The sequence below is a fragment of the Strongylocentrotus purpuratus genome, unplaced genomic scaffold (genome assembly GCF_000002235.5).
Source record: "Strongylocentrotus purpuratus isolate Spur 01 unplaced genomic scaffold, Spur_5.0 spur5_scaffold_9, whole genome shotgun sequence".
Taxonomy (NCBI): domain Eukaryota; kingdom Metazoa; phylum Echinodermata; class Echinoidea; order Camarodonta; family Strongylocentrotidae; genus Strongylocentrotus; species Strongylocentrotus purpuratus.
In genome coordinates this window covers 22,497,313-22,768,141 of record NW_022145615.1, presented here as the reverse complement: position 1 = coordinate 22,768,141, position 270,829 = coordinate 22,497,313, and the positions used below count along the sequence as shown (strand labels likewise).

The 270,829-nt window shown below is 38.4% G+C and overlaps 11 protein-coding genes, 1 long non-coding RNA gene and 1 other non-coding gene across 15 annotated transcripts; 7 read left to right on the top strand and 6 right to left on the bottom strand.

Annotated features, from left to right (window-relative positions):
• Nucleotides 1–538: 538 nt before the first annotated feature.
• LOC115920758 (UDP-glucuronosyltransferase 1-7C-like) lies at nucleotides 539–5,739 on the top strand. Its single transcript, XM_030977345.1, has 3 exons — nucleotides 539–1,098; nucleotides 3,033–4,541; nucleotides 5,476–5,739. The coding sequence occupies exons 1-2, from the start codon at nucleotides 990–992 to the stop codon at nucleotides 4,532–4,534; spliced, it is 1,611 nt and encodes a 536-aa protein (XP_030833205.1). The 5' UTR covers nucleotides 539–989; the 3' UTR covers nucleotides 4,535–4,541; nucleotides 5,476–5,739.
• Nucleotides 5,740–6,541: 802 nt separating this feature from the next.
• On the top strand, nucleotides 6,542–9,639 carry LOC582456 (UDP-glucuronosyltransferase 2C1-like). Its single transcript, XM_003730342.3, has one exon. The coding sequence runs from the start codon at nucleotides 7,241–7,243 to the stop codon at nucleotides 8,855–8,857; it is 1,617 nt and encodes a 538-aa protein (XP_003730390.2). The 5' UTR covers nucleotides 6,542–7,240; the 3' UTR covers nucleotides 8,858–9,639.
• Nucleotides 9,640–11,894: 2,255 nt separating this feature from the next.
• On the top strand, nucleotides 11,895–15,528 carry LOC582390 (UDP-glucuronosyltransferase 1-6-like). The gene is made up of 2 exons (XM_030976782.1): nucleotides 11,895–12,137; nucleotides 13,190–15,528. The coding sequence occupies exon 2, from the start codon at nucleotides 13,296–13,298 to the stop codon at nucleotides 14,892–14,894; it is 1,599 nt and encodes a 532-aa protein (XP_030832642.1). The 5' UTR covers nucleotides 11,895–12,137; nucleotides 13,190–13,295; the 3' UTR covers nucleotides 14,895–15,528.
• Nucleotides 15,529–28,113: 12,585 nt separating this feature from the next.
• On the bottom strand, nucleotides 28,114–41,849 carry LOC764935 (sia-alpha-2,3-Gal-beta-1,4-GlcNAc-R:alpha 2,8-sialyltransferase). The gene is made up of 7 exons (XM_030977154.1): nucleotides 41,468–41,849; nucleotides 38,706–38,807; nucleotides 36,886–37,036; nucleotides 35,777–35,892; nucleotides 31,720–31,809; nucleotides 30,253–30,488; nucleotides 28,114–29,290 (listed from the first exon to the last, which is right to left on the bottom strand). The coding sequence occupies exons 1-7, from the start codon at nucleotides 41,617–41,619 to the stop codon at nucleotides 29,058–29,060; spliced, it is 1,080 nt and encodes a 359-aa protein (XP_030833014.1). The 5' UTR covers nucleotides 41,620–41,849; the 3' UTR covers nucleotides 28,114–29,057.
• A 60,962-nt stretch (nucleotides 41,850–102,811) lies between these two features.
• Nucleotides 102,812–107,256, top strand: LOC100893380 (leucine-rich repeat-containing protein 15). The gene has a single exon (XM_030977347.1). It carries the CDS (start codon nucleotides 102,927–102,929, stop codon nucleotides 104,928–104,930), a length of 2,004 nt encoding a protein of 667 aa, XP_030833207.1. The 5' UTR covers nucleotides 102,812–102,926; the 3' UTR covers nucleotides 104,931–107,256.
• An 8,802-nt stretch (nucleotides 107,257–116,058) lies between these two features.
• LOC591823 (UDP-glucuronosyltransferase 2B31) lies at nucleotides 116,059–121,425 on the bottom strand. Its single transcript, XM_030977153.1, has 2 exons — nucleotides 121,270–121,425; nucleotides 116,059–118,344 (listed from the first exon to the last, which is right to left on the bottom strand). Exon 2 carries the CDS (start codon nucleotides 118,281–118,283, stop codon nucleotides 116,664–116,666), a length of 1,620 nt encoding a protein of 539 aa, XP_030833013.1. The 5' UTR covers nucleotides 118,284–118,344; nucleotides 121,270–121,425; the 3' UTR covers nucleotides 116,059–116,663.
• Nucleotides 121,426–122,644: 1,219 nt separating this feature from the next.
• Nucleotides 122,645–144,079, top strand: LOC587749 (nicalin-1). Its single transcript, XM_030977254.1, has 14 exons — nucleotides 122,645–122,917; nucleotides 125,175–125,365; nucleotides 126,586–126,730; nucleotides 127,951–128,045; nucleotides 129,074–129,157; nucleotides 130,498–130,601; nucleotides 131,576–131,664; nucleotides 134,239–134,363; nucleotides 134,855–135,045; nucleotides 136,452–136,566; nucleotides 137,569–137,732; nucleotides 139,473–139,526; nucleotides 140,897–140,975; nucleotides 141,781–144,079. The coding sequence occupies exons 1-14, from the start codon at nucleotides 122,752–122,754 to the stop codon at nucleotides 141,841–141,843; spliced, it is 1,665 nt and encodes a 554-aa protein (XP_030833114.1). The 5' UTR covers nucleotides 122,645–122,751; the 3' UTR covers nucleotides 141,844–144,079.
• LOC115920731 lies at nucleotides 132,003–153,337 on the bottom strand. Its single transcript, XR_004062501.1, has 3 exons — nucleotides 153,253–153,337; nucleotides 139,607–139,610; nucleotides 132,003–132,015 (listed from the first exon to the last, which is right to left on the bottom strand). It is a non-coding gene; the product is annotated as an uncharacterized LOC115920731 (long non-coding RNA).
• Nucleotides 147,577–176,178, top strand: LOC592490. 3 transcript variants are annotated; one of them, XM_030977257.1, is made up of 8 exons: nucleotides 147,577–147,999; nucleotides 164,889–165,114; nucleotides 166,679–166,765; nucleotides 167,522–167,823; nucleotides 168,876–168,938; nucleotides 170,130–170,205; nucleotides 171,147–171,393; nucleotides 173,093–176,178. In XM_030977257.1, the coding sequence occupies exons 1-8, from the start codon at nucleotides 147,925–147,927 to the stop codon at nucleotides 173,349–173,351; spliced, it is 1,335 nt and encodes a 444-aa protein (XP_030833117.1). In that variant the 5' UTR covers nucleotides 147,577–147,924; the 3' UTR covers nucleotides 173,352–176,178. The 3 variants fall into 3 exon arrangements, with proteins under 3 accessions (XP_030833117.1, XP_030833115.1, XP_011671500.2); XM_030977255.1 differs by lacking the exon at nucleotides 147,577–147,999 and adding an exon at nucleotides 158,835–159,462; XM_011673198.2 differs by lacking the exons at nucleotides 147,577–147,999; nucleotides 168,876–168,938 and adding an exon at nucleotides 158,838–159,462.
• A 1,992-nt stretch (nucleotides 176,179–178,170) lies between these two features.
• LOC590347 (octopamine receptor) lies at nucleotides 178,171–180,981 on the bottom strand. The gene is made up of 2 exons (XM_030976386.1): nucleotides 180,958–180,981; nucleotides 178,171–179,741 (listed from the first exon to the last, which is right to left on the bottom strand). The coding sequence occupies exons 1-2, from the start codon at nucleotides 180,979–180,981 to the stop codon at nucleotides 178,332–178,334; spliced, it is 1,434 nt and encodes a 477-aa protein (XP_030832246.1). The 3' UTR covers nucleotides 178,171–178,331.
• A 5,293-nt stretch (nucleotides 180,982–186,274) lies between these two features.
• Nucleotides 186,275–194,812, top strand: LOC100893666 (tripartite motif-containing protein 59). Its single transcript, XM_030977140.1, has 3 exons — nucleotides 186,275–186,636; nucleotides 189,402–191,353; nucleotides 191,824–194,812. Exons 2-3 carry the CDS (start codon nucleotides 189,489–189,491, stop codon nucleotides 191,987–191,989), a joined length of 2,031 nt encoding a protein of 676 aa, XP_030833000.1. The 5' UTR covers nucleotides 186,275–186,636; nucleotides 189,402–189,488; the 3' UTR covers nucleotides 191,990–194,812.
• A 24,404-nt stretch (nucleotides 194,813–219,216) lies between these two features.
• TRNAS-UGA lies at nucleotides 219,217–219,298 on the bottom strand. The gene has a single exon. It is a non-coding gene; the product is annotated as a tRNA-Ser (tRNA).
• Nucleotides 219,299–242,757: 23,459 nt separating this feature from the next.
• On the bottom strand, nucleotides 242,758–246,241 carry LOC115920645. The gene is made up of 2 exons (XM_030976932.1): nucleotides 245,521–246,241; nucleotides 242,758–244,487 (listed from the first exon to the last, which is right to left on the bottom strand). The coding sequence occupies exons 1-2, from the start codon at nucleotides 245,693–245,695 to the stop codon at nucleotides 244,093–244,095; spliced, it is 570 nt and encodes a 189-aa protein (XP_030832792.1). The 5' UTR covers nucleotides 245,696–246,241; the 3' UTR covers nucleotides 242,758–244,092.
• Between the last annotated feature and the right edge of the window lie 24,588 nt (nucleotides 246,242–270,829).

Below are 270,829 nucleotides of genomic sequence, written 5' to 3'. Positions count from 1 at the left end.
TCGACTAGGATAGTGCGGGAGAGGGTGTAACGATCATCTTTTCTTGTCCTTTCCTCCCTCTACTTTTCGTCGCGAGCTCTCTTTATTTTTATCCTCCCCCTCTCTTTTTCACTATTCGATTGGGGGCCATACAGGGGCGGATCCACGTAGCGATTATTCCGGCTCGCCCCCCCCCCCCCCCCAGCCTCCCAAAACGATAAAAAATAGGATAATAACGTAAAGTTAACCTTTATAAAACAAAAAACAAAAGCCCCCCCCCCCGCTTATTCGCCGGCCGGCTGAGTCGGCAATAAATTTTGTATTAAGATTTGTCTACCCCCCCCCCCCACCCCTTGACGCCGTCTGGATCCTCTGCAGGCGCGGATCCACGGGGGGGGGCTGACGGGTCAACAAAAAAGATTTTTTTTTTTTAAATTCTCACGAATTAGGTGAGAGAAAAATAGTGGTCTCACCCCCCCCCCCCCCCCCCTCCCGCTTATTCACCGGCTGACTGAGTCGCAACTAATATTTTCTCACGGGTTGGCCCCCCCCCCCCTCTTCCCGCCGGCTGGATCCGCCACTGGGCCCATACCTATTTGTCCCCCACTGTAGCCATGGCACGATAGTGACCATGATCTATGTACCAGATGCTCACGCAGACCAAACGTCGAAAGAGCACACTCAGGACAAACATTTCATCGGATTATCGTGCAAAGTCCAATTCTAAGGAAAGATTTTCGAGAAAATATGGTGTGAAAATAAATACAATTTGGAACGACGTGGATGCCGACTCCTGCACGGACCACAAAACGGAACATACGCGTTTTCGGTTCTGTGTTCGACTAGACCTAATTTCGTATGCGGCGCACGAACTACATTGCTTTGTGCAGCATCGACCAGCAAACATAGATTGTTCTCCGTAACAATTGGCTTGTGACCCCCTGTAATCCACAAACCAGTCTATAGAACAGCAGAGCTTCCAGTAGTGAAGTTCTAAAACACCAGAGGCAATGGCTTTCAAGAATGGACATCTTTTGCTTACCATCATATTCATCTTCGGGACAACTTTTTCATCCTGTAATGGTGCAAATGTGTTGATCGTGGGTTTCTATATGGGAGGTAGTCAGTGGCGTACCTGGGGTACTCCGTCAGGGGGGGCAAGCGACCGAAACAAACAAAAAAGGCGATGCTAATTTTCACTTCTGGCGAGCGAGCGAGCGAGCAAAAAAAATCTTTAAGTAACGTTTGGTATTTAAACTGGTATTGTTGCAAGTTGGGGGTGGGAACATTCACTTGTTAGCAACGTTAATTTCATTTTTTTGCAAACTAGTGTAGCGAGCAAGAAAAAAATCACTTCTTTTTTAATAATTGCCACTTAAACTTGGTTCAATTGTCCCATGCAGGGCGCGGGAACAATATTGTGTATTAGGGTGATTGTTGCAGGTAGGGGGTGGGCACACTCGAGTTTAAGGCAATGTCAATCCCATTTTGGCGGGCAGGCAACCCCCTACATTTCTCTTTTTAATGATATTGTAGCAGGTTAGTGGTGGGCACATAATTCCACGAGCTAGCGAGCGTAGCGAGCGAAAAAAAAATCACTTTTCTTTTATAGGGAAAATATGGTACATAAAACTTGGGTTCATTGTTCCATGTCAGGGACGTGATTATTAAAAGCGGTGTTAATTCTATTTTGGCGAGCGAGCGTAGCGAGCGAGCAAAAAAAAATCACTTCTCTTTATAGGGAAAATATGGTATATAAACTTGGTTTAATTGTTCCATGTCAGGGACGTGATTATTAAAAGCGGTGTTATTTCTATTTTGGCGAGCGAGCGTAGCGAGCGAGCAAAATTTTTGTAATGATAATTGGTTCATAAATTTCAGATTTTTTTGTTGCAGGGCAGGGCTTACACAATCATGTCTAAGGTGATGTTAATTCCCTTTTGGCGAGCACGAGCACACCAAAACTTCTTTGAATAACGTTTCGTACATAATTATTAACTGGTTGTTACAGGTTGGGGCGGGCACGTTAGCGGTGTTAATTCCATTTTGGCAAGCGAGCATAGCGAGCAAGCAAAAAAATAAATTCTCTTTTAATAGAAATTAATAAATAAACTTGTTTTTATTGGTGCAGGTCAGGATGGACGCAATCGCGTTTAACGCGATTCAATTCCTTTTTGGCGAGAGGGCGAAAAAACTCTTCCATTTTTAATGATATTGTTGCAGGTCAAGGGTAGGCACAATTGTTTCCAAAGCAATGTCTATTCATTTTATTCGCGAGCGAGTGTAGCGAGCGAGAAAAATGAATTAGTCTCTTTTAGTAACATTTGGTACATATATTGTGTGTTATTGTTGCCATGAATGCAGGTCGGGGCCCGTCGGGGCAGGCACAATTGTATTCTAGGCAATACTAATCCTTTTCTCTTTTCAGGGGGACGAGGAAGTGAAAACATTTAATACAAAATAGGCTAGCAAGCAGTTCGCGCCAGCGAAGAGTTTCAAATTTGTTATATCACTTATATTTTCCTATTTTCATTTGTTTTAATTTTTCAGGGCCGTATGCTAAATATTTTTCTGATGGGGGAAGGGGGAAAGATGCGTTAAAAGTTTTCGAAGAATCTCAAAAGCAAAAGGAGTGAAGGGAGTTCGAGCGACCGAACTGGTCATGAGGGTACTTTTGCATTTTCAAAAGTAGAATTGAAGGATTTGGTATAGGCCTACACTACATTTTCAGGAAAAAAACTGTACGATTTCAAAATATCTGGGGTCAACTGCCCCCCCCCCCCAGGTGCTTACGGCCATGTTCTTTATTTCTTTTCCCCATTTTTATTCCTTTCCTTTTCTTTTCCCTTTTTCTTCCTTTCTCTTCTTCTTCCTTTTTTCTTTCCTTTTTTTCCTTTTTTCTCTTTCTTTCCTTTTTTCTTTCCTTTTCCTTTTTTCTTTTTCTCTCCTTTCCCTTTCTTTTCTTTTCTTTCCCCTTTTTCTTTTTTTCCCCTGGAGCCCGTCAGGGGGGGCACTCTGCCCCCCCTGCCCCCCCCATAGGTACGCCACTGGAGGTAGTCACATGATGGCGATGATTCCAATAGGAAGAAGTCTTGTCAGTCGGGGACACCAGGTAACATTTCTCATCAGTGATATCTACACTGGCAAGTACTCTAAACCAGAGTACACGGATTACTTCAAGTTCGAATATTACCACTGTCCGAATTTAGATCAGGACATTGCTAAGGTTAACGATGAAATGGGTGATCTCGCCCTCGAGGATAACCAGTATAGCCAATTGTCAGTACTGATATCGTGGTTTACCGACATCAGTCCTCGGGTTTGCGATGCCATTTTCAGCGACGTTGAGCTTATGAAACGCTTTGATGCGGTGGATGCCGTCGTCATTGATGTTTCGTGGCCATGTGGGATTTTCATCAAGTCGTTCCTTAGTAAGCAGAGAAATACCCCTATTCGTGGTATCGTAGTTTCTCCTAGTTCAACCAATCCGTACATTCAACAACTTGCTGGGTCACCCATCAATCCATCATATCAACCTTTTTCAGTCTCTGGACTTTCCGTTCCTATGTCCTTTCTGGAACGCGTCAGTAATGTGTTGGGTTACCTTTTTGGAAACAGTATTAGTTACTTTATGTTTTCTAGACCCTTTCACAGGATAGTAGACAAATACGACCTAGATCCAGGAATGAAAAACTCGATCCATGAGCACATTGATATCTACCTCATCAACACTGAATTCGCCGTCGAGTCTCCTTATTCTTTGACCCCAAATATCATTCCTGTAGGTGGTCTTACGGCACGACCAGCTGGACCTCTTGGAGAGGAGCTGGAGAGCTTCATGCAAAGCTCTGCAGAACATGGTGTTATTGTCTTCTCTCTTGGCTCGAACTTTTCTGTCATCACTAAAACAAGACCAGACGTCGTTCATCATTTCGTGGAAGCATTCGGCCGCTTACCTCATAAAGTGCTGTTTCATCTGCACGGTGATCCCCCTGAAAGACTCCCAGAAAACATCAAGATGTTGTCGTGGCTGCCTCTTAAAGATGTATTGGGTCATCCAATGACTCGCCTTTTCGTTTACCATGGTGGCAATAATGGTTTCTTGGAAGGAATCTACCATGGTGTTCCTATGGTCATCATGCCCTTAATCGGTGACCAGATAGACAACGCCGTCAAAGTTGAGACACTGGGCCTCGGCACGACATTGAACAAGAATCGCTTGAGCGCAGACATCATCCATCAAAAGCTGGCAGAAACTCTTCAGGATCCAGAATGCAGTAAGAGGGTGAAGCGTGCATCTGCCATCTTCAAAGACCGGCCAATGACAGCCCCTGATCGGGCAGCATTCTGGATTGAACATGTCGTTAAGCATGGCGGAAGCTACATGCGATCACCCGTCCATGATTTATCATTCGTCCAGTACCATTTGATAGATGTGATATTGCTGCTGATTTTTATTTTGACAACAATATTGTACCTTAGCTATAAGTTAATTAAATGCTGCATCTGTCGCTGTGTAAGTTCCTGTGAAAAGGAAAAAAATAAACGTGATTGAATAGTTATGTACACTGTTGGTCATAATGGTGGAATATTTATTTTTACCCCAGTTTAGGGAAGGATTTTAAAAATTATTTATTTCTAATAGATCTAGATAATGGCATACATTCTCACATTTTATTGAATATTAATTTGCGAGTGTTTGTTTTGCGTGACTGCTTAATCATATGTGTGCTACTATGCTAATCAGCTAAGGGGCCTACGTCCTTAAGTCATAATTGACAGTAATAAGGATTAATGCCTCACAAAAGAGCACTAATATATAGCTGATTGACACGATTTTTATCCTGGGGCCTCACAGTAACAAGGCCATTGCTTAGCCCCTGAATCATGACTGTACGCAGTGTTTGCTAGGGTACGCGGCCCCTTCCACAAATCCCCCAAAACGAAGAAAATGCAATAAATTATCAATAATTCATTGCATTTCCCCCCGGCCCCCAACAGGAAAAATTCCTCTGTAGGGCCATGCATTATGGTTCAAGGCATGGCCACAAAGAGGAATTTTTCCTGTTGGGGGCCGGGGGGAAATGCAATGAATTATTGATAATTTATTGCATTTTCTTCGTTTTGGGGGATTTGTGGAAGGGGCCGCGTACCCTAGCAAACACTGCGTACAGTCATGATTCAGGGGCTAAGCAATGGTCTCATTACTGTGAGGCCCCAGGCAAACAATCGTGTCGATCAGCTATATTAGTGCCCTTTTTTGAGGCATTAATCCTCATTACTGTCAATTATGATTTAAGGACGTAGGTTCCCTAGCTGATTAGCATAGGAGCACACATATGATTAAGCAGTCACGCAAAACAAACACTCGCAAATTAATATTCAATAAAATCTGAGAATGTATGCCATTATCTAGATCTATTAGAAATAAATAATTTTTTTAAATCCTTCCCTTAACTGGGGTAAAAATAATTATTCCACCATTATGACCAACAGTGTATATGTAATTCAGGATCACCCATGAAAACAAATTGGAAGAAGCGCCACCTGTTCATTCTTAGAGAACCTGCTGTCTCCGACTATCCAAGGGCATCCATAGACCATGATAGGGGAGGGGGGAGGGGTGTCACGCATCATCACTGTGCTAATCCATATCAAGTGTAATGCTTGCATTTCCATAATTTCATTAAACGAATTCGTTTTCACTGGCTAGCTGTCTGCCCTAACATCAAAGAAGACGAAAGATTTCATGAATGGCTGATCGTCAACGAAACGGAGTTTGTTGTTTGTTGCTACAGCAGGCAACCAGTGAAAACGAATTTGTTAATAACATTACGGAAATGCAAGCATTACTTTAAACAATCAGAAGTTTGTTATTTCTGGCTCATTTTTAATAGTTGAGGTGTCATATAAAAGGGCGGAAAATAAACTTTTTGGAAATGTGATTTTTCTCTTTGAAATTCAGATACCGCCCGCCAAATGATTTTTTTTTGTTACCCTTTCTTCAAATTGTTTTTTCATCACTCAAGCGTGAAATATGCATTATATGAGTTGCATCGAACGAAAGATGAGGAATTAAGCTTTACAAATATGTGTCATTTATTAATTAGAATTGTGATTAAGTTATGATAAAACATCGATAATTCTCGGTTTCGTTTTTTCTGGGACGCACTGTATAATCGAAATGTTGTTTAGTATAGATATTGAACCAAAAATGATAGTTAAATGCCTTCTGAGATAAAGACAAAATAATGGTATACACTGTGGATTCGCCCTTCGCCCCGATAACACTAATACATAAATAAATGGTTTGCTTTATTGCAAATCATCTCGCAACCCGAAGGCTGAATTGTGTGACTTTTTTTAGAATTTGATAAAAACATTAAAATACAATAAATACATGTGAAATCAAACATTACGTGATATAAATTTGAGAATTCGATTAAGCACATAGTAAAGACATTGATAAAAACATTAAAATACAATAAATACATGTGAAATCAAACATTAAGTGATATAAATGTGAAAATTCGTTTAAGCACATAGTAAAAAAAAAAAAAAAATATAAAGATATATATAAATATGTAAATGCAATAATATTCACTCTCCGATAAATCAGACTATCACTTAATAGTGAATGCAATCACTATAGTCGATTCGACAATTTATGGTTGTTATTTTTCCCCCTTAAAGCCAATTTTCTAGCCCTTTCGTTTTGAGGGAAGTTCTAAAAGATATCTTTAAAATGCCGTTGGAAATTTAACCTTTTCATTTTCAGCCTGCAAATGGGACATAGTAGCTTAACCAAACGCAAAAGAAGTAAGATAAATAGAAAATAGGAAATGTCTTGATGAAGGCAAACCCTTGAATTCTCGCCGGACCTCGATCGCGACATGTTACTACAATGTGTGTGTGTGCTTGGTTATTAAAGTCACCACTCTCGGTATTCAAACTCTCTTTGCTATATGTGTTGAATACAGTCATGCACGCATTCTCAATGACTATGCATATTATTTTGAGGTCAAAGTCTGTGTACATGTAGGGCTCTATCGTCTATGACAATGAAATTGTGATAAATGTGTGTTAGCGGCTTATTATGGCAGCTCAGCTACAGCCGGGGTTATAATATGGTACTCTAAATCAAGCGCAGTATATCACGTATATTCATAATTATATAGCGGCGCTGTATTTGGACCTGTTATTGTTATCATTATTAAACCACGCGCGTGCTCTATAGAGGTGAGTGAAGAATATCATCAACATGGAGAGATTGGTATTACTTGTCGGGTTGGTGCACGTTCTGCTCGTGAGCACCATGGAAGTGAACTGTGCGAATATTCTATTTTCAGGATTATTCGGTGAAGGAAGCCATTTCCTTTCCCAGGTTCCCATTGCCCGGAGTTTAGCGCAAAAAGGCCACAACATCACCTTGTTCATCAGCGAAGAGTTCTCGCACAGGGCAGAAAATCCAGCGTATGCGGGCTTTCATTTTGAGACATTTTCTATACCTGGTCATCCGGGGCTCATTCGGAGAACGACGGAAAATACTGCTCGGGTTGCCTTCGGTAAAACTACAAGCGTAATCCAGAATTTGGAATTGCTACCAGACAACCTTTTTATGACCAAAGAAGCTTGTAGAGCAGTTTTATCCGATACTTCATTGATGGACAGACTGAAAGAAATCGATATGATTGTGTTTGACGTAACATGGCCCTGTGGTATCTACATGAAGTCATATTTACTGCGGCATATGAACGCATCAAGTATTCGGGTTGCAGTGACGTCACCTATGTCACCACTTCAGTACGTGCACGAGATAGCTGGATCCCCGTTCAATCCTTCCTACCAACCGACCTTAGCGGTAGGGTTTTCTGCATCAATGTCGTTTGGTCAAAGATTGGGAAACGCCATCAACTGGGCATTAATTCACTTTCTGGGAAAGCATTACGTCTTTGATTGTTTCAGCGACTTCAAGGAGGAATTCGACCTGGATTCTGATTTAGCCATGTCCAGTTCTTTTTATTACAAGTATATCGATCTCTATCTCATGAACATAGACTTTGCGGTGGAGTTTCCTTTTCCGCTGATGCCGAATATCATTGCTGTTGGTGGGCTGACGTCGGGACCAGCGAAACCTCTAAGCGAAGACCTGGAAAAGTTCATGCAAAGTTCTGGGGAAGATGGCGTCGTCCTGTTCTCACTCGGAACTTCCGTGTCCACTTTCGCATCTACAAGATCGGACTTGATGGAAATGTTTTTCGATGCATTCAGTCGAATCCCTCAGAAGGTCATTATGCAGCTGAAGGGACCTCATGATTACAAGGTTCCGCCGAATGTCAAGACGTTGCCATGGATACCGCAGAATGACCTTCTGGGTCATTCCAAGACGAGAGTCTTCATGTACCAAGGTGGAAATAATGGTTTCCAGGAAGCTCTCTACCACGGTGTCCCTCTGGTGGTCATACCCTTCCAGTCCGACCAACCCGATGTAGCGGCAAGAGTTGTGTCTCGCGGGCTTGGGGTCAAGCTAAACAAGAAACTGCTTAGTGCTGATCTGATCCATCAAAAACTCTCTGAAGTTATCCAGAATTCATCGTACAGCACCACGGCCAAACGCCTGTCCGCCATCTTTAGAGATCGACCAATGAGACCAGCGGATCGAGCTGCATTCTGGATTGAACACGTACTCAAACATGGCGGAGAATACATGCAATCTCCGGCTCATGAACTGTCTTTCATTCAATATCACTTAATAGACGTTGTACTTTTCATTATAGCTATCATTGTAGTCATATTTTACCTCCTCTATAGAATATGCAAATGTTGCAAGAGTTGCTGTTTTAATAAATCAAAAGTTGCCAAGAGCAAGGTACATTGATGTACCTGTCATCTGTAATTTAATTGCATGGCCAATGAATAAAAGGTACATGCCATGTTCATAATAATTACAAGCAAAATTACTGAGCTTTATTGTAACACCAAAAACTTAATTTTTTGGATGGGGTTCGTTTGTTTCTAATCAAAACTTATCGAGTAGCATTCAAGTTCTGTCAATTTATTCTAATAAATTTCTTATGTGTAGTTTGGTAAAGATGTTATGTATTTTGATTGAGAAAACAAAGATTTAGAAGTCTTAAATTCATATAATGTCTCACAGTCTGAAGGGAATCGAGGAATTCGATTGACTTTAACAGTCTTCAACTACACTTTGTTTTACTAATTTTCCATCAATCCTCACGCAAAATTCTAAATTAGCAGTGTTGAACATTCAAAACATTGGCAGGAAATCTGTTGTATATTATGACCTGCTATTAATTTAAATGAGAATGTAATACCCTATTGTACATTCCATATCATTATTTCATGTTTGGATTACGTAAGACGTCATTGTAATGTTTGCACATTTCAAAAGGTGGTGGACAATGCCTTAAACTAGATTTTTTTTCTCGAAAGTCTGTGTGATCGTGATTTTTAAATAAATAATAATTCGCAGACTTACTTCATTGGAGCTTCATAGTTAATACTGCAGATTTCTTATGTATTTCATGCGATGTTATAATGTTTCATCCCTGGGTATTTGACATAATTGTAAAATGATGTTAGTAATTGAATACAGTCAGTGATTGGTCAGTGAAAGGTTATACAACCTGAAATATCAAATGATTTCTACTTCATGAGAGCCGTTATTATTTATCCTACGTTAGTCTATTTTGTGAATTCAAAAATAAAATTATTAGATGAAGGACAAGGAACGATGAATGCTAGAGAGACTAAGAAAGAGAATATATTCATAGATTAAAAAGAGAGATAGAAAATAGAGAGAGAGAGAGAGGGGGGGGGGAGTTATGGGATTAGAGTAATGCTAATAAGAAGAAAGACGGATAAAGAGCGCGAATGAAAGAGATCCATTGTTGTAGAGTGAGAGAAAAAGAGAGGGATTAGAGATAGGAAGATAAAGGGAAAAAGAGAAAAAAACTTATATAGAAAGAGAGATAAAGACATTGTTATAAAGATAGAGATGAGACGAGACGAGATGGACAGAGAGAGAGAGAGAGAGAGGACAGACAGAAATAAAGACATAATCTTAATTAAAATATCGATAAAGAAAGAAATGAAGAGAGAGGGGGTATTGAAATATGACGTTAAACCTATTAATTATACATGGTTCGAGAAAGAAAGAGGAGAGAGACAGAGAAAGAGAGATATCGAATAGAACAATGATGAATCCTCTATAAGACTTACATAATAAACATCTGTCATTCAGACGATTACCACTCGCCCTAAGAAAAAAAAAATCGAAGGTGGTGATGCTCATGAAAACATTGTTTTTGTTAATAAAGTGTGATTAGTACATTACTATGGTGGATCCAGTTTTTTTCAACGGGACATGGGAGGCGCGGTAATTTCAAAATTCATATCAACTATACACTTGGGAAAGCGGAGAGCTACCCCCCCCCCCACCCACTCAGGGTACGCGTATGCATGTTCCCTCCCTTTTGAGAGCACCCCCCCCCCCCCCTTAAGTCCGTTGTGTAAAGTCAATGCGGGCCGATGTCCCTCCGTTCTCGGAGTGTGGGGGGGGGGGGGGCTATTCTCAATCCCTCATTAGACTTGAATTGAAATTATGGACAAATTAATGTTTTATTATATCATTTTGTTATCATATTAAAATTATTATTAATATTACTTTATTCTGAAATCGAACAGATTCCTTCGTTTCCCATTCCCTTTGTTATCTCGTTTCATTTTCTTCTCTGTTCTTTTTCTTTCTTCCTTTCTTTCTCTCCCTTTCCTTTTAACCACTGGATCCGCCTATACTATATAAATGTATCATTTTGTAGGCATACAATGAAAAACGTACGAACATGACGATATATAGAAGGAATTGAGGCATTCGTATATCGATGGTGAACTGCTGACGTAAACGACTGAGATCACTTATTCGAAGAAGAAAAGAACAGTTCATTTAATTCCCAGTGACATAACGAGCTCACCATATTTATGATAATGCGGGGTATTAAAGCTTATAATGTATAGCGTGTTTCTTTTTAGTCAACTGCCTTGACTGTTTCCATGTGAGCTGAGAGAATGAAACATCGTCATACAGGGGCGGCGATCCCGGGAACGGAAGGGGGACGGGGGGCACGTCCCCCTCGATTTTTTTTTCCGTCTACCTCCGGAAAATTTGAAAAAGTTCACCCTAAAATGTAAAGCAAATACTGACTAAAGACTGCAACACACTTTTAGGCTTTGGAGGGCCCAACAGTGCAACGTTTAGACTAATACATATGAACAAATCTTCTCGCTCGGTCGCTACGCTCCCTCGCATGATATCCTTCCCGTCACCTTCGCACCTTAAATATGTTAAGTATAGGCTAAGATATGACCATCCGAATAAATAGATTTCAATAGGAAATCACTGTTATTTTGCTCTGGTTTATAACATTACTACCAAGTGCGTATACAGGATATTTTAAGGGGAGTGCCAATTCATTTGAAAATGAAATTCAAATTGAGAAATTCTAAAAATAGATTTGTAAGATGTCACAGTTTCGGTACTATATAGATGATTGACGATTACAAAATATATACAAATGGACAGAATCTGGACTGGTTTCGTAATTAACAAAAAAGGATACATGCTGGATAAAAGTCACGAATATCTTCCATCATCGCTCCAGTGATCTCTAGGCAGCGGGCGCCAAGCGCTCCGAACTTTTATAGTGGCTCTTCCAATAAACCAGGAGAATGCACATTTAAATGGAGTATTCTATTATAGGGCGCAGAGTCATACGCCCACGCCAACACTCATGCATTCACCCAAAAAGGCATGCGTAGCGTCTTATCAAAGAATTACCAGCACTGATGGTAACTCCTTGTTCCTACATTGTATGTTATAATTTTGGCTGCACCAAAAGAGAGATAAATGTCTTGATCTATTTTGTTTGCGATTTCTAAGCTTTTGCGAATTCTAAGCTCTTTCTCTGAGAGCATCATGCGTATCGTGATTTTATTCGTTGATGTCATGTTAAGTCTGTACGAGTAAAGAAGATAAGTGGAAAGCCGGGAACGCAATAAAAAGAACAGAACAGATTGGTGCTTGTATACCGACTGTCACAGATTTAAACCAAAAAGCTTCCACCGAGGACGCATAAATGGTAAGTACCAACTACTTTTCTATTAGTTTTCTGACGAAAACAAAATCCTCCTAACCATTTGCGTATACCATTTGTACAATGTATCAGTATAATATTGCATTAGCGATGCATGTTTTCATATAATAGCCCATCGAACCCTTTTTTTCATGGTGTTGCTTGGGGATTTTTTTTTATTATCACACGCACAAAAAAAATAATGATGAACGATAAAAAAATAAGTCACATGAGAATTTTAAAAAGGAAGGTAGTATCGAATGTTTCTTTGGTGTAAACTCATCTACGCAACAGGAAAATTATTATTTTGATTAAAATTTAGTTTAATAAATATACGTGAATATTAGTTTATTAAAATATTAGTATAATTTTATACTGACGGATTTGTGCTTGTGTGAGGACAAAGGAATGTGTGACGATTAAGGAAAGGAAAGATAACATCGAATTCATTGTGGGTATATATTCCCATTATATGACAAGTGAGCAACATGAAGATATTGGTTGACAGTGATATGATATACTGACACTTCTCGCTCGATGATGAAAAATATACTGGTATCCATATCAATTTCAAAAAGCTTCTTATACCATGAAGAGTGTAACTATATACGATGTTGCAAAAACGCAGTGGTTTGTTGTACATGTATCTTTACAAGGATATATGATTCAAGTCAGGGATGACTGGAATATATACAAAAGGTCGAGTGCAACCAGATGGGAATAGCAATGCTGTAATGTTTATTTCGGTCATCCTATGTGAAATGGAACGACTGAAACTGTTGGATTCTCTTTCTCTGGTTATTAATTTTTTTAACAGACTGCATTCATTTAGGTCTAGCCTACACACTGCTCTTACCGTGATATCTTTTCTCATAGGCAGCGTTAATGTCAATGAGTTGAACAGGCTTACTGATCAAACACCATAGTTGAGAAGCTTTTGAAGCAGATAATAATACATGTTTCCTGGTAAAACGAAAGGATGATTGCTATCATTTTAACTTTTAAAAATGCGAAGACTCGAGCATCTATTAATAGCATTGTTTTGTTCTATCTTACAGTTTTATCGTCAAATTGTGTCCAATGTGACCGGAGTTATCTCATCGGATCTCATTTGTAACTACAGAACTACTGTTCGGCCTCAAACTCTAAAATCAAAATAGAGTCATGTGGTGTTCCATGTTCTTCCACCTCTTAGTATTTTGGGCGGGAAGAGTGGAGTCCGCCAAGATTCTTATGTCCGGGGTCCTGGGAGAGGGGAGCCACTTCACAGCATTGGTTCCAATCGGAAGAAGTTTAGTGCAACAGGGACACAGTGTCACCTTTCTAATCAGTGAGGAATACTCGTATCGGGCAAGGGATCCTGAGCTTTCCAGGCTCTTCGAATTCGAAATATTTCATTACAACGACGAAACATTGAATGCGAATGAGTTCTTTCGCGGTTTTGCACAGATAGGAGTGGAAGGGAGCAATGGATTCATTCAATTGCTGCAGACCTACAGCATAGGGAGAAGAGTTCAGGTTGATATGTGTGAATCAGTCCTGGAAGACAAGGCAATGATGAGCAGACTAGCAACCATGGACGCCATAGTCTTCGAGCTACCATGGCCATGCAGCATATTCATCAAATCCTACATCGAAAGACACCTGAATGCTGCTGATGTCCGCATGGTTCTTTCTTCGGCGACGGCACCTGTGTCTACAATGTTCTTGATGGCTGGATCACCGTTCAACCCTGCCTATCAGCCTGCAAGTTACACCAGTTACTCTTCATCCATGACGTTCTTTCAGAGGATGATCAACAGCGCGTATTCGCTTGTCCTCACTTCCATCATGGAGTTTATCATGAGGAACGCTTATAAACAGACGGTTGAAAAATTCGACCTGCATCCAAATATGGCCTCTTTATCCGGTTCGCACGAGTACATTGACCTCTTCCTGACCAATTGCGATTTTGCCACAGAGTTTCCGTTCCCTCTGATGCCCAATGTTATCGCTGTAGGTGGCCTCACAGCCCGGGCAGCCATGCCTCTTGAACCAGAGCTGGAAGACTTCATGCAGAGTTCTGGTGATCATGGTGTGGTCGTGTTCTCAATGGGATCCTACTTCGCGTCCTTCACCACTCACAGACAGGATCTCATGAAGATGATCCTTGAAGCCCTTTCCCGAATGCCGCAGAAGGTTGTTATGCAGATCAAAGACCCAACATTGTACAGTCTTCCAGAAAATGTGAAAGCAATGCCCTGGATTTCTCAAAACGACCTCCTAGGGCATCCTAAGACAAAGGCCTTTTTGTTTCACGCTGGTAACAATGGATACCTTGAGGCTCTCTACCATGGTGTGCCTATGGTCGTCATCCCCATATTCGGAGACCATATTGACGTCACAGTAAGAATTTTATCACGTGGTCTTGGTTTAATGATAAGCAAAGATAACATAAGTGCCGATTACTTGCAGCATCAGCTTCAGGAGGTCCTCGCGAATTCTTCGTACGACGCCACGGCCAAACGCCTGTCCGCCATCTTTAGAGATCGACCATTGGGACCAGCTGACCGAGCTGCATTCTGGATTCAACATGTGATTAAACATGGCGGAAATTACATGCGATCTCCGGCTCATGACCTGTCTTTCATCCAGTATCATTTGATTGATATTGGGTTATTTATGTTGTTGATGACGTGTTTGGCATTCTACGTCCCCTTTTTGTTTCTTGGAAGGTGTTTCAGTCATACGAGTGAAAGCCAATCGAAATGTAAATCTGATTAACAACAATCTGAGGTGATAAACAATCTATCGAATTGTTGGAAGATAATTGTATTGCACTTCATAGGTAATGGAGTAACGAATAAACCTTTTTTTCTTAAAAGAATGGGCATAACGGTCACCGGATCACCTGACTCGAAAAATAACATTATCAGTGTTAACATACACGGCGACAAAAATAAGAAGAAAAAAAATTATACTGTAGATTATTGTTTTATCGTGAAATGAAATGGAAGAACAAAAGTGCATATAGAATCGATTCTTCGCTTCATGGTTTTTGTCCTATGGGGAGCCATGAGTACACCTACCGACCTTTATTCTCTCATTTTCCTTTCAAAATTTATTCAATGTTTCGTTCTTTTTAATACACGGTGGCCCAATATAACGGACTAGGATACTTCCATTAATATGGGCTCGAAATCACTTGTAAAGGCGGAAAGAGATTTCCTTTTTAACATGAAAAAATGATAACAAGATTGGCAAATTTGGTCGAGGGTTTTTTTGCTTAGGGAGAATTATTGTGATGCAAGATAGGAGTTCAAATTTGTCTAATTCATCCAATGAAACTGCGTTTTAAACGATTCGTACAATTTTCATCTCCGTGTTTAATAGGTCATTAAAAACGTCTGAAAAAATATGTGTGGATTATTATGTTCGAGTACAATCTTAAGGCCCGGTCACACAGCCCTCCACGGGCGTATCGCGGCCGAATCACGGCCAAAAATTTCTGCCCGTGAAGCAGACGCTGTTGGACGCTTTGAGGTCGCGATAAAGACGCGATACAGCCGTACTTTACCCGTCGTTACACGCGGTAAGAAATTCACACGCGGTTGGCCGCGCGAAAAAGTTTTGGGCTGCCCAAAAATTTAGACCGCGGGTAATCGCGGGCGGTACACGTGGTACACACGAGGTAAAGACGCGGTACAGACGCGGAACGAACGTGCTAGGACGTGCTACGGCCGCGGTTAAGACGTGGTTACACGCGGAATTGGACGCGAAATTTTAGCGGGTAATCGCGGGTGGAGCACGGTCATAGCACGTTTGTTCCGCGTCTGTACCGCGTTGTTATCACGTGCATTAGCGTGTGTACCGCGTGTAAGCGTGGTAGGCCGCGGTACCGCCGCGCTTCACCCGCGATAAGGACGCGGAACAGTCGCCGGCGTCTGTTCCGCGGGCATACCACGGGTAAACCGCGGGTAAGCCAATTTTGCACATTTTTCCACCACGGGCAACCGCGGGCAAAAAAAAATCGCGAAATTTTACCCGCGATACAGACGCGAAAGGCTGTGTGACCGGGCCTTTACGTTAATTACAGATTGCCCAAGAGCCCACTTTCTGGCAGGCATAATACAATTTCTGCAAGGAGCCGTTTTGATGTCTTCGACATAGTTCACAAAAAAAGCGTCAAGAAAAATGAGCATTCAAACACTTTTGGGGCAAGTTTGGTATCATGTCTTTTTCTTTTTAAGAAATTCCTTATTTACTGGTACCAAGGAAATCTACCTCCCATTATTGAAAGTATGCTAGTCCGTTTGATTTCGGCCACCCTGTATTGATGTGTGCGTGTACGCGTGTGTGTTTGTGTGTGTGTGTGTTTGTGTGTATTTTGGACAAAGGTGTGAATTGATACTTGATTTCTGATGTATTGCTCTATAGCATTTAACATAGTATCTTATTGCTTGATGAAGGATATAAATCAAATATACCATGCACTCTTTTCGAGGCACCTGTGACATTTTGGATCTTTGGTGACTGGTCCCTCAGAAGTCAGAAACAAGTGCTAAGCCAGACACAGATAATTTATAATTTTAATGGAAACCTCTTAGTGCATATGGTACATTTGATTTTTTATTCAAATTTCATTAGGAAACTTTCCATATTTGATCATTATGGTGTATGTGCATATGGTCTATGGTTGGAACAATGTATGCGGTTAACAGCGTTGGTGTATTAAGTGGATTCACCATATTCAGATTCTGAATATTGGCAGCGAATCGAATCATATTGAAAAGAACGCAATTCATGGTATTACACGAGAATTTTCAGTTAATATATTCTCTCTCTTTCTCTCTATTTCCCTTGCATAAAGAAAATATGAATATAATCTTGGGCTTTGATAAAGACAAAGTGAACATTTTATCAGTATCAAACAAGAAGAAAGAAATGGGGAGGTAAGCCATCAAAACGAATATTTAAGATATCTACTGTCTAAATGTTCATTCGTGATGGATACAAATGCAGGTATGTTAAAATGTTAAATGATTAATTATAGAGCGATGATAAATCAATTCTTTGACATTGATTGATTCGTTCAAGTTTACTTGAATGTGGTGACTTCTCGGTTACGAACGGCAGGCTTCGATATCTACTCAATCTATCAAATAATATTAAATCTAGCTGTAGTAAATACACAGAAAAGAAAGTAAAACATTAAAGGGAAATGCCAGAATGATATCATTGACGATGATTAAAAGTTTGAATACAAAATGATTCAAGCTTTTCAGCAAAGTAGTTCTTTTTGGAGACACGTATAATTATGTGAGTAAGCCTATTTCTGAAAGATGTATACTTTTTCTTCACGGAGGGGTTTTTCAGTTTTAAATACCGCTTATATACAAGTGTTCCTTTCTACCAATGGATTTAAGAATGCCTTTTGTAATCCAGGGTTTTCTTGATGATCTACGTCTATCCTTACCAGGTATTTTTTAAATCTTGAATAAAGGTAAGCTTCGTTGACATTGGTTTTGGATGTTACCAAAGACCAATGATCATACAATGCTAAATCTTCACACAATGCGTTTAAGTCTATTCGGTGTTTAACTTGACTCGCATTGTTCCTATTCAAGTGGGTGTGGTAATTTGGTGGTAAAGAGTTCGTTACTTGAAAGATGGGAAAGTGATCAGACACATCTGAATACAAAATACCAGGCAGGATTGGCTTATTCAAAACATTTGTAAAGATATTATCAAACGATGAGTTAGTTGTTACACTTACACGAGTTGGTTTCGTGATAAGTGGGAGAAAAGAGGAGGAGTACATTGTATCGATAAATGCATTGGTATCCGAATGAAGGGCGTAACTAAGTAAATCAAAGTTAAAGTCTCCAGCAGTATAACATTGTTTATTCTCTTTGTTAATTTCACCAAGATATTCTTCAAGATGGTCATTAAACTCTGCACTACAAGTATCGGGAGATTTGTATACAGTTCCAACGATGAAATTCTTCCCTTCCTTTACGATTTCAATGAAAACAGTATCAATATAGTTGAAGTACAACAATCCAAATCCGTCCTTGGTTTGAAGGTGACATTGTCCCTGACGTACATACACACACCCCTGCCTACACGACCAATTCTATGTTTTTGAATAAGTTTGTAATTAGGCAAACTATAAAATGAATGTGGGTCTCCCTTAAACCAGGTTTCAGTAAATGCGTATATTGTGAAATCGTGGTGAAGTGTATGTATGTAATTTGTGCTTTAGCACATGTTACATGACATATACTTCCACATGAACAAGTGGCAAGATATTAACCTGCACTTGCTACTCTCCACCCAGGTGTTAAATGGGTACCCGGTAGGATGCGACCGTTATTGTTGGTCAAACAGCTTGTGAGCGTCAAGTAACGCCCGGCTGGAATGCTCCCCAGGGAGTGGAGATTGTGCACACAGTGTGTGCGGGCAAGTACTGAATCCAATGACCGGGGTAATAGTATATATTTGTAAAGCGCTTAGAGACATTTGTATTAAGCGCTATATAAAAATTAAATATTATTATTATTATTGAGAAAAGAATGTGAAGTTCCGGAAAAATGAAAATATTTTAACTTGGAGAGTGCCGGCGACATTCATTTCAAAGTGGAATCTAATTAGAGCACAATGGCCGGGTAGCTAAAAGGGTGAACATTCCTGGTTATAATAACTATCTCCAAGTGGAGTAAGAGCGAACATAGGCAATATAAAATAAAATAATGGGGAGGGAAGAGAGAGATAGAGAGAGAGAGAGAGAGAAAGAGAGAGGGGAAAGAGAGTGTGAGAGAAAGAGAGAGAGAGAGAGAGAGAGAGAGGGGGGGGGGGGGGTGGTGATGACGACGAAGACGGGGAGGAAGAAAGAGAAGAATAAATGAAAAATGGAAACAAAATGGTAAGAGAGATGGAGAGTCAATAAGACAGAGGAGATAGCGAATGAGAGTGACTCAGAGAGAAAAATATGACGAAAAAGAAGAATCAAAGATAGAGGGAAAGAGAGGGAGAGAGAGAGAGAAGGAGAGAGAGAAAGAGAGAGGGGGAGGGGGTAGGAGCTTTAGAGAAAGAGAAAGAGAAAAGAGTAATATTGCCATGGGGAGTAATTAGGAGTTTCGCACACTGGCCCCTCGAAAATTGTTTGGCTTATGGACAGTTCAATGTGTAGTTGTTGTCAATGATGATGATAAAGTTTAATAGTTTAAAATGCAACTTCCTATTGATAATTTGATGTTTTTTTGCAAGACTGTGAAAGGGAACCCCCCCCCCCCCCATCTCTCTCTCTCTCTCTCTCTCTCTCTCTCTTCTGATTTGCAGATAACTCACAGCGACAGATAGCACTGTTGAGGTACTTTTGAATGGACAATGGTCGTAGATGGCGTGCACACAGAGTTGCTTTTAATGAACTAAAGTTTGGAGGGTCCGATTCTAATGAAGTACTTGACATTTACTATATTTCGATATAAAATTATTTGTCAATACGAATTACATTTATCGCATTTCATGGCAACCTAGTCTGTATTACTAACATTTTTATGTATTAAAAGCTATTTAAAAATAAATGGTTTGTATCTTTTTAAATATACCCTGCATGGATCATTAATCAGGCCAAGTCCTGGGGGCGTTTCACTAAACTTGTCATCAGTGACAAATGATAGTGTTATAAGCTACTGATATCCTTGCTTCTGATTGGTTATCATCAGATTTGTCACTGATTTTTGCCATTTGTGATTGAAAAAAGGCTTTGTGAAACGCCCCCAGGGCTTTCGTTATTATTCTCTTCATTTCTTTTGAATGCCTTTGTCATAATGTATAATGTTCCTTTATTGCTGTGCCAACAAATTCTATGATTTTATAATTATCGTCGGTAGAGTTTGATTAAGGTAATGTTTTCAATTATTATTAGGCATGTTAAGATTAAGAATAATGATACTTGACAAAGTTGAAGTCGAAAAATGTTACAGAAATGTGTTCAATTTCTAAAGATTATTTTTTGTCCCTCTCCATTGGTCCTAAACAAAAATGGCTGATAATTGAAAGAAAGATGAATGATTGAAGGAAGATTTAAATTTACGAGTTATCCGCTGAACTATAATGGCGTTGAAAATCATATAATTTTTTTACATTAAGGTGTCGACACAGATTTGTATTATTAACGTGCCTTAGGATAATCGTTCATGAGGAAACGCAAGTCCACCGAGGAAGAGTTATTATACCGATAACATTAAAATCACCCAACCACTGCCAACGAGAACAATATATCCATCGAAAATATCACAGCAGTGCACAAATTTTCACACTGTTGCAGGAGTTTTGTTTGAGCAAAAAAATCTCTTTACTTGAAGGCATATAATTATCGTAGTGAATCAAGGCTACATTGAAGAATATCGCAAACTCTCTTAAGTCAAAGCGACTCGCGTGAGGAGCTATTCCTTTAACGTTGCAACCACCCCACCCACGGGAATGTACACTCATGCATCCAAATAATTAATCATTGCGCAGGGTTTTGAGACTTGTTTTTCAGCAAAATTTTGCCCTTTGTTTAGAGCACTAGAATCGTGTTGCAATCGGGGATACATCCTAGGAAACATCGTAGGATTACGCAAAGCGTTCTTCGAGTAAAGCAACTCGCATGAACAGCTGCTGTTCTCTGTTGCCATGATTCATACCACCGAGACTGATATACCAGACCGTTGAGAGACCGAACAAATTTTGTTATTCTTGGGTTCTAAGGCTGACCAATCTAAAAAGATTATTTCTGGCTGGCTGTAATGTTTTTTTTTTTAGTTGTTCATCATTGATGAGTAGATCGCGATGTTTCTTTTCCTCTCCAGTATGTATCATGTACTGTGCAGCTTCCGTTTATTCGATGGTGCGGGCAAAAGTTTATGTGTCGACCATGAACAGGGTGAAGTATTTTATCAATAAAAGGGGTTAACTGTGCAGTGCTAAACTATACTTTCCCTTCCCTTCCCTTCCTCTCCAAGAAGGAGAGAGGGCGAAGAACGACAAAGAAAAAACGATAAGAAAAATTTACATAAAATTTGCTTTTTTTTTTCTTCTTCTTTATTATTTGTTTTCTTAAACACCTTCGCAAAGTTAGTTATGACTCGTCAGCTATAATGATTGGTCTCTATCTGTAGTTCTCATGAAAGTCAACATAGTGTTCAGATGATCTTCATTACATTAGCCCTTATGGCCTCTAATCGGTCGGTTTGGTGTCGGTGTGGTATTCATACCACGGGATTATACATCTATTCATCTAAATGAATCGGCTCTTAATATCCCCCGCGCATGGAAATCTATCAAATATTCATCATCTCATTTAGATTAATGCATGTTCCCGTCATCACCTCCTCCGAGACCATAATACTCCATAATGGCGCAGTCACACTTTCACTCAATGCTACGGTCACAAAGGTTCGTACGATCGCTAATTTTGTACGAATGTCCCTGTTTTTCCATTGTCTTCCCGAATTTCCATTGTCTGAAAATCGTTCGTACGGTGTTCGTAGCAGTTCGTAATGGCATTTGTGACCGAGGTTTTAACCGAAGCCGTTATCGCCGCTGCGGGATGTTCGTCTGCAAAGTTGAGATAATTTCGAAATGCTCAAAATGTCACCATGCAAGCAAAGCTCAGCCCCATTTCCTTACTTGAGACGAACGCAGCACTACATGGATTTACGTGGTTTACGTAGATTTACGTTGCGTAACGTGGCGTTACCTGTCTTTGTCTTTGTCTTTGTCGTCATTATGCCATTATGTGGCAGATACAGCCATATCTTTTTGAGAGTCTTTTCTTTTTCCGAGGCGTGGCTGATTTGTGGCTTATACGGCAGCTACCTGGGGCCCGTTTCTCGAAACCGTAATAAATCTAACTTCTTGACTATCCCATTGAAACGTGTATTCCTTCTCTAACACATTATAATGGGATAGTCAAGAAGTTAAACTTATGGCGCTTTTGAGAAACGGGCCCTTGAGCTATATGTGTTACGGCGCCGTATAAGAAACAAAATAACGGACGCTTACCGGGTACACTCTAAAAACTAAAATGTTAAATCACCATTTAAAAGGGCCGAGGAGAAACCGCGTTTTTTCTCCAAAATGGTAGATTTACACTGAAAATGCATGTTAAAAGTGTTAATAAATCTGACATTTTAAAACAATTTTCACTCATTGGCCCTTTCATTTTTAAAGTCCAGCTTTTCGTGAAAGTGTGACCACGGCATAACCTCTTCACACGTCCGTGATTATATTATATTTGAGGTTTGACAGTTGTAATGAGCCGTTTATTTTACGTGCTTCATAGACAGGCTAAAACGAAACGCGATAGCGGTATCGGAAGACACATGTAACACTTCCAAAGCAGTCAACGAGAACTTATCACGCTGCCATTAATCTATGACAGGCAAAATAGATTAAAGGTTTCTAGCCTCGGGGGTAATGCAATCAAAACGCTGATCAAAAAGATTAAATATGAAATGAAATGATAGGGAGAAAAACTTTAACCTTTGCCAGTTTGGAGGTGTTTTATGTAGCTTAACAGCCATTTCATTACGTCGGATTAATATTCCAGGAGACGGTACATATAGACTTTCCCCGAAATTTATAATTCATGTCTATGTAAGTTTATGGATTGATATGAAAACTCTTGGGAAGTTGTCTTGGTGGTGGTAACGCCATCACGACGCAAAGATTTACACTCTGACACTCAAATATTCGCAGAAGAATAATGGGGAAAACTAAAAGCCGCGAAGATGATTTAAATTCGAAAATATCACTTTCACCTTAATGAGTTTCAGCCTATTTGTGTTTCAGTTTGTTCTCCCGCTCCCTCTCTCTCTCCCTTTCTCTCTATATATCTTTCTTTCTCGCTCATTCCGTATCTGCCTCCCCCTTCAGCTCTCTTTTTCCATCTATAAATCGTGTTCATAAAATACATTATTTTGAATGCTTACATGCATGGCGATAATACACCCTACTAAAGCTTTGCTAATCTTGTGTTAACTAGAAGGTTGTGAACCAGAAATATATTTTGGTGATGTCGGGGAACATTGGTGAGATACAGGGGTGTAAGTGGATGAAATGCGAGAGAACACGGTTGTAAGACCAAGTGGAGTGTGCAGAAGAAGACGAGACGTTTGGAGCCTCAGCATGGGCGTTGAAGCCGTCTTATAATGTCAAGTTATTATTACCATATTCAATTTTTATTTAAAAAAAAAAATAATATAATTTGTATAATTATCATCATCATCATCAATACATCAATACATTAATATCTACATTATTTTGCCAGCTCAACCGAGATAGGTAAATGAGTAATAGAGAAAGGGATTCCCTTGAGCGCCTCAGCCTTTGACCCACTCCCAAATCCATGACCTAGACCAGAATAACTCTTCAAACGGACATTTGCCATAATTTATAAAATTCAACTTTATTTCAATTTCATTTCGTCGTCAGGAAATTCATTAATTTTTTCATTTGAGTCAATATCAAGTTGAACTAAAACAACAGCACCAGCATAATATAACGAATACACATAGATATAATATGGACTATAGTGGCAATCGATTGACACAGCAAATATATTAGGCACGGGAGGAGAATTGACCCAACTTTCAGTTTCAGTACGATTATACACACAATTTAAAGGGATAGTTGAGTTCTGTTTTCAGACCACAAATGCCTTCAAAGTGCATGGCCATTTCTCTTATTCTTATCTATGACATTTCTAGTGCCCTTTTAGAACCTAAAATTGCAATGAAGGTAATTTTAGACCCTAAAAAGTGTGAAATTTATCCAATACGATCATACCAATTCAGCTCCACTTTCAAAAAAACATGGTGACCGTTAATTTTTAATTAAAAATATCAATACATGGGCCGGCTGGTTGTGCGTATTATAAGCAACACGAAAATGCCAACAAAAAGCCAACAGCGGCATTGGCTGAAATACGACGTAAAAGGCGTTATTTCGTTTTTTCAAACGGTTTTTTTCAAATTTTTCAAATATCTAATATTTGTGGTGGTACACAAGTATTAGAAATCGTTACATTTCAGCCGTCTCTGAATCGATTTTGATCGAACGAAGATGATTTTGTCATTCAAATATTATGTTCTTTCAAATTTGACACTCAGCCGTTTTTCATCATTATCTCACAAAAAAAAAATATTTTGTGTAGCGCCCTCTGCAACAGAACTCAACTATCCCTTTAAGTCCCGTCGCTATATATATTTTTCTTATCATACCTCAGTCACACCAACGAGACCAACACAAGACCAACTACAAACCGAACAGAAATGGACATTACCCACTCCTGGGGGGTGTTTCACAAAGATCCTAAGTTGAACTTATCTCTAAGTTGGACTTAAAAATTATGGGAAGCCATTAGCATCCTTGAAAACATTTTGTAAATTTCTTTGTAGAAGGCATAAAATGTTGATTCAAATCATTCATATTTCCTATTATCATGGGAGATTTCATGTTCTTGGCGTGGAATTTATAAAAAAAGTCTAAAACACTTGAATTTCTGCTTTTGGATATATTTCATTTTAAGGCTCCAATGGCTGTCCATAATTTTTAAGTCCAACTTAGAGTTAAGTTTGACTTAGAATCTTTGTGAAACACCCCCCAGGTCAAAAATCGGTCGGTTTGGCGGTGTGACTGGGGTATAAAGAAAAGAAAAATAGCAGTATTTTAAAACTGACATATCCCGCTTGGATAATGTAATTAAATCCATTTGTTCGATGTCTGTTTTGATTTGCGTCATATAAAAAGAATATACAAAATACAAAAACGAAAACAGCAACATTTATAAACACATACATAATATACATTTTAAAAAATTAAGAAACGTAAATAAACAAAGACAAAGAAACAGACTGCTGGATTGCGAAGAAATGTCACTATAAACAAAATAAACCAGTCTTAAGATTCAAAGATCTCGCTGTAACAATATTATTGAATCGCTGATAAAAATACTGAGTCAGATTAAAATTCCATTAAGTAGGTTATAAAATGAGTCTTTTTTCAACCAGCTTAGCACAAAAAGAACAGACCATAAGTTCTCTCTTTTATATGTAGCTGTTGTTAAGAGTTCTCAACTTTTTGAGGCCAGCTTTTGACACAACGGTTACAAGGACATCGTTTCGTACATGTATAGGGAGCAATATCTAGAGACGTACACGTAATTCCCTTTTTGTGTTAATGGCGGTACATCCAGTCCATTGTTATAATAATAGAAGGGGTAAATGATATGTTTGAACCAAGAATATACATATTTTGGGGGTCTTCCTGTGAGAAAATCAGATAAATGCATTACACATTTTCTTCACAAAGAATATCTTTTGTCCAATCTAATAACAGAACAAATCATTAAGACTTTGAATATGACTCTTGAAAGCTCAGTAATCACTTTTATGTTACACTAGTGGCGAAGAAGGCATGACATCAAATTATATATATATATATAATTATATAATCTACAAATATAGAAACTGGTCCGGACAGATAATCTTGTTCACTGAATTGCAAGCCCGTCTGCATTATGTGCATCATCTCCACTCCTTGGGGAGTATTTCTTGCATTCCTTATGCTCCGCACACAATGCATTCATGTAGACCAATACTAAATGGCAATTACAGCCAAACCTGTCTTTAGTGGCCATCCATATTGGCTCCCTCTAGTTGAAGAACCCTTCTATAAAGGCCACCTGTCTACGCAGGGACCAGGCTTTAATAGACAGGTCTGACTGCACATGGGCTTTCTGCAATCCTCACAAGCTTCTGTTACACCCCAGGGTAAAATCATAAACATTTTAATGACAATACTGATGCCATAACATACTCTTCAATTTCCACCCCTGCTTTTTTGGGCAACCAACTGGGCTGTGTACGGTGCAACAGCATCATTTGCTCCATGGATTGCCCCACCCTCTCAAAAACAGATTTAGATTATAGAGCTCAATCAACGAAATGCAAAATAAGTAATATAGTGGAAACACGCAATACACAAAAGGATCTTTAAGATTCTTTAGATAGCATGGCTGCTTTTATCCAAGGCAATAGATGCATTAAAAATATACTTCAAAAATTGCATTGTAAAAATACACAAACACACAAACAAAAATGACGCAGAAGTACAGGCAAGATATAGAAATGCTTACTGCTATCTACATACATCTCTGGATACAACACTATGAAGATAGAAAGTGTTAAATCTACATTTTTTAAAGTATCCGATGTAACTCCTTAGAATTTGGTCTTTCTAAATGTTGATTAGAGATGTTCCTTGGCAAACATTAAAAAAAACTCATATAGAAGCATTTTAACTAAAGTAAATAAAATGTAAAAACCCTGATTGCACCTTCTCGGAAATTGCAGCTGAGAACGGTATTGAGGCACTTTTTTTGACAACTGCCTTTGTTGCACCCCATAATTCATTTTTTTGTTGTTGAAGGGTAAATAACTAAATTTCCTAAAACATTGTAATATACAGAGTGAGTCAAAAAAAAGTTTACACCTAGACAATTGTTAATTATTTAAAAAATCATCTATGAACAGTAAATTATTATACATCTTATGAAAGAGTGTCTTATCCCAAATCATTTGGTACCATTTTTGTGTGGTATGTGTTCACGCTTGGATGATCACGAGGCATTGTTTGCGAGAGTGCAAAAATCGACTTGCGCCAAAGTTGCTTATGTGATGTTTGAATAAAACTATTTGGATTTGGGTATTGACTCGGTCTTTGTAGATCCAAATAACATCCCTAACAAAATTAATCATGCCACACATATCAAATATCGAATATCAAATATCAACGAACATTTGTGCGCGTGTGTGTGGGTGGTGTGACTTTGCCCTTTGCAAAAAGCATATGCAATGCATTTCATTTGATACATTCAATTCATTCTCTCACTACACTAATCCCAACATAATACATACTGAAGGCATCACTTTGGCGCAAGTCGATTTTTGCACTCTCGCAAACAATACCTTCTGTTCATCCAAGCGTGAACACATACAACACAAAAATGATACCAAATGATTTGGGATAAAACACTCTTTCATAAGATGTATAATAAGTTACTGTTCATAGATGAATTTGAAAATAATTAGCAATTTTCTAGGTGTAAACTTTTTTTGACTCACACGGTACTGCATAAGTTAAAATTATATTGCTTTCAACATATCACTATATATATTTATATATATATATAAATTAATCGTTAATATACAAATGCAATGTAACAAAATATTGCACAAAAGATAGATGAAGAAATATCGTTTTGGGGGTATAGAGGTTTATATGACAGATTAAGTGATTTGCAATTCGACCCCCCCCCCAAAAAAAAAAAAAAAAAAAAAAAAAAAAAAAATCCCAATTATACAGTACTTTTTTACCAGGTGACTCCTAAAAATAATATGTTCCCTTCAAAGTACTGTGTCCCTTTTGCGGCCAACATCAAATTTTGTAGAACTTTGCAGGAATTATGAATATGTCACGTATGTCCTATCTGTGAAATTTGAGCGTGCAGTTTACTTTCTAGACTTCGCTGTCAGACACTATTGCGTGACTGACTGACTTCTTTTTTTCTTTGGTAATAACATACATAGAATAAGCTGTAAAGGGTACATCTCGTAATGACCAAAATTAAACTGATTGAATCTTCGCGCAGCACAAAAACGTACGACCATTCGGTACAAAGGTCTGAAAATCAGACTTTAAAAAAAAAAAAAAAAAAAGAACTAAAATCCCTAAAGTCGAATTGACAACTCAATAACGGTCGTTATTTTGCCACAAAAAGACATTTTTGAAGCCCTTTCGTTTTGAGGGAAGTTCTTAATTGGTATCGTATTTCAAATGCCGTTGAAATTAAACCTTTTCATTTTTTGGCCTGCAAATGGGACACAGTACCTTTAAAATATTCAATTTGATAAATATCTAGAAATAGTGATGCCATAGCATGTATATCAGGTTTTTTTTTTATCCCGTATACATTGTCCACGTAAAATTATTTTATGCATAAATATCATTTATGAAATATGTACTGAAAACATTGTCATTTCAGTTATAGAAAGGCAAAATAAGGTAGTTTCAGTATTGCAAAAGGTGTTACTTTCATTTCTTATTCCGTTAATAATCATGACTCATTCATAAGGAAACAATCTGATACTTCGTAATAAACTGACGGTAAAATATTTACACTTATAATGATAGTTGCTTAATAAATCCATGTTACTTTCGAGTAAAAAAAAAGTGTGTACATCGTCGTGGCTATATCACTAGTGCCTTGTATATGCCAGACACTGCATCGTGTCCAATTAATATTACAATGCATCAGTCATTAATCTAATGGGATTGCAATCATATCGAACAACGGCCACACAGGTGTCGCTCTTGCAGACCTAGTGAAAACGTTTCCCTTCAGTATGCTTCACGAGGGTTGTTGGTTCCTTGCGTAGTTCGTTCTCAATTAGAGCCTTAAAAATTGTCAGTCACATACGTAGAAAAATACACGCACACGAAGTAAAGTACTGTACACGTGATTACGCCATCTCTAGTTTAAAAAGAGTTGTACACACATTTAAAATTGCTGCTAATTAAATGAATATACTTGCATACATAACTTTTGCATGGATAGATAGATTTTAAGACGGCAAGATCCGGCCTGGATGGCACATTTTACATTTTTTTTTACAGCCATCCCCCCCCCCCCCACGCCATGGTACAGCAGTATTTTCACAACAATGCGACTGCCCTGCAGTCGTGGTGGATGTTGTAGGGGGGGGGGGGGAGGGGTGGGAGGGAGGAGGTGTCAAATACTACCCGTCCCTCTCCCCCCTCCCTCTTCGACGATTATGATCAAATACACTTTGACAATTCAAGGGGAAACTCAGTTCACACATGCTACTTTTTTCGTTAACTGCACGATGCCATATTAATACGGATAATACCAAGATTATGCAGCTGTACAAGGATGGCGAACTCTTTATCCATGGTATGAACTCTGTTCGATGTCTTGCAGGAGGACTCATCGAAATAGTGGTACGGCACGCTAGTCTTGTTCTCCCCAAATCGCTCCGAAAAGGGCCAAAAGCCATACAGTTCCACCTCATCACATAACTGGATGGCGGTTGTTACCATATAAAAACCTGCATGGTAAACAAAATGAAATGATACGTATTTGTCCGTCAGCATCATATGTTCTCACTTAATCATCATTATGGTATAAACATTTTTTTAATAAATCGCAGATGAAATCTAAAATGTCCTTATCCTCCAGCACTTTATACATGGTTTTGTCTTCTCACTAATTCAAAGCACTGATATTGAGTAGATTTATGATCAAATATGCTTTCAGATCGAAACTCGAGTTAATCAAATTTATTGGTACGGGCCCATCGAGGTTACAGGAATATTTCTTGGAATACAGCTCCCGAGAAAATGGCTACTACAGATTTCGCTAATATCTCCGATCTAATTAAGGTATTGGTTTTGTTATGGCTATTTATATCCCCCATTAGAATATTTAGTTTAATTGGATTTCAGTTAGTACAAAGACTTCAGCATATGGCACAAACACACATCTGTCATTGCAACGCGGTATAGCGTGAGGATTTGGCCATCCGCTAAATAAAGGTGGGCATCTGGTGTCTGCGCATTCTCGCTGGAGTACAGAAATTATTATTTGAGTTATATCCAACATTGATATGTACCTTGAACTTCTGATCTTATTACTATTAGTACTTGCTATAAAATGTGAGGTCTTAATGCCGCGACGGCGGGAATGTCTGTCTACCGAGTTACACTTTAAAGATCCACAGATTGGAACATCTTCGACCCTATCTACGGCCTTCGGGATAGCGAGGCCATCTATCCTCAGTCATGTGACCACATTTGACCAATCATATTTCAAGATTCCCTGTGCGTAGGAATAAATTAGAAATTATCTTACTCTGACGTCACAGATAACATGTACAGTTGTAAAGGGGAATGCTGTTCTGGTTCTACATAATTATATTTGATCACGTGAAGACCTCTTGACCAATCTATGAAAAAGAAATATTCTGGAGTGGGATACGAAAAAATATAACCCTACTACGTAAGTGATTACCAGTAGATAGCCTTGCTCTGATATTTCTCTCAAGCCAAAATTCGGCCACGGATTGGACATGCATGGGATTGGCACACACAATTTTCAGTTGCTCCCGTTTCAAGTTTCCCATGGCCCTCATGATGGTGGAAATTGGAATGGCAAATCCGTGACACACTGACAGTATCACGCCATTGAACTGCGACATGAAGTCATTGAACTGGTCGATTTGTTCGTCTACCTTGAGGCTTTGGTACCTGTATAGCAAAAAACAACAGAAGATGTAAAGACAAAGGCGTGAATGATAAAACAACAGTAATGTACAGAATTTGATCATGAGGGGATCGAGAGAGGATGGAGAGGGGGGGGGGGGTGATTACTTCGTGGTGAATCAGTTCTCATAACTGTAGGAACCCATGTTCTATATTAATGACCCATAATTCCAAACTACCAAGTCCCTCGCATAGGACTTACCGCATAGGTCCTCCTCGTTGCATACCTACACAAACATTCTTTCTTTGCACTCGGGTACATCATCAATTGATAAGAGGAAGAGAGCGATTAGAGAGAGAGAAAGAGAGAGAAAGAGAGAGAGAGAGAGAGAGAGATGATAGCAATAGAAACTTTACTCTAAGATCTCGCCATTTCTTTCGTTATTTGTATGGTTGATTTTATTTTGTATCCTGCTAAATCAGAGTATAGTTTGAAACATCATTTCTTTTCTCAAAAAAAAAATCATGGTTGATTTACCATCTTTCTTCTTGGAACATACAAACAATGTTTTAGCAACATTCATTCTAATAGCTGATAGAGTATCATATCTGGGACTTTGAAAAATAAATTTGCCACTAAACATAACTCCACAGTTCAAAAGCTACTCGTCTTTTCAATAATGAAAACCGCAAATTTTGGACATACCTAACGTAAGACTGGCCCCCCCCCCCCCCCCTCCGTTGTATACAATCAAGAATGCTAATTCAAAAGACCTTCAAACATCATGAATTAAGTGAAAATATGAATAGACCTGGGACCTGTTTCACAAAGCCTTTTTTCAATGGCAAATTACAAAATCAGTGACAAATCTTCTGATAACCATTCAGAAGCAAGGATTTTATTAGCTTATAACAAAAACTGTCATTCTATGAAATATGAATATAGATCACGAATAGCGCATGTTAGATTCGAGTTTGAGTTTTTCCGTTTGCATCTAATCACAGCCTTTTATTCATTTCAAATATTGTATCAAGTAGGAACAGATCAGGGCCCCTTCTTACAAAGAGTTGATATCAATCACAACTTATTTGTGATTGATATCAATCGAAACTATGTACATAAGAGATAGGAGACTGCAAACTTGCGAATGATTGGAGAACTTTCGATTGATTTGGATCAATCGCAACTCTTTGTAAGACGGGGCCCTGGAATTGTAAATGTTTGATTTCAGTTTGATTTCAGTTTGATTTTCTTCTAGAGGCATCGAATCACAACCTTTTATTCAATATACTCGGGTTCATCGTGGTAAAGTTACTTTTGGTTCCGGCGTCTCGTTCAAACGGCACCAGCGGTGGGATGTTGCATCTGTTGGATAAATAGAGAGGAAGATTAATTTATTGCAAGAGGTATAAACAACAGCAAAAATAGTACTACTACCACTACTATCGCCAATAATTATGTTAATATTAACAACAGCAAAAATCGATAATGTGGATTTGCTAATATATGTATCTCGACCGAGGTGAAGTAATAGGTATCTCACAATGCTGGGCTAGCCACATCGCTAATAATACTGCTCTTTCTACGGGCTCTGCAATTATGATTATTACTCCCAGAATTGCCAGGTACCAATTAAATACGCTTGGTCACTTTTGCATAAAAATTAATAGCATTGATGTCACCTTCCATGGAAACGTTGATTCGATGGCTATTGAGTGATGTTATCATGGTAGTTTATATCAATAAGGCGAACATTGACACTTTAGCAAGTCAACAGACGCCCTGTAATAATCAGATACAGACAATCGTGGAAACAAATATAGATTTATATAGGTTCCTGCACATTTCATAGTGTTTTTCTTTTCTTGTCTGGGTTTCCTTTAAAGATAAAGACGAGTTCTGGTCATGAGATTGCATTGTGAAAGAAACGTTGTGGAATCGATCAGAAAAGGTTGATCATCTAGCATATTAGTATTGGTGTGTACTGCAAGGTTCTGGAATCATCAAAATTATGAGAAATTTGGCCCAGTCTTGGTTACAAGCACTGTACACAGAAAGATGTATAAGGGACTACGCGACACGAGCGCGATATCTATCAGGTCTAAATAGATATACTAATTTACCAAATATATCAATTAGTAGGCGGTTTCTCGGCAAAATTTGTATCATCACGTACTAGTCAAAACATATTCTTTCACATGATTGGTAATAAGAGCTTCCATTTCATTTGTTGAGAGGGGGGCGTTTCCAAAACTGGTCTTTACCTTTAAAATGATAAGGGTTGTCAAACAAATTTGATGATATGTAACTCTGTAGTCTGATTAATTTGTCTATTACTATCACCATTGTTTTTAATATTATGAAACAATATATCTTTTATGTATATTTTGTTATCTGTATTGTATCTGCATGTGAAATGTGAAACCAATCAACTCAACTAAACTAAACTCAAAAGTGCACGCGATATGCAGTGTCCACTATTATAATAGCTAAAAAATAATTCCTAGACTTCATCCTTGTATGTTGAGAAAACAGAATTGTAATTAGATGCATGTTTGGACTGGAAGGCACAGATAGTAATCTAGAATACAATTATCCGACGCCTCTTGAACTGCTGGAAATCATGTACAAGTTGCTTCCTTGTATTTCCTAATATTGAAACCCACTTATATCAAATTGAAGCAGAACATGCAGATGTAATGGCCTATTGCTTATTCATGACACATATTTCAAATATTGACATCAAGAAAAACCAGGTGAATAAATTAAGTACTTTGGAAAAAACGGGACAAGTAAGATTCAATTCGAGGTGAAACAAAGATCATATTTACTGCCATAATAAAGATGGATTAAATGGGTTCGTATCCACAGTGACAGGCAGTTTAAAAGAGGAAGATAATACTATCTTAATGATTATGCTCCTGAGGTGAAGATCGGATTACGTTCAACATTATGACTAGTGCAATCATAATTTTGCATAGTTTTGAGTATCATGATTATTTGTTCGTTCATCATAAAATGTAACATGATCGTAAATCAACTCGAGTGCCATTTCGATGCCCTTCATTATATCCAACATAAATCGTTGTGTATTACTTTGTCATTGATGAAATGTAAATTTCTTTTTCGGGGTATTTTTTTTTTTTTTTTGCATGTTGGAAACATATGGAAACGTTGTATCATCCGCTCAATCTGACTTACGTGCATAGAACAAATAAACATTTTTGGAAAAGTGAAGTTTTCTATAAAAATTGGGGTGCCCGGGAGGCACTTGGGCAACCTTTCAAAAAGTATAATATAACAAAATAATATGCAATTTCTCAGTACTTTTGTCGGAAAAAACCTACAAATCCAGCACAATGTCGTCTCTTTTTGCATTGGAGAAGAGCAAAATAGCGAGTTTCAATCACACTTCGACCGTTCTCGTAAGCTCACACTCGTTCCACTGTGGCCAGGCGGCTCTGGGATGAGCGGCTAATGAATATACTAATCGTTAACTGTCTTCTGGTATTAATCTTGTTTTGATTGATTGTATATTTTTGTCGGAATACAGGAAACATTACAAATGACAAATAACCTTCAGCGTCTGAAGTCCCGGATGCACGCGCAAATAAACAGCTTCTAATGACGTCATTGGCGCTAAAACGGCGTCTTGTAAAGATGCATTTTCCATCAGCCCCAAATTTTATTTACGTACCGACATTCTGTTAAATGATTTCCGTTTTGTTTTTCAAGAATCCACTGCTTTCTGCTCCACTAAACGTCCATATGCGGAGTCGTTTATCAACTAAATGTATTCAAATTTATGGATGCATCCTTCCAAGGTGTTTGCGGTGTTGAAGCATTTCATCCACCTGCTATTATTCTTTGTACTCAATTTGCCAGTACGCAAATTTCATTTTGTTTTTATAGTTTCATTCACTAAACAATAGCAATGTGTCCCTATTGTACATGTAAAGTGCCTCTCCCATTATTGTGTCAAAGTTAATTTGCCTTGACCCATTCAGACAATGGAACGACCTGCCTGATGAAGCCAGTTTGCGGTTAATTTCTTTTATAGACAAATCCAAGCAAACGTTTCCAAATGGAAATTAAATGATGTTCAAATTGTGTGTTATAAATATATGTAACCTGGGGCGTTTCATAAAGATGTGCGTAAAGTTACGAATGACTTTACAAATGATTTGAATATGAAGAGCCAAATGAGATGCCCAAAGTCTTACGTGACATTTCAACAAAGTGTGACTGTATTTCCAATTATTTCAATTAAATTGTAGCCAAAAATACACTTTGCATTAAAATAATTTGTTAATAATGACAAGGTTAATCTACATATGTATATTTCAACTTTAGCTTATGCAATTAAAAGGATTTGAGAATCCCATTGAGCTCTTCATAATCAAATCATGCATAACTTTATGCACAGCTTTAAAAAAACACCCCCTGTGCACATTTAAAGGTAATATGTCCCATTTGCAGCCAACATCAAATTCTGTAGAACTTTGCAGGAATTATGAGTATGTGAATCTTATGTGAAATGTAAACATAAGCAGTGTCCTATTATTCAAATTATGCAAGAAAACCTGTTTACTTTCTAGACTTCACTATTCAGTGACTGACTGACTTTTTTTTTTTCTTTGATAAAAACATACCTAAAATGAGCTGTAAAGGTAATTTACATACGACCATTCGTACAAGGGTATGAAAATCAGACTGTTACTATTATGATAGCAATCGCTAAAGTTGATTCGACAAGTAATGTTCGTTAGTTTCCCACTTAAATACATTTTCAAGCCCTTTCGTTTTGAGGGAATTTCTGAATAAGTATTATCTTTCAAATGCCGTTGGAATTTAACCTTTTCATTTTTTGGCCTGCAAATGGGACATAGCACCTTTAAGAAGGTGATGGGTTAGGCCGTGGAAAGTGCCTTGATGGTTGATTTTTTTTAATTTGCCTTTACGATCGTATTTCATTATCATTATTAATCTATCGCTCAACTTCAGATGTAAATATATCTGGGTTTTCACAGAAATTTGAAAACCAAATTAATGGCTTTCCATGACTCTCCATGACACATTTTAGCCTTTTTTAATTTTTTTATTTTACTATGACCAGAGAAGTACAATTTTCATATGGATTGTGGTATCCAAGGGGCGTACGTATACCACGCCCGTTGTCAGTTCAACTGGAAGGTTGCTATAGCGACACACGGCCCACACCCACGATTATTTTCCATGATTTTCCACGACTCTCCAAGAGAATATATTTTCCCCTGACCGTGGGAACCCTGATATAAATTATGGTCAAATAAAAAAGATTCATTCTGCTTGCCTGAATACGTAATCGTGCTTATCGATTTCTTTTCCACAACCACTGTGTAGCATTGTACCGCTGTTGCCAACAACTGCACACGAGCGATATCTCTTTCCATGAGATAAAGGATTAATCTGCAGGAATCGGGTCAAAAGAGTAAAGAAAAGTATAATGTTATACATGTGTAATGTCATAATAATAATAATATTGGATATTTATATAGCGCATATATCTACCTTGCAAGGTGCTCAAGGTGCTCCAAAATTACCCTGCTATAATTTTGGATATTTATATAGAGCACATATCCACCTTGCAAGGTGCTGCAATATTACCCAGCAATGCTAGACTGCCGATTATTATTGTTATTGCAGGTATTGAGTAATGATTCGTTTTCGATATTAAAACAGATAAAAATATCGATTTTGAAGGTTTCAGAAAAAACAATAAATCTTGATGTCATATAGGCATCAACCATTGGATTTTCTCAAAACCATATACACCGGAAGGACTTGGTTCGTTCCATTGGATCTTCGAATCGGGTCGGGTTGTCGGGTAACACGATATTTTGTGAAAAAATGGCCCTTTCTTTAAGAAAGATCAGTTAAGCTAAAAGAAAATAACCGCAATTGTTTTCAAAGATGGCCCTTCAGATAAGGCCAATCTTTTAACATGTACCGGTACATTTCTGAAAGCATGCCAATACAATCAGACAATGACGAAGTGTCGATCGCTGGCCTTTTGAAGAACTCTTCGGGAATTAGGGCTTGGTTATTTATGAAATTTCTTGTAACCCGACGACGCGAAGATCCAATGGAACAAAGTAAGCACGCCGGAACATATTTCTGAATTCTATATCACACATCCAACAGCAAAAGGCCTCTTATTTCAAGAGTAACAACAACTACCCTGCCGATACAAAACCAAATCAATACACGTACATAACGAAATAAAGGTCACAACACAAGAAATCTGATCATTCATACATTATATCCTTACATTTCAGGAAATAAATTCGGGAGTATATCTGGATATTTCCCCCCAAATATCTTTCCTGTGTATATTGCATTCAGGAATCATATTTATACACATGATGAAACATCAATATTTGCATTGTATGTCTATGTTACCTTTGGGAGTTGTTTGAATAGTTCTGGTGATATGCCATTAAATTTGTGGTTGAATACAAACTTGGCTCCTTCCTCCTCTGTAATGTTCTCCTGATGTAGAACAACCAGCCAGCTGCCACTCAGCTCCGAACGAAAGTTTGCCAGCTCTTGTCTGCAAGTAAAAGCGTACAAAGAAATGAAGTTCTTTAAGCCTCGGTCACAAATGCCATTACGAACTGCTACGAACGTACGAACGATTTTCAGACAATGGAAATTCGGTAAGACGATGGAAAAACAGGGAGATTCGTACGAGCGCATCGTTCGTACGAACTGCTACTGTTTTTGTTATCTACATTACTTTTTTCTTCCAGGAACCTATATTATAAAAGCCCCGCTTTTTAATAGGTTCCTCACATTCTACATTATCTATTATGTGAATTGAGAATCAATGACATGTGCTCATTTACACTACAATTGTAATGTATTATTTGTTATTTGATATGTATGTTTATATTTTCTGTAAAATGTGGAACATTAAACTTGAACTTGAACCTTTGTGACCGTACTTTTAGGGAAAAACAGAACAAGGAAGCACTTAAATAAAGATACAGAAGTGAAACAAGGAATATTGAATAGACCATTTACCGCACTTGAAAATACATCTGGTGATTATTAGTGGAGAATTGTAAAACCCATTGTCAGCTATATATACGCTTGATACGAACGCGTGTATGATTGCAATGGGGCGAGCTAGGGCAGACAGCCTTCGACGCTATCTTTTATTTGGAATTTATTTCAGATATTTTAACTGTTGCTTTTCGAAAATCGGGGATGGAACATCAGATAATTGAAACATAGATTCTAGGTTCGTGTCCATGTTGAACATTTTTAGATCACATCTAACAATCTGAGACCCCACTCACAAGCATTTCATTTAAAGGTATTAAATCCATCCTCTTACGTTTTGATTTTCTTTGTTTTATCCTCTAGTCTTGTACTTATATATATATATATATATATATATATATATATATATATATATATATATGTTCATATGTATCTTTGCCTCAGCTTCTAAACAAAATCCTGGATTTAGCTCATGCTGCAAAAATAATCTATAAACCTTTAGATCAGTCATCAGAACCCCATGACTTTTACAAGCCGATCGCCTGTCTGATTATCAAGATATTTATGATTGTAAATCGAAATTTCGAAAACAGTTTTCTATACGGTTTTTATAACACTAACAGTCTACTGGAGGAAATGAGTATGACATAAACGGTCACTCAAAGATTTTTTATTTTTTTGAGGCACTTCATGATCATTTTGAAGCGCTTCAATACTATACGATATTACAGACACTGATACCACTTAGGGCCATGCATCTCATATTTGTATAACTGGAAACATTGTTAAACGATGCCTTTAATGTAGAGAATATATGAAACTGAAATAGAGATTTGGAAGCTTCAGTCAAATTTCTTTTTCGCTTCCAGACTGAACTTAATCGTCATGCTCTATTAATGGCAATGACTCGATTACTATTGCTTGTGATGACAAAAAACAACGGTAATGATGATAACAGTAATACTACTAATGATAACAAGATGATGATATAGTAGTAGTGGCAGTAGTAGAAGAAGAAGTAGTAGTAGTAATAGTAGTAGTAGTAGTAGTAGCAGTAGTAGAAGTAGTAGTAGTCGTAGTAGTAGTAGTTGTAATAATAATAATAATAATCATAATAATAATAATCGTAATGATAACAATAACCACAGTAACAATAACAACGACAAAAACAAACAAGCACACGAATTATAGCATTTTGTAAATAATCTTCTCACCTCATATTATCTCTTTTGGTAACGTTTGACCTCCATTTATTTTGCAGTACGCTTTCATATAGATATAGTTGTTGGTCTCCAATATCTCTAAAGTTCCATAGACTGCCAATGAAAGAAAGGTTCATTTCGTTTTGATAAATGACACTTTACATACATATATCATCGAAGATATTCTAATTTTGTTCATGTACAGGTTGAGACTTTCTAATATCTATCATTTTATTTTATCGGAATATGATTTCTAAAAAAACATTTCATGAAAATACACACCTCTTTATGAGAAATATATTGAAAGGAACATGTTTTGTAAAAAAAAAAAAAATGAAAACGCAAATGAATGGATGAATACTAAGAAGGGGGAATACAGTGTTCGAAACACCAGCTTGTCAAATGTGCGGTAGGGTTTGATGGGGAGGGTGCAACCAACCGAGTGATTAAGTGTATTCTACAGACAACACGTAGAGTATATACAATCATGTACATCAATAGAATCAGACAACTAAATTTATCATGCATTTATCATGCCAAGTAGATCGTATCTATGTAATTAGCAATTATTCAACCAAAATGATTGGTTGCAAAACATGGTTCTATTAATCAAATATGAAGCACTTCAACAATGGTGTGTAGATGGTTATAGAAAGAGGATAGACGAGAAAATAATGGAAGGATAAGGGATAAAAATACCGCGAAGGGTTAAAGGTAAAGACCAGTTATGGTCATGCAATTGCATTGTGAAAGAAACGTTGTGGAATCGATCAGAAAAGGTTGATCATCTAGCATCTAGCATCTGCAAGGTTCTGGAATCATCAAAATGATAAGAAATTTGGCCCATTCTTCGTAAAGTTACAAGCACTATACACAGAAAGATGTATATGGGACTACCCTATATCTCTCACAGACCATGAGAGAAACAAATTTACCAAATATATGAATTAGTAGGCGGTTTCCCGGCAAATTTGTTATCATCATGTATTAGTCAAAACATATTCTTTCACATGATTGGTAATGAGAGCTTCCATTTCATTTTTTGAAATTGGGGCGTTTCCAATACTGGTCTTTACCTTTAACGTTTAGACTCTAGTCGTTCGCACAGTACATTTGCTGAACTGGTTAAACAGCTGTGTAAAGAAAAAAGTCGCGGACGGGAGTATTGTGCGATACCCCTGTCACAGTCTGTTAAAGCGGAAGTCCACCTGATATCAAATTGGATTTAATAGAAGCACAAAAAAGAGAGGAACATGTCAGCGAAAGTTTGAGCAGAATCCGATTAGGAATAGGAAAGTTATGCATTTTTAAAGTTATCATTGAAACGCAATTGGAAGCGCTATGACGTATCTTGCGAGCTCCTCTCCTAGTTGCTCTGTTTGGTCTAACTCAAAGCATAATTCCTACAAAATACAAATGCCCCTCTAAGCCAGCTATTCTGAGTTTAAAAGGGTGTATCACCGACTACATTCATTATACGTGTAAACAAGGAAACGTGGAGAAGAAAGAAGAAATAGGAAAGGGAATAAGAAACAGGGGAAACAGAAGGAGGAGAACGGGTTAAAGGGAAAGTCCACTCCCAATATAAGTTTGTTTCGATAGAGGCAGAATAATAAGAAAATCAGGTGAGTGAAAGTTTGAGCAAATTCTGAATGAAAATAAGAAAGTTATGAATTATTGAAGTTGTGATCAATCAAATACAAATTGGCAACTCTGTGACTTATTATACGAGCTCTCCTTCATTTGCTTTGTGCATAATATTCCATAAAATCATGTTTTCTTCGTTATTGATGACGGAATATATATTTGTTCCTTGCAGGGGGAGTATAGAAACATATTTGCAATTATTATATTTAGGGTGCATGTATGGTTGAAATTTTTCTTGAGGGAAAATGAAAATTTTAGATTTTTTTAGTACTGAGCAAATGGAAGTTGAGCTCGCATGATACGTCATAGAGTTGCCAATTTGTGTTTGATTGATCACAACTTCAAAAATCCTAACTTCCTTATTATTAATCGGAATTTGCTCAAACTTTCACTGACTTGTTTCTCTCATTTTTCTACTCCTATTAAAACTAACTAAATTTCAGGGTGGACTTCCCCTTTAAGGAAAAGGAAAAGGGAAAAGGAGAAGCAGGATAAAACGAATGATGAAACGAAGCAGAACATGATGACGAAGAAGACGAAGGAGAAGAAGAAAACTGAAAAGAAAACTTGATGGATCTACGACTGCGTGCAGTCGAAAATGATGCCTCCGCCACATAGCGATTTTAAAAACCTAAACAGAAGCAATTTTTTTAAATTCAAGTTTGTTTGTAGTCCATTAACAGGTTATCAGAATATCGTGATTACCAGCTGAATTTCATATACATTTACGACCCTTTGATCTTTGACATAATGACCCTAAAATCTATTTACTTCATTTATATGGCCCAAGTTTGGCGGGAATCCATTGATTGGTTCTTGAGATAACGCGATCACGAGAACGGGACGTACAGACGGACATACGGACAGCCCGAAAACATAATGACCCGAATTCACAAAGAAGGTTTGTCGACAAACCTAGGTTTTCGTGCGTCATATGACTCGTTTCGACGCGTTTGTAAAAAACGCGTCAAAACGCGTCATATGACGTACATAAACCTAGGTTTGTCGACAAACCTCCTCTGTGAATTCGGGCCAATGACTCCTGCTACTTCGTTGCGGAGGCAAACAAAAGAAGAACCTTTTCGTAGATTTGATGTAAAGTGAAATTAATAATTTGGGAATCAAACCTTGTTTGTTCGTCTCGATCTCTCCTGTAAGTGATGGACCAATCTAGACCTTCGGGAGACATCATTATGGTGTATACGTAGCACATGACAGAACACACGAGAAGAAGAGCGAAAAGGTACTGTTTTCTGTTGAAGCTGGCAAAATTAGGCATCTTGCACAGTTGTGTCTGAGATAAATAAAGGAAAAACGATAATATTGAGTAGTGAATTTCAGTAAGAAAGTCAAATGTCACGGGTAGCTCTTCTAAGTCTTGTCAAACAGAAGATTTCAAGATGATTCAAGATTTATTTTATTCAATACTCGCAGGCTTTACGAGTGAATTGATACTGAATTGATATATTTAAAAAAAACATATACAAATTACAAACAGAGGAAAAAACAGATCCAAGTAAAATACAATGACATAAAAAGTGTACCCAAATTGCAAATTTAAAATTACAATTTAGAAAATATAAAATCAATGAATTAGGACATTTTCAATAAAAAAAAAAACTAGTTTATTCATCGCTAAAATCTATTTTCAATGTTTATATGTATAAATTGTGAATAAAGAAAATACGAACAGCTTTATGAAACACCCCCTGGTATTTCAACTGTGAGCTCGGTTTGCTTATTCACAGACATTACTTTGATGTACCGGTACCAGGCACGAGGATTTTCGCGTTTTAAATTCTAGACTCGTCCAGTTTGTTAACCGATTGGTGGTGAACAACATACACAGAGGGGAGTGATGACAATGAAGTGGTTTGGAGGTTTTAATGCTTCGTTACTTTGTAATGTGCATTAAATTTGAAATGCACACTTTTCTTTCACTCCTTCTTTATTATCTGTCTCTTGAGGTCATGATAACAGGAATAACATTGTTTTTCTTTTTCTTGTACCGATAAACGTTTACCACGGTGTGATAGAATATTCATCTTTCATAATCTAAATTAATCTTCCATGATTCACTTGGGACTTTATTTTGATGAGGTAATGGACTCGAACTATACAGTTCAGTTATAGAGTACAGTACTTCCTCACTCTAAGTGCAGGTTAACCAGGCCCAGGATTGGACTCGATGTCACCACACACATACAGTTCAAAATAATGTAAAGCAACTGTCGAGTTCGAATAGTAGTGAATAGGACAATGAAATTACTTAATTGCGTTGGGAAATCCAATTAACCTGTACAATGAAGGTAGAAACATGCTGCATCGATGCAGCTCTATACATGGGAGAGGTAGCAATTACATGTAGCTTGAGTGAGTTCGCTGAAAAGAAAGACAACGCTACACAGTGAGAAACATAGATACAGTGTACCTGTCTTATTTTGTTCTCCACACTATCCAAAAACATAGGATAACATGAAATAGGTTGTAAGTGCCTAACGTCCCACATAAATTGTTCCGAGAACAGGATACATGTACATGTAGAAGTGATGGTCAGTTTGTTAGGCGATCTAAGAAAGAAGTAAAGCCTATAGTAAATGCATACATGCCAACATTTGAAAATCAGAAATCTGTACAAATTATGCTATTTTCAAAAAAAGAGGAACAATCCTAACTCTCCTATTCAATACTACAGATAAATTTGTACAGGAAGAGGAACACCTGCATTAAAATGATAATTATCTTCTCCCAAAAAGAGGAATGTTCCTCTTTAATCTGAACAGTTGGCATGTATGGTAAATGCCCCCCCCCCCCCGGCACATTTTTCTCGAAATATCGGCCCATTTTAGTGATATTTTTTGTACAAAATGGGACCCATGTTTAGGGATTTTTGTGCGTAAAAAGCGACCCATTAGAGCGGCGCATCTCCGTATGTCTAAAATATGTGAGTACCCCCCCCCCCCCCGCCAATAGCTTCATTTTCCCCGTTAACCCACACGTTATTTGTATAGACAGGTTGATTATTTGAAGAAGGTTGCATGCATTATTTCATTAATCGTTTTCAAGACATTTGTTGAACAATATCATATTGGACAAATATATACGTAATGAGTGCTATTTGATGCATACTTTTCGTTGAAAAACTGAAAGGACTGTAGGCAAAACTGACAATTTTAATTTTGTTTCGCGTCCCGACATATCACCAGGATCAGCCGGTTAAAATACCGCCTAGCAAATTTGGGGGAAATGGGAAAAATTATGTTACTCTAAAAACCACACTTTTAACAAAGAAAAGCCTAAAAATGTTTAGATTATAGAGCAAGAATATTTATCAAACACCATCAAGCAATAAAAAGGTGATTTGATTTAAGGTCAAACAACTGCTTAAAAGGATGAATGGGCATAATATTGCTTTCAGGCTATGTTGAAGCTATGGCAAGTACCACCTTAGAAATGGGCAGTGCGAAATACAGTTTTAATTTCTATACGTGCATTCCATTCCACTTCAACGCATCCCCCTTTGTGAGAATTTAGGACTGTATTGGAAGTAAATACCGCCTAGCAAATTTGGGGGAAAACTATTTCACTCTAAAAACCACACTTTTAACAAAGAAAAGCCTAAGAATGTTTAGATTATTGAGCTAGAATCATTTTTAAACACCGGAAAGCAATAAAACGGTGATGAATAGGGCGTCAAACGACTGCTTACAGTGATGAATGGGCATGATATGGCTTTCAGGCTATGGCAAGTACAATCTTATAAATTGGCAGTGCGAAGAAAAAAAAGGTTTATTTTGTATGCTTCCATTCAATTCCACTCAAACGCATCCCCCTTAGTGATAAATGTAGGACTGTATTCGAAGTCTTATCATAAACATGTGGAGTGAACACTCAATTCTAAAAGAACATGTTAAACTGTATCAAAAGAAGCACACACATTGAAAAAATATACAAATTGTACTCGTTTTTCTTCTTCTGCGGGTTGTTGCTTAGAATAGTACATTTAAGAGTAAAAACTTTAACATTAACCAACCCTATACCTCGCTCACTGAAAAATATCCCAATGAAAACTGGCACAAATAATAACTTATTTGAATGAAGATAAAACAATGTAGAGTGTGAATCTACACACCCTGGTGGGAAATATTCAAACATTAAATTGAACTAAACCTTATTCCAGGAAATGAGTTGTCCATTATCACACTTTTCTGCATGAATTGTAGGATGTGGGTGTAGACCTAGACTAATTGCGATTTTACAGACGTGTATCATCAGATATGATTATTTTACGTCTGGGGACGTTACGAACCGTGGTCGTCCCGAGCCAGTTTGTAGGCGTAGACAGAGAGCTGACCAAGAGATCGAACCTGCGTACCGCTAGACCAACTCACATCTCCTTGTTGCAAATGTATTTGACAATTGGTCGTTAATGATACATTTTTTGGTAGAGTTACATACATGTATACACTGTACATGCATAGTCATAGGCAGGCGCGTACGCAGGATTTTTTCAAGGGGGGGGGGGGGGGGGGGGGGGGTTTTAACATTTATAAATCGGTCCGAAAATTTCGCAACGACTCAGCCAGCCGCTGAATAAGCAGGGGGGGGGGGGGGGGGGGGGGTAAGAGGAAACTTTTGTTTTTGGTCTCGAAATTTGGAAATTTGACATTTGCTCAGTTGGGGGGGGGGGGGGGGGGTTAGGTCACCTTTTTTATGTCGGCAAGAGGAAACTTTTTTTTTTTTTTTGGTCTCGAAATTTGGAAATTTGACATTTTGCTCAGTTGGGGGGGGGGGGGGGGGTAAGGTCACCTTTTTTATGTCGGCAAGAGGAAACTTTTTTTTTTTTTGGTCTCGAAATTTGGAAATTTGACATTTTGCTCAGTTGGGGGGGGGGGGGGGGGGGGGGGGGGTAAGGTCACCTTTTTTATGTCGGCAAGAGGAAACTTTTTTTTTTTTGGTCTCGAAATTTGGAAATTTGACATTTGCTCAGTTGGGGGGGGGGGGTAAGGTCACCTTTTTTATGTCGGCCGTGGGCATAGTCTAGTCTAGATACTTTTTTTTTTTTTTTTTTTTTTTAATAAAAAAAAAAAAAAAAAAAATCAAAAGGGTTTTTTTTTTTTTTTTTAAAGGTTTTACATCTACATAAAATTACCAAAGGGGGGGGGGGGGGGGTTAACCCCCAAACTTCCCCCCCCCCCTGCGTACGCGCCTGGCCATAGGCCTAACACTACAGTAACATTAACATTAACACTGACTGAGTTCCTATAGGAAATCTATTTATTCAGATGGTCATATCTCAGCCAATACTTAACATATTCAATTGGTTTCCGACATTTATACTCTATTTTTGATGCTCTTTTGGAAAGAACGAAATCAAGAAAAATTCTATAAATAGATGATGTTACAGCTGTTAGCCGTGTAGGCTAGCTAGCTATGTACTGCGCCGCTACCGCGCATGCGATATGCGCGCGCTATGCATGTCGACGATATACAACATGGATGAATTGGCTTAGCTTAGGACAAGGAATCACCCGTCGAAGACATCTTCAAATTATAATTCCAAGTGATTAACTCGAGGGCCAAAAGAGTCGAAAAACGTTGTTAATCAAATTTTAATTACTACTTCTTTACATTTCGAAAAAATATGGCCTAACCAGCTGTTTCTATTGTAAATGTGTAGGATTTGGAGCTCCGGTGGCGGCGGAGCTCCCTGGCCAGGAGTTAGGCTAGGTTATTGATATTCACTCATTCTCATACTCATACTCATACTCATACTAAGATCTAGTCATAACTCAGTCACACTCACAGTAAAATTATTACTACGAAATCAAACTTACATGTCTAGAATGTTCTCACAACCTTATACCGGACTGCTGTAGCTCTTAGCTTAGATTATAGTACGTAGGCTAGCCTTGGCTGTATATGGATCGGCCTATCCTAATTTATAGCCCATCGAAAAGTCAACATATTTTGAAATTATTGACGAGTCGGTTTGAGTTCGTTGGTCGACCTACATATGCGCTTGCTGACCAGCGCATGCGCGCGCGCAACCTGCATTTCCGATTCACTGCGATGCACAGGCGATGTTAATGCGCGTACAAAATAGCAAATTGCAGGTGTTTTTTTTCCACTTAACGACCGTTATGTAAGTGAGCCAGAGTCAAATATCGTGCTTATTTTTTTTTATTTTTTAAGTTGGTTGCCACTTTCCCTCACAAACTAAGCACACCTTGTTTTAACGAAAGATTTTATCATAATACACAATATTTTAGAGACGTTTTTTTTTATTAATTTGTGGCGAACACCTAGAAATCGGAAGGGGCGTCCAATGCGGCCATTTTGACGAAAACAAGTATTTTGTATAATGATATTTCAAGAAAACATCGAACCACCCTGAGTTTGGTGTCCTATGAAAGAGAAATTAAAATTTAATAAAATTTAACGGAATCGGGATTTAATGAAATCGCAACTTTTGGTTCAGTTAAAAAACATGAAATCTTATGTATGTATAAACTATTTGTATATTACTTTTAAGTAAAACCTCTAATCACCATACCCACAATTTCTGAAACATCACAGAGTATAGAAGTACTTGTCTATTGCACTCACCACTCATTTGAGCTTTCCGCACTGCTATGTCCAATCACAATCGTCCAGTTAATATCGAGAACTCGATCGCCAAAATTAGGGGGGGGGGGGTGGGATTATCCAGCCAAAACACGTTTTGGCTCATAATGTATATTTTACAAAAATACTCAATGAAATTAATGTAAACTTAAAGGTAAAAAAATTCGAAGTCAAGTTAATAACTTTAAATTGCTATAACTTTTCATGAAAAGAGATATGAGCCTCACTTTTGCACAAGATATTGCCTCCCTGGAAATTGGTCAAATTCCTGCGTTAAAAAAAGGACACCTCTCCGATTTTGATAAATAGAAACAATAATGTTTTATGATAACAGTTGCGACGTTAATTAATCCAAATTCTTTGAAATTTGTTTTGAAATGTAGATGAAATTATCTTTCATTATGACACCAAAGTCTTGGTAGTTCAAGATTTCCTTGAAATATCATTGACAAAATACTATTTGTCGTCTTTTTGGAAGCCCCCTCCGATGTCGGGAGATTCGCCACAAATCATAAAGAAAACACCTGAGAAATATAGTGCATTATGATAAAATCTTTCGAATAAATAAGGTATGCTTAGTTTGTGTCGTATTTATAGTGGCAGGCACGAACCTCTCTTTTCTGACTTTGGCAATCCGCTTATAAGGCGTAAACGAAATAGATGTTGTATTGCCCTTTGCGACCGACCCCGACATCTTGAAATCTACGGTCGGCTTTTTAAAAAGTTTTGTTTTTGTAATCATTTTTTAGAAGAAAAAATGTTTAATGAATAAAACAATATGTAGTAAAGCATTACAAACTGAGAAATAGGTCTATAAGCATACTTTGTTCATGATTTATTGTAAAATTTGCATCTGAGGAACTAACACTTCAACAAGCTCTGCTTCAAGTTAGTTCCTCTTTTCTTGTGCTATTTCCACTATATTTATCGTTTCATTACATATTTGTTGTGATATAATTATTTTTGTATTATGTCTTGCATGAGAAATAAAATCAATCAATATGTTATGTTAACGTAAGCCTACAACGTATTTCATTCTACTGAGATCATGAATACAATCGGAATACACAAAGGATTGTGCTCTCAAATTTTGTGTCCACAAATTTCGTATTTATGACGAAAATGTGGATTTTTTTTTTTAATGTATAGGCGCTGTTTAGCCGATTGCAGATCGAGATGATTGATTTCCAAATTATGCAGTTTTTATCAACAACAACAAAACAGGAGTTATTTGAAGATTTTCTAAATAAATTTCCAAACTAGAAAAGTTTGTTTAACTATGATTTTGAAGATCATTGGGAATTGTAATCCATGTCAAATATGATTTTTTTTTCTTCTTTTTCTTTCTTTCATTCTCAGTGTTCGATAGAAATTCGTGGACAAATAAGTCGTTTTTGCTTATACAAAATTTGAATGGTTCCATTGTTTTGACAATCCTTGCTAAATGCTGCAGATTCACCACTTCAAAGTTAATGGATTTCATTCATAGGTATTGTATTGGTATGTTACCTTATTTTCAAGATATTTCATTGAAAATCTGACCTGTAGTATGAAGGAAACGCGTTAAGTTTCCGGTATAGGTTCACGCGTCTAGACGTTTTAAACAACTTCCCAAATTATACACGGTATATATAGTGTATATACGTTATACGCTCACTACAGTGGCATAGCTACGGGGGGAGGGGGCGTTCCCAATCGAATGGCAAAATAAATATTTAAAAAAGGCGTGAGAGTGAGGGGAGAGATGAAGGAAAAATAAAAAAAACAAGGGAGATAAATAATATATTTTTTTCTTTTTCTATTTACCCTTCCACAGGGTTCCATTATTAATCATCAACATAATCATTTTCACAAAAGATCGATACATGCACTATTCAATGGCTTGTCATAATAAATATTCACAGCGACATACACATGTAAGATATTAAACTTGACAAAACATAATGTGTACACTAATTCTACAACATAATAAGATCAAACAAGCAAACTGAAAATAGTCACTCAGACAGGCGCGGATCCAGGGGGGGGGGCCGAGCGGGCCTTGGCCCCCCCCCCCGCAAAAAAAAAAAAAAAAAAAAAGAGAGAGAAGAAAGGAAAAGAAGGAAAGGGAAAGAGGAGAGAAAGGGAAAGAAAGAAGAAGAAGAAGAAAAGAAAAGGGGGAAGAAGGAAATCGGGGGGGGGGGCGAAAGGGCCTTGCCTCCCAGGCTATTGACCCCCCCCCCCAATTAAAACAATAGGAGAGAAGGAAGGAAAGGGAAAGAATAAAGGAAAAGAGGAGATACTGGCGTACTAATAGGGGGGGGGGCTTTGGAGAAATCAAATTCAAACGTGGTTTATTTCTAATTCCATAACGGTGGATTACAAATAATGCTGAAATGACATAGTTTCCCAGATTTGTCCTCATTTTTTTAGTAAATTATACGTTTGTATATGTGTTTTGTTGGAAAATGACAAATTCCTAAATTTACAGCCAGGCACGAAATATGATTCTTGAGATTCCTACATGTCAGGGCCCGAGGTACGGCAGGGATCGGGAGCCTCGAGCTCCCTCCCCCCCCCCCCCCCCCCCCCCCCCCCCCCCCCCCCCCCCCCCCCCCCCCCCCCCCCCCCCCCCCCCCCCACTTTATTTGAAAAAGTATATTAAAGAGAAAAAAATAGAATGAGAGCAAGAAAGAAAGAAAAGTTAACTGCCAGTGTTAAAAAATGAGGCATCAAAATATGCTCATCTGACCGTGATTAAATGCCTAAAACCCCTAAGCTTCCGGGGGCTCTGCCCCCTGGATTCCACCTAGGATGCTACGGCGGGCCCTTAGATGCTCATCTGACGGTAATTTATTGGCTAAAACCCCTCTTTTGGGGGGATCCGCCCCCCAAATAGTGACCTGCCAGTGTCACAAAATAATAGGTATTAAAAAAAAATGATCATCTGACCTTAATTAAACGCCTAAACCCCTGAGCTTCCCCCCAAATCGGAAGAGGACGTAGGAAGTAAAAGGAGCAGACAAAGAACATCTTTGAAATTCAGACAAGGATTAAGAGTATAGAAAACGGTACAACGCATCGTCTTCTTTCTCTAATAATTTAATGAAACGTCAAAGCTTCGCGCAGGAGGGGAGGGGGGCTGAATTCAGACAAGGATTAAGAATCGAGAACGGTACAACGAATCGTCTTCTTTCTCTAATGATTTAATGAAACGTAAAAGCTTCCGCGCTTCGCGCGGGAGGAGGGGGGGGGGGAGGACCTGAATTCAGACGAGGATTAAGAGTCGAGAACGGTACAGCGAATCGTTTTCTTTCTGTAATAATTTGATGAAAAGCTTCCGCGCTTAGCACGGGAAGGCGGGGGGCCTGAATTCAGACGAGGATTAAGAGTCGAGAACTCTACAACGAATCGTATTCTTTCTTTAAAAGTTTAATGAAACGTCAAAGCTTCCTCGCTTCGCGCGGGAGGGGGGGGGGGCTGAATTTAGACGAGGATTAAGAGTCGAGAACGGTACAACGAATCGTCTTCTTTCTGTAATGATTTAATGAAAAGCTTCCGCGCTTAGCGCTGGAGGGGGGGGCCTGAATTCAGACAAGGATTAAGAGTCGAGAACTCTACAACGAATCGTATTCTTTCTTTAATAGTTTAATGAAACGTCAAAGCTTCCGCGCTTCGCGCAGGAGGGGGAGGGGGGGGGACTGAATTTAGACGAGGATTAAGAGTCAAGAACGGTACAACGAGTCGTCTTCTTTCTCTAATGATTTAATGAAACGTAAAAACTTCCGCGCTTCGCTCGGGAAGGGGGAACCTGAATTCAGACGAGGATTAAGAGTCGAGAACTCTACAACGAATCGTCTTCTTTCTTTAATGATTTAATGAAACGTAAAAGCTTCCGCGCTTCGCGCGGGAGGGGGAAACCTGAATTCAAACAAGGATTAAGAGTCGAGAACGCTACAACGAATCGTCTTCTTTCTCTCATAATCGTATGAAACTAAAAACCTTCCTCGTTCCGCGCGGGAGGGGAGGGGGGGGGGACTGAATTTAGACGAGGATTAAGAGTCGAGAACGGTACAACGAATCGTCTTCTTTCTGTAATGATTTAATGAAAAGCTTCCGCGCTTAGCGCTGGAGGGGGGGGGGCCTGAATTCAGACGAGGATTAAGAGTCGAGAACTCTACAACGAATCGTATTCTTTCTTTAATAGTTTAATGAAACGTCAAAGCTTCCGCGCTTCGCGCAGGAGGGGGAGGGGGGGGGGGACTGAATTTAGATGAGGATTAAGAGTCAAGAACGGTACAACGAGTCGTCTTCTTTCTCTAATGATTTAATGAAACGTAAAAACTTCCGCGCTTCGCTCGGGAAGGGGAAACCTGAATTCAGACGAGGATTAAGAGTCGAGAACGCTACAACGAATCGTCTTCTTTCTCTCATAATCTTATGAAACTAAAAACCTTCTTTGCTTCGCGCGGGAGTGGAGGGGGGGGGGGGGGACTGAATTTAGACGAGGATTAAGAGTCGAGAACGGTACAACGAATCGTCTTCTTTCTGTAATGATTTAATGAAAAGCTTCCGCGCTTAGCGCTGGAGGGGGGGGGGGCCTGAATTCAGACAAGGATTACGAGTCGAGAACTCTACAACGAATCGTATTCTTTCTTTAATAGTTTAATGAAACGTCAAAGCTTCCGCGCTTCGCGCAGGAGGGGGAGGGGGGGGGGGCTGAATTTAGACGAGGATTAAGAGTCAAGAACGGTACAACGAGTCGTCTTCTTTCTCTAATGATTTAATGAAACGTAAAAACTTCCGCGCTTCGCTCGGGAAGGGGGAACCTGAATTCAGACGAGGATTAAGAGTCGAGAACTCTACAACGAATCGTCTTCTTTCTTTAATGATTTAATGAAACGTAAAAGCTTCCGCGCTTCGCGCGGGAGGGGGAAACCTGAATTCAGACAAGGATTAAGAGTCGAGAACGCTACAACGAATCGTCTTCTTTCTCTCATAATCTTATGAAACTAAAAACCTTCCTCGCTTCGCGCGGGAGGGGGGGGGGGGGGACTGAATTTAGACGAGGATTAAGAGTCGAGAACGGTACAACGAATCGTCTTCTTTCTGTAATGATTTAATGAAAAGCTTCCGCGCTTAGCGCTGGAGGGGGGGGGGGGGCCTGAATTCAGACAAGGATTACGAGTCGAGAACTCTACAACGAATCGTATTCTTTCTTTAATAGTTTAATGAAACGTCAAAGCTTCCGCGCTTCGCGCAGGAGGGGGAGGGGGGGGGGCTGAATTTAGACGAGGATTAAGAGTCAAGAACGGTACAACGAGTCGTCTTCTTTCTCTAATGATTTAATGAAACGTAAAAACTTCCGCGCTTCGCTCGGGAAGGGGGAACCTGAATTCAGACGAGGATTAAGAGTCGAGAACTCTACAACGAATCGTCTTCTTTCTTTAATGATTTAATGAAACGTAAAAGCTTCCGCGCTTCGCGCGGGAGGGGGAAACCTGAATTCAGACAAGGATTAAGAGTCGAGAACGCTACAACGAATCGTCTTCTTTCTCTCATAATCTTATGAAACTAAAAACCTTCCTCGCTTCGCGCGGGAGGGGGGGGGGGGGACTGAATTTAGACGAGGATTAAGAGTCGAGAACGGTACAACGAATCGTCTTCTTTCTGTAATGATTTAATGAAAAGCTTCCGCGCTTAGCGCTGGAGGGGGGGGGGGGCCTGAATTCAGACGAGGATTAAGAGTCGAGAACTCTACAACGAATCGTATTCTTTCTTTAATAGTTTAATGAAACGTCAAAGCTTCCGCGCTTCGCGCAGGAGGGGGAGGGGGGGGGACTGAATTTAGACGAGGATTAAGAGTCAAGAACGGTACAACGAGTCGTCTTCTTTCTCTAATGATTTAATGAAACGTAAAAACTTCCGCGCTTCGCTCGGGAAGGGGGAACCTGAATTCAGACGAGGATTAAGAGTCGAGAACTCTACAACGAATCGTCTTCTTTCTTTAATGATTTAATGAAACGTAAAAGCTTCCGCGCTTCGCGCGGGAGGGGGAAACCTAAATTCAGACAAGGATTAAGAGTTGAGAACGCTACAACGAATCGTCTTCTTTCTCTCATAATCTTATGAATCTAAAAACCTTCCTCGCTTCGCGCGGGAGGGGGGGGGAGGGGGAACTGAATTTAGACGAGGATTAAGAGTCGAGAACGGTACAACGAATCGTCTTCTTTCTTTAATAGTTTAATGAAACGTCAAAGCTTCCGCGCTTCGCGCAGGAAGGGGAGGGGGGGCTGAATTTAGACAAGGATTAAGAGTCGAGAACTCTCTATGAATCGTCTTCTTTCTCTAATAATTTAATAAAAGGTAAAATTCGCGCGGAAGGGGAAAAAACTAAATTCAGACGAGGATTAAGAGTCGAGAACGGTACAACGAATCGTCTTCTTTCTTTAATAGTTTAATGAAACGTCAAAGCTTCCGCGCTTCGCGCAGGAGGGGGAGGGGGGGGGGGGACTGAATTTAGACAAGGATTAAGAGTCGAGAACTCTACAACGAATTGTCTTCTTTCTCTAATAATTTAACAAATCGTAAAATTTTTCGCGCTTCGCGCGGGAGGGGCAAAACTAAATTCAGACGAAGATTTTGAGTCGAGAACGGTACAACGAATCGTCTTCTTTCTCTAATAATTTAATGAAACGTCAAAGCTTCCGCGTTTCGTGGAGGAGGGTGGGGAAAACTCGCCCCTCCCTGCACCGACCCCCCCCCCGCATTACGTCGCTGTTGGTCACCATTACGTACCAATATTTGGCTCGTATAATTTCAAATTTGGGCCCCCCCCCCCTAAGAAATCCTGGATCCGCGCCTGCACTCAGAAACATTTGGTTAAATGAAATCATTTTTTCACGAAACTATTTTCTTTAAGATTTGTTTTTGCTTTTAAGCCAAATAATTTATTTTGTTTTGTGAGTTTGGCCTTTGTATTGGTCTTACTTAAAAACTATTGCTCAAGTTTTGACCATATTATATTTTTAATATGGGCAGTAACAAAAAAGAAGCATAATTTTCTCTTCACAAAATGTACAATAGTTATCGGCAACTATTTGGAATTTCAGCAACGAATGTAAATTATTCCGTTTAAGATCTAAAACTGCAACCACCTCATATTTATATCAACAGTTGACTGATAGTAACCCTAAATTAGCCACATATTGAGCCAATCTGTGAACAAATTTAAAAGAAGCTAATTTCAACTGATTTGGGTAGGTATGGGTATAGACAACTACCGAAAAAAGGGAGGAGGTATGGGGGTTGGGGAGAATTTTTCATTAGAGGTCAAAGGTCAATGACCTCTGCCTAAATCACTTAAAATTGTATTTCAGCAACAAAATATGGTATATGTTGGTATCGCGCCATACAACCTTCTTAAAGGAATTTGTTGCAACTGCAAAGAAGGGGAAAGGCAGTGTCAAAACATGAAATGCAGCTGTATGAACGCTGGCATGTCATGTATATCTGCACGTTGAGTGTGCTGTGGACAATGCTCCAATGGAACAGAAAGCATAGATGCAGAAGAAGTTATTGGTAGCGATGAAGAGGATACAGACTGAAGTATTATTAATTTGTATTCTGTTGGCAATAGTTACTGTAAGTTCTAAGTTGTGAGTAGTATCTGCAAATTGTACATAATTCTTTACATACACAAACTAAATGACACTAATGAACTTTACCCCCCCCCCCCCCCTCTGCTCATTTTGTCCTTCAACCTCATATTTTGGTGGTGAAGAATCCATGTCATATTTTGTTTATCTCCCAGTATAATTCTGTGCATTTTGACACCAAGATCATCGAGGCCTATGTAAAACATGCTGTTGCTGAGTGTATTATTATACCCGGGAAATCGGGGATCTTCATATGATCATACACCAAAAAACGGAGATACACCTGGCACCGGGCATGTGCCCGTTTTCCAAACCGGCTGGGATAAGTGATCGCGCGCGTCATTACAAGTTTTTAGCCCCACCCTGGTAATTATGGAAAAAATATTATATATAATATATTATATTAAGTAAAAAGTAAAATGTAAGTGAATAAATAGCAGAATAATACTAGAATTAGACTATTGATGGCCCCCTGTATAGAGCCCTGAGAAAATCGAATGAAATTATGCTACCTTAAAGACTTTTGCAGCCAACATCAAATTATGTAGAACATTGCAGGAATCATGAATATGTCATGTATGTCCTACTTGTGAATATTTTAAACGTTAGCAGTGTCCTAGTATTCAATTTATGCAAGGAAACCGTTTACCTCCTAGACTTCACTGTCAGACACTACTGAGTGACGTGTGACTGACATCTTTTTTTCTTTGGTAATAAAATACATAAAATGAGCTGTAACAGGTACATGTATCATTTGTCTACATCAATAACCCACTTCTTGTAATGGCCGAAATCAAGCTGATTGAATCTTTGCGCAGCACAAAACATACGAGGGTCTGAAAATCAGACTATTTACATAAGTGATAGCAGTCCCTTATGTCGATTTGACAACAAATCGTCGTTATTTTCCCACAAAAAGACATTTTCCAGCCCTTTCCTTTTAAAAGAAGATCTAAATCAGTATTATCTTTCAAATGCCATTGGAATTAAACATTGTCATTTTTTAGGACTGCAAATGGGACAAATACCTTTATTAAAAAAGACGCATTCTGAATTTCTGTGAATCACTTATTTTCCTGTTTTCATGGCCTTATCCTCCAGTGGCGGGGGGGGGGGGAGGGGGGAGGGGGGAGGTAGTGAGCATAAACTTTTTTGCGTATTTGACCCCGAAAATGTGAAAATCGCGCCGAACAATATTTCGTTCAGTGGGGGGTGGGGGGGGGGGGAGCGGGTTGTGTGATCACTTACTACAAAATATAATTTTTTTTCTTTCTTTTTCCCAGTGTTTTTCTGATAAACTTTCACAACCGAAAATAATTAATGTAAATCAATGGGTTCATGTATTTCTTGTATCAAAAAGAGGTTTTCCCATTTATATCTATATTTCATTTCAGTAGAGGGTAGTACCCGAGACATGGCCACCCGATGTAGCAGGCGGAAGAGGAGGAGAACCCGTGATTCAAGTGCAGAAGATGTATGTACATTCAACATGTTTGCATGCTTTTTATGATTGTGCAACTGAACTGTGACTTTATATTACATTGTTATTAATATTTATTGTTTATTGGCTTCATTTTTGTGTTAATTCATTTTATAAAATTAAATCAAATTAAATTAAATTCTTTGTATTCATCCAAATTCACAAGAACACATGGAAAGTTGTCTTGGTCACACATTGTAAAAATACATAAGATATATATGAACAACTATATCGTTGTGTTTATAATCATAGAAGAACCAAATCCGTGTTGCTTTCAAAGAAAATCATCTGGCAATCACATATTTTGGTCTTATCTTATGACAAAATGGGCCTAGGCCGGATAAGAGGTGGGTGCTATTTCCTTGAACTACTTTCCTTTGAACTCTCTTGATCTTTCTTTCCTCATCCTGGAGCAGAGCTTACCTCAAAATTCGGATCAACAGAATCTACAGAAGTCCCGCAAAACTATTAAAAAGGTATACATAACAAAAAATAAATAAAAGAGAGATTGAGGGAGATTGAGAGAGGGAGAGGATGGGGATAGAAATAGAGGGATGGGAGGAGGGGAGAGGGAGAGGGAAAAGATAGAGATTGAGAGTGTGAATACTAGGATACTGCTAACGTTTACATTTCACAGATAGGACACATATTCATAATTCCTGCAAGTTATACATAAATTGATTAGGTCTATATCTGATCCAAGGAGAACTGTTACAGTTTAAAAAAACAGAGCCGCCAGTTTATCTCCCAGTATAATTCTGTGCATTTTGACACCAAGATCATCGAGGCCTATGTAAAACATGCTGTTGCTGAAATACAATTTCTAGTGTTTTAGTGCAGGGTCAATGACCTTGACCCTCAAAAAGGAAATTTCCCCCTCCTCTCTTTTAGGAATAAATAATAACCCCCATTCCTGCCACATTAAGTTGAAATTAGCCTTTTCGATTTGTTTGTGCTCATTTTTACATAATATCGTCATTTCCCTGTTACTTATAGGACATTTTAGTGATAAGACGTATATTTTTTACATTTGACCTCATTTTTGGAGGTCAGGATTTTATTATAAGGGTCAGTAGTTATTCTATGTCATTTTCTTCCGTAATCCTGTGCAGTTTGACACCAATATCATCTATATACCTTATTTTGTTGCTGAGATACAATGTATTGTGTTTTAGTGCAAGGTCAATGACCTTTGACCCTCAGAAAGGAAATTTACCCCTCCCGCTCTGCTCTTGGAATAAATAATAACCCCCATACCCCCATATCCTCCAAAATAAGTTGAAATTAGCCTCTTTGATTTTTTTGTGCTCATTTTTATATGATATGGTAATTTTACTGTTATAAATATGACATATTTTAGAGATAAAATAGTTTTTGACCTTTGACCTCATTTTCGGAGGTCAAGATTTTATTCTAAGGGTCAGTAGTTATTCTATGTCATCTTCTTTTGTAATTCTGTGCATTTTGACACCAAGATCATCTATATACCATATTTTGTTGCTGAAATACAATTTTAAGTGATTTAGGCAGAGGTCATTGACCTTTGACCTCTAATAAAAAAATTCTCCCCAACCCCCATACCTCCTCCCTTTTTTTTGGTAGTTGTCTATACCCATAACTACCCAAATCAGTTGAAATTAGCTTCTTTTAAATTTTTTCACAGATGAACCTTTAGTTAGGGATACTATGATAGGGAATCAAACAATGAGAACACCATGCGTTAGGTTAGATCTAAACTCTGTGTCCATTTTAAGAACAACTAGTAAATATGAGAACATCCTTGTTTCATTTTCAACATTAGAAGTAATGCTTCTGGTATAATACATATAGGTTCCATTAACTTTGGTACAACACTCTTTTTAAAAACCGGTCCGAATAGCATTGCATAACCCATGATATTGAAGGAAATTTATTTGTATATCAAATTTGAGTTGAAATTCAAAATACGAGAAAAAACGGATACCATCTGTTTATCCGTTTTTAAAATGTCATTGATAAAGAGTTCTCCCTTCATGCATATACCAAAATTTAGAATATATTGTATCATTATTCATTTTTATCTTTGGAGTACTCCAAAGAAGTAGACATGCAACAGTGATTTCAACCAGATCTGAAAAAGGCAAGAAGCACCTCTTTCCAAAATGGATTAGACGTGACAATGGCTTATTGTAATGTTCGGATCCCAGGGGCGGATCTAGCTTTTGCTAAGGGGGGGGGTTTGACCAAAATAATGACGATGCGGAGCATCGTCCACGAGCCGCGAAGCGGCGAGCCGATTTTTTGGGGGGTGTTTATTTGAACCCCGTAAGTGATGTTTTCCTGGCATCTATTAACACAATGGAGACCATAAAAAGCAGTGCATGATAACGTCTTTTTAAATCAAGTAACAGTTTAATACATAGTTATATCCAGAGTTATCATGTGTTTGGTTAAGTTACCAGATGAGTTGAATATCTTCTCACAATATTTGCACTTGAAAGGGTTTCTCTCCAGCGTGCGTTCTTTTTTCTTTCTTTTTTTCCTTTTTTTTTTTTTTTTTTTGGGGGGGCCGCCCAAGGGGGGGGGGGGGGGGTTGCAACCCCCCAACCCCCCCTCTAGATCCGCTTCTGGATCCCAATATATTTATATTTGGAGAGAGTATGACGGAGGCAAAAACGAAAAAAGCATAATAAAGGTAAAGTTTTCATCTGAGTCACTGATTAATCTTCTGACCCATGATATCTTAAGAGATTTCATATCTGTGAAAGTATTTGTCATTTTAACTCCACCAGCCTTGTACAAGTTAATGACACATTTTTTCTTCTTCTTATTTTGTCAGGTTTATTACCCCATAGAAACGAGTAAAAACCTCGATTTAGCTCTCTAATAATGTTTGAGTTTTTTTTTTTTTTTTTTTTGGGGGGGGGGGGCGGGGGGAGGGGGCAGAAAAAAAATCTGCATCTTACATGTTACATGCAGGCCCCGCGGAACGTTTTTCAAAGTGGGGTGGGGGAGAGGCTAAAGAATTTAAAATCAGGAAGAGCTTATTGGTACGGGATCTAGGGGCCCGAGCCCCATGAAGCTCAGCAGTTTTAGGCATTAAATTATGGTCAGATGAGTATTCAGGGGCCTGCCTTAGGGCCCCAAATGGGGTCCAGGGGGTGGAGCCCTCGGAAACTCAGGGGTTTTAGGAATTTCTTTCGCGACTGATGTCAACGAGCGACGGGTCTTCTCAGGGTTGTGTTATGTCTCCCATTCTTTTTATACTCTTTACGAATGACTGTCAAGCTGATGGGGTAAACACAAGTATTCTTTAATACGCCGATGACACGGTAATCATTGGTCTCATGACGAAGAATGACGAAACAAAATATAAGAGAACAGTGAACTATTGTGCACAGTGGTGTGATTCTAACTATCTAATACTCAATGAAAAGAAAATAAAGGGAATCGTACTAGATCATAGGAAAAGGCAAAATGTTGCTATATCCAGAACAGAGCAAACATGTTTTCACAAAAGGTCATGGAAGACTCACTTCCTGAGGAAACTCAAATCTTTCGATGTTGATAAGATCATTCTAAAACTCTTCTACACCGCAGTCGTCGAGAGTACCATCCTATATGGTTGCCTCTCTTGGTATTGTAGGTTAAGAAACTGTGACCAAACAAAAAATCAAATGTTGAACCAAGCAGGTAAAATAGTAAAATAAATGATATCTGCTCTGTCCGTATTCTTAAGAAAGTTGAGAATATAACCAACACCCCCTTCATCCATGTTTCTGCTGGATAAGATAAGGCAAACGACTTCAGTCTGCAAAATGCAGGACAAAACGTTATTTGTATTCTTTCATTCCATTTGCCATTAGAGCCTTAAAGGTAAAGACCAGTATTGGAAACGCCCCAATTTCAAAAAATGGAATGGAAGCTCTAATTATTACCAATCATGTGAAAGAATATGTTTTGACTAATACATGATGATACAAAATTTGCCGGGAAACCGCCTACTAATTGATATATTTGGTAAATTAGTTTATCTACATGGTCTTTGAGAGATAAACGCATGTGTCGCGCACGTGTGCGTATAGTCCCATATACATCTTTCTGTGTACAGTGCTTGTAACTTTACGAAGACTAGGCCAAATCTCTTGTCATTTTGATGATTCCAGAACCTTGCAGTACACACCAATACTTATATGCTAGATGATCAACCTTTTCTGATAGATTCCACAACGTTTCTTTCACAATGCAATCACATGACCATAACTGGTCTTTATCTACAACACACGCTGACTGGTATCAACTTATATACAAGTAGTACACCTCAAATGGTGAACTATAATGTCTGAGAGTTGGACTTTTGAATGCAATTTAACTTTGACTTGCTATGCTCGTTGCCATGTGCTGTGTTGCTGAGTTCGTTGTCATGTAAGAGTAAACAAATTGAATGTAATAATATTCATTACCAACATGAAACTTTTGTCAATATGCGCAAGCAGGCGCCGCTTTCAATGGACCGGTTTCGTAATGTTTTCGAGTTGAGTGCGTAACTATGTCTGTGTGGGGTGCCTGGATGCGTGCGGTTCCGCTCGCTTGTTCGGAGTGAGTGTTTCAGTGGGAGGGTGTGGGTTGTGCACATTGGTTGTCGCTAGGTTGGGCAAATTTTGTAGCTTGCCCATCCTGATAGCGGCTAGTGTGTCTGTCTATAGGGGTGCGGTCACTCTTGGCAGGTAGGTGGAGTCATTCGTGTCTGTCCGGGAGCCTTTCGGGGACCTGTGCATTCGGTTTGAAAACGTTGGGAAACTGGTCTTTTGTATCTCCTTTACATTCATTCATGAATGACTATAAACCTGTCCTGTCTCTAACCGGGTTGGTCGGTCCTTTCTAGTGTCTTATTATTATGATATGATTTCCCATTGCACGATGTATGTACAAAAAAGAGCAAAATTATTGAATGTAATTTTATTTATTTAGAAAAGTTCACATCTCTCAGTGACTGATCCAGGAATTTCTTACCGGGGGGAGAAAGGCACATAATGGCATGGGGTGAAATCAGTAGCGTACGCAGGATTTTTTCAAGGGGGAAGTTTTAACATTTTTAAATCGGGCAGAAAATTGTTGACATTTTTTTTTTGGGGGGGGGGGCGGGGGGGGGGGGGGGCACGTGCCTTCTGTGGATCCGTCCCTGCCTCTAACACCACGTTTAAAATATAGCCAGTGTATGTTCTATTATATTCCACATACAAAGAATCTTGCGCTATGATTGTTCAAAAGTAAATCACGTGATGAAAGATACAGTTCACCCATCATTGTTGGGAGAACAAAAGTTCGTTACACTGTGTACTACCTTCAGTGCACAGTGCATCGCACTTTCACCGAAGATGGTATACTAATTGGGTATAAGTACTGCATGCACTGTACGTGGCGTATACGTTTGCTAGCTTTATCATTGGTGACTTGTTGCTCTAAAATGACGGAAGAAGTGAAATGTTTCCGATGTGGAATATAAAGCAAATAATCACCTTTTGGTTTTTAAAAAGATTTCTAAAAAGATGGGCCAAATCTAAAGAAATCTAAAACGTCATAGAGAAATTTATGAGACACAGAGACGAATGCCTTTTCGACATCACTATCGAGTTATAGGCCAGCTATATCCTTTATTTCAGTGTAAAAATTGTGTCCTACTGTCCTACATGTATATTTTCCCCAATAAAACGACCTTTAAGAAATCCCTTTTGATTTTTGTGTATCAAGTAAGACAAAAGCCCTTTAATTTAGTCTATTAGCTACCCAACGGAGGCTAGTTTATAAATAACGTTAAGAAAGGAAATGGGGCGCCAATTATATACTATTAAAGTGAAAGCACCTTTTAAAACAAATTATAATAAAGAAAAATCACGATTTGATATGATGTTGAGTATCAAACTTGTAAACAGAAACTGATTCTTAGTGTTTATTGTTTGTAAATATCCTTGTTACAGTGGCTATAATCTCCTCATCTTCATGATATATTCATATTCTTTTAGCAAGATAAAACATCAGTATCGATAATGGTAGGGGAAGAGACGCTCGATTATTCTTCTTCTTGAAGTAATTAACGTTAAATAGGACTAGTATATTAGGCATAAAGATGAATAGAGCATCTCCATCATAAATGGTACTCCCCAAAACTGCTAACTATTCTTCTTCTTGAAGTAATTAACGTTAAATAGGACTAGTATAGTAGGCATAAAGATGAATAGAGCATCTCCATCATAAATGGTACTCCCCAAAACTGCTAACTAGCGTATAGTTTAAATAGGACTAGTATATTAGGCATAAAGATGAATAGAGCATCTCCATCATAAATGGTACTCCCCAAAACTGCTAACTAGCGTATAGTTTTCCTTGATCCTCTATTTGTTATTGGTGATAATGACGATAAAGATAAAAACGATAACTATAGTAATAATACAAAATTGCGTTTGGGGCTTGCAATACAAGATGTCTATGTGGGTAACTAGGCAAGCAGTTCCGCCGTTATTGCATATGGTCTGCCTCTAAATACAGAGCTTGGGGGAAAGCGTTAGGTATTGTATTGATACAAAAGTTTCAGCCTTGAAATTATACCACTGAATACATTTATCTTACAGTCTATATGGCGTATTCTAAATTAATATGACTATACGAACAGGTTTCGAGCTCTATATAGTCATGTCCTAGTTATTTTGGAGGGGCGTCAATCATTCTATTATATTCGACCCTTGTTATTGAAATGTGCTGCAAAATTCTGGATAAGTATTTCTGTTAGGTTTTAAATAACAAACGAAGTATTTTTGGTCGACATACATCGTACATCTCATATTCAGTTTATTAAATTTGGACATGTTTTATGTACATGTAATAGTTGCTAAAGTTTAATCCAATTACTGCTAACATGATTGGTTGACAAGGTATTCATCAATACAGTATTAACAGATAGATGATAGCTGTTAGATGATAGCTGGTAGAAACAATATTTTTGGTCAAATCATCGGAAATTGCTTTTTGGGGTGATCCAATCTGCGTCCTTGGAAATTGAAAAAAAAGGAAATTGTGGTAAAAGATAGAAGACTTATACGGAAAACAGACAGAGAGAAAGGATGTTTGTGTGTACGTCTCACTTTAAAATGCGAAATGTTTACACTTGAAAGGGGTAGAGGGTATCTCCCCTTCCGGCCTGAATAATCTGCTCCATCAAATTTTGAATATGTAGTACAGTTTTGTTTCAACCAGGGTGCTGTTAGAGAAATTTAGTTTATAAATTTATATTTATACCAAAACAATTACTTCGGAATAAGATAATTTTCATGAAAACAAAGTGTTAAAAGCCGCAATGCACACGAGAAAGTAACATTTTAAACATTAAAAAACGTCTTCCTCGATCCCTTGCGACATGTTATAAACAATGTGCCCATATAATGTTTACATGGCTCTTGGCGAGTGCCATAGTTATACTAAATGCATAGTGTGTGATGAATTTGAGGTTAAAACAAAATTAATCATTTCTTAAAAGGGTGCCGTGACAAAAAAAAACAAAAAAACACTGATCTAGTAGGCTGGTGCCCCAAATGGCAGAGCCAACGCCACGCCAATGGCTATCTATATACATCTGATAATTAGCGGGTAACATGGTTCCATATAACTGAATCAGAGAACTGGGAAACCAAAAATCGCTTCTACCAAAATAATATGAGTGAAAAAAGAAGAGGAAGAATAGAATGAAAAATAGGGTACAATGGGCTCAACATGGATAACAATTTCTGATAGAACATTTCTTGTGTTTAACCCCACTCATCGAGCTGAAACCAAGCGGCGGGTTGACTAGTGACCGTGAAACTAATATCTTTTATAATATTTTTTCCTTGCTCTCACCGCCTTCAAACCAGGAAATCGGAATTGTTGAATGTGGCAAATGTAGATCAATGTCTTGCCAAAGATAACATTGCAAAAACAATTCCCGTGTTGAATGTGGCAAATGTAGATCAATGTCTTGCCAAAGACAACATTGCAAAAACAATTCCCGTTCCAACTTTACTTGTACAGAATTATGACATTGGAAATATGGCGTTGCGGTCAAAGGTCAATTGGTTTCGATCAATAGATTTGCTCCTGTTTACATGCTCATCATTTACAGGTTCAAGGGCAAATTCGAGCTGTGTCCGGTACGTGATTGCATTAATAAGGTTAGACAGCTTTACTTCAAGGCCAGCATTAAGGGACGGGCCCTTAGCGGGCTCGAGTACCTCCATGTCTTGGATGACAGCGGAACAGCTAGGGGCGTTGCTTGAGGGGGATGCGACATCCAAAAAAAAAAAATCCATTCTCGTTACCTAAATAAAAGTATATTAAAACTATATATTTTTAAAAAAGTGGCTTTCTAAAACAATCATTGGGGTAATTTTGCTCAAGATATTTGAATGGCTTCACTGGATTATAAAGTAACATTTTGTCAACATTTTTCTCACTGAAAGCTCTTGAAAATTGCAGCAGCCCTCTTACTTTTACCCTTATTTAAAATTAAAATATTCCTTTCTTGTATAGCGCATATCAAATTATTATTATCAACTCATCTTTGCAATTTAAAAGGACTTCGGATGTAAATACATCGGCGTTTATAGCTCTATTTGGACAATCGACAATACAAATTTGTGTAAATTTAAAACACGATGTAGAGAAAAATATGGCCATATATACCATTTTGTTATTGTTCTTCTACGTCTTTCACCTACAAAACCCATCGTCACGAAGTCCAAAGGGCGAGTTTGGGCCTTAATAATATTGTATAGGGGCACGGCTAAGCCTATAGTACTTTGAAAAACATTTATTATTTCACATCTACACGTGTTTTACACATTATTGTTTTTCTTATCCCATACAGAGAAAGACCACTGCATCAAATTATATCGACAAAGTTGCTTTCGGTGCTATGGGAAGAGCTTGACAATCGGGTCCGAGAAATGGCGAGAAAGTCCGAGAAAAAACAAATGAACCTCTTTTTTTTTTTTTTTTTTTTTTTTGGGGGGGGGGGGATTCCTCAGAGGCGTGAAAGGATATTTCGGCATTTCCACGAAATTGTTTCACTTGCTAAAACTCATGATATTGGCGATATCTCCAGAAATTCTGGGGCTATCATGAAAATTTAGTATGAAACTAAATAGAATGATCATCAAGCTCTTTGATTTGAGTGGTATTAAACAAAATCTTAATTTGGGGGCAAAATCTTGCGACAATTTTGGTCAAAGCTTCCTACATCTTTGGGTCTCATTATTTCATGCCACAAGCGGTTCAGAATAATATTGATGTTTCTGTGTTATATTCTGATGAAGGGAACAAGAATTAATGGTAAGAGCCCATGCAAGACCACCATTGATAGTGAGTCACCCTGTCTAAATATCAGAAATAATTAGTTAAATAAATAAACATGTTAAATTCATTTATGCAAAAGCGGACAGCATGCACGCATGTCCGTTACGGTACTGTTTAAGCTCTGACTAGGAACATGTATTTATGTGTTGGGAATGAGTATAAGCTTTTGTTGATGCCTGAATTAAACTCATTGACCACTTTCAATTCAAATAGGCATATCAACAGTTCACAGGTATGGGTAAAGAATATTTGTCCATTTTATGTCATGTCTGTTACGGTTACAAAGAGTCCGTTTCCTCTTCAAATATTAAGCAGAATAGTGTGAAATTTGCTGGCTGGCAGCTGGCTGGCAACCGATAGACATACAGTCATGGTTGATTCACTTAATTAAATATGTTTCCGGACTAATGATGAAATATATATTAGGAAGCAGGTTGCCTTTATTTACGAATGACTGCCTCTGGAAACTGACCCAATTCGACAAAAGTTAAAGGCAGGAAGCTTAAAGATAAGCTTGAGTTCTCGTAATGATATATACAAAATATATTTTCACAGAATCCAAAAAACTTGCACTGAGTGTTCAAGATTACTAATAAATGACATTTATGTACCAACGATTTTGGTAAAAATGTGTATATATAGGGGTTGAGTAATGAGCATGGCAAGATATAAGGACATCAAGGTAATTAAGTAGGCCCGACGCTAACACAGGTCACTATGTGGAAATGAGGGTTGTGGTTTTTATTGACGATGATGTCCAGTAGTTGTACTTTGTGAGGTTGTTTTTATTTTACTGGTTCAAACAATCAGTTAACTACAGGATAAATGATCCAGGTTGAATTAAAGCAATGTTCTGTCGACAAAGTACTATGCCCAGACAAGAGCTCAAGATTAGCTTTAAAAATGCATGGTTTTGAGTTTGTTTTAACACAAATTGACGCGTTTTTTTTCTTCTCTCGAGCTGTTCGCATAAAATACGAACTTTACCTAAATTTCAACATCCGCTCTAAAAGGAATATTTCTAACATTTAAAGGCATTGCTTAACAATGTTAAATATGAGATGCATGGCTCTACGTGTTATCAGTGTCTGTGATATGGTGTAATATTGAAGCCCTAAAAAAAAAATGCGCTTCAAAGTGATCATTAAAGGTACTATGTCCCTTTTGCAGCCAACCTCAAATTCTGTAGAAATTTGCAGGAATTATGAATATGTCATGTATGTCCTATCTGTGAAATGTAAACGTTAGCAGTGTCCTCATATTCAAATCATGCAAGGAAACCCGTTTACTTGCTAGGCTTCACTGTCAGACACTATTGAGTGACTGACTGGCTTTTTTTCTTCTTTGGTAATAAAATACATGAAAAGAGTTGTACAGGAGCATTTGTCTACATCAATAACCAACTTGTTGTGATGGCCAAGATTAAACTGATTGAATCTTTGCGCAGCATAAAACGTATGACCATTCGGTACAATTTTCTGAAAATCAAGACTATTACTTTTGGGCTCTATAGCCCTAAAGTCGATTTGACAACTAATAGTCATTATTTTCTCACTTGAAGACATTTTCAAGCCCCACCTTTTTTAGGGAAGTTCTAAATAAGTATTATCTTTCAAATGCAGTTGGAATTTAACTTTTTCATTTTTTGGCCTGCAAATGGGACATAGTACCTTTAAGTGCCTCAAAAAAGTAAACAAAAATTGAGTGACCGGTTTTACCACACTCATTTCCAATCTTGATAATCAAACAGGCGATTGGCTTGTAAATTTCATGGGGTTCCTGACTAACCTATTGGTTAATAATTATCATTGCAGCATGAGCTAAATCAAGGATTTTGTTTCAGAATCTGAGACATAGGTACCCAATCCCTTTAATGGTATGATTAGTTTGATGACGATGATGCACCGAAGCCGAACATTATTTCCATGGGATAAACGTTAGGGTTGTTAAATTACCCTTTAATTGAATTCTCCAAACTCTTCGCGATCATGATATTGGCATTCCAGACTGGATTAGCATGTTTTACAAAAGTATAGTGACCTCGGAAGACAGAGGGATTCACCATGGGAAAATGCTTTAAAAAGCGGTGACCCTGAACCCCCGGCAGAGTGTGAATAATAGGGTTAAATACATAAAAATGCAAATGAAATAATACTGAAAATGTTTTTGTTAAAACTCGGAGATTTACAAACGAAGCTGTATCAATGGCTTGTTGTTGTTGTTGTGATTAATGGCGTTTCCATCGCCATATTGCGAAAGGCAGAACCTTTCCTATGCTGAATTGCTAGAAGATGAGTTTAATGACTAATTTGCTAATGTATATAGGGAAGGAGCTTGAAGCTGCCGAGTTGAATGATATAATTTGTTTTAAATATTTGATGATTAATCAGGAAAGGATGAAAACAACTTGACGTTTCAACCTGTCACGATTACATTTTGTGCATACGGAATTAAAGCTACTGAAATCGGACACAGCCCGGGTACTGATGGAAATACTATCAGGCTTCTGAAAGCTGCGTTTCCGGTTCACGTTCAATCTGTTACATATCTTATGAATATATTTCCTGACAGATATGAGCGCTACACAAAAACCCAACATTACTATTATTACTATAAAACCAGTGACCGTGAAGATATCGGACAACAGTACTATTCACCCAAAACTGCACTTCCTGTTGTATCTATACAGAGCGGGTCACAAATCAACTTGATATATTTCTGGAAAGAATGCAAATTTTAGCAGGGGATCAGTCTGACTTTAGACGAATCCATTCAATTCAAACTGCTCTGAACTTCTGGTGCACTTTTTGAGGATTTAAAGGAGGCATTTGACACAATGCTAGAGTTAAGGGGCCAAGATTTGCAGTGTACATAATGGATGACAGACCCCAAATGATTAAAACAGATGAGCGCATGTCATCGCTTGCCCCGATTACAATTGGGGTATTTGTTATATACTGAAATAGTTAACACTCTGCATGCTTTCACTGGTCTATAGTAAAGTACATAATATGCTGATGATACTGTACTGCTGTTTAGAGCCAAACATGCACATGAATTGCAATATGATATGCAACGCGGACTACAAATAATGGCAGAAAAAATGGTTTCTTTAGAATAAAACTGACGCTAAATTTAAAGAAGACAATGTTTATGATGTTAGGTAATAGTCAACGACCGACATCATTTTCTGATTAAGGTTTAATCCTCTATAATCATCACATTGAAATAATTAAGATATTGAAATATCTTAGAGTTGTAGTGCTTGATGAAAGAACGCATGGACTATAATGCCCGATATGTCTCACGACGAATCAGGTCCTTGAGACGGTCTGCCGAACCTGTACTATACCAAATGATATTTTGAAAATGTTAAGTTGTTTCCTTATCAATCCACTGTTAGAATATTGCGATGTTGCATGGTCAAATACCTCTTCAAGAATACTTGATAGGCTATTAAATTACCAAATAGAATGAAACAGGATGCACATCAGCGAACTCATAAAAGTTGACACGTTTAATGTCCCAAATCGGCAGAAAGTGCCTGTACGATGGAATCAGCATGAAATTATCCAAGTGTATACAGTCAAGTCTCAATGAAAGTCTTTGAATACGACTTCGTTATTGGTAAATTATTCTTACTTTGCCTTAAATGGTAAGGCCTATTTGATACATGTATTTAGAACCTAGCAATTAATTTGTCTATAATTTTATTCTTTAAACATCATTGTCTAGGCCAACAGTGCCAATTTGGAAAGCAGTTTTGTAACTGACAATGCTACCCTGTAAGAATTTTATGTATTTTTTAAATCAGTTTATTGGTTATAGGGATATGTAGTTATATTATGTTAGGCTACAATAAGCAAAAGGCATACTCGTTAGTATAACGTTGAACTAGACGGATTTGGATGACTTTTTTAAAATCAACTAGCATAATCTCAAGGCAGTTTATTAGCAGTGTTAATAGCTGTATGTGTAAATAAAATGGGTTCTAGCTCCATGCAGTACAAATGATAATTTTAGACGGACGCGCATAGTTACATCAAACGATACAGTTTGCACGGCTATACCTTAATGTTGAACATGATGATTGTGAAAAAGATACCTAGAAGATCACCTTCAGCATCCTACCCCGGGAATCGGTGTGTTTGTTTGTTTATTTGTTTGTTTTACCTGACTATTACTATTACTGTTAAAGCAAATGTATACTTGTAAGTAAGCACCCAGGGGACCGACGACTTTAAGTCCTCTCCGATGAACTTGGTGATGAGGATTAAAGCCTTGCCCAAGGGCACTAGCGCATCGACATGGTTTCAAAACCGGTTACGAGACCACAGCTCTACGACTAACCAGTTGCGCCTCCATTTTAATTATCATAATTATGGAACTATTGTATGATTGTCACCAACAAAAGACGAATAGATCATGCTCCTGCATGTGATCCTTGGTAAAATTTTGTTACACACAGTCATTATAGGGTGAATACGAATGGGAAACAAGCGTTCCGTTTCTCCATGACCTCTCGTGTATAGTGGTTCTGTCCCTTTGATAAGACTGGCGGCATTATCATGTTGAATTGAATGGAATAAAACAATTAAGAGCTAAAACACTGTAATATATAGCCATGTCATATAGGTTCAATCAATCATTATTCAAATTTCAAAAACTTACCATATTTCGTTAGAACGTAGACGTATTCTCGTAGGATACTGCGGATCATGCAGCTTTTCATTTTTTTCTTTTCTTCTTCTGCACTAAACAATCATAATAGATCACGATCCGTGTTCAAACAAGACGCCCATATTCAAATTGGTTGGCTTGGGTCAATGTGGCCCACATTCAATAGTATTACTCTCTCGGCGTAAAGGTAATACCTCAATGATTCATCGCACAGGACTCGACTCGTATTTCTAATGACTTATATTTATGAATACCATCACGCGTATTGCCAATTTGAGGAGCGATTCACGTTATAATGATAATACAGATTTGTTAACCTAAATCAATTCACTAAAACTCCTAGAATAGTTATAATGAAAATCAATCTTTTAATGCTGCAAAGTGAACAAAGAAGTACAAATTAAATCGATTATTTCAACGCTGATAAAATCATGTGGAAAAATCAAATAATCAATAACGGTTCATGTTTGTTTTCAGCACTGACGTAATTTAAGGGGCGAATCCAGGATTCTGTCAAATTTTAAGTTATGTAATAAACGAGCAAAATTCGATTTATTTCTATTTCTAGTGCCCTTCTATAGAACCCAGAGCCCCAAAATGTGTGAAATTAGATTGAATACGATCATACCAATTCAGCTCCAATTTCAAAAAGATACGGTGACGCGCGGGTTTGGCTGCCTATGCCGGGTCTTTGTTTTTCTTTTGTCGGAGCTTGTTCGGTGCGCAATATTTTATGTCGCTCGTTGCTAGGTCGGACAAACCTTGAGCGTGCTCGACCTGGCAACGGCAGACTGATGTACGCTGAATGGGCCTTAATAGACCATTTCGTAGTTAGCACATGGGTCAAATGACCCCAAATATCCACAGATCTTTTACTCATTGAGAAGTCCCACTTTGTGTATTTTAGAATAATCAATGCCAAAGTCATGTATGTGCTTCATGAAAAGCTTTTGTTTGTCCTATTGTATCATAATAATGTTCTGTAAGTGCACATAATAGGGACTTTTAGATTTACGCGACGGGAACGTGGACCGCCACGTGTGACATCCTTTTAACCCTAATAAGGCCGGGGGCCTTCGCCAGCTTCAGGAGAAATGTAGGGAACAGAACATGCCCCTGTACCTTGCTTTTATCGATCTCACCAAGGCATTCGATCTGGTCAGCAGAGAGGGCCTAGTCAAGATCCTTCCAAAGATAGGATGCCCCCCGAAGCTACAAAGCCTCATCGAGTCCTTCCATACAGACACCAAGGGGAGAGTGCATGTAACGGCAGCACGTCAGAGCCATTTGACATACGCAGCGGCGTCAAACAGGCTGCGTCCTTGCTCCGACTCTCTTTGGGATCTGCTTTGCCTTACTCCTGAAGCATGTCTACGGCTCAGCAACAGATGGAATCTACCTACACACTAGATCAGACGGCAGCCTGTTCAACCTTGCCCGTCTCAAAGCCAAAACAAAAGTACGGGAGGTTCTGATCAGAGACATGCTATTTGCGGATGACGCTGATGTCGCAACCCATACGGAGCAGGAGCTCCAGACCCCAATGGACAGTTTATCCTAGGCCTGCAATGACTATGGGCTGACTATCAGTCTGAAGAAGACGAACGTCCTGGGACAGGGTGTAGAGGCGCCGCAATCCACCACCATCGATGTCTACGAGCTGGAAGCTGTGAACCAGTTCACATACCTTGGGTCCACCGTTTGCAGCAACCTCTCCCTGGACGCAGAGATCAACAAGATAATAGGAAAGGCAGCAACAACACTCGCTCGCCTCACCACACGGGTGTGGGGGTAACACCAAACTCTCTGTCAAGACAAATATCGCAGTGTACAATGCCTGCGTCCTCAGCACACTGCTGTACGGGAGTGAGACATAGACGACCTACGCCAAGCAAGAGAAGAGATTGAATGCCTTCCATTTGAGGTGTATCCGCCGCATACTCGGCATCTCATGGAAGGACAAAGTGCCGAACACCGAGTCCTATCTCGCAGGCGCGGATCCAGGATTTCTTAGGGGAGGGGGCCCAACTTTTTTTTTTTTTTGCTCCCGAAAATTTGAAAATCGCGCCGGCCGAAAAGTCGCTCAGTGGGGGGGGGGGGGGGGGTGGGAGTACAGAGCACATTTTTTTTTTTTTTTTTTTTTTTTTTTTTTTTTGCTCCCGAAAATTTCAAAAACGCGCCGGCCAAAAAGTCGCTCAGTGGGGGGGGGGGGGGGGGGGGGGGGGGGGGGGGGGGTAGTGAGCACATTTTTTTTTTTGATCCTCAAAAAAATTTCAATTTGCACCCCCCCCTTGAGCGCCAGGGGGGGGGGCCAAACCCCCCAAAAAGGTAAAAATCACGTGATTTTACATGATTTTTTCTCAAGGGGGGGGGGGCCCGGGCCCCCGGGCCCCCCCCCCCCTGGATCCGCCACTGCTATCTCGTGCCGACCTTTCAAGCATGTTTACCCTCCTCATCATTATGGAGGATGGCCGAATCCCAAGGACATCCTCTATGGTCAACTGGCAACTGGCAAGAGAGACACTTGCCGCCCTCAACTGCGCTCTAGAGATGTTGTCAATAGGGACTTGAAGGCTTTGAAGGTTATTACACAGGACATTGGAAGGAACTCGTCACCGACCGCTCGAGCTGGAAAAGTACCTTGACAGTGCGGCTGCAGGCAGGGGAAGACCAACTGAAGAGTGCAGCTGAAGAGAAGCGGACTCGCAGAAAAGAACGCTGCTCCTCACACGGCACAGAGACGACAATACGGACTTTTAGAATCTGCACGACGAGAACGTGGACTGCCCTTTTAAGTCAACGATAAAAGTCATTGATATACAATATGAATAATAGCGGGCCTAGTATGGAGCAATGTGGTACACCGCATGTTATGTCACCTACGGTGGATGTACAGTTGCCGATAACTTCAAATTGTTTTCTATTAGTGAGGTAATTCCTGAACCACTCCAAGGCCTTTCCTCTGATTCCATAATGATTCAGTTTATGTAAAAGTATATTGTGATCCAATGTGTCTAAGGCTTTGGAGAAGTCCAGGAATATACCGATGGTGTGGGAATTATGGTCGAGTGATTTTATAACTTGTTCAATATACGTCAAGAGCGCGTGTGTAGTATTATGTTGTTCACGAAACCCGAATTGAACCTTGCACAATATATTATACTCATCAAGAAAACTACTTGTTCTGTTGTACATGATCTTTTCCAGGATCTTAGATTTGGTGGGTGTCACCCTTTTTAAATATTGGGACAACTTTGGCGACTATCATTTGGTCGGGCACTACACCTAAGGATAGAGATCCATCATAGATATGTACGAGAGGAACAATGGCTTCTGGCAAGATATGCTTTAGCAAGTTATTGGTTGTATTGTCGAAACCAGGACTCTTGTTGTTTTTTAGTTTTTGTACAATTCCAGTTATCTCAGCAGAGTCTGTTGGGTATAAAAAATAACGAATTGGGGTTAGGTTGGTTCATATAGTCCATAAAATGCGTATTGGTATTAGGTACTTTCCAACGTTAACAAAATAATGATTAAAACTTTCTACAATAACATTAGTGTCCTCAATTATGTTATCATTAACTTTAACAGTATTAATTGACCTCTGTTTTACCTTCTTTTTGAGTACTCCGTTTATAATTTTCCAGGTACCCTTCAAATTGTTTTTGTTAGAGTGTATTTTCGAGGCATAATATTTCTTTTTAATATTTCTTAGAAGGCTTGTTAAAATATTTTTGTATTTTGTATATTTAAGTCGTGTTTGATGAGTATGGTCTTGCTTGTATTTGTAATATAGTTTATTTTTCTTATTTATGGATCTTAAAAAGGCTTTAGTATTAATTCACGGCGATCTAGGATTTTACATAATTTTATTTGCTAATTGTATTTTCTGGGATGATTTCATTATGAATGTTATCCATGAATATCCCGTACTATACACCTTTCTTACAATATATATGTATACATATTCTAAATAATTGGAAACATTAATTAAAAAAAAAAAAACCATGTCATCCTCTCCCCATTCTTTCTCTCTCGCTTTCTGTCGCTCTCCAATCTCTCTGCCTCAAATTTTCTTCCCATTTCTGTTTTACAGCCCCCATCTTGTCTTTATTATATATATATATATATATATGTATATATATATATATATATGTATATATATATATATAATATATATATACATATATACATATATATATATATATATATACGTATATAATAATTTATATTCCCTCTTTTTGTAGGCCTAATCATATATGATAAACTGAATACCCGTCACCTATGGATCCAGAGAACAAAGACACTTCCTTTAAAGATATACTTTGCTCATGAAATCATGCACACGCGGATAACACCCTCTACAAGAACAAGTATACTTCACCCATTCAAATATCAGCAACCCAATATCAAAATTATACTAGACAAATATGAACACCCGATTCCACCACAAAATAAATAAACGTTTGAAATTTTCTGATCTTAGGCATATCTTGGTGTGTGCATTAATATATTTCGAACGTGCCACGAAAAGTATGATATTTGTACAATCTTTGATGAGTTGAAAGGGAAAAAGGTAACCGAGTAACATTTGAATTTGAATTTGAATGCACTTTTTTCAAACACGCTTGCTCATTCAAGAACTTGAATGACCACTGAGGTACCGTAGCTGGCATTACACGAAATGACCCGATTTAACAATTAATTGCAAGGATGGTGAATTTGAATGAACGGATTTTTAATTTAAAAGCTGATTCAACGCTGCGAGTGCAACCTGCGCGAATTCGATTGCTCGGAATATGAACTTGATTGAAAAAAAAGTGTGAAATTGGCCGCAGAAACCTATATCATACTCAACCGTTAGGCTTTAATTAATAATTATTATTCAGGATTTTATAAAGAATCAATAGTTTATTTAGGATCATTTACCCGATGTTGCCTTGTATCTCCCCTTCCTCTCTCTGTCTGTCTGCATCTCTCTCTCTATCTCTCTCTCTCTCTCTCTCTCTGTTTCGGGGGCGGAGCGTCTTTCCGTCAAAGTGGGGGGGGGGGGGGGGAGCATCCGCAAAAAGGCACTTACGAAGGTTAACCTCAACTGGGAAAACTCAATATTATATATTTTTTGTTAGATATATACCCCTATATTGTAATCAATACATTTTCAGGGATGCTTTTTAAGATTTCCTCTTTGCAAGATACTGCTTCAGCACCATTTTAGCGAAGCGAAGCGGCCAAGATAAAATGTTATAATTTTGGAGGTAACATCGCAACCGATAAGTTCTCATTATTAGATGAAATGAAAAAATGAATATGACCTTCAATGTATTAATTAATGAGATATATAAATGCTAGCAAGCGTTATAGCAATCCAGTTTGGGGGAAATTTGAGAAAAAATTGCTCTCAGTCGTTTAAATTTATTAGAGGCACATAAATCATTTGGAAGGCTATGAGAAATAAATTATTTCTGGGGAGATGAGAGGTGATAATAACATTTTGTAATAGCACGTATAGTGCAGTCTTTATAACATTTGTGATGTACATGCAGTTTCACTGAGTTTGAAAACGCCTACATTGTCTAAAAATGTAATTTTGGATTATTTTTTTAAATGTAATACAGTGCATTTGAATCCAATTTTCACCTAACAAAAAAAAGTAAAAAGTTTTGGTCTAATTTGGATTTAACACCTTTTGCTATTGTGCTCTTCAACTATTGACAATAATACCGGATAATAATACTGATAATGACGATGTCGACGACGATGACGATAGATTAGAGGATAATAATGATGATGATGATGATGATTATAACGATGATAATAATGTTAATGACAATGATAATAATTGTCATTTATTTGATGATGGGTATATATAAAGCGCTTATATACCGCTTAAAATATCTGCAAGTGCTTAAAGATATGTTATTTTTTATCATACCGGTGCATTAGAATTTTCCAATCCCAGGGGAGCGTTGCAGCCAGTCAGCCTTTTACAAGCGCGCACGATAATTCAATCCGTTTGACCAAGGAGCTATTACTCACTGGTCAGAGCAGTCGAGATGAGTAAATACCCCCAAATTGTAGCAATGCATCACTTTCACGAGACCCTGATCCATGCAAGAACCACTTTCCCCCGCGCTCATAAAACTTTCATGCGTCGGCATGGCAACCGTCTCAGCTGGCGCGTGCCCAAGGTGTGCAACGAGAGAGCGTGAGTAGCGGAGTATCATCCCCTTGTGCCTACTGTGTTTTACTGATGAGGAACGTTCTCACTGCCAAAGCAAACCAAACCGTGCCGAGTTTCTCATCTTGCGCTACCAGGGGCGGATCCAGCCGGCGACAGGAGGGGGGGGGGGGGGGGGGGGAGGGCCCAAATCTTGAGAATTTTTTTTTAGCGCCGACTCAGCCGGTCGGTGAATAAGCGGAGGGGGGGGGGGGGGGGGTGATTCGAGAGGAGAACCACTAATTTTTTTTGAGGGGGGAGAAAATATATCTAATGTTTTGTTGTTGTTGGGGGGGGGGCCCGCTTTTGTTTTTGTTTAAAAAAAAGGTTAAATTTACGTTATTATCCTATTTTTAAACAGTTTTGGAGGGGGGCTGGGGGGGGGGGGCGGGCCGGAGAAATCGCTACGTGGATCCGCGCCTGTGCGCTACCACCTGATTACGATAGCATTTAAAAGAAAGACGAGGACGAGTGCATCTTCGGGGCTTACGGCAGCACAAGCTTGAAAGCCGCTGGCAGTGGGAAGAAGTAGAACACAAATTTAGTGATGAAGCTATTCCCGCGTGGCGCTTTTGGCGTGGTCGCTCATGCGCGATAATGATGCACTGCGCAAGCGCGGTAGGAGGCCTTCTATCATAGCATCATTTTCTTTTCCCGCCTGTATTCCTGTTGCATCAGTGGATGCATCCTCATTTCGAGGATGAAAGCGAAAGTCACTTGGCTTTCATGCTAGCTTTCATACTTGTCTGATGCATTCTGCCTGACTGTGATATACACACCTATTTGACTGTGCTGTTATGGATAGTGAGATTTATTTATCTGCATAGTTTCTGCTGTAGCTCTGGATCTCTGAAAAAGGTATGTTTAAGAAATTACTAAATACTTCTTATCTTTAATTGTGAATTATATCTATGTATCGAGAGAAAAGATACTCTTTGGAAATTGGCCATTTTTCGCACAGTTTTTTTTTTAAATACAACAAATACTATCCAATATGCACTCTGAAATGAAAGGCTTTTAACATCTTTGGGAGTTTTAACCCTTTTAAAAAAAAGGAATATGAATGTTGATCAAAGACAATAATCTTTAAAAGGCCATTAAAGAGGGACGTTTATCTGGTAGGTTAAATCATCATGATCATCATTGTATTTGTCCGTATGGCTTCTGATTATTCACGAAATTATGGAAGTTTTCTTTTTTCTCAAATAAGCAAGACATATGAAAAGATCATTATGTCTGTCATTTTTTAATTGTTATCTGCCTTACGACGCCAAATAGAAGACTCGGATTACAGAGTAGTTCTTAGATTTCGACCTTTGATTTTTATCATCTTCGGGAAACCAAATCTTGTGTGCGCCATGCAACAGTATTCATGCAATCGATGCTTTAAATCGAGTGAACTTAAAACGAAATGTAATCGGGAGTAAGAAGAGATGAATCCCAAATAGGACATCCTTGAAGTTAAATTTGAGAGGAGGGTTGCAAGAGAACAATCAATTTGTCATCAAAATAATAACGTTCAAGGGAGAAAAACTGAAAAAGTTCCTGTTTATACTCTCCAAATTGGGAAGTAATTGTCTTTCTTGCTGCCAGTTGAAAATTAATTTGCAATAATTTAATTTCAGAATTTTGTCATGATATGGATGTGCTTTTTGTTCCTTATTGTAAATGTTTTGAAATTTGTCAATGTTTAGGGCTGTGTTTTCATGTACACCACATTGTCATTAACTTTAATTTATATTCCGTTAAGTTTAAAAATCGGAATCATAACCACGCGAACAGATTATGTTCATGATAGTATTTCTTGTTCATAAAATTCAATTAACTATCTAATTAATTCTGAATAATGCTGGCCGAAAACATGCCCTGCAAGAGGAATATTGTGTGTCCGACCAACTTTGAGCATCTTTAGAAGAAAACAAAAACTTGGGTAATAATACTGTCCAATTATAGGGTAAAAGATGGAGAATAATCGCAATTACAAAGATGTCACCCAAGCTTGGGCAAAACCAAATGGCCAAAGTTGAATAGATAATAATCATCCTCTTGCAAATTTTACCCAAAACATGTACTTTTAAGAGTATACACGAGCAAATTGTCATGTACAAAGTCAGGATTATTTTCAATGTACATGTATCATAAGAGGAGGTTTAAACTGTACCATTCAACTATGAATATTTTATGTCCAGTTAAAGAATGTTTAAAATCGACATAAAATAAAACTTCACCTGGCATAATAAGGAATGGACCTACATTAAATAAAGAAAATAAAGAATAACATAAAACCGCGTGCACGGAACCAAAATCGGACTCGGATATGGATTCCTTGCGGGCCCCATTTTATGCGCGCGTCCGGGTGCGTCGGTTAGTCTACTCCGAATTCCCTTTGAGGATAATTGAGAGTTTATTTAAACTTGCATTAGGGCCTTTTAGATTTGCACGTCGACAGCTTTGACTGCAACGTGTGACGTCATTTTAAGGCACTGCGCATGCGTCACGTCGTCTCAGTCGGCGATCGAGAATGCGTAAACCTTGATTTTCCTAAATCTAGTATGGTACTAGTATGCCGCGTGCGCGCGCGTGTACGCTGACACTATGAACATGATGGACAAAGAAAGAGGACAAAATATACAGTTCCTCAGGTAGACAAAGGAACATCCCTTCCCTGCTATTATGTAAAAATGTGTAGAACAGGTGTCACATGCATATTCACCTGTTCTACACATTTTTACATGATAATAGCAGTGACGGGATGTTCTTTTATCTACCACAGCAATAATGTTGAGGGTAGAATGAGGAACTGTAAATTTTGTCCTCTTTCTTTGTCTGTCATATTCATAGTGTTATTTCCTGCATGCATGTATATCGTCGAGTGAAATCTAAAAAAAATCTAACTATCAACATGAGCAGTTGAGTACGTTGACACGCATGATCAGTCGGCGTTCGTCGTGTTCTCGTCCACTCAATCTAAAAGTCCTTAATTTCTCTCTTTTTAGGAGCGGTGTTTGAAGCTCATAATTTGCAGGCCAAAAAAAGAGATTAGGTTAAATTCCAACGGCATTTGAAAGACAATACTAATTTAGAACTTTACTCAAAACGAAAGGGCTTGAAAATGGCTTTTAGGGGGAAAATAACGACCATCAGTAAGTTGTCGAATTGACTTTAGTGATTGCAATCATCGAAGTCATAGTCTGATTTGCAGACCCTTTTACCGAATGGTCGTACATTTTGTCCTGCATCAGTTTAACGTTGGCCATTACAAGTAGTGGTTTATTGATGGAGACAAAATGCTCATGTACCTGTAACAGCTCATTTTATGTATGTTATTACTAAAGAAGAAAAAAATGTCAGTCAGTCACTCAATAATGTCTGACAGTGAAGTCTAGGAGGTAAACGGGTTTCCTTGCATAATTTGAATACTAGGACACTGCTAATGTTTAATGTCACAGATAGGACATGTCATATTCATAATTCCTGCAAAGTTCTACAGAGTTTTATGTTGGCTGCAAAAGGGATACATGAAGCATAGAGCAACATGAAGCAGAATTTAAGAAAAAAGTAATGCATGCTTATCGCCTGACCCACATTCGGTGCATGAGTCAAAACATTGTGAGAAAATTGTTTTGTGTTTCTCTGTCATTTGAAAGAGAGCAATAGTGCATGAAATCAGAAGAACTTTGGATGAAATGTCTATTCAAATATAGTTTACCCATCCCCTGCTGCCATTGTTCAGGTGCGCATTTTGTGATTTGCTCCCAGAGTATGTGAATATGGGCAAGGCGGGTCCGGGATTTTGTAAAAAGAGGTGGCATCAAAATATTCTGAAAAATCTTCTGACAAGCCCTTCCATTCCCCCCTCAAAAAAAAAAAAAAAAAAAAGGTTTTGTGATGGGTTTTACTCAGAAGAAGGAGAGGGGAGCGTGTGAATCACTGAAAAGAGTGAGGGTGCATTTTGAAAATTAATGTATGCCGGGGGGGGGGGGTGTTCAACAGGGGGACGGGCCAGTTGTGTCCCCGCCTGACCGAATCCGCCAGTGAGTGTGGGTGTCTGATGAAGAGCAATTATATTACCCGAAGGCTTGCAATTGGCGGAACTTCAGCATCAGTAATATAACGATTTAATGGTCATAATGGATTCAAATTTGATCTAAATACCCCCCCCCCCCTGTGATATATGATATTTCTCCATCGCCAATGATTTTAATACCAAAACGAGCTCTGAGTTTTATCTTTCTCACCCGAAACGAACTCTTGATCTTCCTTTTGTCTATCATCCGTATAGCGTTGTCCTTAAACGTATTACATTATACAAGTACATTACTTCTTTGCGCCAAATACTTTTGAAATGGTACATGCATCATGTACAGTATTCATACGAAATTCGTCACATTAACTCGTGGATGACAACACATCATTACATAATATGTCGTATAATTTAGTATAAAAGAGGACTATTGACCCCGTTCATGATCAATACACATGTTATCAAGACGTATTTACATTTCTAACAATTGGTAGGAAATTGGAATTTCCTTTTTAGGAACTCACTCTATCAGGCGCGTGTGTTATACGAGGGCATAGCTGAGCAATTAAGGGAAACCTCACCCCAATAACTTTAGTTGTTCTGAGAGATTTTTTATATTATTGCCCATTAATCTACAAGATTCCACACCAAAGTGTGTGAGAGAAATATGAAGCGAGATATTCTGAGCATAATGTACAGTATTCAGCATGAAATGGGCTACGCCATTTTCTTGATAACGTGTACTATGGGGGAACGTTTATCAAGTAAATGTATTCAAATGTATGGATGCTTTCTTACTGCAGGTGTGTGTGTGGTGATGAAGTATTTCATTCACCTGCTATTATCCTTTGTATAACAATTATTGTAATAACGCAAATTTCTATAAATAAGTTGGTGCTCTTCCTGGTTGAAGGTTTTGCATAATTGAAATAAAATTGTCAACTGCTATATTTTAGTATCATTAAAGATAAACTACAGTTCTGGTAAAAAAAAAAAAAAATTAATTCTCACAGAATCAAACGAAACTTACACTGAATGTTCAAGATTACAAATAAATGACATGTGCCAAACAATTTTGGAAGAAAATGTATACTGGCTGACTAATGAGCATATAAAGACAAGGAAATCAAGGTAGTACTAGCCCCGACACCATGTGTGTTGTCCCATATATAGCTTTCTGTGTACAGTGCTTGTTACTTTACCAAGACGCGGCCAAATTTATTATGATTTTGATGACTCCAGAACCTTGCAGTGCACACCAATACTTACATGCTACATGATCAACTGTTTCTGATCCATTCCACACCTTTTCTTTCACAATGCAATCGCATTACCAGAACTCACCTTTATATTTAAATTAAACGAGTTACAGAATCTGATATTGTTCCCCTGTTATATATTTTTTCACCAAATACAATTTCTATCTTCTCAGCTGTGATTCTCCCACATTGAAAAGTAAAGGTTTTGTTGTTCAATTAAAAAATATTTCCAACTAAAGCTTGGTGCATGATACATGTACAGGTTTTGCCTGGTATACGTTATCAAGAAAACGGCTGCTACCATATCATGCTAAAAGGCATCACATCATGCCAAGAATATTATTACCAAGATATCTCTTGTATACTTTCCGTAAGGGATATTGTACATCAAAAGGCAGGAATACATCTCATCTTTCTTTTAGCATATCTGCACTTATTCTTTGAGGGTGAGGTTTCCTTTAATCCTCGCACACTTACCATATGGTCATCAAAGAACCCACAAAGCAATATCACGGAGAAATGTGATATTTAATTTATTCATGAATAATTAGTGAGGGAGGCCAGCCGAAGACAGCCAGAGTCGTGTGTACAAGATGGATGGTCGCATCACTAACACGCTAGCGGGGATTTTAAAGAAAATGTTATTGATCGCTCAGAGAGGGAGGCGACACTCTAGTCCATTTTCTTTCACTGCTTGATAAAACAATTGAAAAACTGCGTACTCCTCAACAGAAAACATCCACTAAGAATTATTTTTTGAAGAAGAAAAAAAGATATTTCAAGAATAGCACAACATTGTTTATTTCTGAATTCAGAGAGTCCAAACATTGCATAGAATACGCTTTGATCTGATATGAAGACAATTGATGTGAGAGATTGTTATGGAGAATGAGAATTGGGAAGAATAGTGTTTGTTTGTGTGTGTGAGCGAAATTGCATGTACATATAAACATGAATGTGGGGTATCATAATCATATTAACCCATTGGCCTACATAGAGAGAGAGAGAGAGAGAGGGGGGAGGGGGAGGGGGTAAAGAGGAAGAGAGAGAGAGAGAGAGAGAGAAAGGCAGAAAAAGAGAAGATGGTACGTTAAATTATTGTACAAGGCGTATACACTATGAATATGACGGACAAAATATAGAGTTCCTCAGGTAGTCAAAGGAACATCCCTTCACTGCTATTATGTAAAAATGTGTAGAACAGGTGAATATGCATATTCTTCCACTCATATGCTATTTTCAATACATTAGTAGTTTAAGTAGAGTCTAATGAAATAATCGACGATGAGCAAGCGGATTTTATAGTTGTAAGAAAATGAAGCGTCTGTGTCGGGTAAGTACATACGTATATTTAGTAGGTTTTAAAGAAAGCACACAAATGAGAGAAGCAGTTAATAAGTGAAAGTTTGAGCAAAATCCGATTAAAATATTCAGGCTATGAATTTCTGAAGTTGCAACCAATGAAGAACAAATTGGAAACGTTGTGACGTATCCTGCGAGCTCCTCTCTCACTTGCTCTGGATACATAAAATGTCATACATTTTTATTTTCATACTCTTTGGTGAAGTTATAGATTTGTTACCTACAGTGGTTGTATAAAAACATATTTGCAATAACTATATTTAGGGTGCATGTTTGATTGAACATTTTCTTTAAAGAAAGTATAAATTTCTGATTTATTTTAGTACAGAGGAAATGGGTGGGAACACCGTATAAAGTACGTGGCAGAGTTGCCAATTGGTGTTTGATTTATCGCAACTTCAAAATTTCAAAATGTATTTGTTATCGTATTTTGCTCCAACTGTCATCGATCTGTTCATAATCATTTCATTGTGTCGAATGGTGGGGCGGGGGAAGTAGTGTGTTTGGTTGGATGGGGTTATTTGTGTTACAAATGATTTCATTTTTTTTTCATCAATCGTACAATCTATGTAATGAAAATGTTTTGAATCATGTCAAGATGAAAAACAACTATATTTATATTTCTAAGATTAATTTTTATTGTTTGGAATCAATAAAAAAAAACTATTTAAAAGAAAACAAATAATGATAATCGAGTGCCTTTACAAATTGGACAGAGGACAGCCGCGCTGATAACAAAAAATGGAGAATGGTTTGCCACTTGATATGATATCTTTTGGGGGAAGTAATTTACAAAGACTTTGCCAGGGCAATTATAATACTATATTATCACACTGTGCTGCATGTGTTGTTTAGCCAAGGTGGCTTCTTGGTCTAATAAACCTCATCAATCAGAATGTATTTATTTATTTATAAAATGCCACACAGGGGGGTATTTAGATCAAATTTGAATCCATTAAGACCATTAAATCGTTATATTACTGATGCTGAAGTTTCACCAATTGCAAGCCTTGGGGTATTAAATCTAATTGCTCCACAACAGACACCCACACTCACTGGCGGATTTGGTCAGGCGGGGGCACAACCGACCCGTCCCCCCTGTTGAACACCCCCATACTTTAATTTTTCAAGAATGCACCCTTACACTTTTCAGTGATTCACACCCCTCCCCCTTTTCTGAGTAAAAACCATCACTAAACTTTTTTTGGGGGGTGGATGGGAAAGCATGTCAGAAGATTTTCAGAATATTGTGATGCCTCCTGGATCCTGGATTCGCCCTGCCCATAGTCACATACTCTGGGAGCAAATTACAAAATGCGCGCCTGAACAATGGCAGCAGGGGATGGGTAATCTATATTTAAATATAAATTTAAGATGAGATAAGATAAGATAACATCCAAAGTTCTTTTGATGTCACGCACTAAATGTTCTTTTTGAATATAGACAAACAAACACAAAACAATTTTCTCACCATGTTTTGACTCATGCACCGAATGTGGGTCAGGCGATATGCATGCATTACTTTATTGTTAAATTCTGCTTCATGTTTCATGCTTCATTGCTTCATTGTTTAAAGGTAGTGTTTCCCTTTTGCAGCCCAACATCAAATTATGTAGAACTTTGCAGGAATTATGAATATATCACGTAGGCTACGTCCTATCTGTGAAATTTAAATGTTAGCAGTGTCCTAATATTATTATGCAAGGAAAATCATTCGTGGCAGCAGAGTTATGAATAGGATATCATTAGACAGACTATTAGGTACTTTATTAAAATGGGGAGTGACCTTTACCATTTGTACAGTCATCTAAGTACCCACTCACCTATCTAAACATGATCTTGATATATTGGATTTCTTAATCTTTGCTCTGCGGTGGACGAGATATTGATATACACAATTGTTGTTTGTTTGAACTTTATAGAGGTTGTTTTAAACAAACAAACAAATAACTGGACATTTTAAGTTATTATTTGCATAAATAATGAATAATGACCATAAATAAGGTTACAGAGCCTCAACAGTATAACATTCAGCAAAATGTCAAATAATTAAGCAAGCTCGTCATGTCTCTTCCCCGGCCCCCCCCCCCCCCCCCCCCCCCACTCAGAGGTCGGAATGACCGCATGCGTGTTGCCAAAATGTCCGGTAAAGGGGTACTTTTCGTGCGACAAAGTCCGGCCCGAGAATTGTAAAAAAAAAAGGGGTGTATTTGACTTTTCACCCAGAGATTTCTTTAAAAAAGGGGTGTTTTTCTTTTTTTTCTCTCATCTCTTTGGACTCCTGAGAAATTATTCCGAATTTAGGGGGGTAAAATGAGCATTTTTCCTGATTTAAGGGGGTCTCCAAGGCAGGAAAAGCCCGCGAAAAGCCCGCGAAAGGGGGGTTCGGAAATGTTGGCAGTTCTCAGATAGGGGGTGCTTTCAAAAATTGGGTACGAGCATATGCGTACCCTATAACACTGAGTGGGGGGGGGGGGGGGGCGGGGTCTCTTCTGTTTCCCTCTATGTTTACAACTTTACAAAATGATTCCTTTTTCGTAAGAATGCTATTTTCTCCACGATGCCAGTATCCAAGAGAGGCCTTAAAGTCAGAGTTGACAGGAATTCCCTACACATGCATTATCTAACATTGTGACCTTTTCAAAGTGGCTAACGTTTCGGAGGGAATCGCGGCTAACCTCCTCCATGCGCTAATCCCACACGATTGTCATGACGCGGGACTAGCTAATGTTTCATCGCATGATACCCCCGATGATCCGCAGAGATCAGCCCGGAAGTCTGGTTGGAATATCCGATAGGGATATACCCAAGCTCTACGGGCGCGAGTCACCACAGACACAGATTCCTTAATTCTACATTATACTTTTGCCGATAAAAATGTCTTGATAGCTAGGTTATTGATTGTTTCAGAATAGATTTCATCATCATTGAACTGATTTCAGATGTTTACCTTATTCCTTTTCTGTTATCGTCTTTGTAAGAATAGATTTTGATGTTATAAGAAGGCACTGAATTATTTGTGAATATACTTGAGAGTGTCTTTGTTTCGAGATATATTATTCTCAGTGTTAATAAACAAAGCTGTAAATATTTTACATCAGCACGCAAATATTCAACATGTTCAATACTGATTCTCTAAATAGGACTTCATTATAAATAGGCTCTCGAGCTTTCATAGCGGATCATCCTTTCATGGAATTTTTTTTTTCCTTTGATATATATCGTTGTTTTTTCCTTGTCTTCAAGTAACACCCTATTTTGATTCTTTGTACAAATAAAATAAATTAAAATCTGAATGTTAGCAGTTACCAGGGTGTAAAACATTGAGTGCCGTGATCAGATTTATGGAGAGGCCTTTGGAAGGGTTTTAGACTGAAATCATTTTGAACATTGTATTTGTTTAAATACATGAGCCAAGAATAGAAATGTGAAGGGTTTATTATGTGATAAAAGTTGGCAGTGTGCATTCGGTACACAATAAATAAGGCTACACAAATATCATGGCATAAAAATTACAAATTTAATGAAACGATTTGGGGTCATCTGAGTTCTCATTCATACTAAAAGTTTTTTTTTCTTTTTAGATCCGTAACTATACGCCTATAAATTAGGAGAAGCCCTTAAAAGTAGACCTGTGGCGAATTTCGATAAACGTTTGAAATAAGTGTGCATTCAGTTTGAAATTATTTTTGAAAGTTTTAGTGACATAATGTTTGTCTTAATTAAACAGTATCTGTTTAAGAATGAGATTTAACTGTTTTAACATCTAGAACAATGAAAAACAAAATAACGTCATAATGATATCATAATTAATGCATGTACATTTAATTTTTCCTTAATTTTTTTACAATTCGCAAAATACTCGAATAAAATAAAACAATGACGTGAATAATATTTTGCAATGCACATCATATCAGTGACACAATGAAGAAGGCGTTGCTGTAATAAAAAAAATAAAAAAATAGCCATGATCCAAACATTATTATGGAAATAATACCGGACAACTGTTCATAAATGTATTCTCTTATCGTTAACATCACTTCGATTGGTCCATAAAGCCCTGTTGATTACAGTACAATCATTTAGCAACTGGGCGAAAAGTTGTGTAATAATCACTTGTTCACTTGAACTACATGTTAACAAGTAGATTGTATATATTGTTTCGAGCTTTCTATACTAAGAGGTGTCTACGATTACACACTCATAGCCTTGAGCTCAAATTGGAGCCACCATAAAGGGTCGAGATATCTCTTGACCTCAACACGCCAATCAAAACAAATGAAAAGAATCACGTGACGCAAAGCTTCAATCTTTTTACTTGAACTTGATTGTCGCTTTATTCCTTAAACTTTTGCTGGTAGCATAATGAGTGTATGAAATCAAAGGCGTAGAAAGGGAGGTTGGGAGAGGAAGAAGGAAACAAAGCGAACGCAAGAATTTTAGGTGAGCCTGGTAGGCTATACAGGCGGTTCCATTTCAGGTCGCCCTATGTCGGTCCGCCCGCTTACAAAGTCGCCCTCAATTGGTCATGTCCCCCCCCCCCCCGATTCTTTTTGTTGGCGATTACCCTAGGAAACCAAGGTCCGTATTAACCTAACTCTAACCCTAACAATAAATAAAGTTTTTTTCCCATGTTTTACATATTATATTATTATCAGGTATATCGGTAAAAACCGGTATATCACTTTAAGTCACATATCTATATTTGTTTCAGATTTGTTGGGGGTACAATATTGAACTCTTAAATTCAATTTTATTAGTCCAAAAGAGAATTTGTTGCGTTTAAATGCATTTTATTCACAGAGGGGGGCCCCAAAACGCCGGCCAAAAAAGAGAGGAGTGAAAAGGAAAAGGACGTAGGAAGAAAAGGGAGTAGACGAAGAACATTTTTGAAATTCAGACAAAGATTAAGAGTCGAGAACGGTACGAATCGTCTGCTTTCTCTAATGATTTAATGAAACGTAAAAGCTTCCGCGCTTCGCGCGGGAGGGGGAAAATGAAATTAGACGAGGATTAAAAGTAATAACGGTAGGCCTACAACGAATTGTCTTCTTTCGCCAATGATTTAATGAAACGTAAAAGCTTCCGCGCTTTGCGCGGGAGGGGGGGGGAAACTGAATTTAGACGAAGATTATATTTGGGAACGGTACAACGAATCCTCTTCTTTCTCTAATAATTTATTGAAATGTCAAAGCTTCCGCGCTTCGCGGAGGAGGGAGGGGGAAACTCGCCCCTCCCTGCACCCACCCCTCCCCCAATTACGTCACTGCTGGTCACCATAACGTACCAATATTTGGCTCGCATGATTTCAAATTTGGGCCCCCCCCCCCCTAAGAAATATTGGATCCGCGCCTGGTAATATCTATAAATTGATTAATGATTATTGTGTTAAAACGAAGCCTAGGTTGAGTTCTGCATTTAAAGATAAAGAAAAATGTAGGAGCTTTGGAATTCATTAGTGTACGTCAGTTTTGAAGACAGAGTCATAGTCATTAAAGATATGCCGAGAATGAGCGGAAAACGTTGGATCAGACTTTCACGACCACGCGTGCTTGTAGTCCCATATCACTGGCGTACTGGTGGGGGGGGGGGGCTTGGGGGGGGGGGGGCGCCAGCCCCCCCAAATAAAATTGAACCATGACTTATTTTCAATTCCATATACAAGTGATGTATACATGTTCGTGATATCACATGATTTTCAACAGAATGCGCGTTTCTCCATTTCTGTTGCAAACTGACACATTCCCAAATGGCCTGGAAGAGCATATGTTTTTATTATAATAACTAAGGGGCCGCGTGGCCACTATACAGTAACACAAGTAAAAAAAATCCTTTCCAGAAGCAACTGTGACAAGCACTGCCGGGCGTTCCATACTTAAATCATGTAACACTGCACATGTACCGTAAAGGGCCCAGTGGGGAAATTGAATTCAGACAAGATTAAGAGTAGTGAACGGTACAACGAATCGTCTTCTTTCTCTAATAATTGAATGAAACGGCAAAGCTTCGGAACTTCGGGGGAGGGGGGGGGGGGGCAACTGAATTCAGACTAGGATTAAGAGTCGAGAACGGTACAACGAATCGTCTTCCTTCTGTAATAATTTAATGAAGTGTCAAAACTTCCGCGCTTTGCGCGGGAGAGGGGGGGGGGGAACTGAATTAAGACAAGAACACGATACAACGAATCGTCTTCTTTCTCTGATAATTTAATGAAACGTGAAAGCTTCCGCGCTTCACGCGGGATGGGCGAAAATGAATTCAGACAAGGATTAAAGGTAATGATTTTTTGAAACGTCAAAGCTTCCGCGCTTCGCGCGTGATGGGCAAAAATGAATTCAGACAAGGATTAAGAGTATTAATTTAATGAATCGTCAAAGCTGGAACTGGATCCAAACAAGAATTAAGAGTCAAGAACGGTACAACGGATCGTCTTCTTTCTCTTATATTTAATGAAGTGTCAAAGTTTCTGCGCTTCGCACGGGAGGGGAGAAACTGAATTCAGACAAGAACACGATACAACGAATCGTCTTCTTTCTCTGATAATTTAATTTCAACGTGAGAGCTTCCGCGCTTCGCGTGGGATGGGCGAATATGAATTCAGACAAGGATTAAGAGTAATTAGTTTAATGAAACGTCAGAGTTTCCGCGCTTCGCGCGAGATGGGCGAAAATGAATTCAGACAAGAATTAAGAATCGGAACCGGTAGGCCTACAATGAATCGCTTCTTTCTCTAATAATTTAATGAAGTGTCAAAGCTTCCGAGCTTCGCGCGGGAGGGGGGAAACTGAATTCAGACAAGAACACGATACAATCGTCTTCTTTCTCTAATAATCTAATGAAAAGTGAAAGCTTCCGCGCTTTGCGCGGGATGGGCGAAAATGAATTCAGACAAGGGTAAAGAGTAATGATTTATTGAAACGTCAAAGCTTCCGCGCTTCGCGCGAGATGGGCGAAAATGAATTCAGACAAGGATTAAGAGTAATAATTTAATGAGCCGTCAAAGCTTCCGCGCTTCGCGCGGAATGGGCAAAATGAATTCAGACAGGGATTAATAATTTATTGAAACGTCAAAACTGCCGCGCTTTGCGTGGGAGGGGGGGGGGGAACTGGATCCAAACAAGAATTAAGAGTCGAGAACGGTACAACGGATCGTCTTCTTTCTCTAATAATTTAATGAAGTGTCAACGTTTCTGCGCTTCGCGCGGGAGGGGGAGACTGAAAAATAACTTAGTTCCTGGCCCCGGGTTTATATGGTTAAATTTGTAGATATTTGGACATTGGCATTAATATATTTGTGGGTAATTGGTTGCTCGTTTTGTCGGTAATCGGTGGCCTCTACACCCTCCCCACTCCCCCACTGGCAAAGATCTAGCGACCTTAGTGATAACGACACAGTTTATACACTCGAGAAAATGTTTGCAAGTACTACTGATGAAGTACCGGACCACCGTCTTTGTGCATTGTGCGGCATCAAAGCAAATACAACGTCTCAAGACGTGACTGATCCCTTTTCTCTAACTTCTAACCAATCAGAAGGCCTCGTTTTTTCTCCAGGAAGTGCCGGTGGACATTAATGTGCCAAATGGGGTTCTCAAATTGCAAAAGATCCCTAATCTTGGAAGGGGTCAGGAAGTGCCTGAAAATGCGTCTAATTTTGTTCTAAAATTGCAAATGCTTCTTACTCTGGGAGGGGGCCAGAACCCCCTCCCAGACTCACCCCCGCTTGGTCACTCCGCTCACTCGCCGCTAAAGCCTCGTTCTGTCGCTTCATCGTTTTACGTATATTCAAACCCCCATGCCATTTTGTGCCCCCTCCCCCCCCCCGGTAAGAAATTCCTAGATCCGCCACTAATGCCCATTCCCCTTGAGCTTCGGGGGCTCCGCCCCTTGACCCCCGCCGGGGCTTCGCCCCTAGACCCCACTTTGCGAAACGTTCAGCGGGGCCTGCAAGTTAGAGTGGGGTGCTGCGGATTTTTTTTGTCAGCCCCCCCCCCCCAACGTTTTTGCTCATTACGCCACTGTCCCATATATACTAATTACATGTGTAGCCTACTACATTGTATGTGCCTTCAGCTTTATACAGACCTTGTCAATTTGTTTTCATTTGATCATTTCGTTTACTGTTATTACAGTTGCATTACCAGTATTCATCTTTACAGCGTATCAGGTAGGTAAATTGGCAAAGGGGGATACACAAACAATCGAGGGTAAGAGGACACTTTTTTTTTTTTTTTGGTCTCGAAATTTGAACATTTGACATTTTGCTCCGTTGGGGGGGGGGGGGGGGGTAAGGTCAGCTTTTTTAGGTCAACCAGGGGAATTTTTTTTTTTTTTTTTTATATAAAAAAAAAAAAAAAATCCAAAAGGGGGGGGGGGGGTTAGTGAAATTTAAGGGGGGGTTTACACACACAAAATTACCAAGGGGGGGGGGGGGTTAACTTTGGGTTAACCCCCAACCCCCCCCCCCCCCCCCTGTGTACGCGCCTGCCCTATAGATACAAATTATATGACCTTTCTTTGTCACCGTTCATTACAAATATTATCTACTAACTTTAGGAGAACCTATGCTAAACACTGTGACATGCAAATAAAAAAGGTCATCGAACGTTTCTTCAAGACAAATCATGACTATATACCCCTACCGTATTTGCTTTTTTAATTTTTAATTTTTTTAATTTTACACATGGGATTATTTGTATGTATTTTAATGTAAAGTGAAACATTTTATATACGGTTTGAATTTGTGTAATAAAGTTGCAATTGAAATTGAAAAACCAAATCAGATTTAAAAATAATCATAACAGATATGAAAATGAAAATAGACGCTCTCGTTCTTCAATGTGTTCAAGTTTATTGACATTATTTACCAATTATTTATTATGTGTTTATTTATTTGATGATATGGTTATGTATGTGTTTTTTTAATTTTCGACTCATTTATTCAACTACGTGTATTTCACTTCTTAATAATGAACATATCCTCCATATTACAACATAACATGAGCGAACACCGACGTTATTATAGCAGATACGGAATGAAGAAAAAAATCCAGCATTAATAAATTGCGAAAACTAAAGCAATTTCCTAGTGGAGTTATATTATTATCCGCATTTTAGTGTTTTACATTTGGCTTGTTTCCACTCTCCTTCAACGTAAAAATATTAACGTGACAATGAAGATGAAAATAAATGTGAGCTTTAGGTAACATGGGCTGTAGAATTTACATAGAAATTAAAATTGGATATGTAATAATAGTAATATTTATATATTGTTTAAAACTAATGTTTCCAAGCGCTGTACTATGTAATCCATCCTTATTAAATCCAAATCATCTTCACCAAAAAAGTCATCATTGCATGTCGTCATGATCATCATCCTCAAGTTCATCATTATCACTGTCATCCTTCTCCACATGATAGTCATCATCTTAACCATCATCATCATCATCATCATCATCATCAACATCATCAACATCAACTTCCTCATCGTCATCTTTATCATCATCACCATCATCATCATCATCATCTTCCTCATCATCATCTTTATCACCATCACCATCACCATCATCATCATCACCATCATCACCTTCCTCATCGTCATCTTTATCATCATCACCATCAAACATCATCATCATCATCATCTTCCTCATCGCCATCTTTATCACCATCACCATCACCATCACCATCATCATCATCATCATCATCATTACCTTCCTCATCATCATATTTGTCATCATCACCCTCACCATCATAATCATCATCATAATCACCTTCCTCAATATCATCGTTATCACCATCACCATCACCATCACCATCATCATCATCATCATCACCATCATCACCTTCCTCATCGTCATCTTTATCATCATCACCATCAAACATCATCATCATCATCATCTTCCTCATCGTCATCTTTATCACCATCACCATCACCATCACCATCATCATCATCATCATTACCTTCCTCATCATCATATTTGTCATCATCACCCTCACCATCATAATCATCATCATAATCACCTTCCTCAATATCATCGTTATCACCATCACCATCACCATCACCATCATCATCATCATCATCACCATCATCACCTTCCTCATCGTCATCTTTATCATCATCACCATCAAACATCATCATCATCATCATCTTCCTCATCGTCATCTTTATCACCATCACCATCACCATCACCATCATCATCATCATCATTACCTTCCTCATCATCATATTTGTCCTCATCACCCTCACCATCATCACCATCATCATCATAATCACCTTCCTCATCATCATCGTTATCATCATCACAATCACCATCATCATCATCATCATTACCTTCCTCATCATCATCGTTATCATCATCATCACCATCACCATCATCATCATCATCATCACCATCATCATCATCATCATTACCTTCCTCATCATCATCGTTATCATCATCATCACCATCACCATCATCATCATCATCATCATCATCATCATCTTCCTTCTCATAATTACTATAATGATTAGTATCAACCTCCATCCTCATTTCCATCAACCGCTTCTCCTCATCATTATAATTGCCGTGAATTCAGCGCTCAAAATACACGGGGGCGATGGGCGATTCGCCCCCGTGAGCTCCATATTCGCCCCCGTCAGGTTGCTCAGGGGGCGATTGCAAAATTAAAAATCGCCCCCGTGGAATTATAAAGATTATCTTTTCTGATATAACTTTAACACAATATTGAGTATCAATTTTCGAACCTTAAACCAATGAAATGGAACTTAGATGGCGATTTCTCTCCCATCTCTATGAGAATTACCGATACAAACAACGGAAGCTCGCAGTGTAGCTGACGCCCGATATCTGCTGGAGCTGGAGACGATTGCGCAATGACTGAAACATGGAGAAGTTTTTCGTTGTGAAAAGTGTGAATCCTCTGAAATCTGGTTATTCTAAAAGACCAGCAAATAATGTAATTCGACCAGTAAATCAATATTGAGAAGAAGATCAGCAAAGATGTTACAGGGGCGGATCAAGGTGGTTAAGGGGGTTTAACCCCCTTCCCCCCCCCCCCCCCCACCCTTCCCCCTTGGGCTGCCAAGTGAAAACGTGATGTGCATAGAAAAATACTATCATGTATCCAGACCTACACAGTAGTAGTAGATGTCAGTAGATGCCAGGAAAACATCACCATCGGGGGTTAAAAATAGCAATAACAAAAAAAAAATCGCTTAGCCGCTACGAGGCTCGTGGACGATGCTCCACATCGTATTTGGGTTACCCCCACACACCCTTAGCAAACGGCTCGATCCGCCCCTGTGTTTTGGAAGGATATGATAAAGACTAAAAGTACAGAAAGAATGTAAAAAAGGTTGCTACGAATAATGAGGAGGACAATATGTGCAGAACGGGAAGAAATGGAGAGAATGTCATCAAGGGGATAAAAAGTCAATAACAGCTATGTAACAAGTAAATTTCTAAGAGGGAAAATGCTGACTTAAATAAATGATGATAAAATACCAAGGAATACAGGAGTTTCATGGGTACCAATTCAGTGAAAATTTGTATTAAAATAAGAGCCCCCGTCAGCACTAAAAGAGCCCCCGTGAGAAGGCTCACGGGAACTCTTTTGTTTTTGGAAGAGCCCCCATGGACAAAAAATTATTTTGAGCCCTGGCCGTGATAGTTGTTATATTGCACCACTAATTACCATTCAGTCTCTGTATTTGAATCATAACAGTATATTTGCACTGCCCTCTGGGCTATTACTTCCCAATCCACACAAAACGTATTTTTTTCTCGTATTGCCTCTTCAGTTAATCATCATTTGGATCTCCTTAACACCTGCCATCTTTTCTTCCTCCTTTTATCGTAAAAAGGGCAACCGTGTTGACTTTTGTCTCCCAAAACCATCTTTTAATCAATGCCAAATAAATAAGGTAAACGATTCATCTTTCCCGTACGTATCTCGAGGAAGTAGTGATTGGCTCGCGGCGGGCTGGCCGAGATGGTCTCCTTCAAAATTGTTCCCGCGCTATATATTATATGCGAGGTGATCAGCTTAAGTACAGAACATTTGCGACTCAATTTACATTTAAATTAGGAAGACGTATTACCTGACGACACCCTAGGGGGTAGCTACACCTCACCGTGTTCCAAGAAGGGTGTCAACAGGACCATAGTTTATCTCCTGTCGAATTGCCTCATTATCTGTATAATGTGCTGTTACTCTAGAAGGATGAAACTCTCGCAATGAGTGTTGTGGCTGGCATTTTAATGGATGATATTTACAGCTTGTTTTGGTATGCGTTTTTCCTCTTTATAAATGTATATAGCCATTCGATATGAATGTTTGCCCATGATAAGTATTGGAGTCTGTCCAGTGGAGATGTATGAAGATCAAGGTTGGACCTTATTTGTCGAGGTCGATTTATCGTGATTTTTCCTCATTTATTTACTTATTTATATATTTATTTATCTATATTTCATGTAATGTCAATAATTTATCAATTCATTATTATTATTATTTATCGGGAGGGGGGGGTAGGGGGTAAGACATGATCGTTCATCTTTTAATACTAAAAGGACACGTTTTTCTTTTTGTCAGAGATTCTATTCGATTAAAATTATAATGTACCCAAGAACGTGTTTCTTCTTGCTTGCTTGCATGCTTGTCAAATATGTTTCTGATTTTTGATGACACCCCCATCCCATCCCCTTTTTGGAAAAGTGTGTATCAACTCATTTTTGTCTCTGATACATCCCAAACCATTATAATCCAGATTTATTGTGACAGTACTTTATGAAGAGAAAGTGTTTTTGCTTGCTTGTCAGATATCATTCAGACTTGTGCCCCCCTTCCCCTTTGGAAATCCCCGATCCGCCCCTCTCGTATTATTATTGTGCATCCCAAACCATTATAATCGCAATTTATCATTGTGAATATACTTTATGAATACTGACTCACATTAATCATAAATATTCCTCGACTGTATTATCCAGGCAGTTTCAGCTTCCTATCCATTTTTAAACATTTTTTTGGGGGGTCGGATAAGGATTGCACCTTTTCATATACGGTTAACGTATAGGTAATCAAGTACAGTATGTTCATGCCAGGCGCGGATCCAAGATTTCTTAGGGAGGGCCAATTTAAAATTTAGTGTGCTCAAATTTGAAAATCGTGCCGGCCAATATTTCGCTCAGGGGGAGGGGGGGGGGGTAATGAGTACTGATATTTTTGTTTGGCCCTCGAAAATTTGCAACCCCGGCCCCCCCCCCCCCCTGGATCCGCCACTGACGCTACATGTACATATCACTGTCTCTTGTCAGATCACTAATGATTGGCAGATGATGTCACAAGATGAATGAGATCTTTTTTAGGGAGGGGCTTTAAGCAGGTCTGAGAAAATTATTTTGTTGAAATATTTAAAAATCTATGAAATATATTTAGATGTTTGAATTACAAAATATTAGTTGTATGCAGCCATGCATATCAACATGAAGTAACTTAATATATGGATGTCACCCGCCCTTTAATACGGAAAAACAAGCGAACAAACAAAACCATGACCAATTCATCTACCTGGGCTATAAAAAGAAGAGATTTTAATAAGCCTTCCACATTTTAACAAAACATTAGATGAACAAACAAATATATAGTAAATAAATAAATAGATAAATGAATAAGAAGGTGAAAGAGAGATATCTAAAAATTAAATTTTAAATCAACATTTTATATGTTCGAGGAACGACAACAATTTCAAAATGGAAAATTTACATTTTGAATATGCTGGATCCAGCACTGTAAAGGACGAAACCAGCATGTGTTAATCTACCATTTTAAAACTTATGTCACTTCAATCTTTTGCATGTTGACTTCTTAGAGAATGTGAATGAATGAATCTAGGAAAACTTTCATTTCGGTCCGTAATAATTTATTATCTTTCTTTTCAATATTACAATTCCTCTTTTGTGTATTCACTCGTGAATAGAGTATATCCTTTTTTTTTTTACAAAAAAACAACATCAGCATACAAAAGTTTAAATCGAAAAATATCATCGTATATAATACATTCAAGATTCAAGATTCGAGATAATTTATTGTCATGTAAAAAATACATAAAATTTGACTTCGGACATTCAAAAGTGATATACATGTACATAAATAAATATATAAATACAGACAAAATCATTACATTTTCAACATAACATTTAACAATCATCACAATTTTAAGAAGGCTGCATTAAAAGAATAAGATAATACTGAGGAAAAGGCAGTGCATGTAATGGTTTTGATAGATTGTCCAAATGCAAAGATGAATTGAACGCTTACGTTCTTCAGGATACCCAATAGATATCTCGGTCGTAAAGAGAGCGTCAGTCTGATAATACAAGGTCGACGAAAATAAATTATATTTGTACTGGTATGATGGTGTGTTCGAGGAATTAATAGCCTAGTCATTAAAACGTGATGAGCAGGAGGATTACGGTGACAAAGGTTCATATAATTATGATATTCTGATCTGCCTCGCAACCTCATCATCTACACAACAGCTCTCTTCTATTAACATGTATTGCAGAAAGTAAAATCATTAGTACTAGGTAGAGGACTTCTAGTAGTAAATAGGAGTATTAGCAGTAGTAGTAGTAGTAGTAGTAGTAGTAGAAGTAGTAGTAGTAGTAGTAGTAGTAGTAGTAGTAGTAGTAGTAAAAGTATATTATTTATTTCCCTCAATTTCGAGAAACACGTCTTCCACATGTAAATATATATTCTTTTAATACAGTGAGAATGAAATTAAATATAAATACACACATAATAGGTTATGATAGTTGTGATCAGAGTTGTAATAGTAGTAATATTATTATTAATATTGTTCTCATTATCATTATCATTATTATTATTATTATTATTATTATAAAGATTTCGTCTTAGAAGTTGTTGTACTTGTAGTTGTATAGTAGTAGTAGTAGTAGTAGTAGTAGTAGTAGTAGTAGTAGCAGTAGTAGTAGCAATATTAATAGCAGCAGCATCAGCACCAGTAGAAATATTTCATCTAGCAATAGCAGTATTGGTATAAGTACTGTACAATTGGTCTCGGTTGTGGTGATGACGGGAATGGGAAATTAATAGTACCAGTATCAATAGCAGCAGTAGGTATTGTAGTATCAGCATCATATCATCACCATTATCAGTTTAAAGATAAGCTTGAGTTCTGGTCATGATAGAAGAAAAAAATCTCACAGAATCCAACAAAATCCAACAAAAATGGAATCCAACAAAAATGTTCTGGATTACAAATAAATGACATGTGCCAAACTACTTTGGTAGAAAATGTATAGGGGCCGAGTAATGAGCATAGGCAGACAAGAAATCAAGGTAAGTATAGGCCCGATACCATGTACTAACACAGGTCACTATATTATGCAAATGAGAGTTGTGGTTTTTATTGAAGATGATTTCCAGCAAGTTTTTGTGAGGTTTGTTTTTATTTTACTGGTTCAAACAATCAATCTACTGCAGGACAAACAATTCAGAATGAATTATAGCCATGTTCTCTTAACATATACGATGCCCATACCAGAGCTCAAGATGAGCTTTAACCGGTAATCAATGCTTTACCAGAGTCTGGTGACGAATACTCCTTGGTGAGACACAGCACCTTTCATTTTCTCTTTTGTTATATTAGTGCAGAGTCACATTTTTTTGTTAAGAGGAGTAATCCAATCTGGTAACTTAATTCGTATACGTGTATCTTAAATCAAGTAAGTTAATTCCAGTAATTGAATTCATGTAGCTTAATTCACTGGTTGGTATAGATATGCACGCAAACTAACGTCCATTGAAGTTCATCGAATCTACTTTAGTCTCATGTTCTTATGCTTGATTCTAATTTCCAAATATGGGTAAGTCTCAGGGTTATTTTGATGAATAAAAACACCTTTAAATACCTCATCTGACATCAATATTTGATCAGATGAAACCTCGTCATCGTAGCATCATTCCTCTTATCATATTTCCACGCGCTGGCAAGCACAAGGCCAGTCATTTTGTTGATTAGATTCGGAGCCGTCTCCACTCTGAACCCAGTCTCATGTAAAAGACAATCTCCATGATTAAACGCGATGAAATACGTATCCATTAGCAAAAAAACGAGCATGTTAATACGGGTTTAGTACCTCAGTTACACCAACAAGACCGACGCCAGCCCGACCACAGATCGAACAACAAAATTACATTGCCACCAATCGCCAAAGATCGGTCGGTCTTCCTTCGGTTAGGCTGTGTGACTGGGATATAATACAAGGTAATAAACTGCTGAGGCAAATCACCGGAAATTTGTTCCTGCTGTTGTAATTTCCAATTTGATTCATGGTGTTGCCATGGAATTTGATTGAAAACAGTCTCCATTACGGCGATTGATTGTTGTTTTTAGTTGGGGACCCCCCCCCCCTCCCCCCCCCCCACACACACACCCATAATGTCACGTGCAATCTTAATAGTGGCTTTATTTTCTTTCTCCATCGAGCTTTTTTAAAGATAAATATAGTACTGTGGAAGATAATATAGTACACAAGCATTTCAAAATTATCTAGGGAGAGTCATGTATCTAGAGACCCAATATTTTCATAAAGTTGAAATTGGGCACTTATATACCCGTCAATGCGGTAAATTTAAATTTTGTTTTGTGAGTAGAATACCCATTTTAAGTATAAGTTCGTTGCTTTTTTGTTCATAGGAAGAGATTTATTTTAAGACTGGATCAAAATTGGACCACTTTGTTGTAATACTTGTTAGTAAAAATTGGTAATTTTGCCGAAGACTTGCTCAAAGCTATTAACACTATATCATATTACGCGTGAGTGAGTTAATGAGTGAGTGGGTGATTGGATGAGTGAGTGAGTGAGTGTATAACGCTTACTCGGAGGTGATTTTAGGTCCATCTTACGGCGGTTCATTTGGTGTAGATGACCCTGTTTTATCCTTCCATTCATCAAGATATTCATCTCTGTGAAGAAAAAGAAAAAAACCTTGGCAAAGGCCAAAAAGATTTATTAGCAAAAAGTGCGCTATAGCGAGCGAACAACCGTTATCTGATAATGATAAGAAAATGCTTTAACTCTAAAGTGCTTTAACTCCAAAGCAGACTCATCAACTATAGTAAAATTGTGGGGGAAATCCTATCCGAAATCGCTTTCTAGCTTTCAAGTGTCGTTTGTTATATCCTGGCTTTAGTATGATTTTAGCCATAACGATGATGAATGTCACAATAAAACATGACACGTCTGCTGCTATAACTGGCGCTCTGAAAGCGTGATTTCAAAGAAAAAGGAGACTAAAATCCGTCATGTATACTCACCGAATGAGTAAAATGAGGGAAATTATTTTTAAATAACAAATGGCAAACTATATTGCATCAGATGATGTTTGCCCTCCTTTTCAATGTAATTAGCAACAACAAAACAACTAAAGGAGTGAATTAATTTCTATATAGATATATTCGACAGACTTTGCAATATTGCATTTCCTTACCTCTTTTTTAAAAGATGATCATGCCAGGCCATCCCATCCGCTACGGTACCACCAAGTACAACTGCAACAACAATAATCCACTCTACTAACTGCTACTACTACTTCTAAAACTTTTAACTACTACTACTACTACTACTACTACTACTACTACTACTACTACTACTACTACTACTACCACGACTAATACTACGTCTACTATTATTACTGCCACTACTGCTAAAACTACTACTATATACTATACTATACTATAGCTATTTATCCTGCTGCTGCTACTCCTCCTCATCCATCTTCTACTACTACAACTATCACTACTACTACTACTACTACTACTACTACTACTACTACTAGTTCTACTACTACTACTACTACTACTACCACTAGTTCTACTACTACTACTACTACTACTACTACTACTACTACTACTACTATAAGTACTCTTACTACTACTATTACTACTTCTACTACTACTACTACTACTACTACTACTACTTCTACTACTACTACTACTACTAATACTAATACTACTACTACTACTACTTCTACTACTACTACTTCTACTACTACTACTACTACTACTACTACTACTACTACTACTATACTACTACTACTACTACTACTAATACTACTACTACTACTACTACTACTACTACTACTACTACTACTGACACTTCCACTACCACTTACTTTGCTATAACCACTGATATATTTCTATGGATTATGATTTCATACTTCTCAACCTTTTTTCATCCTTATTATTTACCAATTTCTCTCTTTCGATCTGTCTTAAAGGCCGGGCTTAAAGGCATCGTTTAACAATGTTCAATCTGTGATGCCCTACGTGTTATCAGTGTCTGTGATATGGTGTAACATTGAACCCTAAAAAAATGCGCTTCAAAATGATCATGGCGTGCCTCAAAAAAGTAAAAATCTTGGAGTGACCGGTTTTTACCATACTTATTTCTCCCCAATAGACTGTAGTGTTATAAAAACCTTTTAGAAAACGGTTTTTCGAAATTTCGATTTCCAATCATTAATATCTTGATAATAGGACAGGCGATCGGCTTGTAAAAGACATGGGGTTCCTGACTGGTCGACCTAAAGGTTTATAATCATCATTGCAGCATGGGCTAAATCCCTTTAATGTTTAAGTGTGGAGAGCAAGCCATTGTACTAGAAAGGTATTTAAGCAGCTTTTTTGCCCCGTTCCAGTCTTCAATTATTCGCAGTCAGTTGAAGCATAAAATTGATTACAGCTATCCTTCATATTATCCTTCTCTGTGCCTCATCGTCAGGCGCTAGATGATGAAGAATTCATGACCGCTGCGGCCGCTGCGCTGCAACCAAGGAAAAATGCCGCATCTCACACGCCACCCTCGGAAACAAAATGCTATAAAAAAAAAGGTGGTTTTATTCCGATACGGTATTATGTATATTGTTAAAGGAATAATTTACTCAACAGCTAAAGTTACATAATACAAAAACTTCCCGAGTGCTGTGGGCGGCGCGATACCCCTGACAACATCAACAACAACCACAGCAACATAAATAACAACAAAGGCTCCGTTTTCTTAAAAAATATGGAATTTGAATATAATATTGCATTTAGAAATAGTTAGAGGAATAATCATGCTATTTTTTCTCTCGAAGTGAACCTTTTGATAGCGAAAATGACACAGAAAGCTAAGTAATGCCAAAGGAAATTAAATCTTTGATGAACCTGTACTTAATACCTAGATGAGGGTCGAATATGCTCTTGCCATCATTTCTAAATAGACTCGATACGCGTCGTCATATGTAAAAAGACAAACTTACCTTTAAGTATCACGCCTATATATATTTCTTTTAAACTGAAGTAAAGCTGAGGTTGTCATGACAGTTGCAAAGTGTATTCACTAGTGTTAGGGTTATGTTTGTGGTACCAAATAATTTGCAGGGTTTGTTTTACTTACGTCATTCTCTCCTTATACCATCTTAGACAAAGATTATCATCACCTCTTAGTATTGTGTATATTAATGTCAAAGTATAACACACATACACTCACATTCAGTGTGCACAACAAAGTAAAGCTTCTTGACGTTGCCATATTTGGAATGACATGTCATGCATTTACTCGCTGTTGATCTTTGTATAGATTCGCGTCTTGATTATACATGTCAGTTACCCAGACTTGATTCAACCGTCCGATTGAAAATTGTTTTGCCTCTGGATTATTCACAATATTGAATGATAATCAAACTCTCTTTCTTTCTCTCTTTCCCCCTCTCTCTATTCTCCCCAGAGTTCATGTGGTGCAGTGCAAACATTCAGCGTCATCCTCTCCACGAATTGGAATAATGGATTTAGCAAGCTGTAATCATTTACCCACCATCGTTCATCTATCTTGCACCAAAACGCTCAACTAACATCTCAGATTTCCACCATGATGATTCGACAAAGACCTTACGGAGCAATGAACCCTGTTCTGCAACTGGGATTCTATGTCATTGCAATTCATCTGATGGTGGTACTGGTAGAGAGCAATGGGTGTAGCTCGCCGACGCCTATTAGTATTTTAAGAACAGCGTTAAACTCTAGCACCTGCCCTTGGCGTTGCTGCTGCAACGACACCATTCGATTAGTGAACTGTTCAAGGTTGTACCAGAACCTGCCTACTGTATTCCCCGTCAAGGCACGGACGATCCTTCTGGACTGGAACTTAATGGACACCTTTGATAAAGAGAATTGCAGCGTGTTCAGGCAGAGCAGGTCGCTCGAAGTATTGACCGCAACAAACAACAAAATTGCTACCATAAACAGGAATTGTTTCAGGGGCTTGGGTAACCTGACAGTCATCAACCTCAGCAACAATGCCTTAACCAACTTGCCAGTGGCTGACACACCCTACCCTTTCGTGACATTGGATTTAAGCAACAATAATATAAATCAATTGAATGAATCTATATTTCTTGCTATGCCTAACCTGACGTCGTTAAATATTGATAATAACTCGATAAGTATTCTTCCATCCCTCATATCTCACCCTACGAGTGAGGGAAAGCTGAGGATGCTTTCGTTGCGGAACAATGGGCTTAGAAACATTGCTTTCCCGGGTCCTTTTCCTTCAGGATCTAGTATACAGGAGTTATACCTTTCTCATAACGACCTTTCGGAACTACCTACCGCTTGGCTGGTTGGAGCATTCAAATTGAGAGTACTCGACCTCAGAAACGCTACGTCCATGGCAGACAAGGGAGGTAAAATAAATTGGAAATACCCTGGTTTTTGCCCTGCTCTTGAAACGATTGATTTGTCTCTGAACGGGCTGCGCTCCGTCGTCCACAATGCGTTCGACTCTAACACTGGTTTACGGACCATCGATCTTAGCTCGAATGCCCTGAATGCCATACCTGATGGTCTACTGGTAAAGCAAATCAACCTGACAACGTTCAAAGCTCAAGAGAATCGTCTCGTGAATATTTCAAACGCCATATGGGGCAAGCGAGCGAGACTGGAATACGTCAACTTAGCCAACAACTCAATCGAGCGCATTCACGATGGAGCAATCGGCTCTCTAGCGACCCTCCGCTTTCTGGATCTCAGCGGAAACCTATTGGTGTCTTTGGCATTTCTTGAAACACCTGAGCTCATCTCCCTAGAAACACTCTTATTGCATAATAACAGCGTCCGTGTAACCCCAAACCTAACTCGATTAATTAAATTACGTGTTCTCAAGTTGCAGGATAACCAGCTCAGTGAAGTTCCGAACGTACAAAATCTCTCAAACCTTGAAGAATTAGATCTTAGCAGGAATAACATTAGTGTATTGGACACGGTCGCCTTTTCTGGTGTGACACGGTTGAGACTAATCAATTTAGAGAGTAATTACATCATGAGTATTAATGAAGCTAGCCTTAATTATCTCCCCAAGAGTCTCGTGTGGCTGAATCTCCTCAATAATTTATTGAGATGTGACTGTAATTTGGCGCTGACTTCGAAAAGGCTTAGGAGCTCCACCCAATGGGGGATCAACTTGGGTAACATCACCTGCGTGTCACCCCCAGCCTACCAGGGTCTACAGGTAACCACCGTGCCCCATTCCTCGTGCATCGGCACCGTCAAGTCGCTCAAGTCCATCATTCTCTCCGCTCTCCTCGCCGGCATCGTCATCGCCGTCATCATCCTGGCCTTCCTCTATAGCCGATATCGACGAGTTGGACGAGGGAACACAAGGCGGAGGTCGTATCCGGTGGAAGAAAAGGCAGCACAGATGAATCAGTACGAGGAGGAGGTCGGGCATTTGATGAGCCCATCGAAGAACTCGGGAAACTACCATAACCTTAGGGGAAGCAATGACTTACTCGGGTCCGCATCGGTCACTGGAAGTAGCACGAGGATTAATGGAAGTGCTATTAAGTCTTTTGTTGAGGAAGAATTCTATGTATAGCATTTTGTTCAATATTAAAAACTAATATGTAAATTGGACGCTAGCCTTCATTGTACACGCGGAGAATGTTAATCATGCAGTTACTCTATACTATTATAATCATTCAGTTTAGACTTGGTCTATACATTTACAAAAGTGTAACATAAATATAAAGTGGTCAGGCTTTCATTAAAATAATCTAGAAATTGAAGCAATTGATGTTACCAAATACGATGATAATTAGAATATGACGGGTGAGGTTATATTTTTTCGGAAAATGTTTATCAGGAATTGAACAATTAAAATCTGAGATGGAAAGATAGACAATGAGAATTCTGCGATTCTCAGTTACGATGTCAGTCATGACAATGGGGTTCAGAAACTGATAACCAAAGCATTGTATTCTAACCCTGAAATCATTCATCATTTTACATCATGATGACAGATATAAAGGGCGATGTTCAATTCTTAATTTGTGTAGTAAGCTTTATTCTTCTCTAATTTGTGTTATGCAAATTCTTAGCAATATCAATGATAAGGACAATAATGAAGATAAATGCCAAGAAGAATAGATTATGTTCATAACAAAATAATGACGTCGAATTGTAAAGGGAAACAAATGAAATTTCGCAACCAGAATCAACCAATGTCGCATGAAAAACCGCCAAAATACGAAGTTACTGTAGCTTTCTCTGCATAATGCAGTATTATATCTGCGCTTCTCGTCCTCTTAATTTTAAATGTGTATTTTTTCTTGAATTTCCTGATTTATCGGACCTAATGCTCTGCTACACAAAATGTCACTGATTTAAGAATTTGGATTTTCAGTCCCTTGGCTTAAACTTAACATTTACCATATAGATTGTGTAAGCTCTACAGTATTAATTACCACTTATTCAATTCCACTTTATCATTAAATGGATTTCCGAATTTCAAAAAGGGGAAATGGAGAGAAACGGCCAATGAATATTTAAGAAAAAGTCAGTGAAGAATCAGAAAGTTACGAATTTCTAATTCTTGACATCAACGAAACAAATTGGTGTTAGATATATGATTTCGAAAATTTGATATTTTATTCTCGGAAAGTACTAGTAGTTATTCAAAAATGTGTCCTTTACGAATCACTGGAAATTACATGCTCTAAAATATCTTCCTTCTTTAGATATTAAGTACACTGTTGTCTAAGTTTCTGAGAAAGTGTAAAATTGTGATGTTATTTTTTAATGCCAGCAGAAACACGTTCTCTATTTTTAGGATTCCATTATCAAATTCTGCTTTAAAAATAGCAAAAGTACAACATCGGTGAACAGTGTCGGGTGAATGACTCAACCCGCTCACATTGTAATCACTTATTTCATTTGGATAATTACTATCTTTCTCTCTTCTTGTCACATTGAAATGTTCTACGCCTGATTGAGCAAAATGGTAATTTCTTAGCTCGAATAGACTGTTCTGACAATAAAAGCAACCACAATGATTACATATTGTGAGTGTCATCGGTTTATCTTTCACTTTCATTTACGACGAGACCAAACCGACGACGCCATTTTGGAGAGCATCGGGAAATAAACTTTGACCGTTGAACTCCCCATCTTCTGGGTCAGCTGGGGAAACGGAAACGGAAACGGAATAAATGATTTGCCCGATAGCATCAAATAACAGTTCTTTCCCCAATAGCGACAGATTACATGTATAATAACACTACAAGTCCAATCTAATTAGTGAAAGCTCTCTCTCTCTCTCTCTCTCTCTCCCTCCCTCCCTCTCTCTCCCCGGCACGGTCGGGCACGTTTCATTTGAGTTTAATCAGTCCATGGACCTACTGATCAGTCCCATGCAGTATAGCAAATGATCATGCAATAAGGACTGACGGACGGACAATCAGACATCACGATAAAATTGTGACGGCGATGGTGACGGAAGCGGAAAGGCAGCTGCGATACGTCTAAATTAGTAGTGTTTATAATTTTAATGAAACTATAATAATACTGTTGCTTTGTCGCTAAGTAAACACATTCAATGACCTAGAATAATTTTCATGCAGAATCTTGTTAATTAGTATAGGATTGTATAAACTTGAAGCATTTGTTTACTTTCATGATGTTATGGTGCATTACGTCGTTTCCTCACAATCACTTCGTAAAAAGAGGTAGCTAAAAAGTATTCCAACTTTATGGTCAACAATGTATTTCCAGTGTGCTTTTCAATAGTAAGATTAAATTCATCAGTGAATAATTTTTTTCAAACGATTAATGTATATTCATGCTATATTACTTGATGCAATATCACAAATAGATGTTTTGTTTGATTTTAGTATCGAGTTTAAATTTTAGGGATAGAAGCTTTTTTTTGAAAATATAGTTTCTATACACTGTACGTCTTCACAACTCAGCTTTGATTACAATGCACAGTGGAACCTGTCTATAAAGACCACCAAAGGGAGACAAGAAAATGGTCTTTATAGGCAGGTGGTCTTTGTAGACGGATGCCTACAGTACATGTTTCAATGAGAAGCCATTTTCAAGGGAAACAAAAAATGAAGTCTCTGTAGACAGGTGGTCTTTGTAGACAAGCATGCACTAAAGCAGGTTTGACTGTATTATTTCATTTCAGTATTGATTATCAAATTTTAGGATTAGAATATGCATAGATATAATTTTGAATTTAAGAGCTTTGTATATGGCTTCTATATACGTCGTCACAATATTCAGCTTTTATCGCACTCTGTCGTGAATAGTCGTGAATATCACGGTTGCTTAAAATACACGCTAATTATCCAGCACAGGGATCGCGGTACTGTTTTTTTTTTCAACCATCTAATACCAGATATAAGCTTTTCACAAGTAATTAGATTGCAAGAATTAGGATTCAATGTGCAAATCCATTAAATAATTGCACTTTCATTGAAAAGTAAACGCAAGATTAGCTTCTTTTGAATTGGAGTGGCACTACTTGATCAAGTCTTCGAATCCAAGCTACATCTTACTTATATGTATTTTATATGTATTTTATATTTACTTCATATCTAGGAAAGATGTAGAAATTCTATGTTTTAACTTGTTAATGTCCTGTTCTTATAATAATGCAATGGACTGTATGTCAAAGGGTTCGCGTCCTTGATGCAGAAATAATATCATTGGGGGATATTGATCCATTCATCATGCACATGTTCTCTTCTCATCACAGCTGTATACTCATGCATGGTACTGTAGTAAATGAGAACCTGGTATGAGGAAATTCGTTGAAGTGGTTAAAGGGATAGTTGAGTTTTGTTGCAGAGGGCGTTACAATATTATTTTTTTCGGGTGAGATGATGAAAAACTGAGTTTCAAATTTGAAAGAATATACAATTTGAATGACAAAATCATCTTTGTTTGATCAAAATCCGTTCAGAGACGGCTGAAATATACATAAATATAACCATTTCAAATATTCGGTAATTTGAACCAGCCGTTGAAAAACGAGATAGCGCCTATACGTTTTATTCCAGCCAATGTTGGCTTTTTGTTGGCTTTTTCGTGTAGGTTCGAGTAAAACGCAGATTTTAACTTTTTAATGTGCATAACGGTCACCGTATTTTGTTTAAGTGGAGCTGAATTTGTATGATCTAAATTCACACATAATGTGTCTAAAATTACCTTCATAGCAATTTTAGGTTGTAAAAGGGTACTAGAAATGTCATAAATAAGAATAAGAGCAATAACCATGCACTTTGAAGGTAATTGCGGTCTTAAACAAGAATTCAACTATCCCTTTAAAGGCTTACAACACTTTCGAGCAGATTGCCTATAGCCAGGGTAGTAGTAATACTTCTTATCACAGCTGTATACCCATGGCAGTAAATGAGAACCTGGTATGAGGAAATTCGTTGAAGTGGTTAAAGGGATAGTTGAGTTTTGTTGCAGAGGGCGTTACCATATTATTTTTTTCGGGTGAGATGATGAAAAACTGAGTTTCAAATTTGAAAAAATATACAATTTGAATGACAAAATCATCTTTGTTTGATCAAAATCCGTTCAGAGACGGCTGAAATATACATAAATATAACCATTTCAAATATTCGGTAATTTGAACCAGCCGTTGAAAAACGAGATAGCGCCTATACGTTTTATTTCAGCCAATGTTGGCTTTTTGTTGGCTTTTTCGTGTAGGTTCGAGTAAAACGCAGATTTTAACTTTTTAATGTGCATAACGGTCACCGTATTTTGTTTAAGTGGAGCTGAATTTGTATGATCTAAATTCACACATATTAGTGTCTAAAATTACCTTCATAGCAATTTTAGGTTGTAAAAGGGTACTAGAAATGTCATAAATAAGAATAAGAGCAATAACCATGCACTTTGAAGGTAATTGCGGTCTTAAACAAGAATTCAACTATCCCTTTAAAGGCTTACAACACTTTCGAGCAGATTGCCTATAGCCAGGGTAGTAGTAATACTTCTCATCACAGCTGTATACCCATGGCAGTAAATGAGAACCTGGTATGAGGAAATTCGTTGAAGTGGTTAAAGGGATAGTTGAGTTTTGTTGCAGAGGGCGTTACAATATTATTTTTTTCGGGTGAGATGATGAAAAACTGAGTTTCAAATTTGAAAGAATATACAATTTGAATGACAAAATCATCTTTGTTTGATCAAAATCCGTTCAGAGACGGCTGAAATATACATAAATATAACCATTTCAAATATTCGGTAATTTGAACCAGCCGTTGAAAAACGAGATAGCGCCTATACGTTTTATTCCAGCCAATGCCAATGTTGGCTTTTTGTTGGCTTTTTCGTGTAGGTTCGAGTAAAACGCAGATTTTAACTTTTTAATGTGCATAACGGTCACCGTATTTTGTTTAAGTGGAGCTGAATTTGTATGATCTAAATTCACACATGTTGGTGTCTAAAATTACCTTCATAGCAATTTTAGGTTCTAAAAGGGTACTAGAAATGTCATAAATAAGAATAAGAGCAATAACCATGCACTTTGAAGGTAATTGCGGTCTTAAACAAGAACTCAACTATCCCTTTAAAGGCTTACAACACTTTCGAGCAGATTGCCTATAGCCAGGGTAGTAGTAATACTTCTTGGGCGTTTAGAATTCCCCGTTCTCACTGTAAATTTGGCTAATCTTAATTATTATCACACGCATGTAAATAAGATTTTACCTCATAGCTTTGTAAACATAAGTATCCAGTAAAATTTGAAAACAGAGTCATCATGTACTTTCCTTGACAATACCAATGTAATAGAAAAAACATATGAATTTCTAGATGTGTGACCACTGAACGTGGTATCCCACATCACGTCAAGTAGCAATTTTTGCGACATTTTGTTTGCATTCTTACAATATACTTACGGTCTAAGTGTTTAAAAAAACGGCTTTACATTTTAGCAATTTTTTTTTAAATCCCACAATGTATATTAGATTCTGAGCTGAGTACGTGTTGCTTTATGTCCGGCTAGATTTTTTGTAATTGAAATGCATACGGTCTTTGCATTCCCCCGATTTACCCGTCAACCTTTTGCCTGTAAACTTCATACCGATATAATTTACGACCAGTGACAAAAAATAATAATGACACAACATTTTCTTGAAAATGCAAGAGCTGCTGGATTTTGTTGTTGTTCTTTTATACTGTGTTTTATTTCTAAACGTGATAAAACGAGAAATTAATTCGATATCTGTTTTACCCTTGCAGCAACTATATGCTTTGAAATCCTGATTACAGTTGTACAGAATGCCATACAGCGAGGCACAGTTTGAAATATGTATGAGTTTTATAGGATCGTTATCGTGTATTATGCCGGGTTAATAGTAGCAATGGGCCTGCCTAACGAAGCTGCCAGTAAAACAAATTGCAATCCATATATTTGTTTTTACAGTGTATGCCTATCTCTTAAACTGCGTGGCTGTGGTCAGAGCTATTGCATATGAATTACCTATTTTGCCAGCTGGTCGGGAGTATCTTTTCCCTTATTTTTAGTAGGCCCGCGAAATGAATGTAAGATAAAACTTCAAAAAACACCGGTCTCTACTACCCTAGTTTTGACGCGGCCTGAGCTTTATGTTAATACGTTTCTTGAACGTTCAATGGTCAATTTCAGGTTAGATTACACTAAATTTATGCTGCAAATTTGAAAATTGTTTCAGGTCTAAAAAGGTTTTCATTGATTTTGTTTCCAAATCTTGTATGTCATTATTCGGCTCAAAATCGTATATGTATAATTAGTCTGTTTCAATACAATGGATATGTAGACAATTGAATAGATGAGGTATTTAGCCATCTCTCTATTATCTTTTTTTTTTGCCTCGGAAGGTGGACATTTCCACTCCTATGATTTTGTTGCACAAAGACAAACACGCTCTAAGCCTATTCGAACGACAGCATTATTATGACATTACACATGCAAATAAATACAGCTTTCACATTTACACGATCTTGTCGTGGTTGTATTTTGTCGAAAAGAAAAAATGAGGATGAGAAAGTAAACACGAGTGATAAAAATAAATTTCCTTTAGAAAAGGCGAGTGAGCGAATGAGAGAAAGGGAGATAGAATGAGAAATAGAGAGAGAATGAGAGAGAAAAAGAGAGATATTGTGAGAAAGAGAAAGAGAGAGAGAGAGGGGGTGGCTGTCAAACGGACTCAGAGCATAATTATAAAATATCACGTACTTCCATATATCAATAATGGTATTCCTTGATTTCGTGACGGATCACTAATTCCTATGCTAAAATAAGCATAACACAAACATGAGACCTCCCATTTCATGACTATTCTTATTAAAAATCTTTGATCTAACATCAAAATTATATGAAAATGCAGGTAAAACACTTACCCGACCAAGTATAAAAGGAGATATCGCATTTAAGTAGAAAGTTGTACGATATACAATATATCATATCCCACCGCTGTCACCATTCTAATGCGAGGAAGTTAATTCTTTGCGTGTCAAACAAAATAAAGTCGTATTATTTGTTGTTGTTGATTTTTTTTTTTAAATCAATGCCAAAAAAATCCTCACAGGTACAACAGGGGCTATTCAGTGGATTAGAGTAGCTCTCGAAATAGACATAACAAAAACAAAAGGAGGGGGTAGCTGGAAAGAGATACCTGCATCTTATTTTTAAGGTATTTTTTTTATCGTCCAAAAGCTATCCACAAAAGACCCAATATCCAATCTCTCATGTCCTTTCTCTCTTTCTAACCCCCTCTCTTCAACATCACCAATCTCTTATACTCCCTCTCTCTTTCTATACTAATTTATTTCCCTTCTGTCTTCATTAACTCTCTTTCTGTTCCTCCCTTTCTCTCTGTGTGTCTGTCTCTCTTTCATACTCTCTCTTCCTCTTAGTCTTCAACTTATTCTTTCTCTCTCCTCCATCCCTCCTTAACCCCTTCCCTCTCTCTCTCTCTCTCTCTTTGTGTTTTCTATCTATAACTTTCTCTTCTCCCATCTATCTCTCTGCCACATGATCCCCCATCACCCCCTCTCTCTCTTTCTTTCCCAACATGGTGTACATGAGGCAATACGTACCATGATGATTTATGCATTACTCTATAATCGAAAACCATTAAACCGTTTTCACAGTGAAAAATTTCTTAATAGGGCCTAATCATAAATGCATTATATTAGCTTGGTCAAGGTCTTACATGACGACAGGTGAGACGATTAATCATGTTCATCAAAAGGGCACTTCGCCCCAAAAAAAACTTGTCACCTAAATAAAATTAATATTCACACAAGGTGTAACAAACACTATGAATATGACGGACAAAGAAAGCGGACAAAATATACAGTTCCTCAGGGAGACAAAGGAACATCCCTTCACTGCTATTATGTAACAAGTGAATATGAATGTGACACCTGTTCTACACATTTTTACATAATAGCAGTAAAGGGATGTTCCTTTGTCTACCTGAGGAACTGTATGTTTTGTCCGCTTTCTTTGTCAGTCATATTCAGGCGCGTACGCAGGGGGGGGGGGGGGGGGGGGGGGGGGGGGGGGGGGGGGGGGGGGGGGGGGGGTGGGGGGGGGGGGTTTGGGGGTTAAACCCCCCCCCCTTTGGAAATTTTTTGTGTGTAAACCCCCCTAAAAAAAACCTAAAACCCCTCCCTTTTGGATTTTTTTTTTTTTTTTTTTTTTTTTTTTTAATTATTAAAAAAAAAAAAAAAAAAAAAAAAAATTCCCATGGCCGACCTAAAAAAGTTGACCTTACCCCCCCCCAACGGAGCAAAATGTCAAATTTCCAAATTTCGAGAAAGTGTCCTCTTACCCCCCCCCCCCCCCCCCCCCCCCCCCCCCCCCCCCCCACTTATTCAGCGGCTGGCTAAGTCGTTGCGAAATTTTCGGACCGATTTATAAATGTTAAAACCCCCCCCTCGAAAAAATCCTGCGTTCGCGCCTGGTCATATTCATAGTGAAAATTACGTTTATTAACATTATATACACAGTTGCCCATAAAGTTGGAGTCAATGTTGTTAACCTCTTTTCATGAAATGACTGTGACAATACGATTTATTATTAATAGATAAAAGGTGGCCTCTCTAGACAAGCTGTAAAACCAAAAAGAAAACTTGCCAACTAAATAAAAAATTAATATTTACACAGGGTGTCACAAAATTATCTTTATTAACTGTTTATACAGTGCACAGTTGCCCATAAAGTTGGAGTCAATGTTGTTTACCCTTTTCATGAAATGACCGTGACAATACGATTTGTTATTCATAGATGAAAGGTGGCCTTTCTAGACAGGCTGTAAAACCCATATCACAACCTTAAAGGGATTGGGTGTCTTTGTCTCAGATTCTAAACAAAATCCTGGATTAATTAGCAATCGTAATGGTGCAATCATAATTATAGACCATTAGGTCAGTCAGGAATCCCGTGACTTTAACAAGATAATCACTTTTCTGTTTATCAAGATATTTATGATTGGAATTAGAAATGTCAATAACAGTACAGTCTATTGGAAAAATGAGTAGGGTAAAACCGGTCATTCAAGTTTTTTAATTTTTTGAAGCACTTTATGATCATTTTGAAGCGCGTTTTTTTGGTTAGGGCTTTCAATCTTACACCATATCACAGACACTGATAACACGTAGGGCCATGCATCTCAGATTTGTAAAACTGGAAACATTGTTAAACAATGCCTGTATGGATACAACGCAGATGGCTATCTTTAACGCGTTGCCTTACATACATACATACATAGATTACATTAAATACTTAATACAGTCCAATACACAATACAATCATGTTAGTTTTCCAGCGATAATTTTAATTTTATCATCAAATTTACGTGAGTCACATGAAGGAATATTTCAATCAAATAAATCCATAACAAACAAAAAAATCATTATAGTAAAACACTTGTTTTCCCAATTTAAAAGTTTGATTGATGAAAGCTCGAATATCTTATCTACCCGTAATTTGTTCAATAATATGTATTCAGTCTTTTTTTTGGCATTGTGGCATTGCTGGTTTCCAAGAGAGCCCTATACAATAATTATAGAATTGATCTAAAAAAAGCTATACACAAAGCTCTCGAAATAGACAAAGTGTTACCCAATTAACTGACTAAACTGCCAATTTGAGAATCGCATTGACTCATTGATCACATAATTATTTCAAATATTCATAACTCTCTCATGATTGGTTCGACTTATTTCAAACATTAACCATTCTGTTTATCTTATTTTTCTACTTTAAATTCATACAAATGAACTTATTACAGTGATTGGATTGTCCTTTAAGGTCTGATTAGAATGATAAAAGATGGCAGAGAAGACGATAATTGCATTTCATTTCCCATATCATTATTCTTACTGATCCTAATTAATGCCGTTTTTAATCAGTAGGCCAAACCAAATAGATACTGCATACGAGAAATCACATTTTGGTTGTCAACTACAATGAAGACGATATAAGTTTACTCACAACAATTTAAAACAAATGTAGAAAACTTATTTCAGATGTATGGGACTAGAGGAAGAGGAAATATCAATGCTTAAAGAAATCTATGGTAATATACCAAAGGAATGGAAAATCGAATTAACAAAGAGGCAAATTTCATTTCATGATCTAAAAATAGAATTTATGTTCACAAAAAAAACATTCCAATTTGAATCGGTTTGTTCGAAAAATCTGTACAGGGCATGCATACAAAAAATGCAAGACGTCCCTGTCAGTTTTCAGAATTTACATTCATCATACAATCTGTCGGTTAAAGAAATTGAAAAGGTTTTTGTCCGACCAAGAATTAGTACTTTAGATAATAAACTAAGAGAATTTCAATTCAAATTGCTTTATAAAATTGTTTATGTCAATCGTTATTTATACAGGTTTCAATTCATATTAAGTGATAAATGCTCATTTTGTGGAAAAGAAGAGGAAACATATAGGCACATATTTTTTGAATGCGAAATGGTGAGAAAATTATGGGATCAATGTAGTGATAGTTTGGATATTCCAATCCTTAAAGATATGAGCTGGAAGGAAGTTCACATTGGATTAGACGAAATAACCGAAGATAGGCAAATGATTAATCACGTGGTTTTATTAATTAAATATTTGATATTTATTAGTAGGGAAAAAAAGAAGCCTCCAAGTATTGAAGAAATAAGAGAGAAAATATTCAAAAGTAAACAGGAAGAAAGAAAGAGTGCTACTGAACGAAATACGTTGACGCTCCACTATAAAAAATGGGAACATCTCAAGGTAAACATGGATAATATGCAAGAAAATGCAAGGGATGAGGAAAGGGGGGGCCTGCCCGGTTCACAGCTGTGTGTGATTGACCGGTCTCGACTGCCATAGACTGCCCACGTCTTCTTGTATCGTTTTTTTTTGTTTTTTTTGTTTGTTTTTTGTTTTTTGTTTTTGTTTTTTGTTGGTTTTGTTTTTAACGGGGGTAGGGGATTTAACAAACTTTATTCATTCGATATAACTAAGTTGATTGTAGTCTGTACTTTGTTCCAATATGTTATAAATTATAATATGTAATAGGGATACTAGTAACACAGAACAAAATATAGAGGGGGGGGGGGGGGGTTATAACAATATTAATTCATTCAATATAATTGAGATTACTGTATTTTGTACTCTGTAATTGGTTTCAATATGTTATATATTACAATTTGTATGAATTAATATTATTTATTGAGTGAATACAATAAAAAATATTACAAAACAAAAATACTTAAAAATACGAAATTTCCCCACCCCCTCTTCGAGCTTTGATACCTTTTGTAGTATGCAGGGTGACTTGGGGATGACCCAGGCATGATTGTTCCAGGAATACCTTAGACAATCCGCCAAACCAACTCCACATCGGCTTCATACTGACATTATACCGACTTCATACCTCAGACTTTATGAGTCTTGGCCATTTTGACTATGCAACATTTTATTCTTTTCGTTCTGGTGTCGGTCTTTGTGGTGTGAATGGATCATAAATTATTTGCGACTATCTGCACTATTAAACATGCATTGACGCTCAAACAGGGTGATGAACCAGCAAACATAACTGACAAAGAGGGCGCATGTAAAGAGAATAGAACAGTAATATAAATTTTAGGGGGGAAAATGCAGAACGTTGCTCGTGGTATAATGTTATATTTTGTTTTGATCATGATTTTTTTTAAATAACGGTAAAAAAAACCTAGCAAAAGGGAGTACCATATAACATCAGCAACTTGTCAGATTTGCATGATATAACAATTTCAAGGTTGTTTAATAAATCATTCGAAAATTCGTTTTTCAGTCGCTTTTGTCCTTGGTACCTACTTTCTTTCGCATGCAGCAAGAAACACAACATCGCATAATCTTATAAACTAGGAATAAGAAGAGCGCAAGCACACTCGCAATAAATGCATAAACATCAATCAAATTATACTGGATGAACGATAAATCATGAGCAGGAGATCGCATGTATTCGCCGCCATGTTTGATCACGTGTTGAATCCAGAATGCAGCTCGATCAGCCGGGTTCATTGGTCGATCTCTCAAGATGGCTGACAGACGTTTGGCCGCCAAGCTATATCTCTCGTCTCCTAACACTTCTGTCAAGTGATGATGAATAAGGTCGACGCTCAGAGTTAGCTTATCAAGCTGTAATCCCATGCCACGCGAAGTTATTCTGGCGGCTGTGTCGAGTTGATCTCCGAAGAACGGTAGAACGATGATAGGTACGCCGTGATAGACGGCTTCGTAGAACCCGTTGTTTCCTCCGTGATACATGAAGAGCCGAGTTTTGGGATGACCAAGAAGATCATTCTGCGGTAGCCATGGTAACGCTTTAATGTTTGGCGGGAGGTCGTACTCGGGCATGACCTTGAGTTGCATGATGACCTTCTGAGGGATCTTGGCCAAAGCATCGATGAACATCTTCAGAAGATGTGGTCTGGAAGTCGCAAAATTTGCAAAGTAGGTTCCGAGTGTGAATACTACAATGCCATCATCTCCGGAACTTTGAATGAAATCTTCCAGTTCTTGAGGGAGGTCGTTCGGGGGTCCTGCCGTAAGACCTCCTACTGGTATCAAGCCCGGCGATTTTGGAAATGGAAACTCAACCGCAAAGTCAAAACTTGCCAGGACTAAGTCTGTAATATCCGTTAGCATATTATCTATAGTCGCTAATTCATCTCCCAAGCCAACGCCTTCAGCGAATGTAGAAAAAGAATACGACGCCATCTTCATGAACAATCGCAAACCATAGGTAGATAGGGTGTTGATTGTTCTTTCGATAAACGTCATGTTAGAAGTGTAGCTAGACATAATAGCTGGTTGATAGGCTGGGTTTGCGGGTGAGCCAGAGATGTCCAACATGGCCACGTTGGGCGTGGTGGGTGTTGTCCAAATAAGACGAACCCGGCTGTTATTGGAGTATTTCTTCAGGTGGAGCTTGATCAAACCGCCGCATGGCCAACCCATATCGGTTACAATCGCATCCAGCTTCTCAAAACGTTTCATCATCTCCTTATCTTCCAGGACAAACTGGCAAGTTTTGCTGATAATCTCGTTAAATGATGTCATCGTTTTGAAAAAGGATATCAGGTCTCCGTTTTCACTAAAGCCCAACTCCTCGAGGAGGTGAAAATATTTCTTTGTGTTATATCGAGGATCGGTGTTTTTGTAGATCTCAAAATTAAAGAGTTTTCTGAGCTCGGGATCATTTGCTCTCTCCATGTATTCGTCGCTGGTGAGTAAAGAAACATTGTGTCCCTGACTTACCAAGCTTCTCCCGATCGGGAGAAGGCAAAGAAAATGGCTCCCTTTCCCGACGAACCCTACCATTAGGATGTTGGCTGGTTGCACCTCTTGACACACCCATACCAGAAGAAAGATTCGTAGGATAGTAGGGAGGCTACGTTGATCCATAATCGTTCGCGATGCTTAATGACAAGAGATGGTGTTTGAATAGACGTCTGTAAAGATCAGTCTGCATGTAAATGAGAAAAAAAGAGACATACGTAGTAAACATCATCATCAAACAAGACAGTGAACATTGCGATGGATGTTCAATGAAAAATGTCAAACTATGGTCTACAGCTAGACAATGCATAATCGTAAATTCGTTATCTGCTTAAAAAAATCAATAGACAAATTTGATATTCTTAAAACATTTCTTTTTGTTTGTTTTATCACCCTTCTCACTTCTCCCTATATTCTCTTTATTTCTGAACTCTTTCTTCCTCCACTCTCTCTCTCTCTCTCTCTCTCTCTCTCTAATTATACATGTTTGTATACCTATACGTTTTGTAATTATACATGTATAAATAATTGTATATATTCATTTACGGAGACACATCAATCGCATGTGTTTCAGTAGCCTATATTATGTACAGAGACCTGTATTAATATTGCGAAAATATAAAGTGTTTTATACAACACCTACGTGAATCCCTGTCATTTGATTGGAGGATTGTTGGTCACATGATATTCAATAGATGGTATATTGCACGGTCGTGCATTTTTGGTTATATGCGCCGTGCATTTTTGGTTATATGCAGACTGCGTACCTCTCTGCCGTGCGCGCGCGTATCCCTGCGTGTATCTGACGCGAAGGCAATCTGAATGTAATCGAGAAGGCTTGAATCCAACTTTAATTTATCTTTTATAAGGAGTAAAGCATAATTTGTTGATCGACGTTCTATTAGATCTTCTTCGATGTTGTATAAAACAAATAATGAATGTTATTCATTCGTTCAACTGGTGCGAATATTTTCATTCGTTGAAAGATTAACATTAATTCTATTCAACTCGGCTGACGCCTCGTTGAATAGAATGTTAATCTTTCAACTCATGAAAATATTCGCACTATTGAACTCATAACCATTCATTATTTGTATAATATTTCACATCCTACCAGGCAAAACTTTATAATATTGAACGCCGGAGCATGCTATATAATAAGATAGATAGCCGTCTCGTATTGTATTGAAAGGTTTTACGTGTATGATTCCGTATTATACTGATTATGGTGAGGGGCGTCGCTAGACCTTTTTTAGTGGGGGGGGGGGGGCATGTAGAGGCCACCGATTGCCGACAAAACAAGCCACCAATTACCGACAAATATATTAATGCAAATGTCCCAATGTCCACAAACTTAACCCTATAAACCCGTGGCCAGGAGTTAAATTATTTTTCAGTTCCCCCCTCCAAAGCGAAGAGCGGAAGATTTGACATTTCATTAAATTATTAGAGAAAGAAAACGATCCGTTGTACCGTTCCCGACTCTTAATTCTTGTTTCGCCCCTCCCGCGCAAAGCACAGAAGTTAAGACGTTTCATTTAATAATATTATAAGAGAAAGAAGACGATTCGTTGTACCGTTCTCGCCTCTGAATCCTTGTCTGAATTCAGTTCCCTTCACGTTTCATTAAATCATTAGAGAAAGAAGACGATTCGTTGTAGGCGTAGTTTTCTTCTCTTAATCCTTGTCTGAATTCAGTTTCCCCCTCTCCCGCGCGAAGCGCTTAAGCTTTGACGTTTCATTAAAATTATTAGGGGGAAAGGAAACGATTCGTTGTACCGTTCTCTACTCTTAATCCTTGTCTGAATTCAGTCCCCCCCCCCCTTTCGCGCAAAGCGCGGAAGCTTTGACTTTAATTATTAGAAAAAGAAGACGATTCGTTGTACCGTTCTCTACTCTTAATCCTTGTCTGAATTCAGTCCCCCCCCCCCCTTCCGCGCAAAGCGCGGAAGCTTTGACTTTAATTATTAGAGAAAGAAGACGATTCGTTGTACCGTTCTCACCTTTGAATCCTTGTCTGAATTCAGTTCCCCCTTCACGTTTCATTTAATTATTAGAGAAAGAAGACGATTCGTTGTACCGTTTTCGACTCTTAATCCTAGTCTGAATTCAGTTCCCCCCTTCCGCAAGCTTTGACGTTTCATTAAGATTATTAGAGAAAGAAAACGATTCGTTGTACCGTTCTCTACTCTTAATCCTTGGCTGAATTCAGTTCCCCCCTTCCGCGCTTGCGCGGAAACTTTGATTTTTTTATTAAGATTCGTTGTACCGACTTACAATCATTGTCTGAATTTTCGAAAACGTTTCTTTGTCCGATAAAAAGTCACAGTTCGTAGGGAAAAATTTGCCGGCCGACGGACTTAAAAACAACTAACCGAATTCAAACTTCTACAGTATACGAGGATCGAGCAAGAATGTCGACACAGCGGACCGACACAGCAACATAATTTATTATCTATTCATACTTTTCTTGCACCCTCGACGTGGCGACTCCACTCAACATGGCCCCTTTCTCTTACTTCCACCCTCTTCTTTCAGGCTCTTACCCCTTTTCTCTCTCCTCTCTTTTATCCCCCGTTTCTTTTGTTTCCTTTTTTCTTTCTTCTTTTTTCCTTTTCTTTCTTCTCTTCCTCTTTTTCTTTTTTCTCATTTCTTCTCTTTCTTTTTTCCTTTCTTTTCTTCCCCCTTTCCCTTTTCTCATTTTTCCCGACAGCAGCGCAATTTTACCGACAATATCCTGATATGTGAGGGGTATCGCAACCCCCCCCCCCCCCCACCTTAGCGACGCCCCGTATTATGGTATCATGCACTTCGACTTCACTCAGCGGCCTGCATGGAGGCAATAGTGTACATGCAGTAAACAAAGTCGAGACAAATGCATGCGTAGACATTCGTGCCAAGCTATAGCTAAAAACTCGTCGTGGTACCGAGGCCTACGTGCATTATGGGATCATATCATAACGCATGTACCAACCAGGGTCCATGGTCAATGTTATATGCTACGTTACCCGTCATAATTCATAAACTCATGTTGTGTACAACTGTACATGCATGACTGGCAGCAACTTTAGTGTAATACAAATTAAAGACATGTTATTGTTCACTCACTTACCTGTCTTTTTAGAAATTATGTGGCGCGTAATTTGCAGCTCGCTAGTGAACGAGATACCAGCACGAATACAAGGTACAGAGTCCACGGAGCGGAGCTCACCGATCTTTTATGTCAATCGAAATCGACCTTGAATGATCAATGTTTCTCTCTTTTGTTACTCCCTAATAGCTCCTCCCCTTTTTTTCTTTTCTTTCTTTCTCTCAATATGGGAAGATGTTTTCCAGTTTTCACCGGCGGACGGCTTATATATATATTATATATAATTTTAACAACAATAATTTTGTATTTTCATCGCTATACTGACAATAAACGATTGTTATTTTGCTATTTTGGGAGCCAGACTATAATAATGATGAATTAACTAATAATAACGTTACTATCTTTGTGTAAAAAAGGATTTGTCCCCCCCCCCCCCCTCGATCTAATATCTTTTTAAAGAGTCTGTCTTCCTTCATACTGCCAGTATCTATCTCATCTGCTCCGATCACTTTTATAATATATAGTTCTTCCCACCACTCTTTACATCATCTAGTCTCTTACACTTTAGGCTTATGGTTTCTATAGGGTTTTCCATATTAACAGGTGTTGCTGTAGGCCCGGCTGAACATATATTTGGCCGGCTAATACATTAAAGAGAACCCCATTGCAGTTATTTACACTTTAATATCAACAGAGCCCCTTTTGATTCCCTTTTCAAAGCATAATCGAGCCCCTTTCCAATAATTATATCGAGTATGTGTTTTTCTTTAATGCTAGAATCTGACATAAATTACCCAAACTTCACTATTTTTATCAAGGGGGAGGGCTGGAGGAGGAGGAGTCATCTTTTGACCTCCATGTATGTCGATCTTTAAACAAAAAATTGTCTGATAGGTAGGTTTTTTTTAAATTTAACAGCGCTACAAAGGAAACAGTACTACTGAGTAGACCCATGCATGGATGATCAGCTCTTGTTGGATATTCAAAACAGTTCATTTTATTGTTGTAGGCTGACCCACTGATATCGACCCAAGCATTCATGCTTATGATAGTTGCCCCTCTGCATTTATCTTGATTCTTTGATTTACCTCCATACTTTCAAGTTTTCGATTATATATATGTATTTTTTAAATTTATTTCACTTGTCGCATTTTATGTAAATTTTTATTATATATACTACTATTTGTGTAATATATTATATTTAATTTTTCAATAAGTGCAGAAACATCTGCTAAAAAAGACCCTGCCCCAAAACTGGCATTTACCGTTCATACATTGGGAGCACAACACAACGCGTGACCACCCCTCACCCTTCCCTCATTCTTCCCCACTGCAAACTAAAATTTGCACGCGATTCCAGCTAGGAGCTCCAGGTCGAGGGCGGGGTCATGTGCTTGTGAAGCGTTGTACTTCCGGGGCATACTACTTTGTGCACGTTTTCATCCATTCCGTGCTAACAACTCCCCACAATTTCTTGTTTTACTTTAATTATTTGAAATAATTATGTGGTTTGCAGAGGCGGAAGAAGTTGTTGAAGTAGTAAGAGGACATTTCCCGTGGACATGTCTTCTCTTAGTTCCGATTTTGATCGCAATTTCGCCCGTACATGGGGCTCATGACTTCACCGCCTATCGAATGCAGCAGTTCGACTTGCAAGGGACACAGTACGGTAAGATGACGGAGACTTTCGGGCGAGCTTGGGGCTTGCCTTTGTTCCATGCATCGGTCGGTGTGGCTAGGCTGCGGCGGCGGCGCGGCGCCTATGTTGGGCGACTGACTGGCAAGCGTTTTTTGTTCGTGTTCCTTAGACTAGAGTGCAAAATGTAATTCAATTTATAGATCTAGTCTAACTCTAGAATCTAAGTCATATTCAACTAGTCTAGATCTAGTACTAGATCTAGGTCTAAATCTAGACTAGCCGCGCCGTAGCTCGTAGGGTGGCTTGAATTTGAAACGTGGACTCACTAATTTACGTTCAGAAATAGACAGGCCCAATAACGGGCGTGTCATTGCAGGGACAAAGTCCAGGGAGCCGTTTCTCGAAACCGTCATAACTACAAGATTAACGACATCTCGCCACTGTCATGCAACTTGTCTGCTAAGTCATTCACGAAGCCGTCTTTGCCAAGATGAGCGACAACTTCCGTGACAGTGAGTTGTCACTGCTCTGAACCCGTCATATATTTTTAATTGCTGTAAAGCGCCATCACAAGTCAGTTTGTTGCTATTTCATGGGCCGCGAAATATACGATTAGTTTCACTATCATTTTGACAAAAATAAAGACGAGTTCTGTACGTAATTCTCTGGGATGCGAAATGCAAATGTAAAAAAAGTGATAGGCCTAATACAAATTATACAGAAACTTTAAAAAGCTGATTATAAACATTAAATCACAAATCATTAAACTATAACATATAAATAAGAGAGATAAGAATGTTACACACCGTTTTCCATAGTCGATCCATAGTCTTTTCTTAGGATACCGTCATACCTTTGGGGCCTATGTGCAATATTATTGCCTCTCTAATTACTTCTTTCAAATTATATTTTCAATATAAAATCAATTATATAACGAGTATTTATGAGACTCTTAAATAAAAACTGGCTGAGAAAAGGTATTTTGCCTAAAATTCCTCGTCGCAATAAACAAAAAAGTACGTAATGATAAACTATCACATTACAGTATCCTAAGTTCAACTAACTTTTGATTCGACTGTAAAAAAAAAAACACTCACCGGTTTTTCTTCAATTTAAGAATCTTTACAGAAATATGCAAATCGTTTGATGATCTACATTTGATAATGACACTATTTTTTTATTCATTTTAGGAGAATTAATATGTATATGTTTCTTTTTGAACAATTTTAGCCCCAAAACTTGTTTTGGGTTATTCGTGATAAATCAAATGGATCGTGACAAAGACTATGTTCTTGAGCTGCTAGTATCGCGATATATCGATATCATGTCTGTCATGGCTTTGTGAAACAGTTTGTCCACTTCATGACATCTCCGTAGGTCGCCGACAAAGATATGACTGTCATGGAGTTAGTTTCGAGAAACGGCCCCCAAAATGACAATTAAACTCCGCACAGAAGTACAATTGCTAGTCTTGAATCGGTCGCACACTCTGACACACAGACGAGCTGCAATCCTGAGGGCTGAAAATTGAAATCAAGCCATCACTGAGACAACAGTGCACGTAAAACTTTAGCGCATGCGCAAATCGTTCATCCGATCTTGGCAAATCTCAGCCTCATTTTACTAAATTGGTGCCAACAAGGGCCCTTCTTATTGGCTATCGCTGTTTTCCATTCACTCAATGCTATCAGATATTTGTGCAATGAGCAAGCTTGCGACTTTCCGGTTTTTTTTATACCAAAATTATGATATTTCAGTCAAACCCTCTAGATCTAGAGACTAGACCTTTTGTTTTGATATTTTCATTTAAGTATTGCACTTAAGTTTAAGTCTTAACTATTTTTCAAGTTTAAACAATTCTCATTTTCGTCATATTTAAGGTACAAACTGGAAATTTATTCTGAAATGTTCGTTGATTTTTCTATTTCATGTGTGTGCAATGCTGTGTGTGCGTCAGTTATGTGTGAAGTGCATCACCTGTTTAAAGCAGGACATGTCAAAATCTCTGTGGTGTGACATAATATTACGTATTGATTTTGCCATTGAACTTAAGTTGCGCTTAAGTTGCGCTTAAGTTAAAGTAGGCCCTCTCTCACTTAAATTTGAAGCCACTCGAGGGGATCGGCCAATGAGAGCGCCTAAACTCACTGTACAGCGCTTAATGCGCAAACTTCTTCGTGCAGTGATTTGTAGTTGAAATTAAACAATGCAATCTTTAAAACTTCATTAAAAACCAAAATTTAGACCGATGAACAAATGTTTGTGCATTTTACTTTATAAACTATAGGCTGTCGTAACACCTTGGTCAACCTTGAAGCTCGGCCCATTTCAGCCAAGATGGTTACCAGGAGGTGCGTCCTAGCCAAGCTGTCTGAGATGACCGCTGACCGATACAAGGAGCTCAAAGAGCAGGGAGCAGGAGCACTGGTCATCTTGCTTCCTGAATCCTTGAATTCTTCACCGCAGGATGTACTCAATGTAAGTTATCTGTGCCAGCATGTGTTCACTGTTCAACCTGGACACGATATAATTTATTGTTTTCATTCATGTGTTATGTAATTTATTTATTTATTTTATTTATTTATTTATTTTTAAATATTTTTGTATTTATTTATTTTAAAATGTATTTATTAATTTGTTTTAAAATGTGTTTATTTATTTTGTATTTTTTAAATATTTTTTTGTTGGGGGGGGGGGGGGGGGGTGAGTTTTAAAGATACTTTGTCCCTTTTGCAGCCAACCTCAAATTCTGTAGAACTTTGCGGGAATTATGAATATGTCATGTATGTCCTATCTGTGAAATTTAAGTGCTAGCAGTGTGCTGATATTCAAATTATGCAAGGAAACCTGTTTACTTGCTAGACTTCACTGTCAGACACTATTGAGTGACTGACTGGCTTTTTTTGTTCTTTGGTAATAACATACATAAAATGAGCTGTAAAGGGTACATGAGCATTTGTCTACAACAATAACTCATTGTTTGTAATTGCCAAAATTACACTGATTGAATCTTTGCGCAGCATAAAATTTACAACCGTTCGGTTCAATGGTCTGAAAATCAAGACTATTACTTAGTGGCTCTATAGCTCCTAAGTCGATTTGACAACTAATAGTCATTATTTTCCCACTTAAAGACATTTTCAAGCCCCCTTTTCTTTAGGGAAGTTCTAGATTAGTATTATCTTTCAAATGCCATTGGAATTTAACTTTTTCATTTTTTTGGCCTGCAAATGGGACATAGTACTTTTAAAGGGAACAAGAAACAACAACATGCATTATAATTTATTACTACTATCAAATTGTTTTACCATAATTTCTGGCCTCAGTATGGATGCAATTTTTTTCTTTTCTTTTTCAACCATGAGTAAAGTAAAGTAAAGAGTAAGCATCCTTCATTGAGAGGAAGTAGGGGGGGGGGTGGGAGGGAGGGATGGCGGGGTATATACATGTTTGTCAAAGCACTTTCTTAAAACGTAATTCACTCGGGAGTGTTTCACAAAACTTGTCATCAGTGACAAATAACAAGCTAGTGAAATCCTTGCTTCTGATTGGTTATCAGCAGATTTTTCACTAATTTTTGTCATTTGTCATTGAAAAAATGCTTTGTGAAAAACCCCCCTGATGTCTCTATTCATCTTGTTGTACAGCACTAAAGCTTTTCAAACCTGACAGAGTATTTTGACCTTTCTTGCTCGTAGCAATGGATGGAGTTAGAGCCTCTCATGTTGGAGCAGGAGGCCAACATGCCAGTCTACTTTGCAACAGAGGATGACGAGCTGCTGTCCATTCACAGTGACATCCAGCAAGCGGTCAGTGGTGACCAGGCACCTTCAGCTGCTCAGGGTAAGTCTATTACGTACGTGAGACAAGTCAGTCCGTAAAGAAAGAAACCTCATTCAGATATGCCCTAATAATAACCCTGTAATCAATAATCGGATCGGGGGCTGATCGTAGGCCGATCAGGTGAAATCTGATAATAACTTCTGATGGCTGAAAAAAAAAAGGCCAAAAATGTTCAAGTTTGGGGCTCTTAAATACTTGGGCACATATTTTTTCCATTGTCACTATAATCCAAGATGGCGGCTCACACGTTTTGCCTCTTCTCTTAGACAAATATTGTTCATTTCAAAGTCATGAAAAGGCACTTAGTATCAACAAACATTCTGTAGTCTACAACAACTCCAAATAACAAATTAATCCCATTTATGCATGTTTTTTTTTAGTATTTGAAAGCCCAAAACTTGAAAATGTTCTCTTTTTTTTGTTTGTTAAGAGCATGAAAATAGCTTTAAACATAACAACAACAACTTCAAATGAGAGAATTATCCAGGGTAGGAGTGATTTTAGGTGCTCAAAATAGTCAAATTTTGGCAATTTTTGGAGGCAGATTAAATAAAAAAATCATCAGATTTCCCTCCCGATCTGCCGATCTGATACCGATATTGGGAGCCAAACTGCCGATCCAATCATAGACTCAATTTACAGGGTTACCTAGTAACATTTAATATATTTGTGGCAAATGTATGGGTGAAGTAATACAGAACCCCCTCTTCAAAAGCAATATGTGTGGGTACCATTTTGATTTGGCATTATGAAAAGTTATTTTGTCATAGAAATCCTTATAGATGTACTAAGATTTGACACACTTGTACATTGCAAAGGAAGCATGAATTTTTCTCTATCATATTATTTTCATCTTAATTTGCATTTTCTGATAGCTTTGTCATGAGTGATCTTGGGCTTTGCCTCCATGTCAGACCATGAGCAGCTTTTTTTTCTCTTGAAGATTTGCAACTTTTGAGTACCCCACCACAAAAATTAAGCTTAATCTAAAGACTAAAATTTCTTACATGTAGGAAACACTTGCTGTAATCCTAACTTTAAATCAAACCCTTACCCTATCCCTAACTCTAACACCAGTTGTTCGCTGAAAGCTGATTATTTAGGAATCTTAAATGTAACATTTAATAACTTTGATGCATGGTAAATAAATTTTAATGCAATGTGAAAACCTGTCTAAATTGAATGATTATGATACTTTTTTGTTTGTGTCCATCTTTCAGCGCTTCTGAGTGCAGTGTATGCCAATGGGTTCCAGATGGTTGTGTCTGGATCTCAGGCTAAACCTGTCAAGGATGGCCATATCATCAGCTTCCAGGTAGGCATATAGAATATTATCTCAAATCAGTAAAAATGTGATGATGTTTGAGGATTGCTTTACTTACCTGATTGTTAAGAATACATATGTTTGCTTGTAAGTTAAGCAACCAGGGGGACTGATGGCTCTAAGTCCTTTTTTGGGACTTGGTAATGAGGATTAAAGCCTTACAAAAATTGCACTGATTTGGGTTCAAACGTGTGACCTCCCGGTTACAAGACCACTGCTCCACCACTGAGCCATCACAACTCGTGTCATAGAACAGTGGTCATATCTGATGAAAATATATAAAATGGACGATTGTGACTTTCCAGTTGTAAGTTTAAGATACTGTTAACAATCTATAGATAGTGAAGTTTAAACATGCAGAAATTGTAGTATTGATGTAAATGATATGGTATGCTTGATGCAGCAGAAATACCATAAAAATGACTGCTCTGCTGAGCGCAAGAAGTCAAATGCGATCACTATGTCTAAATGTTTATGAGTTAACACCATTGGGTATCTCAGCAGACGAGACCCTACTGTTTCCAAAGTATGGCAGATCAACCTTCCCTGCTATGATTGGTCCATTAATTATTTTGTAAACCTCTTGAAGTATACACGAAAAAAGGTCTTGAAAAGTGTTCTTACAGATGGAAGAATCATTTGCTGAGATATATCTTTAATACAGTTATTTTTTGTAGAAGCTGTAATTGGTTAAAACCTGTTAAATGGATACTTAAGTTCTTGTTTAAGACCACGAATGCCTTCAAAGTGCATGGTTATCGCTCTTATTCTTATGATTTCATTTATGGATATTTCAACCATCTCTGAACCGATTTTTGATTAACAAAAGATGATTTTGTCATTTAAATTGTATATTCTTTCAAATTTGACACTCAATTTTTCATTATCTCACAAAAAAGTCATTTTGTGTAGCACCCTCTGCAACAAAACTCAACTATCCCTTTAATTCCACAATGAACTCTAACTTGTGTTTTGTGAGAGACTTGGTCACCATGATATCAATTTGTTTGTTTCTACAGGGCCAGCTAACAGGGAAGGGTGTAGAGGATCAGCTACCAACCTTGGCTGTAGTGGCTCATTACGATGCCTTTGGTGCTGCTCCAGTAAGTACAGTGAAACCTGTCTACCCAAGGGAGACAAGAAAAGTGGTCTTTATAGGCAGGTGGTCTTGATGTACAGGCTCCTTTAGTACATGTTTCAATGAGAAACCATTTTCGTGGGAAAACAAAGAATGTGATCTTTGTAGGCAGGTGGTCTTTCTATACAGGTGGTCACTAAAGCAGGTTTGACTGTATCATTCTTCAGTCAAGACGGGGGTAGACAACATTGTATTATCACCTATTTTTTAATTTGGAGATGTAAACATTAAAGGTATAGACCAGTTTTGGAAACACTCCCCTCTCAAAAATTTAAATGGAAGCTCTTATTACCAATCATGTGTAAGAATATGTTTTGAATAATACGTGATGATGCAAATTTTGCTGGGAAACCGCCTACAAATTGATATATTAGATAAATTATTATATCTATCCGGACTGGATAGATATCGCATAGTCCCATATACATCTTTCTGTGTACAGTGCTTGTAACTTTACCAAGACTGGGCAAAATTTCTGATCATTTTGATGATTCCAGAACCTTGCAGTTCACACTAATACTTATGTGCTAGATTATCAACCTTTTCTGATCGATTCCACAACGTTTCTTTTACAATGCAATCGCATGACCAGAACTGGTCTATACCTTTAAAACAAAAGAGTGTACTTTTCAATCAATCAAAAGAAGGTATGATGAACTACTAATTTTTAAGCGTGTGGGGGAGGGGGTCTACAGGTATTTGTCCCATGACCCCATTTTGTGGTGAACCTTGAACAAATTTAACATACATAAACCATGATCGGTTATCATTTAAAAGTTTCAATATACAATTGGTGTCGTGACAGTTGCATGTAGGTATGGTATGAGTGAGGTTATTTTCCAAGATTAACTTCAATATTTCATCCAGTATGATAGTCCTGAACCTTTTTGTTTGAAGTTACCGGTATCCGATGATACTATTTATAACAACTGTGTGTTCTGTGTACCCGATTTTACCCTTATTTTCCCTATTTCCCCCTTTTTTTTCCCCATTCCCCCCCTTTTTTTCCCCCTATTTCCCCCTTTTTTCTACTTTCCCAATTTTCCCAATTTTTCCCCCAATTTTCGTACTCAAAAGGGGGGTGGGGGGGGGGGGGGGGAATGTTGTTAGATGCCATTTCCCCCCCCCCCCCCCCCCCAAATTTTTTTTACTCAAGTTGGTTGAGGAAAAAAAAAAAATCTTTTTTTTTTTTAGTGCTCACTGTCGCCCCTGGTACATCCAAAATTCCAAATCCATTGTGTATGAATTTACCCTCAGATTATTTTCAATCTTGCTCTGAAAATTTCAAACCTGATTGTATTTCAGCATCTGTCTCACGGAGCAGACTCTAATGGAAGTGGAGTTGTGGCCTTGCTAGAGCTAGCGAGACTCTTCAGTAAGCTCTATACCAGCTCTAGAACCCATGCCAAGTAAGTAGTTCTCATACTTTAATAGTGCGAAGAACAAATTATCCCTTGTTCATGTCTTTATTTTCTCTTTGTATATATTTACCAAGCTAATGTAATATCAAATGCCTAACTGAAGAAACATGAGTTCGGTTGTCCACTTTGTCATTGTTAATCATATTCTTAAACTTGATGATGGGATGAATTTAGACGAGTAATTTGAAAGTTTTATTTTACTATGAGATTCGATCAGTAGATTATCATTATTTGCAATTTTTCTATATGTGCTCTAAAGTTTCATTTTACCCAAAATTCCCCAGTTTCACTGTTTTCCATGTATTTCAGCAGACAGTCATATCAAAGAGAGTTTCAACTTTCCCTCAAACATTTTTTTCTGATTTCATTGTCTTTCACATTGAGACGAGAGAGTGTAAAGGAAGCACCAGTATCCTGGAAAGGACAAAAATGCCAATACAGTGCTTCTTATAACAATTAAACAGTTGTTGTTTACACAAGGTCGGCATTTCCTACCATATGATATACTCATCATTAAGACTGTAGGGTCACTCTAGGTAAGGTCCAAATCCGTTTGAAGAGCCCTTAAAGGGTTTGGGTATCTCTGTCTCAGATTCTGAAACAAAATCCTGGATTTAGCTCATGCTGCAATGATAATTATAAACCTTTATGTCAGTCAGGAACCCCATGACTTATACAATCCGATCGCCTGTCTGATTATCAAGATATTTATGATTGGAAATCAATATCAAATTTTGCATTTTCCAAACGGTTTTACAACACTACAGTCTATTGGGGGAAACGAGTATGGTAAAACCGGTCACTCAAAGGTTTTTACTTTTTTTGGGCACTTCATGATCATTTTGAAGCGCATTTTTTAGGGCTTCAATTTTACACCATATCACAGACACTGATAACATGTAGGGCCATGCATCTCAGATTTAACATTGTTAAACGATGCCTTTAATATGTTTGTTGTTAAGGTATAACCTGCTGTTCTTCCTGTCTGGAGGAGGCAAGTTCAACTACCACGGCACCAAAAGGTGGATAGAAGATCAGCTAGAGAGTCAGGGTGAGTTTTTACTTCCTGGTATACCCTTATCTTTGTTAGGAATTAAAGCCCCACTGTACTACTTATAGCTACTTGCGCCCTCTATACAGCGGCAACAATGCCCAAGCGGTACCTGTTGATCCCCCATGATGCCCCTTTTCTTCTGTCAATTGAGAGCTGATTTGTTGAGATAACCACCTGTCAATGACCTCGCAGGGAGGTCTAATCCCCCTGGACAAACTAGTGCAGAGCGGCTTTAAGTCCTTTTTAATGCAATGTACGTCCATTATACAGAGTAAGTAGGGGGAAATTGTAGAGTACTGTTGTTAATTATAAGATGACAAAACACAATTTGAACAGATTTATGTTGTCCTATTTAAAATTGTCATTTCTCTAGTAATTAGTATAAATATAAGAAGTGATTTCATAGCATATGAGCAGGTTTAATGATCTATGATTATTATTTTGAATCGCCACTTCACCAGGCTCATACAAAAAGCATTACTGATATCTACAGTGTTATTTCAAAGCATTGTAGGATTTTCTTCTCTGTAAAGTGTGCTAATTTCTTTGCCTAAAGTTATGTTTTAAACATTTTTATGCCTCCGTTACGAAGTAGCCGGAGGCATTATGTTTTCGGGTTGTCCGTCCGTCCGTCTGTACGTACGTCTGTACGTACGTACGTCTGTACGTACGTACGTCCCGTTCTCGTGATCGCGTTATCTGAAGAACCGATTGATGGATTCCTGCCAAACTTTGGTCATGTATGTATCTTGCAGAGCCGATGAACTGATTAGATTTTGGGGTTACGATGTCAAAGGTCAAAGGTCACAGGGCTCATTATGTATGCAAAAACAGCTCGTGATCGCGTTATCTGAAGAACCGATTGATGGATTCCTGCCAAACTTTGGTCATGTATGTATCTTGCAGAGTCAAAGAACTGATTAGATTTTGGGGTCATGAGGTTAAAGGTCAAAGGTCACAGGGCTCATTATGTATGCAAAAACAGCTCGTGATCGCGTTATCTCAAGAACCGAGTAATGGATTGCTGCCAAACTTAGGTCATGTATGTTACTTGCAGAACCGATGAAGTGATTAGATTTTGGGGTCACGAGGTCAAAGGTCAAAGGCTACAGCACACATTATGTATGCAAAAACAGCTCGTGATTGCGTTATCTCAAGAACCGATTGATGGATTGCTGCTAAACTTAGGTCATGTATGTTACTTGCAGAGCAGATGAACTGATTAGATTTTTGGTTCATAAGATCAAAGGTCAAAGGTCATGGGCTCATTATGTATGCAAAAATAGCTTGTGAACACATTCTCATTAGAACTGACAGATGGATTACTATTTAACTCAGGACATCTTGCAGAGCCAATGAACTGAGTAGATTTTAGGGTCATGAGGTCAAAGATCAAAGGGTCATATATGTATATGAGAAATTGCTTGTAATCACGATATTCTGAGAACCTGTTAATGGATTACAATTGAACTTGAATTTGAAAAATGTCTTCTGTTTTGGTTTGTAAAATTGCTCTATGACGGAGGCATCATTTTCGACTGCGCGCAGTCGAATTCCATCTAGTCCTTCTTCTATTGATATCAGTGATGAGCTTCATTTCAATTAAACTTCCTTGAAATTGTCATGAAAAGTCATCTATGTTGAGTGATGAAGTAGTAGTAGTAGGATGGTTTTATTACAACAACTGCAAAATGGTAGCCCGAGAGCTAAATTACATTGCAAATTTTACACGCTCAGTTTTAAAAAGCATTTCAACAAAACTTAGATATAGACAAGTACATATAATACACAGTAAAAAAAATCATAACTTATTTCATATTCCATACTTGCAAACAAAGTGATTTAAATAGAATAGATTTGTCATTGTAATCATTTTTGTAATCATTGTTCAGTGAGGAATTTTCATATTTTAAATAAAAATTGAGGCTGATTAATTGAGTTTATGACAAGTAAATACTGAACATTTGTTTGATTTTGAGCCGTAATAAAATGTAAATTGAATGTCTATTCATAATGCTACTCGATATGTCCAGTAGAAATTCTGAAATTTGTCTAGTAAATTCTATGATGTTAGATCAGTCATCTGGTGAAAAGATGAATAAGTAAACTTCCTTGAAAGAGCAATAAATGGAGAGCTAAGAAAAGTGTGTGTCTGCAGTCTGGCGATCACACTATCTTGTGTATTGTGTTTGTTTACGGGTGGTGCTGGCAGTGACCTCGTCAACATGGAATCTTTCTCTTCTTCGTATCGTAGAGTCGTCTCTCTTGACTGATTATCCTATGATTGTCTTTCTATACAATTGGTGCTCGCAATGAGCCATAGTTGCGAATCTGTGCCCCCCCCCCCCCTCAGTGATATTTAGGGTACGCGTGTTCCCTCCCTTTGAAAGCACCCCTATCCCTGGTGTGTAAAGTCAATACAGGCCAGACTTTGTTGCATGAAAAGTACCCTTGACCAGAGATTTTGGGAACACCAATGAGGTTCCTCCGACCCTGGAGTAGGGGGGGGGGGGGGGGGGGGTCGTGATCTGTGGACCTCATTCATGTAAAATCTTTCTCTTTCTTTCCTAGAGTCATCTCTTTTGAGTGATGTATCGTATGTACTGTGTCTGGATACCATTGGTGCTGGTGATGAGCTGTACCTCCATGTCTCCAAGCCTCCCAAGGAGGGCTCAGAATCTCACCAACTTCTGCAGGTATGTTAAATGGTATAGACCAGTTCTGGTCATGCGATTGCATTGTGAAAGATACGTTGTGGAATCGATCAGAAAAGGTTGATCATCTAGCATATAAGTATTGGTGTGTACTGCAAGGTTCTGGAATCATCAAAATGATAAGAAATTTGGCCCAGTCTTGGTAAAGTTACAATCACTGTACACAGAAAGACGTATATGGGACTACACAAATGGTGTCGGGCCTACTTACCTTGATTTTCTTATCTTTCTATGCTCATTACTCAGCCAGTTATTCCATAAAACGGCGGTTGCATATGAAAATGACCTTTCCCCGTAAGATTTTGTCATAGTTTGTGGGACATTAAATAAAGACTTTTATGCAATTCGTGTTTAATAGAGATGGGTTCATCATACCATTTTGTGGGGGCATTTAAGTCAGTTTTGTGAATTGATTGTGTATGATCTTGCCCATCTTTCTATTCCATCCACATTTCTATTCATCTCCTCCTCAGGAGCTTGAAGCCATCACCAAGTCTGTGAACCCCTCGATGAAGTTCAGCATGGTCCACAAGCGCATCAACTTGGGTGACGATTGGTTGGCTTGGGAGCATGAGAGGTTCAGCATGCAGAGACTCCCAGCAGGGACCCTGTCCCATCTCTCTTCCTACGACAGTGCCTCTAGGTCTACCATTACTGATGACATGTATGTATCTATAAAGCAGGGATTCTCTCTCTCTAAGTGCCATATCGATTGACTTTGGCGATCATGCTGTTCCACAACCCTCGGCTCCTAGCCTTCTGTATTAGTACCACTTCCAGTTCTTTCACTCCTCTCTCTTCCAACAATTTCTGCAGACTGTCCATCCAAAGTATCCTCCTGTTTCCCCTTCTCCTCCTTCCCACAATTTTCCCTGCCTAGGTTCCCTAGGCCTTCTTTACGTGTTACGTGACCCATGATCTTTAACTGCCTAAACAACATCTCACGTATCATTTTCCTTTGCACTCCAGCTCTTCTAAGAACTTCCTCATTACAGGAATTTATTCCTTGAAATGCTAGAGCGCCGTACTGGCAGCTGTGCTAAAGCCGGGGGTGATGATTGTGGAGCGCAAGGAGTGTCAAGTCTGCAGACATGAGCGCTGTACAAGACCCACTATTTAAAAAATTATCATTATGTTATAATAGGTTGTAATGAATGCGAAACCACTGTAGACGGTGACTCCACATTTGCTTCAGTGCAATTGCTTCAGACTTTATTTCATCAAAGATATATGAAAAGAGATGGCCTTGCAATTGGTGTTAGGTTAAGCCTTGGATTAGAAGTAGGGTTACGTTTTGAGTTGGGACCATGGTTACAGTTGGATGTTGATTGCGAAGCAATTGTCGCTCAAAAAATTTTGAATAAATTTTCTCTGTATAAATAGTTTTGCAACTCAACATGTGTATGTAGTAACAAGTTCTTTAAAAAATCATTCATTTTCACCAAGTTTGCAATTAGGTTAAAGATTACACCCGATGCTCTTGTTGATCATACATTTTTAGACTATATCTTTGAGATGATTTTTTTCAGATACTGAGGTATGTGTAATATCTCCATAGTTCTAGGGTAAATTCCACTAAGTTTGTAAGGAATGCTCAGACCATTGGGGATGAAGCTTTATAACATATGTTATATATCAAAACAGAACAAGAGTATAGTCTTTCAAGCCTGCAAGAACTTTGAAGATCATTACTGTAACCCTTATTCATCTGTGGGGTCTTTCACAAAGATCATAAGTCGAACTTAACCCTAAGTTGGACTTAATAAATATGGAGCGCCATTTGTAGCCTTAAAATAAAATATATTCAAAAGCGATAACGCAAGTATTTTAGAGTTTTTATAAATTCCACATCAAGAAAAAGAATCTCCTTGACAATAGAGAATATGAATGATTTGAATCAACATTTTATGCCTTTTAAAATAACTTTTACAAAATATTTTCAAAGACGCTAACGGCTTTCCATAATTGTTGAGTCCAACTTAGGATCTTTGTGAAACACCCCCTGGTGTGAATTGACTTTGACTGAAGATGTAATCATGAAATTATGTTTCCTTTCGTTTCCTTTCTTAGCTCCAGGGTAGATTCCAGCAAACTTGCAAGGAACGTGAAGATCATCGCTGAAACCCTAGCTCATCATATATTTGGCATAGGGTCCTCAGAAATGGAGGTCTTTGTTGATGGCTATGTAAGTACATGCTGTTATTTCAAGTCTCTTCTTCATCTTATGCGATGAATCAATCTGACATTTAAAGCCCTGCTGCACTACTTATAGCTACTTTCGCCCTCTATATAGCAAACAGTGGCTAATCGGTGCCTGTTGGTCCCCCATGATCCCCTTTTCTTATGTTAATTGAGAGCTGATTTGATGAATTAACCACCTGTCAGTAACCTTGCAGGAAGGTTTAATCCCCCCTGGCCAAACTAGTGGAGACGGTAGCTGAGAGGAATGTACCGGGAGTATTAAAATAGCAGCTTTTTTAACAAAGGAACACAACTGACCAATCAACAGTCATCTCTCTCATATTTGGAATATTTCTGGTGATTGCTTGACCTGACTTGAGAGATTCCAGACAGGCATTGTCAATAAGGTAGAGGTGGTCTTTTGTTTTAATGCCATGATTTAAAGACACATAGAAGTGGGCTCTCATGGGGAAATTGACACCATTAGGGTATTAACCGAATAATAGGTGTTGTTAATCTACATGATTAGCCTTCAGTTTTATGACCAACAGGCTTGATGTACTGTAATGCTCTGTCTCTTCCCCATTTGGTAAAGCCCTTATCTGACATTGCATCACCTGAAGACTCTCAAAGAGACTAGGGGGGATTTCTTAATGTATTGCGAGCAACTCTAGTGTCAGCAAATTATGACCTTCTGCACATGGAAACTGACAACCGACCCCCTTTAAAGCCTGTCTGTACTAGTTTGGCCAGGAGGGATTAAACCACCCAGCGAGGTCACCGACAGTTGGTTATCTCATCAACTCAGCTCTCACTTAACATAGAAAAACAGGATCATGGGGGACCAACGGGCACCACTAAGGCATTGTTTTCTATATAGAGGGAGCAAGTAGCTATAACTAGTACACAGGGGCTTTAACATTTTAATTTTAAGAAGTAAGTATTCTGTCTTACATCAGTCGTCCCCATGTATGTTTATTATTCCAATCGTTCATTCAATTGCTAGGATGTCAACAAGGACTCGATAGATTCGTGGATCAAGTATTTATCATCAGAGCCTAGGTCAGCCCAGCTGCTCACCAAAGACGAGCCGTTACTGAATACGCTACAGAGCGCCCTCTCCAGGTACCTCAAAGACGTCAAGCGACTAACCATCAAAGCAGACAAGAGGTATAGTAAAATTAATAATAATAATAGCTCACATTTATAATGCGCCTAATACTTTGTTTCTAGGCACAGTACATATTATTACCCGAGTCATCGGATTCGGGCTTACCCGAACACAATGTATGCGCGTTTTCCACTCACCGGGGAGCATTCCAGCCAGTCGCCATTTTACAAGCGCCACTTTCTAATCCAACCACATTAACTTTTGCATCTTACCGGGTACCCATTTAACACCTGGGTGGAGAGTGGCAAATGTAGATCAATGTCTTGCCAAAGGACATTAGTGCCGCGGCGGGACTTGAACTGCGGACCTTGTGATCCACAGTACGGTGACATATCCACTCGACCACGACACCTCTACACCTCTAATGATCTATCAAATTCTGAATGAGAGCAGACTTCCAAATTGTCAAGTGTTTTGACCTGCTTCATAGAGAGATTGCCATTAGGCTATAAAGTGCATCGTAGTGCGTAACCTTTTCAAGTAAAACAAAAAGGTGGTTGGATTGTGCATCAATCTGTCTATAATTGTTTGAAAATACTGGAAATGTTGGGCAAAAAGGATAGCTTTGATTGTGTTCAATTATAAATTTTCCTGTCCTCTGTTTGTTTGTTGTTTTAATGTTTTTGATTTTTTCAAGTGAAACCAGCTGGAAAAAATACCCTAATGGTTATCAGATTGGAATTTGAAACAAATTGATCACCCAATGTTTGTTTTATGATTTGTTTATGTCCCAGACATTTTGAAGGAATATTTTGTAATAAACCCCTATGTTTAGAACTGCTAAACTAGGGCCCTGTTTTATAAAGCTTGTTAGCAATAACAAATGCTAAATTCTATGACAAATTTTCTCTCAGCCAATCAAATGCCACGACTTCAGTAGCTAATAACAGTTGTTTTAACTTGTTATTGATAACAAATTTTATGAAACAGGGCCTGGATACTTTCACAATATGAAACATTTTGAAGTTGTTTGCACCTGGCATTTCTGTGCAAAGAGATTGCATGAATTACACAAATTCAGTGTTGCGTCAGTTAGATTAAATGAGTTGAGTTGAGTTTATTTTATTTATACACAGTAATCATCATTTCATGCAGCACAAACCTGTTCCCACTGTCAACCGCTTTCAAAGTTCTCTTTGAGTCTCGTGCACTGGAAAATTTCTTGTTTTACAGTAGTACCTTAAAGCCCCACTGCACAACTTACAGCTAGTTGCTCCCTATATATAGCAAACAATGCCTAATCGGTCCCTGTTGATCCCCCATGATCCCCCTTATGTTGAGAGCTGATTTGATGAGATATCCACCTGTCAGTGTCCTTGCAGGGAGGTCTAATCCCCCAGGTCAAACTAGTATAGACAGGCTTCAAGCTACTCAGTACTGTATATATTGAGATACACAGCTCAGTGAATAGAGTGGGATTGGGAACCAATGCATGAGGTATTAACCCTCAAGCATTTAGTTCCCTCGATTGGGACCATAGGTTGGTGAAAGCCTTAAAGCCTTGTAGCTACTTGCGCCCTCTACATAGCAAACATTGCCTAATCGGTGGCGATTGGTCCCCCATGATCCTCGTTTCTTATGTTAATTGAGAGCTGATTTGATGATATAACCACCTGTCAGTGACAATGCAGGGAGGTATAATCCCTCCTGGCCGAACTAGTGCAGGTGAGCTTTAAAAAACTTACCAATAAGGATATACATATAGTTACAGTTTTGTTTGTATCCTTTTCATTTTTCAGGGAGCCTGAGTACGTTTTCTATGACGGTCTCAAGTTTACTGTGCATGCTTACAAGTAAGTATGATTGCTCTAACATTTACAGAATTTCATGACGTACAGAACATCCTTAATAACAGTTCAGATAGTGATATTACATTACTCAAAGCGGATATTTCTTATTCATTCTGTTCCAGAGGTACTCACACAGTGTTAGTAAAAGCTTTTTGATATTCCTGTTACAAAGTAATCTCATCGTCATAAAGACCAAAATATCATATAGGAGCTCTGCTATAATAATGGGCCATATGCATACAAAGGAGCAGTATGTAAAAGCACTTGCTTGTCAAAAAAATAAGATCAAACTCAAGTTCATACTTTGGCCAGCTCTTTGGAAATGCTGTATATTTTAAATAATTCCATTCTTGAGTTTTAAACAGGTTGTGAGATTGCTCGGTCACTAAAGCCTCCTTCAGATATGATGTGGCAAAACTGCATCTGTTTTTAATGGTTACTCTTTACTTTATTTATTTATCTATTTATTTCTGATATTTAGACAGGGTGACTCATTATCACCTATAATGGTGGTCTTCCATGAGGCCCTGTTAAACATAATATGGAACAATAGTTTTTTTTTTTAAATGATAATATTAACAAAATCATGAATATAAACTCATGACAGCAACAAATATTAAGTAAGAACATGTATGAACATATAGACAAAGTATTTGGTATCCCTGTAACAAATGAATGGTTTGTAATAATGGTTTGTAACTTTAAGTGTAATACCTGTCACATTTATATATCTTATTACCCTGAGCTCTCAGAATATGCATAGGACTATAATTGTTGCACGCAGTTGCCATTCATTTACACGTTTAAAAAACATGGCATCTTTTTTGGCGGCGGTATACTGCGTCGTATCTCAGCAGGCCTTAAAGGTAGTACAAAGTTTGGGGAATTTTTTGAAAATTGGGTGGATAGTGATTCTTTACAATTTTGATATATTTGGATGCCCCTGTAGATGTATTATAAGCACTAGAAAATTTAGCCCCTAAAACACTTCAGCTTTCGAGAAAAAGTGAATATAAAAATTTACCGGTGCTCCCGGTAAATTTTGATAAATTTCAAATAGTGCCTACGGCCGTAAAATGGTAGCTGCGACCATGAAAATCTCAGAATATGTAGTCGTGATATATAATTTCCAAACGGGAATAGCTAATTGGTCGATTTTAGTCCAGAAACATTTTTTATAGCTTAATTAATATCTTGACCTTGAGAGGGAGCTATACAATATAAAGAGTTTAGTATTTACGATTTCATAACTTTAGACTCGCATAGGATCGCATATGCTTCCAATATGTTCATTTGAACCAAATTCATGACCCCATACCAAAACTTTGTATTGCCTTTAACGATACTGTATGTTTCCTGTTGTTTTCTTTCAGTGTAAAACCAGCTGTGTTTGACCTCTTCCTGGCTGCAGGCATAGCTAGTTATCTTGGGCTCATCTATCTTGCAGTACAAGTAAGTTCATTGAAGTTCTCTCTCTCATGTGGATGTGTTATGGTATAATACAGTGCTGCAAACCAGTATGATCTATTTATTTATTTTTTACTTTTTGTTTATAATAATTTTTGAATTTTGTTGTTGTTGGTATTTTGTGTGTGTGTGCCATTTTCAATGGCAAAATGCCCATCCTGTCCTGTAAAGTATCGTACAAGCATCTCACAATGGCAATTTGGGGATGTTTATTGGTTCATCGATCACACGAGTCATGACGAAATCATGCATATTCAATCAATGATCCATACAAAAAAAAATCCTGTATGTAGGGACTGTAAGAGGCATTGATCCGTGTTTTTTTTTTAATATACAATTTTTGTCAGTAAAATACAACTTTTAGGATTAAAAGGATCGTTTAACAATGTTAAATCTGAGATGCACGGCCCGACGTGTTATCAGAGTTTGTGATATGGTGTACTATTGAAGCCTTAAAAAATTGCGCTTCAAAATGATCATGAAGTGCCTCAAAAAAGTAAAAGTCTTTGAGTGACCGGCTTTACCATACTCATTTTTCCCAATGGATGGACTGTAGTGTTAAAAAAAAACATTAGGAAAAGGAATTCTGAAATTTCTAATTCCAATCATAGATATCTTGATGATCAGACAGGCAATTGGCTTGTAAAAGTCATGGGATTCATGTATGACCTAAAAGTTGATAATTATGATTGCAGCATGAGCTAGATACAGGATTTTGTTTAGAATCTGAGGCAAAGTTACCCAACCCCTTTAACAAAATCTTTCATCTCTCTTTCTCTTTGCCTGATAGAACTTCAGCATGCTCAGGGACACCGTGAGAAGCTACGTCGCTAAGAAACCCAAGATACACTAGTCAACAATGGTGCTCTATACAGCTTTGTATGATTATGACAGTACACTTTGTCTGTTCAAGGCCAGAAGGGTGTTAACTCCTCTTTGTATTAAACAGTATGTGAGTTTACGTCCTTCTGGCTGCAAACAGATGACTTCTTTTTTCTATATGTCTTTTGCATTATCTCAAGTGAATGAACTTTTGATTACACTCGACTGTATGTAATAATGAGGTATTATTATGGCTTGTTCACATATGGTACAGGAAACGGCATAAATGACTGACAAATGAGGAAGTATGTTATCACCATGCAGCAAAGGTTTTTACACGTACTCACCATCTCGGGTGGGGGGGGGGGGTGTTTGTCTTAATACAGTATACAGGGATGCACCGCCCTAATGGGTCACTGTTTTGCGAAATGAAATATCCCTAAACTTGAGGTATGACTATGTGTTGACAAATCTTGAAAAAAATAGCCCATATTTTAGATCTTGGTCTCAAACATGGGTTTCGTTTTTTTCTTCACAATAATCCCTCACTCATAATCTCGCTAAAGTGCAAATTCCATATTCAGAAATAATTGAAATCATCATCCAAAGTCTGAATAAGGGTACCCTCTTCTGTCAAAATGGGTGTGGATTTTGAGGCGTCAGCTTCACACACTCCCGGCTAAACCAAATCTAAGTACCCACCCCCCCCCCCCTCCCTCTGGCACTATCTGTGTGTTATGAGTTATAGAAATGATGTAAAGCGTGTTGAGCTTACAACATAAAGTAATCACAGCTGTATACCAGGCCGTATGTGAGCGAGCCTTCATTGTTCACTTTGAATGTATCTGTGCAAGGTTATGGGGTAATGATATAATTACAGAGCTTTCTTGTATGTTGTACGGAGATGGGAACAATGGTTGATTGTTGTTGGGTAATAAGCTAAGTTTAGCCATGAACGTGCACACTAATAAGGGAAATATTGTTTAAAATGAAGCAAGGCAAGGAAAAGGTCCTCGTTGATATTGTTGATATCAAAATGACGTCCATGTTGAACTTTCAGGGTATTAGATTAATGTGCAATTAATTTGAATAGACATTTTAATTGTAGACAAAATAGAGTTCAGTTGCACTTTCATAATTGCGAATATTTGTGAACTGTAATCCTGCAGGAAATTGGTTAAAATGATCATGTGAAAAGGTTTAATTTGTATCGCCTTGCAAAGGTCTGGTTAGTAAAAACCTTGAACAAAATGAATGAGAAAAACTGCTGAGGAATTACTCTGAAAATGAAAAATGAAGTACTAAGTAATATACATCGGACTAAAATAGACAAATTTTCAAGGCATTGGATGTAACAAATCTCCGATAACATGATATTCGCTACTGCAAAGGCATATAATTTAATCAATCATTTAGATAATTTACCTGTGTACACTTAATCAGATTGTTTTCTGAATGTAATTGTTAAGTCAGGCAACATTTCTTATTATTTTTGTATTTTTGTTCACCACAGAATAGTAAATTCATGAGAATTATGTCATGTGCTAATGTGAGTTAGCTGAAGTGGACAAAATTCATTTTTGCAGATATCATTTCTGCGTTGGAATTACATGTAGTGTCTGTTAGGAATTTGAAGTGGAAATGTCCTATCACTATTATCATAAATGCATGACTTTTCTTCCCGTCTTGACATGTCGCTGAACACCGTATAGGCTGCAAGGATGAATTCATGCAAGCTAGTATTAGGGTCTTTTAGGTTTGCACGTCGACATAGTGGACTGCTACGTGTGACGTCCTTTAAGGCAATGTGACGTCCTTTTAAGGCACTGCCAGTCCACTATGTGGACGTGTATATCTATAAGTCCCTAGTATCAGACTTCAGAGACCCAGATGGTGCCACTGTTATTTCCTTTACCTTTTCTAAGCCTTTGTTTGATAAACTTATATTGCATGGTTCTTGACAAAAATGCAGTTAAGTGCTTTTGTTAGTTACCGGTATCTAAAGAGGTTACTTACTACTAGTCCTGAAGTACCCTAAATGTCTGAAGAGTTTTGGTAAACTATTCATGATTTTTTTTGTTGCTCTTTTCAGTGTGAAGGAAGGAGCCGTTTCTTTTTGATATACAGTATCGTGAATGTGACAAGTGTGAAAATGATTTTGTAGAACAGAACTGAGGTCTTTTTTCATAAGTGAAAGCAATATTTGTAATTGGAATTGTTAATCAATAAACTCATTGAAAAGTTTGATTTGTGAAAATATTGGAAAATTCTGTCCGTTTATATCTGTTTCTCTGTCAAATAGCATTAAATAATCTTGGTTATGAGTGTTATGAGTGTTTGTGTGTGGTATAAGAGTTTACAGGTAATTTTGAGATATTATAATGGCGGAAGAGGTAATTAGTATTGTCATAAAATCCAAAGGATATACATCGGATGTTAATGATCACAAATGAATTGAATCTGGACAGTGAATTTGATTCAATTAAATATCATGTTGGAAAGGTGTGTGGTATAGTGGTTAGTTCTCTCGACTCTGAATCAAAAGGTTGAGGGTTTGAATCTGCCCAGTGGGTATGTTGATAGACAAGGCATTTTGACATGGCATTTCATCTACACTTGGCTCTCTCCACCCAGGTTTTAAAAGAAAACCTGGCAGGATTAATCATTCCTTCAAATGCACTGTGTGCTGGGAACGGTTGCTGGAGCTAAAACTGGGGCAATACTACCCAAACCCCTCTGATACTAATTATGATAATATTGGTTTATATAGCGTTTAATAAATTGATACACCGACGATGTCTCTCATTATAGAAACCCCTCGAAAGCGCATAGACGTTATTTTGTATACATGTGCTATACAAGATTGGTGTATTATTATACTAGTCGGGTAGAAGCAAAGAAATATGAAGGGGGAAAAAATCGTTGGTTTGATCAATACTAGTATTCTGATATGTTCCTATCTGGTTTGATGGTTCTGGTTATTTTTAGCAAGTATTCTTCATTTTGCTTATGATATGCTGTTTCAAACACTTATTATCTTGTGATGAATAATTTACATTTTTAGCTTTAGATATCTCTTGAAATGGATTCTACTAACAAAAACTCAAGGTCAAATTGAAATGAGACGAATTTCTGAGTGCTTTCTGAATGGATATGTGCTTCATTAACTTATATTTTTTTCAATAGATCGTGTTTTTAGAGAAAAGAATGATGTAACTCTAATTAGGAGGAACATTAGGGATATAATATCGTGGTTGTTGGAAATTGCTGGGGATAAACAAGAACTTGAGCATTATGGGTTTCTCCGCAATCATTGTTCACGATGAATAGTTATTTTAAAGCATTTAGCTTTAGACATATTCTCTTGAATTGATTTTCCTTACAAAAACTCAAAATGAAAATTGAAATCATGTGCAATGAGTTCTTTCTGAGTTGCTGGGTGTCTCAAATTTACCATATCTTGTGTTAAATGTTTCTTTACATAAATATATTGGCTCGTGTTTTGAGAGAAGAGAATAGAATTCACCAGACTGTATACGAATAACAATAGGGAACATGCTATTAATATATCGAGGTTGTTTGACTTTGTCTGTGTTTGAAATAAGAGAAAATAAAAGAAATTTGCGTGTCGTGGCAGTGGGTTTCAAGGTAGTAATCATTATTGCATGTATCTATTAATTCACATTGACCTTGGCAACATTGTTTATTTATAGCATGCATTGGCATCGCCGAGCTCGAGTTGGCTTGAAGTGTGTGCGTTTCCCTGGAAACTTTTCTGCTTGACGTTGGTCGTTGATGGATGACAGCGTAAGGCCCAGTCTGAACTAGATGATAACTATAACTACGCCCCTGTTGGTAACTTGTTATGAAGAAAACATCCAACCTAATTTTTTTCTCGAAAAGGGTTTTTTTTTAACTTAAAAAAGACCCCAAACATCTACAATGATTGTTTACACACAAAAAAAACGATCGCAAGGATTTTCAAGAAATCATATCAAGATTAGTCTCAATACCATATCCCATGTAATTGGTTTGGTAAATGGTTTGATGGTTCATTTTACCAGACTGCTAAGAAAACATGCCCATGTTTTTAAGAAAGCATCCACTGGAGCGACAGCTTTAAGTCCTCTCCGAGGGGCCTGAGTAATGAGGATTAATGCCTTGGCAAAAAGCAAAGGGCACTATCGAATCCGCTTGGTTTCGGACTCGGGTCCCCCCCCCCCCCCCCCCCCCCCCCCCATTTACGAGACCACTGTTCTTCTACTAAGCCATCTCACCTCCTGGAAATTTTACAAATTAAGGGAGAGAGAGAGAGAAGAAGAAAAAAAGATTCGAATCCTTCGCAATTTATGAATATGAAACAAGGACTTTTCGATGCCATTTCAAAGTGCCGTGCAATATCCCGATTGATTTTGCATTTCATTACTCTCACTAATTAGTTACTTTATTATTCCATCACGATGTGCTCTGCCGCGAAAACGAAAACCAACTTTGCTGGAGCAATCAAGACGAAAATGAAAGTCATGAATTATTAGCTTTATATTACCCTCTTTAGCCCAGTCACGGTACGGGGACTTTCTCTAGAATTTCTCCTTGATGTTATTAATTGCTTGGTGGCATTTCTCATTTATTTATAACACAAAAGGGTAGACACACTGAATAAATGAACAACTTTGCAATCAGCCTGTGAAGCATTATAATTGTTAATCAGTCGATAGAATGAGGAAACGCCAACCTTTGACCCCAATCGACCAGAAATTCTAACCCGCGTTAATTATTTAGAACTAGGGACGAGGGTTAAAGTAAAGAGTACGTGCTACATGATGTAATATGTTTAATTTTTCTCAGTGAAAAATAACGGGATTTGAGGAGTCATTTTTACATGTTACTTTTGATTATTGGTATTAATAACATTATCATGTTGCTCATTATCATTATAAATGCTGTTGTTATTATTAATACTATTATCATTATTATTGTTATTATCATTATTATCATCATTTTTATTGTAACAAAAGTCATTTCAGGACATGACCATTGCTCTTTTCGACAACTCATTCATCCATGATTGTAGGTCCTATCATGATTCATTTATTACGTGATTGGTATTCTATCCTTATTTGTAATTTCTTTTCGTTTTCTTTCTCCTCGGCCGTCACTTCATTATTACAGAAGTTCATTCTGTTACCTAGAAAATGAAGAACATTATTTTATTCTATACCCTACATTCCTTTGTTTTGTTTTTCTCCACGTTTCCGTGCATTCATTGACTTTATAAAGAAAATCAATGCTACACCCTTTAAATTCTATACATTACAAGGTTCAGACAGTCATAGTTAGACCGTAAGAAAACAACGTTTTCAATGCATTAACCAAAGGATGATTGCCCACACATAATGATTTCAATCAATTCTTTTGTGATGGAATGTTTCTGATCAATTTGCAGTATCGATTTCCCTGTGTTTGCACTTTGACTCGCCTTTGTTGACATTGTTAAACGCGACAAGTTTTGTTTCATGCTATTGATTTCGATGTTTTCATGGTAATGAGCAAAGTGGGCGTGGAATTACTTCGAGACTGGACTCAATTCTGGGCAATAGATTGTCACTCGTCTGCTTGCTCACCCGCCAGTCGCGTTTTCGGATGAAGGAGTCCTTTCTGATATCGGGACGGATGGCTGGCCTGATCGCTGTTCCGCTCGAGTGCCTTATCTATTGTAATTATAATATCAAGTGGCTGCTGCTAGGGACAACGGGGATCGGCGTCTGTGATCGGCGAAATATATACCGGCCGCCCCCGAAAAGGTGACGAGAGCAGATCGACACGCTTAATTTTCAGCTGCGGACGAGAACCTATTATCTACTAGCATTGACGAGTCGAGGCTCGGTCAGCGAGCGCGGCAGACAGACGACAAGCTTCACTATCGACTCTCAACAACTGTGAAACGATAATCGTTTTGAAATAATTCAATCCTAATTTTTCTACATAAAGTCGTACAAAGAAAGTAGAAATTTTTAATTTTGTTATCCTGCACCAAACGAAAAAATAACTTACCAGTTTTAGGGGAAAGTGGAATCTACAGAAAACAACTTTTATTCTACAACTCGTGAAAATGTCAAGACAACTTATAGGTGTTCTGCCGGGACCCATCTGTAATGGACGGTCTAATAACCCTCATCCAAGACCGGTAAGATAACTTTTCTTTTTAAATGTTTTGTTCGGTTATGAGTGTATTAAGCGTCCTTTGACTTTCCAGGAAAATTCTCAGATAATAACATATACTGTTTTGTATTGATGTATTGTTTTCTTTATAAAAATGACATTTCTTTTTAGTCAGATCAGGTAAAATGAACTAACAGTTTCTGATTTATATATTTTTACATTAAAAGAGAAGAGTATTTTCTTTACCTTGGTATCTTTAATTTCTGAAAATGACCCCTCCCCCCCTCCCCCCCCCCCCTCTAATAAACACCGCACTGTATAGATTATATCCAAAATTATGACAATCAATTAGGAATTTCTATTTAATTTAAATGTAGGCCTATATCTTTATAAGGTGTTTTTACGAAATGTGTTCATGCTGCAATTGAGTTGTCAGCCTTTATGTCATCAATATAAGCTATGGACCGGGACAAAAATTGATTATTTCTTTCGCAAAACAAAACTTGTAAGATACCAAAGACGACAAAGTTATAGGAACAAATAGTCTCTCTCTTATATAATTATAGTTTTGTTCGAAGAAACTTAGCATGCTTTTTTTTTCTAGCAAGAAGCATAATATTACTGCACAATTCAATTCTTGTATGTATTACTCATTCTTGTTTTAACCGTACCTGGAAGTTAGCATTCAATTCAATTCAATTTATATTTCCTCTTCAACTTTTCATATTTACAATGATGGTATATTTTTTTACATATTAACATATCTATATACATATAGATCAATTTGCACAATACATTACACTAACAAATTTATTTAACTCTATTTCCTTTTTTAATATAAAACGTTAACGCATATACAGAAGATGAAGCAATTGAAGTGAAATTGCAATGTAGAAAAGCTTTAGAAAAGAAAATAGAGAAGTTACCCGGCCTTTTCTTCGGTCTCTTTTGAATGCCGCCCGATATGATGCAAATTTAAGCTACTTCGAAATATATGCCGTCTGTTAGTTTAAAAATGAAACACATTTATTCACAGATTATGATAAAGGTTCTGCTTCTTTCAAGTTGCCGTAATTACATTAGATCTACCCTCTATTCGAATATGAAACGTGAAACATGGATGCATTTCATAATTCACCTTTCAAAAAGAAGAACGATCGTCTTATTGCATAACAGAGACAATCTAAAGAGCGACGGAAAACGTGTCAAAATATTTTTTTAATAGAGACTAATAACTGATTTTAAAATGTTTATATTGAATTGCAGTAGCAATTTAGGTATATCCGTATTAAATGGGATGTCAATGAGAACATTTTTTTATATGGTGAAATTATGCTTTGAGATGTAAATTAATAGCGTTGTATTGCCATGGTTACTAATCGTAACTCCAACGAAATGTACCGCGAAAAGGGTATCCTGTTAAACTCTTCTCGGCATTCACCAGGTAATCGGTTGTGACGGACAGGGCATTATTTTTTTCTCAACATCGGATGTATTATTTTTTCTATTGCTCTATGCGAGTGCTAATAGCCTTTTTGTGGTTTGGTTGGAGAGGGCTGGGGACGCTATAACACGTCCTTGAAGCATTCCACTTCTGTTTATTATCCTTCCTCTCAAGTACACCAACTTTTGTTGATGGAGATGGAGAAAACAATAGCCCTAATCACGAGGCTAATTACACAAAACTCTGAAAGGCAAGCCCTCTATGAAACCCGTCACGCCTAGTGACCATTGACCCCGCCAATGACCTCATTCAAAGATTTCTTTCTTTCATGTTTTGTGAATCAAGACATCTTGTTGATCGATATTCTCAATGGTACTTGAAGAAACCAAGTGAAACCAATTCAATCATGTTCTCTTTCATCGTGTTCAGCAGATTTTCTAGAGAAGAATCAATATGTGGAGTCGTTCTCAAAAACATCACGCCAGCCAATCTCATAAACGGACACTTGTGTTTATCATGCTCACTAATGATTAAAATTATATTTGGATTGAGGTTCATGAATTAAGATTGCCGCATGCTCCCTATAGGGAACGCTAGTGATCTGGCAGCTATAGGGCCTATTATACGACGCGACACTCAACTTTGCTCGCTTAGCAAACAGTTTTGTGGTCATGGTGATGACACAGTATGCTTATGATAAACGGCAGGTTTAGGGGCGCACACAGTGTGGACAAGAGAGAGAGGGGGGGGGGGGGTGGGGGGGGGGGGTTAAGGAGCATTTCCCCCAATAATTTATTAATTTCATTGTATAATTCCATTGATGCATTTGCCTCTCTAACCCTTCACCTCGTTCCTGAAGATGGATTGACGCATGGGTCGGATTGGTACCGCATCGAGAAGGTTGTGTGGCTTCATTTTGTTGAAAACTTTCTGTGTCTGTTTTCACAAACTTTAATTTTCCTTTGAAAATGTCCCTTTTCCTGTGACGTCCCAATCTATTATCCAGATTCAGATAAGAAAAAAAATACCTTCCCGTCACACCTGAAGAAGATCGCGTTTAATCCAACGTTTACAGTCCACTCGCAAATTCTTTCTTGAGACTTTAAGATAAATCTGGTTATTTTGACGTGGATATTTCAAAAGGGTCACAAAAGAGCCACAACTTTTTAACGACCCTACTTAATGTCTTACAATCAAAACATGACGCAAATAGACACGGTATACAGTGTCTTTCTATTGTATATTTTGGTTTAGCTTATTCAGAGCGGATCTCCTGTATCCATGCTTTGAAGAGGGCTTATTGAGCTTAGTTTAGGATGAATAAAAATTACTGCGTCATTATTTTTTGTCAGAGAATAATAGTTTTGGCCAGAACTATAAGCTAGCTCTCGAATACTTCACATCATTTACTGCCACACAATCCAAACAATACCGGAATTATTCAAAGCTTTGGCTTTTTAATGCACTTTCTTTTTTTCTTTCTTTCTTTTTTTACTCGAGTTGCTATGTTACCCTTTTCGCAGTTTGCTGCAAATGCAATTTCCTCGGTTGTGAAAATTGCGAACTATTAATGAAGTTCCGTCGTAATCTGGTTTATAATCATTGATCGGATGAAAGCAAAGAGATGGGCGACACAATGGTGACAAACAAAACAAAAAGGAAAAACAGAAAAAGAAGTAGGAGAAGAATGAAGAAAAAGGGAAATAGAAGAAGAAGAATAAAAAGATGTAAAAGAACAAAAGGAAGAAAAACGTTGCGAGAAGAATAGTATAACCGAGAGAGGAACGGGAAGGAGATGAAAAACCGAATCTCATACCAACGAATCGTTTGCCATGCTCTCTCGCATATTTTCCAACTGGTAAGACCAGTGCCCCCAAAAGACCAATAAGCCATTTTCGTAATGCAATCAAATGTAATGTGCAAGACATTATTGAGGAGTGCCTCATTATATATTATTTCCTTCACCTTTTTTAAATGTATATTAATAGTAAGACATTGATACATTAGTTGTTGCTAGGTATAGGAGAAACATTATAGCTTAATTCCCATACCTTACAACAAGAAACGTTTGCCATTCGCAGTCTGACTATTGAAATACAATTATTCGTAAAAGGTGAATGAAAATGATTATTTGTAACGAGGCACTTAACAATGAATTATATATGCATTCAATTTGATTACATTATGAACATGGCCCATTCTTTTCATTGTGGCATGACCCACGCTACCGCACTGCCCATCCCCACCCATCGTCATCAACACAACCACTTACCTACTTTGCAAATTAAATCTTCTAAATGTCATCTAGGTCTAAACTCGAGAGTGTCCAAACATTTTTAACGGGTATTATACTGTACATAGTACCAACGCACTGTTATAGTTTGATGTTTTCATCAAAAGCTATTGTTTTGATTCTATTTAAAGTTCAAACCAAACCGTGATTCCTATACACTATTTTAAAATGCATTTTCTGGTTCTAATTTCGTGGTTGAATTGACTTGAAGAGTTTTCTCTACTCATGACTGACATCTGCCCTAAGGTATCGGGTCTTTTAGAAGACTTCATGAAGAGTAGCCCATTCTGTAGTATTACAAATGGATGACACCCAAGTGCTGGCAAAGAAAAACAAGTAGTGATAGGAAACTAAAGATGCCTGGACAAGCACGAGTGAGAAAACAAGAACTGTTTGACTTATTTCTGACAAATCAATCGATGCAAACTTTCAACATCAACAATTTGAAGACAACAAATAAATGAGAGAGTTAATCTAGGGATGGGAAAAACAGACACCGTCACTTAGAAACGATTTGTCGTAAAGACAGGCACGAGAGACGAATTTAAGTTAAATTGTCATGGAACTATGATGTAGGGGTAATAAAATTACATCTGTATAATGCACTTTAGAAGCCAGGCCTATAGCTATGTCATGCCTAACATCGTTTTATGAAAGTTCTGAATTGTCTCTGTGAAAGTAAGAGCAGGAACGTGAAGAATAGCTGCTGAATTAGCGTCATGTGTGAGCCAACTGGCGGACACTTTTCTGAATTCCGTTGCCATTTTAGAAAAATACCGCCAGACTCTCCCAATACTAAACTATCGCCCGGTAACAGGCCTTTGCCGCATGTATAACAATACTTCATTATATCTAGTAGGACTAAAGGGTTGAAAGTTTATAAACGGGGCAAAATCAATCAAAATCTATCAAAGTCGATGGACATCGACGAAATTTACGCAAATCGGAAGTCTCTACAGGTGACGGATACCATTGATATTATTGACTGTATGGTTGGATATTATTCCTGGTTGCCAGGTCGCCAACTTGCCAATCCTCGTGTCAAAATTAAATAACTGTTATTCTTAATCTTTTGATGCCGTGGGCTGAAAAATATTAGCCTCAGAAAAAATGTATTCATAGAACCTATATGGACCACTCTACTTAATCTTCTGCCAGAGAACGTTGGTACATCCCTGTTTAGCATAATAAAGATAGATCGAGAACGTTGGAAATGAATAGATATCTGAAATTCAGGGATGCAATAAACGGGATGTATGAAAGTGTTAAAGTTAATCAACTCTGTAAAACAAAAGTGCACGTGCTCAGTATCAATATGGAAATATAAAAGGGAAGACACATCGATAAGGCTGTTCATGACAGAGAAAAAAGGTGGATATTGGGGGAGGAGTGGGCGACATTTTATTGGGAACTGGACAAGCAAAGAAACATTAAAAAAGAGAGGTGTTTGTGGCAAACCTCGTTTGTTAGTTACCAAATATCGAGTAAAAAGAGTTAACTCGATCTTCCCCCATCAATGCTTGCAACAAGTTAAGGCCTACATCGGGTGCAAATCAAAGATAATACCTAATTAATTACAACATAAATCAGGACATTAACGATATAACGTATGTTTGCCCTTTCCGGCTACTGTGCAACCATCTTTCAGACACTCAATTTGTGTTACCAAGGACGCAGTCACCCATAGCAACAGCTCGTCACGTGGACAGTTTCGCAGTTTGTCCCTAATGTTGAACACGATGTCGGGACATCTTGAAACAGTTTTTATTTGTAGACAGAAGGCTTTTCAAAGGCAAGTCAAGTATCTAAGTGACATAAAACTAAGATACATATTTACTTTGACCAGACTAGTATTGTCACAAGAACCCTACCCGTTCAAATAGAACGGTCGTGTATACCAACATGCCCAGCATTTAAGAGGTTCAGACTCTGCTTCTTCTTCGTCTTCAGTTCCAACTTCCAAGACTGTTATAATTTTCTAGTCAACAATCGAGTGGAATCGAATTGTAATGTGCAAGAAGTCTTTTCCTTCTTTCCTTTTTTTCTTTAATTCCATTTGCACGATATCGATTTATTTTTTATGTGATTCAATTTTAATTTGTATATTTTTTTCTCATCTGAAGATCTAAGAATCAAGACGAATATGAACTAAGGGAGCTTCATTGAACTTTCATGATAGGAGAAATGACAAATCCGTGCTCCTGGATTTTTGTTCATATTTTCGGTATTCACAGGAGGTGGGGGGGGGGGGGGCGCGTTGTCGGCTTCGGCCCTGTACATGGCTTTGCCGTTATGTCACCGAGAAATATCCGAGTACACATCCATCTATATAATTATAGTTCCTCAACATTTATATGCATCAACTCTCCGCCATTGAATGTTGATTAGGGTTTTGTAAAAAGAAACATTAATGTTGAAATATTCTTAAGGCCCGTTGCCCCTTTTTGAAATGACACATGGCCGCCTAAAATTACGTTGGGCAAACATACTCGAGGTCCAAGATATTCAACTATAAAAAAAGACCAACAAAAATCATGAGGCCGAAAATGTTTTCAAGAATAAAGAGGGAAATGTGAAATACAATTTCAACTTATGAGCAGCCGGATATGGTGCCCCTGTCAGGGTCGCCCAAAATTACAATGAACAGACTTAAACCATTCGCAATTGTCGTGCATGTAGAGCACTGTTCTCGAATTCCAAGATATTCAAGTGTTGAGGACAATAATCATAGTTGTCGAAACGTTATAAAGAATTAAGGGAGAAATGAGAACCGAAATTCCAAATTATAAGGTGCCCCTTTTTGATAGACACTTGACCGCCCCAAACTATGATGTGCAAACACTTCACATTGCGTGCGCTGTTCTCGAGGACCAAGATATTCGTATCCAAACTCTCAAACGGAATTCCATTCGAACTTTCATTAATCCAGTTTATGAAATACGGGGATTATTTCATCAAACTTTAATGAACCCGCGCTATTTTCATCGATCGATGCACCGCGACAAAGGGTTATATAAATTAATGATATTGAAAGAGGCCTTGCATGCAAACATAATTGACTAATCCTACATGGGTTTGTGCGTACCAAGGCCACTTATCGACTGATCAATTACTCGAAAGCTGTCTCCTCAATGTCATTCTAATCAGCTTTTATACCATTACATGCTATCTTGCTATTATAGTTGTCGATATACTCGAGATGAAAATGTCGGAATCATGTAGCAGCGATGGACATGTTTGCTTCATGATAATATTTAGTTTTCAATCATGAAGTCAATACTATGGGTTTCTTTAAAGAAAAAATATTACGATGATGACGTGAGCAATTCTTTCTCAATTATCCCCACTTTCATGCTTTGTTTTTGGAGGTGTTTTTTGAGGAGTTCTTTCCTGTTTGAAGGGTTCATGTAAATGTTTTGTTCTCTGTAAATTTCATACAAATCAGTCATTGTCATGCAGAAATTGGATTCTGTCACGAATCTCTATCATGATGGTTAGGATTTAAAAAAATTAAAAATTATTAGCGTTTTTTAATTTCAGTTGTCATGTAATTTTATTTCAGTTTAGTTTGTTTTAATTGTTTGTTTGTTCTATTTCAATACAGAATTTTTTTTTTTAAATTGTCATCAGCCACAGGACTGTTTTTCATCAAGTTCGTATACAAAAGGAGACAACATTACTACAAAAATAACACTTGCAAATTATTGACAAACATAAAAACAAAAAATACAAACAAATATATACAAGTTATATTACATTTAAAAAAAAAAGAGATAGTAAGGAGTAGGCAAAATAGGAGAAGAATAAAAATAGGATGAACAAACAAAACGTTTTTTTATGATCGAATCTCAGTAACGTTTTTTAAAAACTCATTGGGAAGCTATGTTGTATGCATTTTATAACGAATACCGTCTTGTTATCTCTTTGTAGAAGTAGGTTTTATCTCACGGATTGAATTGTCAGTTTATCAATACTTAACTTGATTTATTATCTTACTATGCATTAGGGGCGCGGGGGGGGGGTAAAGATTACACAATTTATGCTTTATGCTTTACAGCCATGCATGAGGTGGATCTCAATTTCCTAAAATAAAAATAATAAAAGAACAATGGAGGGTACTGCGATGGAATCATTTATAGAAATTGATTTTAAAAAAGAGAAAGGTTACATGTTTATACTGCAATAACCATTCTGTATGGAGTTAATCATGTATAAAATCGTTTACTTTGCAATTGATCATGTTGTGCAATTCTTTTCATTGATTCATGATTCATCCACCATGTTTGTATTCTCATATCTTTCACCCGAGTGTCTTCTATCACGCACATTATCATGTTTCAATTTACATCTGCTAAAAAAAGCATACCGAACACGGACAATGAGAATTCGAGAGAATATTATCAACAATCAATTCTAACATCGAATCTTATCGATCTCCCTCGATCACATCGAGGTCAATTGGACCCATTCACACAACACGTATTTTACAAATTCATGGCAGACGAGGGTGTTATACCGATATCGCCACCGCCTTTAGAAGAACAAGCTTTTTTACGCGCCAAGCAGCATTTCATTCAGCGCTCATGTTTGTAGTGAGAAATAACGCGAGTTTGGGAATGCGTACTCATCAGCGCCCCAGAACTCTTCACAAGCACCTGCCTCTAGCTGGTCCATTTCTGACGCAAATAAATACTTTATGAATAATTCGTGTGTGGCATCATCTGCCGATATTTTGCTTTTGAGCGGTCCCTCTGCTCTCCAAGCTCGAGAACCGATATTCAACCAACTTCTCAACCACGGTTCGAGTGTTGTCGTTTCCTGTTTGACATCAGCTCGCCATGATATATTTCTTTCATGCCGATGGCTGGCTGATATGTCGCTTGGAGTGGGTTGATTAAAAATGAATGTTTTTGCAAAATACGACAGGCAGTATTTACAAAGCGAACAGCACCGAATTGGTCGACTTATTTTACACCGAGATGGCGTCTTTTGCAATAGGCCGTGTACATGCAGTTCTAGCCCTTTATAATCATTCCCCATCGACTGCATGTAAATAGGTGTTAGAGAAAAATTGCCTCATGTTCACCCCCCCCCCCCCCCCACTCTGGGAACGGAGGGACCGCATGCGTGTTCCCAAAATATCCGGTTCGTAACAAAAGAAAGAGGTCTACCCGCATTGACTTTACACACCAGACTTATGCTGAAAGGGGGGGGGGGGTGCTGGGAACACGCATATGCGTACCCTAAATAACACTAAGTGGGGGGGGGGGGGGAGGGGGCGGGATGTCCATATTTTCTACAACATGGCATTGTGATTGTGCAAGTTTATTCAATAAACATTTGAAGCAATGAATACTGAGGCTGCTTTTACAAACACTTGACGTTCTTGGCGACACAACATCTTACAATGATTACCATAAACAAACATTTCTGAAGAGCGCTTTTCTCAAATTCTATTAAAGTTCTCAAACAGAGGTCGCTTAAAACTACATATAAACAAACTAGAGTTCTTCTCTTTTTAGTCCGTCTTCTGATTTCCACCACTTCAATTTTTAAGAGATGGTTCAATGCAACAACAAAAATCTTTTCAGGCTTCATCTCATCAGAATATATTTATTTCAGTCGTCTCATCACCAAGAGATCAATGTGCTAATAAAAAAAATAATTTGATGAGACCGGCATTTAAGTAGCTATATGAGATCTTTTTATGAATATGAAGTTGCCATAGACTCATAAAACTACACTATACCCTGATGTATGAATAATACAATTTGTAATTGGGCACGAGAATGGTGACTGCAAAATAAAACCCGTATGATAAAACACGACGGAAGGGATCTGAATCGAAAAAGCGGTTTAATCTTTATGATTATACATTAAATTTCATCAACCATAGTAAATTTTCTGAAATTGGCACACAAAATAATTATACGCTATGGAAAACGAATTATCATGGTTACAATCAGCGATTCCATTATCACGAACACTATTACAATTTTACTCATCATCTAATTGCTCATATCCCCCATCGAGAGATAGTTTCATCTTTTGTGAAGACCGGAATATCCACCTTTTCTAAAGTGCTGTTTTCTAGGAATATATGAGTTCATTAATTTGACCTTATAGTTGTTCGGATAGGTAATTCCTTGTTGGAAAATTTTAATTAGCTAATCAGTCTTTTTATACGCGTTGCCTCAAAACGCCGGTTTGCAAGTATGCACATTAAAGATAAACTTTAGTACTGGTAATGCGATTGCATTGTGAAAGAAAAGGTGTGGAAAGGATCAGAAACAGTTGATCATGTAGCATGTAAGTATTGGTGTGCACTGCAAGGTTCTGGAGTCATCAAAATCATAATAAATTTGACCGAGTCTTGGTAAAGTAACAAGCACTCACATAGAAAGCTATATATGGGACAACACACATGGTGTCGGGGCTAGTACTACCTTGATTTCCTTGTCTTTCTATGCTCATTACTCAGCCAGTATACATTTTCTTTCAAAAATTGTTCGGCACATGTCATTTATTTGTAATCTTGAACATTCAGTGTAAGTTTCGTTTGATTCTGTGAGAATTAATTTTTTTTTTTTTACCAGTACTGGAGTTTATCTTTAATGTTGAGATCTAAATAATACAGGAGAGTGAAAGAGAGAGAGAGAGAGAGAGAGAGAGAGAGAGAGAGAGAGAGATGTACTTGTGGGGATTGGGGAGGAACACGCTGAACTACGAGTACAAACAGGGCGATGTAGACCTTACGGTAACGTTGGAAACCCCACCTAGCTTGAATAGTCGATGTCAATTTGTAAGAGAAAGTGAATTGGGAGAAACAGACATAATTATCATATTTTATGTGAATAATTGTAAGCCATTTTTGTATGATACCTACAGTAACTCCATGCAGGACCCTTTTCACCCCACCCCAATAATTCTCTTGATTTTGATTTGGATATCGTTCAATCAAAGCCCCCCCCCCCTCTAAACTATCCGTGCGAGATGATATTCACAGTCCAGTGAAGAAATACCCCCCCCCCCCCCCCCCTCTTCTTACTCTCCATTGTGAAACTCACGCCAATTGTTACGTCACATTCGACTTGGCGGCATAAAGAATTGAGTGAAATGGAGAATGGAGTCGGACAATTACAATAGAACAACAAAACGAGGAGGGGTTATTGTTAAACATTCTTTTCGGGACGTTAACAAAGGGGTCGGCCCTGGCTGCCCTAGCAACTGACGCGGTCCCGCTAAGTGCCTCGTGCATGTGCTGTAGTTCAGTTTGTTATTGGTTTCGTATTTCACTTCAGAAATCAATGGCATGTGGTAGGGGGTTACGTTAGTCCCCTCCCTGAATATTTCCACTATTTAGGGGTGTAGATATACGCTGAACTTGGATCCTGTTCAACACAGATCATATGGCATGGGACCTCGGTGGGATTTCAACTAATATTTGGACTATAATCGCGTTCTGTGCCTCGTGGAGTGAAAGGGGGAAGTGTTTATCCCATATCATGTACACTTAGCACGCAATCTGTCTTCTTTATGCTTGATATATTAATGCTGAGAGATATATGAGAAGGAGTACACGGTTCCTGCCATTGAAGTCAACAGCAATCATCACCATGCCTAATTTAGCGAAGAAGAAGGTCTTCACGACCCAGTATTACGATGATTACCATAAAGCAAAGAAAAAGTTTGTCCAGCCGGGAATGCGACCTACATCAGCCCATCGCAGTAACAACCCTCATCCGCAATCGGTAATACACCATATTTGACGCCTCATTCTATTTCTATTTACTGTAATTCTAAACATATCCATTTTTGTATCTTTATCGCTATATTATTTGTCTTTCTAGGGTGGGCCAACAGCTTGGTTAGCTCATTAATAGCTGGCACAGAACAGAGGTCATTAGTAATTATTTGCGACTTAGCAAACAAATTATCCAGACACTTTGATGTTGGCCTTCATCTGCTCTTGGTATTCTCCGTTGGTGTTAACTGTTATCATACAGTACAAAATTACGCCAGATGATGGCCTAATGTATACTACTACTACTACTACTACTAATAATCTTTAAAGTCCACTCCAAATTTTATTAAGTTAAACCGAAAATAGAATTTCTTTTTTTGTTCGTGAGCCCGGCAGCCACTGAGTAGCGCCAGATCGAAGTTGTTCTATCCCTTAGTGTTGAACGCCAAACAAGGTAACAGCAACTCCCGTCTGTTAACGTCTTTTGGTATGACGCGGCCGGGGTTCGAACCTTCGACCTCCCGGTTGTGAGGCGGACACTCCACTGACTGAGCCAACACACCGATACTGACAGGGAAGTATGACAAAAGTAGAGGATTAGGAAAAAGGTGAAGAACAGGAGGAGAATGAGAAATATGAAGAGATAGAACAAAAATAAGAAGGGGGAGGAGGAGGAGGAGGAGGAGGAGAAGGAGGAGGAGGAGAAATAAGAAAGAAAGAAGATGGTGCATGTATATAGCAAAAATGTCTCCATTTACAATATGATGATTGCTGTGATATTACGGGGGTGGCAGGAGGGCGCGTCCATCAAGCACGGTTTGGGGCAACGGAATTATTGGCCATTATTGTGCCTAAAATTATTACCCGAAACCGAAATTAATTTTGATTCTTGTCAGAGAAGTATTAAGTGAATTACTGTATCCCTTTCATGTTTTAAGAGCGATGTATGCATTTGTTAACGAAATAATGCTTACATTGTACTGTGGAATAATTGGAATGTGCAAAACAATATTTAAAAAAATAATACAAATATAGAATGAAAGAAGTATATATAATAAGAATAATCACTTTGAATGATGACGACATTTTTTTTCATTTTCAAGTCACTGTACTCTTCTGGATAGATTGTTCACTATTCACTTTAAATCTAATTATTGGGCTTTATAGAATAATGAATTTATGCAACTGGGCCAATATAAGTCGTAACGATCCCCCCAGCATCATGCACGATTGCATTCACAATAAACACTCCACATTAATCATGTTTTATTGAAATCTGTCAAAAAATATTATGAACACATTCAGGTAATATTTGACTTCACAATAGTCCAATTTCAAATGAAAGGAAACAGACATATTCTAACAATGAAAACGATACATACTTCACATGTAAGCTAGTCGTCATTTTAGGTTAGTATAGTTTTAAAAGCAGTTTCTCAAAGTGCATTTCCCTTCTAGTATTGAATTACTGTCATATTTGTAAAATTGTCAAATATCACCCTGTCATATTTCCCCCGATATGCTGCAATTCGATGTATGTTTATATTTAACGTGACTGTTCAACGTGCTCTAAATATTTTCTTTCTTTAATTAATTAAAAAAGAGCATTGAATAGTTTGAAACAAAATAATAGTTACCACTGGATTATGATGTTTTTTTAGCCAATTCACGTCGAAACGGTGGCAAAATCGGACATGAAAAAAATTCACTAAAAAATTAAATATTTCACTGGCATCTTTGTTTTGTCAGTCACATCCAGTCAAACATTTTGAAATCTAAATAATTCACCCCTTTTTTTATAAAGATATTGGGAACTACCCCTTCCTCATCCCCCCGGGGCACACTATGACGACTTACCCTAAGAAAATTGTCCCTGGGTAACTACCTCAGGAAAAAAGTCTTTCTCTAAATAAAAATAATCGAGGTGATCACCCACCCACTTCTTAATTTCGCCGTTCCCTAATTTCCTGTCCTCTCAGAATTGGCTAGGAGAGCACGCCCCCGCCCCTAGACGCCCCTCCTATAACCGGTGTCTTTCTGAATGGCAAGGAGCGTAATGATTAAATTGCCACATGTTTAAAAGATAATGGATATAGTGCAAGAAACAGTGACCACCTGCTGTTGAACGATTTTTATATAAAATAATTTTTTAATGAACTAACAACGAGCATTTACAATTTATTTTGGTACGATTTATACTTAATTCAAAATATGAGAAAAAAATAGCGGAAGGTTAAAGGCTAAAACAGCTTTTAAATTTCTCTCGTTCTCGTGATGTTCTTTTCTATTAAATTTAAATAATTAACCATACCGCCCACGTGCACGGAAAAATTTAATCCATTTATTTCAGGTGCACGCCCATTCTCTATCCTAAAGCTCTTAATGGATCCGTCGGAAAGTTAAATTGAGTAAAACTAAAATGAAACTTGTGATGAATAATTAACGGCCTTGTAGGAAATGACGCTCGAGTGTAAGTGACCTGTTGTAAATAATGAGTGTTGGTATGAAGAAAGAGGTCAAAGGTTACAGAGTTGGGCCGAGGGTGGATGAAAAGAATGATGTTTCGTGTTCTGCATCTAGGGGGCGTCCATATCCTTTTTATCCCTTGCTGGTCGATAAACCTTTCTCGATCCAATTTCGCAGTGGTGTAGGTGTGTGCACCTTCAACGGAATTTGATAATACTTTGTTGTCCATCCAATGAATCTCACGCCACATTTGAGTAAATTTGATCGTATTCTCTAAGTAAAGCAAATTGGGATAACATTTCGCTGTCCATAATGAAATATTTGTTTCTGTTAACTCTGGCTGAGAAACGCTACATGATATTTTATATCGGATGGACAGTGAATTAAGATGGCGTTATGCTGTCCATACGATGTGAGATATGTTGGTACATCATATTAAGAAATGTAAGTGTATATAACTGACCTTCATGACCTAAGTGTCATCACAGCCTGATCGACTGCAGCTATTATCAGATCAAAAGATTGACGGAACCCAAAGTAGTTAACCATTAGCAATTTTGAATTGGTGTGTTGACGAGTTTATTAACCAGGATAATATCCACAGTCTCATACAATATGTGGAAAAGAAATTTTCCTTCTTTTTTTTAAATAAATATTTTACTCAATTAATGTTCTTTATGACCACCATTGACCATAGGACCCGATTATGTTGTTGCAAAGACTTAATCAGACTGTTATACAATCTGTTATTCTGGGGAAACTACTTACTTTGATTTCTACCGTTTTACTTAATCGTAAATTTTACTTAATCGTACAAACAAGTACACAAAACTAAATTGAACCTGTAGGCGATCTGAATGATGAAAGAAAAACTTCCTGAAAAGTATTATAATGTCTGCCATGAATAGTTAACATTTTGACGGATGCGGGCTCCGTGCCTTGGTTGAATTCATCACCAACTGTTTGGTTTACAGATACTATCAGTCGTCCATTATAAAACAAATTAGGGTGTTCGGCACAATTTTTATTGCTCCGAAAGAATTCGTTATGAGAATCTACTCTCATGTAACCACGATACCGTAATTAAGAATCATAAAATATTAACCGCATTGTTTGACAAGTACTCGAGAAAAATGGCAAATCGTGTTCGCTTAGATACGAAACCAACAAACAAACCACACACAAGATACATGTATACATGTAACATCGATTAAATCTTCTTCTTTTTCTGGTAGAAAATAGAGTTGTGTTGTTTTTTGAATGATTCTGATGTTAGTGACCAAATACATTGAACTGTCTTATAGTGGGAGTTACATAGTCGAAGTTCCTTTAAAGGGACAGATCAGAATTAGCATAAGGACGAGGAGGGGCAGCTTTTTCTGTAATGTTCAGAGTCCACCCAGCCTACACTGACTCCACTGAGCAGATGAAGAAAGGGGAGGGATAGGAGCAGTTTTTCCCCCAACACGATTTTCCTCTAAAGTAGAGCCCCCCCCCCCCCCGCCCCGCCCCTGGATATCTTGCTTTTATTCCATTGGTATTCACAAGGTTTGTAAAAACGTACACCTCTGCATTTATGTTTGTCACATTGGTAATATATAGCGATCGATCAAATCTATTGTATACCATTGACAAATTACTACGACACATCACAGCCATGCAGTTCAATAAAAATGTCAAATTCATTGGTACAAGTAGATCTGTCAAACCATCAGTCAGGAAGAGTGCATTATCAACGTATCCATTCGCTTGAGAGCAGGTCGATAAAATTCCTTTACCTATCCATAATCTTTTGTCATTCATACCAGCGAGCATGGAGAGGAGGATGTGTATAACAATCGAACCAAGGTCAACCATTAAAAGTTTGGTCAAAGCCAGACGCGAAAATCGATGAAAATTAATCAAATTAATCAAGTCGCTTTAGAGGCCTCGGCATACAGCAGATGCAAAGAGGATGATGCCGAAGCCAATCCTACCCCCTCTCTGTAAATTGCTTTCTCCGCATTTCAATGGCTGGGATCTCCCGCGCTTATACCTCGATCAATTTCAATTTAACAGTGCAAACACCCCTTAGGTACAATGCATCATCGATACACTATTGCGCATTGATGGAATAGCGGTCGGGTAGATGAACCCAGGCGAGGATGCGTTGCCTAGCAACAGGTGATGCTATTCTGATCGAGGAGCCCCACGAGTGTCTAAACGCCTCTCGCAAATTTAATCATCCATGATAATATTATGGAATGGTTTCGATTTCTTGTCTACTCTGCCAATCATAATGCAGTCGTAGAGAAAGATACTTCAAGGGGAAAATCCATGTTTCTTTTTTGTTTTTTAATTTTAACTGTGAGAAGGGGCTTGTCTTTGAAATTAATATGATACCAACTTGACTTCTCTGTCAATTGGTGAACGCAAACAAACCCTCCTACTTTCAGAGCAGGGTTACAAGCTATCCTGAAAATCATAGAAACTTGAAAATAAGTTCCCTTTCTTTTTCAGTTATGAACAAGTCAGACGAATTAGAGAAAATACACTATGATAGAAAATCAGGGATTTTTTTAATGGGTCCAAAGAGAAAGAAGTCAATCTCCTATAGTTTGCCTCGTGTCCAAATAGTTTATAAACTAGATGATTGGATATGGTGATCTTTTACTGTTTAAAATGCCTCCTTTAATGATCCCAGAATTTTGAAACTCCTTCATGGATAAATCAGAAAAAAAACTTGGGAATAATTCAGGGAATTTGTTTTGATGAAATGCTGGGAACCCTGTAGAGTTTAGAAGTATATGAAATTAGCAATTGATATATTTCTTGTAATTCTTCTTTCATTATCTATTTTATATTTCATTTGTTATTAATACATTAACAGAAACAAACTACAAAAATACATACATCATACTTTTGGCTTTAATGGTCAATGTCGACATTAAAAAAAAATTCTTATTTGACTTTTCTTTCATTTTAAAGGACTTTTTGGAGCCCAAGAACATAAAGCAGAAGGATGCCCAGATGGCCCTGCAGCATCGGGTCCAGAGAGCGGTCCAGGACTATGTTCTCAAGTCCATCGGGGAAGGCAAACTCGGCAACATCAAGAAGATCATGGAGCACAGAGAGTACCCACAACTCACCCAGTCTCTCCCGGCTGGACCAGATCACGGGCCTGGTATAAGCATCCATCCAAATCAACCAAAACGTAAGACGCCATGCACCCTTCATTCTTTGCACTCTTGATCGTTAAGTCAGACCCGTTAGCCCGAATTCTCAAAGGAGGTTTGTCGACAAACCTAGGTTTATGTGCGCCATATGACGCGTTTCAAACTACCTTGGATCGAAACTCGTCGAAACGCGTCATAATTATGACGCACATTAACCTACAAACCTTGGTTTCAAACGCGTCGAAACGCGTCATCTGGCGCACATAAACCTAGGTTTGTCGACAAACCTCCTTTGTGAATTCGGGCCGTTGTGTTGTGCTAAATGACTCAATAAAATTGTCATGCTAATGTTAGGGTCCAACCACTTTGTATTCCATACCAGGGGTACTGATTTTTTGTTAAACCATAAGACCGGGGTGGGAGGTGGGGTTGGGGTGGGGAGAGGGGTAAAGGGATTATCTGCTATTCATCTGATGTAATATCATAAGAGACATGTTGTGAATATACTCGATCGCTGAGCATGACTTAAATTAATGTTTGTATAATTATGAAATACATATAACAATAATACCGGATACCCAGTCCACTACCAAGCCCAGACAACTACCCCCCTCGGAATAAAGTAACTTCGGAATTAGACTCACCGATTTATCTTTATTGGAGCCGATAAGAACGCTAAGTGATACTTGACTGAAATGTTCATATATGTGACGCCTTTTTTGTTTGTTCTAAAGTAAAATTCAAACATTGGATTATGAGGAGCAGAAAATGTTCACGCGGTAAGAATCAAATGCGGTACTTTCTTTGTTACTTGAAGTGGGCAAATGTATTATTGTCTATGCACTGTAAAACTTTGGGGAGATCATGCAACCCGTACAATCGAATTATACTGAACCTTATGTTAAAGTGTGTGCAGGGCAGTGTTAGGGGCTACATTAGGGACTTTTAGATTTGCACGACGAGAACGTGGACTGCGACGTGTGACATCTTTTTAATGCAATGCAATGTGAAGTCCTTTTAAGGTACTGGCAGTGACATCACATTGCCTTAAAAGGACGTCACATTGCCTTGAAAGGATGTCACACGAGCAGTTCACGTTCTCGTCGTGCAAATCTAAAAGTCCTTAATGATGCAGTGACGGGGCACGGGAGAGCACGACCATTTTGGGGAACAACGAGACACGTATACTATTTCTGCACTATACTTTCATCCATGAGGTTTGGTTTGGTGTACTTCACGATGATAGTTGAATATATAAATCTTTCAAAACGTGCACGTGATTCTTGATCCACTTACAGACATATCTCGTAATTGAATGTCGTCAACTTTATTATTTTTAAATATTTTTTTAGCTTGGAAATTTTGAACAAAGATTTCTTATCCTGCACCAAATACACCTATTTTCTGAAAGCGGTATGATTCTTCGCGAATTTTGGAAAATGAGTTGATGCACCCATGCTATTTACACGCACCAACAGTGGTGGATTTTTTTTTCGGGAGAGGTATTCCATGGAATAGATAGTCCTGGGATACTGAGTTTGCCATGAACTTGTCCTAGACATCATACTAATATTGTGTATCTGTTTTCTCATTTTTGTTTAGATGTTGACCTGAATGGATTCATCGCGTCATCATTGAATATTCTTGAGGATAGTCAACGTGTTGACAAGAAAGAATTGAAACGAGAAAGTAAGTCAAAATAGAAAGAGGGATTATCCATGCAGGTTCGTCGATGTGAGGAGGGGAGAGGAGGGGAGGGCAGGGAAGACAAATGGATTATAAGAGTACAATGCGTACATTATGTCATCTCTTATTTTCTTTAATTCTAGAAGAGACGGTCAGTCGAATTGAAACGAGAACAGAAGTCAAGTTAGAATAAAAATCTTCACGGAGGGGCGTCGCTCCATTTTCAGGGTGGAGGTGGTGGGGGGCAAAAATATATTGATTTGACATGTTGGAAGCATTTACCACGTACACTATTAATGTCATAATGGGAGGCGGGGTAAACTACCCCAGCGTATGCCTTCATCGATGCCCTTTTATCTATTTAACTTTTGTGTAATTTGGAACTATCAGATTGGTGATAAATGATGAGAATCAAAGGTCCAGATTATGAAATTGAGAGAACTAAGAGTGTTAGAATTTTCAAGAGTGTTTTAAATTAAACCACTATTGTGCCTTTACAAGGTATCAATCTGCGTTTGCCACCTCCTACCCATGAGATAAACAGAGTTGTTAAACATTCACGGTCATTACCAAACTGCAGTTGCCATACATGATGCATGGAACAATTTGGCTAGAGATAGGATGGGAAAATTTGGTAATTTCAGGTCATGAAAAACTTGAGAATATTGATAATTAAGATAATGTTACGATCATTGTTTGAATATGTTTACATCAATTTACACACGTTATCATCTTAATAAATTTCTTTATACTTCATAGGAGGAAACCACTACAAAGCTGCTGCAAAGACCTATGGCCAGATACCTGCCACGCCCCCGCCCCGCCCCCCGTCGGTCAAACTCCAGACCCTTTCCCGCAAACCCCTCCTGAACCTCAGCACACAATCCATGACACTAGGCACTAAGACCAAGAGGACCCATACCCCACCCACCCCTCCCCTGCAAGCAAGGCGGCCCAAGTCGGTTGCGTATGAGGCCCAGGCTGCTGCTTTAGCTGGGTCAGGTGCGTCGACACCCATGCAGAGGCCGGTGCTGTACAGATCGAAGACCGCTCCGGGTCAGGTAAGCCAAAGCTAAAGGAGATGGAGTAAAATGGATGATAATAATATTTTGTGATTAATCAAGACTTATAATAACATTGCCGTGGCTAAAATCTAAAATCGAAGCACATTATCTGTTCCATAATTAACCAATGTCAATGAGTTTGTTCATTTGTTCACATTAATTTGGTTGGAGAGATTCCCGAAATTTGTATTCTTGAAGAAAAAAAAAAGCATGTGATTACAAGAAAAATAGCTCATAACCCCCCCCCCCCCCCCCCCCCAGTGAATTATTGGAGGACTAATTGGTTTCAGAAATCAAATTTCAAGAAAAAGAAAATCAAAGGAAAATAATTGATCCTGGATCCGCGTCCACGTTCCTTTTTACCGATTCACCTTTGGTGAACTCTCTAAAACTAAACAACACCCTAAACATTATATTTAATAGACCTTATTTCTCTGAGTGACCTGCACGTTCATGTAAATTGAACGTTTGTGGTGGTGATGGACATGATTAATTCTTGAAAAATATTTGTGATAATTGGAAGATTCTTCGTGCTCTTGTTTCTTATACTTATACTTTATACTCTCTTAATTTCTAGGACTTAGATTTTAAAACCTTCTTAAGACTTAAAAGAATGTCAAGTCTTTAAGATTTTTTTTTTACTGAAAATTCGATTAAAGATTTGAACGAAATTGACTTCTGCAAACGAAAATATAAGGACTTAAACTTCTCGCCAGTCAGATTGTTTGTAAATAATGTAATGCATGCATGCGCGCGCAGCCAAAAATAAATCTTATTGGAAATTGAATCCATTGGACTTTAATTTTTAGTTGTTTATAGGGATTTAAAATTCTTACGATAGCCATATACAAAATGCACACGTTTTGGCCCCTGCTTATAAATCTCATGAACTTAAAATATAAACTATTCGGACTTTAAAATAAGTCTTAGAAATCAAGAGAGTACGTGTTGTAAAGGTTACAGCATCAATGGTGGTGATTTTTTCTTGATCTCATATTTAATTTGTTTCCTTGTGTGTGTGTGTGTCTAACCTTGCACTTGACTAACAGGCTGAGATGGAAGGGAAAGATAACAGTAATGAGAATGATGACGAGAAGGCAGTCGAAGAATCGGTGAGTCACCAGTCTACGATGTACATCAAAAAACGCCCATCGAACACTAAGAGCGATATATTAAAAAAAAAAAGATCCAGGCTCTGTATAGACCTCGGGAGAAACAACGACCCCCCGGTCGCCCCCCAAGGAAAAGGAAAAATAATTGAGAAAGACTTTTAGTGTCTAAAATGTTATTACCCCCCCCCCCTACCATCCCCTCTCCCTTTCTTTCGGGTCTTAAACAAGTCGGTAAAACCCTTTTCAAAAAACAAAAACGGGGGGGGGGGTATAGTGTTAAACCCAGGGGGTAATTTATGTGCCCCCGCACTTTATCAATGGAAAGGTCGGTCTGGTGTGCTCCATTTCCGCTGAGATTTGCTCCTATGTGTATCGGTCAATACAATTAGTCATTGCTCATTGTGAGGTGTATGTAATCAATATTGTCACGTCAAGTTTGGTGCTTTGTTACCGCTCGAGATAACATAACACACTTCACTACTTTCATTTTGTGATATTTTGTTATTACATAAATCGATGCCATTGTTTCTGAGGTACAGATTTCGAAAGTAGATGACTATTCCTGCCAATCATTGAGATTTACTTAAGTCGTGTACCTATATAACACAATCGTCAGGTTTTGAAGAAATTCAATTTTAAGAGCGATTAACTATTTTTTATTATTTCCTTTTGAAGTCTCGTTAGGGTTATGGAATGTGCAATTGTCGTGCCACACGGCTCAAAGGTGACACAAAAGACTAAAACAATTATCTTAGGTTGATTTTTTCGAAAGTCTTTGTAATTTTGTTTTGTACTTTGCATATGCCTATTACGAAAGAAACGTTGCAAAAATATAAACAAAATGAAATTAAACTTGATATAGATTTGGTTCCTTCGCCACATTGTTGCTTTTTTTTTTTTTTTTTTTACCTCCGACTGACTATCGGTCCTTATATTTTGATTAATTATTAAGTAAATACGATCGCAATTACTTTCGAAAATCAACACAAGTGCAAAAATCACTATGCTTTTTTTGCAAATGAAATCATGACCGTACTACGTAATACGTCATTGTCGTGTTCGCATATTTCAAATGGTGTTATACAAAGCCGTAGAATTATCCTAAGTTGCCTTTTTCGAAAGTAGTTTCGATCTTGTAGTTGTACATCAGATGAGTTGATGTATGTATCCGTTTTTTTTTTCTTTCCGCAGCATCCGGCTCCAAAAGCAACAACCGATAGCCTTGCACCAAAGATGAAGGCTTGGGTTGAAGGGGCTACAGATTTTGGTAAGTTCCACCTCACTTACATTTGTGATACCCAATTACTCCAAAGAGACCGACATCAGTGAACAAAATGAACAAAATGAACAAAATTATTGGTTCGAGTTGGAAATTAAACGCAAAGCAATTGCCGTCGAACTATAATGTGGTTAAAAGAAGCTGATATTGGGACAGGTTTAGGGTTGCAGTTGGGTTTTAGGTTAGATTTAGGATTAGGCTTAGTTATATGTCAGGTCCAGGCTGAATTTAGGATTTGGGTTAGTGTAGGAAATTATCGCTTCGCACTTGTCGCAGGACTATGTGTCGTAGATCTTCTACTTATCTCAAAGGATTAACATAATATCGGTGTGTGACAAATTGAAAGTCAATCAGAGATGTTCCTATAACATCGCTGGGTTCGAGCCAAGAGGGCGCTCACCCTGCGGAAGGTTTATCGACGTTGCGTCCTTGTTGGGTCTGGCTTGACAATCATACCCCTGCGGTGACCGGTCCAACTTTCAATGGACCAGAAACCATTCCTCACCGCAAGCGACATGACAATGACAGTTTTCCTTTGTCCTAAATTGTTAGTCAATACCACGCTGTAGTTGGCGAGCCCCTTGTTCATGTTGGTGTTGCTTAGGAGTTATTACCTTATCAACTACCAGGGTGTCAACAAGTCGTGTATAAGTTTGGTCAAGGAAAGTACAAAAATGCCGTTCCAACGCGTCAAAGTTATTCCTATTAAAGGTAGGTTTCATTGCAAAATGCAAAACAATTTTTATTGATCCATCGAGACATGCCTCTTATAGTCCTCCTTTTCAAAAAGGGCCCATTGTTCTTATTGTGTTTATTATCTTGGTCCGAAAGGCATCACGATTTTGATAGGCTTTCAGGTAGTGTTCGGACCCATCAACAATACACCTATTCATAGATTTCATAACGACTTATTTTCTTGCATCCTGCAGAGAAAGACGTCGCATACAACATGCTTCAATCTCTGAATGGCGCTCAACCAGTTCCTCGGCCCGCGGCTCCTGGAAATGCTATGATGAATCCACGCCGAAGCATGCCAGCCAACAGCAGAGTCCCAGCCGCCACTCACGTCTACAACCCGCCTTCGCCAGCCCCTAGACAAGCAGTGCCGAACAGGAATGGCCGAGATGATACGCATGTGCAGGCCTGGATGAGGCAACTAAGAGAGAAGCTAGAGCTGTAAGCATTTCTTTATTATTTTTTACTTTCAAAGTAATCGTTTTTGAGGACGCTTAAGGACTGATGACTCTAACAAGGTAAGATGTAGCATGATGCAGGATTTTGTCAAGTCCACTTTCTCCAAAGAAGCGGATACGACATCATTGAAACTTGTAAATGATGCAGAAGAGAACGGATATCTACTTCTTAATTCCACGTCAGAAGTGAGGCGATTCCTCTCGTCCCCAAGAAGTCGGTTTCCTTAGGTTCCGTGCTTCTCCTCATCTCTCATCTCAGTGGGTCGATCTACCACTGCTTAATTCACAAATCTACCTATAGATCTGGGAAGGAATTGCAACATACTAAATTTAATAATCAAAGTTGCAGAATCTTTCTTATTGATGTCTTAAAGAGCCACAGCGATGGTGAAATAACAATGAAATTAATGTGCATTTAGTCAGAAATGGCTCGCATTGGAAAGATATAAGAAAAGTCAAAAGTTCCCGATGTGTAGCCGATTGGGCCTCTTCTTTCACTGATAGGCTTACGATGCTCTACAAACTTAGTTCTCTATTCATATCTGGCAAAAAAATCAACCTTTTGATATCTTCATATTAGTCTTCGTTGCCATTTTATTTCAACCTTTGGTTGTGGTTTGATCGGCCGTATGTTGACACGATTTTCGATCTCGTCACCCTGCCCTCAAGAGCCGCACCTTTCATTGTCAAAGCTCACAAAGAATTCGTAGTTAATCCAGGATTTTGTTTTGAAGTGGGCACAGTTTCTTAAAGGTATCACAATTAAAGGGGCAACATTTTTGTTGTGGATGGGTTTCAAATGGTCCAGACAGGCACAGGTCGTTCATCCGCCGCTACAGAGAAGTAAGATACAGATTAAAGTTAAAGGCGATATTAGTTCTGTAACAAAAAATAAACAAAAACCATAATAGGCATTGCTCCGATCCTGGATCGCAGAAATCTACTTCCCTTTAAATAAAAAATATGGAAGTGGAGCATGGCAATCTTGTTTACTGTCGGCCAGACAATCGATCTTGGGCTGAGACTATAATAATGGATGATCAAAAGTATTGATTTGTTGCTTTGTCCGTGTCTCTGTCTACCTGCATACTTGGTTGATTGCTGACCGTGCGGTGATCTTGGACAATTCTTTTCATTTCGTTTTGTTGTAATGATATGTGTCGTACGTTGGAACTGTTCGTGAGACATGTATTTCCTTTAGTTCCGTGTTCAAGAAGTATTATTGGCAATGTCGACAGGGAGCTAGATATGCTATATACTTCATGTAAAGTGCCCTTCCGTCTCGATGGCTGACGATGTAAAACTATTGCGCCCTCCATCTCGTAAACAAACAAGTTTGAAACGACGTTTATACATGTACTTAAAAAATATATATATGTTGATTTACTCTTTGTACCAAACAAATACTAATGTTGAAGTCTTAAATTTGAAGACTTCTTTTCCACTTCTTAGAATTTTTACCGAGCACTTTTGGCAAATTTATCCTTTTGTGTATCCTCTTTCACCATTTTCCCAAATGGGAAAATCTGAAGTCTTCTTTTTTTTTTAATTTCTTGGTTAACAGTACTTGTCGACAACTTCTTTTCGACACACCTTATCCTTTCAAAATATTCAAACGATGCCCATTTTCAAACTGTTTAATTAACGTCTTATTCCCTTCTATTATTCCCTGTAAATTTCAGTCAACAACCAGGGTTGGATGTTCGTCAGCTGCCAAAGTCGATGGCTGCCTCCCATCCTCAGGCTCCGCGTAAGAAGCGGGTCACCATCGCCGAGGAATACCGGCACGAGAACAGCCACTTCATGATGACCAAGCCGACGTACCGACGCCATTTTATCATCGCACCGGACTGGGTGTCGGAGAGAACCTCTCATCGTCGGCTTCAACAGCAGGGCTGGGCTAGGAAGAGCAGGCTCGGTAGCCAGGGTGTAGGGTATTGAACCTAGGCTGTAATCATTACCATCATAATGCCTCGGTCACACCGCTAAACCAACACCGACGCCGAACCGACCGATTCTTGGTCATTCTGGGGTATTGTGTTTTTATGTTCGGTCTTTAGTCGGTCTGGCGTCGGTCTCGTTGCCTGGTGTGACTGAGGATTTACCATTGTCATCAGGATGGTTTCAGTTATTAGAAATGAGTTCTATGACACATTTTGACATGGCGATTGCCAAAACAGCATCATTTGTTGATCGGAAAACTGGCGGCTAGTTTCAATATGCCGGTACATGTTTGAGAAAGGTGTCGGGATTGTAGAAATTAAAACTGTCACAAGTAAATACATTTTGGGATGTGTCATAGAATTCATCTCTAGTAAGTTTTCCTTGTTATTGTTTCTGTGCTTTGCCACTAGAAATGCTAACTCGGGAATGAGACAACTGAATCAATCATCTTTCAGAAGTTGCGATTAATTTGCAATGTATTGTCCATGTATTTATAAAAGAAAAATCCTTTATCATTTGTTTTGTGCTGAATGTGAAATCACGACCAAGCCTTTACTCTATTTGGGCGCGATGTGCCTTAATAACTTAACATATTAGTTGTTTAGCGTGGGCTCAATCGTAACTGAAGAAGTACGGGACGTCATTGAAGGGACAGGGGCCGTCATTATATGGGCACGGTGTTAGAATGCAAGCGAACAAAAAGAGTTTGGGTTGGGGTCATATCATCTTTCCACTATTGTTTACCTTCTTCCTTTTTTATTTTGGTGATTAATATGGGTATGTGCCGTGCCCGTGTCCCACCCTTCCCAACGGTAAACGTTACACTTTATTCCTTCCAAAGAGTATCATACATTATTTCAAGTTTGCCTTGCGAGTTACACCTCACGAGTTACACCGATGAAAATCAACGATGGGGATCACTAACTGTTGCTGCAAAAATGCAAAAAATAATACATATTTTATAGTTTCAGGGTCGGATAAATCCCGACCCCATATGTGTAAATTAAAGTTTTTAAAAGGAAACGGGAGGCGGTATTGTATGTTGAATGCTAAAGGTAGCATGCAGTTGCCAAGAAAAGTACCATTAATAATAAATATGATAGGGGATACAATTGATCGTAATCATCAGAAGATAACAAATAAATTGCGTGCAATTAGTAGTCGTCAATTTATCATGTGAATAATTATCTTAAAGGTTATAAATCAACATAAAGGGTCTTTTTGTTACTATATTATACTGTATTTCATTAAAATGTTAGCAATTTACTATCGAATTCCGTCCTATTCTCAATCATACGCAATCTTTACCCGATCTTTCATTATTCTTCATCATAATGCACCTGAAATTTGAATATAAATCAGGTACATGTATTAGAAGTTGAACAATTAGATCAATATGAGACTTAATAGTAAAAGCAAAATGTTGCAGTGTGTGAAAACTGATGTCAGTTGATTTAATTAACTGTATGTATTCGAATTATGTGACTAATCTATCGTGGTTGTTTCTTTTCTAAAATATTTGAATGGAAAATCTTATGATTCTCGAAGTATATTGTGATGGATAATTTGATATATTTTATAAGATCGACAGATAGTCATATTCTATGAAAAAAAATTATTTTAAAATATGAGAGGAAAGATTGTTTATTTTTCTTGTACATATCATATGTAATTGTGAACATGTCAATTCTATTTTTGTACGATTCTACTAATTCAGAAATAAATCGCTAAGTATTCTGCAATTAGTTCTTGTGAACAAGCAGAAAATCACTTGAGAATAAGCTATGCAATAAAAGGTAGTAATAGAGAAAATAATATTGGGTTGTATTATCGTAAAATAGTAATATCGTTCTATTCTGAAAGTATATCTTATCATTATTAATTCCAGTTATGTTAATAGATGGAAATAAATACATTTACACGATGGCTCTTTTTATAGTTGCAAATTTAGATTTTACTTTATCAATCAATAAATTTCTGACTAGATTTTCTGAATATTTAATTAGACTTATCTTGACAACACTAAAGATTGAAAGGCTAAAGCATTAATTTACGTATACATACACTTAAATACCTGCGAAATAGATTTCAGATTACATAATAACCGTTTTCTATTTCCTTTGTTTATTTCCTGTTGTAGAACTGGTATCCATATATATTTTTAGTTCGAGCTCAGATTATATTCGCCGACAGGCATTTTCTTAATTTGGTTAATATCAAATTAAATGCACTAAATATAACAACAAAAACACTCATCATTTAAATGAATGTAACGTGTTTAGAAGTTTCCTAATTTTATACTTTATCCTATATACCTGGTGTAAAATTTTGACTGAGGATGGAAAATTAAGCTCCCAAACATATCATATTCATTTGTATGCTATGTGTTTTTTTTGTTGTTGAAACTGTTAACATGTCTCCCTTTTGTAGAAAAAAAAGGTAGAATTATGAGCAATGTTAGACATTTTATTGGTAATGGATATGTAGAAGCTGGTTTCTTCTACCATTATTGCAAAGAAAAAAAAGTAGGTTTAGAAAAACAATACCAACTGTCATCATTAATCATTTTCAAAATAGTAGATTTCACTATAATGACGTGTTACATAATCAGTAATGACGTCAGCAGTATATGGTGATAACTTTGTGTGAAGAAAGAAAGAAAAAATAGTCACGTTTGAATATAAAATATATTATTTCTGATATTTTTCCCCACCTTTTTATGCAATCATTTAACGATTATATGTATTCACTAATTTTATCAATCAATTGCATGTGTATGTGTGCTGAGTACGCAATAAAAAGTACTGATAATCTTTCATTCCAATTTATGTCATGTCTATCAAATCATGGACCTACTACTGCAGTAGGTCCATGATCAAATATATATATTTATATATATTGGAGGTGTGGATTGGCACAGAATATGACTTTGCGAAATGCTAAGAGAGAGAGAGAGAGAAGAAAAAACGTAGTAATGGGGAGAATGAGAGGGAGAGAGATGGGAAGAGAGGAAGGGAGAGAGCGAGGAAGTGAGAGAGAGAGGGAGAGAGAGAGAGAGAGAGAGAGAGAGAGAGAGAGGGGGGGGGGGGAGAGAGAGAGGGGGGAGGTATATGTGAGCAAGAAAAAAGAAAGTGAAAGACAGTATGTTTATGATGATACAATGATGAAAATAGAAAAAGAAACAATTCTAACCCAATAGGCGTACAATATACAATATCTTATATTTGTTTATCACAATATCAAAATAATCTTCTCTTAAATTGAAAAAGTCACGTCAGTAGCAATGAATGCATTATGAAATGTCTTTTTTTTATGCCCTCTTATGTAGAAAAACTAAAATTTACAATGATGTGATAATGAATCCCGTTTTGATTTATAAGATCAAAATAATTACACATACGTACACGCACACTCTTTCTCTCTCTTTCTTTCTTTCTTTCTCTCTCTCTCTCTCTCTCTCTCTCTCTCTCTCTCTCTCTCTTTATTTCACTCTCTCTCTCTCTCTCTCTCTCTCTCTCTCTCTCTCTCTCTCCCTCTTATTTATGTCTTCCCTTCATTTGAATATTTTCTTATTATTGCAAAGCACTGCCACACAAGAGGTTTTTATTTGTCTAATTGTGAAGGCGATTCATAATCGTTTATTAATGGTCAATGATTTTGACATCGGGTACGCTACTAACCCCAATAATGAATAAAATGGTGACCAATTAAAGACATTTAAACCATATTATCATATTATTAATTATCGAATAAACAAAATTACACACACAGGAAAATTCACATGGTCTATAGTTTATAGAAGGCGATTTATATCATTTTACGTAAGGTCATAATGTAAAAAAAACTGATTAAAAAACAATAAATCAATAAAAAAAAAAATGACCAAATTAAAGAGATCGTAAAAAGAAAACAATGATAGAATACATTAAAGTAAACAAATAAAGAAGTCTCATGGGCCTGTCGAATAACCTACTTCGTTTGATGATGTGACAAGAACAAAAATCACACTGCGTGCAGTTGAACTTCAGGTGGCAGCAGACATGATTTACGGTAACATTGAATTGACACAACACTTCCAATCAATTCTATCTCCTCGATTCGGCATTGTCTATTGCCTTAATTGGCCATTTGTGGCTTACTCTCTTCTCCGATTTGACAGGAAAATTTACGCAAAATACAGTGGTGTATCGATGGTGCAAACATGGTAGCCATTAATGTAACAAAAGGGCGGGGGATGCGAGGGGTCGTGTCATGCATTTTCGTAAGCTACCATTTCCTCTCTTTCTTTTCCTTTCTCTCCTATTTCTATAATGATTAAGCTTTTTCGTCTGTCGATGATAGGGCATTCAAGTGGCCCCCTGTGCCTCTCAATGTCCGTAGGTACGGGACTGCTAAAATAATCATAACGAGGTAACATTGGTACATGGTTAACAAAGTAACATCTACTATGATCATGATGCCCAAACTGCCCCGGAATTAAAGCTCAAAATAAACATAGAAATCGCTCAGATAAGTTTGATCGTTCGAGGTCCAGCTGCAGCCGCACAGGGATCGTCCATTTTAAGTTCAGTGTTTCTTTCGCAATACTTGTACAATGAGGTCAATTCAGGAGTGAAAAAATGCAAAAAATATTAATCTTGACGAAATGGCTCGACACATAAATGAAAATGTACCGACATGGTCTTTGAATGAAGAGGGCGTCGTCACCCTCGTTCCTTCAACGTCTTTCGAGGGCTGTAATAGTTGCACATGCTCAGTGTGACGAAAACGAGGGGTAGCATTGGAAATTTGTCACCTTTTCACACGAATTAATTAATTTTCTCTCTTCTCAATCTGTAACGTCAAAAGACAATGTACTTCACCATTTTTATATTCGATGTAAATAGTCAATGGTAGTGGAAGAAATGGATTTTTAAAACGGCGTAATGCAAGATCGGTGATAGTTAACAATATATTCATCAAAACAGTCGATAACTTTCACTTGCACGGAACGTCAAGGAGAATTTTTCGGAACGCATGCCTGAAGTCGAGGTTGAAGACTGTATAGATGAGAGGATTGAGAATCGAATTGCACCATCCTAACCACGTGAGCACTTGAAAAGTTACGTTTGTTACGTTACAACTCTCACACACCCCGATGATGACGTAAACAATGAAAAACGGAAGCCAACAACAAATGAAGACGCCGATGACCACTGCAAGCACAGCAGCTGCGCGTCGCTCTCGCGTCACTGAAATACGGTGTATCTTGGGCCTCGGGTAGTTGAATGAAAACGGTGTCAACGATCTCCGAGGTGAACGCGGGACTTCGTTGACGTCGGAATTGTCAGCGCCTGAAAACCCGACATCAGGAGAAACAGATGGTTCGGGTACGGTCAGGTTGAATGATGTCCGTTTGATGCTACTTATTGACGTGACGGACGCAGGAGGCGGTCTGAGAGAATTTGAAGAGTGTCCGTTGTTCGACGAACACGCTACTTTAGGGAGTTGCAGCTCGCAGTTTCCTTTCGCATATTTTACTGGGTTTTTGTTCTCGTCTGGAGAGGAGCACAGCGGTTCGGCTTGGCCATTTTCGTGTGTTTCCGAGCTGCTGGATTTTGGCTGTTTCTCCTTACACACTATCGACGGTCTCCCATGGTGCATGGTTGAGATAGCCGCCCTGATCGACTTTCCCCGTAGATGGCGTCGTGCTGCCAGAAAGATCTTGATATAAACCGCAACTACAATGAAACAAGGGATGTAAAATGTCACCGATGACGAAATGACAGCTATGGTTGGTTTGGGTGCAACCTGACAAGAGTAGTCCGCGCTATCCGCAAAGTTATCCATCAGCAAGAGAAACATGACACTCAGTAGAAGCGAGAGACCCCAGGCTGAGGATATGGCTACAGCCGCCATTACGGGTGTCCGTCTGTTCACGTACCAGACGGGGTTGGTGATAGCCATGCAACGGTCCAGAGCAATCACGCACAGGTTCCAGATGGACGCGGTGCAGAGCAGGACGTCGAGTGCCACCCAGATGTTGCAGATGACTGGACCGAGGTGCCATTTCTTGTCGCTGGTCAGTTCCTGGTAGGCTGCGAAGGGCATGATAATACCGCATACGCACAGGTCGCACACCGCCAGCGATACGATGAACGTATTCGCAACGCATCGGAGTTTCTGGAAGCGGAACACGGCTCGGCACACCAACACATTGCCGAATAGTCCACAGATGATAACGACGGGTAGAAGAGACAAAGCTGCTATCTTCGTCGACAGTGATGCACCTTGCTCGATGGCAGCGGATTCTGTCGTCTCCCTTGAGCTCGTGTTGAGGTGCAGGGGCGGATGTTCATTGGCATAGACTGACTCCGGTGACTGCGTTGTCCATGACATTTCAACAAACTGGGAAGTAAAAAATAAATAAAATAGAATGAGTTTTAATATAATAAATACGTACGTTATCATTTTTCATAAAATTTGAAAATCAAAACATTTGGACAATCGAATTTCCTTGAAGATAAACTTGAGTTCTGGTAATGCGATTGCATTGTGAAGGAAAAGGTGTGGAATGGATCATATAGCATGTAAGTAATTGTGTGTAATGCAAGGTTCTGGAGTCATCAAAATCATCATAAATTTGGCAGAGTCTTGGTAAAGTAACAATCACTTACACAGAAAGATGTATATGGGACAACACAAATGGTGTCGGGGCTAGTACTATCCCGATTTCCTTATCTTTCTCATTTCTATGCTCATTACTCAGCCAGTATACATTTTCTTCCAAAATTGTTTGGCACATGACATTTATTTGTAATCTTGAACATTCAGTGTAAGTTTCGTTAGATTCTGTGAGAATTCATTTTCTTTTTTTTACCAGAGCTCAAGTTTATCTTTAAAGGGTTATGGTGGTGATGGTTATTGGTGGTGATGGTTATTTTACCTGGCTGCTAAGAAAACATAAATGCTTGTAAGTAAGCAACCAGACGGCCGACGGCCTTAGGTCGTCTCCGAGGGACCTGGTAATGAGGATTAATGTCTTACCAAAGGGCACTAACGCATCGCCTTGGTTTCGAACCCGGGTCACCGGAATACGAGACCACTGCTCTACCGACTGAGCTATCGCGCCTTCGTTTCAATTTTTTGGAGAAAATAAATGAGTGGAACTTTGACACTACTTACTCTCCTGGCGTTCTGTTCCTGCAATGATATCTCACCCTGTCCCTATGTGCATTATGGATCACTTTGACACAATCCTTTAGAATATGACTATGGCAAATGCATTTATAAAGTAATCTTTTAATTGAATTTTTCTATTCATTTTCAACGTTTCAATTTCTGCTGGCAACGTTATGATTGAAATTAATGAACAAGTTTTCTCTACATATTAAATTAAATCAGTTTTTCTTTTAGAGACTGGGGATAAGAGTATTCAATAATCATAAGTGTCATAGTTTTGTCTTTTTTACGTAGTGAAACAAAAAAATTGTCAACGTTTCCAGGCAAATCAAAGGCTGATGGGAGCTCAAAGCTTGTCAAGAGCGGTATGAAAGGTCCATGTTCACAACTTTGAGTTCTTAACTATCTCTTAGCCGAGTCCACCAGCCCTTTTAAGGGTTACTCTAGCCTCCGAGACGAATACCATGGTATAAAGCTGAAAAGAAACTTCCCTCCTGAGTGTCATTTACGTTTTATATTGTATTGTCCATCTCACGTTGGGATCGAACAGAACACTTTTATGGAAACCTTGAAACAAATGTGTTTATCCAACCTTCACTGCATGCAGTGTACACATAGGAATTCATGAATCGAATCGTTAATGTACGTGAACAATTCAATTGTATCCCCTTATTCTTTATGGTAATAATCACAACATGTCTTAGTTAGCCTTGTGCATGTTGCGAAGGACAAGGACGTGTTCTAAAAAGAAAAAAAATCGTCTAAATGAAGATCAATGCTCTATCGTCACCTCCCCTTCACGACGTGAAAAGATAACGTCACGTGCGTCTCCACAACATCACTTGTTCTTGTGACATCAAGAGAGCATTATTTTGCCAGCATGGCTCCGGTATCAGACTGTCTTAAGAAGCCATTATGAGGACCGGCAGCCCACTAGGTTGATTGATACCCGTGAAGACACCGATCGTTGCACCCGAGCGTGGTGTCTGCCGCTGAGGGGATTGGTCAGCGAACCGGGATCATTGACGGCCGGGAGAAGATGACAGAGGGATAGAAGGGGGTAGACAAGGAAGAGGAAAAGAGAGCGAGAGAGGGGAAGAGGGATTGAAAGGACAGAGGGATAGAAGGGGGTAGACAAGGAAGAGGAAAAGAGAGCGAGAGAGGGGGAGAGGGATTGAAAGGACAGGTAGACAAGGAAGAGAGAGAGAGAAAGAGAGGGAGAGGGAGAGAGAGATAGAGGGAGAGAAAGGGAGAAAGAGAAAGAGAGAGAGAACGAGACGAAATACAGAGAGAGAGAAAGAGAGGGGGAGAAAGAGAGAGTGAGAGAGAGAGAGAGAGAGAAAGAGAGAGAGAGAGAGAGAGGGGGGGGGAGAGAGAGAGGTGGGGGAGAATTCTATAGAGAAAGAGAAGAAGGGAGATAGATAAGTAGAGGGGAGGGGTCACCGATCATTGCACCCGATCTTGGTGCCTGGATGGAGAGATAGAGGGTCGTCGAACCGCATCGTTGCATGTCATATTTGGGAGATGGATGAATAATTATAGGAATAGAGAGTTGACAGAGAGATGAAAGTAATTTTGTAGAACGCGTCAAATGAGAGTGAAAGAGAGAGACAGAGAGAGAGAGAGAGAGAGAGAGAAGGTCCTTATACTTTGTCATCATTTTACATTTTAACGAGACAAGTAGGAATGCCTACTTTAACAATATGAATAACATCATATTCTATTAAATTGAATTTATTTGGTATGTGTTTGCCATGCCAAACATGTCGTTAGTCAAATCAGATTTCACATAACCACTCGATGAGGCGGGAGGCATTTATTAAAGCCCTTTCACTGTGACAGGGTTTATTCTGTTCAGTGCCGGAGGAGGGCGCCATCCACAAATCACTGTCAGGCCCATCTATACAAAGTGTTTGGCCAACCCGGTTCGAGTTGGACACAATATGGAGACTACTGCTATGTTGGGCAAGCACAAAACAAAAGAATATACGCCATGTTGTGACTTAGTGAAATCAAGTTGGCCAAATTCTGTGTATAGATGACTCTGGTCACGGTCAATACCATGAAAACATGCATGGTATACACAGGTAGTTCCAACTCCCTGGTCTACATAAGGCTATCTGCTATCATTATTGGTGGCCTTTAATACTCACCCTCCCCCCCCCCCCATGGTTTGGTTCCCTGTCACCGATCTCAAATCATCAAAATATCCATCAGATAATTTTCTATGTATACTTTCTTTTCAAGACGTATTGTAAAACAGCCTCCGATGAATTGCATGATAAATAAAATCATTTGAATCTTGAATTATCATCTCAAAGATGTGACTGATACAATCGTGTTTTTTCATTGTTACAGTCGTCTATATGACTCTTGTTATCACCTGTAAGACTAGACTATTTCATTTGAAAACATATCTCATCGTCATATGTTGTTATAATTGGTATCCGCGAATTTCATCGTTTGGTTAAATAAAAGCTACTTCCACCTTTCCTCCGATATGCTCATTTCCCACCCCTGTAATTTTTTCAACTGTATATGGCGCAATATTTCAACAGTTTCTTGCGTTTGATACTTAATGTAAAGAATATATGTATATCACTCACTCACAATGGAGGCACCCCCACCCAAATGGGATAACCTTTCCGTTTTGTTTTGTTTTCTATCTTTCTTTTTTGTCTTGTTTGTCAGAAAATCTGGAGTACAACACTATCCACATTTTAAGAGCGATTACAGTATGTGAAAACGCCCTGCTTACAGGAATCAGTTCATACTCACTGATGCTTTGGCACACAAATGACAATATCATTATGTATCTATACACAGCAAATCCTAGAGATATCTATTTACAAAAAAATAATAAGGATATAATGGCCTTATAAGGCGATACGCGACAGTCATACGGATCGTGTAATCTGCATTCACAGAGGACATTGTTGCACTCGGGATTCCCCATCGTACTTCAATATATGTACTTCAACTATATGAGACAATTGGGCATTGCATCACATGTCTCATCTGGCGTATAGATCGGTCCAGCAAACTGAGTGAGAAGGGGTCTTATTGCCGTATCTTCTGCGCGAACCTATATAAGGGGGGCCATCGCCTGCCCCCCCCCCCCCTTCCCTTGGAAATCTGTGTCACCAGACATAGGATTTTTGTCTGTTCCGTTTGTTTTGCTTTATAAAAAGACAATACAAATAACAATGGGTCAGTTAATCAGGATATTCTTATTCTAACCCCCACCCCACCCATGTAATTCAGACACATTTTGCCTGGAAAGAACTAATAGAACCTAGCAATTAAGGCACAGTTGCCATTGCTATAATGTTGGAATAAGGCATTTGACCCCACCCCCCCCCCCCCCAACAAAAATCGGGGTTTGGGATCGACTTCTCTGTTACCGGGATAGACTACACTATATATTAATCTGTGCGCCGTTTCATTTTTATTCGGTACACATCTGATAATGATTTTTTTTATCATGAAATGTGTACTTTTGTATTTCAACACTTGTTTCTACTTTTTGTTAATTTCGGAGGAGAGTAATGTGATATTTGATTAATGTGTTCCCTTCCTAAAAAAGCATTCAGACAATGAATCTCTCCCATATCGAAAGCAAATAGCCGAACCCTCTGATCAATGCAAATAAACGAATAGTACACTTTGTCAACGTTCATGGAGACAGATATAAAGCCATTGTTTGTGTTTTTTGTTTCTTTTGTTTGGTGGACCATTTCCCCCATTTCCAAGCATTGCGCAAAACATTTCGATATTAATAAAGCACATGCACTTTTTATGTTGACCTAGGGGGATTTCACTGTTGCCCATTTAGTTATGACATTTTTTTTCCTACCTTTTTTTCCTTTAAAGAGAAAGTTGAGTTCTGGGAAGAGGTGAAAATGATTTGTGAGCGTTATCATTGTCATAATGCAAGTGTGGAAGAACATCAGATAAAAAATGTCTCCTGTAAAGCATGTCTCTTCAAATGCCTAATATGGCATGTAACAGCATAAACATCAGTACGGATTTGTATATGCCTTCCCCATTCTCTCTCAGTAGAAAAAAATTTATACAAAAACATTCATTCCCGGTCCCCCCGAAATATTGAAATTTCAAGCCCTTCATACACATCTTGTTCCTGTTTTTTTCTCAATGATATTGTGTGCCTGGGATACAGAAGATGAAAAACTCGTGTAGTGAAGGTGACCATTTTGTTGACCAAGAAACACTGACATTGCAGACACGCATAATTATAGACCCCTCTTTGGATTAGTTGTAAAGCGGATAAAAAACGCTTACCCAACTTCATGCATATCAGAAGGAAAGACTGAAACTTTGGGATGACATAGATAAGTTATTCTGTGACAAAGAACAAGAAATATAAGGGGGAGGGTGGGAAGAAAGAAGAGAAGAGAGAGGGGGTTAGAGGGAATAGAGGGGTGAGAGAAAGAGAGAGGGACAGAGAGAGAGAGAGAGAGAGAGAGAAGAAGAAAAGAAGAGAGGGAGAGAGACAGAGACAGAGGTAGAGAGAGAGAGAGAGAGGGGGGGATGTGAGTGGGGAGGGAGAAAGGAGAGAGTGTAGAGGAGATATACACTTGGGTGAGAGGATGGGAGGTAGAGATAGAGAGAGAGAGAGAGAGAGAGAGAGAGAGAGGGAGGGAGAGAGAGAGAGAAAGAGAGAGAGAGAGAAAGCGGGACATAGACAGTGAGAGACAAACAGAGAAGAGGAAAGGTACGGAGACAAATAAAGTTCAGAATCATGTCCTGAAATAGTTTAACCTTTTAATTATTATCAATTTCCCTAAATGCATTCAAACATTGAATCTCTCTCATATCGAAAGGCAAATAGCCGAACCCTATGATCAATGCAAATAAACGCTTAGTACACTTTGTCAACGTTCATGGAGACAGCTATACAGGTCCGTGGAAAGCCATTGTTTGCGGTTTTTGTTTCTTTTGTTAGTGGACTATTTCTAGGCAACGCAATACACTCCGATGATAATTATGAATTACAATAATTTGTTATGATGACATAGGGGATTTCTTGAGCCACGTGCACAAATCAAAATACCATGTTGCCCATATAGTTCTGATATTCTTCTTCCTACCCTTGTTCGTGACTAATCTCACCGTCACAATCATTTAAACAAAGAAAGAAAGCATGCTCCTACTGTATGGGCATCAGTTTATATACAATTACGCCATAGCTAAAATACCAGTACAATTTGTCGCCAGAACTCTGAATGCATGGCGTCTTACCAACATCCGGGGCGGATCGGGGACAATCAGAAAGAATCGAGAGGGTGGGGGGGGGGGGGGCAAACGGTGCAACTTTTTAACCAATATTCTTTTGTAGCCGCCCCCCCCCCCCTCCTCCAAAAAAAATTATTAAAAAAAATGTCTAAAACATTCATTCCTGGGAATCAAAAAAGATTGGGGATTGGTATTTCCCGCGAAATACTGACATATCTAGCCCTTAATACACATCTTTTCCATGTTCTTTTCATATTAGGATGGGAGGGGTTGTTTCGCCCCACCCCTTAAATCCGATGGGGATCTGCCCTTACACCCGCCATCTCATCAATCAGTAGAGGATTGCAATCACATTCCATTACAGAACAAAACCGACCTGACCGCAATTTTTTAAAGTTATGGTATAGCACGCCATCTTGCGCAATGTGAACGAGGTTAGGGAAATCCCCCTCCGAAGTACCCGCTGGTGCATGGACAAGGTGTTACCAGTGTTTGTACTGGCCTCGCCTGGCATGGGTCTCGATTTGTCACGAAACTGACTAAAGCGGACCACTCAAGTTCCTTATTCGTGGCTGAATCGAAACCATGATCACGCCATGACAACTCGCAAATAAGTGGGTGTATCCCTGCAGGGTTTAAACAAAATAAATGACTCCCACAAGATTTCCAAGCGGATTCATACATGTATATAACAAAGGTTTTCCGCGTAGCAAAACAAACTGGTTCCATTGTCATTTGCTAGTCACCATGCAAAAGCTGTGGTAGGGTAGCTTCGATCTGCCCTGATCCAGCGCACGTAGGCCTACATCAACTATCATCATACTGTAGCTAGGCCAGCAGAACGGACGCTGCAGTTATCACACAGGTAATTATGATACTTTATGTCACTCACGGGCCTGTATTTGCATGATAATACCCAATACGTTAAATTGTAATCAACATTTATTGAAGCGTATTCGCCTTTGATTGTGTCCGTATAGTAATACATAATGATATGTTAAAACATTCATTGTTGGATCAGGAAGCGTGCATGATGCCCAGTCCCAGTACACAGTCAGAGCAGGGAGTTGATATCACTCCTTGGTTAGTGTATACAGTACATATTTGAATGTCAGTTTTAGGTATACATACTATGTACGTTGTCTTTTTTCTGAAATGGACTATCCAACCGTTTTATCATTCTATCATTGTTATATAAGTCTTTGATTTTGTTATATTGTGTTATTGTTTTTGATGATGATTTTCGGAAATAAAACAAACAAACCAATGGTTAAAACCAAACTATGAACATGGCGGACAAAGAAAGCGGAACAAATATACAGTTCCTCAGGTAGACAATATTAAGGAACATCACTTCACTGCTATTATGTAAAAAGGTGAATATGCATGTGACTCCTTTCCTTCACATTTTTACATAATAGCAGTGAAGGGATGTTTCTTTGTCTACCTGAGGAACTGTATATTTTGTTTTTGTCCGCTTTCTTTGTCAGTCATGTTCATAGTACATAGACCTACTACGTAGTAGGTCCATGGTCAAACCGTGGGAATTCTGTTTAGGCATTCAGTTTCCGCGTTCTTTCCATTCGTCCACGGACAATTTGACACGATGATACGTACAGCTATGCAATATGCAAAGTCAATACGTTGCTATTATAATTAGTTTGTGCACTACGGCTGTATTGTAAGCGTAATTGGACAAGGTACTGTGACAGCGATTGTGCAGGTAACTGTGAATTTAGAATATTGTAGGCTATGATAGTGCACTCATAGGGGGGGGGGGGCACCCGCCTTGCACACACAACTTTAAAAGGTGCTGGGGGGGGGGGGGTCAATACAATGCTTTAAAATGCCTATTCTTAACAGCCACGATTTTGAGAGTCCTTATGGTGATACTGTGGGGAGGAAGGGGGAGGGGGGAGGGGGGAGGGGGGAGGGGCTGGGGAGGGGGGGGGGGGAGTGCCAGGTAAAATGTCAGAGGTAATAAATGCCAAACGTAAAGCGTCAGAGGTAAACATACCAGAGGTACAAATGGAAGAGACACAAATGCGAGAGGTAAACGAATGTACACTCATAAATTTTACCTCTGACATTTTTACACCGAACCGGGAGGGGCACTCCCCTTCAACACTCCACGCATAGCGCCCCCCCCCCCCCCCCGGCCCCTAATTTTGAGAACCAGTTTACGCTTGGCTAGGCTTATGTATGTGTTGCACAATTATTTATATTGTATTCAAATAACATGTTTTGAATGGTTTTGAAAAGCAAACAAAAGCAAATAAAAAGAGCAAACAATCAGTGGAAAGGAAGTCTGTTGGGGCATGGTTATAGTAAATTCTTTGTCACGAGACCCAGTCATGAGACAGCTGAATTAGACCAGCTTTAATGAGAAATGTGCCAGCTTGTTTAACCCAGTTACACCAAAGATATCGACAACAGGACCCTGCCTCATAAAGAGTTGCGATTAATTCGAATCATGCAATCGCAACTTGAAACTAATTGCAACTATTTTATTAAGTACACAGTTGCGATTAATTTTCAGATGTGATCAAACGCATTCCCTGACCGTACAAAATTGTACAGCGGAACCTGAAATTGAATGACCAAGAAACGGTCGATTTGGAGTCGGTGAAGAATCACTCGGGCGGTGTGACTGAGATATGCATTTAGGGTATGTTAATAATTAATAGGGTAGCAACGGCGGCGCGTCCCATCACCCCCCCCCCCCCCCCCTCCCCCTCAATCGAGTAGCAAAAAAAAAGAAAGATGTTGTGTTTATAAGAAGAGGAAGAACAAGAGGAGGAGGAAGGCACTGTGAAAACAAAACGAATCGCCCCTCCCATATTCCCACTTCCTCAATGCTTGATTTGAATCATGTGCGGTGTTCGTGCACGGTTTCACACCCAATACCAAATGGACAGCTGGTTATCGTCTCAATTTACAGTGCATACGTTGCCACTGACCAGCACGTAGCGTATCCAAATCAGATGGATTAGGGGCAGCTCCCCCCCCCCCCCCATACACAAGTTTAGTGAAAATGAACTGTAGCTTTTCCTTTATCATACGTTGATATTTTTGTAATCATGATGATATACAAAATTTTGACTGTAATTTCCACCAATATAATTCTCATTATTTTGTATCGAAACTTATAATGAATTTCCGTTAGTGGTAAAAGAGTTTAACTGGTTTCACATAACTGTGTGAAAATAATGAAACATGCCTTTACAGTGAAGGTTGATTTCTGGGAAGAGGTGACAAATAATTCGTGAGCGTTATCATTGTTATTATGCAAGGGTGGAAGAACATCAGATTAAACATGTTCCCTGAAAAGCATGGCTCTTCAAATACTTTCATATTCTAAATATGGCATGTAACAGCATAACAATCGGGACGGATTTGCCACATGTTCGTGTAGCCCCATATACACCTTTCTTTGTACATTGCTTGTAACTTTACCAAGACTGGGCCAAATTTCTTATCATTTGGATGATTCCAGAACCTTGCAGTACACACCAATACTTTTATGCTCGATAATCGACCTTTTCTGATCGATTCCACACCGTTTGTTTCACAATGCAATTGCATGACCAGAATCGTATAAAATTCTAGTGTTCTCGGGTTTTCTTGCAGACAGCAGACGTTATCCTGTGATTCCTAAAGTTTAGATTGCAAGGCTCTCGTTTACAGCAAGCTGTAGTCAGCTTTCGCAAGGCCGCAATGGCTGATTCGAAGCTCATTACAGCGATTGGGGAGGAGCTGGAATGCCCGGTTTGCGCCGACTACTTCACAGATGCATGCTTCTTATCTTGCATGCATTCCTTCTGCAGAGCATGCTTAGAGAAGTGCGACAAGACATACGGGCGTGGTGGCAAGACTTCAATGAGTTGTCCTATGTGCAGGAAGGTGACCATGCTGGGGAAGATCGGGGTAGCTGCACTACTGACGGACTACACCAGCAACAGGCTGGTAGAGCGTCTCAAGAGTGGCATCAAAGAACGAGCCGCTGGGTACTCGAAAGTGGACGCCATGACTTGCCAGAACTGTCGGGATGGCGTCGTAGTTTCCTACTGCCTTTCCTGCTGCCATTTCATATGCGCCAACTGTCATTCGATTCACTCCAAATTAGTCGCTATGAAAACCCACGAGGTCATCCCATTGAAGGATCTACGCAAGGGCAACGTGACGGTGGTGCGTACAGAGAATCCTCAGTTCTGCGGCCTTCACAGGTTGGACACCATATGCTTCTGCTACACCTGCCAACGCTACCAGTGTGACCTGTGCTGTATGCTGGATCGGAATCGCGAAGGACATAGCTGTACTGAACCGAGCCACAATGACAACTCCGAGTCGATTGCAGAGAAAAAGAAAGCGGGGATCGTAAAAGCAGTGGGGATATTGTCTAAGAAAAGGAGTTCTGTTGAAGAGCAGCAAGGGGAAGTGAAGCGAATGAGGGCAAGCGTCAAAAGGCACTACGGCGCCATGAAAGACCAACTGAAAAGCACCCATGATTTAAGGCTCCGAACCGTCACCAGGGTTATGACTGAAAAACATAACGACCTTGTGAAGGTGATTGATGACGATCAACAACTTATGCTTACCAAGATTGCATCAGTGGACGAAGTTCTGGGGCACACGGAGTCCCGTACTTTGGAAGCAAAATCGATCGGTGATAATGCTCTCAAAGACGGACAGCATGCCGAAATAGCCGCAGTCAATGATTACCTCGAAAGCGTCATCTCTAGTTTAGACGAAGACGTAACCCCCGACAGGGTGCTGAAACAAATCAAGCAATATGCTGACAAGGTCAAGTTAACCCCTATTGCAGCGGATAAAGATGTAGAATCCCTCGCTTCACTTGGTGACATTTTTCGTCCACATGTTTGGGAAGACATCGAAGTGTCTGGGCTCGACCTTGATGACCCACTCCGAGCAATATGCTACAATGCTGCACTCGAGTCTTTCGTTGTTTCCTCCAAAAACTCAATCAGTACTATCGACCTTGATGGAAAAGCAAGTCACGTTTTCACTTTCGAAAACGGACTTAATGTGCAAGATATCGCAGTCGATAAAGAAGGTACTACGAGTTACGTGCTCTTTGACGACAACCGTATCAGGGTCTTCCAAGATCAATCATGGGGCAAATATACGGGTGTGATTGAAGTTCCGAAAAATGGCAGAGAGTCTACGCTTTCATCCCTGTCCATCAATGACGATGGTGTGGTCATAGTGGGAGACCAAGCGACACAGACAATTGTCGGGTGCTCTTCGACTGCCTTCCAGAAGATGACGGACATTTCACCGATCAAAATGACCTTCACCAGTAGCGGGGAGCTGGCTGTTGTGTGTCGCAACATAAAGCAGATAAGTGCCAAAAGCTCTGGCCGTTGGAATGAAGCTGGGGTGTCCGTTAAGATATTTGGAGTGGAGGAACGGAGGGAAAACGTCGTAGTCCAGAACAACTGGCAGGCTGCCGCTGTTGCATCAAAGGCAAGGAATAGTAGCAACGTTGGACTGTTCTTCGCTTTGGGAATATACGTTTTGGATGATGGACGTCAACTTACATCTTTGGCTGAATACGACAGGTGAGTTCATATTTAGGTTACTAAATTCACACGGTCGCAAAGGTTTTAAGCAATTACCTCCAGGATAATTACAATACCCTATGCTTCAGGGTTGGTAGCAATAATTTGGTTGCTTAGAACCGAAGTAACTATGGGTATATTAATTTTGTTTTTGTTTCACTTAGAACGCATGATACAGTGGAAGTGCTATTTCATCTATTACTATTGATTCTTTATAAGATATATTGTGAGGCAAAAACATTGGAGAGTTGTATTCGCCCATGAATACGAAAAGCCCAAATGCTTTTATTTATTCTGTACAATTTAATACCAAAATAATAAATTTGTTCAACGGTTTCAGTTTTTCCTGGTTAAATATCTTTGGTGAAAAAATAGTAGCGGCATTTAATGAAAATGTGACATATTAAATGAAAGCCGATGTCATCTTAAACAATTTCTAATATTTTCAACCATTCCCATTTTTTGTTCAGTTTCGGGACACAACACGATGTAGTCTTCAAGGACAAAGAATTGCCAGCCAACCTCGTGGATGGTGCATCACCCCTTCTCGCTGCAGACGACGAGGGCAACACCATTGCCGTATACACGGTTTCAAACATGTGGCTATTCCGGAGACGTGATTTCAGCTCGATCTAAATCTGGTGACCCATGCCGGGTACGATGCGATAGATAATTGAGCCCTTCGCTCATTGTATGACCAGACTACGATCCAATTTTGAAAGGATTTAAAATAGCATTTGAAATGAATATTCAGGCATATCAAATTACAGGTAGTTATCTTCTGAATAGTCACATGGATGATCATTTCGAAATGTCGGAAAATTCTTAACTTCATTGTATCCAGGAAAATCTAAATTGACTCCAAATCGCAATGACGTCAGATCAGTCGTGCAATTGTCTACGATTTGAAGGCGTTTACTCCAAATGGAACGATCACGTGGAACTAAAATGACAATTACCTGTATTCATAATTATTATCATTCATAACTGTTACATCAATGGTGAAGATGATATTTACTTAAATTTGTACATGTGATTCTGTTGGGATTTCTCAAAAAATAGGATCGCAGTAAAATTGAACAATGTGCAGTGGGGTTTTACTCTTTTTAGTAGCTATATTTTATCCTTTTAGATACGCTTTGAGTTTGTTATTGAGAGTTGTCCTTGGGGCTCATTTTGTTACTCGTTATCTTTATCATTATAACTGTCAATAATATTAGTGCGATGTATTGAGAAGGCCGCACAAATGGAAACAAAGTTGCAAAATAAACCAGTGGACGGTTATAAGAAATGATATATTCAACAACATCAGCGATGTTGTTGTTTACATTTAAATGTTGAGTGTCTGGCTCTGTATACTTTATATAGGTACCTATACAGAGGCTGAAAGTTGTCAAGGAGGGAGGGCCGAACTAATTGTTGAAGAACCGTGACAAGATTTTTTTTCTTTTTACCATCTTGTAATTTTCAAAAGTTGTTTTGTTTAAATAATTTGTAAAGTGCTATTATATCTCGGGTGGAAGGGAGAGGGGAGGGGGCAGAGGATGAATTTTTCGGATATGATTTTGAAAGGGCTGGTCCCTTCGGCCCATCCCTGGATCCCCATTGTATACTAAAGATGACACAGATATGAACCCTTTGTGTAATTCCTTTAGATAGAGCAGCTATTAACTAGCATAAGTACTACATTGCTATAAATAAAATAATAACTTGAAACCGCCCCCTCCTCCTTATGAAATTAATTAGACACGAATGGACACCTGATAAATGATAATTATTATAATCTTGTATATTATGATACAGAATAAATAATGTTTATTAGTAATGTGCCAAATCAAAGAAACAACTAAAAAATAAACTGGAAAACAGTTTGGGACTACAATGAATTGTAGTGACCAGATTGTGCTAATCCGAGGGAATGCTTTAAAATGTACGTCAGTTTCTGCAAGCTTCAGGGAGTTCGTGAATTACTTTCTATTTCATGACTTCTCCCCCCCCCCCCTCCTCCCAAATCGATAATGCCATATGATTTCTTACATACATGTTCAACGAACCAGAATCTCCTTCATTGCAATTTCGCCGCCAGCCCTGAAACTCATTTTCAATTTGCTATAGCCTTAATATACATCTGCAATTTTATTGGACTTCGCTACTATGATTCCACAGTTTGTGGTTTGGATCAATAACTAACTAGTAATTGTTGTCTATTACCATCGCGTGCCAATGAAAAGTTTCTAATTGGATGACGTTGACCACATAATTACCCATTCAGGGATATTCCGGAATTCCCACTCAGTTATCTGATATTTCATGATATGGATTATTAGTATCAGTACATGTCTTTCTTTAGTCACACGAAAATTCACCGAATGGGGAATAACAGTGACATAAAGTGGCGGATCCCAGATTCTCTTGCTGAAGGGAGGGGGGGGGGATATCAAAACCCCCTTTTTGATATATTACATTTTGTGTTGCGTTATTCCTTGAAGATTTTCCACCCGTCCCATGCCCCTTCCCCCCCCCCCCCAAGAAAAAAAGGGGTCATCCTATTTAGGATGCTTTATTTGTTTACTTCAAATTGCTCGCACAAGACCCCTAAAGGTTATCACACTTTCAGCTGCCTTTTGAGGTCTGAAATTAATGCGGGTGGGGGAGGGGGGGGGGGTGCAAATTTCCTATTACTCGATGTACTCTTAATTTTATGCTAGAATGACTTAATATATTAACTAGGGGAGGGCAAAATGATTGTTATGTGTTTGATTTCTGAAGTACAATGTCAATATATTGGCTTTAATAAGAAAGTTGAGTTTTGGAAAGCGGAAAGGTGAGAAGTAAATGGTTAGCTTTTCATTATTTTATGTTTTTCGGGGAGTATATCCCCCAAAATCACCTGAAAAGGACTACTCTTCAAATGCCATTGTATTCGACATACGACAAGCAATGGCTGAAACATTTGGACCAAGCCTTTATGTAATGCCGTATGTCTGTGTAGTCCCATATACACATATCTGTGTTCAATACATCTGTCTTTCAGCAAGACATTGTCTTATACATGTTATATAATTTCCAAAACCTCACAGTATTATGTGCCAAATAGTCTACATTTTCCAAACGCTACAAAGACAGTTTTTTCACAATGTAATCGCGTGACCAGAACTCATTTTGTTATCCTTGAAATGTGAAATTATGCGTTATTTGGAGTAGCTATTATGATTGTGTAGGTGCCAATTAAGTACAGTTATTGTTGTGGTATCGGTTTGAGTGTTATTGGAAAGGCATAACCGGGTGTACATGGTATTCAGTCTGCAATAATGTAACAAGTATGTGATATTTTAATTGCGAAAATGTGTCGCCATTTCATCCTATGGTTTGTTAAGCAATATATATGTATACTGGTATCTCAATGGGGTGCCTGGATATTGACCTGGATATTGTGAATAAGAAAGTGAAGTGTGAAAATTATCGCAGAAAGATTATATATGTACCTCGTTCTTTTTCTTTCTCCCCTCTCTCTCCCTCTCTCCCTCTCTCACACACTCTCATTCCCTCTCTCTCTCTCTCTCTCTCACACACTCTCTTTTTCTCTCTCTCACACTCTCCCTTTCTCTCTCTCTCTCTCTCACACTCTCCTTTTCTCTCTCTCTCTCTTTCTATCACACTTTCTTGTTTGATCTCTTTTGCCCCCTCTCCATTTGCCACGTTTTCTCTTACTCTCTTTCTCTCATCCCCTTTCCCTAAAATCTACTTTTTCTTTCAATATATTTTTAGCTTTCATATGGGACATTTCATTCTGTTAAAATTGATGTTTTGAATATCAGAGTGAAATGTTTAAATGCCAGATAGCCATTGTACTATCTCTCAGTCTTTCTCTCTCTCTTTATTTCTATCCACCTTCGTACTCTCTTTCTCATCCTTTCTCTTTCTCTCTTTCATTTTCCATCTCGCGCTCTATTTTTCTCTCATTGTATTCTTAATTCGATTAAGAGTAATGCAATCTGATGTACACCCTAAATATCTAACTGAGACCCAAATGTTGTAGCGTTTCATCACCCAACCTATTAATGTGCATCTTTATCGAGAATTTTTAGGTTTACAACTCATTTTAGACCATTTCCTCCAAGTTCTTGTTCAGATTTAGATTTCAGCGTTAGCTTAGTTTAGATTATTAAGTGTTGATTCTTATCTCATATCATGAGAATGAATAATTCATTTGTAACTATCATTTTGAAGGTAGTATTACAATGTTAAACGGAAATGAAAGTACAATGTAGTCAAATTATGCAAACCCCTTTTCATTATGTTTCCTGTAAAAATGAATATTTTCATAATAACTGTGCCTTCGGTTTCTCTGTTTTCTATTTCCGTTTTGGCGAAATCAAGGAAACCAAACGTAAAATACAAAGTTCAATGTTTTATATTATAAAGAATGTTTTACTCATTGTTTGGGTTATATTTCTGTCTATGGCAACGCTGAGTGATTTTGTATCACTTTCTCCATAATGTTTATCAGTTCCTTCGATTGTGTTCATATCGAAGTAAACGTAAATGTGGAAATCATATTGTACTTTGAGCATGTATCAAATATATGGCAAATACTGCAATCATGTTATGAACAGAAATTGAAACCTTTGTGCCATTAAGGAAGTGATTTTTTGTTGTTCGTTTGTTTGATTTTGTGGGTTTTTCTCTTTTACTTTTTTTTTTATTACTTATGGTTCCTTTAACAAAATAATCTATTATTCATTGCAGATTAACGTGTGTGACTGCAACGTTAATGAGTGGGTGTTACAGGTTAAACAAACATACTATTTCTGAATGATGAGTCATTCATACCACGTTTGCCCGTCATGTTACAATACACGTGTTTGAATCTTTGAATTAGACAATAATTATTGAATGCACTTGGATACAACCTTTATGCGTGTTTTTCGAGCCAGCCATGTTGCAGTGTCCAGGGGCATAGAGGGGCGACCACCCCCTCCCCCCTCCCCCGTGCAAGATATTATTTACGTTTGATTTTTCTTATGACAAAGACATTATCTATGGTACTTATTGATACCCGGTACAAAATAACCCCCCCCCCAAGATCTGATTTATCTTTGCTTTCATTTAAACACAGGTATTAATTGGTGTTAATAAAACTGATTGCACCCTTGTTAAAAAAAATTAGAAAGAATTCACGTAGCGAAGAATAAGTGGGGGAGTAGTTGAATGACACACGCCTTTAAGACTATTAAAACAACAACAACAATAACCCGGATATACCCCCGGCCCCTCGAAAAATCTATGGTTTATTTTCCTACATTAAAAACATATTAAGATAACATAATTGGTACCACCATGGAATACATCGATCTGTCCTCTTGTTGCCTGCCAAATAGACCAGACTATATGATTCTTTGTAACCAACATGTGTCATCCATTGTCGAAGTCACAGACGAGGAGGAAAGAAAAAAGCTCGTTTATGACATGTATTGATTTTGGCAATACCGTAAAACCTTTAATGGTTTGACAGTGATAATAATATTGATCTTGTATTGATTGTTGAGGGAGTGTGAAGTGTATCCATCCATTTATAACCACATATTTAATTTTGCACGAGAGCTATTAGACCTTGATTTCAACTGGAATGTTTTCTTTCATTGTTTGAATCAACCCATGTTACACATGTGTTATCGAATTTTAGCTCACTTGCTATGATACTGATTGTATTTTTCGTTAAACAGTTAAAGTTTAAATGCAGTTATTTGTTACTTAACATGTCGAATATGTCGCCCCACCTCCTTCTCCCTCCCCCCTCTCTCTCTGCCTTTGCCTCTGTTTGACTTTCTCTTTCTTTCTCTCTCTCTCCCCTGTCAGAAACGCATACTCTCTGTTCTATACCTCTTTATATCTTTGTCTCGTCTCCCTTCCCTTCTCCCTCTCTTCTATATCTCTTTTCTCTCTCTCTCTCTCTCTCTCTCTCTCTCTCTCTCTCTCTCTTTCTCTCTTTCTCCCTTTCTATCTCACTCTCTCACTCTCTATGTTTTCTCTGTCACTTGTTCCCCCTCTCTACCTCTGACCCCCCCCCCTTGTCTATATATTGTATCATTTAAGACTGTGCCTAATAAAAAGAATCAACTTTGTGATGATAAAAGAGAAAGGAAGTTCAAATTGTATCAACAAAAAATAAGCAAATACAGAAACGCGCCTCATCATCAATTTTGTTCTTTAATACCCATGGACTTTGTGCAGATGAAACCTGTATTTGATAAATAGGTTTATCAGTTTGTTGTTTACGTTGGTTGCGTGGCAACTGTTGTTTAGATTTCACAGAAATACAATACGGCTCCCATTCATTGTGGTTAATAAATCCACATTTGGGGATTTCCCTTCCCTCTCCGGGGAAATGGTCCAAAATGAAAGACCACATTCTTGAGCTATGAAATAAGTTCCCTTTTTAGTCTTAACGTATTTGTGGTTTCAATTAGATTGTACTACGATCACACTGAAGGGTCACAAATAGCAATCGATGTGCTCATCCAAGAAAACGCAAAAAAGATGCAAGAGTTGACTTAAGTGTGATGTATTAACAGTGGCGGATCCAGGGGGGGGGGGGGGGAGGGCGGGCCGGGCCCGAAACCCCTGGCCCCAAAAAAAGTTTTTAAAGCACAATTTTACTTTCTTTTTTATTGCTCAAGGAGGGAGGGGGTGTGGAGTAAAAAAACGATCTTGTTTTTAGTGCACACTTTCCTCCCCCCCCCCCGCTGATGCACCGCTAAATACTTTCTCACGAATCCCCCCCCCCCCCCCCCCCCTCCTCATCGCTGGCTGGATCCGCCCCTGTGTGTTAGCGCCTCGATTCTGCTTGTGCAATTTAGTACTGCATGGTAAACAGAACTGATTAATTTTACATGATTAAGTAGGCTACTAATTTCATTGAAGAAATATAGAATGCTTTGATTTAAACTCATGATGCGGATAACATTACCATATGATGAAACATGACAGTTAATACGTATACTGCAAACAAAAGCTTTGAAATATACACGAACTCGTGAAGATTCGCGATACCACAAAACAAGACATTAATGATTTCTCAAAAATGAATGTAAACTGGAGCCTCTCTCCCACCTTGCAAAATACATGACACAATAGTTTAATTAGGAACAAAAAGGGAAGGGGAACACACCGTTACCATTTACAATAGATCAGTCGAGAATATGTAAATAACAACAACAAAAATCTGAAAAACAATACATACATGAAAGTATGATTGAAAGACGATAGCTGTTTTTCAGACTAATTTTCCAAAGTATTCAAAATAATTATATAGTGTCTGTTCTTATCTATAACGACGCGATTATGCATTTTATTCAACCAGAATCCACTTTTGATTTATGTTACTTTGTAACGGCATTTTAGTTCTTTTATTATTCAATCGTGAAATACCAATTCTGTTCTTATGTGCACCTAAAATATACCAGCAAAATAAGGCACAGCGAAACGGTAACATGTGCTGTGTAGCTCCCTTGCCCCTCTCGTCTGTGTTATGCGCTCATATATATCCCGCCGCTGCCGCAGGATATAGGACACACTCATCGGTCACACCCAATTAGTATCTCCTTGTCTTCCGTGATCACCGTGTAAATAGCCTCAAATTTGTCAGAATTACCTCCACTTTTCGGCACCTGTGTCTCCCCATGCCTCCCAGATGGTTCGAAATTTCTTGCCAGGATTCATTAGCCCCAATAGCGCGTCCCAGTTTGAAATCTAGGTAAATCAGTGACCGGGTATTGTTTTTAGGTTTCATTGACAGGAGGGGTTACGACGATAAATAATGCGTTCCTACTGTGTTGTATCAAGTTTTTGTTTTGGAGAACCTAAATACCATGGTCAAGATAACTTTCCCCACAATGGTCGCCTTTAAACTGGCCAAGAATAGCAGCGAACAGAGGTGGATCTAGATCGTATTATATTGAGTGCTTGCTCACACTGATTGCTTATAAAGTAATATCAAGCTTACTTTGAGTGACAGCCGCACAGGAGTACCAGGAGCTTGGCAATTTGATTCCGATTTCAAGACGAATAAAACATTCCACACCGATCCTCCGAGACGAGTTATGATAAGCCGCTTATTGCATTTAAACAGATGTCGAACATTATTAGAACACCTGGAATATACATATTTATATAGAAATTAGATCACTGTCCTAAGCTGCAATGCCGAGTTTAAACAGATGTCGAACATTTTTAGAACACCTGGAATATACATAAATATTATTTACACAAATTAGATCACTGTCCTAAGGTGTTACGCCAAGTTTAGAGTAAGCTGTGCTTTTATATTGTGATTTTTCATGGATGCTAATCAATCGAATCTTAAAATTAAATCAGCTGGCAGAATTTACATGATAAAAGAGCTAAAGGCCTGTGTTCCAGGATAGCCTAAAAGATATATATAGTCGCAATACACAATCTAGAAGAGCTACCTCCTAGGACATCCATACCCGGACGACTACCCCAACCCCAAGTAAAAAATAATATAAAACAAAATTATGTATACTCTATTATAGTTATCATAGGGAAAAGTAGAGATATATGAATTACCAACTGAGGTAGTATAGTCCTCAGAGTTGAAGTCCGGGGGTAAGTGTCTGAGGACGATAATTCGAGATAGCTTAAAGAAAATACAGTCGCAATACACATTCCTAGACGCTCACGCCCCCAACGCTGAGTAAAGAAAAATATTAAAACAAAAATATGTAGTTTTCAAAAGGAAAGTTGCATGGAGATAAATTTCATGTAATATAGTCCTCATGGTTGTAGTCCGGCGTACGTGTCCGGGTACGATAGTCCTAGGTGTCGCTGTCCTGATATAGCACAATGCACTGTATGGTCTGCTTCGGGTCAATCCCGCGTCGGCCTAACCCTAAGGTTGCATAATAATTATATCAATTGATTGGAACCCCGAACATAGTTACTTCAACAACTGTCCTTCCAAGCATCTTGGACACGACTGTAAGAACCGACCCCACTCGTATATCTACATGTATGACTTTATACAGTAGGCTTGCGGGTGCACCATGTGAGAGAGAGGGAGGATTGAGGAGTCCTGAAAAGGATTCTCGGTTGTCTTTCTTGAGGGTTTGTAGTCCTGAAAAGGACTGTTGGTATAGTCTTGAAAAAGACTTGTATGACTTTGTTGTAGTAAGATCGCCTGAGTGCAATGTACTATAATGAAGACGAACATTATACTGTCATTTTCATTCCTAGCTCCTTTAGACCCAACCACGGAAGCCCTCAGAGGCCAGGTGCTCTGATGTCGGCTGACGTCTTGAGAAAATGAAATTAGGGGGTCCGAAGCAAGGAAACTCCTTTCATACATTCTCGTTAAATTAACTTTGCGAGGAATATGGTAACGTCTCGGGAAGCTTATCCATGTCAGTTCCTCAGAAATCGGTGGCGTTTATTTCAGCGTAAAGTCGGCGTTTGCTAATCCGCAGGCACAGGCTACATAGTTTTGACACTTAAATTAAACTTAAAATTCCATGATAGAGCCTTGAGCCTAGCCTGGATGTGTCAGCTGATCAGTCTGTTGCTGTGTCAGGAGTACACTGCAATACAGGGCCTATGAACTGCAGTCAACATACAGTCTAACACTTCAGACCCTCTTAGTTGCGTTACGACTGACAAGGCTTTGTGCTTTCAAACTGGGCGTATGCTCCTCTTCACCCCCCCCCCCCCCATTTTCAGGCCCTGGAAGAAATCAATCCAACGTGCAATTGACCCATACAGAGCTGCCAAGACACAGTACGCCACTGCAAATGACCTCGTTCAATGACCTCGTTTAACGACCTCATTATTTCAAAGTGACTATCGTGTCATTTCTTTGGTAACAAATTAATTTGTTTGCTGTATTTGCTATTTTTGCTATTTTTGCTTGTTTCACGTTGTATATCATCTTATGTCAAGGTCTTCTTGCCCACCTATTATTATTGTTACGTCCTTCACCATTACAACCACTTCAATCAAATGTTAGTTTTATTTATGGGAACCTATAATCGACAAGCTGAGCTTTTCAATAGGTTCCTCACATTTCACCCTGTATAACCTTCTATTCAATACAATTAATTTCGACGTCTTTTCAAAGAATTAATTTTATAATGTGACACTTTTAGTATATTTCATATCATGTTCCAATTTTGTCAATTATGTGAATTCTTTTTTTGTGAAATGTGAAACAAATAAACTTGAAACTTGAACTTGAATTTAGATGCTAGCAGGAAAAACAGCACTTGACAAAGCTCGACTAATAAAAGTCATACAATCGAAAGACAGGCCAACTCTTATTCATCTCGTAGAAAACAAGATCGTTTCTTTCATCATGGTCCAGTAAAAGGATGCCCCAAGACTAACATGACCGGTCGCAATAAACAACATGACCCCAAAAATTCAATTTAAGGCGAACATGGTTGATGAACAATCCACTATACCCGAAGGTGTTTATGTACATGGCTGCGTCTCAAGCTGGGCTGCCTGGAGAAATCTCTTATCCTATTCGCAGAACAAAATTGACTTAAAGTCAGTGGGGAGTATAAACAATCGCGATTCAATTCCCTATCAAGCGAGGAGCATTAATTTGGCGCACAGAATTAGTTGTGTAGGGGTTAAAGGCATATAAGTACCTCTTATCGCATTACAAATATCAATGATATCATTAGTCTTTTTTTTTAGCCCATGTCGATGACAGAAGGTTGTTTACTCTAAACAAATATAACGACTTAAGAGTTAATTGACCCTGAACGAGAACTAGGCGATTCCTTGCCAACGGCGATTCACCGCAAACAGAAAATAATTATACAAGGTACATTTTGATTAAACTAAAGTGTTGCTTTCAACGAATACCCTATAAATATGTTACTTCAAGTACTAATTTCTCAACAATAAATTCTGCGTCATGTACACGATAGATTATTTGTTATGGTGCCTGAATTGGTAGGTCCTTTCAATTGGGGTCACACATGTCGTTAGTCTTTTGACTTGTGCTTATCTCGCGTCTGCAAAGTTTAGGTTCAAGTTTATTTCCACCCACAATAAGATAACAACAATAAAATCATGTAGAAATGCGCCTTATAAGCATAATTTTTTTGCCCATGAACAAAGTTTCAGGTACATGTAAATGTATTTTCAACTTAAGGTAGATCGTTTTCAGAGATAGATTGATTGACGATGATTTCATTCATCCTGACTGCTAAGAAAGCAAGTAGGCCCTATTATGTTTGTAGGTAAACAGGTAGATGAGTCTACGGTTCTAATTCCTAACGAAGGATTTCAAATTAATGAAAATGAATGCCTTCCTAATTGTCTAAAGGGCAGTGGTGCATCGACTTGATTTGGAACCCGAAATCTTCTGGTTACCATGGTTACAAAGTCGGTACTCTACCACTGAGCCACCACGCCTCCCCAATTATCTTGATATTTGTAACATCGAGCTCCTATTTACATGTATTTAAAGATAAGACTCCCTTTTTTCAGATATTTTTCCGGACTCTTCTCGAATTCACTATTGCTTGTGTTTCTCTAACTGTCGTCTTGAATTCATTTTGCTGCCCGGGGCAATTTTATTTTTTTCGAATCAATAAACATAAAATCCAACCTGTTTCTTGTCAAGTGAAAACAATTTCATTTGACTTTCATACCTAGTCCTCAGGTTGTTAACTTTCATCGAGCAGTTCCGCCAATTATATTGAGGGGAAGCTCAAAGGGGAAACATTACTGCCAGCCTTTGGACCAAAGATTTGTACAGTGTATCAATATCGAAACCTCGTTTTGCAATTTGCGAAAGGTAAATGTGTTTTCTCCCTGAAACGGATGTGAGAAAATCGTTATTGCTCTTGCTCTTGATAAATTGGCGGAAAAGGCACAGTAAACATGTAAATCAGAATAGCCATTTCTCTCTCTCTCTCTCTCTCTTTCCTTTTTCTTCGTAATATAATATTCCCCATTGGTAACTTTTGTATTTCTTTTTCATCCTCTCTCTCTCTCTCTCTCTCTCTCCCTTCAATATCTATCTTTCCAATATTCCTTCAATCTTGCGTTTCTTTCTTTCTTTCTTTTTCTTTGTAAAATAATATTTGACAAGTTCTTCGTAATTACTCTCACCCTTTTTTGATATTACTGGAATATTTAAATAACTAATCTTGCTACTTAATCTCTCTCTCTCTCTCTCTCTCTCTCTCTCTTCCTTTTCTTTATGCACATCAATATTTAACCTACTACTTCTCTCCACGTTGTGACAATAACCCCGTGGGTATTTGCTCTGCAATTATTGGCTGGTACTCGAAAAAACATATGAGAGATTCTAATACCTTTTTCGAAGAAAGTTTCATCTGCTCCACAAAGACTCAGTAATATACTTCTTTTGTCAAATGTTTTGCATGCCATTTTGAGACTGACATTGCCCTGCAGCTATACTTTACATTCATGTTATCTTCTCATTAGGTCGCCGTGAACCCCCCCCCCCCCTCCCCCCTCCCCCCCTCCCCCCTCCAGTTTGCCTCAAGCCACATTATTTTCATATCCTGCTCATCAACGTGCGCCTTCATCAACTGACAACCCGTCTCCTCTCTTTCTCTCTCTCTCTCTCTCTCTCTCTCTCTCTCTCTTTCTTTCTTTCTCTAATATGACGAGAATATGAAAATAAATATAGTTGAAGTGGTAGGGTAGGGGGGATTCCAGACGACGTAACGAGCAAATATCGTTCGCTGCAGGGCAATGAAAGCATCGAAATGGCATGCACAAAATTCGGCAAAAGAACATGGTAAGTTAATTGAAGTCTGTGTGAGGAAAATATATAAGACTTTTGTTTTATAAAAATATATACAAATATATTAGAACTTCTTCTTATTCTCGTCTCTGTCTCTCTGTCCCTCTCTCTCTCCCTCTCTCTCTCCCTCTCTCTCTCTCTCTCTTTGTCTGTCTCGATCTCTCCCCCTCTTTCTCTCCTCTCCCACTCTTTCCCCGTTTCCTCTCTCTTTCTCTCTCTTTTCTCTTTTCTTTAACTCTTTCTCTTCTACCTGTAAATCTATCTCCCCTTATAAAGTATGAGCCACACTAAACGTACGACCGTTTGCCGACTTCTGACATCCAGAAAAAGCTGCCACCATCGACAACCAATTTACAAAACTATAAAGTGGGCGATCAGTTGCAAATAGGTTGTAAAGGGCAGTTGCCGATCGGTTACCGAATGTCGTTCAAAAGTTGTCCGAACATCCAACAAGTTTCGTAAACTAATTTGCGACCGCTCTTGGAAATATGTGTGACAAAAACCTCTCTGTACCTTGGACAACTAACTCTCACTTCCCGACCAGTGGTTGTCGGGTGTCGGTGACGGGTCCTATATCTAGTGTGACTTAGACTTTACATGAATAACTCCGGCGAAATATGGTTCTTTCATTAACACCTCGGCTACACGTTTTCGGTCTGGTATCGATCTCGATGTGACAGGTGTATTTACAGTGTACACTCTCCCCCTAAAGGCCCGGTCACACAGCCTTTCGCGTCTGTATCGCGGGTAAAATTTCGCGATTTTTTTTTTTGCCCGCGGTTGCCCGTGGTGGAAAAATGTGCAAAATTGGCTTACCCGCGGTTTACCCGTGGTATGCCCGCGGAACAGACGCCGGCGACTGTTCCGCGTCCTTATCGCGGGTGAAGCGCGGCGGTACCGCGGCCTACCACGCTTACACGCGGTACACACGCTAATGCACGTGATAACAACGCGGTACAGACGCGGAACAAACGTGCTATGACCGTGCTCCACCCGCGATTACCCGCTAAAATTTCGCGTCCAATTCCGCGTGTAACCACGTCTTAACCGCGGCCGTAGCACGTCCTAGCACGTTCGTTCCGCGTCTGTACCGCGTCTTTACCGCGTGTGTACCACGTGTACCGCCCGCGATTACCCGCGGTCTAAATTTTTGGGCAGCCCAAAACTTTTTCGCGCGGCCAACCGCGTGTGAATTTCTTACCGCGTGTAACGACGGGTAAAGTACGGCTGTATCGCGTCTTTATCGCGACCTCAAAGCGTCCAGCAGCGTCTGCTTCACGGGCAGAAATTTTTGGCCGTGATTCGGCCGCGATACGCCCGTGGGAGGGCTGTGTGACCGGGCCTTAAAGACAATTTTCGGAGCTTCTTCGCACGGCTGCATTATTTCCACACGGTGTCAAACCCATGTGATAGAAAGAGCAGTCAATTCTACATAATGTTTAGCTATCCTTTGTTTGTACGGTCTTGGAAAACAGGTGCTCGGCAATGACCTTTTTCTGCTCATTTAATGTGGCATGTATGTGAAGAAGGACTGAAACAATAAGACGGTATCAGTGTGAGACACGGACCCGGAGGAGTATATAGACGAAGACAGAAATGATGATCACCATCATCAACTCCTCCTCTTTCTACCATTCCACTAAAAAAATAACGAATTCTGAACGTGAATGACCATGGTGCCAAAAGTAATCTGATATATTACATTCAGGTAAGCAACCAATCAAAGAATAACTCTTAACGCTTATCTGTACTAGTTTATATGACGGATTAGACCACACTGCAAGGTCACTAGACATGTGGTTATCTCATCAACTCAGCTCTCAATTAACATAAGAAAAAGACCATGGGGGACCAATGGTCACCGATTAGACATAGTTTTCTATATAGAGGGAGCAAGTAGCTACAAGTAGGACAGTGTGGCTTTAAGGAATGCCAATACTTCATCTTAGAACAATTCTATAGGGATTTGATCTAACTATATATTTTTTTGTCTATTACCATCCCTAGTACTCACACAGAATAAACATTTTGTATACACACACAATTCAGAGCAGTCATAGTCCGCAGTAAAACTCACCTATCACACTTCGAGTTAATTTGCCTACGCTAGAGCCGCTCTTGTTGACGTAAGCATTAATCCATACCATCTTCCACAGACTGCATGAGGCTACCTACCAAAGAACCCACAGGCAACGTCTTATTTACGATGTAATATGTTAACATCTAAGCTAGATCATGTCATACAAACGCTGGTTGATTTCCGCTAAAGGGGAATAAATTGATCGGATATGCTGCACGAGAATGCACGGCTGTCGATTCTCATTCATAAAACGCTGTACTACTAAGTGGATTTTCATTTTGTTCATCACTTAGGTTATTACATCATTTACATGCACGGGAAGGATTGCTTTCTAGGACAATATTTGAACATCTACATGACACTTTGCATTAAAAGTCGATGTTTTCCTTCCTATTTCCTTATAATATAATAAGAGGGGGGAGGGGTCTTTGCTGCAAAGTCTAATCAAAGGATAACTCTCAAGGAATGTCAACAGGTCTTTTGAGAATCGATCTAACACTTGTGCCCAGCACCATCCCTAGGCGTATATTGTATGTTTATATATACACACATACATTGTAATTAAGAAAAGGTCATATCCACAGTGTTCCATTTCCATCACTCATCGTACCCCTCTGTCATTGTTGACAAATGAATTAATCCGCATTATCTACCAAAGTCTGTTTGGTATTATCTTCCATAGAAACCCACAGGCAGCTTCTCACTCACGACATGTTAACATCTACGAAAGATAGTGTAATAGATAATATGCAGGCTGATTTTCGCCCAAAGGAAATTGGATATCCTTTTAATATAACAATAAGTTTGTCGAGTCCACTTTATAACACACTGCACTACTATAAATGAGGTTCTTGTGAGATAATAATTTACTGTAAGTTGCTTATTTTAATCATTTAGGGATCATGTTCATGGATCTATCGATTTCCTAAATACTGTTTAGACAATATCTTTTTACCATTAACATGATTACAGGTGGGTTTTATTTATATGTATTTTGAAGACTGTGACGAAAATACTTTTTCAAATCATTCGAAACATTTAGATTATCAATAAACATAAAGACTGATTGAATATAATATATTACCTAAAGGATTGAATTTATAATTATGCAATTTTGGCCCAGAAACAAACAAAAACGCACGTTACCTTTAACAAACCAATCGATAAAACTTCCTTTCGCTATTCATTTTATCTAGATATCTAGATATATAAATAGCGCCTGATGCAAAAGTCCCTTAGCGGTATGCAGGTATCATTACCCTCTCATTGGGTTCATTCTCGCACCCAATGCGCACCATCTATACTTCCTGGCGAGTATTCCTACCATATTGTCACCGTGAGGGAAATAGCAGTTATTACATTCACAAGGGCTTTCGGCATCCTACCATATCTCCATTACTCTCCTGCGTACGTATGAGCAAATGTAAATGAATGTCTTCCAAAATAATATCAGTGCCACGCCGGACCCATGACCTTCGCATCTCTAGTCAAGTGCCCAAACCATTTCACTAAGACAACTCTACTATTACATTCTAGTTTGGATTGGATTGGCTGAACTGGTCTTTTTGAAATTATATAAACTGTTCAAATGGCCCCAACATGAGAAGCAATGTGTGCAGCGCTTTGTAACTGCACTGAAAATGTAAGCACTTACCCTTTTAATTTAAAACAAAAACAAAAAGACGAAAAACAACTAGAACTTTCAAGATCTACTCGAGAGACAAGATAAGAGAGTGCAAACACCTCATGATCTGGTGATCCTATTACCCTCCTCGCGTACCGGGTAAGCGGAGAAGGCACATTGATATGCAAACTCTGGGGGAAACGAGAACATCCAATATTGAGAGAAGCTGTATGTACCCGAGACTTGCTGGTGTGTTTAACTAAGTTGAGATCGCATCGAGATGGGGGTGATCAGATCTCGTACCAGTGGCGTAGCTTCTGGGGGGGGGGTTACGTGCCCTCCCCCGCCAATGAAGTGGTGTTCTTTTTTTCAAGCGAAAGAGCGAAAGGGATCAAAAGAGGGAGGGGCGAGAAAAGAAGACGACTGGAAACCTCCAGCTCACTTCCACTAATGAGAAGCCTTTTAAATCCGGCGATGTTCATTTTCCAAGTACGACCAGTGCCTCCCCCCCCCCCCCCTTGTCCCTCGATGTGTTAACACGGGCTACGCCATCTGTCACGAACAGCCATCTTATATAATGAATTGAGATGACAGATGGTGCAGAACAGTTTGATGAAAGCTCCTTCGCGTCGACTGAAGAGGATTCCACCCAGACCTTTTTAATTCTCGCTATTTTAACCGATTATTATTTTGGCGAGGTGCCCCTGTCTGTGTATCGACTTAGCCTTAAATATTGTTACGTCATAAGTGGAGGGGACACCCCACTTTGCCTTGGAGAGTAGATTTGGCGTGATTGGATTTTGTCGAGATTAGGTCTCCTTCATACTTTCTTAATGTTCTTTGAAAGTCAAGTCCATGCAAAGTTTTGCTGAAATATAATATTTTGTTTAAGGAAAATGGATTTGTATACTTGGTTCCCCTCTCCCATTTTTTTTCTTCATTGGGGTTTACTGTCAATGCATTGTTTATTTTGTAAGTGTACTCTGAAACGATAATTCTATCAAAATTAGATTGAAAGTTTCTCAGAAAAGATCATTGATAAATTTTGTTTTCATCCAATTAAAGTCAGCCATTTAAACCTATTCATGAAGTAATGTCCGTTTTACGTTTTGTAATTTTCTAGGAAAATACCATGATAGCCAAAGAAGTCTGTTGAAAGCCAGAAAGTCATGTACTTTAACATAGAATTAATTTCCTTTCGGCTCTCAGCATGCCAGAGCAGTACAGTATAATCCTTTTTACACAGATGCATGAGTTTTAATTTTTTTTGAAATCCCCAGTGTCAATTTTTTTTTCTTCCTCCAAATAACAACTTGACTAGCTAATGCTTGAAATGAATATAACTAAATTCGCTGAAGATTAGAAGTACATTGTGTAAGGGAAAACCCCGGATTAAGGTATTTTATTCAGTCACGGTAATTCACCCTCCCCTTCTCTCTCTCTCTCTCTCTCTCTCTTTCTCTCCCTCTATTCCTCTATCTTGCTCTCTCTCTCTCTCTCTCTTTCTCTCCCTGTATTCCTCAATCTTGCTCTCTCTCTCTCTCTCTTTCTCTCCCTCTATTCCTCTATCTTGCTCTCTCTCTCTCTCTCTCTCTCTCCCTCTTTCCCCCTCTCTCTCTTTCCCCCTCTCTCTCTCTCTCTCTCTCTCTCCCTCTATTCCTCTATCTTGCTCTCTCTCTCTCTCTCTGTCTCCTTATCCCATTTCCTCTGTTAATCTCGTGTTTGTGTTTAATTTGGCGTGCTGACCAAAAGTTTCATTTTAAACGAAAACGGCCGGAAATCATCAAGCCACTCTTCGCACGCCATCATAATAATTCAGCAATTAAAAATTAGTAATACTTGACTTTGCTCTAGGAAATAGAGTACCTGAATAATCTCTCACTTTGATATATTATAGAAGAAGATCCGACAAAAACGTAATCTTTTGAAAGCATAAACCATACACGTTTTAAAAAAGAAATTAACAGAACATTTTGAAATAATAAATAAGATTGTTTTTTTAAAAGGGGTCAAACATGTAGATTGAAGATTACTGTTGAATAACAAAATCTCTAAAAAGACGTCATAAAGCCTGGAAGACATTTGGTAATTCCACTATTTTAAGCATTCTTTTATCGACTCATTTCAGCACCGGTAGTCACCGATGGGATATTCAAACCTGGCGACTACAAAGAGAATGGAGCATTGAAAGAAAAGAAAAGAAAAGAACAATAATGTCACCTGAGATTTTCCAGGTCTTTCAATCAGAGCCTTCGTCTTTATTTTAAACAGCATTCATACATTTATTCAGAATATTTCTTGTTCGGTCGCGGTGCTCAGCGGCTTTCCCTTGGGTGTCCAGATTCAAGATTCACCCTTCCTTTCATTCTATTTTTGATTTTTAACAACCAATGGCAATTCATGTTTCAACAAACAGACTTGCGACAGTAGTGAAGCTTCGGGGTAATGGGGTAGACCCCTTACCCCCTCCCTATAAGTCAGTAGCAAAAGAGGAATAAAACGAGAAAGGTAGAGGGAAAGATAGGAAGAAGGAAAAGGAAACGTGAAAAAAGAAAGAAATGGTATGACCTCCCTCTCTCATCCTATTCAGTAATTCCTATTAATTCCAATGTTACCGTTGCACCCTCCACCCCTCAGTACCTGAATCTACGCTTCTCCACTGCCAACAAACACTAACAGCTGGCTGAACTTATCGATGTTGAAGTACTTAAAGCTGGTCCTCCTCTCCAGCATCCCCCACTCCCGGCTTATTCTCCGTTCGCCGGCTGGCTGATTCGCCGCTTAATATTTTCTCAAGATCTGCCACCTCCCCCCCCCCCCCACCCTCTTGCCGCCGACTGGATCCGCCCCTGCCATATACCATTATATCTTACGCCACTCACCCCATCTCTTTCTCTTCCTTCTCTCTCTCTCTCTCTCTCTCTGTCCATCCTTCCCTCTCCCCTCTCAATCTCTCACTCTTTCTCTCGTTATGCAGTGATCTCCTCCGCCATCAGCGGTGTCGTCATTTTACGCATTTTAATCGGAAGTAAAATATACTCCATAAAATACCCAATCAATCCTGAAGTGCCCCCATCCGTATTGGAACCCGTGCTCTATCTGTAATCTACCTGTTTTCTTGACATTCAATCTTGAAGTTGTTCCATTCAACACTGAAGGGGCTGCTCGTGAAGGACTGCCCTACAGCCCCACAACTACGTCAACAGAGGGCAATCATCGCCCGGTGTTTAGTAGCAGCATTATCAGCTCAGCCCAGTAATTGTGATCCCATTACGGCTAACACCCAACAGACACGGGGACAGCACGGCTGACCTTGCCTCCGAAAATCGAAGGCTTATGGACGTCTGTAAGCTGAGACCGATGACGAACTCTATTCCGACCTTTCCTAATACATCATCATCAATTACCGTGGCAAAGAAGACATTTTTGCTGGGCATGTCTCCTAGAAAGTACTCTTTTCACATCCAGACAGCATAATTATGCATAGTACCGTTGGTAAAGTAGAAACTAACTGTTATGATGTCCTGATGCTAATGCCTAGCAGTTGTGCACATGATATAAGTGCCTTCGATTTAGTTTAAATACACCTTTTCTTGCAACTTTCGTATACTGGCGCACACTCAAGAGTAAAATGAATTTAGGCGCCATTTTCGGGATATCAAACATGACATCAATTTCATCGATAAATCCATGGATAAATCGTTGTCACTAAACACAACTGTTCAACCGGTATCTTTACGATGCAATACGAGTTAAGCAAGAGCTCACCAAGAAATGTTGACGAAATTTGCATAATAAGTGCCTTTGGAGGCACCACTGATAAAATATATGAACAACTGCTAGGCAATCGCTCTTTAACTTAAACGAATGTTATTTGCCACACATACAATCGCAGCTTCTATCAACGGAAAAAAATATTTTATTCGTAGTGAAATAAAAAGAAGAAAAGAAGACGAGGAAAAGAAGAAGTAGTGAGGAAGAAGAAAAGAAGAAGAAGAAAGAAGAAGAAAAGAAGAAGAAGAAAAGAAAAAGAAGAGCCTTTGGGAACTCCGACCACTTTAAAGCATGAGTCGTACACAACTTCGTGAAAGTTGCCTGCTGGTACAATGAATAAAAAAAAACATTTCAATATTTGAAATACAAAGCTCTTTCAAAACGTTTGAAAATAATACTTCAGATTCTCTTTAGACATGTTAGACCAAGGCCTAAAATTATGATTTCAACGGTCTGAAAAAATAATCATCGACAATGTGAAATAAACTGATGAGTTTTCAATTCGACAGAGGTAATTCGTGTACCATCTCGACTAAAAGACAGATAATTTCTATTGATATGATTCAATGAATGAATGAGTGAGTGAAAACAGCGATCTATGGAGACAGGACCAATTATGTCATTATATTAAAACTTTATAAGCATTGAAATGGGAAAATGATATCTACACAGACTGACAAGGGTTTTTATCTGATTGAATAATGAGATAGGTAAATATGATTGCGCCATCATAATGTTCTCACGGCAGAATACCTGTCTGATATTAAAGCAATTGTAAGTTCAAGATGATAATCATATAACAGGGAACAAAATCTTGCAAACAGATGGTCAACATTTTCATCAAAAAATGATAAGCTTAAAATTCGAAAATAACAACCTTAAATTTGAAATTTTCACAACATAATTATGACCAGACTGATATCAAATGCAAGAGCATTTCTTAAAGGTATTCAGCTTTCTAAAAGTTTTTTTTTATTTTGAAACTCATTATTCTGAATTTAACTGGACATCACATGATAGGCAATATAAATTTGAATTAAATTGGTACAAAATGTTCTTAATAATTTTTAATTTATTTTTTACAGATTCTTATATTTCTTCCCTTTCTTCTGTAATTCTTTTACGTAAGAGGTACTTGTTCCGAAATTTCGATAATATAGTTTTAAACATATTGTTATGACTTCGGCAACACTACCTATTCTCATAATTTCTAGATTTTTAACTACAATATTGAATATTGTAAAGATCGATATCATGTTCCTTACTTATAATATTATACGAGAAGGAAATAAAAAACAAAATCGATATCATTCCAAATCTAGAATGGGACAATTGAATTTTTTAAATAGCCCTCCATGCACAGGTTACTTTATTGGATAAAGTCAAAATAACAAGGACACGATCATAAAGCTACGTATACATTATGGGACAATTGATGATTGTTATGAAGCGGCGGGGAAAAACAAGGAAATAACGTTATGATTCAATCTATAGATTGCCATACAAATACCAGAGGGACCGGGGAAACATGACGCCCACAGTGAAATAATTCATTCCCCTGATGTCTTTTGATAAAATCAGGCCTATTTTTGGTCGATTCATCTGAATATGGATTCTTCATTATAGCTCAGCCTGGAGGAAAGGATCGGGAGGAAATCTGGATTGTATTTATCCTCTAAAAATCAGGGCCTCATCTTCTGTGATACCTGCAAGATATTTATCTTTTTAAAGAGAAGGTAAGTACCTATACGGATGGTTCGGGTAAAGATGGAAACGTACTTTGTGAGCATACTTATTCTGTTTATGTTCTCCGACTGCTCTCCGAAACATGACGAGAAATAGTTTGAAAAGTTTAAATTAGGCATTCATGCCCACATGTTTATTATGTGTATACTCCCACATACCAATTTCTGTATGCAGTGCATCAGATTTTCAGCAATATCGAGTAAACTTCTTTTTTATTTTGATCTTCCCAAAGCCCCACAGAATGCACTACATATTCAACCACCTTCCCATTTGTATCTAGATAGTTCTTTCAGTCGCATGACCAGTGCTCAACTTTATCTTTAATCTCAGTGGCAAAGGAAATGGACGGGCAATCGGAACAAAGAGTTTATCCTTTATAAAGCCGATTTGCTATTTAGCTTATTAGCCTGTGCCATATGACGCAACAAAGGATAGCCCGAAGTATTTACTCTGAAATGAAGATTATTTCGATAAACCATGTCGGGTCGTGTCTGGGAAATGTTGTCTTCCTTCAGAAGTTATGGGTCCAGGAGGCATACAAAAGGAACTATATACCTTAGTCCCACCAATGAGAGCGACATTACAATCTCGGGGACTTTTTTGACCAATGGTATTTCCCTTAATCTTCCAAATCATATTTTATTCAGCCTTTTGTCAAATCGTTATGTTTTTCCATGATATTTTTTTTTTTTACTAGAGGGTATTATATTTACAAATAGATTGGCCATTGGGAACTCAGTTGTTTTGAAAACTTGTTATTGCCATTTCACAATCCAACTGTTTATAATCGCAAGGAAGTTGGTACATACATTTTTTTTTCTTTTCTTTTTTCCCAATACATACGCGGAAATACCTCGACCCCCAACCACCCCCTCTCCCTCTCTATCCCTCTCATACTTTCTCTCTCTCTCTATCTGTATGTCTCGCTCTCTCTCTCTCTCTTTCCCTTCGTTTCTTTTTATCAATCTATCTGTTTCTCTATTCCCCAGTTCCTCTCTTTCCTTTTCTATGTCCGTCTTTCTGCCTCTCTCTCTCTCTCTCTCTCTCTCACACTCACTTACTCTCTCTCTTTCTTCCGTCCTCCGATCTCTCTCTCCATCTCTCTACTTTCCTCACTCTACTTTTTTTCACATTTATCCCACTTTCTCTCTCCTTCTCCTTCCTAAAAAGTCATCTTTTCATCCTACTCAATCTTTGTCGTTTCTCTTACATTTCTTCGCGATGTTCTCTTCAATCTATTTAACACCACGCCCAAAGAAGACGCACATACAGTGGCATAGGTCATCAGTGGTATACGTCCGACACTGAATATGATACTTAGTGGACGAATATTCTGCAAATATGAACAAGATACAGTGACCCATATCCTCCTCCTTTCGTATACCTCAGTCACACCGCTAAACTGGCTCCATCCCAAACCCTTCCGATCGGTTCTTGATCGTGATTTCTTTTTATTCATTTTTTGATTCGGTCTGTTGTTGGTATGATGCCGGTTTTCTTAGTGTGTCTGCGGTATCAGTCACACCGACAAACCGTATACAAACCAATTCCAACAGACCCATACTTGGCCATTCGGGGCTAATGTAGATGTTTGATCGGTTTGTTGTCGATCTGGTATCGGTCTCTCCATTGCGACAGGGGTATTCAGTGGACACTGTCCACTAGCTGCATGTAGGTCAAATGTATAGCTTGGGGACTTTCGATAGAGTCAAACATGATTTGTATTTGCATTACACACCTGCGAAAGGACAAATTGTTCTTGACGCCCACCCATCAAACATGGTAAAAAGATATGTAATGGCGTTTTATTGTAGACTTCTTTCTTTTTAATTTGATTTCTATTTTTCTAGTGAACAGAACATAAGACCGTTAATACCCAATTATTTCCGTTATGATGATGCCGAGTGTTATAGGCAAGAAACAGCTTGCCATTGTCACGTCCCGGTGTATCATTTGCTTTGAGATTACAAACGACGACAGAAATATAGGTAAGAATATATGGAAAGAAGACATTGTGTATACAAACAACACTTAATTTTCTTTGCTGAAAATATTCGTGAGCATTATAAGCATGAAATACATTCATTTAATATATATGTATATAGTGTAGACAAAAAGACGGTGCAATATTATTCGTGGAATTAGATAGTAGATAGATGGAATCGATGGAATAGATGTTATGGAAATATTTTTCGATATAAGTACATCTACAAATTGATTAAACTTCGACCAGACATTTGACATCTGTAATGAAGCATCCTTAGCTTACCCTATACGGTCAGTACACTTTCACGTCCATTTCCAGTAACCAAATACATAGGCTGAACATGAGTAGCCCCAATCTGGTTATTACAATATCTTAGATGGATAAATATCATCCAATATTCACTTTGATTGGATTTTAGGATCTTAGAAAGGGGTCGAAATAAGACGATGGTATTTAGACGAGACAGTTAATAAAAAGAGACGGTAAACGAAAAGAGAAAAATGCCGAGAGAGAGAATTTCATGGGTACGATGGGGAAGAGCTATGTCGGTTAATATTAAGTAAAACTTTGAACAAGAATAATCGGAAAGAGAGAGAGAGAGAGAGAAAGAGAGAGAGAGAGAGAGAGAGATACAGGGAGAGAGAAGGACATAAAAGGGGATGAAAGATGCTGGAACTATAGAAGAAAGAAGAGAATGCTAGACATATTAGGACGACAAGGGTTGAAAATGATTGGGGATATCATTTTGTCGAAAAGGAAAGGGCAATAGAAAATGTAAAAACAGACAGGTGAAGAATTATGAATCTGTGGTAGGGGGGAAATATTTAAGAAGGAATAACGATGAGATAGAAAGAGAAAGAGAGATATATAAACTCTTTAAGAGAAATAAAGACGAATTAAGAAAATATCACAGAAGGTATCAAAAGGACGACAGGAGTGGGATGGAAATATAAAAAAGACTGATAATTTAGAGAGAAGAAAACAACATTTAAATTGTATTTTTGTTTTCTTCTAATTTGAGTCCATGTTTGCTTTAAGAGAGAAGGGGACGGACTTGCTCGGTTATTAGACTGAAAATGAATGTGTTAAAATTCCGAGTATTTTTTTGTGTCAACTAATGAAGAGATAGTTGGACAATGAGTACTGGGGTGTTTCACAAAGACTAAGATTGACTTTAAGTTGGACTTAACTATGACAGGCTGTTCATGCCACTGTATGTTCTCACAATTTACTGGCATTGGTTTCTCACGGGACGTACAAATCGTGGTAAAAAATCTACAGAATTTTCTTTTTTTGATAGTTCATTATAGAAGGAAAAAATATTATCTAAAGATCATAATTGAGAGACCAATGATGAGAGCAACCCGTGGCATGAATGGTCGCTATATTTAAGTCCAACTTAAAGTCGATCTTAGTCTTTGTGAAACACCCCCAGGAAAGCGATGTTTAATCATTTTCAGCCCTCAAGATAGCCAGCTGTCGATGTTGATTAAACATCCATTCCCTTCCAATCAGCATACCTGGATTTGAAATCTTTGATAAGTTAAAATAGACAATCATTCCAAAGACGACGAACACCGAATGTTTATCTCATCTCTATCGCATGCTCTGATTAGGAAGGATGAAAGGTATTAAAGGGGTCCCTAAATGTCTGCACTCGGGGACGTTCCGACAACCAGCGAGATTTGTTTCATCTCGTCTAGTTTGGTTTCGTGTCGTCTTGTTTCATTTTTATATTCGTTTCGTTTCGTTTCGTGTCTGTTGTTTCGTTTCGTTTAGTATAGTTTCGTTTCGTTTTGCCTCGTTTCGTTTCGTGTTATTTCGTTTCGTTCATTTCTCTAGTTATTAAATATTAGGGACTTTTAGATGTGCACGTCGACATAGTGGACTGCTACGTGTGAAGTCCTTTTAAGGCAATGCTACGTCCTTTTAAGGCACTGTCAGTGCCTTAAAAGGACGTCACACGTAGCAGTCCACTACATGTATGTCTAAAAGTCCCTATTTACAATGGTGCAAGATATGGAAGGAACTTTAGAAAAGCCTACAAGGCTTTATAGGTATAAATGGGTATAAGATTGTACGACGCATGCTCCGGGGAAATTGCTTTATAATGTCCGCGGTCAATTTCTTATACTCGTCGAATTCTCGACTTCAACCCTCGATGGAATCTGCACCTGAGCTCAGTATCCCGTAATATATAACCCATACTTAAAATCATACCTAAGTGTAACCCTAACTCTACCACTAAACTTTCACTTTATCTCAAACCAAATTGCAACCATACGAAACAAAGCCAGGTGCAAAATGTAGGAGCACAAACATCACCAAAGCCACACAGTCCTACAGTGCGAAACGCAAAGAACAATCCACCCTTTCAGTGGCGCCTTTCTAGCGAAACCGATATCCATGTACATGTTGTTCCGATACAAACTGACCCAATTATTTGTTAATGCATCTTCAGTTGTAACACTCGAACACACACCGTACTTTAGGAGCGTCTTCATGAACATTAGGTATGAGACGTTGGCGGCTTGTACTTGTAGGATGGACATGATGGATGGAACCTGCTCTATGTATATGCATGGACCTACGACGAAGCAAGTGTGAAGCGTCGGTGCGTTTCGTTACAAGTCCGTTGATTATAAGTATCATGTAGGTAGTATATCTATGAGGTTTCGTCCGTAATGTGAATTCTTCTGTACGTCATTTATTACATCGTGTCCGACGGGCCTTTCCAGTTTATGCCTGGATTACATTTGGCCTGCGATTAGTCTACGGAGCCCGTATCCTGCTTGTATCCCCTTTTCCGTGCGGCCTTTGTGCGGAGGCAGGAGGCGGCCGTGAGATTTTCGTACGGATTCACGGGCTCCGCAGCCTTTACGATTTTGTTTCGCGAGAAGTTAAACAAATTTGAAAAAAATCGTAAGCCTGTAGCCCGTATACATGTCGTAGGTGGCATTGCACAATCCCCGCACGGGCATCGCCCGGAGGCTTCGCACCGATTGTGCAGCAAACGTACGATTTTTCGGTGAACATGGGGGCAAAAAAAAATCGTACGGAGATTGTAGACTCATGGGGCATTCGCACGGCAATTGCACAGCTATCGCAAGGTTGCTGTACGGTCACCGCGCCTTCTCCGCGCAACCTTTGCACGGAAGCTGCACGGGCTCCGTACGATTTCCGTGCGGAGGCTGCGGAGACTGCACGGTTACTGCATGCAAATTGCACGATTTCCGTACAATCTCCGAGCAGCCTCTGTACGGATTTGCCCCGGCCTGCCCCCGAGGGCCAATACAATAAATTGCACGATGCTCGTAGATAATGTAAACACAAACATCGTAGCCCGTAGCCTCCTACGATGTCTACGAAAAATCGTAGATTAATTTATCGTACGGCTCCCGGGGCAAATGTACTCCAGGCATTAGAGATTGATAACCATGCATATTGCGCCCAAGCGCACACAAATATCCACAAATGCCATTATTTTACAGTAAATCTGTTAAAGGGCAATCATGTTCACATCGAGGTTCATCTCGACGCTGGCACAATTAAGAAGAATGTTTATGATTTGATGGCAGTTTGTTCAGCAGAGGATTAACTATTGAAACATGCAGGCTACTGCAAACAGACAAATCCTATAAATAAACTGATTACTGGATCGCGATGACAGAGGTACATGTTTAGTAATTTATTTATTAATAAAATAAAATAAATTATCGAAAATATGTTATCGGTGACAACAATGAAATGGAACGAATTCACATTAATTTGATATTGATCAGCCGAGTGTCGAAAACATTTCAACATAAATATCATAAAACTTATTGTGGTGATAAAAATATATCGCTGCGAGCAGGATTTGAACCTACGCGGGGAGACCCCATTGGATTTCAAGTCCAACGCCTTAACCGCTCGGCCATCGCAGCTACAAGATAACACATGTAAAAAGGCATAATTCTTATAAGACTAAGATTTGTTTCCTGCTTTTTAGCACAAGGTATGTGTTTTATTTTTGTTATGCGTGATGTGCGTTATTGTTACACAACTTAAAGGTATTACAAAGTTTTGATATGGGGTCATGAATTTGGTTCAAATGAACTTATTGGAAGCCTATGCGATCCTACAATATTCAGTGATCGTTGACGCAGTTGAAATCGAGTCTTAAATTATGAAATTGTAAATAATAAACTCTTTATGTTGTATAGCTCCCTCTCAAGGTCAAGTTATTAATTAAGCTATAAAACAATGTTTATTGACTAAAATCGACCGATTAGCTATTTCCGTTTGAAAATTATATATCACAACTACATATAGTGAGATTTTCATGGTCGTACCTACCATTGAACAGCCGTAGGCGCTATTTGAAATTTATAACAATTTACCGGGAGCACCGGTAAATCATAAGGCTACCTCCTTTCATCTTCTGGTTTGCTTTCCCTTCTCATTCTCATCTGTTTGACTTCTTTTAACATCTTATCTTTTGTTTGACCATATACTTTGAACCCATTGTTCTATCGTGTATCTATACGTAGTATAATTATTATTCGTGTCTTTCCATTAATGCAATAGGCAATTTTCATAATTTAATCAAATTTATGCATTTGCCTTTGTAAAGCACCTCGATACGAGTTATTTCCTTCACCTGTTACGAATAAATGTATCTCGAAAGTCAGAATTAAAATCGCATACATACGTTGCTGCTAGGTAGGACATACATGATGAATGCCCTACCTAGTCTGACTATTGAAATACAATAATTATTCGTATCATTTAAGTTAAATTTTGTTAGATTACGAATATGGCATTTTATACGGCAATATATCATTCAATAATCATACGTCCATGTCTTGTGGTCATGTTGAATAATCATTAGCATGAAACAAATATGTGAAACAGATAATTACAAACACATGAGACGGATAATCACAAAGCTAAGAAACACACGGCACTGACCCTAAGCCTCGTGTCTGCATATTTATAACAGGTATGGTCAAATTTCTTGCTTCTGAGTGCTATATGAGGACGTTGTCCTAAGAAAGTTTGGTCCAAATCTAATCTGCAGATTTCGCCACTCAGGTCATACAGTTTGTGGATTAATAGTAAAATTGGTTATCAAGAGCTGTTCTAAAATCGGGTGCAGAAAAGACAGGAGTGAGCATTGAGAATGACAAAATACGGTATTCATAAAATTATGTGGATCCGTCGTTTTATATATTTTATGTGTAGTGAGGTAAATACCCATTCGCTTTCATAATATTTTCATTATTCTTAATTTAAACTAATTCATGTATCTAGAAGCTTTATTCAATTATCCATTTATCCGAACGTCGAACTTATTTGTCTGGGGTATTTTTCATAAATATGTAAATAATAGCCATTTCGTTTCATGTAGCTTCCATGAGTTGTTTTCATATTATATTTTTCATATTACCCTGAAGAGGAAACCCGATGTTTATTAGTTTACATAAATATTGAAAATTCATTAGCATTAAACAAATGGATGAAACAGAATGATGATCACTGACACATGTGACAGATAATTACAGAGCTAAAAGCATCCGCTAATGACCATAAGTCCAGTGTCTGTTATGTCTCTGTAGACTTACTACGACGTACTTGCTCCATAGTGCTACATGAGGACGTTGTCCTACTTTTAATTGGTCCTAATTCAATATGCAGATTTTCTCTACTCAGGTCATCCAGGTAGCTAAATATTCGATAGAAGTGTATGGTCATCGGGGACTCAAACTCAGAAGAAGAAGAAGAAGAAGAAGAAGAAGGAGAAGAAGAAGAAGAAGAAGAAGAAGAAGAAGAAGAAGAAGAGACAGGATTGAGCAATGAAAGAGATGTAAAACACAATCGCAAAGACTTCTGAGAATCAAACTAAAGCATTGTGGAGGTGTCGTGGTCTAGAGGATAATATCACCGGAATGTGGATCACATGGTTCACGGTTCGAGTACCGCCATGGCACTATTGTCCTTAGGCAAGACATTAATCTACATTTGCCACACTCGACCCAAGTGAGGTAAATGGGTACCTGGCAGGGATGGCAGCCGTGCAAAAGCCGAGGGTAATAATTATGGAGCCCCGGGAGTGTCAAGTCTGACAGACATGAGTGCTGTACAAGAACCTACTGTATTATTATTATTATTATTGCAATGGTCACGTGTGTCACGTGTTGAAACGTGCGAACATCACAATGACAGGGTCCAAATAATTACGACAAATGCTAAAGGCAGTACAACAGTGTATTGAAATCGCACATATCTTCGTCCTGTGTGTCAGACAGTGTTTATACAATATGAACATTGTATCTTAATGTGAGATCCTATGTTCTTCAAAGTATATAATTAAGCATATTAAACTTTACAAATAATGATGGAGGGGGTGTAACATTACATATTAAGCAGGTATGCATTTGACAGTCGGTGTAACCAGATGAACATGGATTTTGCCGAACGTTGACGTCATCAGCTGGCAAATGCATATCACCTGACATATTTCCAGCACTGGCGGTTCACTCAAAACAATTTGTGTATGTCTATAGAATCCTTCGACATCCGTTTGCTGCATTAGAAGATATGCCACAGTCATCAAGTCATATCTAACAAAATATCTGCATGGGACTCCTGGGAGATATGAAATCGTGAATGAGAAATACATAGATAATATGACCGACAAAGATCTGGGGGACTAGGAAAGTTTATCAACGAAATTTATGTCAATAAAATGTTTGCTCTGGAAAAAGATATAGTTATATCGTCTTGCATATAGTACGCTTAGTCAAATACGGAGATGCGGCATTTCTGCCATTACATGTGGTCCATTTGCTTCAATAGATGTTAAATGTAAATAGGTCAGAGGAAAGATTTTAGAGAGGTAAAGGTACCTTGGGAATGTGGAGTAAATGTTTGTGTTTCGAACACATTGATTGCTCATGGGATGAGACTGATGGGATGTGCTATTCTAAAAGAGATATAGAGTAAAGTTAAGATTGCCAGTGAAAGTGAGCAGTTACACAGGCAAAAGTTATGAGTTAATGATTTGTATCACTTGCCATAAAGCAGAATGCTTTTTTTCTAGTAAAACTATAATTTTCACCGGCACAAAATATTGGAATTCATTAGATTAAAAAAACATTGGAAGAAGCCTTAACTTTAAATAGATTTAAATTGCTTGTTAAAAACTTTCTACTGAACTCTTTACTGAATTAATCGTATGCTGACAAAGATATTGTGAACCAAATTTAAATATCGAGTGAAAATTGGAAATAATCAACGTAAAAGTAAATATGCTTAGGTGGACAAAAATGAATGTTATGAATTTTATGACAAAAATGAATTTTAAACACACACAGTTCTTTTCACATTATTTCGTAAAAGGCCTTTTTTATGTTTACATGGTAATAAATCTGAACTTATGATCGATTCCATAAAATAATGTATTGCAGTAAATGTCATAATGAAGCCTCCACAAAAAGAAAAAATGAAAAAGATTTTTGTTGAAGCAGTTATTCTAAATAGGTTATTAAAATCATGTTTGTTCATGAATTGAGCATTCCTTAATGTTTACTTGTATTTATTATTTGTTTTGTATGTGTACATCCAATACGCCGCTCATGTATTGACAATCATAATTTTAAACATTGATACCATACATATCTCACTGACATTGAATAAACAATAGATAATCTTCATGATGACATTCCGATTAGGAAGAATCCCTGGATATTTATCTAATCATATCCATACCCATCTCGGGGATTTGTTTATTTTACTATGATTGGATAAGCTTCCACAGGGATTTCTACTCATTTCATTGTCCAAGCAAGGACTTTTAGATATTTTTACTTTTTTAAATAATAATTATAATTAAGTTTCATATTATAGAAACCAAATTAAAAAAAACACAAAAAAAAACAAAGGTGGAAGGTAGCCTATCATAAGGTATAGGCCTACATGATGATTGTGTTGGTGGAAAGGTCTTTTAAACTTTCATGGCATCTCATATGAGCTTACTTTATTTTACTTTAAACGCCAGTCTGTCCTCATGTTTGTTTGTTTTTCAATTTGTTCGTGTTTTTGTATGTTTGTCTATTTTTGTTTTTGTTTTTTTTCTGTTGCAAATTTGAAGTTCAAAACCGAAATATTGAATAATAGTCACTCCCTCTCATATTTTCTGCTATAATATCCACTGTCTGTCTTTTTGTTTGGAAAATGACAGTTCAAAATCTTATATCAAAGGTTCTAAATTCTGTAGAATATATCAAACAACAACATTAAAAACAATTTTAAAAGTCAGCCTCTTCACAACCTCCTACCAATCATTGACATTAGGGTTTCAAGGACGCTTCGAGAAGAGTTACATAGCAATCAAGCTCACATCTCCATCTAAATGTAGGTACCACTCACATTCAGAACACGTGTAATTGAATTTGTTTCCTCCTAATCTTACAGACTGCGTGGATTTATTTCGGGGTGAGCTAATTCTATTGGACATGTTTGGAGTGATTCGAACGGGGCGAGCCAGATGAATAATGTTATTTATAGGAAAAGCACATTACATTGACTGATTACATTCGTATCTCGGGGCAGTTTGTTAGAATGTTAATTTGCAATCCAATCTTCAAAGTATGTTTAAGCCGGTAAATCCGATAGGCCATTGCCTTTCTGAAGCATCTATCATTGACGTGAAAAGAGCGGTAAGTAGTGACCATGAGTTTTAAAAGGATGCTTTAACAAAATCACTTAAAACAACTTGCAATCACCGTAAAGTGTAAAACAGGTTTATTTTTCATTACTCCTACCACGGTCGTGTCTGCAAAGGCGTATACGTGCAGACACTCTGGACAGCCCCGCGCGGGCCATAAACTTATACTGCAAGTTGATGACATTTTGATGAATTTTCTGGGCTTTCAAACAGGGAGGGGCGTACACCACCCTGCCTCTACCCCGCCATTCGTTGGATACGCCTCTGCCACAATCAAGAGAATCAGACAAATAAATTCACAAATCGAATACGACTAAATTACCTATTACTCATTCAAAACAGAATTTATCTAAATGATTTCTGACTAATATATGCATTACTTATCTCTTAAGAGAATCCAAATCCAATATTAAAATTTCTTTGGCAATACTTGAGATGATTCTATGGCACTCTTTCGCACTCTTGTGTCAATTCTAATTTCCTTGTAAACCCGGAACATCCGTACAGCACCGGAGCACCAACACTATAGACACCTTTAAGAAGCACTTGAAGACGTATTTATTTAGCTGGTTTTTCCACCTTTATACCATGTAAAGTGATGTGAAACCAATTGTGTGAGAGCGTTATATACATTAAAATATTATAAATATTACCATTATTATTATTATTATCTCATTAATTTGATCATTACTGTTGTTATTGTTACTATGATCTTGTATGTGACTCCTAGAAAAACATTTACCATGATGTTTATTCGATCATTTCATTATTATTTACATCGCTGCATCGAGGACTTACATACTGTGCACGTCTTGGTGCACTGAACCATTGTGCATTGTGATAACAAATTTGCTTTATTTTTTGAAGAAGCAGCTGAGACCTCACCCCAACCCAAAGCAAATTAATGTTGTTTATTCTTAGAACAGAAGTATGTCGACTTCACACTTCCGACTAACACAATTATAACACCGCTGAGCTCTGGCTGCATGAATGTGAACATGAAGGAATTTAATCATTCTAGTCATGTTGACGCAGAGCCAGACCAACCAAATGATATTTCAACCACGCAATTAGACTGATGAAAATGGTCTCGGCATCGCAGGCAAATTTCCGTGGAGTAATCCACACCCTGCATGCGCTGAGAATGCAAGAACCAGTGTGAGATTTTCTTTGGCAGGAAAAGCCGCCACACTAATGTGTCAAAATGACCGCAAAAGACCGATGTAACTCGAGAGAGACACAATAAATTGCCTCAAGGCCTAGGTTATGTTGTCGTAATGATTTCTGTAGCGCATTGATTTCGTGCGGTGCAATGATTATAGACTAAAATTTTTTGCTTTGTTCTTTGTAACACTATATGATCGCCATAATAGCGTTACACATTGGTTTAAACATGTACATTCATAATAAGGAGATGGATTTGTGAGAAAGGAAAAAAAATAATCGTTTTTTAACAGTTGTTAAAATCAATTGGAGCTTTAAATATAAAAAAGCAAAAATAAAAACAAACATCATGGTATCGATTATTGCCCCAAAATATTTGTTATTAATCTCATTTTTTCGTTATTTGTCGTATGACATTGAAATATGCCTGAAGCAAACTTGTATCATGTCAAAACAACTCAAATCAATATCGCTTGTAAGAATAATGATGTGAGCGAACTCTATATGTGATATTATGTGAATATTCATATACGGGCCGATTTGTTTTCTTTCTTTCATAAGCGACAGACGGTCTTTTAGTTTGAGAATCTTGGTTAGATGAAAAGCTGGCAGATTTACAGCCAGCACAAAGTCAGGTCCATAAACCTTAGCGAACCAAAAGTACCTCCACTCCCGTTTTTTTCTCTTCAAATATGAACAACATGCTGAAAATAGAAGAAAGGAAGACTTGATGATGATCGATACAACTTCACGATTCTCTCATTTAGATGGTGATGGGTACGCCCCTTCTTTTTGCCCCCTCCTCTCTTTCTCTCTCTCTCTCTCTCTCTCTCTCCCTCCCTCTTTCTCTTTCCCTCTCTCGGTCTCTTTTGTATTACATTTCTTTCACCCTGTCTCCCTCTTTCATTATCCCCGTCGTATAACTCCTATATAGTATAAGAGGTAAGGGAACGATGATGTAGCCTCCCCCCCCCCCCCCTTCCGGGTATTGTATACCTACCAATATTATGGTAACGGTCACCGGATGAATGATGGTATATTGATATCTTATTTCAATTATTTTACTGACGAAAAAAACATTCAAAATGTATACGTGTACACATGGACTATCATTACATGCCAATGAATACTGTTAACATTTTAGAAAAGGGAGGTGGGTATCAATCCCCGCCCGCCTAGTATGCCTAGGTTTCTCTCTCTCTCTCTCTCTCCCTCTCTCTCATATTCCCTTCTCTTCTATTTCTCTCCCACTGTTTCTGTCTACCACCCTGTCTGTCTGTCTCGTCTGCATGTCCTTGATGAGCACTTAATCTCCTTTAATCACAAAAATGCAATGCTGGCGTTTTAAAAATTCTTCATTAAAAAAAAAAGTAATGATGGCGGCAGTAAAAACTACTTTACTCAAATCACCCGCCTTCTAAAAATGCGCTTCAAAAAAACATAAATAAAATCTTTTAACTAAATCGCAGTGACTTTCAACAGACCAAGTCAAGTGCAATTTTAATATCCTACTATATTTTAGCGATAGAATGTTCAGAATTATGTTTATCATTGCCTTGTTGTTCTGGCCAATGTCATTTCAAGGAATAAGGCACAAGTTAACTGAAATTGCATCAGGTTGATTTTCTAAGGTTGACGTTTTCGGGAGGGTTTTTTAAAAAAGTTCTCTTGAGTTATTTTAGGATATTCTTTAAACATCATATCCTATGATCCTTCACCTGCTCTTGGATCTTATTCATTATGGATGTACAATTAAACCACTGCAACCTTCCTCGAGGCGTAGTTATTCATGGATATATTGTCTTTGTCTACCAAGCTTATTATACCGTGCTCAACGAGCGGTAGCTTGCTGTCGGAAGCAATTACACACACACGCACACACGCGCACCCACGTTCACACGCACAAACGCTACGCACTAGTATTTTCTGATTTCTCTTTCTCACAAAAATTATGACCGCAAAATTTCTTTCCCTATACACGTGTAGATGGATTCTTTAACAATAGAGTTTTGAGTCTAGTATATACGTTTGCGCTGAAAATGTATAAACAATATAAGTCACAAATAGCTAATCTGTTATTCAACCTAAACAACGCTTTGATAAGTAGCTTAAGCCGGTTAACATTTCTTTAATTTACACGATCGTAGCTAATTAACTCAATCAACATATTCAAGATTACACACGTAAAATATTCGCAGTTACAATCTTTGATTTAATATAAGGTCCTCATCAGCTTGCTCACTGCGCTCCACAACTCAGATTAACTTCCTTTAATATATTAATATTCTTCTAAATGCTGCATAAACAAACCTGACACGGTGCACATCAGTTCTGCGACCTGATCGAATGTCCAAGGACCTTTAGGCTACCTCAAACAGGCTCTCCGTCCGAATGATCATGTCGTTGGTCGACAATCATGATATTATATCAACAACCAGTCCAAGCATTCCTCACCTTCTCTCTTCTCCAGATTAAAGCTGCTCAATTAAAGACAGATCATATTTCACGCCCATCGTTGGTGCTCGAACAAACAGGTTAACGACCGGACAGCAGAAGGCAGAAAATATGGCGCGTCCTCAGTCGCCTGCCATAAATTGTGATCGTAATACGTTTCGATCACGATGTACCGTCTGCACTCGAAGACTGAAACTTTCGCGGGCATGCTCATTTCGTTGGGTATGCGTTTAATATCATGAGATATTGAGCTAGCTATGTAGGCTAAACATGATTAACTTTTTCAATCTTTACGTGCAGGAATGCATCACATTACGTTGCCTGGGGCAAAAATCTTTGAATAATAATATGTTTGCAGTGATAAGTACATTAATTTTTTCTCATTCTCGCCTTGAGTTGTTTACGTATGGTATGTTTGTATGAACAAAAACATGACACCTATCACTTCCGGGCAAATACTGCATTTGGGATTACTTTTAAATGAGGTATGAAATCGAACTCGATTTTCAATTCGTATTCAAGGTCAAACATGTGAACTACAATGGATATCTTCGTTATTAAATTGCCAAAGAACCATATGAACAAATTATAAAGATATTCACGATGCAACAGTGAATATCTACCGGGAAAAAAATGATGAACCATTGTGCAACAATGCATTGCGTGTGAACACTTTTTTTTAGATATTTAACTCTAATGCAAAGTTTGAAGCTATTCATGTAGCAGTTTTCTCAATTATGTATAAAAAAAATTAAACAGCAAAAAAAAAAAAAGAGAGAAAAAGAAGGTAAAAAAGAAAGAAGGAAAAAAAGAAAGGAAGAAAGAGAGAAAGAGAGAATTAAAGAAACTCACACAAAAGAGGGAAAAAAGAAAAACTTAGCCAATGGCTTAAACATGACGTTAAAAGACGCACGTAGCCTATCCAACTTTGAGAGCCATTACTAATGAAAAAATGTCGCCAGTCTAAACATAGGGCGAATTTATTTACGACCGAGAATGATAAAACACAAATAAAGCCATACACAATAACAGTCAGTTCGGGACACAATTTTGCCAAATGTCTATGCAGACATGAGTAGGTGTGATCGCTTAATCTTGGGAGACATCTTGCATAATGCATAAAATAATGATGCAACTAGATGGCATATTGGTAAAATAATATTTTGTAACGCATAATCCATACCAAATATTGTCCATGTCGCCAGCCTAAACAAAGGGCGAAAATATTTACGACCGAGAATTATAAATCACGAATAAAGCCATACACAGTAAAAGTCAGTTCAGGACACAATTATAGTAGACATTTGTCAAATGTGTATGACACATGAGTAGGTGTGATCGCTTAATCTTTGGGAGACAACTTGCATAAAATAACGATGCAACTAGATGGCATATTGATAAAATAATATTTTGTAGCGCATAATCCATACCAAAAGATTTCTATACATATTGAGAATAATACTCTATGAATATTTCATCTGCAATGATCTTGATATAGGATTGCACTGTCTTAGTTAGATATGAAAGTCTTGTAGCATATTGTGTTTAATGTTTTGAAACTGAATTCACTAAATTCTGACGATCTATTTCACCTGACTGCGTACTATAGCAATTATGTGCTCGTAGATAGGCGACAGGTCGGACTGTGGTTTACATCCTATCCCAGGGACTTGGTAATTTGGGATGATTGCCTTGCACAAAAGCACCTTGCTCAATGGCTTGATTTAAAAGCGGTGCTTCCTGTCACGTTACCACTGCTAGCCATCATGCATCCAATCAGTGCATATCGCGCGTTTGTAATTTATTTACATATCTTCCGCCTACCCTCTAAACCTTTACATCGTAACATAATTCGTTTATAGGAAACATTAATGTAGTTTCATGGGAGGGGGAGACAAAGCAACCTTCTCGGTAAATGTTCAGTTGTGAAAATACTCTGTTTAAAGGGATAGTTGAGTTCTGTTTTCAAAGTGCATGTTTATTGCTTTTATTCTTATCTATGGCATTTCTAGTGCCCTTTTAGAACCTAAAATTGCTATGAAGGTAATTTTAGACCCCAAAATGTGTGAAATTTATCCAATACGATCATACCAATTCAACTCCACTTTTAAAAAAACACGGTGACCGTTAATTAATTATTTAATTAAAAATAAAAAAATACATGGGCCGGCCGGTTGTGCGTAATATAAGCAATACGAAAATGCCAACAAAAAAGCCAACATCGTTTTTTTAACGGTTTTTTGAAATTTCTCAAAATATCTAATATTTGTGGTGGTACACAAGTAGAAATCGTTATATTTCAGCCGTCTCTGAACCGATTTTGATCAAACAAAGATGATTTTGTCATTTGAATATTATGTTCTTTCAAATTTGACACTCAGTTTTTCATTATCTCACAAAAAATTATTTTGTGTAGCGCCCTCTGCAACAGAGCTCAACTATCCCTTTAAGGAGTAATGTCGTATTAGTATGATGAGGGGGCATTTCATTTGGGAGAGGATATCCAGGCTTAAAAGATTGATTCAAACCACTACTTTGGAATGGATTTCAGTGTAATTTGGAGAGGGTGAAAATCCAAACGAAGGGATCTATTAGCTCTTTATGAAGTTGCTTTCCACTCCAGCTTATGCATAAAGACAATATTATTCAATCAAAACTGTAAGCTGGAAATAAATTATCCCCGGTGAATTATAGGGGGATTTGCTTCTGCAAGGAGACTATTAAGTTGCATGTGTTAAATAATCCACGCACTGCCAGGTCTAGTCAACCGAAACAAATTTGAGCAAATATAAATTTTTGGCGTAAAACAAAGAGAAGTAAGGCTACTTTGACCCTTAAGAGGATACCTTTCGGTCGACAATATTCCCATATTCATTACAAATCAACAAAACGACACTTCATCCAGTTTGACCTACATAGATGGCTTCGTCACGAGTTTACACTTACTGGTGATGGTCGTGGAAAGAAGCTCGTTTCTGATACATAATTTAAACACGGGCTCAGTCAGTACAGATGTTACCTGTCACACGTTCACGGTCATCACCATTACAGGTGTCTTTGAAAAATGGACACTGACTCTTGCATGCTTGCATTTATCGCCTGCAGATAGAGGTCAAACAGGTTTAAAGCGCCCCTCTGATCATACCTAGAGCCATCGTTATTGGCAGACAATGCAGAGCAAAGAGGGAGGGGGTGTAGTCCCCTTCCTGAGAGATTTAAAATTCACCAATACCCTCACAACTGTCATCTCATTCATACGCCTTGATTTTTTTCTTGTATTTTCATGTTTTTAAAAGTATGTTTGTGGTACTCTGTTTGCTTTACATTATATGCCCATTTTTGTAAAATACACAGTTTTTTAAAAAGAAATCTAGAAGTTTGTTTTACTTTGAATTGAATTGCAATCGGGCAACCATTACCTCGCATGCTGACAGTAAGACGGTGTATTCGTTAATTAGTTAGTATACCTCAATGATATATCCTTTCCGCTACAAGAAAGTGTCATTTTTTTTTTAAATCTTTCGCTTCACTTTCCTGCCTCTTACGCAATTTAGAAAAATGAAAAATAAGTTTACAGTGGGTTACGAGACGCTAGCCCATGGCGGAATTGTGCTCCTCCACATTATTATGTCAATCGATTGCGCCTTTTGAAAATGTATTGGTCCCTTAGTTTAAATATTATTGTGCCCTTAACTTGACAGCATATCATATGCCAACGTCCGGTGCCAAGCCTATACAGTAAACATTCTCTCGTATACATACCGGATTGTCAGCATGTTACTTTCAAAGCGAGTACTCTGTATACACTGTCTTGACAGTATTTATAGCCAAGTTGTCACTACCCCCCCCCCCCCCCCACATACACACACACATGATCCCGCTATAGCCCACGGTTATAGGACAGACCAGATAACTTTACATAATCCTGGATTCAAGAAAATGTGCGATGTATTTGGTAAAGACGGTGAAAAGACTTGTGCAAAGTAACGAGCCATGTTTAGAATTTCTGTCATCGAAACTTTATTTCAAAATTGTAATGTTTGGTCTGGTGTATTAGTCATGAGACTTGTGATGGAATGATGCACGTTAAAATCCGCTAGGGCACTTTAATGTCCATGTAAGCAAGGCCTTAATATATATCATTAATTTGTCACTCTTCACTCATGTGATATTGTAAACCTTTCGGAATTATAGAGACAAGAATGATTGCCGATTAACCATCGCCCTCCAAATATTAATGTGACCGAGGGGTGTTGCACACAGATCCTAAGTCGAACTTAACTCTAAGTTGGACTTAAACATTATGGTGAGCCATTTGTAGCCTTGAAATAATGTGTATTCAAAAGCAACATTTAAGTATTTAGACTTATCATAAATTCCAATTCAAGAACATGAAATTTCCTTGAAAATAACAAAAAATATGAATTATTTGAATCAACATGTTCTGCCTTTTAAAATAACTTTTACAAAATAGTTTCAAAGATGCTACCGGATTTCCATAATTGTTAAGTCTAAATTAATGATAAGTTCAACTTAGGATCTTTGTGAAACACCTCCCAGTACTTAAAATTGGAAGGAATTCTGCAGAGAGTGTGGCGATGGCGCAATTTTAGAGTCCAGAGGCGAGAAGTAATACAAAAAGAAGTGCAGAGCACATAAACAAAAGCATCTAACGCTAAAAGCAAAACCAGCCCACCCTTATCATAAAATTCCCTTATGATAAAAATTTAACAGGATACAGAAGCTCTTCAAGATTCTGTCATCTCAACTTCAACTCTACCAAATGAGTCAGGCATCTTAAAATCGAATGGTCCTTTAACTCCGCAAAATCATGAGGGTGAGTGGAAGTGCAATAAACAAAGCGACCAGCCCCCACATTCGTTCTCCCAAAATGAATAACCGCATCAATCAAACATCGTTGTGTTTATTATACGTCGTTAACATACTTCCCAGTGCAATAACAGTGCCTCACTCCCAAATGAAGTTATTACACAAGATTTTCATCCGCATATCGGCCACATTGAAGTCCTCTCTCACATATTTTGTGTACGGGTGTATGAGGTAAGTTCATGGCGGCTTTCTTGGAATCCGGTATGCATTTTGAAGTTGTTCAAAATGGAGTTTTATTGATGTATTCATGACGAAACAGGTAATCATTCATAAAAGCATGATGTCAGAATGTGAATTCATTTGTTATCGAATTCGATTGTTATCATTTGACGTTACATCGAGTTAAGGCTTTAATAAATAACTGAAGGAGATCCTAACTTTATTATATTAGCCTACAAGTATTATGTTTAGCAATATCGCGAAGCGACCATCACGTTTATTTCATGCTCATTCAGGCGTGAAGACGACTACGTGCTGATTGGCTGCAAGTAACCAGATCACGTGACCATACCTGGAAACGACATTGGCACTGGATCAAGTTATAAAATTCCCCCTCCACTTTGGGAATAACACTTAATGATACTCAATCCCCGAACGGAGAGAGATGGGACATGTCTGGCTCCCTTACACCCATAATTTGAAGTTGCTTTTGAGTTTTGGGTCTTTATACGGGGAAAGCATTTACGCAGGTGAATGCGCCACTGTTCTTGGTGCCCTCTTTTTCCGATCCTCAATAATTGATCACGTTTTAGAGTTATTTGTTATCAATCATTATTTAACCATTCATTACGCCAGCTACACGGCACCAATTTATCTGAATGTACGTGACTTTTATCTTTAGTACAATCAAGCCATCCGTCAACTTCAGACAAGGAAGACCCCTCAGCAAATAGGATTGTTTGAAAACCTGTATGCGGTTGATATATTGAGTATGTGAGATGACATATTGGTCCATTAAAATAGTGCCCTGTCTACGTACAGCCTATACACAATGTCACGATTGTGTAGCACGACCTCGTCATTATTGTCACATGCAGTATGTGCAGAGCATTGCTGAAACAAAATTAACCTTAAGCCTAAATAATGTTTAAACGTTTCTGTAGCGTGTACATTGATTTTCTTTTCAAAAGTTGTGTATCAAAATGATTAGAATGATCACAGCCAAATTGGTGGGAGTTACGTGCTCCTCTGATCCCTTAATGGTAATTATCTCTCTCTCTCTCTATCTCTCTCTCTCTCTCTCTCTCTCTCTCTCTCTCTCTCTAATTTTCTCTGCCTCTTGCTTTTCTCTCTCACTCACGCGCTATCACCCTTCGTAAAATTCATGTCGCCATCGAGTGCTTAATTTTTTTTTGAAACACCCTGTTCCACTGTACTTGAAATATAATCCCGATTTTCTTATGTATTCACATTCTTATATTCACGTCTAAAACTCAAAATCTCGCCGTTTTTACACCAAACGAATATTTAAAGCCCTTTGCCACTTCAAACATTGATCTTTTGCTGAACAGGCAAATATAAGTGCCGATGTGTAATGGTCTGCAATGGAGCATGTTTCTACAGTAAATATAGTAGAATATTGAATGTTCTCTCTCGGAACACACTCGATACATCCTGCATCACAATTCCAGTCACACCACCGAGGCCGATACCAGGGGCCAGTTTCTCGAAACCGTCGTAAGTCTAAGTTCGTGGATATACTGGAGAAACGCGTGTTAATTCTGTTAGTTAAACTTATGATGGTTTCGAGAAATGCCCCCCCCCCCGACCGACAACAGATCGCACAAGAAACTACCAAATGGATAGGAATTGGTCGGTTTGAATCGGTACAGCGGTGGGACTGAGGTATAAGACTCTCGTTCTTCAGTCCATTAAGAATTCATGTCACTGTCTAGAGAAAATCTGCAAACACAAACTCCTTCCCCCTTTCCCACATAGATCATATTTGCATGAGGCTGAGAACCAGAAGGCGCTATCTCCGTGTAAGATGAAACGACTGCACCGTTCTGGCTCTCAGTAGAACTCTATTCAAACCAATAAACCCGACTTCAGACCGACAACAGATCGAACAAGAAATGTTATTTCTAGAACTGGCCAAGAAATAGTCGATTTTGAGTTGGGTGTGGAGTCGGTTTGGCGGTTGTGGCGGAGGTGTAAGACTCGCGTTCTTCAGACTATTAATAATTCATGTCGTTGTCTGCAAATGTTGTCATCAGATACAACCCAAAACTAATGTAGCCTTATCACTAGAGGGAAGAAGGTGTTAATTCCATGAAAGGGAATATGGGTGGGACGCCCTTCTGACTTGCATCAGACGTTACATCCCCTAATGGCCTAAACCAATCGGACACATCTTCGGAAACATGCAAATAATTGGAAAACAGTGAATATCACATGATAAATATATTACCCTCAAGTAACAATCTTCAGTCTGGACAAGCACAACCTCCTTAAATTCATGCATTATACCTTTCTTTTAGACATAATTATAATTATTTGATGTTTTAACTAAATATTTCGCATTATCAGTTGATCAGTGTGTCCTTTGTTTTGATGTAGTCGTTCTATTATGTTGTTGTAATACACTCTTCACTCTCCTAGGATACACCTCCCCCCGGCCCCCTCCCCCCCCCCCCCCCCCCCCCTCCCCCTTACCACCACCACCACCAGCACAAACACCACCGGCTGTTCTTGCCATTTTTATGAATGTTTACCAGTTGCAGAGGACACTGAACATTTGGGGTAGATAATATTCACTTTTCTCGTTCTTCGCACTAACTTCATATCTCCCTCAGACTTCAAGGTCCAGGACATCTGGGACCCGTTTCACAAAGCCTTTTTTAAATGACAAATGACAAAATTCATTGGCAAATCTGCTGATAACCAATCAGAAGCAAGGATTCCCGTAGCTTATAACAAAAAATGTAATTTGTCACTGATGCCAAGTTTCGTGAAATGGGGCCTTGAAGTGTGTAGTCATGCACATAGGCTCATGCACTTTCTTCACCCCCGGGCCATCGCAAATCAAATTATACACACACCCACCCTCGCACGCACACATACGGTCCTCATTAATGTGACTTTCAGAGCTATCGCATGACCTGTCTCCAATTTCCTTCTTTGATTTCGTTCTCTTTCTCGCCAGGCTAATCCAATAAGGAGTTCACAAGAACCTATAGGATCGAAGGGTAAATAGGACGGACAGAGGAGGGGGTGGTCAACATTCGGCAAAATTAGAGGAGGCTACGTGCAACACGGCTGGTCCGCCTTTTTTGTAGGCTTGCAAGGGAAGGTAATGAATTACGCAACAAAATTATCGACCACGTTTTTTTTTAAATTGTATATTCATAATGATATATCAATGTTGATCGGTAACATTATATAAACCTTCATTTGCCATCCTACGAACAAAAGAATCGGCTTGGTCTTTTTCCCCCGAGTTAATCATTGGCAGCATCCTTAATTTGTTGTGTCAAGAGAAGCGATAGGTTTGTTTGATAATAGATCAGACTATGTAGAATGTAAAGTCTGGGAGGTGGCTAAATTATTTTGAGTAATAGACGTGACATTTGCGAAGCTTGGACGTATTATCGTTTAATTAGCACATTTGAGGCCGATTTTTTTTAATTATTATTATCATTGTTGGGTTTGGTTTATTTAATCCGAGTATGTTTTTTTTTTTTTTTTTTTTTTAGATCAGGGCATTGTGTAACAATCCATCAGCATCTCAGCTTATTGATGGAGTTAAAAGGATGATTCCGCATTAATTACATTTTTGCAAATGGTATTATGCGAATGATTCGGTGAAATCATGGAAAATAAATGAATTATTTTCACTTGTTTTTCTTTATACACATTTCCCTTAAAGGACAAGGGGGACATTGTGAACAAAAGAGCAAGTTGATCGACGATTCAAATTCAATAATTTATGAATATTATAACGATATTTGCACAGTTAATTATTTGCACAGCATTAATTACATTTTTGCAAATGGTATTATGCGAATGATTCGGTGAAATCATGGAAAATAAATTATTTTCACTTGTTTTTCTTTATACACATTTCCCTTCAAGGACAAGGGGGACATTGTGAACAAAAGAGCAAGTTGATCGACGATTCAAATTCAATAATTCGTCCTTGTTTTCACGAAGTGACGGTAGTGAGGAAAATCGTAACGCAAAGTGAATGCAATTTTTTTTCACTACCGTCACTTCGTGAAAACAGCGACGAATTTATGAATATTATAACGATATTTGCACAGTTGACATTTAACATTTCAATGAAAAATGATTACGTGAAGCACTCATGAGCTTTATTAAAATATAACATTGTTTAATTTGAGGAATAATACAGTCATGACAGCTAGGACAAAATAAAATCTGATTTAGCTTGAATCCAGTCCACATTCCTTCATATTTTCTTTCTTTCTTTTTTTCTTCATGTCTATCCTAATTCACTTTTTCCTTTCTTTTTGTAACGTTCCCCCTCGCCATTTCTCATTCGTCAGGCATGCCACGTCACGTGTGCGGGAATGAATTGTGACGCCATCACTTAAAGTCTATCTCATCGAGTGTTCTCGTCATGATACTTTCAGTGAATGCAAACTGTCATTGACTTTCCCCAATCCGCGGTTGTCAAGTCTGACACGTCTCCGTACCCTTAAAATAGACGCTACCCTGTGTAAGTGCGTCTGAGACTATTCTTGGCGGGAAAAATGCATTGATGAGGGTCTCTAGGGGCTGACACCTCACTGGTGAGCAAAGTATCATATCTTCCCCATATGAATATAATATATATCAATTTCTCTCTCTCTCTCTCTCTCTCTCTCTCTCTCTCTCTCTCTCTCTCTATCTTCTGTTCTTTTCCCCTCTATATATATTCTTTTCTCTATCTCTATTTTTCTCGTTCAGGTTCTCTTTATTCTTCTCTCACATTCTCATAACCGTTCACTCCTCCCTATTCCATATTTCTGCCTCACTGCCCCTCTATCTCTCTCTCTCTCTCTCTCTCTCTCTCTCTATTTCATACCTGAGCGGCATCTGTACCGACATAGCATAGACCTAATGACTAGGGCCCGTGGAAGATGAGGGCACAAGGGATTTGACTAACCACTCTTTTTACCAACTGGTTTGGCTCATAATTATGAATGAACCCGTAAAGCACTTTGTTCACTTTCACTTTGACCCCCCCCCCCCTTTTTTTTTCTTTTCTTAATTCATTATCTTTGACAACACTTCAAATCTCAAAACTGCGTTCGAAGTGGGGTTAAACACCTGAAACATTTAAAATGCTGAATATTTAGGGAGGCATTAATGGGTTAGATGAATTTCTTAGGAAAGGAAAACACGTACCTCTTTCGTTTATGTTGTGAACACATAGTGACAGATTCAAGTGATATTGAAAGACAGTTTGTCTACAAATCTTTAATTACAAGATGCTTTTCTTTTTGCACAGGGTGACGACACATTTGTTTAAAATGATTGGATTCTCTTTCATTTTGTTCATTTCTGATGTAGTATGCATAAATAAGTGCACGGTTTAAAAGGCTATCGAGGTTTTAACCTACGAGCCAATTGATCTAGAAAAGAATGCGCATAAGAAACGGAACTAAAAACGACCCTTCAATTTGTTGATCTTTTAGGGCATGCATAACTTATTGCAAGGTCAGAAGGACCTCCGACAAGTGTTTCGTAGCTGTAACTCAATAACCGTCTGGAACCTTTCCGTACAGTTCAAGTCACAACTTCTGATACTAGCCATAAAAGAATTAACTTTGTGTTGAAGAGTGTGAGAATGCCCTTCCGGCTTTAGGTGCACAAAGGGGAAAAGCTTTGTGTTTGGGCTTGGCGCCATAAAGAAGATAATATAATAAAACACGTTCACTGTCGTCTGCAACTAATTTGCCGCACACCTACCCCCAGGTGCTCCCCAGAGCGTCTAGCGAGACCTGCACTGTGTTTCGTAAAAGGTCTCATGACTCGTGACACCAGACCTTTATAATGCAATGTAAATACTCTCATGCTTTCTAAGCCACACAGAAACTACAACATTTTTTATATTTTCTCGACTTGTTTTGGGGTAAATAGAGAATAATCATTTTCAAAGTGGAAATTCATCTATTTCAAATTGTAGTATTGCTTATTTTCACCAAATCTCCTTGCAATTTCACAGTTTTTACTATTGAGAGGGGCTAGAGGGTGTAGCGGTTCCCCCTCAAATGTTTCTCAGGAAAAATTTGAGATTTTCAGAGCCTTATCAAAACGCAAAAGTTTGTTGCGTCTCCCCCCCCCCCCCCCCCCCCCTCTAATCCAGACGGTCTAGCAACACCCCTACATTTATTTTGTTTCTGTCTGTAGAGCGATTCATTTCATTACTCAATCATTATCGATTCGACCCTCATTCTCTCCTTCGGATCCCACTTTGTCATCGAATCCATCGTCGTGATCGCTATGAAGCTCATCATCATGCTCATCATCACTCCCATGCTCATCATCATTCTCATAGCACATCGGAAACCATCTCACTTTATGTTTCAGCAAACAGCCGATGTAACGCAAATGTTTGGTTTTAACTCGATCGTCACATGTGTTGGTCTTCCTGTCTACGTGTTTTGATTTTTCACCTCTTCTCTCCTCCTCTAAATATTTTCTTTCTATCTCTATTTCTTTTCTCTTTAATTCTCCCCCTCCCCGTTCTGTGAACCTCTAATACTCTATCTATTTCTGTTTCTCGTCCTCTTTTCTTTTAACTCCCCTTTATCAATTCCTAAAGATTTATATATGTTTTGAGGCCTGTCCCTTTTTGCTCTGTCCCTTCATCTGTCTCATCTCTCTCTCTCTCTCTCTCTCTCTCTCTCTCTCTCTCTCTCTCTCTCTCTCTCTCTTTCTGTCTCTCTCTGTCATTTTCTCTCATTATCTCTCTTCGAAACTACCTTTCCTTGTATTAGTTAAGCAAGTTGCACGTAAATTTTTGGCTAAACCTCGATCTTCCTGACGACTTTATCATCCTATGGGTGTATGTCTACATGTTTACATTTCTCCTCCAACATCAAGCTTTGTATTTCACTTTCTATTTCTCTCTCTCTCTCTGTTTCTTTCTTTATTTTTATCCTCCCATCCTCTATCACGTCAGCTTTTCTCTCCCTATCTGCACGTCTCTCTCCTTCTTTTTATTTCTCTCTCCCTCTCCCGCACTCTCTCCTCACCCTGTTCCTAAAAGTGCATCGTCGTGGCGTACGTGCATCTGTGATGCGATCCGCATGCTCTAGAAATCCGAAACGGTTGGGAAAGAAAGATTTTCTTTTTTAGATTCAAAACACTCATTACGATGCGCTACGAGAGACACACGATACGTGTATTCTGTTAATGCAGCCCACGTCCGGTGCTTCTTGTCTCCATTTATACTTTCTTCATATCACTGGCCTGTCGATATGCTTTGCTTACAGACATTTCAAGGCTGTATTCTATTAAAAACTTAAACCCGATGTTGGGTGTATTGCCTGGTTCTAATATGTCTTCTTCATTCATAAATATGTGCTTATATAGCTTACACGCGCTCTGCGTTTCAAGGAATAAATTCGTACCACGTCCCCATTTACTTCACCTGGGTGGAGTGCAGCACAATGTGGATGGATTTCTTGCTGAAGGATATTAACGTCCCGAGTGGGTTTCGAACTCACGATCTTATGATTGAAAGACGAGAATCACAAAGCACAAAACGGACCTTTATCGTCATTATTCCTACTCTTGTTATCTAAACATGATATGAACATGTCTGTAGCAACTCTGACGGATATTTTGACTATGTTTATTATATCGTATCAATGACATTAAAGGGCAAGTCCAACACATTGGCATAGATAGAGAAAATTAATCGAACAAAACAGTGAAAGTTTCAACAAAATCGAACCCCCAAAAAGAAAGTTATGGAATTTTAACGTTTCGCATTATTTCATGAAACAGTGATATACATTACATAGGCTGTATGCAAACTAGCGAGTTCAATTGGAAATGTGCCAGACTTGCCCTTTAATTATTGATGTTGTATATGTGTGTTTCCCGACGGTTCAGAAAGCAGGCAGACATTATGTATGTGCTTTAACATACCGTCCGCGAGACTCGGTAAATAAGGAATAAGCAAATCACGATATGTGTGACCTCCTAAGTTATTCCAGTTTGCAGCTAGTTCTCCGCCTCTCGTTTTTTCTTCATATCCCTGACACGTTGATATGTTTTACTCAGTAAACAGACACTTTGAGTCCGTATCTTACTAAAAAGCTAAATCTGACACTCGGTTTACGCTCAGTCTAATATCTAGTTTTACAAAAGAAGTAAGTCTTTATGAGGGTCTATCCTTTCTGCATAATTATCATCGACCCGTTGATGTGTTTTGCTCATGGACACTTGAAACCCATATTCTACCATAAATTTGAACCCTGCATTAGATTTAAACTCCGCTCATTAAAGGAAGAGGGAAATTCCAAGGTTTTCCCCTTGTTAAACGTAACTTATCCCAGGATAATATTATTTTGGAATTGGTGAAATATGTAAGGTTTTTTTTTTTTTTTTTTTTTACTTATCGCCTATCTATGTGATCTGTATAAGATATGAACATAACATTGCTTTACTGTAGGGTTGAATCTACCAGACGCAGCTAACGTGTTCTAGTAAATAACTGATGTAAAACACTCATCCATGTATATAATCAGTATTGATGGTGATAGAGGAAGGGTAGTTGGGCTTGGAAGGCCCAAGCCCCCCCTCCGCCTCCAACCTCCCCCCCCCCCCAAAAAAAAAAAAAAAATAATAATAATAATAATAATAATAATACAAATAAAAATTAAAATTAAAAAAAAATCTTGCTTTTAAATTGATGTTTTATGAAGAAAAATACGTGTAAGAAATGAATTCACGAACCCCCAAAGCCCCCACCTCAAAAATGTATATAAATATGTGTATTTTTGTAGAACCGCGCCTGGTTCTTATACATGTAGATGCAATTGACAAAAGTGGGGAAATCCTTTACATTCACAGTAACAAATGAAACGGGATGCGTTTTTGCGGGTACTTGAGATTTAATAGAGGATGGAATCTTGTTACCCTGAATATCAACATCATGACAATAATAACAACTACGACACAAACTTTCCCAACTGAATATAAAATACGTTTACTTAAACGTTACACTGCTCCAATCTGCCCCAGGGAAGGACCCGGGTATCATTTTCGAATCTTTTGATCAATTTATACAAGTATCTGCACATGAAAAACTGGATGGAGCCGGCATGTCCAATCCATAGTACTCTCTGCATCAGGGCCGTCAACAGACGAGAACTTGTGTACAACCCCCCACAGCCCGTAAAAAGGCGACACTGTTTCCTCATTAAAGAGGGCGAACAGAGTTTACCTTCTCATATGGAATTTAACTGTGAGTACCACAAAGTGGGCTGTACGTATAACACCCCTCTGCATACAAAGAAGACACACGGTTCCACTGCATTAAACAGGCGAACAGATGCCTACTTTACAGGCGGGTACATGTTATAAATAAATAAACAGGATACCTGTTATCATCGGGGCCCTTACCGGAAAACAATAAATATTGAGCTCTGAAAAACTGGATGGAGCCGGCATGTCCAATCCAAAGTACTCTCTGCATCAGGGCCGTCAACAGACGAGAACTTGTGTACAACCCCCCACAGCCCGTAAAAAGGCGACACTGTTTCCTCATTAAAGAGGGCGAACAGAGTTTACCTTCTCATATGGAATTTAACTGTGAGTACCACAAAGTGGGCTATACGTATAACACCCCTCTGCATACAAAGAAGACACACGGTTCCACTGCATTAAACAGGCGAAAAGATGCCTACTTTACAGGCGGGTACATGTTATAAATAAACAGGATACCTGTTATCATCGGGGCCCTTACCGGAAACCAATAAATATTGAGCTCTGCAAGATACAATGGCCAATTAAAATAATCCAAATCATATTCTCCAAAACACAACCTTCCCATGGGGTATTCTGCAGCAGTGTGTAATACACATAATAACCTTTATATGTATATATTAACATATATATACACATACACATATATATATGCGAAGAGGCAAAAATGCCAATTTCCGCCACACGGGCACCGCCCGCCGCCACTGAGCGTATATATTGTTATCGCGTAATGTACGCATATAAACTGACATAGTAATTTCACCCTAAATTCTAATGGGTTACTTTCGTTTCACTACGCGTTTTAAACGCGAACACGAACTTGAACCTATTGAATTCAACCAATTACCTTAATTTCATTTCAATACCAACGTTGTGCGATTTCGAAGCTTGAGCTAAATCAACCAACTAACCAAAATAACGTGATAACCACCTTTCGTTTTCAACCAAAAACAATAAATTAAACACCTTAATGACCTCGACTGTGACTATGCTCATGAAAGCACTCCGCAATAACAGTAAGTATAGTAAAACAAAGCCACGAACGGCTATATATATATATGAACTAAGTACACAAACTTGAACGTGAACATATTGAATCCAACCAATTAGCCAAAATAACGTGATAACTACATGTACCTTTCGTTTCCAACCAAAAACTATAAGTTAAAAGCACATTTATGGCCACGACTGTGACTAAGCTCATGAAAACACTCTGCAATAATCGGTAAATAAAACAAAGCCACAAAACGGCTATATATATATATATATGTACAAAGTACGCGAACTTGAACTTGAACATAATGCATTCAACCAATTACCATATCTGTTCAATACCCACGTTTTGAAATTTCAAAGCTTAAGCTAAATCAACCAATTAATCAAAATAACGAGATAACTACCTTTCATTTAAAACCAAAAGCAGTCTTCAATGAAAAACGCGTTCATGGTCCCAACTGTGACCAAGCTCATGAGAAAGCTTTGTAATTTTCATTAACTGAAATACACAGCATCAAAATCCGGGTATATATATGTAATAAACTTAACATGTTAATCGTAACCATTAGCCTAATAAGTCTCTTTCCCGTTACATAAAAGTTTTATGCTTTTAAAGCTCGAGCTAAATAAACCAATTACCCGAAACCTAATAACTACCTTTAAACATCAAAATGGGGAAACATATACTGTATATATATATATATCTATACGTTAAATAAATCAACTTAACATCTTAATAAAAACCACTAGCCTGATAAGTCTCTTTTGCTATAACGTACGAGTTTTGTAATTACAAAGCTTGAGCTAAATAAAAATAGACCAATTACCCGAAACAAACGTGATTACTACGTTTCATTATGACTTGAATAACAAAAAACTCCACGAAAATCTATGCCATGTTTTCCAACCCCTTAATAAGGCTATGAAGAAACATATTATTTCCGGTCTCGGAGAGATGAATACCACCATTCCTATACAGCTCGCGCCGCTCGTGCCTGATGCCCAGGTGAGTCAAAGCACTGCCCCCGATCGTGCGGCATATGCGCCTGGCGTGCTTGTTTAGAGCTCGCCGCGTCCAATCAATTTTGGGCTGCTCGTCTTTACTGAAGCCGCTGTAGGTCCTGCGAGGCAAAATATCCGACCAAATGATGCGGGCATTGGGGAAATGTTCGTGCAATTGTCCGAGTGTTGTATCCAAAAGCAAGAACAATTCGTCTTTTTTAGCTTGCCCGACGTCGTTCGTCCCCACGTGCAGAACGATGTGCGACGGAGAGGAACCGGGCAGCACCCATTGGACATATGTCCACTTAGTTGACCTAGCTTAAGGCCCCTCCTTCCTCTCCAAACGACGTTGGCTGCCGACCCCAAACCTTGTTTTCCCTTACGATGCGCGAAGGCGGCTAACCAGTGGATCATGGAATCGCCTATGAGCAGGATTGTACGAGACTGGCAACCTACAGCAGGAATGAAAAGAAAAAAGGAAAACTTCCGGCAGCTCATTGTTGTTGATAACTCGTTTCAAAATCACCAATGAAATGTAACAATATTGATCTTCAACTGCCTCATGCATAAACATGAGTCAATTATAAATACTATTTAAACATATAGATCAACCCAAATAACTGATAATCTTTCTTAACACGCTTCCTTAAACTCAAATGATTAAAGAAGTAATATGGTACAATACATCATGAATTATGCAACAGGTAGCATACTAATACGAACATATCTCTTATGCGCGTCCGAGGACCAGCGCCCCGTGTTCTCAATTTCCCCTGCGTCAAACCGGTCATAGCGGCTAATGTGGCCGCGCCTTTTCTGAAAGAATGTGAGTAAATCGTGCTACTGGCAGATCCAAAAAGGACAAACACTATTAATTTGTCTGGCCGAAGGGGTCGCTTTCACGAATTGCATCACCGTAGTAGGCGGGGGTTGAATGCGTGCATGGTGCTGTGGCAGTCATAAGCCACAATTCACTATCAATGACAGCCCATGATCTAGTGGGTTCTCTTGCTTGCCTCAGCCTAAACTGCGCATCGTATGTGCGCCAGCCGTAGCCGCCAAATCTAGCCGCCGCCCGGACGGTGTCCATATACTTAAACATCTCTAAGGCCCGAACTATATGCTTCTCGGTGTATATAGACGCAAATACCAAAAATGCGCTGGTCCATTGCTCTATTGAGGTTATTCGCGGCACCCCTCGCTGCGGTTGTACCTGCAATGTCGACCCCGACAGGGCAATAACCGTGGGTGCGCTGTCGTCTGGAACGGGGACATTTTTTAGCAAGGCCCCTAAATCAACAAACTCGCCTTTCCAGATTCTATCCCGCAATGCGCGAGGAACAGCTGACCCCAGCACCTCCCGAGGAGTTGCCAACAAGGGAGGGGCATTGATCATAAGCCCCACCTGCTGCGCCTGCTCAGGGCCTCCAATTGAGTTTAATGTATCAATACCCGCGCAAACCAACGGCCTAGAATCGTACTCACTTGCGGATGGACCAGGTCCCCGCTGCTCCACTCCGGGGTTCGGCTGCGGTGCCTGGACGAGAGGCTCTGATACGGGCTGGGAAGGCGGAGCTGTTGCAGTTGCAGTTCTCCGTGGACGTGAGGACCCAGTTCGGTCAACAGTTGTCCACCTGGATTGCTGCTTAGCCTTCGGCATTATAATTCCCGACGCGATGATACAATTAACAAAGTTATGTAGCTAATATAAAGTTAACCAGTTATGAACTCCAAATGTACACAATTCAAAATCCCGTCGCCGTATATAATTACTCTGAAGAACCAAGTTGTATTAAAATGTTCCCTTCTGTAAATCCGATGTGGAATCGAAGTATAATAGTTGCCGACTACAATGTTTCCTCAATAAAGTCCAATAAATTAATTTGCCACCGAATAATGTCTATGACCATCCTCTAAAAAATCTGCAAGGTGAATGAGGATTCTCACGCCAACACCGTGAGAACCAATATATCCCGGCTAAAATAATTCCATATATAAATTCGAAACATACATTGCGCACATTCCTTTTATAGATACGCGTACATGAAAGAAGCCGCGCGGCTGACTCAAAGGGTGTCGGCATGTTATTGTTTTCTATCAAGATGCCGCTAAGGGTCATCACAGAAGAGAAGCCGCCGCGAACTCGTGATGTCACTGATGAATGTAAACCATTTATATCGCCCTTCGTTCGATAAAATTTCTTATCTCATTTCAGCGCCTTTTGATTAGGCAAATAGATATTGGCGCTTTATAAATACCTGGATTGGATTTTTCATCAAAAACATCGCAACACTTTTTTCTTCTGAACTGCACAAATTGTGTTTGGAATGAAAATGCGTATCATTTTCATTTATCATTGATGACACATTCCGCCTTAACAAAGAAAAGAAATGATCAAAAAAAGCTTCGGGCGATTTGAGATTGATATTGAAAGAAATTAGCGTCGCGTCGCATGGATGTTGTTGTACTTTGTGTTTGCCGTATTTTAATATTCCGAACATACTCTATTGGACCTTGAACGACGAAAGAAAGCATGTGATCGTGCTCATATCCATGCCTCGTTTTGTTCTCAACATTCAGTGGGGATGACGATGCATTTAATTTCACCTTTTTTTCTTCTGTTCAGCCTCAAAGTTATGCATTTTCCTCTTCATGTTTTATCTTCTGTTGAATCCACGATAAGCTGGTGTATAGTATTTCTACTAGCCGGCTTATTTTTAATCGAAGGTCGATTTCGTTTCTTTTGCCTCACTCTCCTTATTTCTCTCTCTCTCTCTCTCTCTCTCTCTATCACTCATCTCCTAATGTCTCCTCTCCTCTCCTCTTGTCTATTCTCCTCTCCTGTTTCTCTCTATACCCCCCTTCCTCTCTCTCTCTCTCTCTCTCTCTATCTCTCTTTCCTCTTGCCTTATCCCAATCTCCCCGCTGTTTTCTCTGCCATAATTATAAAGCCATATTCATACCTCACTAATTCCAACATTCATGTCAAATTCATATTTGTCTACAAAGGGTATTTTTCAGGGTAAGAAATCCAATAATGTATTTGCCTAGAGAGCAGTTAAAAAGAGGGCTGTCATAAATCCTCATATTTTCATTTTCGTAACCATGGTGACGCACTGACTGACTCTCCGAGTCACTCGTGTTTTTTGTTTACGACGGTATCCTTTTTTTCTCTCGAAATGTTCATAATTTCGAAGGTAAAAAGTTATTTTGAAAATTCGCTAATTCTAAAGTGGTATAGGGCTTTTTCATTTTTGGACCTGCAAACCCTGTTTTATTATAGAAAATCTGAATGCTTTTCCATTTTAGCAATTCATGAACCCTATTTCATTTTAGGAAGTCGTGAGATTTATTTCATTCTCGGAATTAAGGTACATTCGGATTTAACAACCCTTTCCGAAATAAGAACTTTTGGAAAAAAGGCAACCGGTGAGCTCTCCCTTTAAATGTATTGCCGTACCCCAAGCGACCTGATATTGTTTCACCTCTGTTTCCAACCGATCATAAATTAGATTCTAACGGGGAGATGGCCTCCTTTAGAAAATCTTTTTTGATATCGATGCCTGGATGTTGTAATGGAATGGAATCTGAAGAAGAAAACAATTCTAGCATCAGTCAGCAATTTCTTTTGTTTCCCTTCAATTTTTCTTCTTAATTATTTTTCTCTTGTCTTCTTCTTGTACTCATTCTCCTCGATTGAAAATAAATAAAATAGTTTTGTTTAAATCTTTTAAAAGTAGATTGCTCCTAGGCAGGAAACTAGTTCATTTTCATCTTTAATTTATATTCAAGGGACTTGGTAATAAGGATTTATACATCACCAAAAGGGCAAATGCGCAGCGACTTGGTTTCGAACCAGGACCTCCCGGTAACGAGACCATTGCTCTAACACTGAGCCATCACGAGTCTTCGATTTTGTTCTTCGTCATCTTGGTTTTGTTTTGTTTTCTCCGAATTACGTCTCCTTCTTTTCCTCCTCCTCCTCCTCCTCCTCCTCCTCCTCCTCATCGACCTCCTACTCCTTCCCCTTACCTTTACTTTTTACTTCTCTTTCTTCTTTTCTTATCTATTCTCCTCTTCCCAATTGTCTGGCGACTTATTTTTCTTCTTTTATTTCTCTTTATATCCCAACATCTTAGTTAACTCCAAAAGGTCTTGGACCTTTCAAAACCTAATCAATATACGACGTTATGTCGACTCAATTTAGGGTTATCTGATTATGTTAAAAATAGTATGTAGCAAGATGGCGTCTTTGTGATGGCATCTTCGTGAAAGCAAAGTAAAATGCGACGGTTCTCCGCTTGACCATGTGTTCCACTTTTCAGTGTCCCACCGCAAATCTTCAGGCTCATCATCTGCTTAACGAGACTAGATCTCAATTGGGAAAAAGAATTAGGTTAGAATATGTTTGCACAGTAATCCGCGACCCAGATATCGACTAATATCGCATATTAATGAAGTCGCCATTTTGAATCTCATCGTGATAGGGGGTCTGAATATTGAAGTGAACGTGAGTTCTGGTAAAGATGAAGATTAATTTGTAAGCTTAAACAAAATAATTGTAAGTCAGTTTGGATGAATAATGCAATAAAAACGTCCGCTCATATTCGAAATATGATGAAGAATAGCTGAATTAAACCAATTTGTTCTTTTCTTTTCAGTTTAATCATAACAACAAATTTACAGTATATAGGTACTACATCATCAACCTTTCCCAGCTGCTTGCACAATGGGTCTTTCACAATATGACCAGAACTGGACTTTATCTTTAAACATAATCTTTAATATACATGTATCTCTATATCTTTAAATGACTGTGTCTGTCATTCTGTTTAGAGCAGCATCGTGATGAGTTATTTCTAATCAGGCCGCAAGGTTCACATGACTGTCTTTTGATCGAATTGATTAAGGTTTCGATGCCATTGTCCGCATAATCAACTTCCGTCATCATTCGTTTTTATGAATGTTTGGTGCCCTTCTTTTGACAGAAGGAAGGCATAATTATGGGGCATAGATGGTCTGATTAAAGTCAGGAGGGCATTATCTCATATAATTCTTTTTGAGAGAGATATTTTGCCCTTCTGGCTCTCAACAGACGAAATGTATAATGTATTGGGAACATGCATGCGTCAGTCGTAGTATCCTTAATTATTTGATTAGATCGTGAGGTTAATTTGCCAAGCAAGAGAGGGTCTTTTCAAACAGATGGAACAAGCAGGAATAATGAGATGACATGAGGATGTTAATGAATGCAATGACATTTCTTGACGGTAGAGTGGAGTAGGGGTGTATTGCGGGAGTTACAGGGGGCAAATTGACAGCAATATTCGTTGTTGAAGCGGTTGCCCTGTATAAAGAAGATTGTATAGGAAATTATACAATCGAATGGCAAGGAAAACAAAAAGTAGAGAAAGAGAGAGAGAGAGAGAGAGAGAGAGTAAAATAAGGAGTATTGATAAATGTTTTATTTTAATTGATTTCTAAGAAATTAATTGTATGATATACAACTTTGTTTGGAGGTAGACAACCAGGGGACCTACATAATTATCTAAGTCATATTAAGTCCTCTCCAAGGAATTCGGTGAAACCATCTATGCCTTACCAAAGGTGCACGAGCTCATAGATTTCATTTCGAACCAGGGACATGCCGGTAAACGAGACCACTACTCTACCACTGAGCCATTACGCCTCCTTTATAATGTCAATATAAGAAGAGCGGAGGAAGAGGGGCTGATGAAACTTCAAATATATTAGTTTATTATAGGAGTGATATTACACTGTCATCTGTCGCTTTTCGTCCACCTAGACAAGCGACGCTCTCATCTCCGCCCCCGCCCCCACGACTGGACCAACGATGCTTCACGAGTTCTCCCTAAAGGTCGGACAACGTTACGTATCATGTCAGATGAGGTTTTGGAGTCTTCGAGATACATGTACACTTCACGTATTGGTTCATTACTAGTTCAAGGTAAATGTTAGTGTTCTGAATGGTGCAAAGAGTTATTTTAATTCCCTTATTTTAAACTCAAATATGAAACAAAAACTCCATCTCTCTTTGATTTTCACTATACCTACAAAAAGATACCATGACTATCGAGATGTCTTCTTACGATATTCACTTTAGCTTAGTAAATCGTGAACAAATTTCAATTCCTAGTTTAACAAATCATGTACAGTTTTGGTACACTGTTTTTTTTAAATACTAATATGGTATTCTCATTGCGATCATTTTGTGGGTGAAATTTCTGCAGATTGTTTCAGCATGTGGGCTTGCTGCCCCACAATGCAAATGACAAGAGATATAACATATATGTGAAAATCTACAAGCCACACTTCATGCACGTCCGCGTTCGTTCATCCATCAAACCCTCCGTCGACAAGAACCATCATCGCCCAGCCAATCATTCATCATACTTTTACCAATAATTGATTCTGCAAATGTGAACAACTCTACAGATTATCTTAAGACTTGGCAGATTAATAAGCTAGAGCATCTCTCTTTTTGTTTATCTTGCTCCAGCGCGAGTCCCACTAACTCATCAACAATTAGACGTGCGATGTTTGTTGCGCCACTGATTGACAAATGACCGCTGGACATGGATGGATTATCTACCGATTCCTTCCATCAACCCATCTTCCACTCTCTTCCCTCTCGTTCCCTCGTTTATCCTCTCCATGTCCATTTATCTTTCCACCGCCTCATCTTCTTCTTCTTCCTCCTCCTCCTCCTCCTCCACCTCCTCTTCTTCATCATCATGAGAATGGCCAATGAGTGAGTAAGAGTAGAAGAAAGAGAGAGAGACGATGGGAAGATAAAAGGGGAGGTGGAAAGAAGAGGCAGAGAAGAGAAGAAAACAAAGATGCGGTTGAAATACTGGGACTCCCTAGTGGATCAAACCGTTCTCTGTTGCACTTCATGAATGGCGCAATTAAGGTAACAATCTCCTCCTTCTTCTCCTCCTCCTCCTCCTCCTCATCATCATCATCTTCATGAGGATGGTCAATGAGTGGGTGAGGTAGGAAGGTAGAGAGAGAGAGAGAGGGAGAGAATGGGAAGTTCGAGGGGGGGATGGAGAAAAGAGGCAGAGAAGAGGAAAAAAAAGATGCGGTTGAAATACTGGGAATCCCTAGTCAGGGCCTAGTGGATCAAACCGCTCTCTGGTGTGCTTCATGAATGACGCAAATAAGGTAACATGACCCAAGGATCGGATAGCGTATCACCTCAAGAAATACGACACCTAGTGGTAACATTCTACCTCAACATCTACCTCTACCACCATCAATCTCACAAAAAGGGTTGAGAAAAGAAAATGCCTCGCCTAAGAGATGATACCTTTACCCCCTTTCGTCGGCTTTTGATAACGAAACGGATATTTTTGGAAGTGGGGCGTCTTCGTATCACCCACTCTTTACTAAGAATGATTGGCTGAGGAACCGTGCGCCCGAGGCCATTTTTTTGGATGAAGGGGCGCCGCTATAAATGGAGAAGGGGGAGGGGTAGGATGTGATAAATGGTTGTGGAGGCAAGTATCACTTGGTGATTTTTTCTTGGTCTTGTTTCGTTTTGTTTTTGTCTTTCGTTGCTTATTTGTTTGTTTTTTCGTTGGTTTGCGAGTTTGCTGGTTTGTTGACTTTCCTGGTTGAGCTTTTTTCAGAAAACCACGTTAACAATTATAGCAAAATTTGAAAATAAATATTGATGTTCTTACTCTTTGTCTGTCATTTGGATCAATCAGGACATTTTGTTTTGTATTTAGATTATTTGTTCGTCCTCTATCATGTCTATTCAGAATAATCTAGCGAAGCCATGGAGTATCGATAATCACTAACAGGCTAATTACATTATAATTATTTTTGAAAGTGTTTTTTCTTCAATGGAGAGACATGTTGATATACATTTAATAATGGAGCTACCAATATACACAAGCTTTAATAAAAAGAGGAAGGATGGCATTACGTAATTGGCCATAAACAATTTCTAGGCAGATAATGCAGACGTCAAATAAAAAATCGATGAAGTCGCTGCACTTTCTTCTCAAAGCCTGTGGGTAAAACGGATGTCTCTTCGGGGGAGGGGGTATTTTCTTAACATTAATGTGATGTTCCTCTCTCACCACTAGTTCATCACGATCGGAAGACGGACATCTTCACGCCCACTTCTCCCCCTCGTTCTATTCCTCTTTCCCTTCCTAATTATCCCCTCTAGCTGTTCTTCTTAATCATCATTTTCATCCTCCTCCTCCTCCTCATCCTCATTCTCGTCCTCATCTATTTTGGCACGTACTTTTTTCCTTCCTTTTAAGAGCCGGTGTAATTGATTTGAAAAAGATACAGGAAAGGAAATTACTCGTTTCGTATCGTCTTAGAAATTGCTTGATATAATCAGGTAATTTTTATGATAACTTTGTTATATGAACATTATTAAAGACAACCACTATATGCGTTTCACAATTTGATTTTTTTAAAAACCTTTCATGATGATTTTATAAACATGTAAAATATGATTGTGAGTACGCTATTATCTCCGAATTAATCCCAATTGTTTGTTTGTTTTCGAGGGGGGAAACTATATGAAGAAAAAAAAATATATTGCTTGTATTCAATCGTTCCAACAATTATTATTCCTCCTAACAATCGTCTCTCTCTCTCTCTCTCTCTCTCTCTCTCTCTCACTCTTTCTCCCCCCTCTCTCTCTCTCTCTCTCTCTCCCTCTCCCTCTTTGATATATCTCTCTCTCCCTCTCTATATCTCTCCGTTTATTTTCATCAAAACAGAGTGCGGAAGTTACCTTAATAAATCAAAATCACGTCAAATAAAAATCCTTTACGTGTTCAGTCTACTCGACGTATAGCCAGTGTGTACACCATATTTAGTTTAAAGTACAGCCTCCCCCCCCCCCCCCCCCCCCCCCCCCGATGGGCGGCATATATTACTGAGCTTGTAATTAGAGCATGCCATTATGAGCTCTCAAACCGTCGATATATACGTGGAGAACCGGGGTCAGATCGCTTACGATTTCGTCTCTCGTTAAAATCTACTCACGTTTCACGATGCAGGGTCTATCCAAAACCCTGGTTGTGTGAATGTGTGCAATATGAAAATAAAAATCATTAACGGGTAATAATCATAAGGTTGATGATGTTTTTTCCTTTGTTTGAAGGAAAATGATCAGGGTTTTCTCATTTCAAACTTTCTTTTTAGTTTTAATATTCACAGTCAGAACGTGAGGTGATATTTGTACTACCCTAGCAGAAAAGTAACATTTTACATGTATAGGCCTAACAGTAATAAATCAATATTGTACTTACTTAATTAATTATGCTTAAATAAGTCTCCCTGCTTTTGACGTTTTGTAATGTTTCATTTGTTTGCCTTTTTGCTTTTCCTTCTTCTTTTGGAGGGAGGGATGGGACTCGGGGTGTATAATACTTTTTTTTTTTTTTTTATAGTACCTCAAAATGGATGTGATTAATATGCATGGCATAGAGACAAAGACATCCAATATCATGTACAAACACATGAATATCAGTATCATTAAAGAGTTAGGCCGTCTATAAATTACAAGCTTTAAATTACAAGCCATGCTTTTTTAATAGATTCCTCCACTATGTTTTACCACTCTGCCAATTAACTCAAACAATAATGTATAATCATTTATAAAATGTTTGGTTAATACTACGTTATTGATTTTGTATATATTTCATATTCATTTTTCACTATGTTATATCATATGGAAATACAAAGAAACCTTGATATCCAAAAGGAAACCGGCCCAACTTCTCTCAAAAGGTGCATTTCCGACAGGAATACGACCGATGTCTGCTCGTTCGCTGCAGGCTCCAGCGCGATTTTTTTGTTCTTGTTTTTTGGTTTGGGGGGGGGGGGGGGCGGCCGACATTCGCAGGGCACAAAAATCTGTTCCCGCAATTCAGCGATTTAAAAAAGGTGAATTTTGAGGTCGCAGAGCTCGTAAACAGGTCACTTGTAGACCGCTCGGGCATCGGCAAACATTAGGTCATATATTCGGGCGGCAATTCGACGATGTTATACTGTTTTGTTTTGTTTTTTTACTTTAAAATTCAGGCAGGGCGTCGGGCGGAGCTCGCCCGGGTGTCGGGTGAGAATCGACAGACTCACGTTTATTTACTGACGGGCGACGGGCTTTTTCTGATCGCTAGTGTTCAAAGTTCATCTTTAGCTGACCAATAGTTGACAGGGTAGATTTTAAGCGAAAAATATGCTCAACTCCGTTCTTGAAATTCGGCGATTTTCTGGAGGCCGTTGGATACGTGACGCCGGCTTGAGTAAGACATTGTATAAAAGCCCTTGATAATTGGATTTATGTTCCCCTCCACTGTGTCGCTGGTATACCTTTCTGCTGATATATTTTTAGTAGAGGGATATAATGACAAAATAAGTCTGAAATCTTGGTGTTAAAATACATCGTCCAGACAAAAGCATCCGTTACAAAACGTCATTGTAGATAGATAGATAGATGGCGCTATAGAAATGCCTATTTATTTTATTATTATTATTATTATTACTATTATTATTATTAAATAGCCTCCATTGAAGCTGGCAATTTTGAAGTTTCGGACACCTGATAAAAACATAGTGACACATCGACGCTTGACCTGAGACTGAATCGCCAAATTCCTTTTTACGGAAATTGTGTAATTAAAAATTTACCCCGAAGATTAGTTTTTAATTGATACAAGGGCGTTTTGGGTACCTGGGGTTGGTTGGGAAAGTACATGTAGTTCCTTGATGGTTTGCAGGACGGAATAGGATGGAAAGGATGAGCTGAAATTCGATCACGAGTCTCTCAGCATCTAGTCACGTCCAAGGTTAAGCATGTCCAACAACATTTTGAAACAACTTGAAGAAGTGCAGCATCATTATTAAAGTGTGATAGATTGTAGGGAACAGTAAAGTAGGGTTTCGGAGTTTTTATGAAGAAAAAAAATGTCTTCATGTAAAAGCAGTAATTGCTAGTGTAGAAAGAAACTTGTTATGAAATAGGAGGAGGAGACCGAATAGTTGTAGTAGTAGCAAGAGCCATAGTAGTTGTATTAGTAATTGAGTAGTACTGTAGTACTAGTTGTATAGCAGTAATAATTGCTGTTGTAATTATTGTTCTTGTTGTTGTTCTGTTGAAAATTAGCAATTGCCCCGGTTGGTTATGAAGCCTGAAGGAAACTTGAAAGCACCACCACTTCACAACATTCTCCCCTAGATGCCCCTTGCACTTTTTTACGAATCAACTCTATTTCACACGGAGCGTTACATTTCGATGAATGTTTTCACCCCATCGCCCCCTCCCTCTTCTAAAGATGAATCGACGCCCCCCCCCCCCCCTGGTTGGTTGAAGAGTTTAATGAAGCGGAGGGCATCACTCCTTCTTAACCTTTTCTTCCTGTCATTGCAGCTTCTGAATCTTCCGCTCCTGAAGGTCTTAGCCTCTTTTGTGGCGCTATGATTCATGTCACTCAATCAAAGTTTAGGAACCTTGGTGTTCGCTTGCAGGGAGGTACCTGGATCTACCAAGTTATATCTACTTTTTCCCAGTTCAATTAAAATCAAATTAACGTCATTGCTCAAGTAATTTTAATATCACATTTTACGAAGTGCACAACTCATGTGGAGAGACTATACAGTATGATGAGTATTTTTCCAAAAGCATGGCATGTATAGATGTAAGGAAGAAGGCGTAACATCTTGTGAAGCCAGCAGCTTGTGTTGGTTTTGCCTGAAAGGTTTAACCTTACGCGAGAAAAAATTTAAGAGAAAAGGGAAGAGATTGACAAAGAAGGGAAGGAGAGAGAGCAGGGAATTCGAGAATAGACTTCGGAAAGGGCTTTTTTAAAATGCACGAAGAATGGAAATACGAGTACATTACGGTGATAGAGCCAACACTACGATATTATTAATATTTAAACAATAGCACGGAGCCACCTAAATAAAAAAGACCCTGCAAAGAGAGAGAGCATATCTTGCTATGACAGACCTGGTTCTGTTGGTTAAACAATTAAAGAAGTGTAACAAAATTATTTCAAATTTCAATTCAAATCTGGTATAATTCCGAGGGCTTGCTATTGCCATGCACGTCAACTCTCTTTTGTTCCATAGTCCTCTCACGTTTTTTTGTAATTGAACCAATTAATAACTTCCATTAACCCGTTCTCAAGATCGGCAACAGATGTGCATAATCATGTTACCATGGTAGCCCCGTCTTCGAGTGAATCATAATCATATAGACATTGAGAAATTGAAAAAAAACCTGAAGTGTTTGTAAACATTTTAGTTGATGAGGCATATAGATTATAAGAATTGGCTAGTCTGGAAGCAATAAGGTTACAGGGGAGCGCTTGTCTTTCTTTCTTTTTTCTTGTTAAAAGATCATTGTCTCGAATGCAGTGTTTTTAATCCAAAGACTTATGAATAAAACAATGAGATGGGGTTCCTTCTCATCAAAGGTTTTTGTAATTCGAAAAATAAATGAAATACGTTATTCCAAAATGTTTGTAATAGCGAAAATGAAATAAGGTTCAATTTTGTTCATTGCTGACCTTATTTAGTATTAGTAATTACAAATCGTCCGAAAAACGAATATTTGGATTCATGAATATTCGGTTCGACGAACCTTCGCTAAACCTAAGGAAAACTACAGAAAGAGAGAGAGAGAGAGAGAGAGAGAGAGAGAGAGAGAGAGGCAGAATAAGAGGGGAAAGAAGGACATGCGTATAAACAGAAACGACAGCAGCAAAATTGAAAATTAATAAAAGCAGTCGAAATTCTTTCAGAGATTAATAGAACCGAATAAATATATGAGAAAGCGGAAAAGAAATTTAATTTAAAATGGAGTTGACTTGAGCGAGCGCATGTCAAACGAGTACATAATTTATATCCGAATTGATCAATCACGTTTGACTAACGCCATGCACGAGCAAAATATACATTTAGTCTACAACATCCCGGTGGTCGTTTATTAATAAACAGAGCTGCAGAACTCGCGTCAAAATTTGTTATTTTTTCTTCATAGTATTACATAGCTATGTAGCGATCGTCTGTACTCTACGATGTATATTGATGTCATCGGATATCACTTTGTAAGAGTGAGTATTAAAGACAATCTTAAAATAGCGCAAGACTGAGTACCCTGAAGGGTCGACAGCGAGAAAACATCGTAAGATGATCAGAATCGAAAGGGAAAACGCGGCAAAATTACATTCTGTCTGAGATATTATTTGCATCATTCATGTCACAGACAAGCAACATTCAAGTTTTAAGTCGTTGTCCATAAGAACATTACAGTTTCCGTTCAAGGGGCCTGTTTTCTGCAGAAGAATGAGATTGAATTTCAACAGCGAGCTTACATTTTCAAGACAGAATCGGATTTGGGCATCGTAAAGAATAGCATTTGTTGATTTTTTTAGAGCTTTATTGCAAAGAGTATCGTTTTTAAATATTGATCTTGTAAAAGCACAATGAGAGTTAAAACGATTATTAGAGGCGGCAGAAAGAGTAAGGGGAGAGTAAGTAAAAGAAATTAGAACGGGGAGGGGAGGTGAAAAGTAAATGTTAGATGATCAAAAGTTAATTATCCTTTTATTTTAAAATGATCATAATATTACATCCATCTATTTCAAGAGACTATTTAGAGTGTGTTGAGGATTTAAAATAAAATCAAAGTAATACTGGTCATTTCAGCATTATGGATGGGAAAAACAAACTTAGGCACAATCATCATTACAAAATCAAAAGGACTATTTAATCTGCAATATATTCTTCGTTAGTCGTGACCAAGCTCTCACTTGTGACTTTAATTCAAGTATTGACTTTCCATCGAGGTCAGTGGCGCATGTTACTTGTGTCCAGAAGTTGGTTAAACCCACTCCGATTGTAATCCTCTTCTTCTTTAGAACGGCAGCCAACTTGTGGCGCCAGCCCTCAACGTCACTTAGTGATAGTGGCCATTTGTCATGTTCCTGCACTTGAAGCTATAAAAGGGGAAGTTAATTTTTGGTAAAGATGAAAATAATTTGTGAGCTTTCTAATTTATTTTGTTAAATGTCAGTTTGAAAGAATATCATGGTAAGAGTGTCCCCTGATAACCATTACTCTCCAAATGCCTGCATATTTGAAATATGACAAGAAATAGCAGAAAATGACGGATTAAACGTTCATGTCACACGTGTGTGCGGTGGACCCATATTCCCATTTTTGCAGGCAGTACATGCATTTTCAGCAAGTTTGAGTCACTTCTTGGTATTCTGATTATTCCAAACCCCCACAGTATACATTAATCATTTACAGAGTAACAACTAAATTATTCACACCCTTACCCGCTTTATGTTTCTTGAGAATGTGGGAGATGTGGCTTACATTTAAATGGATTCAACAAATGCCGCAATTTAACCAGTCCACTTTTCATTCTTGAGCTACGGAAATCACAAACACATTAAATACACAATGGGTAGGAATGATTTCGTTGCTAACTATAATACTGCACAATATGCAATTCCCAAATGCTATATAATAACGATGATTTTGTTTACCCAGGGCAAGCCTCGTCTGCACGAATGCTTTTTCTTCCTGAGAGCAACGTAGTTATTATTTACCCAGCAGTTGCCAGGTACCCATATACCCCTGGGTAAAGAGTGGCAAAAGACGTTAGTGCCGAGCTTGGATTCGAACCCTCAACCCTTGAATTGAGAGTCAAGTTAATGAACCACTATACCAGTTTATATCTATGTCCAAACAGGTTCTTTTACAATGTAATCGCGTGTGTGTGTGTGTGTGTGTGTGTGTGCGCGCGTGTGTGTGTGTGTGTGTGTGTTGGGTTTTTACAGACGTGTATCAATCAGATATGATTATTTACGTCTGGGGACCGACCTTTAAATGTCACTATCCGAAAGACGTGACTCAGTTTCGAACCTGTGTCCTCGGCTGAATCAGTTTGTAACTTCCACTTTTAGCTGGATTACAGGCGCACGCCACAACGCATGCCGGGTTCTCAACTTTAACACCACTCTATGAAAACATTCCAACACCATTTGAGTTCGTGTAATACCAGGGGCTATTTGACTACATCTCTTTCGCCTATGACAAACATGGGCAGTGGAATAACACCGGGAGCTTATCGGAGGTGTCATTGTCCTACCGAAGAGGGGCGGATAGCAACCAAATCTTGTGGGAAATCAACCAATGCCTCTGAAAACGATGTATTTCGCTCGCATTTCTATTCCCCCTGAATCCTATTGGAAGGAACGAAAGTACACCCAAGAGTATCTCTACCCATATCACGTCCTGCTGAAAAGTGTGGATTACCGTCTTATTTTATTATTTAAACTGTCCAGCATTGATAGTAAAGATAGCAACAAAACGGAGATAACATTAAAGATGCTAGATTGAATTATAGAGGGACAGAAAAATGACTAATCCATTGTCTTTTTCTTTCTTCACCTCAGGATTACACGCATTTGGCTTACCAGTATTTGTTGTGCATATTCTTATATCGGTCAGTCAGTTCATGTTTGTTTTTTTCTTTCCATTGATGAAATTGAATACTTTGACACAATTATGCTTTTACTTTAAGTACCAGATGATGTACCTAAATAATATTTGAAATAAAGACGAAACATTTCCTCATTGCGACAAAGGTAAGGTATTCAATCTCTGGTCGCTAATTTCTTTAAGGAACTATGAATGTACCGCTCCGTAATCGAGTCATTTAAGCAGATATAAAACAAAATTCAGTATAAAGGTTATTGAAAACCGTACGACGGAAGTTATTCAGAGTGAGATATACATATATATATATATAGAGAGAGAGAGAGAGAGAGAGAGAGAGAGAGAGAGAGAGAGAGAGAGAGAAAGAGAGGGGAGGGAGTCGGCCTCTTTCTGGATCACATCAACATACAACTATACATTCATGATACAATTATTTGAAGGTTAATTTAACCTCGGGCTACATTACATTGTATGTCTGAATCTCTCCTCGATCTGCGATCAAAGGTAAAATATAGTTTAGCAGTGACAAGTCCAGGGCAGTCTTCTTGGTCAAGACAAATGTATCAGGAGGTTGCTGACAGGTCAAGATTAAGGATTAGATTTAGTGATGAGGAAGATTCCATCGATCATCATTAGCACCGGTGTCTTGTTTCAGAAGATCGTTGCGATCAACGACGGTTTGGGTTGAAAGTACACCCTTATGTGACGTCATCAAGCGCTATCTGAGGAATTGATCACATTTCAAGATTAACCGAATAAAGGTCAAATTATTTTCTCGAGATGAATGTTACTTACTGAAATGTGAATCTTTCAGGTTTATCTTTCTATATTTAATGAGCTGGGGTGAGTAATTGGTATGGATAATTCCACATGGAATCATCGTAACAGAAATTTGTCTTGAAGAAAAAAAATGAATGGGTTTAAACATTTTGATGTTTTCTCATGCGAGCATAATGTTAAGACGTGCATGACTTATTCCATTCCATTGCGTCTCATTGTAATCTTGAACCCCAAGTGCACGTTGCACACGAGGTGACATTACTGACGCAAGATTGTGTCACAATTGGCGCAAGATGGGGTCAGCGACTAGCACAGTCTATGACGCTTCATGTAAGTGGTATATAGGCCCGTTGCACACGAGACGTTATTTCATATTACTTTATATTGGAAGATAGATATCCTTAATATATTTTCAAAGACTGTCGAAGAGCAGCTCGGGGGCATTTCAATACATTATTGTACATCCCATAAAAATCATGTTCGGGTTAAGTAATAGGCCTATATCATAGTAATGCTTGCACACATTACAAAATCATAAGGTAATTAAATTGTCTGAATTTTTGGGGGGAGGTGTGAAGTCTTTGCGATCATTTTCTTTAAAAAATAAAGATAAAAATACCGATCAATATTATTCAACAAAAATCCTTTAAATTGGACGCATCATTTCTTCGTTTATCAAATACGTTCTCGTGCTCGTACTCGTATGTCGAGCAAATGTAATTCTAAACCTAGTAGCATTTTTTGCAGGATCTAGGCCATTTGTAATGGTATCGCAAATACAAATGTGCGTTTAATTGTTTTTCCAGACGAACAGTACTTCATTTTTGTTCCAATTTCGTAGTAGCATCCTGAGAAATGTGTTGTTTTGAAAAGGCAACACTGTCTTGTCTCACATTTTCCTTTCAAAACAAGTCACCACTCGACAAAAACGCAGAGAGAGAGAGAGAGTACTTAAACTTATACTTTGAAGGGCTCTTAAAAGGAAACTACTTCTAACCCATGTTTCTAGAGAAGACAGTATAAAACGGACATTTAATCTTCCCGGAGCTCTTCGTGACAAGGTTTCGGGAGAAAGCAATTGATGTATATAGGGAGATCAATATTTGGTGTATTATATTTTGTCAAACAGCATCAGGTGGTATTCATAATTACGATCAAAAATATGATTAAACAAGGGGCGGCTTGAGGATCTGGTAAAAGGTTGTCTAATTATCTCCAAAAATTTCATCAGATTTTTCGTTGTTGATTAAACATATTGAGCTTTACTTTACTTCAATAAAAGATAGGATTAGGGTTAGTTCTTCACCTGTAGGCTTATATTAGGAGAAAGGGTTCAGTAATTAATGATGGGTTTAGAAAGGTAAGGATGAGTGATGTTACGTGAGTCCAGGGCTGAAATTCGGTTAAGTTTTGGGAAATGACACGCGGGGCTTTTGTCACCTGAGCATGACTTGTGTCGGAGAGCCATACATAATGTAGTCGGCAAAATGCTGCAGAAGCATCATTAGCCATGTTCAGACGGGGCTTCCGAGTCGCTGTAATTTTTCCCTGCAGCAATAAATATTCCAAAAATATTTGACCTACACCATTAGTTGTCTAAAGGCTCTTACTCGGACCAATTTGCCACGATTATTAAAGTTAACACGACCTTCCACCGACCCAGTCTTACTTAGCGTAACTTCCGAAAGTGGTGGCGCTCGCACTAGTCGACCTTAACCCAGCTTCCGCATCTAAACCGCGCGAAGTCTAATTTTCAATTTCATTTTCGATTGTAAACAAACAGGTCACAGATACTCCCGAGTGCCTAATGAGAGCATCTACACGGTCAACTTACACTACCCTCTGGTCGTATTTAATCGAGTAAATCAGGAGTAAATCAGTCGGCGTAAAGGTCGGCGTAACACGACTATTGTTCACACGGTCACTACGCCGACCTTTACGCCGAAATTACCATACTTACGCCGACTAGCTCTAAACACGACCATAACGCCGATCAAAATTGCCGTCGTGTGAACACGGCTAATGTGTCTTTGGTTTACAACTGAAGAAGGAACCAGTGACACACATACCTTTGTACATGATGTCCGGTTGGATCAAGTTTCAGGGCTACCGTGTTACGTGATATGTTCCCATACATACGTATATATCAAATTTCTCAATTTTTTTGATTAGCCAGGACAGATATGCCATGTATTCAGAACTCAGATTTTGTTTAAAATGATCAGTATTAATATCTTTAACTTAGCTGACAAATGTTCTTATATTTTTGGTATCTAAATACCTTAAATTGATTCTCTATAAATAATTATGTAATGTAATATTCGATGTGATAAATGGGATTTTTTTTTCTTTCTTTCTCAGTGACATTCGATAAAATAGAGTACTCAATGCAATTATGTTAAACGAATAACATGAGGAAATAGAATTTAGTTTAAAAACGAGAAAAATATCAGATTACTTTTTTCGATCGAGTCGCAATGTATATTATCCATTTAACCTTTCAGTAAACAGGACATGTAACATTAGAGGGCATCATTACTTTTGGTATATGAAATGTGAATAAACAAGTTCACAGTTTTGGGGAAGGGTATAATATAGGAGGGGTCACATCTTCTTCCTTCACGCTCCTTTTTTCCCATCTTCATCTCTCTCTCTCTCTCTCTCTCTCTCTCTCTCCCCTCCCTCCCCTCTCTCTCTCTCTCTCACCCCCTCTCTCTCTCTAGCTCTCTCTATCTCTCTCTAGCTCCCTCTCTCTCTCTCTCTCTCTCTCTCTCCCTCCTACTCAAATGTGCCCCTGGATATTTGTTTTCCGTATTCAAGTGTAATTACTCCACACTGCCCCTGTAATTGTCATAGCCTCCAAACGTATCCCGTCCATTAATTATGAGATTATAGGCATACACACACCCGCACACACACACCCGCACGCACACACATCCTCACGTACGCGCGCTAACACACGCACACCCACACACATACACACGGTCACTCTAAATATGCAATAATTGAAAATTTGACCTCTATATTAAAACGATGGTTATGACGATAATTATGATTAGCGATGCGAGAAGGCAGTGATGCAACGGATATTTATTCAGGCTTTTAAATCCTTGCCCATTTCAGTTGCAGAGAGTCCACTGCAGTAAATCTATTAATTCTCCCATAATATGTTGACTTAGAACCAACGAAGTACTTTTGAAAACTGAGTTTTACGAATGATGATAGATTCCTCCTTACCATTTTCAATACACATGCAAATAACTCTTGGTTTACCAACAAACTAAAAATAATTAATTTCTTCATTGTATGTCAACAACTCCTGTGTGCTCAGTTGTTGTAACTTAATTGATATATAATAAATTTTCAATAATGTCACTGAACGAATAGGTTAGATGTTTTGTTTGACAGACTTCAAATGATAAATCTGTTGAAAGCAAGCAATGAACCCTTTCCAATTAAAAACACGACGGCGAACGAATTCAACATGAATTGTTCAACACGTTCGAACTCAACCTAAGGCAATGTATAGTCCTTTTTCATTACATGTTGATATGGCAAACATGAAAATAACATTATTGCATAATTCGAACATTATTTACATGGTACTGTATACACAATAGGGCATTGAAATCACCTTTATGTTGATTTCTTGAAAGTCTATACGATCGTGTTTGCAAGAAACCACTCATTTGAATTTTAAAAGTCATAAGTATTAATGCAGTTTTACAGAAGCCTGATGTCTTTCGCGGTATGCCACGGTACTCGGTTGCGGTGGGTTACATAGCGAGCAATGTTTAATTATTGATCAGAAGCTAGATGCAAACATGAAAAATAAATTCCCTCTAGTAATGATACTATTTTGAAATACGAAAATTCTTCCTTTCCCCTGTGGCTTATAGTGCTTCTAGCCACAATTTCTCGCATATAATTATGAAGAGCTTGGTTCCAGAAGGTACTACATCCATTATTATCATTTTTAAAAAAAATTGCATTAATGTACACATTTCCAGTACCCTCTTGCACTGACACTTCCAAAAGGTTGAATTTCCACAAAAAAAGGTAAAAACATGACATTTAAAAATCAGTCCGGTTCCAAAAGGTACTATTCAAGTTATGCATTGTAACTTGCATGCAATATGCACAAGTTTCGGTTCCAAAAAGTACTACATCCAATTCTGTTCCAAAAGTTACTTCATCCACAAAAATTATATTTAAAAAAAATTCATTAAAAACAAATTGTGCAGACTTAGATTTTTTAAAGAGTGGTTTTCTACTTGTATCAAACAATTGTATAATCAGCCAAAGTATCATTACAAACTGACATTGCAAACTGTGATAAATAACAAATCATGTTTTTCTCAGAATTTGGATTTATGGATGTAGTACCTTTTGGAACCGAGCTTTTCTTATATGACAATAATTGCTAGATTCGTAGTGGAAGACAAGCGTGTGAATTTTCCAAAATAGTTATCTAAAATAGATTAATTACTTCTATTGTATCTGTAGGAGTGATTACATGAATATCGTTTTGCTTTTGATGGAACAACCCTTGAAGAAATGAATTTTCAAATGGATGAAATTTCAAGTTTCATGTTTCAGTTCTCAAGTTTCAAGTGTAATTTCAAGTATCTCTCCACATCCGTATTTTGTCAAACGCAGCATTAGTAGTTTTTCTCCAATTAATCACTGGCGAGTTTGGAGGACCATAACTATCTCTCTCTCTCTCTCTCTCTCTATCTACAGTATTTATACATAAAGTAAAATACGACAACAACTTTTACATATCAATTTCCTTCCAGGCAGGTTTCCATGGCCTTTTCGCTGTTATCGGTAATCCTATCATTTTGCTTCATTATATATTTCAGGAAAATACCAGCGGGTATAATAGTTGACAGAAGGTTAGAGCTATTCTATAACACATTGCCATCCATATCATGTGTCAGATCACGTGGAAAACAGTAATGTAGACCTACATAAAAGATGTCGACCCCATCCCCAATGCTCCTGACGAATATAAAAGACCAACGCAATGTTGCTCACAATGTATAATGACGGTGATAATTGGGTCCAGAGCCCGACACTCCTGCCTATTGTCGATGCAGCTGACATCTTTATTGACAGAGCGTCTGAAAGTTGTCAGTGATCAAAACTGATTTATAGATCGATATTCACCATCCATCCATTCATGATGTGACAGCCCTAGCAACGCGAAGTTGTTTAAGGGCAGGCAATTATTTAGATATATTTTCGGAGGCGCGGAAATAGATCAGGGAGAAAAGTACGATTACAACACCCATTTATACCCATCCATGTAGACGAATGACTATTCTGTTGCACACGAAGCGTCATTTGCCTGACGCAGGATTGCGTCTGCGACAATGGCGCGGCCTTTACGCAAGCGTGTACGGTGTGAGAGTGATAACGTACAATGACAATTATAACACCCATTCTATTCACTTCTGTAGACAAAAGATACGCACACGATGCGTCATTTGAACTTAGGATTGCGTCAGCGGCTGGCGCATCCTTTAAACGCCCTACGAGAGAGTGATAACGTACACAAGTGAATGCAAAACGAAAACTGTAAACGTTAGTCTGAATGACTGACGTATGCACATTGTTGCCTGAATACACAGGATTAGCGTAGGTAATAATGTAATCGAAATAACGCCTTGTGTGCAGCAAGTATAATGATTAAAGCCTACCCAACAACTAGTGATAACGACCAAAATATTAGTCATTCACGGTAATTGTTGTTGGGTCTGTTGTCTGTCTGGTGTTGGTCCCTACGGTCTCATCAAGGAATGCAAGACGATCACACCAACGGGACTGACTCCAGGGACCCCGTTTCACAAAGCCTTTTTTCAAAAACAAATGACAAAAATCAGTGACAAATTTGCTTATAACCAATCAGAAGCATGGATTTCAGTAGCTTTTAACAAAAACTGTAATTTTTCACTGATGACCAGTTTTGTGAAACGGGGCCCTGACTGACAACAGATGGCTCAGCTGTGTAGAGAGCAGTGGTCTCGTAACCGGGGGCCCACGGGTTCGAAACCAAGTCGATGCGCTAGTGCCCTTTGTTAAGGCATTAATCTTCCTTAACATGTCCTTGGAAGAGTACTAAGGTCGTCAGTTTCCTGACTGCTTACTTACAAGCACACACATGCTTTCTTCGAAGTCAGTTATAAACAATCAAACTAACCAAATCATCATAATTTACATTACCAGGAAATGCTAAGAATCAGTCAACCTTTAAGTCGATTCCTGGATATGACAGGAGTTTCCAAAATTAAAGAAATTTAAAATTAGGATTATAAATATATTCGATACATCACTGATAATGTTTGCCTTAGACGTGGTCCATAGTTTACCCTTCCCACTTGATTTATAGTTTACTGAACAGATGTGACCCTTCTGCATACTTGTCATATCATTACAGCAAGGGTGTGAATGGTAGGCCCCATAAGATCTGTAACGATAAACTCACTCACAGTTGCCTTTTATATCTGCAGTACTTTAAGGTATTCACCAACCATTCCACACTCAAAAATAATGTGAGGAGTTAACATTTTGTCATTTTCATATCAAGAAATATATATGTAGAGACTGTTGGCAATAATGTACACGTCATGTTGCATTTTATCTACATCAACAATATCGAACATTGACAATGATTTTCATTTCAAGATAAAGATGAGGTACATAATAAAAATTGTCTGATTGAGGAAGGATTTGTGAGGCTATATTTACTATTCAAGGAGGAAATAGTTGTCGGCAGAGATGGCAAATCAATTAAGGTCCCCTGCTAAAAAAAAAAAAAAAAAATAGGTATTTCTTGTAGAACAAAAAGGTACACGTTCCCCGTACATCCACAATAAACTCATGCCCGTTGCACATGATGTGTCTGTTGCTGACGTAACCTAAGCGCTATATCAAATTTTCACGCACCAAGTGTAAGTCAAACCTACAAAAACTCCATGTAAAATAAACAGTGTAAACATTGCGTTGAATGGACTGACGCATGCTAGGTGATATTAGCGCAGGCAATAGCGCAATCGACAATGCGCCGCGTGTGCAACGGGCGGGCATGGTGAAAGTAATAAGTCACGTTTTTAAACTTACCCCTGTATTTGTAACGTAGAGAAATGAGAAGTTGAAGCCCATCTTTTCTCCTGACAACGTCAAATGAAACTCTCCTCCGCTCAGATCATAACAAATTGGTTGACACCAGCATAAAAAAAGAATTACAGAGTTATCATGTCGCACACACGTCCGAAAGATGGGGGTCTTTTTTGTTTTTGTTTAAAATAACTTTTCAAATTGGTTGAATTTGTCAACGTTGTATTGACAATCTCTGAAGATCAATGTATAAAATGTGCTGAAAACTCTTTCTATCTATATTTTTAATCGAAATCTTCTTTGAGTCAGGAGTATACAAAGAGCATCACCATAAAAATCCTCGAAAAGCGGCAATATCTGCTCTATATACTGCTTGAAAATCAATGGTGATTACGACATTATGATCCGAACCTTTACGAAGAGGGCTGATTAGTTAATCATTAATGTACTTCAAGACATCTTTTGGTATTAGATAGATGCTCCAGGAATTATTTCAGCATTCAGCGCTTTTTGAAGTCCCAAGTCAACTTATTCCACACGGAGAGTCTGTGATATGGTTGAACTAAACAATTACGATAATAATTATTACCCACTCGTGTCCGAGAAATAATTATCAAGATAGATTAAAACGGCCATGAAACGGCGTTGAAGTATTTCCTAGACCGAGTCTGTTTTCATGGCAACGTCTTCTTTGCCCTGACTCGTGATGGAGGAGTGAATTAAATTGTAGGTCTCTGATCAAGCTTCTGCAGCAGACCGTGATCCCAGGTCATTCCGGAGTATGAGACAGAGAGGCGGGGACGCGAGATGACAAACTGAACATGTCGCTTCAGCCCATTTTGTCGTTGTGCGCACGACCGAGAAAATAGGGAGTTGGGATTTTGTGTAACGCGCGCTTTTACAATTCTCACTTCATCTACATCATGCGATGATGATGCATCTGCATCAGCTCGAGTCAACGCAATTTTGAGAAGTTAGAGGATAAGTGCGAGCAGAGTAATAATTCAGAAGAAATGCAAATTACCATAGTGGCGAAGTTGCATCTATAATCATAACGAATCCATTAAATACATTAATGACTGGCTGCTAATTGTGATTCCTGGGTAATGATAGACAAAGCATTCAGGAAGGAGGAATGTTTTATTTTAATAAGGATAATGTACTTAATTAGTTGAAGGAATTGAAATAGAACTCTGCCACGGATTGAGCGCTCATATATTGTTTTTTCAGATATTATAATTCTTCCCTTGATGATTATACATTTCGAATTTTACTATTTCCTCTTATATACTCGAGATAAAAAGATAAAAGAATTCATGTTCAACAATTTCTTTGCGAATAGAGGTATAATGATGATAATATATCGGCTACTCTCTCTCTCTCTCTCTCTCTGTCTCTCTCTCTCTCTCTCTTCTCTCTCTTTCTCTCACTCCCCTTTCTCTGTTTTTCAAGTCGACGGATTGCAGGCTTGGTGATGCCTTGGATGTTATCTCTCTCAATTTCTCGTACTATCTTTTTCTCTCTCCCTCCCCCTCCCTCTCTCACTCCCTCCCTCACTTCCTCCCTCTCACATTCACTCTTTCAATCAATTTCCATCTCTCCCCGCTCACGTAGATAGATGATGTTTCAAAAGGAAGCGATCCAGTCCTAGAGTCATCCTGGAAGGGAAAGTGTCTTGGTTCGTTGCCAGATAAAACAGCTCATCACTAGAATAGAGATACAAATCATCTTGTGGGCCTGGGATGGTGAAGGCTGAGAAACATTGTATGACCTCCTATGACCTCAACATCAATCCTGAAAATTGGTACCGATACTGATACTACTACTACTAATACTACTACTACTACTACTACTACTACTACTACTACTACTACTACTACTACTACTACTACTACTAATACTACTACTATATACTACTCCTACTACTAGTACTACTACTACTACTACTACTACTACTACTACTACTACTACTACTACTTCTACTACTACTGCTGCTACTGCTACTACTATTACTACTACTACTACTACTACTACTACTACTACTACTAATACTAATACTAATACTAATACTACTACTATATACTACTCCTACTACTACTTCTACTACTACTGCTGCTACTGCTACTACTATTACTACTACTACTACTACTACTACTACTACTACTACTACTACTACTACTACTGCTTTCTAAATTACATTTCTAATTTATTTTAAAATATTTACTATATATTTCTTATCTTTTTTGTATGCTTCATACATGTTTATTGTATGATTTAATTGTACATGGTTTTCTATTTAGGCCTAATTACTTTTGTAAACATTTTATTTATCGTATTTTTAATTGTTCGAATTTTGGTACTTTAAATTTGAATTTGAATTTGTATCTTTTTTCCGCAGAAATAAAATCAATCAAACAAAGCAAACCAAGTTATTTATTTCCCCACTCGTCTATTTTTACACGACAAAGTTAACGCACTTCATATTTGCATATTTTCTATTTTCTTTACAACTCAATTGGATGCGTATAGTGATTAAAAGAACCCCTCAGAAAGATGAGTCACTGCCTACAACCAAAGATAATGCAAGAAAAGAAACAAATCATAATTGATTTTTAAAAGATAAATGTGCCAACAGAACGTAGTGACATTTCCCAATCCCATCCTTTCCCTAGCGAAAGCTCCTGGATCGGTCTCAATCATATTTGTTTTTTAAACACTTAAAGGTAAAGACCAGTATTGGAAACGCCCCAATTTCAAAAAATGAAATGGAAGCTCTCATTACCAATCATGTGAAAGAATATGTTTTGACTAATACATGATGATAAAAAATTTGCCGGGAAACCGCCTACTAATTCATATATTTGGTAAATGTGTTTCTCTCATGGACTGTGAGAGATATAGGGTAGTCCCGTCATCTTTCTGTGTATAGTGCTTGTAACTTTACGAAGAATGGGCCAGGTTTCTTATCATTTTGATGATTCCAGAACCTTGCAGATGCTAGATGCTAGATGATCAACCTTTTCTGATCGATTCTACAACGTTTCTTTCACAATGCAATCGCATGACCATAACTGGTCTTTACCTTTACCGATAATGCAAGCAATAAACCTGTCAGCTTTGGAAATTGTAGATTAAATGCTTATTGCACTTATAGCGTCCCTAGCCATGGATAAATGACCGAGCAATAAAATGCCTTAGTGGTATAGCAAAGGCCTAGTCATTTTCTGGTGAGGGGCGGGGGGGGGGGGGGGGGGGGAGGGGGGCGAGCTGGCATCTTTAGAAGGCACCGATCACTCTAAATTGGTACATGAAATGTGAATAAACAATTTCACCGTTTTGGGAAAGAACATAATATACAGTAGAAGGGGTGTCAACTTCA

What these genes read in the sequence shown, in the direction of transcription:
- LOC115920758 (XM_030977345.1), top strand. Translation starts at nt 990, where the DNA reads ATGGCTTTCAAGAATGGACATCTTTTGCTTACCATCATATTCATCTTC. An exon ending in CGTGGGTTTCTATATGGGAG is followed by an intron (nt 1,099 to 3,032) that starts GTAGTCAGTGGC and finishes ACGCCACTGGAG; the next exon opens with GTAGTCACATGATGGCGATG.
- LOC582456 (XM_003730342.3), top strand. Translation starts at nt 7,241, where the DNA reads ATGGAGAGATTGGTATTACTTGTCGGGTTGGTGCACGTTCTGCTCGTG.
- LOC582390 (XM_030976782.1), top strand. Translation starts at nt 13,296, where the DNA reads ATGTGGTGTTCCATGTTCTTCCACCTCTTAGTATTTTGGGCGGGAAGA.
- LOC764935 (XM_030977154.1), bottom strand. Translation starts at nt 41,619, where the DNA reads ATGCCTAATTTTGCCAGCTTCAACAGAAAACAGTACCTTTTCGCTCTT. An exon ending in ACCAAAAGAGATAATATGAG is followed by an intron (nt 37,037 to 38,705) that starts GTGAGAAGATTA and finishes TTTTACTTGCAG; the next exon opens with ACAAGAGCTGGCAAACTTTC. An exon ending in CCGAGTATATTGAATAAAAG is followed by an intron (nt 30,489 to 31,719) that starts GTTGTGATTCGA and finishes TTTGCTATACAG; the next exon opens with GTACCAAAGCCTCAAGGTAG.
- LOC100893380 (XM_030977347.1), top strand. Translation starts at nt 102,927, where the DNA reads ATGATGATTCGACAAAGACCTTACGGAGCAATGAACCCTGTTCTGCAA.
- LOC591823 (XM_030977153.1), bottom strand. Translation starts at nt 118,283, where the DNA reads ATGGATCAACGTAGCCTCCCTACTATCCTACGAATCTTTCTTCTGGTA.
- LOC587749 (XM_030977254.1), top strand. Translation starts at nt 122,752, where the DNA reads ATGTGGTTTGCAGAGGCGGAAGAAGTTGTTGAAGTAGTAAGAGGACAT. An exon ending in ATGCCTTTGGTGCTGCTCCA is followed by an intron (nt 129,158 to 130,497) that starts GTAAGTACAGTG and finishes ATTGTATTTCAG; the next exon opens with CATCTGTCTCACGGAGCAGA. An exon ending in ACCATCAAAGCAGACAAGAG is followed by an intron (nt 137,733 to 139,472) that starts GTATAGTAAAAT and finishes TTCATTTTTCAG; the next exon opens with GGAGCCTGAGTACGTTTTCT.
- LOC592490 (XM_030977255.1), top strand. Translation starts at nt 159,277, where the DNA reads ATGAGAAGGAGTACACGGTTCCTGCCATTGAAGTCAACAGCAATCATC. An exon ending in ACAACCCTCATCCGCAATCG is followed by an intron (nt 159,463 to 164,888) that starts GTAATACACCAT and finishes TTCATTTTAAAG; the next exon opens with GACTTTTTGGAGCCCAAGAA. An exon ending in GAAAGAATTGAAACGAGAAA is followed by an intron (nt 166,766 to 167,521) that starts GTAAGTCAAAAT and finishes TATACTTCATAG; the next exon opens with GAGGAAACCACTACAAAGCT.
- LOC590347 (XM_030976386.1), bottom strand. Translation starts at nt 180,981, where the DNA reads ATGGTATTCGTCTCGGAGGCTAGA. An exon ending in TATTCGTCTCGGAGGCTAGA is followed by an intron (nt 179,742 to 180,957) that starts GTAACCCTTAAA and finishes TTTACTTCCCAG; the next exon opens with TTTGTTGAAATGTCATGGAC.
- LOC100893666 (XM_030977140.1), top strand. Translation starts at nt 189,489, where the DNA reads ATGGCTGATTCGAAGCTCATTACAGCGATTGGGGAGGAGCTGGAATGC. An exon ending in TCTTTGGCTGAATACGACAG is followed by an intron (nt 191,354 to 191,823) that starts GTGAGTTCATAT and finishes TTTTTTGTTCAG; the next exon opens with TTTCGGGACACAACACGATG.
- LOC115920645 (XM_030976932.1), bottom strand. Translation starts at nt 245,695, where the DNA reads ATGCCGAAGGCTAAGCAGCAATCCAGGTGGACAACTGTTGACCGAACT. An exon ending in GGGACCTGGTCCATCCGCAA is followed by an intron (nt 244,488 to 245,520) that starts GTGAGTACGATT and finishes TTCCTGCTGTAG; the next exon opens with GTTGCCAGTCTCGTACAATC.